Source organism: Heptranchias perlo, chromosome 10 (assembly GCF_035084215.1).
Source record: "Heptranchias perlo isolate sHepPer1 chromosome 10, sHepPer1.hap1, whole genome shotgun sequence".
Taxonomy (NCBI): domain Eukaryota; kingdom Metazoa; phylum Chordata; class Chondrichthyes; order Hexanchiformes; family Hexanchidae; genus Heptranchias; species Heptranchias perlo.
Window position 1 is genome coordinate 52,312,862 of NC_090334.1, and position 252,195 is coordinate 52,565,056.

General features: G+C 40.6%; 2 protein-coding genes across 4 annotated transcripts; one reads left to right on the forward strand and one right to left on the reverse strand.

Moving 5' to 3' along the window:
- Nucleotides 1–2,477: 2,477 nt before the first annotated feature.
- Nucleotides 2,478–205,373, forward strand: cdc42bpb (CDC42 binding protein kinase beta (DMPK-like)). Of its 3 annotated transcripts, XM_067991769.1 has the most exons (39): nucleotides 2,478–3,212; nucleotides 89,098–89,189; nucleotides 109,542–109,625; nucleotides 116,132–116,227; nucleotides 116,443–116,591; nucleotides 125,768–125,861; nucleotides 126,649–126,849; nucleotides 132,989–133,237; nucleotides 136,336–136,415; nucleotides 138,082–138,248; nucleotides 138,623–138,742; nucleotides 142,866–142,999; nucleotides 145,005–145,247; nucleotides 151,173–151,283; nucleotides 151,622–151,866; nucleotides 154,005–154,110; nucleotides 155,182–155,306; nucleotides 155,719–155,824; nucleotides 156,705–156,853; nucleotides 162,826–162,923; nucleotides 163,074–163,153; nucleotides 163,757–163,807; nucleotides 178,737–178,835; nucleotides 180,377–180,451; nucleotides 180,749–180,854; nucleotides 181,141–181,277; nucleotides 182,605–182,744; nucleotides 184,551–184,632; nucleotides 185,328–185,544; nucleotides 185,654–185,716; nucleotides 185,972–186,568; nucleotides 191,781–191,878; nucleotides 191,986–192,070; nucleotides 193,463–193,583; nucleotides 193,701–193,818; nucleotides 194,789–194,977; nucleotides 195,116–195,224; nucleotides 203,620–203,681; nucleotides 203,824–205,373. In XM_067991769.1, the coding sequence occupies exons 1-39, from the start codon at nucleotides 3,038–3,040 to the stop codon at nucleotides 203,950–203,952; spliced, it is 5,382 nt and encodes a 1,793-aa protein (XP_067847870.1). In that variant the 5' UTR covers nucleotides 2,478–3,037; the 3' UTR covers nucleotides 203,953–205,373. The 3 variants fall into 3 exon arrangements, with proteins under 3 accessions (XP_067847870.1, XP_067847868.1, XP_067847869.1); XM_067991767.1 differs by lacking the exon at nucleotides 194,789–194,977; XM_067991768.1 differs by lacking the exons at nucleotides 163,757–163,807; nucleotides 194,789–194,977.
- Nucleotides 205,374–214,101: 8,728 nt separating this feature from the next.
- Nucleotides 214,102–247,365, reverse strand: amn (amnion associated transmembrane protein). Its single transcript, XM_067991770.1, has 12 exons — nucleotides 247,226–247,365; nucleotides 241,274–241,392; nucleotides 241,135–241,179; nucleotides 234,619–234,706; nucleotides 232,890–233,125; nucleotides 228,428–228,565; nucleotides 225,248–225,356; nucleotides 221,862–221,944; nucleotides 220,387–220,573; nucleotides 218,661–218,829; nucleotides 216,934–217,051; nucleotides 214,102–215,690 (listed from the first exon to the last, which is right to left on the reverse strand). Exons 1-12 carry the CDS (start codon nucleotides 247,260–247,262, stop codon nucleotides 215,574–215,576), a joined length of 1,446 nt encoding a protein of 481 aa, XP_067847871.1. The 5' UTR covers nucleotides 247,263–247,365; the 3' UTR covers nucleotides 214,102–215,573.
- Nucleotides 247,366–252,195: the final 4,830 nt, after the last annotated feature.

The following is a 252,195-nucleotide window of genomic DNA, read 5'->3' on the forward strand; positions in this document are numbered from 1 at the left end:
TCTAAGTCATTGATATAGGCTGTAAATAGTTGAAGCTCAAGCACCGATCCTTGCGGCACTCCACTAGTTACAGCCTGCCAACCTGAGAATGACCCTTTTTCCCCCAACCCCACGAGCCCCTACCTTGTGCAACAACCTTTTATGTGGCACTTTATCGAATGCCTTTTGAAAATCCAAATATACTACATCCACTGGTTCTCTTTTATCTACCTTGGTAGTTACATCCTCAAAAAACTCTAATAAATTTGTCAAACATGGTTTCCCTTTCATAAAACCATGTTGACTCTGCCTAATCATATTATGATTTTCTAAGTGCCCTCTTACCACTTCCTTAATAATGGATTCCAGCATTTTCCCGATGACTGATGTCAGGCTAACTAGCCTGTAGTTCCCTGTTTTCTCTCTCTCTCCTATCTGGAATAGCGGGTTAACATTTGCTACCTTCCAATCCAGAATCTAGAGAATTTTGGAAGATCATAACCAATGCATCCACTATATCTGCAGCCACCTTTTAGAACCCTCGGATGTAGGCCATCACGTCCAGGGGATTTGTCGGCTTTTAGTCCCATTAGTTTGTCCAGTACTTTTTCTCTAGTGTTTTTAATTCTTTTAAGTTCCTCAATTTCATTTACCCTATGGTTCCCCATTATTTTTGGTATGCTTTTTGTGTCTTCTACTGTGAAGACAGATACAAAATATTTGTTTAATGCATCTGCCATTTCCTGATTCTCCATCAGAATTTCTCCTGTCTCATCCTCTAAGGAACCAATGTTTACTTTTGCTACTGTCTTGCTTTTTACATACTTGTAGAAGTTCTTCCAATCTGTTTTTATATTTCTTGCTAGTTTACTTTCATATCCTATTTTCTCTCATCAATTTTTTGGTCGTCCTTTGCTGGTTTCTAAAACTCTCCCAATTCCCAGGCTTATTACTTGTCTTGCATCATTATTTCAATCTAATACTCTCCTTAACTTCTTTAGTTAGCCATGGGTGGATCACTCTTCCCGTGGAGTTTTTATTTCTCAGTGGAATGTATAATTGTTGAGAATATTGAAATATTTCTTTAAATGTTTGCCATTGCTTTTCAACTGTCAAACCCTTTAATTTCCCAATCTACCTTTGACAACTCGCCCCGCATACCTATATAAATGGCTTTATTTAAGTTTAAGACTCTAGTTTCTGACTTAACTACGTTACTTTCAAACTCAATGTGAAATTCTATCATATTATGATCGCTCTTCCTCAGTGGTTCTTGTACTGTGAGATTACTAATTAATCGTATCTTGAGCACAAAATCTAGGCTGACATTCCAGTACAGTACTGAGGAAGTGCTGCACTCTTGGAGGTGCCATCTCTCAGATGAGATATTAAACCAAGGCCCCATCTGCCCTCTCAGGTAGATGTAAAAGATCCCATGGCACTATTTTGAAAAAGAGCAGGGGAAGTTCTCAATGGTGTCCTAGTCAATATTTATTCCTTATCAACATTACTAAAGCAGATTATTGTTCATTATCACATTGCTGTTTGTAGGACCTTGCTGTGTGCAAATTGGATGTTGTGTTTCCTACATTACAACAGTGACTACACTTCAAAAAAGTACTTCATTGGCTGTAAACGCTTTGGGATGTCCTGAACATCATGAAAGGTGCTATATAAATGCAAGTCTTTCTTTCTTAACTCTACCAATACATTGTCCACAGCACTGTACTTGGACACTAGTTTGGAGCCAAGATGTCCCATATGACATGCTTTTATTGGTGATGTCAAGCAGAGGTTGGTACTCGAAGGTCAGGAAATATCAAAGATTGTTGGGCTATTCTGTTCATTTTCTAGAGGTTAGTTAACAAATAGTATTGCAGAGGTTAGAGAGCAGATTGTCTACTCTTTTTCTCAGAGAAAGGGGTTGGTCCAGTTGTATGTTTCTTATGATTAGATCTGTCAACTTTAATGTAGAAGAAAAACATATTCCACGAATAGCCTACTGTGAGTACTATAATACCACTGAGTATTAGCTATGGATATTATACATCCATTTGAATGGGGCTCATTTAAATTTAAGAGACAAAATACACCGGCATGCGCTAATTAAGTTAAAAGGAGTAGCGTAAACATTTCCTCGTTTTGATTTCACGTCTTCCTGGACATTTCAACATAAAGCGATTTTTCTAAATTACATACGGATCGACAAATCAGCGCAACGGGGATTACGGCAAAGCAGATGTTGAGGCTGAGTCAGCGCATGGAAAATAACATAAATTAATGCCGGTATGAACAAGTTCGTATCCGTGAAATGTTGTTTTCACTCGTCTCTTTCTCCACTCCTCACACGATGCTCCTGAGATGAAGCGAGCATCTCCCGAGATACACTCCCTCGCGCACGCACACCAGGTTCCTCCCTGTTGCCATGGGGGGGGGGGGGGGGGGGCTGTCAATCAGGTGACGTGTATGTGTTTCCGGTGGGTTGCTTTGTGGAGAGTGTCCGTTCGGTGAGTGTCGGTCAGCGCCTGAGTGGAGTGCGCTAATCGGCCATATTTCCCATATACGGTAAAGGAAAGTCAAGTGTGTGACGGCCGGCAGGGCTTTTGGCGGGGGGAAAGAGAAAGACGGGGATCGAGGCACGTATAGAGGGAGACCGCGGGATGAGCGTCGCCGGTTTCACACTTACTACAAGACGCCGAGGCGCTTCGGGAGAGCGAGAGGAAAAAAAGGAAATGAACAACGCACTTGAGCAGACGAGCTGGCTTCACGGGGCTGGGCTTCAGCTTAACTAAAGGCTTAAGTTTGTTTTTGCAGAGGAAAATAGAGATTTTTTTGGGGGTGGGGGGAGCGAAGAGGGAGAAGAAAATATTATGACCAGCTGGGCCTGAGTGCAGCAGCTTTTTTGCCTTTTAACTTCAACCGTGAAAATGTCGGTTCCTGCCTGTTTAATGTGAAATAAATCACTGCTTTGATCTCTTTTGGGCAAGTGAAGGCGCTCAATAGTCGCCCTTTGAGGAGGATCATTTTGGGGGTGGAAAAAAAAACTTGAGAGGCTAAAATGTCAGCGAAGGTTCGCCTGAAGAAGTTGGAGCAGTTGCTCCTGAACGGACCTCAGAAGAATGCAAGTTCAATGAGTGTGGAGACTTTGTTGGATATTTTAATATGTTTATACAACGAATGTAGCAGCTCGCCTATACGACGGGAAAAATACATTGCAGAATTCCTGGAATGGGGTAAGCAGAACCGTAGGTGATCCAGTCTGAAATTTTATTGTGCTTTGAACTGCGCCCAGGTCCATGGAACAACTGTTTGTTTACTTTTGTGGAACAGGTTGGGCTATAACTCGCTGATATTCCTTAGTTTATTAAAACATCGGAAAATTAACTTTCTGCACATTGAGGAATTATCAAATTCGTTAATTCATAAACTAGAAGTTGAAAATATAAATGTGTTATGTATTATGCTTTAAAATGCTACAAAGTTTCTAAAACATGAACGCTTATATTTTAAAAAAATCCAATCTTGGACAAAAAGTGTGGAATGAGAAAATTCCACAATATGTCCAGGCACATCTGATTTTTTTTTGCAAGGTAGCTTTCCTTATAATTAACAAGGAACATCAGTTTAATCTACTGCTGTTGTAGCCTATTAGTTGACTTTTTACTTAAGATTATTTCATTGTACATACATGTTTCACAATTCTAAATCAGTAGGTGAACATGTGATGGGATAAAGGCTATGCTATGTTCTTTCTACCACAAGCTTAACCATATATCAATTCTTAATGTGCTCTTTCTGGAGATTAGCTTGTAAGTGAGTGTTGGAGACTGGCATAATGTTATTTACATGAGTGTAGTAATAGTTTTTTATATTCAGCTTAGTTTATGCTTAAGTAGCTAACGTTCTGTTGTATGTTAACAAATTAAGAGGATTCACTTCCTGGACTATTTCATTGACGTCAATAGTAAGATTAACAACTGAACGGTGAGCCATTGTATCACATCTGGCATGGAGAACTGGGTATCTCTTGCTATACAGTATGTTAGTAAGATTTGCTTTGTTCAAAAGGTGAAAGTCAGTTCTAGTTCAAATCCACTTAACTTGACTTAAAGGTGACACAAACATTAAAAAGTAGTAGTTTGACAACTTGCACAGTTCCATTTCTAGAAGGGTATCTTTAATATTATTTGAGATCTGACATCATTGGGTGTAGCTAGCAATGTCTATTATAATTTGGGGATTTGTTAATAATACACACTCTTCTAATTCCATATACTCTGAGGCTTTGAATATGTAATTGTACCATTTTTAAACCGGTAATTCCTGAATCTGAGCGGTTTTAAATTTCCATTGACCAATAATATACATGAATCTAAAATTTATTCTAAAATATAATGCAGTTTTTTGTGTGCACGTATATGCATAAATCAGTTAGATTGTTATTGTGGATGAGCCTTTATATCACTACATTTTTTTCATTTGGAATATGAACATTTTCTCACAATGGAAAGTTTTAAAATCAGCTTCCAACATGTTTAAGTGTACAGTACTACATCATTTTAATTCAATTTGAAGTTAGTCCTGTTTTTAAAGTAGAAGTATCAGTTTTGGTACTTCATAATACTACATTTGTAGATTCTACAGTGTTTTTCTTGTATCTTTTTGCTGCTGTTGTATTAATCAACCATGCAGATTACTCATTTTCTAAACAGCTTGTAAGGAGCCTCTTCACTATGTCTTACTATTTAAATACAGCATTAAGTGTTACAATACTTGTTTTAATGTACTGTTTACAACTGAATAATCTGGTAAACCATGATAGTTGCTCCCTTATATAACTAGACTTTGGCTCATTTTATATAGGCAGCTGTCAAAGTTGTATGGGTCCTCTAAAATCAAGCATTCGTATACCCTCGGGGGCAAAGTGCTCTGATTGAAATAAGTTTGGACGGAAAATCTACTATGAACAGTGCAATGATAGTCATCTGGCCAATCCTATAAAAATACCTTTGCAGGTACTTGTATGAATTTTTGAAGAGACTATTAAAAGGGGCGTTACCTTTTTTTGAACATTCTGGAATATCAGTTTTAGAACAGCTCTCCCTTTTCAGAATTAAAAAAAAACAAAGCCTTGCATGCAATGACATGCCTCTTTGTGGATCTTTCAAAGCCTCTCTTTTGGGGCTCACTCTTTGACTGCTTAACATGAAACTCTATCGTATAGTTGATTAGTCAACTGTATGGTAGAGATTAGATTTCATTTGTCAAGAGATTTGTAACTATATATACTCTGCTGATTTATGTAGATTGAATATGTGGTTTTTGAAATGTTTTCATTTCAATACTAACTGGGGCATAGTCCGTTGTTTATGATCCAATGTACTATGGTTTATTCATCCATTAATCTTTACAAATATATATATATATATATATATATATATATATATATACACATGTATATGTATGTGAAACAAAGGCGTGGGTTTCCTCAGGGCTTCTCCCACTCCACTGCCGCATCTTTGACAAGCTCTGTTTGTGTGAGTGGGGTTACTGCCATGGTTGTGTGGGGGTGGGAGAGGCCCTGAGGAGATTCACCTCCAAAGAGTTGGAGTAACTAGGGATTGCTTGGATTAGACAAGGATTGGAAGTGGTGTACCCCAGTGGGGCAGTGCTGAGTCTACTTTTGTTCTTGGTGTATATATAGATGATTTGGGCATAGGGACCACAATATCAAAGTTTGTTGATGACAGAAAAGTAGGAGGTTTGGCAAACAGCAAGGAAACATTTGAGATACTGAGACTATCTCCACTGGAGCAGAGAAGGCTGAGGAGATTTATAGGGGTTTTTAAGATGAATGGTTTTGATATGGGGAAGATTTTTTTCCTTGGTTGGGGAATCCGTAATGAGGGGTCATGAATTTATAATTATAACTAAGATAATGAGAGAATTTAGGAGAAATTTCTTAACACAGAGGGTTGTTGGCGCATGGAATGCTCCACCATGAGTAATGGTTGAAGTAGAGGCCATTGCTGCTTTTAATGGAAAAGTGGATATATATTTGAAGTAGAGGAAGATCAACGGCTGTGGGGAGAGGGCAGGGCAATTGGATTAGTTTTGGATAGCTCTAGCGAAGAGCCAGCACAGATGTGATAGGGCAGCATGGCGGCCTCCTGTGCTGTAAACTTCTGTGGTTCTATATTCAGGTTGTTCACATTCAAAGATGAAAGTTCAGTGAATTATTTTGTTGGTTGAGGCTCTTCCCTGAAAGATAGAAAACCTTCATTCTTCTATTACGAACAGTACAAACTGTTTAAATTGTGGATGACTTATGTCATTATGGTGTACAATGCTTGTGATATTGATCTTGTAATTTGTGGTGCAATGGTTTGTTCATCAGTTGTCTGTTTGAAATATTTTCTACTTGTAGAACACCAAGTCTTCAAATTTTGAAATTAAGGGCTGAAATATCATTTTAATCACAGTGAAGTCATTTACAGTGAAAATGCTTTTGTGATATTTTGACATGGTTTTTAAGCTCTGTCTGGCTGACATCTGTTCCATTGTTCCTAATTCTGTCATCTGTAGTTGTTCCTCCAACAAACAAAACTTGTGGTTTTAAAAAAAATCACAGTATTAGTTGAATAAAAAAACTCACGAATAAGAAACCTGATTTCAAACAGATCCCTAATAGAACATTCTCCAACATAGTTCTGAATGGTTAGATTGGTGATGTTTGCCACATACTAAAGTTACTTGGAGGTGGGTTCAATATTGATTACTTGGTGCAATAATTACCAGGGTTGTTTCAGAAAAATGCCAGCTGTTGTGATCATCTGATTAAAAAAACAAACAATATTGCAAGTTTTGTGAACTGTTAATGACTTTGAATTGGTGGAATATGGTCTTGTATTGGAATTAAGTATTGGGAATGCTGTATATATTGCAAAAGTTTGTATATCTTGAGTATTTAAAGCAGAATTAGATACTGAGGCTTGTAAACCCATGTGACGTGATTTTATAACCATAGTGAGTCTATCACAGTTTTCCAATTTGAAATAAATATTTTATAACTTGGATTACAAAGTTGATAAATAAATAAGCACCTGAATAGGTGCACACGATGAGCAGAATGTTTGTACCAAGCACTGCAGTGGATCCCTGTTAACACTCGCTTTCCTGCCCAGAAAATGGCCATAATAAGAGTCCTTTAACCCCAAATATGGTTTTTACCATGTTCTTCACAATATTTCAGTACAGGAACCTTTATCTCTAAGTAATATCTAAGAAATTAATATCAGACACTAGCGTGATTGGGACTTGAAGAAATTGAATACAAAAGAGGTGACGGCAAATGGAACACAGTTGATACTTATGTTATTTTAAATGTGCTATTCAATGTCATTTGTCTTGGACATTAATCAGGCCATTAATTCAAGTTTACATTTGATGTTTTGAACAACTTTGATAGAAAATCTCATTCTATTTTAATTGCAGCTAAATTTTTCTCTTATTTAACCCAAATTTTTCATCTGCAGCAACCTATGAGCAACATACAAATGTACAAAAAGAAGGATGGGAAAAGACTATCAAGCCCACCCATCCAGACATGGTGCAATCACATACACTATTGACCCACCCCAACCATGCAAACTCCTGGGAGAAGCAAATAAAGGAGAAAAACCTGTGACCAATTCAGAAAAAATCTCTTGACTCCATAAGGCAATCCAGTAAGGCTCCTGGAGACTGTCAGTCTGTAACTCCAGTTAATCCCAGCTAACTAGCAAGCTACCTTCTAACTGGAAATGCCATGTCCTCTCAGGGATTTGTCAAGTTCCATTTTAAAGGACAGAAGCGAATCCATAGCCACTGCATGTTTTGGTAGTTTGTTCTAGAGGACAATACTTTATATGAAAAAATAAATATTTGCTAATGTCTAATCCTGCTTTTGGCTAAGGGTTTTACATGCACAGCCTATAGTCCTTTTGTTGCTATCCATCTCAAATAACCTATCCAACCTAACTGTGTTCAATCCCATCAATGTTTTAAAAACATCAATCGTATTCCCTCTAATCTTGCATTTCTAAAATAAATAGCCGTAACTCTCCAAGCCTAATCTGATAACTAAAATCTAGAAGAAATGCTGGAAACACTCAGCAGGTCAGGCAGCATCTATGGAGCGTGACATAGGGTTAACGTTTCAGATCGATGAGCTTTTATCAGAACTTTCTGTTTATATTTCAGATTTCCATCATCTGCAGTATTTTGCTTCCTGCTTGACTAAGCCTTAAGGCTCAATATCATTTTGGACCTTCTCCAGAGTCTTGATATTCCTTGCCATGTGCATGGACCAAAACTAGACATAATACTCCAAAGTGCAGATGTACTAAAAACTTAATGTAGTTATGGTGCTGTTTATTTTATACTCAATGGTCCTAGTAAAGCAACCTAGAAGCACATTTGCCTTGCCTGTAGCCACCTCACATATGGCTTATGTACCTTTTTAATGAGTTATCAAATATTGTCCCCTGATCTTGATCTGTTACCTTTTTCTGAATATTCTTGGATGGTACAAACATGCCTGGTGTTTCCCAACCCCAAATGCATTATGCTGCACTTGTCACATTGAAGGACATCTGATACACAAAGGTCTAATCAGCTTACTTAACTAAATTGGCCTGCAACCTATTGATTTAACCCCTGTGCACACTTTAATGTCATCTGTGAAATTACAAATGATTCCATTAATGCCCTCGTCCAAATCATTAATGAAAATAATGGACATCAGTGGTCCCAATGTGGGCATTGTGAAACTCCACTTTAGCATCCCCAATCCCATTATTGATAACCTTCTTCTTATGAGATCTAACTAGTTTCTTATCCAGCATACTATCTGTCCTATAATCCCATATAGATATCCTATTATTCTGGTCACTTCCTCAAAGAACTCGGGTTAGTCAGGCAGGACCTACGTTTCCTGAAGCCTTTTCGGGAATCCCTAATGACCACCAGAATTCCCCAGTGAACATAAATGACATAATACTTTGTAGCAGCTTCGATTTTGTATTTCCAAATCACCCACAAATTGTTGTTTTATAGCATTCCTGCAGAACCCTTAGTGGTTACATAGTGATAGGAACTCCTTACCACCTTAACTTATCAAAGATGTACCAATTGTACCCCATTTCAGAACAAGATATAGTAACTGAGTGACATCAAACTAACATGACTATAATTCCCATGGTTGCTTTCTTCTTAATTGCTGGAACCATGATTATGACCAGTTGCTTTTCTCAAACACTCAAACGTAACTGGAATTCAGTGTTACAATATGTATGTTTTATCATAAAAACAAGAATCTTTCATGGGATAGTTTAACAAACTTAATTCACAAATTCCTTTGAACTGTCAAATTAGTACCAAAGCCTAATGGCTGTTCCTGTAATGGAGTCTATAACCATATTTTATTTTGAGATGCAGTGCCATAGATATATTTTTGATGCAATCTGCAGAAAGTAAGAAATGCACATCACTTCATAACCACTGTCTTTCTTGTAGGCTTCTGTAGGAATACTATAAAATGCTGATTTGTGGCAGACTTAGAAGTGAATGGCAGCTGGTGAAAGATAATCATTTAGATGGTGGATTGAATATTCTGTTTTCACTTCGACCTGCTGTAGCATCACTTAAGAAGCCCTACCAGGACCCTGCTTTTATGAAAGGAATTGATGCAATGAATATTTAATTTAAAAACTACTACGCCTTCGAATACTTGAAGAGTAGTTTAATTGCACATTATAATGATAGGTTGCAGAAAGCACTCTTTTGTTTATGGTTGACATACTTAAGTCAAACTGTGACTTGCCAACTAAAACGATCAATCAAACTGTTGTAAATCAAAGCTTTACCCTGTGCCTTTCACTCAAGGCATGAAATAAGTAGACAGTGTAGCATAATACTTTTTTTTGAACATATATACAGCCTCTAGCATTTATTTCATATCAGTGAAAAGAATGCACATACCTAAAGATCAAAGGCCACTTAGTTGCATTGTAAAACTGTTCCTTCCTAGATTGATGTCATATGAGCAAACCAATTCTTGAGGTCCCATCACCATGGCGAAGACTATGGATGCTTGTATGATTTCACACTAATAGTTCAGAAATAATTTGTAAGTTTTTAACATCTTCCAACATTAACACTTAGATATGAGTATTACAGATATTGCAATAATATACTTCAAAATATTTTTTTTTCCTGGGATTTGGGCAACTGTTGCGCCCATATTTATTTTCTATCCCTGAGAAGGTAGTGGTGGTCCTTCTCCTTAAACTCTTGTAGTCCTTGTGGTGATGGTGCTCCCACAATGACTCCAGGTAGGGATTTCCAAGATATTGACCCATCAGTGATAAAGGAACAGTGAATATCTTTGTAAGTCAAGTAGTGTGTGACTTGGAGGAGAACTTGGAAGTGATGGTGTTTGCATAACATTGCTGCTGTTGTCTTTCTTGGCGGTAAAGGTAGCAAGGGAGAGTGGTGCTGTCGAAGTAACCTTGGCGAGTTGCTGCATTGCATCTTGCAGCTGCATTATGTTGGTGATGGAGAAGATGGAAATTGAGTCCAGTGTCTTGGATTGTGTCGAGCTTCTTGAGTGGTGTTGTGGCTGCATCCATCCAGGTGAATGATGAGTATTCCATCTCATTGCTGAATTGAGCCTTGATTATGGTGTAGAGGCTTTGAAGATTCAGGAGGTGAGCCACTTATCGCGGAGTGCGCAGCTTCTGCTCTGTTCTTGTAGTCATGGTGTTGATATGACTGGTCCAGTTAAGCTTCTGGTTAATGGTGGCCTCCAAGATGTTGATAGTGGGGACTCTGAGATTGTGGTGCTGTTGAAGGCTAGAAGGAGATGACAGGTATTGACCATTTTGAAAAAAAGAAAGCCACTTGTGTGGTGCAAATGTTACTTGCCACTTGTCAGCCCAAGTCTGGATGATATTCAGGTCCTGTTGTAGGCTGGCACAGGCTGCTTCATTATTGGAGGAGCTGAACTCTGTGAATGGATCCACTCCAGACCTTATGACGGGGAAGGTCGTCAGTGAAGCAGTTGAAGTTGGTTTGGCCAAGAAACTTTGACTGAGGAACAATTGCAGTGATGCCTAAGACTAGACCCTAATTGACCTCAGTTTTGCTAGGGCTTCTTGTGTGCAAAGGTGATAAAGTAAATCCAATACTCCAAGGCTGCCAATGTAATAGCCTTTATCTGTTATGTTCAGCAATGAATGTTAAAAAAAAAACTGAAACGAAGCCCCTGATGCCACAATGTATTTTGTACCCATTTATAATGCATCTCATAAATGTTACTTTGTGAATTTAGAGTTCTTTATTGGTGTATGTAACATGTTTTGTCTTGTATCTTGTTTCATCCCTCTCACCTTTAAAATCCTTGTTCTCTACTGCCCACTTAAGTACCACACCAAGTTGCTGGTTGAGATATTTTCACTGCTTTCCTCCCTCAGCCTCTGCACTAAGCGACTTCTGATCCTTGGTGATTTCAACCTCCTATCTCAACGCATCATGCTCTCTCTCCTCTGAGTTCACTGCCCTCCTCTCGTCCCTTAATCTCTTCCCCCAACCCCCCCCGCCCCAATATAATCTCCCCTATCCATATTTGCGGCCAACCCTTCAACCTTGCCATCTCACTTGGCCACTCTACTGGCATCATGTCAATCACGGATAAAGCCATCTCTGACTACTTCCTTGTATTATCTCCACCTGCATTCCCCTTCCCCCTCCCAACCCCACTTCCTTCCGTGCCCGCCCCTGGACAAAACTCTTCCCCAAGTCACTTATAACCGGACTTTCAAATTTCCAACTGTCTAGCCTTTGGCCTTCTATTCACCACAACATTTCTGCATCCAACAACCTGCTTAATCACCCCCTCACCTCCACCTTTGATGCCCTTGTCCCCATTAAAACCATTACACACTCTCACCCTGGTTGTTTCCCCTGGTACGACCCATATTTCCGCTCCCTTAAGTCCAAGGGACGCAGATTTGAATGTTTATGGCAGACAATTGGTTCAGCCGTTCATCGCCAGATCTGGCTGGATCATATAAAGCACTATCAGGTCCTGCTCTTCTCTGCCAAAACTGCTCACTATTCCAGGATCATCCTGGAATGCAAAGATTGTAGTTGAGGAGGAGTGTGAAATGTTGGATGGGATAAACATAGTGAGAGAGGAAGAATTAAGGGGTTTAGCATCTTTGAAAGTAAATAAATCGCCAGGCCTGGATGAAATGTATTCCAGATTGCTAAGAGAAGCAAGGGAAGGAATAGCGGAGGCTCTGACCATCATTTTCCAATCCTCCTGGCGAAAGGCGATGTGCTGGAGGATTGGAGGACTGCTAACGTCATACCGTTGTTTAAAAAGGGAGAAAGAGATAGACAGAGTAATTATAGGCCAGTCAGTCTAACCTCGGCGGTGGGCAAATTATTGGAATCGATTCTGAGGGACAACATAAACAGTCATTTTGAAAGGCACTGGTTAATCAAGGACAGTCAACATGGATTTGTTAAGGGAAGGTCGTGTCTGACTAACTTGATTGAATTTTTTGAGGAGGTAACAAGGAGGGTCGATGAGGGTAACGAGTTTAATGTAGTGTACATGGATTTTAGCAAGGCTTTTGACAAGGTCTCACATGGCAGACTGGTTTAAAAAAAGTAAACGCCCATGGGATCAAAGGGAAAGTGGCAAGTTAGATCCAAAATTGGCTCAGTGGCAGGAAGCAAAGGGCAATGGTTGACGGGTGTTTTTGCGACTGGAAGGCTGTTTCCAATGGGGTCCCGCAAGGCTCAAAACTAGGTCCCTTGCTTTTTGTGGTATATATTAATGATTTGGATTTGAATGTAAGGGGCTTGCTCAAGAAGTTTGCAGATGATACAAAAATTGGCCATGCGGTTAATAGTGAGGAGGAAAGCCATAGCCTGCAGGAAGATATCAATGGACTGGTCAGGTGGGCAGAAAAGTGGCAAATGAAATTCAACCCAGAAGTGTGAGGTAATGCATTTGGGGAGGGCAAACAAGACAAGGGAGTACACAATGAATGGGATGATATTGAGAGAAGTAGAGGAAAAAAAGAGACCTTGGAGTGCATGTCCATAGATCCCTGATGGTAAGAGCAGGGAGGTTATACTAGATCTGTATAAAACATTGGTTAGGCCACAACTTGAGTACTGCGTACAGTTCTGGTCACCACGTTACAGGAAAGCTGAGATTGAACTAGAGGTTACAGAGGAGATTTACGAGGATGTTGCCAGGGCTGGAGAATTTTAGCTATGAGAAAAGATTGGATAGGTTGGGGTTGTTTTCTTGGGAACAAAGGAGGCTGAGGGGAGATTTAATTGAGGTATATAAAATTATGAAGGGACTAGATCGAGTGGATAAGGAAGACCTATTTCCCTTAGCAGAGGGGTCAGTGACCAGGGGGCATATATTTAAAGTAATTAGTAGAAGGATTAGAGGGGAGCTGAGGAAAAATGTTTTCACCCAGAGGGTGGTTGGGGTCTGGAACTCACTGCCTGAAAGGGTGGTAGAGCCAGAAACCCTCAAGTCATTTAAAAAGTACTTGGATGCACATGTGAAGTGCCGTAACATACAGGACTAAGGACTAAGTGCTGGAAAGTGAGATTAAGCTGGATAACTCTTTTTCGGCCGGTACGGACACGATGGGCCGAATGGCCTCCTTCTGTACCGTAACTTTCTATGTTAACCCCGGCTTCTCCTCCATTACCAACCGTTTTCTGAAACCCCTCTCCCCTGCCTCTTCCACCCTCATCTCCAACAGCAAATGCGAGGAGCTCATGGACATTTTTGTCACTAAGACTGAGACCATCCGTTCAGCTGCCTCTGCCGCTTTCCTCCCTCTCTCAAGCCCACCGAGCCAAACTTCCCCTAAGGTTCCCTCTTGCCCAGCCTTGAACTCACATCTTTCTCTAGTTTCTCTTCTATCTCCCCTCGTGCCCTCTCTGAGTTCATCTTGACCGTGAGTCCCACTTCCTGGTCCCTCGACCTTATGACCACCCAACTTCCCTTCTTGGCCAACATGTGGGCTGTTATTGTTAATGGTTCCCTCTCCTCAGGTGCTGTCTCCCTCCCCATCAAATCTGCCATCATCACCTCCCTCAAAAAAACTCACCCTTGACCCCTCTGTCCTTGCAAACTACCGCCCCCTCTCCAACTTCCCTATCCTTTCCAAAGCTCTTGAACATGTTGTTGCCTCCCAAATCTGTGGACGTCTTTCCCGCAATTCCCATTTTTGAATCCCTCCAATTAGGTTTCTGCCCCTGCCATAGTACTGAAACAGTCCTTATCAAAGTCACAAATGACATCCTATGTGATTGTAGTAAACTATCCCTCCTCACCCTTCTCGACCTGTCTGCAGCTTTTGACATGGTTGACCATACCATCCTCCTCCAACGCCTCTCCTCCATCATCCAGCTGGGTGGGACTGCACTTGCCTGATTCCATTTTTATCTATCCAGTTGTAGCCAGAGAATCACCTGCAATGGCTTCTCTTCCCGCTCCCACACCGTTACCTCTGGAGTCCCCCAAGGATCTATCCTTGGTCTCCTCCTATTTCTCATTTTTGTGCCGCCCCTTGGTGACATCATCCTAAAACATGTTAGGTTCCATATGTATACTGACGACACCCAGTTCTACCTCACTACCACCGCTCTCGACCCCTCTACTGTATCTCATTTGTTACACTGCTTGTCCAACATCCAGTACTGGATGAGCAAAGGTTTCCTCCAACTAAATATTGGGAAGACCGAAGCCATTGTTCTTGGTCGCCACCACAAACTCCGTTCCCTAACCACCAACTCCATCTCTCTCCCTGGCCACCGTCTGAGGCTGAACCAGACCATTCGCGACCTTGGCATCCTATTTGACCCTGAGATGCGCTTCCAACCACATATCCACTCCATCACCAAGACCGCTTACTTCCACCTAGGTAACATTGCCTGTCTCCGCTCCTGCCTCAGCTTTTCCAACATTGACTGGGACAGCCATAGCATTAGGGGCTTGGATGGAGAGAAATTTGTAGAGTGTATTCAGGAGGAATTTCTCATTCAGTATGTGGATGGCCCGACTAGAGAGGGGGCAAAACTTGACCTCCTCTTGGGAAATAAGGAAGGGCAGGTGACAGAAGTGTTAGTGAGGGATCACTTCGGGACCAGTGATCATAATTCCATTAGTTTTAGGATAGCTATGGAGAATGATAGGTCTGGCCCAAAAGTTAAAATTCTAAATTGGGGAAAGGCCAATTTTGATGGTATTAGACAGGAACTTTCAGAAGTTGATTGGGAGAGTCTGTTGGCAGGCAAAGGGACGTCTGGTAAGTGGGAGGCTTTCAAAGTGTGTTAACCAGGGTTCAGGGTAAGCACATTCCTTATAAAGTGAAGGGCAAGGCTGGTAGAAGTAGGGAACCTTGGATGACTCGGGAGATTGAGGCCCTAGTCAAAAAGAAGAAGGAGGCATATGACATGCATAGACAGCTGGGATCAAGTGGATCCCTTGAAGAGTATAGAGATTGCCGGAGTAGAGTTAAGAGAGAAATCAGGAGGGCAAAAAGGGGACATGAGATTGCTTTGGCAGATAAGGCAAAGGAGAATCCAAAGAGCTTCTACAAATACATAAAGGGCAAAAGAGTAACTAGGGAGAGAGTAGGGCCTCTTAAGGATCAACAAGGTCATCTATGTGCAGAACCACAAGAGATGGGTGAGATCCTAAATGACTATTTCGCATCGGTATTTACGGTTGAGAAAGGCATGGATGTTAGGGAACTTGGGGAAATAAATAGTGATGTCTTGAGGAGTGTACATATTACAGAGAGGGAGGTGCTGGAAGTCTTAACGCGCATCAAGGTAGATAAATCTCCGGGACCTGATAAAATGTATCCCAGGACGTTATGGGAGGTTAGGGAGGAGATTGCGGGTCCCCTAGCAGAGATATTTGAATCATCGACAGCGACAGGTGAGGTGCCTGAAGATTGGAGGGTAGCAAATATTGTGCCTTTGTTTAAGAAGGGTGGCAGGGAAAAGCCTGGGAACTACAGATCGGTGAGCCTGACATCTGTAGTGGGTAAGTTGTTAGAGGGTATTCTGAGACACAGGATTTACAGGCATTTGGAGAGGCAGGGACTGATTAGGAACAGTCAGCATGGTGTTGTGAGAGGAAAATCATGTCTCACGAATTTGATTGAGTTTTTTGAAGGGGTAACCAAGAAGATAGATGAGGGCTGTGCAGTAGACGTGGTCTACATGGACTTTAGCAAAGCCTTTGACAAGGTACCGCATGGTAGGTTGTTACATAAGATTAAATCTCACTGGATCCAAGGTGAGGTAGCCAATTGGATACAAAATTGGATTGACGACAGAAGACAGAGGGTGGTTGTAGAGGGTTGTTTTTCAAACTGGAGGCCTGTGACCAGCGGTGTGCCTCAGGGATTGGTGCTGGGTCCGCTGTTATTTGTTATTTATATTAATGATTTGGATGAGAATTTAGGAGGCGTGGTTAGTAAGTTTGCAGATGACACCAAGATTGGTGGCATTGTGGACAGTGAAGAAGGTTATCTAGGATTGCAACGGGATCTTGATAAATTGGGCCAGTGGGCCGATGAATGGCAGATGGAGTTTAATTTAGATAAATGTGAGGTGATGCATTTTGATAGATCGAATCGGGCCAGGACCTACTCCGTTAATGGTAGGGCGTTGGGGAGAGTTATAGAACAAAGAGATCTAGGAATACAGGTTCATAGCTCCTTGAAAGTGGAGTCACAGGTGGATAGGGTGGTGAAGAAGGCATTCGGCATGCTTGGTTTCATTGGTCAGGAGTTGGGATGTCTTGTTGAAGTTGTACAAGACATTAGTAAGGCCACACTTGGAATACTGTGTACAGTTCTGGTCACCCTATTATAGAAAGGATATTATTAAACTGGAAAGAGTGCAGAAAAGATTTACTAGGATGCTGCCGGGACTTGATGGTTTGACTTATAGGGAGAGGTTGGATCGACTGAGACTTTTTTTCCCTGGAGAGTAGGAGGTTAAGGGATGATCTTATAGAAGTCTATAAAATAATGAGGGGCATAGATAAGGTAGATAGTCAAAATCTTTTCCCAAAGGTAGGGGAGTCTATAACGAGGAGGCATAGATTTAAGGTGAAGGGAGAGATACAAAAGGGTCCAGAGGGGCAATTTTTTCACTCAAAGGGTGGTGAGTGTCTGGAACGAGCTGCCAGAGGCAGTAGTAGAGGCGGGTACAATTTTGTCTTTTGAAAAGCATTTGGACAGTTACATGGGTAAGATGGGTATCGAGGGATATGGGCCAAGTGCAGGCAATTGGGACTAGCTTAGTGGTATAAACTGGGCGACATGGACATGTTGGGCCGAAGGGCCTGTTTCAATGTTGTAAACTTCTATGATTCTATCTGCTGCTGAAACCCTCATCCATGTCGTTGTTACCTCTGGACTCGACTATTCCAATGCTCTCCTTGCCGCGCTCCCATCTTCCAACCTCCATAAACTTGAGCTCGTCCAAAACTCTTGCCCGTATCCTAACTTGCACCAAGTCCCGTTCACCCATCGCCCTGTGCTCACTGACCTACATTGGCTCCCGGTCCGGGATCGCCTTGATTTTAAAATTCTCATCCTTGTTTTCAAATCCCTCCATGGCCTTGCCCCTCCCTCCCCCCCCCCCCCCCCCCAAAATCTCTGTAACCTCCACCAGCCCTACAACCCTTCAAGATCTCTCTGCTCCCCCAGTTCTTACCTCTTGCGCATCCCCAATTTTAATTGCTCCACCATTCACGGCCGTACCTTCAGCTGCCAAGGCCCTAAGCTCTGGAATTGCCTCCATAAACTGCTCTACCTCTCTCTCTCCTCCTGTATGACCCTCCTTAAAACCTACCTCTTTGACCAAGCTTTTGGTCACCTGTCCTAATATCTCCGATGTGGCTCGGTGTCAAGTTTTGTTTGATAACGCTCCTGTGAAGCACCTTAGGGCGTTTTACTACATTAAAGGTGCTATTTAAACGCAAGCAGTTGTTGCTGTGAGTGACCATCCTATGAAGTTAATTAAGTTTCAGAGGTTTAGTTTAAAGTGATATCTATTGGTTTAGATGTTAACTCAAGGCATCGGTGAATTTGATTCATTTTCTAAGTACTTGTTGAGGATGCTGTATTTGTTCCATGACTTGAGAGCCTAATAATGCCACAGTTTGCCTAATTTAATGTATTCTCTGATCAGTATTTTATTTATCACAAGTAATTTTTCATAGTTAAGGATTGTTTTGAAGGTGATCATTACAGCATGTTGGACACTTCCATTCTATTTCTCCTTTTCCCCCTCCCCACTTTTAGCCACATGAAATGGCTTTCTCTTGCCCTCAGAGCTCTTTGTCTACGATACTGAAAATTTCCTAAGTAATGTTTCAGGCTAAAAGGTTTTAGTGGTAATGCAACTCCAGATACTGTAGTTCTGTAAATTTCCTTGCAGACTATAGAACACTCTTTAGTTCTGTTGTTGAATAGTATGTCAAAACTGCAAATGTTTTAAGCCCGTAGTCAATGTCAGTAAAGTTTTCATCATTGTATTTTATAGTATTTGTATTTCATTCCAAACTGAGTGCTTGGTTTTTTTTGGTTTGTTTTGAAGTTCCAATACAGAAGAAGCTGGGATTTCCCTGTTGGGCCCAACTAGCAACTCATGGGTTAGCTGTTAGAAAGTTGTTGTTCTTAAAAGTATGTGAAAGAAATTTATCTTTTTCAGTTCTGGCACCAGTTTAGTAACAGCAGGAAATTCATTTCTTGGTCAGAGCAATTAGATCAATGCAATTTTTGAAGACTTTTGGCAAATTGAATTTGCTTTTAAAGACTGGGCTGTCTTCTTTTGCTCTCTGACACTCCCATTGATGGTCAGTAGGAGCATTGACTGTGATCTGCACTGTATTGACTGCAGAAAAGAAAAGCTCACGCGATACTGATTTTGAGAGCAAATGTAGCTATTAGCTTTATAAGTAGAATGGTTTAAGAATTCTTAATACCTGCTAGAGATATCAAATGGTGTTAGGATACTTGTGAACTTAATCTTGCATTACCTAGAGATATCTAAAGACCGTATGCATATACTTGTTGCGTAAGGTCATTGGAAAATTTGCTGTAGCTGACTTTTTTCTGAAACTGTAGCTGAAGAGTTTGATCAGGATGTTCACTTCTAACATGATGTCATAAGACTTGATAACCTTTAAATGTTTTGCATAGTTTATTCACATAAAGTACTAAAGGAATAAGATAAATTGCAACTGATTGGGTGAAGATGAAGTTATTTCATAAACTAAATATTGAATTGTTTGACTTCTGTGAAACATTTTTTTTCTAGGGAACATGGACATGCTTTACAAATATCTTTATATCCTGAACTTAATTGTGCCAAGTATTGAAAATAGAATGGTCGGGAATTGGTTTGATCCCAGTCTCCTTAAGTGGGTTCTGATACTAGACAGATTATCTGATCCAAACAGTTTTGTACATGATGATTAAAAATAAAGTTTAAATGTAATTTGACCTTCAGTTGTTTGTCATACAACAGTACATTACCTAAATAGGAATATATTAGCTTGATAGCTCAAGAATTTTAACCTTAGAGGGTTTGTGTTCAGTGACTGGTTATATTGAAATGCTAATATTCACAATGTAGATAGAATCTCTCATGCATTAATGCAGTAAATTATCAATGTGATATTTTTCAGATGTTTAAAATTGAGAGTATACTTAGCACTTCGGTAAGTTTGTACTTGGCCTCTGAATATAGTTTCACATTTAATACAGCACAAACTGCTATCATACAATAAACATTCTACAACTAACTGACTCAAGATTGGCTGGGTGATGGTCACATGCTTTGTGGAGAAAGGCTATGTATCTGAACATTGCCTAAAGCAGGAACTTGACTTTCACTGACCTTTAATTTGGGACTTAACTGCTAAGGAAGTTCTGCATGAACTGGGTGTGTCATTGGTTTAAAAAAAACAATGTTAGTTTACTGGCATTTGACAATAAATATAATTTACTACCCACAATCACCACACCTCTTTGGGAAATGTACTAGCAAGGATAAGGGTGTGTTTTTTTTGTTTGAGCTTTTTGTGTAATGAGCCTTTTTAAATCAAACTGGCACTGAGTTTTTTTTTTCAACAGACATCCAAGCAAAATGAATCACTGGTGTCATTGTGGTATGATTTTTTTTCTTCAATCTGATCATTAGTACTCTTTTAGCAATTAAACTAATTCAAAGGATTATAATAAGTACAAACTCTAAGTTTTGGTCTGTCCATGATTACCTGTTTAATATTTTTTTCATTAAACACCTTGTGCCATTGTTGCTGGAGATACTGACTTGGAAAAGTTTCTTTGGGTTCCTCTGATGGTTCACTGGGTAAATGGCACTGCATGGTGTGGTTTTGAGCCATGCAGACCAGTATGGTCTCTGGTTCAATCCTTTGTCTATGCTGTTAACGGATCTCTTATTTTTGAAAGTAGCCCTGTTGGTGAATCTGCCACCTTTTTGAACTACTTGAAAACCATAAATCTGTGGAGAGGATGAGTTAGTAGAAATTTTAGTAATTCTACAGCTACATATTTTCAAACAAGACTTTGGCATAATCAGTTGCATATTTCTCATCCATTAAATAATGCCGCAAATGAAAACAAGGAAACAATAAAATAGACTAATTAAACATGTAACTTCTGGAACCATAACATTCACCATTTACACCATTCATTCTTCAATGTGTATTTTGACAGTAAGTCTTTCTTCCAGCATCTTGCTTGTAATACAAGTTGTGGCAAGGTATCATTGGTCTAGATGCTTCTGACTGATATATTGGGGGTATTTTGTGTAATGTGCTAATGCGGACATGGTGAAAAATGTTTTTTAAATGATCAAGTTGCTTGGTGCTTGGAGAGCAGAGCTTGTTTTGAGTCTGTGTAAATCAATTTTCCACTTGCTTAAAAATTTTACCTTCAAATAGAGGAAATTAATCCTTCAAAAAAGATAATTTTGGCATAGGCTATGAGCAAGTTAGTGGATTAGAGAAGAGATGCAACAGATACAAAGGCTGTAGGTGTAGAAAATTGTGAAGGCATAGCACACTGTTGCTTGCAATCAAGTTCCCCTTGGTAAACTTGTGTGGGGAATTTTCTTTTTTGTTTTTGGGATGTTGAAGAAGAGTGGCTGCCTAACTGTATAGTAGAGATGGCTCTAGCAAAGAAGTAAGCCAGCCTTATTCATTCCTCTGATCTATATGAATTTGGATTGTTGAGTTCAAGGGCAAGAAGGTTTTAGATGTAATTGTGAAATCAAGGAGCTTAAATATTTTTAATTGAACAGCTTGGTATTCTTTCAGACTAGAGTTAATAGCAAAAAAATGGTCAATCTTCCTCGATAATTATTCCCAGTGCTGAAGATAAAATGCCCAGTTCTGTCTTCCTGCAGTGGTTTAGTCACTGCTTGTCGGTGAGATGGGAAGTTGGCCACTTGGTTGAAGGTAGTGTCAACAACAAAGAAAATACCTTTAATGACATCCAAAAGGCAGCTGATGAATATAGGCCGCTTCCAAGGGAACCTGCGATGTACATGTTTCAACATGATTCTAAGTTGTATTTGGCCCAGAATGCGAAATGGGGCACACATGCCAAAAATAATCTTAGTTTGCCCTGTATTTAAAGCCCAGCTTACAAGAATCCTTGGTTCTTTCTTAAAGTTTACTCCAGAATTATGTTGCTCTGCTCTCATTGGCTGAAACTGTTTAAATAGAGAATATCACCTTTTGGACACAGGAGGGCTGTGGATATTAGAGATCAGGAGAAGCCCAAAACGCTGCAGATTTCTGAGTGAATCCAAGCATCGTTTTAGTTCCTCTGAGCATTCAGTTTAAAATTGCTGTTCTGTTTTAGTTACCATTCAAATAAAGGTTTAAGATATTGTGCTGCCTGCAGACTTTTTTTCTTGTACTTCAGAATTATCCCAGGATTTTGTCACAGACATGGAATGGCGCTTTTGAAATAGGGGTGGGAATTTTTAAGGAAAGGGAGTGCATTGTGAGAATAATCTTTTAATCAGCCTTTTTTTTAGCTTTAATACTTAATTCTCCTTCACTTTCAGTTTTTTCTTCTGTATTATTGCATGCTTAATTGGGAAGTGAATATATGGATAAAAAACATATAAAAATCACCAGCTGTACAGCTGCATTTGAAGGATTTCCAGTGAATGGTGGAATATTCAGTTTTTCTGTGTACAGTGGAAGAAATTTATGGAAAATAAATTAACGATCAATGATACACCTTGTCTTAACTTTTGAAACTGCTTAAAGCTGACACTAACGAATGAATAGTTTTTAAAAAAAAATAATCTCTGCTTCTTACAAAGAGAAACTTATGAAACCAGCCGCTGTAAGGTGAATTATTTTCAATCCTTTTTTGGGAAGTGAGGTTTTTGTGTGTGTGAAAATGTTTATCAAATCAAGTGTGTGGCACTTTTTTGTGAGAGATACTCAATAATTACACCGTGCCTATAAAGTATCAAGAACAAGGTAGGAAAATAGTGCAATTTGACAAAGTTACAGCTGTCACATGGTAGGCTTGGAAGTGCCTTTACCTCAGATACAATGAATGTAATGGCAGCTATTACACTTCACCTTTTTAGCACCATTGCCAATAGTTTAATGTAACTCAATGCTGCTGGCTGCTGTATGCCCCATCAGTCTAAGCAATTTGACTTTGCATTGTTAGTTTTGCTCTGTTAATTTTGTGAAGCCTGCCTTTTATGTACCTTTTTTTAAACAAAGGTGGCCTTGTTTACAGCCTTTCTACTGCTGATTCAGAAGGCGCAATGCGATAGTTGAACTCTTTTCAATGGTAAAGGAAGGTATTGCTGCAGTCAGAAAGCTAGAATGCAGTACTGTATACGTGGATTTAAACATGCATGTGTAGAGTTTTGTATGCACAACCACCTCCACCACCGTTTCCCCACCCCGGCGATAGAATGGCAGTGTATCTGGTTTGCTGTTCAAATATTGCCACTACTGCAGCACCAGGTGCAGTGCAACAACAGTGTACGGTTGTGTGCAAATCTGCTTAGTACTTCATTGTTTTTAGCCATAGAAATTATGCATTATGCACTATGTACTATTAGTGAGCTGAACAATAATATAGGAATGTAGGAATAGGAGTAGGCCATTCAGCCCCTCGTGCCTGCTCCGCCATTTGATAAGATCGTGGCTGATCTGTGATCTAACTCCATATACCTGCCTTTGGCCCATATCCCTGAATACCTTTGATTGCCAAAAAGCTATCTATCTCAGATTTAAATTTAGCAATTGGGCTAGTATCAATTGCCGTTTGCGGAAGAGAGTTCCAAGCTTCTACCACCCTTTGTGTGTGGAAATGTTTTCTAATCTTGCTCCTGAAAGGTCTGGCTCTAATTTTTAGACTGTGCCCCCTACTCCTAGAATCCCCAACCAGCGGAAATAGTTTCTCTCTATCCACCCTATCCGTTCCCCTTAATATCTTATAAACTTTGATCAGATCACCCCATAACCTTCTAAACTCCAGAGAATACAATCCCAATTTGTGTAATCTCTCCTCGTAACTTAATCCTTGAAGTCCGGGTATCATTCTAGTAAACCTACGCTGCACTCCCTCCAAGGCCAATATGTCCTTCCGAAGGTGCGGTGCCCAGAACTGCTCACAGTACTCCAGGTGTGGTCTAACCAAGGTTTTGTATAGCTGCAGCATAACTTCTGCCCCCTTGTACTCTAGTCCTCGAGATATAAAGGCGAGCATTCCATTAGCTTTATTGATGATTTTCTGCACCTGTTCATGACACTTCAATGATCTATGTACCTGAACCCCTAGGTCTCTTTGGACATCCACTGTTTTTAACTTTTTACCGTTTAGAAAGTACCCTGTTCTATCCTTTTTTGATCCAAAGTGGATGACTTCACATTTGTCTACATTGAATTCCATTTGCCACAGTTTTTCCCATTCACCTAATCTATCAATATCCCTTTGTAATTTTATGTTTTCATCTACACTGCTTAGAATGCCATCAATCTTTGTGTCATCGGCAAACTCAGATATGAGACTTTCTATGCCTTCATCTAAGACGTTAATAAATATTGTAAATAATTGAGGCCCCAAGACAGATCCCTGCAGGACTCCACTAGTCACATCCTGCCAATGTGAGTACCTACCCATTATTCCTACTCTCTGTCGCCTTTCGCTCAGCCAACTTCCTAACCAAGTCCGTACTTTTCCCTCGATTCCATGGGCTTCTACCTTAGCTAACAGTCTCTTATGTGGGACCTTATCAAATGCCTTCGGGACGTCCATATAAATAACATCCATTGACATTCCCCTGTCCACTACTTTAGTCCTAAGAAAACTAATATTGAATCGGGGACAGGGACTCTATAAAATTAACATAAGTAAAGCAACAGTACTGGCTCTCTCTGATTAACTGAAAATTCTCGGTGTTCAGTCACCCTATCCTTAATTATAGACTCCAGCATTTTCCCCGCAACAGTTGTTAGGCTAACTGGTCTATAATTCCCTGGTTTCCCTCTCCTTTCTTTAAAAAGCGGAGTGACGTGCAATTTTCCAATCTGGAGGGACAGTTCCTGAATCTACAGAACTTTGCAGATGCCCTAACTCTAATCTTTCAATGTGCTCACCTACTTCCTTTAAAACCCTGGGATGGAAACCATCTGGTCCTGGGGATTTGTCACTCTTTAGTGCTATTATTTTTTTCATTACTGTTGCTTTACTTATGTTAATTTTATCGAGTCCCTGTCCCCGATTCAATATTAGTTTTCTTGGGATTTCTGGTAAGCTATCCTCTTTTTCTACTGTAAATACTGACGCAAAGTAATCGTTCAACATTTCCCCATTGTCAATGACAATATCCCCACTTTCAGTTTTTAAGGGGCCAACACTGCTCCTGACCACCTTCTTTTTCCTAATGTAACTATAGAAGTTCTTCGTATTGGTTTTGATATCCCTTGCAAGTTTCTTTTCATACTCTCATTTTATAGCTCTTACTATCTGTTTTGTGACCCTTTGTTGATCTTTGTATCTTTCCCATTCGCCAGGATCTGTGCCATTTTTTGCCTTTTTGTATACCCTTTCCTTATGTCTCATACTGTCCCTGACCTCTAGTTGTCCATGGCTTTTTTTTTGGCAAGTAGAGTTCTTGCCCCTTGGGTATAAACCGATTCTGTATCAGATTAAATGTTTCTTTAAACATTTCCCACTGATCATCAGTCGTTTTACCCATTAACAGATTTGCCCAGTTTACTGTGGACAGTCTCTGTCTCATCCCATTGAAGTCGGCCTTACCCAAGTCTTGAATCTTAGCAGCTGACTCACTTTTTTCCCCTTTCAAACACCACATTGAACTCGATCATGTTATGATCGCTTTTGGATAGATGTTCACGTACAGTTAAACTGTTAACTAAATCTAGTTCATTACTCATTACTAAATCTAGTATGGCTTGCCCCCTTGTTGCCTCGAGGACATACTGCTGTAGAAAACTATCCCCAAACACACTCAAGAAATTCACTACCTTTCTGACAGTTGCTAGTCTGCTTTTCCCAATCTATGTGAAGGTTAAAGTCCCCCATTAAGACCACTATGCCTTTCTTACACGCTTGTCTAATCTCTGCATTTATACAATCTAGCTCTTCAGAGCTGCTGCCAGGGGTCCTATACACAACTCCCACTATAGTCTTAGATCCTTTCCTATTTCTCAATTCAACCCATAAGATCTCTGTTGGCTGCTTACCTCTCGTTATATCCTCCTTTATCATTGAATTGATTTGATCTCTAATCATTAAGGCGGCTACTCCCCCTCTTCCATTTTCCCTGTCTCTCCTGTAGACCTTATAACCCGGTATATTTAGTTCCCAATCCTGACCATCCTGCAGCCATGTCTCAGTGATAGCTATCATGTCATACCCTCCAATTTGAATTTGAACCTGTAGTTCATTTAATTTATTCCTTATACTCCGTAATATCTAGTTACAAATGGTGTTGAATTTATTTCCACTTCAGGTTTATTTTTTTGGATCACGTGATACAAGGCGAGTTAGAGATCGGCATTCGTTATTGTGCACTGATAGTTTATGAAGATTTTGGAGACTAATGCTACGATTGTACAGATTGGTTCAGCATCTGAGAGAGGGTGGGATTAATATTTTGTGTGGAACCCTTCATCAGAATCAATCTGATGAAAGCTCCCTCCTAAAGCAATCTCTGTCTCTGGTATTAATCAATCTGCTGTGCATTTCGAGCACTTTCCCCCCCCCCCCCCCTCCCTCCAACCCACATTTGCAGCATTTGTTTATCTTTCTAGCTCTACTTTGCCTGGGGAGGGCGAAAAAATTACAAGCCATATAAGACATAAACTGTGCTTGTGTTTTTTAACCTTTTACGACAACAACAACTTGCATTTATGTAGCGCCTTTAACGTAGTAAAACATCCCAAGGCGCTTCACAGGTTTTATTTAATAACACTCCTGTCACCGAGCCACAGAAGGAGATATTAGGACAAGTGACCCTTGGTCAAAGAGGTAGGTTTTAAGGATTGTCTTATAAGGAGGAGAGAAGCGGAGAGGTTTAGGGAGGGATTTCCAGAGCTTAGGGCCTAGGTAGCTGAAGGCACGGCAGCGTATGGTGGAGGGATTAAAATCGGGGATGCACAAGAGGCAAAAATTGGAGGAGCGCCGAGATCTGAGTTGTAGGGCTGGAGGAGGTTACAGAGATAGGGAGGGGCAAGGCCATGGAGGGATTTGAAAACAAGGATGAGAATTTACTACCTCTTTCCTCCAGCAAATTATATAGGCTGAGTTCTTGTTGAATGAAAATGGAATAGCAGTGTAGTTTCATCCAACACAACAACTATTGTCTTGTAATATTCAGTTTTCTTAATCTTCTTCAGTTGGATGCTCAATAAGACTGCAGATTGTTCAAACAGTATCAGGTATATGAGACGTAAAGTACCAGCTTTGTACAGTGCCATGTGTATCCTAGCAAGTATTTGTTTCCTTCTAGGGAGATTGTCAATGTTGACTTACTGAAATTCTTTTATCTGTTATGCTGTTCTTCAGAGCTGCATATCTGTTGGAAATCTTGAATGGTTTACTGACTTCAGCAATCAATCTATAACTGCTGTAGATAGTAAGTATAGATATTGGAAAAGATTTTTATGGTGTTTTAGATTGAGTTGGTAAGGGTATTAATGTATTCAAAATGATGCAGGAGAAAGGACAGTTTTGGTGATTGATGCTAAGTTATAAAGGGCGACTGACTAAATCAGACTTCCAACTGCAGCAATAGAGACTGAAAGGTGACATCATGCAGGTACTACCCAGCCACAAACTTTTCTTGTTTTTCTTATTGTCAATCTTCTAGTACCTCCCCAAATGCTATTTTTTCATGTATGAGTCTGTAGAAGATAATAATTGTGGTTTGACAGTGTGGAGCATCACAACTGAGAATTGTTCTGTCCTCGCCCACCATCCAGATAGGCATTTTCCAGTAGTGGTCACTGAATAGTGAGGAGCTCAAGCTTGGCATCACCAGGTCACTACTCACTGACTATCGCTTATATTTTCAACCTTGATGCGTCCTGCACTGTGGCCCTTTGGCCTTCACACACTGCTTCTGCAATTTTTTTTTAAAAGTACAGACCAGGACTTAAACTAGCACCATCTTGGTTGTCTGGCTGAGTACCACACTGAGCCATCAAGAGGAATCATGATCCAGTTCTCTAATCCTTAGACTGCTAGCAGCTCCAGGGAATTCTGTGCTTCCTGGACTAGGCATTTTTTAAAATAAAGATTTTAGCTCACTGATATAACACTGAGCTCCTTGCACAGGCAGAATGATTTGCCTTATTGATGGTTGAAGAAATATTATGGATGTAAACTTATTTAATTTGATCAAAGTGTGTTTTTATAAAATGCCCCTGATATGGTTCAATATCTTTTTAAACCAGACTAAGTACATGGCCAAAGGTAATGGAAACCCAGAAGATTAAAGGAGAGGAGAAGGTCCTAAATGTATCTAGGCAGAATGGTGTGTGTGATTGTAAGTGTATATATATTCGGTTGTGGGGGGGGGGGGAATTGCTGCACAGTTGTCTATGGGCGGGGGCTTTTCTCAGGAAGGGAGGAATGGGTTCTGTAATTCTCAATGGGTGCTGTAATTCTCCAGTCAGCTGAATGAGAGTGGTCTACAGGGATGGAAGGTGAAAGGTCATTTTGAGAGATGGCATCAGGAGATAGAAGCCTGCGTGAAGATAATCACGATGATCAAATCATAGTTTTATGCAGTTAGTGTGCTGTTGTTAGCTCTTCATGATGTGGAGATGCCGGTGATGGACTGGGGTTGACAATTGTAAACAATTTTACAACACCAAGTTATAGTCCAACGATTTTATTTGAAATTTACAAGCTTTCGGAGGCTTCCTCCTTCCTCAGGTTAGCTCTTCATGTTTCAGCTATATAAACTGCCTATGCAGACCTCTAGGGTTTTAATTTTTTGGCTATTGAGCACAAGCTAGGATAAGGAAATGGTTCAAAGTTTATAAATGGGGGGGGGGGGGGCGGGTGGAAGAGATGGTTATTGCAAATTCTCAGAATACATGCCATTTTTAATGTCTGCAGGCGAGGTATAGGACAGCAGTCTGTCACACAATGTTAGCTGGAGCTGTACATCAAGTACAGTCCCCACCACTTATAGCGGGCACATAGTGCGAATGCGATTTAAGTGGTTGCTGGTGTAACCTTGTGGCTGAGATCCTGGTGGTGGCAGGCAACGCAATGTGGGACTGTGCTCTCTTCTGACACTGGTCTGTTGAAACCTTTTGGTGTTTTGGAGATATATTTTGTAAACGCCGTTCAAGTTTGATTTAACACTGACTACAGGATCAGTTTTTTGCTTTATGTTTTATTGCTATTGACCATTACTGTGCTGCGTGGGAGCCTTTACTCTTGCCATTGCAGTACAAGTGTGTTTTCTGGTGAAGTTTTTAAAGTAGCTAATTAATGAAACATTAATTACTCTTGGTGAGAGTTTACTCTGCATATCTACTACTCCGAGTGGAAGAGTTATGCTAAAGAAATTCTGACGTTCAGGGCTGCGTAGCGGGCCTAGTAAGTTTAACCACTACGGCAGGTAAATGTTTGTAAGTAGCAATTGCAGGAGCTCTGGAAGCCACTGGGGTGACTGAAGGTGGCAAGACTGCCTGATTGTCATGATTAATGACAAGTAATCTCACTTTAAAGAGGTGCGAACAGCTGCTTGAACTACCCAAAATAACTGGCCTGCTTAATGCGGTTTAAGCAGTGCCTTTGTAATTAATGCCAATGATAACGACAAATGGTCAGCACAATTGTCCCAATATAGGCGGCTGTCCGGGATAAACAGAAACTGTGTAAGTGGTGGGGACTGCAGGAGCACTGTGAATTTTGAGACAGTTGGCCATTTTTTGTGCGCACGTGTTTGTGTTTGTGTGTTTGTGTTTGCATGTATCTATTATTGGAGATGGACCCTATGCCTACAGATAATATCACTGAGAGGCAGCATGTAAATATATTAAAAAAGGAAGAAGAGGGGACTAAGTATGGGACTTTGGGGTACTCCGGACAGGAGAAGCCATCACTGCAGATGAGCTTGCTATGTTGGCATTGAAATATAAGTATTAATAGTGGTATTTTTGAGAGATTTTTCTGTTTACCACTTGCGGAGCCTTTAAACCCTCGCGGGAAATAATTTGTATTCAGAGCTCTAGTAGCCCGTGTTATTTTAATTCTTGACAAAATTGGTGTTTCAGACTTACCCATTGAATATCCTCCACATATGCAACTTTATGTACAGTATGCTCTACATCTTGCATGGAATACTGTTGGATATTTTTTCCTTCATATGGATAGCTGTCTGAAAATTCTTTTTCAATAATCGAACGCACTTGGTTATTCGGACATGTGCTTTTCTTATGAAATCCTGTATAGTCAAATTATGAACTTTGATATTCAGAGCCATAGTAATGCATGGTGGTAGACAATTAGACAACTAATGGGAGTCATGATGTGGAGATGCCGGTGATGGACTGGGGTTGACAATTGTAAACAATTTTACAACACCAAGTTATAGTCCAGCAATTTTATTTTAAATTCACAAGCTTTCGGAGGCTTCCTCCTTCGTTAGGTGAACGATGTGAAAACTAATGGGAGGAGGAGGCTCTGCAAACATCCCTATCCTCAATGATGGCAGAATCCAACACGTGAGTGCAAAAGACAAGGCTGCAGCGTTTGCAACCATCTTCAGCCAGAAGTGCCGAGTGGATGATCCATCTTGGCTTCCTCCCGATATCCCCACCATCACAGAATCCAGTCTTCAGCCAATTCGATTCACTCCACGTGATATCAAGAAACGGCTGAGTGCACTGGATACACCTAAGGCTATGGTACCCCACAATATCCTGGCTGTAGTGCTCAAGACTTGTGCCCCAAAACTAGCCACGTCTCTAGCCAAACTGTTCCAGTACAGCTACAACACTGGCATCTACCCGACAATGTGGAAAATTGCCAGGTATGTCCTGTCCACAAAAAGCAGGACAAATCCAATCCGGCCCATTACCGCCCCATCAGTCTACTCTCAATCATCAGCAAAGTGATGGAAGGTGTCATCGACAGTGCTATCAAGCGGCATTTCCTCACCAATAACCTGCTCACCGATGCTCAGTTTGGGTTCCGCCAGAACCACTCTGCTCCAGACCTCATTACAGCCTTGGTCCAAACATGGACAAAAGAGCTGAATTCCAGAGGTGAGGTGAGAGTGACTGCCCTTGACATCAAGGCAGCTTTTGACCGAGTGTGGCACCAAGGAGCCCTAGTAAAATTGAAGTCAATGGGAATCGGGGGGGAAATTCTCGAGTGGCTGGAGTCATACCGAGCACAAAGGAAGATGGTAGTGGTTGTTGGAGGCCAATCATCTCAGCCCCAGGACATTGCTGCAGGAGTTCCTCAGGGCAGTGTCTGAGGCCCAACCATCTTCAGCTGCTTCATCAGTGATCGTCCCTCCATCATAAGGTCTGAAATGGGGATGCTGGCTGATGATTGCACAGTGTTCAATTCCATTCGCAACCCTTCAGATAATGAAGCAGTCTGTGCCCGCATGCAGCAAGACCTGGACAACATCCAGGCTTGGGCACATAAATGGCAAGTAACATTCGCACCAGACAAGTGCCAGGCAATGACTATCTCCAACAAGAGAGAGTCTAACCACCTCCCGTTGACATTCAACGACATTACCATCGCCGAATCCCCTACCATTAACATCCTGGGGGTCACCATTGGCCAGAAACTTAACTGGACCAGCCACACAAATACTGTGGCTACAAGAGCAGGTCAGAGGCTAGGTATTCTGCGGCGAGTAACTCACCTCCTGACTCCCCAAAGCCTTTTCACCATCTACAAGGCACAAGTCAGGAGTGTGATGGAATACTCTCCACTTGCCTGGACGAGTGCAGCTCCAACAACACTCAAGAAGCAGCCCGCTTGATTGGCACCCCATCCACCACCCTAAACATTCACTCCCTTCACCGGCGCACTGTCTGCAGAGTGTACCATCCACAGGATGCACTGCAGCAACTCGCCAAGGCTTCTTCGACAGGACCTCCCAAACCCGTGACCTCTACCACCTAGAAGGACAAGGGCAGCAGGCACATGGGAACACCATCTGCATGTTCCCCTCCAAGTCACACACCAACCCGACATGGAAATATATCGACGTCCCTTCATCGTCGCTGCGTCAAAATCCTGGAACTCCCTTCCTAACACTGTGGGAGAACCTTCACCACCACACGGACTGCAGCGGTTCAAGAAGGCGGCTCACCACCATCTTCTCGAGGGCAGTTAGGGATGGGCAATAAATGCTGGTCTCGCCAGTGATGCCCACATCCCATGAACGAATAAAAAAGAAATGAATGTGACATTTATAACTGCCTACAGATGTCCACTTCTCCAACTTAATTTTTTGGGTTTTAATTTTATAGCTTATTTATTGAGAACAGCTGTAAAATATAGTGTCGAAGTTGCACGTTAATAGATATTTTTAAGCCCTTCAAGTCTTTCATTTCTTTTTAAAGAAAGTGAAGTGGCAAGTATAAAATCAGAATTTTTTTTTCAGTTCTGTGTAAATTCACACTGCAGCATTTCAGACATATATGTATGTGCATGGTGTTCACATCAAAGCAATATCCAACTATAATAACATTGATTTTAAAAAAATGCAGTGCTACTGCTTTTTGTAGTCCCAAACCCTGTCTCCTGATTGGTCTGCTAAATTGACATCTAATGTACTATCAAAAGCAGCATTGTGCTGTGTTCTCTCTTGGTGTGCTTGGTGCGTCTAGAGTAGCGGATTACCATGAAATTTTAGCCCTCCCAGTATTGGAATGTTGAAGTACTGAAAATGGGGTTCTAAGTTGACGCCATCTAATTAGGCTGAGTTATTGGATACTGCCTAGGAAATAGGCAACCTAAAACAAATTTTTATATTTTTTAGATGAAGTGATCAATATCAACTGGATTTCTGATGCATCTTCCAGTTGGAAGGTAAAAAGTTACTGCGCCATCCATTTTGAGCCCTACATTTTAGTGTTTCAAAGAGCACCTTTGTGAACCATTTTTCTGTATATACTCTTGTAGTATTCTTCGTTACAGTAACAAGTTAATATACAAATTTTATCACTGCTCGTTAGGAATCACTACTCTGCCTCTGGCAATTTCACTTAACTGATATGTAACTTTATTTTACGGAACATTAAACCTGGCATGCAAAATACCCATTCCCTGTTACAGGATTTTATACAAATAGTTTTAGGGATAACCCTTGTCCAAGTTCTGTCAGGGTGCTGTATCTATACCAGAAAAAAATTGTAGTTTTTTTTAATAAAAAGCAACCTCTATGTGACTAAAAATATTGCAGCTAACTCACATTAGTAGCATTGCATCTCTCACTGGTGTCGTGTCTGTATTGCAAAAACCTGTTAAGCTAACAGTACTGATTGGTTCACATTTAGTCGGAGATATTTGCGCCAAACAAAAGCTAGTTCTGTTCACTAACCAGGCAGACACAATTACCAGTGAACAACTGGCAACTACCAAAAAGCGACCAATCAGATTGCTTATTTTTTTAAACCTACTATTCAAGATTTGCAGGTACCACAAAACTAATTATTTTTAGGGATTTTGAGCAGTTATCTTGATAATGAACAAATCCCAATATATACAGCTAAAAGTAACAATATATTAGATATGTAAAAAATGACTCAATTGAGCAAACTATAACTAAAGCTATCTCTAGACAGCTTTAAAAAAGCACCCAAGTTTTCTCCCGCAGACCTGCCTCTTAGAATCCTGGGCTTCCATTGGACCTTGTTCCTGGAGTTTGGTCTGTTCATCTGGGGTTTTGTTGCCTACTTTTTTGAGGCCCTGGCGCATGAGCAACCTGACTGCCCTCAATAACCTTACTGCTGCTCACCTTCTTGCTATGCCCAACACATGCATGCCCCACAGTTAGGATGAGGGAGTTCATAATTTCTGGCGTACCAAAACCACTTTTTTGAAAGCTCATGATTTACCCATATGGCGTATTATTTTTGTCTTCATTCTCATGCATCAAATGTTTTAAATTTGATCATGTCTTAGTTTAAAAAAAGAAATTGTGTGCAAAGCATAGTAGGAGGCTAAGTAAGGTTATTGAGGGCAGTCGGATTGCGCATGTGCCAGGGCAGCAAAGAAAAAATAGGCAACAAAACCCCAGGTGACTAGGCCAAACTCCAGAAACAGAGAATAATGCCCAGGGCCCTGGGAGAGAAGGCCTGTTGGAGAAAATTGTTGGAGGTTTTTTTTTAACTAAAACAGCAATTTATGGCTGGGTACTACTGGACTGTTCATGGACAGATTTGTTGGCCCAGGCATCAGGGATTTGTGAGCTGGTCAGAGCTCCACTTAGTTTTTTTAGGGGAAAAAATTGTACTAGAAATTCACAATCTAAAATCTAGGCCTCCCTGCTGGGACTGCCCTGAGAGCTTCAGCTTCAACCCTAGCCCAGGTGAGCTTCACCCCCCTGAGTGATCAGCTTGCTATCTCTGGTCTTAGTTTCACCATCATCTTCACGCAGCTTGCCTAACTTACTTCTCATATCCATGCTATGCTGTCTTTATCAATTCTGCCTCTCCCGTGTTACTAATGCGTTTTTTCTAAATGGCAAGTGATAAAAAAAATGAATCAATTAAATTTAATTCTGAAGCAGCTCTTTGTAGCTATGCAAATCTTTTACGTACCTGTTTTCTGTCTTGCAAAATTGTTCATTTCTAACACCTACTGGCGCAGTACAATTACAGAAACATGACAAACGTGGGACACTCGGTTTTTTTTTAGCACTGTTGAGTGCAGAAATGTTGTCTTTGAAGGGTTAAATAACTCATTGTTAAGAGATGTGACCATTTTCCAAATGTAATAATGTTGCAACAGTAATTCAAGTATTTTTCACTCCATTCACTGTGTATATGTTCATTTGTGTCGTAAGAAAATCTGACAAGATTTGGAATATAATTTGTGGATGTCTTCAAAATAACATTGCCTGTTCTGGTTAGCAGATTTTAGTTCACTAGTTCAGGAGCTTCTCCTTGCAGCTTACAGGATGTATAAAAGAGTGTAATACATGTTTTTTCTTTTGCTCACAATAACAATGGTAAAAATTGCCATTTAGTTGTGTAACAAATTAGATTAAATAGGAGTTTGAACATATCAGGAAGAGTAGGGATTTTTAGAGCCAGAGGGCCTGAGCAATGGGAAGGGAATTGTACAATACAAGAACTTCATGGTGCTCATTTTTGTCTGGCAAACCTGAATAAAAGTTAATCTAGAGCACTAAAATAACTTTTGTTTGTGTATGGACATTACCATAGCAGTTTTCAATATTTGTTTGAGGTTACATTTCCTAGGCATGAAGTTTTGCTTGTCCTGTTTTAATTTATTACCTCTTCCATTGCAACTATTTTCTTGGGTTCTCTTTTCCTGCCCTCATCAATGCTACACACAATTGCTTGAGCAAAGTCTGTGCATAATTGCTAGGAGATGTGGATGGGTGGCGAGTCTTGATTCACACTTCAAATTTTTTACTTATCCCTAAATTTTGCAAGTGAAATGCTTGGGCTCCACTTCACAACTTAACTAGACTGCCTGCTTAGCTGAGATTGATCATGCTGAATGAAGAATCACAGGGCAAAACTGAAGTTCTACCATTCTATATTATTTTGCTCTTAAGGGATTACATTACTGAGTTCTTACTTGCATGCTGTTTACTCATGAGCATTGGACAGTATAATGCATTTCTGGTTAAATACCCGTACAACACAGGTGTGTACTATCATGAAGTGTTACCTTAAGTTGTGTTTAGAACAATTTTTTTTTAAAAAAGGCTCTGATTACAAATTTGCATTACCCTGCAACTTAATGGCAAGTGGGGTTTCCCATGACCTTTAGTAACCTACTAACCTCACAAAAGGGAGGTCATGAAACAGAGACCTGATTTAATGCTCTTTTCAGGCTTAATGTAGTGCATTAGTGTTTAACACATCTGCTAATGAATTATATTTAAAACACTGGATGTTACTCATTCAGTGTTTTAATTGTTCCAAATCCTTTAAATTAGAATGCCATGCTTTCTAAGTTACCTAAGTTTTTAGTGTTGCTTGTGCAACACTAAATTACATCACAACTAAAAGCATCGTCACTTTAAACTTTTTTTGAACAGTTGGAATAAGCAGAATGAAACAGATTGTAATTTCCATTAACAATACCAGGACCTCAAATTGACACTGGCTGCCTAGAGTGAGACGAATTGAATTTAGAAAAGGATAGTAGGAGTGCTTACTGATCTGGTGGCCCAATGAAATGCATTCCATGTTCATTGGATTGTGTTTGCAAACATAGGTTCCTCCTTTTGAAGGCTTCTTTGCTTATTCTGTTACTGTACTGCAGGCTTCATGCCAAAGCCGAAAATTAGGAATCAGGCTGATTGCGATGATCGGTGAAATGTACAATTCCAGCCAGTATGAAGCTCATTTTATTTACTTGTAAACTTTTTAAACCTAGGTGCCTCCTACACTACATTTATTTTCTGCTGACTGAAAAGGACTGACTATCCTGTTGCCTTTCTTTAATGAACAGCAAATTCAGTCTAAGCACACACTCTGCATACATTTGATCACAAATGTATGGAGCTCTGCAGCCCCATCCATACTACTATAATGGTATGCCTCTTGTTCATGCTGTTGTGTAAGTGGTATCAGTACTGTGCCAACAGTATAGCCTGTAGTGTCCAATGAGATTGAGTTAAATTTGTTGAGAATTTGGATACAACTACAACAACTACTTGCATTTATATAGTGCCTTTAATGTAATAAAATGTCCCAAGGCGCTTCACAGGAGTGATTATCAAACAAAATTTGACACCGAGCCACATGAGATATTAGGACAGGTGACCAAAAGCTTGGTCAAAGAGGTAGGTTTTAAGGAGCATCTTAAAGAAGGACAGAGAGGAAGTTCCAGAACTTTAGGCCTTGGCAGCTAAAGGTATGGCTGCCAATGGTGGAGCGATTAAAATTGGGGATGTGGAAGAATGCCGAGATCTTGGAGGGCTGTAGGGCTGGAGGAGGTTACAGAGATAGAGGGGGGCGAGGCCATGGAGGGATTTGAAAACAAGGATGAGAATTTTAAAATCGAGGCATTGCCCCAGCGGGAGCCAATGTAGGTCAGTGAGCCTAGTCACATTGAATTAGTATACCAGTGCATAGACTCTGTTCGAATGAAAATAGGCACCTTAACAGAAAAAAAGCTGGAAATGCAACAGGTATGTTAGCATTTGGGAAAAAAAGAGAAGTAACATTCAGAACTAGAAGAGGAAGGTAGGTGAACATCTATATAGGGCTGATTAGAACAAAGGGTGGAAATAACAACAGGTAAAGACTCACCTTTTTGTTTTAGTGAGCCCTATAAAGGGGCTCACTTGTCTTCCATCTTCAGTTCTCATTAAGAGTTTCTACCAGAAACCTTAACCCATCTTTTTTCTTTCAGATGTGTATTTTTATTTTGTTATTATTTCAAATGATCAGCATTTGCCATTCCCCCCCCCCTTTTTGACCATCCCAACAAACAATGCTAATTCTTGTCATATCAACTCCAATCCCATTCCTGCAAGGAACCCTCTTTTGACCAACTACACAGTTCCAGTGAAGCTCAAAAAACAGTGTATCATGATTTTGCTGGGCCTGCTGAAGACCTCTGGTCTGAACATTGATTGTAGTAACTTCAGACCTTAGCTACACCCTCTCTTTCTTCATCACAGTGAAGCACTTACAATGTGGGGAGAATCTATGTGTCTGGGAAAGGAAGGTGGGTTGACATTTGGATTGGCGACCCTTTGTCAGAGCATGGTGCTGATGGGGGTTTCAGCTCGTGATGTGTTCTTTTTCTCTTCTCGTAATAATAAGAGACTAGAATCTGTGGAGGAGCAAAAGGACTTAGTTGTTCATGTGCACTACCTTTTAGCGATTTGTATACATGTATAAAATACAATCGGAAAGGCTAATAGAATGTTGGTGTTTATCTCAAGTGGGTTGGAATACAAAAGTGAGGAAGTGCTGCTTCAGTTGTACAGAGCTGTGGTCTGAACCCATCTGGAGCACTGTGTTGTACATGGATTTTAGCAAGGCTTTTGACATGGACCCATATGGCAGACTGGTCAAAAAGCTAAAAGCCCATGGGATCCAAGGGAAAGTGGCTAGTTGGATCCAAAATTGGCTCAGTGGCAGGAAGCAAAGGGTAATAGTTGGCGGGTGTTTTTGTGACTGGTGTGCTGTTTCCAATGGAGTCCTGCAAGGCTCAGTATTAGGTCCCTTGCTTTTTGTGGTATAAACATTTTGGACTTGAATGTGGGGGGCTTAATCAAGAAATTTGCAGATGATACAAAAATTGGCCGTGTGGTTGATAGTGAGGAGGAAAGCTGTAGACTGCAGGAAAGTATCAATGGACTGGTCAGGTGGGCAGAAAAGTGGCAACTGGAATTCAATTCAGAGAAATGTAAGGTAATGCATTTGGGGAGGGCAAACAAGGCAAGTGAGTACACAAATAGGAGGATACTGAAAGGTGTAGAGGAACAAAGAGACCTTGGAGTGCATGTCCACAGATCCCTGAAGGTAACATGACAGGTAGATAAGGTGGTTTAAAATGCATATGAGTTACTTTCCTTTATTAGCTGAGGCATAGAATATAAGATCAGGGAGGTTATGTTAGAACCGTATAAAACATTGGTTAGGCCACAGCTTGAGTACTGCTTACAGTTCTGGTTAAAGGAAAGATGTGATTGCACGAGAGAGGGTTACAGAGGAGATTTATGAGGATGTTGCCAGGGCTGGAGAATGTTAGCTGTAAGAAAAGATTGGATAGGCTGGGGTTGTTTTCTTTGGAACAAAGGAGGCTGAGGGGAGATTTAATTGAGGTGTATAAAATTATGATGGGACTAGATATAGAGTGGATAAGGAGGACCTATTTCCCTTAGCAGAGGGGTCAGTGACCAGGGGGCATAGATTTAAAATGATTGGTAGAAGGATTAGAGGAGATCTGAGGAAATTTTTTTTCACCCAGAGGGTGGTGGGGATCTGGAACTCACTGCCTGAAAGGCTGGTAAAGGCAGAAACCCTCAACTCATTTAAAAAGTAATTGGATGGGCATATGAAGTGCCGTAACCTACAGGGCCAGTACCGAGTGCTGGAAAGTGGGATTAAGCTGGAAAGCTCTTTTTTGGCTGGCACGGACACAATGGGCTGAATGGTCTCCTGTGCTGTAACTTTCTATGATTCTGTGATTCGGTTTTGGGCACCAGACCTCAGGAAAGAGATATTGGCCTTGAATGGGATACAGCGCAGATTCACCAGAATGGTGGCTGGGCTTAAAGGGTTAAATTCGGAGAACAAGTTACAGAAACTTGGTTTGTATTCCTTTGAGTTTAGAAGGTTGAGAGGTGATCTAATCGAGGTGTTTAAAATAAAATGATAAAGGGATATGATAGGGTAGATACCATGGAACTATTCCCTCTGATGGGAGAATCTTGTTCAAGGGGGCATAATAAAATTAGAGCTAAGCCAATTTGGAGTGAATTCAAGAATTTTTTTTCACACAAAGGATAGTGGAAATCTGGAATTCTCTCCTTAAAGGCTGTGGATGCTGGGTCAATTGAAATTTTAAAGATAGATTTTTGTTAGGTATGGGTATCATGGGATATGGAGATAAGGAGGGTAAATGGAGTTAAGGTACAGATCAACCATGCTTTAATGGAATGGCGGAACAGGCTCAAGGGGCTCAATGGCCTACTGTTCCTGTATTTCATTTAGTATTTGCCATTTTAATTTTATTACTGCTGCATCTGCAGCTTGTATTTTTCTATATCTGCATTGTCTTACTGATGATCTTTGAAAGCCCCATATTTTTCTATTAATCAGCTTCTGGGTCAAGAACCGCAAGACTGATCCCTGGTGTCGGGCCTGAGTTATGAGGACAGACTTGGGTGTTTCAGCCTGGGAAAAAAAAAGTCTGAGAGGTGTTCTTATAGAGATGTACGACATAGTAAATGGTATGGAAATGGTAAATCCAGAATTTTACTTTAAAGTGAGAGAGTAGAACAAAGACGTGGGTTCAAATTAGCAAAAGGTGACTTTAGGACTAATATCAGGAAGTTCTTCACTCGAGAGTGATCAACATTTGGAAAGGACTTCCCAGTAGAAAGGTGGAGGGAAAAACTCCCTAATGCACGGAGTATAAGAAATAAATTGAGTGAATTAGAGGCTCAAATGCAGATTAGAGGGTATGACATGGTGGCCATCACTGACACATGGCTGCATGCTGGTCATGATTGGGAGTTAAATATTTCAGGTTATAAGTCTTTAGAAAGAATTGGGAAACTGGAAGAAGAGGAGGGGTATCCCTATTGATTAAAAATACTATTTCAACATTAAAGGAGAGGATATAGGTAAGCAATCAGCGGAGACTATGGTTAGAATTGAGGAAAAGGAGAGGACTTAAAACTGTAATAGGAGTGTCTACAGGCTTCCTGTTAGCAGCAGTGAAGTGGCAGAATGTATTAATTCAGAGATTAGAGAGGCTTGTAGCAAAAGCAAAGCTGTTTTAATAGAAGACTTCAATTTTCATATAGATTGGGAAGAGTAGAGTAGCTCAAGTCAGACAGGTAATGAATTTCTTGACAGCATTCAAGATAGTTTTTTGGACTAACGAGGGCAGGCCGTACTAGATTTAGTAATGAGCCAGACTTAGATAAATGTTCCCTTACTGTTAGATTATTAACTAACAGTGATCATAATATGATCAAATTCAATGTTAGGTTTGAAAAGGAGAAACTTAACGCAATTACTAAAATTCTAGATTTTGGTAAGGTTAACTTTAATAGGATGAGACCGACGACAACAAACTGGTCAAAACTGATATCGGGTAAAACTGCAGATGAACAGTGGGAGATGTTCAAAAAACAATTTAGTTTAAAATAGGACCAGTGTATATACCCTAAAGGGGCAGGAGCTCTACTTACCAAATACAACAGCCATGGTTGACAGAGGTGATAGATAACATAAAACTAAAGGAAAGAGCATACAAAAGTACAAAAAATAGTGTAGATGCAGGGGACTAGGAGAGATATAAAGAACCAGCAAAGGAAGACAAAAAAAATAGTAAGAGCTGCAAAAAGGAAATACGAAAAGAAACTTGCGAGGGATATCAAGGTTAACACAAGGGGCCCGAATTTAGCAGGCCTGCGGGTTCCCAGCAGGTGGTCCTCCGGGAGCGTGGTCAACACGCTCGGCGAAATTAGTGGGTTGCCCACGCGATCGTAGCAGGCAACCCACTAATAGGAATCAATTACCTGCTCCTCCGGGGTCCACGGCGCTGGCCTGCGCGTCGGTCGGGCTGCGCATGCGCAGTACGATCTGTCAGCTGGAGGCTCTCTAGTTAAAGGGGCAGTCCTCCACTGACAGATGCTGCAACCAATGGGACAAATTGCAGCATGGAGCAGCCCAGGGGGAAGGCTGCTCCCAGTTTAATGATGCCTCACCCCAGGTATCATCAGATGGGGTGAGGAGGAGGGGGAGGACACAGATCTTCCCCCCGGCGGGCGGGAGGAAGCGGCCTGCCTCTGCCACCAAGAAGGCCTGGCTCGAGGTGGCAGAGGGGGTCATCTGCGCCACCAACATATCGCCCACCTGCATACAGTGCAGGAGGCGCTGCAATGACCGCAGTAGGTCAGCCGCAGTGAGAAGACTAAGTCTTTCCCCTACACTCCGTCTGCCACAACACTGCCCCCACCCCACATCTCCTTCGGCACCGCCAACACTATTCTGTCACATCACCCTTCATACCCACTCACACCCCATCCTCATCTTACCTCCACCTACTCACCTCGCCAGTACTCACCCTGCCACTAACACGCAACCCACTCCTCCTACAATCTCATTGCTCCATCCCATACTCACCCTCTCGTGCATCTCCCTCACGGCCAGCCTCACTCAACCTGCCACCACCTGTGCTGCAGCCACAGGGCATGCATCACATATGTGCAGTAGGCAGCGTAAGGCAAACGTCTCGTCAGCATGAAGGGGGTGCACAAGGGTGTCTGAGGGTTTGTCATGGGTGTTACCCATATTGAATTTCAGAGCAACAAACAGCACACATTATATTGACACCACCACTGCCATGTCTCCGCGAATCCTGTCCGTTGTGTCCAATAATGCCCGCTCCTGGGTATCACTATGAGGACCCACCACTGATGCCACCCATCGTGTTACTGCAGAGTAGGTGCAGGTGTATTTGCAGGGCTCGTCCGCGCAGACGACTGAGAGACATCGGCGGTGTAGCCGGCTGCACCCTGGAAGGATGCGGAGGAGAAGGTGTGGAGGGCAGTGGTGACTTTGACAGCGAAAGGTAAGCAGTTGGTGCTGGGGCCAGCCAGGAGCAGCTCGGCATGAAAGAGGCTGCAGATCTCCACGACTACATGTCGAGCGAATCTGCGCCTCCCTGTGCACTGCTGCTCGGAGAGGTCCGGGGAGCTGCGCCTCGGTCTGTGGACCCTGTGGCGAGGGTAGTGCCCTCTGCGACGCGTCTCTCTCTGCGGTAGCCCTCCCTCCTGCTGTGCAGGTGGGCGTGCAACAACACCGTGTTGGGGGGATCCACGTCCCTGCGGCGGACGGCGTGGACTGCGAGGCTGCTGGTGCTGGTCATGCTCTTCGTCCTCCGAGGGTCTCCACACACCACCCAACTGGCAGGTGTTGGTCTGAGGGGTTGTGCAGGGTAGGTGTGTGGTTCCTCGGACTGGGGCTGCGGTTTCGTGTCGGTCTGTCCTCTGGCTTGGCGGGGGGTGGTGGAGGGCAGGGGTTGCCCTATGTGACGCGGTGGCCTCCTGCGTGGGTGAGGGCTCTCCCCCGTGGAGCGCACCTTGGCACCTGCCACAGGCTGCTGGCTGCAACACGCCTGGTTGGAGGGAGACTGTTTCCCCCAGTGTGGGAAACTCACTGCCTTGAACCTAAAATCCCACACTTCCTCTTTTGACAGCTGCTTCAGCTCATTAACTGACCACAACGAGCAAGGTAAGTACTCTCAAGTGGAACCCCGCTGGCTTTAATTGCCTGCGGGATTCCCACCAGCGGGGCTTGCGCGCGCAGCCCCGCACGTCAGCGCGGTACCCGGAAGTGGCCGGGATTTCGTCGCGATCCGGTCACGTGACTGGAGATCGGGATTTTCGGGGCCACCCCGCTGGGAACCCGCCGGAAACACGCTCCTAAAATCGAGCCCAAGGTTTTTACAATTATATTAGAAGAAAAAGGTAGTGGAGAGTAATGTGGTCCCTTTAAAAACAGATGCGGGTAATATTGCAAATAAAAATAAGGAAATGGCAGACTTGTTAAATAATTACTTTGTACCTGTCTTCATAGTAGAGGAATAGGATATACCTGACATTCCAGGGAAACTAATAATGAATCAAGGACTGGAACTCATTAAAGTTAACATAAGCAAGAAAACAGTATTAGAAAAAGTAATGACATTAAAGACTGACAAATCCCCAGGACCTGATGGTTTCCACCCCAGGGTTTTAAAGGAAGTTGGTGAGGAAATTGCAGATGCTTTAGCCATAATCTTTCATAGCTCTCTCGATTCAGGAATTGTCCTTTTAGATTGGAAAATTGCAAATGTAACTCCGTTATTTAAGAAAGGTGAGAGAAATTATAGACTTGTTAGTCTAACATCTGTTGTGGGGAAGTTATTGGAATCTATAATTAAGGACAGTATGACAGAGCACAGAGAAATTTGAACTGATTAGAGAGAGTCAACATGGATTTGTAGAGGGTAGATCATGTCTAATGAACCTAATTCAATTTTTTGAGGAAGTAACTAAAGTAGTAAACAGGGGAATGTCAATGGATGTGGTTTATAAGGACTTCTGAAGGCATTTGATAAGGTTCCACATCAGAGACTGTTAGCTAAAATTAAAGCTCATTGAATTGAAGGCAAATTGTTGACCTGGTTAGGAGATTGGTTAGGCGGTAGAAGACAGAGTAGGCATAATGCGTATGTATTCAAATTGCAAGGAAGTGAGTCGTGGTGTCCCACAGGGGTCCATGCTAGGGCCTCAACTATTCACTACTTATTAATGACTTAGATAACACGATAGAGAGCCATGTATCCAAGTTTGCCGATGACACAAAGATTGGTGGCATAGACGGGAGCATAAAATTACAAAGAGACATTGATAGATTAAGTGAGTGAGCAAAACTGTAGCAGATGGATTTCAACTCACGCAAGTGTGAGGTCATCCATTCTGGGCCAAAAAAGGACAGATCCTAGTTTTTTTTTAAATGGTAAAAAGCTAGGAACAGTGGCAGTTCAGAGATTTAGGGGTCCATGTACACAGATCACTAAAATGTAGTCGGGTGCAAAAAGAAATCCAAAAGGCTAATGGAATGTTAGCCTTTATAACGAGAGCTAGAATATAAAGGGAGGAAGTTTTGCTACAGCTATACAAAGTCCAGGTTAGACCACATCTGGAGTACTGTGTACAGGTCTGGGCACCGCACCTTAGAAAGGATATATTGGCCGTGGAAGGAGTGCAGCGCAGATTCGCCAGAATGTTACCAATGCTCCAAGGATTCAATTATGAGAAGAGATTACATAGAATAGGCTTGTGTTCCCTGGAATGTAGAAGGTTAAGGGGTTATTTGATTGAGGTTTTTAAGATTTTGAAAGGAATTGATAGGGTACATAGAGAGAATTTATTTTCTGCTGGTGGGAGAGTCTAGGACAAGGGGATATAACTTTAAAATCAGAGTCAGGCAATTCAGGAGAGAAGTTAGGAAATGCTTCTTCGTGCAGAGAAAAGACCCTTAGGAAGGATATATTAGCCTTGGAAGGAGTGCAGCATTGATTTACCAGAATGATACCTGGACTCTAACGGTTAAATTACGAGGAGAGATTACACAAACTAGGGTTGTACTTCCTGGAATTAGAAGATTAAGGAGTGATTTGATTGAAGTTCTCAAGATATTAAGGGGAACTGATAGGGTAGATAGAGAGAAACTATTTCCGCTGGTTAGGTAGTCTAGGACTAGGGGACATAGTTTAAAAATTAGAGCCAAGACTTTCAGGAGTGAAGTTAGGAAACACTTCTACACGCAAAGGGTGGTAGAAATTTGGAACTCTCTTCCACAAATGGCAGTTCAGGCTAGCTCAATTGTTAATTGTAAATCTGAGATTGATAGATTTTTGTTAACCAAAGATATTAAGGGACATGTGGCTAAGGTGGGTATGTGGAGTTAGGTCACAGATCAGCTATGATCTCATTGAATGGCGGAACAGGCTCGAGGGGCTAAATGGCCTAATCCTGTTCCTGTAAAGGGTGATGGAAATGTGGAACACTCTCCCACAAAAAGCAGTAGATGCTAGCTCAATTAATAATTTTAAATCTGAGATTACCAGATTTTTGCTAGCCAAGATTAAGGGATATGGAACCAATGCAGGTGAATGAAGTTACAGATCAGCCATGAGTGGCGGAACCGGCTTGAGGAGCTGAATGGCCTACTCTTGTTCCTAGGTATTTAAGAAACAATTGGATGCTGCAGTGGGGTGACTGTAGAGTGCTTCTGTTCTGTGGTCTTCCTCATCCATAACTCCCTCATCCTTTGATCAGCTCCCTCTCTGTGACTGGTGTATCTGTTGGTTCTCTTCTTCCCTTCCCCCTCTGTTTTTCCAACTTTACTAAAATGCCTGTTTATCTCTGGCATTTTATTACTGAAGTCACCTATCTAATATGCTGAGGTTCCTGAGGCAGTGAACAGAATAGACTTTGCACTGATGTTGTGAATGGTGGGGTAGCCTACTGTCACAGTGCTCCCTGTTTTGTGAGATGGTGGGAAAGGGCCTGAAATAGAAACTTACTGAAGTTTCAGAGACAAGAAAACATAAAATCTCAGACGGAGTGAAAGTGGGAACAACTCAGGAATACACTTGAGAGAGGCATATTGACGAGTCAAGTCTGTCATTTCTACAACTAAAAGTTAGAAACTTCTTCTACCAAAAAATAAATTGCTTCCTGATAGTGAAAATTGGAGCAATACAGCCTGAAAAGACTGTGTTGCAACTCTTTTTATATCCCTACTTTTGGCAAACTCCAGGTTTTCCAGTTTTGTTTTCACATTTGTTTTTAATGTATTAAACATTGTAGTTCTCCAGCAAAATGCTAACTTGTTCATAATGATTCAGGAGGTCTCAAAACTTTGGTACCTATTGTATAATGAAGCTTTGGATGCCTTCCAAGCCAGACTGAGAGAGAAAATTCAGCAGGAATGAGAACTTGGCTGGGTAAGGGGTTTGAAATAGACATGTGACAATCAAATCATTTATTTGTTTGCGGCTATTTAATTCAGTGCTTCACTTTTGCGCAACTGCATGATGCAACAGATTCAGTATGAAAAACCTATTTTAGTTTCAATGCGTAACCAATTTTATTACTTATCCCTCTCCTACATTCAAGTCATACGGTTTAATTGTAAATGGATAAATCCATTTTAAATGCATCTGCTTGCTTTATGAAGCAGACAGTATTTGTAATACCAGCCTAATTCACATTGTCCTTGTTAAAAGTTACTACTTTCCAACCTCCACTTACCAGCATGAGTTTGTAGAGTGTTTCTACAAGGATCATTGCAGCATTTGGGATACATTTTATGGTATTTTCTAAGATTATTCAGATTTCTTTGTAGCTGTAACTTAAATTGGAATGAATTTCTTCATAAGTGTCATTTTCATAAGGAATACAAATAATACTTTTTTGTTGCTCAAGTTGAATGATACTTTATTGTTCTCCAGTGATAAACAAGACTAAACTGACAGCTGCATAATTTGATTTTGTGCCAGCAAGCACACTAAGTCTTAGTAACATCAAGGCTTTTGATCTTTTATTTATTTTAATCTGTTTTCTGTGCCTTGATCATAAAATATGATTATTTGCATGAAAGGCACAGTGTCAGAGGACTAAAATACAAATACTTGTAAGAGAAAATTAACTTGGAGGTTTTTATCCAACATGCTAATGGCTAACATAAAAGGGAATCCCAAAATCTTCTATAAGCATATAAATAGTAAACTGGTAGTAAGAGGAGGGGTGGGGTCGATTAGGGACCAAAAAGGAGATCTATGCACGAAGGCAGAGGGCATGTCTGAGGTACAAAATGAGTACTTTACATCTGTTTTTACCAAGGGCGAAGATGCTGCCAAAGTCACAGTAAAAGAGGAGGTAGTTGAGATACTGGATGGGCTAAAAATTGATAGAGAAGGTACTAGAAAGGCTGGCTGTACTTGAAGTAGATAAGTCACCTGGTCCAGATGAGATGCATCCTAGCTTGCTGTGGGAAGTAAGGATGGAAATTGCAGAGGTGCTGGCCATAATTTTCGAATCCTCCTTAGATACAGGGGTGGTGCCAGAGGACTGGAGAATTGCAAATGTTACACCTTTGTTCAAAAAAGGTGTAAGGATAAACCCAGCAACTACAGGCTAATCAGTTTAACCGCAATGGTGGGGAAGTTTTTAGAAACGATAATCCAGGACAAAATGAATAGTCACTTGGACAAGTGTGGATTAATAAAGGCAAGCCAGGACAGAGTTGTTAAAGGCCAATCGTTTTTAATTAACTTGATTGAGTTTTTTGATGAAGTAACAGAGAGGGTTGATGAGGGCAGTGCGGTTGATGTGGTGTATGTGGACTTTCAAAAGGCATTTGATGAAGTGCCACATAATAGGCTTATCAGCAAAATTAAAGCTAATGGAATAAAAGGGCAGAAACAAAGATCTGGGGGTATATATGCACCAATCTTTGAAGGTGGCAGGGCAAGTTGAGAAAGCAGTTTAAAAAAGCATACAGGATCCTGGGCTTTATAAATAGAGGCATAGAGTACAAAAGCAAGGAAGTCACGATGAACCTTTATAAAACACTGGTTCGGCCACAACTGGAGTATTATGACCAATTCTGGGCACCTCACGTTAGGAAGCATGTGAAGGCCTTAGAGAGGGTGCAGAAAAGATTTACTAGAATGGTTCCAGAGATGAGGGATTTCAGTTACATGGATTGACTGGAGAAGCTGGGGTTGCTCTCCTTGGAGCAGAGAAGGTTAAGAGGAGATTTGATAGAAATGTTCAAAATCATGACCGGTTTAGATAAAGTAAATAAAGAGAAACTGTTCCCATTGGCGGAGGGCCGAGAACCAGAGGACACAGATTTAAGGTGATTGGCGAAAGAACCAAAGGGGACATGAGGAAAAACCTTTTTACGCAGCAAGTAGTTATGATCTGGAATGCGCTGCCTGAAAGGGTGGTGGAAGCAGATTCAATCGTGGCATTCAAAAAGGAATTGGATAAATACTTGAAGGGAAAAAAATTGCAGGGCTATGGGGAAAGAGCGGGGGAATCGGACTAACTGGATTGCTCTTACAAAGAGCTGACACTGGCTCGATGGGCCAAATGCTGTAACCATTCTATCATTCTATGCACTTTTGTAGATGGTGTTCTCTCAATTCACTTCCAAATATGTGGTCAGTTGTGTACTCTGACTCAGTACAAAATAAATACTGCACTGTGAAATGGATAAAGTTTGCGAAGCAGGCGTAGCTTGGTGCATCATTGGAAAATGCTCGGCTCTCGATTGTTCTAGTTTAAAGTGAAGCGACATTAAAATTATTTGCCCAAGCATTAAATTCTGTTCTTCTAGGTATAAAGTACCAAGAGATGGTTTAATTTAACTCATTGAAATAGTCACAGTTTGGACTTGGTGGGGGGGAGCGGGTGTGATGGGATGGAAAAAATGGACAAGTTGGAGCACATTTCCGTATTCCTGTTTGATAGACTGGAAGCACAGATGACTCACTGCTTGTATTTACAAAGGCATCTAGTGTCCTTTTTTGTTTTTTAAGATATGAATTTGATAGTGTATGGATAATTTTGATTTAAAAGACCAAACCTTGTGACTGGCCTCACCATTCAGTATGCCCATTAGCCAAAAAAACTGCTTGGGTTCAGTGATCACGGGTGTAACCCACTTTTGCTACAGTTGATTATTAAGCTACGTAATCATAAGGTATGTAGGGCAAGTGCTAATTTGGAGCTAACCTGACAGAACCAATGTAAATGGATGTGGCTGAGCGATATTAGAAGCACATGTCAGAAGTAAATGTTGACTTATCTACTGTTACACTTGTGTTATTTTCTCTGAAGAATTAAAAAATGGTAGAATAATAATAAAGATTCCAAATATAAAGATTTCTGTGAACGTTTTAGCACAAAATATGTGGAAAGTTGCTGCATTAGTACACTGAACAGCTTCACATTTTAGGGTGCATTTACACTATAAACTGTAACCCCCGTGCAAAGCTAATTCATTTCACAACAATGCTGCAGTTGTGGTGGAAATGAATTGGGAGTCATAACCTGACCCGACACTGTGCAAAACATGGTACAGAGAATATCACTTTGCTTTGTTTCACTTTGGAGTTGGTTGGGGTCTTAAAACATGATTTTTAAATTACTTGGGGTAGAATTTCCGCTTGCGCCCAAAACTGTGCTGGTTAGGTTACAATTCAAGTTTCTGCTAAAATGCAATTGCAAAATCACAAACTTAAAATTTTTCACGAACTAGAGCAAACGGGCAGCGCAATCGAACGTAATCATTTATTTTTTTCTTTCCATTAAAAAGTATTCCTTGATATATCTAAGAGTGGTAACCTGGTGCAATTTTATTAATACAGCTAAAAATGGGTTGATTACAAAAAAAAAGCATTTTTAAGTGTCTAGTCCTTCACATGTGAGTAACCTGATTTAAAATCACTGAAAATGACTTAAAACAAAACCATACTGAACCACATACTACTTTCATTGGTGTACACTAGTCAGTTTCTTAGTAAATTAAATATTTTTTGATATACAAAAACTTTTAAAATGTGCCTACTAGTGCCTGTGTGCCTAAGAAAATGAGCGCAATTTGTAGAGCCTTCCCTAACAAGCGTAAACGGCGGAAACTCAATGTCAACCTGGGGACAAGAACAGTTTTGTGGGCGGGGCCCAAAACGTGAGAATTGAATCTTAAACCAGCGTAAAAGATCGAGGAAACATGAACGTTAGTGGTTTTGAGCATAATTCACTTGTGTTTAAAATTGCTCAATCTTTTAGGCTGGTTTGGCCAATTGCATTGGAATCTGGGTGCAAAAGTAGTGTAAACTCTACCCCCGTAAGTTTAGCTTTGGTGCAAAGCAGTTTTGGCTTTAGAACCAATACCAAGCTTGTAGGATAAATACACCCTTTATTTATCCTACAAGCTTGGTATTGGTGTAAAGTCAAAACTGCTTTGCACCAAAGCTAAACTTATGGGGTAGAGTTTCTGTTGTTCTGTGAAGAAAGAATATAGTTCTGAAAGTGTATTTACAGTAACTTTTACCTCCTGCATTTCTATTGAAAAAGTGTATAGATTTGGTGCACCTTAAAATAGCTTGAAACATGAAATTGATGAGAATAGGAAATGTTCCTGGAGTATACTATGTCTAACTATTTTGTAACATTTTATTTTTAGTGATTTTATTAGTTGCTTGACAAATGTTCTCCCTGTGGTGAGGCTGTAATCCAGCTTGCTAAAATTGTATGGAGTGTGGTACAGAGTAATAAAATTCTATCGAAATAATTATAATGGCGATACTCGGGCAAAACTTCTTATGCCCACCAGTGAGACAGTAATGGGGCAACATAAAGATTTACTTTAACTCTGCGGAAACTGCTTAAGCAGGCATTCATTCTGTAAAATTACTTTGAATCCAATTGAGCTGCTAAACATACCAAATATGAATTTGTCAATCATATGGTTTAAAAAGTCCTATGTTCCTACAGGAGCATGGGGTCGAAGAGAGGGTGGTAGTTTATGTATGTCTGGTGATGTATTGTTGGTAACCATGGACTCCTAGAATTTGCTTAACTGTTTTAGGAAGTTGGGGAGAAATGTTCCATTTTTTTTTCTGAAATTGACCAAAAGGTTTTTTCCTGTATTTTGCCTTCCCTATGAGTTAGCACTGGGGAGGGTGAGACAAGTTGGCTAGAGTGGTCATAGAAGGGACCAATGATACTTTTTTGCCTTTCTTTTCCAATGTTCGTAAATTGTTGCTCTTAACCTGGAGCTTTTGGTGGACCGGTCAGAACTGATCCTCACCAGCTGAAGCTTAGCGCCAAGGTAGTACCCATTTGTACCTTCATTTTCAAACTGATTGGATTGAAATCTTAAAATTTATCACAGTCAGAACTGAAGTAATCAGTTTTGATTTTGAGCTATACAATTAACTGATCTGTGCTGAAAGTTACTGACACTCCTGGAAGATAAATTTGTCTGTGCCAAATAAGAGTGAATTTAAGACACCAGTGCACCCTGATTGTTGTGTAATGGTCTCTATTCAGTATTAGAGGTTACAGACCAATTCAACTGATGTTAGTTCTATCAAGTTATAATTCTAGCAACAGTTGAAAATTCTTTTGTTTAATATTGTGCTTCAGACTTTAAAAGTGATTGGTACACCAGATACCATAAATATTACTAATCCAAAACCATTCCACATTTCTCACTTTCCCAAACTTCTGAGCTGTCAGTAAAAAGGAGTTGAAATGCTGTAAACTTGTAATTGCTCAACTATAGTGGGGGGGAAAAGCCGCTCACTTTCCTCATTGTTCTTGGTGTGACTTGTATTTTGGGTGCATGCTGAATAATTAGCTCTTGACAAAAGAATGGACTCTGATTTTCTGCTCTGATAAATAGATGTGGGTCTCATTTCAGATACTAATGTACTTTTACTTTGCCCTTTGAGAATTGTAGTAGTTTTGTGTACCAAAACTAACTTGTATCTGTGCCGCAGTATCTTTTTGACCGGGGGGTGGGGTGTGGGCAGAAAATAATTATCCAATAATGCTACAAATTGTCATGCTGTTCTGTTCCTAGTTTCTTGTACCTTTCTTACTGAAAATTATTTGTTGAAATGTTAGGTGAAAGACAAGACAGTTGACATAATGTGAAAACTGAAAGTTCAAAAGTAGTGAAGTGAAGACTAATGTGTTCTTTGTAAAATTAACTGGGGTTGTGTTTTTAATTATGCCAAATTGTATTGGGATCCAGCTCTGAATACTGAGTTTAGCCTTCCATTTGCACTGGGATAAACATGTATATATTTGTCACCCTTCAAGCAACTTCAAAGGGACTTTCCTTTTGGCTGGTAAAACACATACCAGTGTGCTTTGAATGTCACCAGAAGTTTAGTATGTCTTTGCTACACACTTTGTTCTTTTTTGAACTGTGTCAAGAGGACCTAGACGTAAGTCCTGTTGAAACCACTTGAATGGTGACTAGGACGGATGTGGAAAGATTGGTGGAGGTCATGTTAATTTTTTGGAAATTTGGGTGTGCATTCTGCTAGTATCTACAGTAGCTCAAACTGTACAACTTCAAAATGATACTAAATTGTCTAATTTTGCTAGGTTTGTAGTGGAAGAGAACTGAATTGCACCAGAAAACAATGGCTCTTATTTTACTATAAGCAAAAATGTTAAGTTAAAAGATTTGGTGGTTTCAGTCAACTGCAGCATTAATGATTTCTGTCAGAATGGTGGGACACAAGTTAAATTTTACACACTTGGCTGAGATCCCGTTCTTGGCGAGTACCTCAAACATCAATACAAACGGACGGGGTGCTTCTTCACAAAGAAGGAAGGAAAAATGGGTGGTCGGGGAGGTGGGGTGGGGGGGAGGGGGCGGAGTTGTATCAGTGCTTGTGCACCTGCAGGCACCTGGATTTGGAATGAGCCATCAGGAAGGTCGGTTGCTCATTAATCTCCTTGGCTGCATTTGGTGTGCCAACAGAGAGAAAGCTTAGAATTATTTTTCATCTACTTGGTTTAAGAAGTATACTGAGGTATACAAAAGTAAATTTCAATTTTTAAATAAAGTTCCTGAGTTCGCCCAGGGAATGCGACAAGAGGTAAGTGTGATGGCAGTTCTTCAGTGACATAAATTTAAATTCCCTGAAGCTGCAGCAATTCTGCAAAAGTAAGCTATTTACAAGATTTCTACAGCTTGCAAGCTTTCTGAAGTTAAAGACAAAATAATTTAAAAGATCCTGAGACATTATGAAAGACAGGTTAGATTACTTGGCCTAATTTGCCTGAAGACCCATAAATACATGTAAGAAATATGAAACTACAATATCTTTGTCATTGAAGTCTTGTTGAAGAGCCTTCCAATTTTTTCCCTTGCACTGAGCATCTCACACCTAATTTGTGTCCAAAGGAAACATGCACTCTAAAAATGAAACCATTTTATTTCAGGGGTAGAACCTTTCTACTTATTGCAACAAGCCTGTAATTATTCATACAGATATTAATATTTCTCTTATTCTGGAAGTCAGTTGAGTTTTTGTTGGTACAGTCCTGTCAAATCTTTCAGTTGCTTGTACTAGAGTGCTGGATAATATTGAAGTGGCACTGTAAAAGATATATGATATGTCTTCATGTTCAGCACAGAGTTTATAAAAGTGACTCAGGAGACAATGATATTTCTATTCTTGTTTATTGAACCTGTTTGTTTTAAAGTATACTTATTTAATACCCCAGTGCAGAAATTGAGTCAAGTGGAACTCGTAGGTTTCTTTACGCTTGTGTTGTCACTTTGTATCTTCAATGTTTCAAAAATGCTACAGATATAATGGAAGTTGTATTAAATACAGTCATCATTTGATTTCCTCTGGCCTGAAGAATTGATGAATATTTCTGATTTATTTTCTTTGTTTAGCAGCAATAAGTATCACTGCAATGGATTGATTGTCATATGTTAGAATTCTGTTTTTTAAAGCACACCTTTTGCTTATTGGCCCCTTTTAATGAAGACACAGCCTGAAATTAAGGCCTACCTTAGACTCTTACTCCAACTATTATGTTTTAACCGCACCTTGAAATAGTAAATCACAGCTAGTTCTCTTATTTTGTGTTCTCCCTACAAAGAATGCAGTTAATTGCCTCAATGCATTTTGTTTAAAGATTTCTGCACCAGAATCACGAACAAGATGCTAGAAAATGGTTAGTACATGTCATGTGTAAACAAGTTGAGGCATAGGCAGTGAAATGTCCTATAATCTTCTAATGGAAAAGGAATGTTGTGAAATGTGTAGTTGATGTGAGAAGAGGCTTTTGCCTTCCCACCCCCCCACAACCTTTTCTAAAAAAATACATTACTTTTTGCTCATTGAATTTCAAGTATCAGGTCTGTGCTTCTATAAGGCTCATGACCAATTGCATCGAATTAAAAATTGTACAGATAAAATAACCTAACAATTTATTAATGTACAAATACTGCAACAGGATACTTGAACACCTTGCAACTGGCAGCAATACCCTTCTGCCTATTAATGACTAATCAGCAGAAAGTGGAATTTTCAGGCCACAGTATAAGGCGAGGCTTTAAAACACATTACCGGTTTATAAACTCCTGTTACCTATCATTTTAAATGCAGTGATATGATTTCATTGCTTAATCCTTATCTTTGCCTCAAATTAAACTGCTTTTAATAAGACTGCTTCTGATTCAGTGCTCTTTAGACAACAATCTGTATTAAATTATTAACAACGCTTGTTGTTTTTAACTTGCCAGAATGATTATTTTTCAGTGACGTACTAGAAATCTCAATATTTCAAGTCATTATCAAATTTAAATGCTCTTTTGACAAAATTCATGGCAATTTAGAACGCCAATGATTGAGCCCTCAATTAAATTTTTTAAAAACGGAAGTACTAGAATAAAATAGTTGCACACTTCTGAGCATAGGATTGACAACTATCCAGTTTTGGAGTGGATCAGAACTCAAGCCACCATCCACTACTGTCGTGCCACAGTAACCGTACTTGAATTATAATTCATGCTTTTATTACCCCATTGTTGGACTTCTTTGACACTTTCATTGCTGGCCTACCTGCTTCTGCCATTTACTAAAGTACACTTGGTGTCAACTTTGTTATTCACCATCATGTAAAACACTGAGATATCTCTCTATTTAATGAGTGCTATAAAAATGTAAGTTGTTCTTGACTTACTAGGGAACTTGCTGCACCAACAGTTAAAAGAAAATCCTCATGGTATAGTTACAGCATTTGTACCTTCTTAACATGATTGTAAGTATGTCTACCTGTATTAAATATTTTGCTTATGGCACACATGTCCTGTACACACTAAGTTTTCTTCATCGTGCTCTTACAATGGAATACTCGTATGTCAATATGTCAGTGGGAAAACCCGATGCTGGCTTTCTATAATGGGAAGATAGTATGCTAATTTTTAAGACATGGTTTGTTGATGAGCCAAATGAATCAGTCAAAATGCTTTTTGGAAAAATGTTCAACTGCCATTTTTTTTCAGTAACTGAAATTTCTAGGGTCTTAAAACAAAAAGGTAGTCATCTGCCAATATTTCTAATTTTGATGCATTATACGCAATGTCATATCTTTTGTATATATTTCTTATACTTATCCATTCCATTTCTAATTATTATATAACTAGCACCGGAAACAGAAGAGACACACAGATGTAACTGCAAATCTAGAACACACTTACGTAACCACAGCATGTTACATGCACAGATTTAATTGTGTAACATTAGTACTTGAAGAGCACAAAATGACTCATTTACCTACATGTGGTAGGTGAGGATCACACTGTTTACATAATCTTTGTTTCTAATTTATTTTATCTGAGCAATGCTACAGAAAATTGACTATTTAACTGGTGTTTATAGCTATAGCATAAGGTTAACATTACAATAATTAAAACTCTCACCATCATGTTTGAATCCTTTCATGGCGTCACCCCTCCCTATCTCTGTAACCTCCTCCAGCCTACAACACCCTTCTTAATATCTCCTCCTTTGGGTTGACATCCATTTTTTTCAATTATGCCTCTGCGAAGCACCTTGGAATGTTTTTCTATGGCAAAGGCGCTATATAAATGTAAGTTGCAATAAATCCATTGACACTTGAGTAGCTTACTGTAATATTATTTCAGCATCAGAGTTTGAGCTGAATCCTTAAACTGGCAAGTCCAAATACATTTTTTTTTTCACCTGCCTCGAATGTGGGCAACATTGGAATGGCCACGTTTATTGTCCGCCCCTAGCTGACTTAAGAATGTGGTGGAGGGCCACCTTCTTGAATTGCCTTACAGGCCTTGTGGTTATGGTGCTTCTACAAAGGTGTTAAGTAAGGAAATTAACCCAATGATGATCGAACAACAATTCTATGTCCAAGTTGGAATGGAGTGTGACTTGCAGGGGAATTTGGTGGTAATGGTGTTCCCACAACATTGCTACTCTTCTCCTTCTCAATGGTAGAGGTTGTAAGGGAGGAGGTGTTACCGATGTAACTTTGGTGAGTTGCTGCAGTACAACCTGTAGCTCATGCGTATGCTGGATCTACTGGCTCTTTAAGGGTTAAGTCAATACCTTCCCACTTAAGGTTATATTCTTTTCTCTGATAAAGCCTATTGTGTTTTGCTAGGCCTTTGAAGATGCATTGAGAGCTTGACCAGAGCTGGTTAGATTTATGAAGCTTCTTCATTAATGTCAATTCACTTTTGCTCTGTATTCATTGACCATCTGTTTTATTTTGTTCTCTTTTGAAGGACTTTCTGGTTTTATCAAATTCACATTTTATTGCTGGAGTATATTAAGTACCCATTTTATTTTCAGTATCCAAATTAAATAGAGACTACAATATGTAGGCTGCTGTAGTCTGTCCTTATTTTCCCACAAAAAGGTGAGAAATGCTTTCAGATTTTATCTCTAGAATGTACAATATACCTCAAATTATAAACAGATATGCTATGTCAACTGTCTTTTTCTTTGCATGTCTCTATTTCTGAACAATATCCATCATTTCTTGCTCAGCTAGCACTTTCTGTACCATTTACTAATTGCAATAATGGGCTATTTTGCTTCCAAACTTGAACAGCATGCAAAACCCGATGCCAGTGGCGATAGAAACATTTTACCATGGCTGCGTGAAGGCAACACTTACAGGGTTGGTGCAGGGAAATCTTGTAGGTTCCAGCATCTATGGGTCTCAAAGCTGTGGTTCAGCAAATCCAAGTCACAAAGGGAATAAAATATTACTGCTTAAAGAAAGGAACAGATGCTTCCAATCTGTGGCTTGTAAAAGTTTTGATATTAAGTAAACACTTCAGATGCTGTTGGAATGTGTTGATGTTATAAAACTGTTCATTACTGATGTGTACTAGTAGATCTTCCATGGCATTGTTCACGGGTAGTGTGGTTTCCAATGCTTACTGTGGTCCTACTGCAGCCTAAATTGACACTTTTTTCTAATTTAGTAAAAAGGCAAATTTACTGAAGTAATATCACCCAATGAACAACTTAAAATATCATCCGCATTTTCTGAGAGATACAGATCTCAGAATACTTGTAAATATATATATATATATATATATATATATTTTTTTTAAAACTCCCTGACACCCCCCCCACCCCCCACCCCCCACCACTTGCAGCTCAGATTTTCTGCCTGGCTCCCATGTGAGACAGACTGTCATTATGCACTGTGGATATTGCAGTTCTACAGGACAGGGGTGAAAACTAATAACTCCATGATGTATCTCACATGCACACCTGTTTGCCAACAGGTCCTAGGGTATCCTGCACCATTTGAAGGAAACATAGCAGAGCTCAAGTCTCAGAAACCAAAGGGAACAAAGAAATATGCAGGAAAAATTTCTTGGAAGCATTTTTAACATAGAATGGTTAATTTAATAGGCATGTATAATATTTTTCTGAAATTACATTTTTAAAATTTAACATGGTATAAATTTAATCTAATGTAAGGAAGCAACATGGACACTTGAAGAACTTGAGAAAATTGTTCGCATGATTTAGTTAGTTTTGTTGTACTTGCTGGTTCAAGAGTGATAGCTTTAGAAAAAAAACATTTCATAGGTACATTTCCTACTTTTTTCTGAGTAGCTCAAATATCCCACTGACTAAACACAAGTTGATTATTGATGATTTGATCCAATTTATTTATTGCTTTATGGATACTCTGAGGTGTGCACGTGAGACACGAGCTGTTACATTTTTGGGGTTTTGTGCTGAATATTTCCTTGGGCTCAGCATTACTGGCCACTCCCATACACTGATCTTACAGCACCTGCAAACCGGGGCATGCCTTTACTTGGTAAATGCATCAAAACCCAAAGGTCAAACGCAGTAGTTCTCATCACTGTGCTCTGACTTACTGGAATATACCACATCCTGTCACATGACCTTGTCCCCAGCGGGCAGAAGAATATTCTTTCAGACTGGGGTTCAGGCAATAATCCACGAGACAAATCTACTTAACATTCAATAAGTAAAGGAACAGTACTTAGTACAATAATACATTTATAACAATAACAAACTTTACTAAACATCTCAAAATGTCAGAAACAAAGACTTTAGTCCTACACTAACTCCCAGTATTAAACTGACCCTTGAAACAGTCACTTGCTTAAGTACCTATCAGCTACTACTGAGTTTTCTGACTAGCTTTGCACTCCTCGTGTCAGAAGATCATGGGTTCAAGTTCCACTCCAGAGACTCAAGCACATAATCTTGGCTGACACTTCAGTGTAGTATTGAGGGAGTGTTGCTCTTTCGGAGGTACCGTGTTTCGGATGTGATGTTAAACCGAGGCCCCGTCTGCCCTCTAAATGGCACTTTTTGAGGAAGAGCAGCGGAGTTCTCCCAGTGTCATAACCAATAATTATCCCTTAGCCAACATAATTTATCTGGTCATTTATCTCATTGCTGTTTATAGGAAATTGATGGTGCAAATTGACTGTCTCATTTCTCTATTACAACAGTGACTACACTTCAAAAGTACTTCATTGGCTGTAAAGCATAGTGGGATGCCTGAGGTCATGAAAGGTGCTATATAAATGCAAGTTCTATCTTTCTGAATGATTATACTCATTGGTGGGCCCTGGTGCTCAACAGCAGCCAAATGAGTAAAGTCATCTGTGATTTAAGAGTTGAACATTGATACAGGTAGGAATTAGTTTACTCAGGCCGAAACTTTTATGGTCATTGGAATGATTTTTAACATTGCAATTAATGGCATCCAACAGGACTTCCAGTACACTCCCGCTCTGCACCCCCCCCCCCACTCAATTATTGCCATTGCAAAAAAAAAACCTTGCAATAGAATCAGCATTCTTTAGCACCAGTAAATATTTTGGGTTATATAGAAGTACTATTAATGAAATCAAAGCTACATTGTGCATAAAGAAACTGTACACGTGAATAGGATGGAACATTTATTAGCTTCCTATACTAAAATAATAGCTTGCTATAATCATGTTTCTGTTGTATAAATGTTTTAGTACTAGATGATAAGTCTGGATCACTGCATGAGTTATTGCTCAAATTAACATATGGAAAAAATAGAGCCCATTTAATTTACTATTGAAGATTTTAAAGTGATCTGTAAAACTTAGTTGCAATTTTGATTCGCCCTGGTTAGTGTTAGTTGATGGGTGACCTTGGAATGTATTGACACCTTTGTCTAAGATCAACTTCCATTTGTATACCCAATATACGATGCTGTGGATAATGTTTAGTGACAAGTGGCATGAAATATAAGATTGAAGAAGTGTTAATAGAATCAGCATTCTTCAGTGCCAGTAAATATTTTGGGTTATATTTTTGGTCTCTGTACAAAGTTAAAGAAAAATTCTTTTACTAAACTATGAGATTTATAATAGTTAAGCAAAAGTATTTTTTCATCTTTATGTACAAAGCTTACACAGAATAAATATACCCATTTATGGGGTGGGAACATGAGAAAAATTTTAAGAAAAGCAAAATGTTTCTTGACTATCTTATTCTGCCACAGTTTAAAAATATACTGTAACAAAATTCATCAACCAAGGTTTTGGGGAAAAGAAGAAAAGTAAGCTGTGGTGATCCAGAAATTGGAGTAATATACAAAAGGGTTATCCTTTTAATGCTTAGTTAGATGCCAATCATTAGTGTTTGTTTTGAATTATAAAAGAAGAGTGTATTCTTAAATCAGCAACAGGTTCGCTGATGTGTGTTATGGAAGCCATGGCTAATTGTACAGATGTTGTGCCAAGCAGTAAAACAACTCCACAATATGAGCTCATCATAGAAGATGTTGTCAACACACAAAATGCCTTACCAGTTTCCACATTATTTAGATGGGTATAATTATGACTGAATTCTTTTAATGTTCCATGACTGTATCAAGTTAAATATGATGCTCATATTTTATTGTGTATGTTAACCATTTCTAGTCATGATTTTATAATGTTACAAAACATCAACCAAAATAATAATTTCCTGTGCCCTTCCTCTGTAATTTACTGCATGTTAATTGGATTCTAAAGTGCAGAGGTCCTTGCACACTGATGTCACATGGAGTGTGGCTAGAATATTTCAGTTTTTTTTTGATGGCTTCAACATACTCCATAGTTAAATGTTTAAAAAACAGAGTTATACAAATTCTTCAATTTTTAATTGGTATTCAACTCTTTTAGTCTTGTACTGTTTTAGCATGCAGTTTGGAAGTTTGTTGAGCAATGGCCACCCAAAATGGTGGTTGTAGTTGTAAATGTGATGAAATGCAATGCGAGTTTAAATATTCATTTAATATAAGTGCAGCTGAAAACAGCAATCTAACACAATGGGTATTAGAAAACGTTTTCTCATTCCTACTCCCTTAAAGTTCACAAATGCCATGCAGAAATTTTGGGCATTGCACACAGAAGATATACATATAGAATGGATATGATCAACATGATATTGGAGGGAGAATTTATCTAGTTCCTGAAACTTACATTATTTTAGATTTGGCAATTTTTTTTTAAGTTAGTAAGTTAATATTTTGATGATTCTTGATATAAATTTTTTCGTCATTTTGTCTTGTTCACACTGTAGGAATATAGCCCAACTTGATAGGTTCTGGGAAACTATGCGCAGTGCATGCACGTGAAAATGTCAACCTGATGTTGCAGATAAACATTGTGGGGCAGAGCTTCGCTTGTTTTGCACTCAGATTCCAGCACAATCGGCTGAACTAGCGCAAAGATTTGCGGAATTTTAAACATCAGTTATGCCCAAAACTACCTGTGTTCATGGTTTTCCTCAATCTTTTACGCTGGTTTAAGATTTACTTCTCCCGGATCGGGCCTCGCTCATGAAACTGGCCACGTCTCCAGATCGACATTGCGAGTTTCTGCCGATTGCGTTGATTAGGGAAGGCTTTTTCAAATTGCACTTATTTTCTTCGGCGCACAGGCACTAGTAGGCATGCTTCAAAAGTTTTTACATACCAAAAAATATTTAATTTACTAAGAAACTGACTAGTGTACACTAATAAAAGTAGTAAACGGTTCAGTATAATTTTTTAAAGTCATTTTCAGTGATTTTAAATCAAGTTATTCACAGGTGAAGGACTGGACACTTAGTAAAAATGCTTATTTTTTGTGATCAACCCATTTTCAGCTGTATTAATAAAACTGCACCAGGTTACCACTCTTAAATACATCACTGAATATTTTTTAATGGATAGAAAAGAAATAAACCATTGCATTCTATTACACTGTCAAATTGCGCTGGTTCATGGCAGATTTTATGTTTGTGATTATGCAAATACATTTTATTGGAAACTTGAACTGTTTTCCCGATTGTGCCCAAAGCAGCAACTATATCCCTGAACTTGTTCGTCATATTAGCTCAGAGCCTGCCCATTGCACCAGTTTTTTTTTAACCTCAAAAGGTTCTTTGCTCCTTATGTTGGGTCTCTTGTCAAAAGCTTAGGGCAAAGTATTCAATCTCTCCACAGCAATAGTTTAGATTAGTCAAGAATATCAAACTTTCTGCTGATTTATCCAACCTATCTATGGTTTTACCTTTTTAGATTTCCCAGAAAACTAAGTTGTCAGCCCTGGACAGTCCATCTACAGAAATTATACTATACTTTTGCCTTTTCTAGACAAGCACAGTGAAGAAAAGCCTCTGTTCTGTAGGTCATATGGTAACATCAGTTGCCAATCCTCCACCTTTCAGGTGGTGGTACGAGAGCAAATAAAGCAGACAAAATCAAGAGAGCGATAGCATTCAAGGCACAAATTGGAATTATATACTGAGCATAGAATTTGTGCATCATCTGGGCTTTGGTGCAATGGCATACAGTTTTGCAATGATGTAGGCAACATATTGCCTGTATCAAAAACATATTAAAAATGGAAACTATTAATGCAATGCTAAATTGAGATGTAGGTTTATTTTTAATGTCCCTGCCCTGGAATATTACACAGTCATTACATCTGAGTTGAGACAATAATGAATCAAACTTCACTGTCGAGGATTGTGAATTTCTGCCCCAGACCTCCTCCCTTATCTGAATTACTGCCTTCAGACTTGACCTGCCCTGTGTTTATTTTGAAATGTTGCAGTATTAAAATGCTTTACCCAGTGTACAGCAGAGGACTATTACCACACAATTGCAGACAGGCCACTAGTGCTAAAATACTAAGAATTTTTAAATTCCTGTGTCCTGAGTTTGCTGATCTCAGCAGGGGTAAAAAATATGGTCACTACAATTGTGCCCTTGGACTTGGGGAGGGAAAATTTGCCAGGGTATTCACTCTTGATTGCAGTTCCATTGTGGAAAGTGCAGTTGTGTGGATGTTGGGTGAAGACTGGAATGGACTTATCTATAGAATTTCCCACGCTCAAGTAGATGCCTTCGCTCATTCTCTGGGTTTACGTGTAAAGAATAGGCACTTAAGATATTGAAGGGCTGCTGGCGCCTGCGGAATTCCACCACAGAATGAGTCAGCACCTTCAGAAGAGGAAAGGAGAGAATGAGGGAGGGGAAAAATCTTGGCCTAAAATTAAACCCTTGGACACCCAGGGAGTTTTTATTTACCTTGGTCATACATTTTTCAAATTTGCAGGGCTATGGGGAAGAACAAGGGAGTGGGACTAATTGGTTGCTCTTTCAGGGAGCTGGAACAGGCACGATAGGCCGAATGGCCTCCTTCTGTGCTGTATGATTCTATGATTTGTTGGAATTCTATGACTATCGTGCTCCCCACCTATTGGGCAGCAACTGATTCCTATAAATATTGCCATGTAGCTGTAGTTCTTTTTTTGAATACTTTGGGCTGCGCTCTCTGATTACTTGTTTTTCTGGTGTAGGAGTTCCTTCATGTTCTAAATAAGTTTTCATTGACTTATTTAGTATGATCTTTGAGTGAAGAGTTTCATGTCTAAAATCTCTTAACTAAAATGTCCTGACTCTGGATTCAGGCTGCATTTATACTATAACTGCATTGCTGGTGTAAAATGAAATTGCTTCCCTTAAACGCTACAGATATAACATGAATGACCCTTAGCTCTGTCTTTCAGGAATTATAAACTAGTTATATTGAGTGCTTCTGTGAAGAGGTTACTGTACCAGACTGACTCTGGTTTGGATTAAATGACAAGTATATCTTTGCAGATTTATCTAGCATGAGACATAGAACAGTTTCCTCTAGGTTTGTAAAGGAACGTTGGCCCTTTGTGTAGTTAACACACCCATATCTGCATAGTTTAATTCCTCATTACGTACCAGTGTGTCATTTAGCTGTCATATGGTAAATAAATTGGTTATAAATATTTATTTCTGGAAAGGAGTGTCCCACGGTGCTAGGAAACAAACTTTATTGCCAATACAATATTTGGTTACTGTTTGTTCTCCAAACTAGAAGAACAAAAGTCCAAGGAAGAGCATGGTGAGAAACAGTCCAGTAGAATAATCCGAAAACATAGCACTAAAACAATATACTTTTGATACTAACCCGTAGACTGTTAGCCAGTCCAGGGAAGTGATTATTTCTCTTTGCCAACTGGTTTTACAAGTATTTAGCCTTTAAATGCGAAAAACTTTTTTTTACTACAGTAATGAGGCTGCTCAAATGTCAGGAATAGCATTATTATCATGTTATCTTGTATGACCACAGCAAACATCTAAAATGTTGTAATTACAAATTAACATTTGAATTCTGCTAGCCCTTTTCAATCTTTTTTTTCATTCTCTTTCTCTTTCTTTTGTGTTCTCGTTTTAAAACTTGTTTTACTTTTACCCGATCTTTAAAATACATCTTTAGTCAATCTCCCATGGAATTGCCCACAGGGAGTCAAGACCAAGAGTAGTTTTCAAGTGAAGCAGGGTTAAAGGGCAGGAGATAATTGGACATGGGGATGCAAACATGATTCACTTCCCATTTAAGATCATACATTCTGTCCTTATTTTTACTTTGATTTTGTTAAGTTTAATAGCAAAACAGGGAAATTTGAGAAGCGGGAAGGTAGCTTCATTTGGAGCACAGAAATTTTTCTGCAGTACAGAGGGAGAAGGTGAGAGATGCAAAACAGAGGTACTGTAGCATCATTACTGGTGGGAAGTTTGCATAGGCAGTTGCCATTATAAATGTGGACATGGGAATTTATAATGGTAAAAAGTTGACACAAAAATGTGATTTAAAAAATGTGACAATAGGGAGTAAGTTTTGTAAACAAGATGTGACAGAGATACAAGATTTTTATTATTCTAGATAGAATAAAAGGAAGACGTACAATTATTTAGCCCTTTCACAACCTCGGGATGTCCCTAAGTGCTTTACAGCCATTGAAGCACTTTTTGAAGTTGTTGTAATGTAGGAAACGCAGCAGCCAATTTGCACACAGAGGTCCCACAAACAGCAATGTGATAATGACCAGATAATCTGTTTGTGATGTTGGTTGAGGGATAAATATTGGCCAGGACACAGGGAGAACACCCCTGCTCCTCTTCGAAATAGTGCCATGGGATCTTTTGTGTCCACCGGGGAAGGCAGACGGTGCCTTGGTTTAAAGTCTCATCCAAAAGACAACACCTCTACTGTGCAGCACTCCCTCAATACTGCACTGGAGTGTCGGCCTAGATTGTGTGCTCAAGTCTCTGGAATGGGACTTGAATACTTGGCTGTCACACATAATCTGTCTTTTATGTAGAACATCGTGGGCCTGCTGACATTAGGTGCTGATACACTTCAGTCATGCCTCCTAGGTCCTCTACCTCTGCCAACCAATACAATTCTGGACACAGACTGTAAAGATACTAGGAAATATTATTTAATTTAACTTGACATTCCCCACTCCTGGCTGTTTTAAATACTTTGCTTCTGTCATACCATGGCAGGTCCTCTCCTTTGTACCAGCTGAGTTGTTTAGTCCCCGCTTCTCACCTACCCGTTCTAGAGACTGTCCAGTGTCTATTCTTCCTATCAAGCTCTTTTTTTGCAGTTTCTTAGCACTAGAAAGCTGGCAATTTGTTTTTTATTAGCTTTCGTAGGAATAAATAGAATAGAACGTTAATCTGTTTGTAATATTATAAATGCTTTGTTTGGAAAAAAAAATATTGCTGGTAAATAACAATCAAGAAATAAAGGAAGGATGAAAGACCATATGCAAAAGGAATATATTAAAGAAAGGAGTATTGGGAGGATTACAGGGTAGAAAGAAAAGAACCAAAATGTTGTTCTGAGTTATAGAAAAGTTATGTATTTTTTTTTTATTTATTCGTTCATGGGATGTGGGTGTTGCTGGTGAGGCCGGCATTTATTGCTCATCCCTAATTGCCCTTGAGAAGGTGGTGGTGAGCCGCCTTCTTGAACTGCTGCAGTCCGTTTGGTGAAGTTTCTCCCACAGTGCTGTTAGGAAGGGAGTTCCAGGATTTTAACCCAACAACGTGTTCCTTGTTTATTTCCTGTGTCTACAATTAACAGTTTTGTGTAATAATTTTGATGTCTACCTACCACTCTCATTATTTGGTGCCTTAAAAAAATTAATTCTCTGGACGTGGGTGTCGTTAGCTAGGCCAGCAATTATTGCCCATCACTAGTTGCCCTGAGAAGGTGGTGATACAACTGAGTTGCTTGCTAGGCTACTCCAGAGGGTAGTTAAGAGTCAACTCCATTCGTGTGGGACTGGAGCCACATATAGGCCAGACAGGGTAAGGACTGGAGGTTTCCTTCCCTGAAGGACATTAATGAACCTGTCAGGTTTTTACAACAATCAGACAGCTTATGGACAGTTTTTCCTCATTAGTTTTTTATTTCCAGATTTTTAAATCAGAATTCAAATTCTCAAACTGACATGGTGGGATTTGAAATCATGGGGCTCAATTTTGAAAGCCAAGTCCAGGTCCGTTGGGGGCGGGGGGTGGAGGAGAAATCCGGAGAAGGAGCGAATTGGCTCCAACCCACCGACTTCCGCGTTGGACCCAGATGCATCAGGGCGTGCGTGCGCTTCAGGAAGCCAGAAGTCCCTCTGGCAATTAAAGCCAGCGGGAAGGTATTTAAAGCAGTAATTAAGGGAGTTGAACTTGTTAAACTAAATTTTATGTTGATTGAGGCAGGGAAAGGATTTCAACTCTGCCTCCGCGTGTTTCCCGTGGCCTTTGAAACACCATGGTAAAGGTGCAGTGTTTCAGCCGGCAACCATTTGGACATTTAAATGCCTGTTTGACAGATGGGGATAAAAGGTGAGTTAATGCAGCAGGGCACTCAGTGCTCTCAGGCAAACTTTTGGCTGCAAGATCTTTGTGTTTAGATTGAAAATTCTTGGTTTGCACTCAGAATTCTTCTATTTACACATTTATTAACTTTTTGGACCCCCCTCAAACTGACACCATCAGGATGGGGGTGCGATGGCTGCATTCATCACTACATCCGAGGGCGATGAACATCACCATCCTCTCCAGGCACATAAGAACATAAGAAATAGGAGCAGGAGTAGGCCAATCGGCCCCTCGAGCCTGCTCCGCCATTCAATAAGATCATGGCTGATCTGATCCTAACCTCAAATCTAAATTCATGTCCAATTTCCTGCCCGCTCCCCGTAACCCCTAATTCCCTTTACTTCTAGGAAACTGTCGATTTCTGTTTTAAATTTATTTAATGATGTAGCTTCCACAGCTTCCTGGGGCAGCAAATTCCACAGACCTACTACCCTCTGAGTGAAGAAGTTTCTCCTCATCTCAGTTTTGAAAGAGTAGCCCCTTATTCTAAGATTATGCCCCCTAGTTCTAGTTTCACCCATCCTTGGGAACATCCTTACCGCATCCACCCGATCAAGCCCCTTCACAATCTTATATGTTTCAATAAGATCGCCTCTCATTCTTCTGAACTCCAATGAGTAGAGTCCCAATCTACTCAACCTCTCCTCATATGTCCGCCCCCTCATCCCCGGGATTAACCGAGTGAACCTTCTTTGTACTGCCTCGAGAGCAAGTATGTCTTTTCTTAAGTGTGGACACCAGAACTGAATGCAGTATTCCAGGTGCGGTCTCACCAATACCTTATATAACTGCAGCAATACCTCCCTGTTTTTATATTCTATCCCCCTAGCAATAAAAGCCAACATTCCGTTGGCCTTCTTGATCACCTGCATACTAACTTTATGATCTTCTTGCACTAGGACCCCCAGATCCCTTTGTACTGCAGTACTTTCCAGTTTCTCGCCATTAAGATAATAGCTTGCTCTCTGATTTTTCCTGCCAAAGTGCATAACCTCACATTTTCCAATATTGTATTGCATCTGCCAAATCTCTGTCCACTCACCCAGCCTGTCTATATCCCCCTGTAGGTTTTTTATGTCCTCCTCATTCTCTACTATCCCTCCCATCTTTGTATCATCTGCAAACTTTGATATGTTGCACTCGGTCCCCTCCACCGAATCGTTAATATAGATTGTAAAGAGTTGGGGACCCAGCACCGACCCCTGCGGAACACCACTGGCTACTGGTTGCCAGTCCGAGAATGAACCATTTATCCCAACTCTCTGCTTCCTGTTAGATAACCAATCCTCCACCCATGCCAGAATATTACCCCCAATCCAGTGATTCTTTATCTTGAGCAATAATCTTTTATGTGGCACCTTGTCAAATGCCTTCTGGAAGTCTAAATACACTACGTCCACTGGTTCCCCTTTATCCACCCTGTACGTTATGTCCTCGAAGAACTCAAGCAAATTTGTCAGACGTGACTTCCCCTTCGTAAAGCCATGCTGACTTTGTCCTATTAAATTATGTTTATCCAAATGTTCTGCTACTGTCTCCTTAATAATAGACTCCAAAATTTTATCCACCACAGATGTTAGGCTAACTGGTCTATAATTTCCAGCCTTCTGCCTACTACCCTTTTTAAATAAGGGTGTTACATTAGCAGTTTTCCAATCTGCTGGGACCTTTGCCAAATCCAGAGAATTTTGGAAAATTATTACCAGAGCATCCACAATCCCTACTGCCACTTCCCTCAAGACCCTAGGATGTAAGCCATCAGGTCCAGGGGATTTATCCGCCTTGAGTCCCATTAATTTACTGAGTACCAATTCCTTAGTGATTTTAATCGTATTTAGCTCCTCCTCCCCTAGAGCCCCCTGTTTGTCCAGTGTTGGGATAGTCTTAGTGTTCTCTACCGTAAAGACTGAAACAAAACATTTGTTCAGCATTTTTGCCATCTCCATGTTTCCCACCATTAATTACCCGGTCTCATCCTCTAAAGGACCTATGTTTGCCTTAGCCACCCTTTTTCTTTTTATATAACTGTAGAAACTCTTGCTATCTGTTTTTATCTTTTTTGCTAATTTATTTTCATAATCTATCTTCCCTTTCTTAATCAATCCTTTAGTTACTTTTTGCTGTCTTTTGAAGACTTCCCAGTCTTCTATCCTCCAACTAAGTTTGGCTACCTTATGTCCTTGTTTTTAGTCGGATACTATTCTTAATTTTTTTTACTTAGCCACGGATGGCTGTCATTTCTTTTACACCCTTTTTTCCTCAGTGGAATATATATTTTTTGAAAGTTGTAAAATAACTCCTTAAATGAACACCACTGCTCATGTACCGTTTTACCCTTTAATCTATTTTCCCAGTCCATTTTAATCAATTCCGCTCTCATACCATCATAGTCTCCTTTATTCAAGCTCCATACGCTTGTTTGAGAACCAACCTTCTCACATCGCTCTATCACCCTGCTGGACAACAGTTTGGAGGACATTCGGGTACGGTAGCATAGTGGTCATGTTACTGGACTAGTAATCCAGAGGCTTGGGCTAATAATCTGGAGTCATGAGTTCAAATCCCGCCACGGCAGCTGGGGAATTTAAATTCAATTAAATAAAATCTGGAATTAAAAAAAACATTGGTATCAGTAATGGTGGCCATGAAACTATCGGATTATCGTAAAAACCTATCTGGTTCACCAATGTCTTTTAGGGAAGGAAACCTCCAGTCCTTACCCGGTCTGGCCAATATGTGACTCCAGACCCACGGCAATGTGGTTGATTCTTAATTGCCCTCGAGCAAGCCATTCAGTTGTACAATCTCACTACAAAAAGTCATAAGAATAAAACCGGATGGACCACCCGGCATCGGACCACGAGGCACCAGAAAAGGCAAACCAAGCCCAGTCGACCCTGCAAAGTCCTCCTCACTAACGTATGGGGACTTGTGCCAAAATTGGGAGAGCTGTCACGCAGACTAGTCAAGCAACAGCCTGTCATACTCACAGAATCATACCTTTCAGCCAGACTCTTCCATCACCATCCCTGGGTATGTCCTGTCCCACCGGCAGGACAGACCCACCAGAGGTGGCGGTACAGTGACATACAGTCAAGAGGGAGTGGCCCTGGGAGCCCTCACCATTGACTCCGGACCCCATGAAACCTCATGGCATCAGGTCAAACATGGGCAAGGAAACCACCTACCGCACTCCTCAGCTGATGAATCAGTCCTCCTCCATGTTGAGCACCAGTTGGAGGAAGCACTGAGGGTAGCAAGGGCACAGAATGTATTCTGGGTAGGGGACTTCAATGTCCATCACCAAGAGTGGCTCGGCAGCACCACTACTGACCGAGCTGGCTGAGTGCTGAACGATATGGCAGGTGGTGAGCGAACCAACAGGAGGGAAAAACATACTTGACCTCGTCTTCACCAATCTACCTGTCGCAGATGCATCTGAACGTGACCGTATTGGTAGGAGTGACCACCGCACAGTCCTTGTGGAGACTAAGTCCCGTCTTCACACTGAGGACACCATCTAACGTGTGGCGCTACCACCGTGCTAAATGGGATACATTCAGAACCGATCTAGCAGCTCAAAACTAGGCATCAATGAGGCAATGAGGCGCTGTGGGCCATCAGCAGAAGCAGAATTGTATTCCAGCACAATCTGTAACCTCGTGGCCCGACATATCTTTCACTCTACCATTACCATCAAGCCAGGGGATCAACCCTGCTTCAAATGAGGAGTGTAGAAGAGCATGCCTGGAGCAGCACCAGGCGTACCAAAAAAATTAGGTGCCAACCTGGTGAAGCTACAACACAGGACTACATGCAAACTGAACAGTGGAAGCAACATGCTATAGACAGAGCTAAGCGATTCCCCAACCAATGGATCAGATGAAAGCTCTGTCGTCTGTGAACATCCCCATCCTCAATGATGGCGGAGTTCAGCACGTGAGTGCTGAAGCGTTTGCAACCATCTTCAGCCAGAAGTGCCAAGTGGATGATCCATCTCGGCCTCCTCCCGATATCCCCACCATCACAGAAGCCAGTCTTCAGCCAATTCAATTCACTCCACGTGATTTCAAGAAACGGCTGAGTGCACTGGGTACGACAAGGCTATGGGCCCCGACAACATCCCGGCTGTAGTGCTGAAGGCTTGTACTCCAGAACTAGATGTGCCTCTAGCCAAACTGTTCCAGTGCAGCTACAACAATGGCATTTACCCAACAATGTGGAAAATTGCCCAGGTATGTCCTGTCCATAAAAAGCAGGACAAATCCAAGCTGGTCAGTTACCATCAGTCTACTCTCAATCACCATCAAAGTGATGGAAGGTGTCGTCGACATTGCTATCAAGTGGCACTTACCAATAACCTGCTCACCGATGCTCAGTTTGGGTTCCGCCAGGACCACTCGGCTCCAGACCTCATTACAGCCTTGGTCCAAACATGGACCAAAGAGCTGAATTCCAGAGGTGAGGTGAGAGTGGCTGCCCTTGACATCAAGGCAGCATTTGACCGAGTGTGGCACCAAGGAGCCCTAGTAAAATTGAAGTCAATGGGAATCAGGGGGAAAACTCTCCAGTGGCTGGAGTCATACCTAGCACAAAGGAAGATGGTAGTGGTTGTTGGAGGCCAATCATCTCAGCCCCAGGATATTGCTGCAGGATTTCCTCAGGATAATGTCCTAGGCCCAACCATCTTCAGCTGCTTCATCAATGACCTTCCCTCCATCATAAAGTCAAAAATGAGGATGTTCCCTGATTGCACAGTGTTCAGTTCCATTCGCAACCCCTCAGATAATGAAGCAGTCTGTGCCCACATGCAGCAAGACCTGGATGACATCCAGGCTTGGGCTGATAAGTGGCAAGTAATATTTGCACCAGACAAGTGCCAGGCAATGACCATCTCCAACAAGAGAGTCAGACCACCTCCCCTTGACATTCAACGGCATTACCATCGCCAAATCCCCCACCATCAACATCCTGGGGGTCACAATTGACCAGAAACCTAACTGGACCAGCCACATAAATACTGTGGCTACAAGAGCAGGTCAGAGGCTGGGTATTCTGCGGCGAGTGACTCACCTCCTGTCTCCCGAAAGCCTTTCCACCATCTACAAGGCACAAGTCAGGAGTGTGATTGAACACTCTCCACTTGCCTGGATGAGTGCAGCTCCAACAACACTCAAGAAGCTCGACATCATCCAGGACAAAGCAGCCTGCTTGATTGGCACCCCATCCACCATCCTAAACATTCACTCCCTTCACCTGCGCACCGTGGCTGCAGTGTGTACCATCTACAGGATGCACCGCAGCAACTCGCCAAGGCTTCCTCGACAGCACCTCCCAAACCCGCGAGCTCTACCACCTAGAAGGGCAAGGGCAGCAAGCACGTGGGAACACCGCCACCACCTGCACGTTCACCTTCAAGTCACACACCATCCCGACTTGGAAATATATCACCGTTCCTTCATCGCTGGGCCAAAATCCTGGAACTCCCTACCTAACAGCACTGTGGGAGAACCTTCACCATGCGGACTGCAGCGGTTCAAGAAGGGGGCTCACCACCACCTTCTCAAGGGCAATTGGGGATGGGCAATAAATGCTGGCCTTGCCAGTGACATCCACCTCCTATGAACGTATTAAAAAAAAAAGTGTGATTCCTTGGCCACTTTTAAGGTATCTGTCAGCCTGTTTAATGCGGCAGAATGTTCTCTGAACGGCCATTGTCAGGGCCTGAATGGATTCATTTTGTGAGCTGTGCTTGAAGCTCAATGGAGTCTAGCCTTCTCTCCATCGCAGACATTTCCGCACTTACCTGTGACACCATCTCAGACATTTCAGCAGTTACGTGCGACACTTTCTCAGACAGTTGCGCACATCCCTGTGACACTATCTTAGAAATTTCCTCACATCCCTGTGCCACCGTGCACCATTCCACTCATGCAGGAGTTGGACTCCTCCATCCTCTGCGCCATTGAGTACATAGAATGTGTGTGGCACCTGTTCCAGTACCTCGCAAAGGTGTTGCTGTCCCTCGATCATTCATTCTCCTTTTAAAGGATGGCCCCCCAGGCTTCAGCATCTGCATCCAAGTGAGCAGAGCCTGGAGAGGAGTGCGCCCATCAACACGGACTCTCCACAGCTGCGCCTGCCACCAGTGTCTGCTCCTGCTCACTTTTGTGTGTGGTGACTCACCAGATGCTAACCCAACTAACTGACTACTAGGACCCACCGAGGTGTGAGTATCTGCGCTGGTGAATGGCTCGCTTAGATATGACGGTGCACCCTCAGGGACCTGGAGCTCCTCTGAGGAATTGTCCTCTGCCATCACTGCAGTCGCTGAAGGGCCTGTAAGAGAACGGAAAGCAATATTAAGCATCATCACAGATGTGTCATGTTGCGATGAGCATACTGAGGTGTTCAACATGCTAAACATTGTTAACATCAATTTGTGTTGTGTGCGATGAATGTTAAAGTTGTTTCACCCGACATTTGTGGGGTCCCAGTCTCACCGTCCCCGACGGACGAGCACTCGAGGATGTGGCTGATCTGCAGGGCCTCCTCCTCCACATCTGTGAGGACCACTATTTGTTGTGCCCCACCCCCCAATCCAGTTCTCGCGTGCATTTTGCTGTCCTCCTAGAAGGGGAGACAGTACAGACCTGTGAGTGAGTGATGAAGTAGTCAGCCGATGAATGCATTGCTTTGGGTGAGGCTGACTGTGAAAGAGGCGCATCAAAGAGTGCGTATGAGACAGAGACGTCACATTGGATCAGGATTGGGGTGAGTGGTAGTGTTGGCGTCACAAGTGGGGAGGTAAGGAAGTGCTGAGGAATTGCAGGTAAGTTGAGGATGAGCCTTAGGTGGGTGTGATGATGTGATGTGATGGAGTAGTCTTGGCAGTGCAGAATGAGGTGGGGGGTGGGCAGTGGGTGGTAATGTGCAACACTGAATGCAGGAGAATCAGTAAGTGTACTCACTTTTGCTGACCTAGTTAGATCATTGAAACGCTTTCTGCACTGAACCCAGGTGTGGGATATGTTGCTCCTGCTGGTGACTTCCACTGCCACCTCGAGCCAGTCCTGTCAGCCGGGTAAAACGGCTCCCTCCTCCTCACCCTGGCCAGTAGCACCTGAAGTGAGGCATCATTAAATCTTGGAGAAGCCTTGCCCCTTTACTGCTCCATTGTGTCGTTTTGGTCTTTGCTCCAGCAAAAGCCATTGGTGCAATGGCCCTTTAATCCAGATACTCCAGCTGACAGTCTATCATGTGGGTGCGCAGTCCGCCTGCTGCGGTGCTTTCGGATGGCAAACCCGGAAGCCACATTAATGGCCACCAATTAAGTCGCGATCTGGGTTTGCTGCCCACGCATTGACCCCCACCCCCGCTGCCATCCCTCTGCTCTTTTAAAATTGAGCCCCGGTTTTCTGTTGTTAGTCCAGGTCTCTGGATTACTAATCTAGACAATTAACTAGCCTTTCAAAAAATATTGTTGTCACCAATTGTTTTGAAAGGGTAACTGAATTGCACTGCCTCTCACTAACTTCAGATGATTAAGTTTAAGGCTAGCCATTCTACTTGGAACCATATTTGCAGAACAATCTGAATGGCTGAAGAAAGATTGAGCAGGAATAAATTGTAGCCTGACATTTGATGAAAAGATCAATTGTAAGTGTACTCAATATCTAACCTCAGTTAATCTGGTAATTTATGGGAGTCTTCAGAATAATGTAGAAAGTTGCTGAACGAAACAACATGGGACAGTGATGAGATAACAGCCTTGAAACAGGAGCGGCAATGCACAGCATGTCTGATCCAAAGAGAAGAGTCACAATGAAAATAAGGTTGTGTAAACTGTGACATTTGTTATATGGGTAGGAAAATTGAAGTTGTACCAGTGCATTGTGATTGTATCTGGACTGTAGAATGTTTCACTATTTCATTTTGATCTCTATCTAAACCTAATATTTTTAAGACCAAAATTTTGTGAATATTTTGTACAACTTCCAGGTACAAGCTAGTCACAATGTTGTCATTCCAACAAGGACACCAGAGCAGGAGGGTGAGACAGTTATCATACTGAAAGAATACGAGACATACTAGGCATTTTTTGACTAAGTCCAGTATTCCATAGTTTTATTGCTGTATTTGCATGAGTATGCCATAGTTTAATTGCTGATTTATCTAATTTGTTTCACCTTGTATATAATCTCCATTCCTACAATTAATCAGTTAATTATCTAGCTCATTCTTAAGAGTTCACGTAGCATTAACTGGTTTTAATTGCAATCTTATCTGGACGGTGTTGGGGAAGGAGAGTTCTAATCTCTCATTAATCCCAAAATTGTATTTACATCCTTTAGTTCTGCTTCAGGATTTGTTAAATAACTTGCCTATATCTACATTATCCTTGTTTTTCAAAATTTTGAAGAAGTGAATCATGTCCTCTATCTTAAACACAAAATGTTCAATTGTGTGACTATCTCCTCCACTTGGTGAGGACTTTCAGGGTAAAGTACTGACATTATTTGCGTGGTGTATAATTCTTAAAAAATGCATTTACACTACATAATTACTGTTTGAGTAAAGTCAATTTCAGCCATACTGTTGTGGGGTGGGGGTGAATGAATGTCAGGCTGTTTTCCCATAGTGAGGGTGAGAAATTTTTTGCTCCACACTATTGCTTCTGGTGACACGTTTGAGTGGCCTCAGTATAGGTCAGTCTACCCTAGAAAGCAAAAAAAAATACAGAAAAAGGGCACAAAATACACATTCATTCACCCTTTATTAGCTTGGGAAAAACGTGCTGTACTTTAAGCACTGGAAAGAGGTAATATGGTAGTGTTTAGAGTTCTTAAAAAAAAAAACAAATGTGTGTAACGAGCAGACTATTTTAAAAAAAAATGAAGACCACTGAGAAGGGGTTATTGCACAATGTTTTTATGGAACTTATAGCAGAATATAGAATGCAGCCACTTTTTGGATGGCAGGAGGAAGTGCACAACAGCCTCTGTGTTGCTGTTACCCCTTAAAAATGAATTAATAGTTTGTTTTAATTTAGTAAAAATTAATTACACTTTCAGGGCACCTCTAAGGAACTATACGTTATCTTGTAAAACAAGAAGTAGCTGGCAGTGAGTTTAAGGCAATAATTCAGACTTCATTTTGTTAAAGTTCTTCAGCTGCTCCAGCTGTGCACTTATGGCTTAGGATGTTATTAAAATCACTTGATTAAAATAATACTTTGTAACTCACTGTAAGCCATGTACTATTCTATACTTATACCACACATGTAGATTGGAAACTAGTTTATTTTTCTGTCAGCTCTACTTTGGGATGTATATATACCAGTGACAGCTGTTGGGACAATTACTTTGTTCTGGACTAATTTATATGAGGACAGAGAAAACCATAGTACCCACCTATTTAACAGGAATTTAAATATTGATCACTGTCTTTGTACTGTTACTTTAATCAACTAAAAGCAAATTCATAGAAATCATAGTAAGATTTCTAGACATTAATTATTAAACAATGTTGCAAGAGCATTTTACATCAATTCTAATCAGATTTCAAGAGGGCAAGAAACTAATAGACAAAGTACTTTCATTGCAAAGTACTTTCTTTACTGCTCCCTCCCCCATCAAAAATTTCCCATCTGTTTGGAGAAATCATCAGTTGTACTGGACACCACCCCAAAGGAAAGTCGGTGCACCAGGCTAGGTGATTTTGGCCACAGGTTATTGCTGAATGCATTGGTTGACTCAATAAGCGATAACATTCTTTTCAAACAATTTTAAAGAGTAAACAAGTTATTTTTAATGTCTCAACTTCCAAAACCACACTGCTTAGCTTTATTGTGCAGTCTCAGACTGAATGAGATTGAAGTAATAAGTTGTGTTGATAAGCTATGGGTCAAAATGAGATGAGAGCAATCTATCTACGGCTGCTACCAAGAAACCATAATGTGGAGATGCCGGTGATGGACTGGGGTTGACAATTGTAAACAATTTTACAACACCAAGTTATAGTCCAGCAATTTTATTTTAAATTCACAAGCTTTCGGAGGCTTCCTCCTTCGTCAGGTAAATGACATTTACCTGACGAAGGAGGAAGCCTCCGAAAGCTTGTGAATTTAAAATAAAATTGCTGGACTATAACTTGGTGTTGTAAAATTGTTTACAAAAGAAACCATAAAACAGTGATCAACATGATAATAGCAGCATGGTACAATTAAACTAATTTGACCTGATATAAAACTCTTAAAAGGTGACTTAAAAAGTAATTAAATTTAATTTTAATTGATTTCATACTTTTGTTAACATTAATATGTTTCTGTGTATATGGGAAAATATATAAGAAGACTGGTTAGAAAAATGCAGGGGGCAAAAGTTTGAACAAGTCACTTGGGTTGCTGCAGTTTCCTTTCCTACTGTGTAAATATTGTAACAGCTCTTTTCTGTGTAAAGGATGTTCAACCATAACATCAGTTTTAGAACTTCAATGAGCTCTTTCTTGGAGGGGATTTGAAATGGAGACTGCAGTAAGGTCATTTATCAATATTACTTTGAGAGAGAGAGAAGTAAGAATATAATGGCAATTTAGGGGACCTAAATAAGGGTACCATGGAGTGATCTGATCAGAGGATGAAAAAGTCAACCTACATTGCTAATACAGTACTTCTACCAGTGCGATGAAATCTAGGAAGCCAGCTTGAATTGGGAGAGGGGAGAAGAGGTGAAAAATAATTTGTTTTTAATTTGAGGAAAGCTCATAATTGAAAAGGAGTCAACAATGTTTCATTAATGTTTTTTTGATTAGGCACAATGGTAGCAAAATTGGGACTTTCTGAGACTGGTATATGTATAGAGATTGTGCAGGATCCTACAATTTTATTCAGTTGGCTTCTGGACATTCATTTATATTTTGTACAATACAAAAAGTAAACCATCATCTTGAAGCTCAAGATTTGATTCCTTTGTTGGTGCTGCATAGAAAACAATTATTTTTTATGAAAAATCACACTCTACAGTTTAATAGTTCCAGTTTCTGAAGCTAGAAAGATTTTGGACGTTGAATCATGCATCGTGCATAGGGCTTTTGTCCTCGGTTTGTTTTCCATGCCCCAATATGACAACTACTGTTTGACATGTATCCATTCATTTTTAGCTCAATAGTTTATCTGGAATGGTGCAAAATTTTAATAAAGTATTAAGTCTATGAGGGAGACTGTAGTAAGTCTGTCATGCTTAGTTAATTTTACTGTTCTTTTTAATGATTATAGTCTTATCAACAGTGTTTCCTGAAGGTTAAACAAGAAACCAGTAAATTTTGGACCAATACAACTACACACTTAATTTTTTTTTAAAAACTCTGATTTTTGACTCTTGCTTTCATTCCATGCCCTGTGATTTTTTTTTTCTCCAAAGTTTCACTGTGATTATTTTGGCAAAAATCTGTCATTGTAATTTTGGCAGAGGTTTCCTCTCCAATTTTTCTTTCAATACATTGCTAAGGAGGTTGAGGGAAAGTATTGTAGGAGCATGTACCTAGCAAATTTCAGGCATTGGTGATCACTTCTGGAACGTTTACACAGTATGTTCAACTGCACCACTTCTGCAAACATCTTTATGCTGCCCCCAGGATATTTATTTATCCCTGACAGATTGATATGCTTTTTATGTGTTTTCCATAGTACAGAAGCTCAGAAGATGTCAGGTTCCACATAAGATTCAATTACCTCTTTCTGTACTTTTCATTATAGCCCTCAATCCTGTTTAGCCAGATAGTTATCCAGTTTTAAAAAAAATGTTGCAATCATTTTATGGAAATGTGTACTCCTTTTTATTTTGATCAATTCTGCTTAGCACGATGGACTCTCTCTGCTAACTTTTTATTGTATTTGTCATTTTGCACTTATCAATTCACTCTCCTCCTCTTCATATGCCATTTTATGTTTTACTTTTCCCATTGTTTGGTAGCAGCTTCAAACCCTTAAAACAAAGTGTTTTCAGTGAAGTGCATTGTTTACTTCAAACAGTGCAAACCAAAAAATGTGATTTTCAAACTCTGGTTAGGCTGTAAACAGCCCACCCCTCAAGCAAGTGGCCTTGGCTCTTAGCTTGCAAATACTGAGCAGCTGATATATTTTCTTAAAGGAATACCTAGACCAAGCTGTTTTTAAAAAAAATGTGCCTGCCTTTTGATTGTGCTATTTTTATTGTTACAAAGCTTACAGAGGTGTGATCTGCTGCCAAAGACTTTGTTTCCACCATCCTTGCTGCTCAGTAAAAGCAAGGAGCCAAGGCTTAATAACAAAGCATCCTTTTTTTGGGCCTGAACCTCAAAGTCTTGAAAATGTGTCGAAGGTTGTGGGCAACTTCTGCGTACTGAGTTTATATTCAGTAATGGGGACTGTAGGTTACAAATGATTATTTGAGGATAAGATCACCATATGACCAGATTTCCAGTATTTTTTCTATCTTTCTTAGCTTGGAGTCTTCCATTAAGGATGCAATTTAATCACCTTTTGGTGTCAGTGCAAAGCGGCTTTGACCCCGCATATATAGAAATAGTGGCATTGTAATTCTGGTGTCGGGTCCCAATCTGAACGTACTGAAGCTAACTGATGTGAGACATCCTTCAAGAGACCAATTTGTACTGCTTTGAGTTCCCACAGGTTCCACTATAACTTCAGTTTGGTATGAAGCTATATTTTCAAAGTGCCCCAGGCACCCTATTGGACCACCAGGAAACTTTAAAGCTCGTCATGGAATCTTTTTAACACTAGAAGAAATCAAGGATAGTATCCGACTAAAAACAAGGACATATAAGGTCGCCAAACTTAGTGGGAGGATAGAAGATTGGGAATTCTTCAAAAGACAGCAAAAAGTAACTAAAGGATTGATTAAGAAAGGGAAGTTAGATAATGAAAAGAAATTAGCAAAAAATATAAAAACAGATAGCAAGAGTTTCTATAGTTATATAAAAAGAAAAAGGGTGGCTAAGGCAAACATAGGTCCCTTAGAGGATGAGACCGGGAAATTAATGGTGGGAAACATGGAGATGGCAAAAATGCTGAACAAATATTTTGTTTCAGTCTTTACAGTAGAGGACACTAAGAATATCCCAACACTGGACAAACAGGGGACTCTCGGGGGGGGGGGGGGGGGGGGGGGAGGAGCTAAATACGATTAAAATCACTCAGGAATTGGTACTCAGTAAAATAATGGGACTCAAGGCGGATAAATCCCCTGGACCTGATGGCTTCCATCCTAGGGTCTTGAGGGAAGTGGCAGTAGGGATTGTGGATGCTTTGGTGATAGTTTTCCAAAATTCCCTGGACTCAAGAGAGGTCCCGGCAGATTGGAAAACTGCTAATGTAACACCGTTATTTAAAAAGGGTAGTAGGCAGAAGGCTGGAAATTATAGGCCAGTTAGCTTAACATCTGTGGTGGGTAAAATTTTGGAGTCTATTATTAAGGAGACAGTAACGGAACATTTAGATAAGCATAATTTAATAGGACAAAGTCAGCATGGCTTTATGAAGGGGAAGTCATGTCTGACAAATTTGCTTGAGTTCTTCGAGGATATAACGTATAGGGTGGATAAAGGGGAACCAGTGGACATAGTGTATTTAGACTTCCAGAAGGCATTCGACAAGGTGCCACATAAAAGATTATTACTTAAGATAAAAAATCATGGGATTGGGGGTAATATTCTGGCATGGGTGGAGGATTGGTTATCGAACAGGAAGCAGAGAGTTGGGATAAATGGTTCATTTTCGGACTGGCAACCAGTAACCAGTAGTGTTCCACAGGGGTCGGTGCTGGGTCCCCAACTCTTTACAATCTATATTAACGATTTGGAGGAGGGGACCGAGTGCAACATATCAAAATTTGCAGATGATACAAAGATGGGAGGGAAAGTAGAGAGTGAGGAGGACATAAAAAACCTGCAAGGGGATATAGACAGGCTGGGTGAGTGGGCGGAGATTTGGAAGATGCAATATAATATTGGAAAATGTGAGGTTATGCACTTTGGCAGGAAAAATCAGAGAGCAAGTTATTTTCTTAATGGCGAGAAACTGGAAAGTACTGCAGTACAAAGGGATCTGGGGGTCCTAGTGCAAGAAAATCAAAAAGTTGGTATGCAGGTGCAGCAGGTGATCAAGAAAGCCAACGGAATGTTGGCTTTTATTGCTAGGGGGATAGAATATAAAAACAAGGAGGTATTGCTGCAGTTATATAAGGTATTGGTGAGACCGCACCTGGAATACTGCATACAGTTTTGGTCTCCATACTTAAGAAAAGACATACTTGCTCTCGAGGCAGTACAAAGAAGGTTCACTCGGTTAATCCCGGGGATGAGGGGGCGGACATATGAGGAGAGGTTGAGTAGATTGGGACTCTACTCATTGGAGTTCAGAAGAATGAGAGGCGATCTTATTGAAACATATAAGATTGTGAAGGGTCTTGATCGGGTGGATGCAGTAAGGATGTTCCCAAAGATGGGTGAAACTAGAACTAGGGGGCATAATCTTAGAATAAGGGGCTGCTCTTTCAAAACTGAGATGAGGAGAAACTTCTTCACTCAGAGGGTGGTCGGTCTGTGGAATTTGCTGCCCCAGGAAGCTGTGGAAGCTACATCATTAGATAAATTTAAAACAGAAATAGACAGTTTCCTCGAAGTAAAGGGAATTAGGGGTTATGGGGAGCGGGCAGGAAATTGGACATGAAGCTGAGTTCGGATCGGTCAATGCCCTGTGGGTGGCGGAGAGGGCCCAGGGGCTATGTGGCCGGGTCCTGCTCCGACTTCTTGTGTTCTTTAGATTTGTGGTTGGGATCAGATCAGCCATGATCTTATTGAATGGCGGAGCAGGCTCGAGGGGCCGATTGGCCTACTCCTGCTCCAATTTCTTATGTTCTTATGTTCTTATGTTCTAAGAAAGTGGGTGCTTCTGCCTGCATGCTCCTAGCGTTAATACTAGCTGCTGCTGACAACTGTCTGTAGATGTGCTTTGCTTGTGTGCAGAGTTCCATTGTCACTTACCTCGGTGTTTGTCAGAATGAGATTAGCCTGCAGTACAACTGCAACTATAGTAAATATTGACTAAAAATAAGTCTAAATGTCTATTTTACTAAATATAATGCAAAATAGGGCAAATATGCATAAGCAACATAATTTTTTCAGTGTTGTATCAATAAACTTTCAGGTTACAGTTTCAGTCTGGAAATGCTGTTGTATTTTTTCAAAGGTTCACTAAAATCTGGACTACGTTGAATAAGCCATTCCTGAAAGATACAACTTTAAGCACGAGGGTAAAACTTAGATGGGGTGAATATGCTGTAACTGTGCTGCTGTAGTAAAGTAAATCTAATTTTATTTTAATACCCATTTGCAGACACTTGAGCCTCAATTTTAAACCCCCTGGCCCAGCGAGAGTAGTGTGAGGGAGGGATTAAAATTAGGCCGAGTCGACTTACTGGCCTGAGGTCGCTCCTTTCCCGCTCCCGCCATCTTATCTTCGCTGACTTTCAAGTCACCAAGGCTTTTGCTATAGGCAGGTGGGGGCCTACTTTACATTCAAAATTCACGGCCCAATAATCTCACTGGTGCCACAAAGTCATGTTAACTAAAAGTCACAGGGAGTCCCACTCTGTCTGCGGCCTGACAGCAGAACCATGGCAGGAGACGCCAACTGGCCAGAATAGGCCGCAGTAATTTTTTAAAAATTACTTCCGTCAGGGAGCAAGGGTGCTCCCCCAGACCCCGCAAGAAGTCCTTGGGCCCCTCCAGCCCCGGCCTTCCCCCAATAGCAGTGGAAACCCCCCCCCAAAATCCGATTCCCAAATGCCACCAGACCCCGCCTCCCACTGACTGCCGGGGACTGTTCAAACGGCTCTGGCAGCTGTAGAACATCATATTGTTCACTGACAGGTTTGTAAAGACAAAACTAATGGTTAGTTTTTAATGTTTTCTGTTTCTTTCCCCCCCCCCCCCCCCCCCCCCCCCCCCCCAAAATACGATTCTGCTTATGATCTGAAGTTAGCATTGGTTTTAGATGGTCAGTTATTTTTTTCATGATAAATGGTTATATTGCTTTGGGTTACTTGGATCCAGGGTCACTTAAAGCTTCCATGCCTTTTCTTAGTTTTTCTTTCCTTTGTTCAAAAAAGGGTGTAAGGATAAACCCAGCAACTATAGGCCAGTCAGTTTAACTTTAGTGGTGGTGAAACTTTTAGAAACGATAATCCGGGAGAGATTTAACAGTCACTTGGACGAGGGAAAACCAGCACGGATTTGTTGAAGGCAAATCATGTTTAACTAACCTGATAGAGTTTTTTGATGAGGTAACAGAGGATAGATGAGGGCAATGCAGTTGATGAGGTGTATATGGACTTTCAAAAGGCGTTTGATAAAGTGTCACATGGTAGGCTTATCATCAAGATTGCGGCCCATGGAATCAAGGGGGCAGTAGCAACATGGATACAGAATTGGCTAAGGGACAGGAAACAGAGTAGTGGTGAACGGTTGTTTTTCAGACTGGAGGGAGATGTACAGTGGTGTTCCCCAGTGGTCAGTGCTGGGACCACTGTTTCTCTTGATGATAAATATTAATGACTTGGACTTGAGTGTACAGGGCACAATTTCAAAATCTGCAGATGACACACAACTTGGAAGGGTAATAAACAGTGAGGAGGATAATGATAGACTTCAAGAGGATATAGACAGGCTGGTGGCATGGGCGGACACATGGCAGATGAAATTTAACGCAGAAAATGTGAAGTGATACATTTTGGTAGGAAGAACTAGGAGAGGCAATATAAACTAGAGGGCACAATTCTAAAAGGGGAACAGGAACAGAGAGATCTGGGGGTATATGTGCACAAATCATTGAAGGTGGCAGGGTAGGTTGAGAAAGCGGTTTTAAAAAAGCATACGGGATCCTGGGCTTTATAAATAGAGGCATAGAGTACAAAAATATGGAAGTTATGATGGACCTTTTATAAAACACTGGTTCGGCCACAACTGGAGTACTGTGTCCAGTTCTGGGCACCATGCTTTAGGAAAGATGTGAAGGCCTTAGAGAGGGTGTAAAAGAGATTTACTAGAATGATTCCAGGGATGAGGGACTTTAGTTATTTGGATAGACTGGAGAAGCTGGGGTTGTTCTCTTTGGAACAGAGATGGTTGCAAGGAGATTTGATAGAGGTATTCAAAATCATGAAGGGTCTAGACAGAGTAGATAGAGAGAAACTGTTCCCATTGGTGGAAGGGTCAAGAACCAGAGGACATAGATTTAAGGTGATTGGCAAAAGAACCAAAGGTGACCTGAGGAAAAACTTTTTTACACAGGGCGAGTGGTTAGGATCTGGAATGCACTGCCCGAGGGGGTGGTGGAGGCAGATTCAATGGCCTTCAAATGGGAACTGGGATAAGTACTTGAAAGGAAAAAAATTGCAGGGCTATGGGGATAGGGCGAGGGATTGGGACTAACTGGATTGCTCTTGCATAGAGCCGGCGTGGACTCGATGGGCCGAATGGCCTCCTTCCGTGCTGTAACCTTTCTATGATTCTGCTTTGTTGGATTACCTTTATGCTATATACAAACCCTTGGCTGAATATTTTCAGCCCTGTTGTGTGACATTCAGCCACCGATCTTTGGGTAAGCGTACTCCAAGGTGGCCTTCGAGACACACGACAATGCAAAATCGTCGAGCAGAAATTGATAGCCAAGTTCCGCACCCATGAGGACGGCCTCAACCAGGATCTTGGGTTCATGTCACGCTACACGTAACCCCACCAGCGAATAAAAGTTATCTGTTTTTAATTCAACGGGTCATTTTCTGTCTTTCTCTTCCTTTCAGATGTTTCTCCCTCTCTCTCTCTCTGTTTTGTGTTCTGGCCGTTTGTATATTCGGTGGTCCTGTAGGTAACACCTCTCTGTCTGAACACTTTGATTGCCTTGACAACGGGCAGTTGGAAAGATTATCTGTAATCACCAGGTATTGTTCGCTGACTATAAATGCGAAACATTCAAGGATTTCCTGACATTCACCTGACGAAGGAGGAAGCCTCCGAAAGCTTGTGATTTTCAAATAAAATTGTTGGACTGTAACTTGGTGTTGTAAGATTCTTTACATTTGTCAACCCCAGTCCATCACCGGCATCTCCACATTATGACTAAAAAAGCAAACTACCAATATAATAGATGAAATCTGTGTAGCACACTGTTTGGATCTGCACTAGATATTCTTTTGACTCAACCTCACTAGTTTCTCCCATAACTGTACCCTGTGAATCTTGCAATCAGATTTCACTTTTACTGCCCAATACCCGGTCATGCAATATTGTGATCCGGGGAACATAACAAACTCCCTAGTAAAGTAAACTGACTACTGCAATCTCACATCATCCCACGTGCATTTCTCCTGTCTTCTGAAAGGCTAACTGATGAACATTCCAGTGAAACGAGATTAATTTTAAAGTGGGCTTATTTTGCATGTGATGTTCAAATGTACAGAATAACATTTGCAGTGAATTTTCATCTATTTCATCATGCTCCTCAAAACTTAGAAAATAAATAAACACCATACTATCCGTTAAGTCCACTTTTTTGACCAGCAATTCTCTGAAACCAGATGGCACTAAACTTAAGGGAGTTCCCACCTTCTGTGCTTGACTTCCACTCTTAATTTCTGCAGACGGTGTGCCAACTTGTCCTAGTTAGACAAGAAACCAAAGAATCTGACATCTAACCTTCCCCTAGCTCTGTGTTTGGGGATTGGCCAGTTGAGCTCTCAGTTAAACTGACGATGATCCTTCTTCCTTGGCAACCAATTCCTACTGGGCTCATTCAAATTTCCTCTCAATTTTCTCTCTGGAATGTGTTAACATACCTCATTGTCTCAAACTGATGTGATACGTGATAAACATCAGCCTGGATAGATGCTTTGGTACTAATTTGCATCTCCAGAACGTGAGTTCTGTGGATTTAATCCCTTGTGAGCTAAATTTAATGTAATAGCAACATCTTAATAGAAACTACCTGAAATTTCCTCCTAAGCCAAATAGTACATTCTTAACTCGGTCATATATATTTGCATATTTATGTTGTAGGGGTTGGAGTACAAAAGTGAAGAAGTGATGTTTTGTTGTACAGAGCCTTCATCAGATCCCATCTGGAATACTGTGTTCAGTTTTGGGCACTGAACCTCAGGAAAGATATATTGGCCTTGATCCAGCGCAGATTCACCAGAATTATATCAGGGCTTAAAGGGTTAGATTGTGAGGACAAGTTGCATAAACTTGGGGTGTTTGGAAGGGTGAGGGATGATCTAATAAAGGCCTTTAAAATGATAAAGGGACTTGATATGTTAGCTGCAGAGAAACTATTTCCTCTGGTGCGGGAATCTAGAACAAAAATGCATAATTTTAAAATTATAGATAGGCCATGAAATCAGAAAGCAGTTTTTCACAAAAACGGTTTTAGGAATCTGGAACCCTCTTCCCCCAAAAGGCTGTGGATGCTGGGTCAGTTGAAATTTTCAAGACAGAGATAGATAGATTTTTTGTTAGGTAAGGGAATCGACGGATATGAAGCAAAAGCAGGTAAATGGAGTTGAGATACAGATCAGCCATGATCTAATTGAACTGACTGGAGTGGCTGAATGGCCAGCTGCAGTTCCTATTTTTCTGTTGTAGAACTCTTCAAGAAGTGGTTCTGCTCTATTGCTTAAGGGTTATAATGCTTTAGAACATGCTTTTTTACATTTTGCGGGGAATTCCACAGCCATTGATGTTACGTTTTTGGGTCTTTGAAAACCTTTTCATCCTATATAATTTCAGCTCTTGTATTTCAATACATCTCAAAGATGAATTCCAACTCCCCAAACCTTTGAGCGTGTCTGTCTTGTCTTGCAGTCTAGGAAAGGTTTTCTTGTTTGGCAATTGCTGTTAGCTCTGCTATCTTATGCCCCCATAAGAATTCCCTCAATCCTCAAGTGCAGTAGAGCCTCACAATTCAATTTGTTTAAAGTTTAAAATAAGAAACTAATTTATTATATAAATAATGAGCAAATTAATAGTCTGTGATGTATAATCATACATTTACAGTAGAACATCTTTTATATATCTCCTGGACTCGATAACACAAAAGATTGCCGCTCTAAGAACTAATCTAATCTTTTATAAGTGACGTTTAAATACTTTGTATTTCTCTCTATTTCAAGAAACCAACTTGTCAGTTCTTTTCAAACTATCTCTTAGATTTTTTTCTGAGTCTAACTGCTAACTGCCATCCTTTAAGGGGACTGTTTAAAAACTTTTGACTAAAACAAAACTGTCCTTTTTGTATTTTGGAAAAGAGTGACCAGGACATCTATATTTTGGATAGCTGACCTCTTGGATTCAAAAAAATGGACGATCACTCAAATATACACTTAACTAATCCTGAATTCTGTATATATTTGAAAATTGTGTATTAGAATCCCTCAAACCTATTACCAGGGAGACTGCAACAGCAAACCTCAATGTTAACACTAGACAAATTATACAATTTTTGTCACAAACGCATTTTAAAGTTGTGATTTGTGACTTTGCTTCTGGACATAGCACTTTACCCAATGGCAGAGAAAAGTCCATACAGGATATCCAGGCTTATATGGTTAAACCTGCCAATAACCAGAAAATACAGTCGTCTATGTCTTATATTTTTATTGCCACAGGGAACAGCTCTGCCATCAGTCACCAGTGGGAATCAGTTCTTACAGTTGGCCTCGGAGCTTCCGGGGACAGCAACATTGCTTTGTTTGCTTTACTATGTTGCTACCAAAATTGGGCTACTATCAGCGGCAGAATAGTAGAATAAGTGTGGCGTTACAAGTACAAAGTATTGGTTTACATTACAGTTGTTGCAACTTGATATGATATGCGTTGCCAACACTGCAAAGATAATTCTGCAGCTGCTTTCACACCTTGGCTATGTTTCCTCTGAAAATAAATGAAGATTGCACAACTTTGACAACTGACATATTAATTCAAAGTTGTGCAATTGGCCTTTACGTTGAAGTCTTTGTACAGCACATCATTTTACCTGTTCCAGTTATTGATACAATGGCAACAATTTTTACCTGTGATGCAAAACTCTGAGCACATTCAGTAATAGCATACAAATAGTGCCTCCAGAGAATATCTATTTTCTAAGTTAACCTTTTTGTACACCGTGCAATTTGCCCATGGCCATTAGCATTTTTAAAAGATATTGAACTTTTCTATCCAGTAACATTTGGGCCCTGCCTGTGTTCTCAGGTGGGCATAAAAGATCTCATGGCACTATTTCGAAGAAGAGCATGGGAGTTCTACCTGGTGTCCTGGCCAATATTTAACCCTCAACCAACGTCACTAAAAAGTACATTATCTGGTCATTATCATATCACTGTTTGTGAGACTTGCTGTGTGCAAATTGGCTGCTGCGTTTCCTACATTACAACAGTGACTACACTTCAAAAGTACGACATAGGATGTCCTAAAGCACTTTACAGCAGAGGTTGTGAAAGCTGCTATATAAATGCAAGTCTTTTTTTATTGTTTAAACTCTCCCACACTTTGTGTTTATATATAGATTTTAAACTGTTTTTAGCACACAGTTCCTTAATAATGCACACCATACAAAACAAGTAACTGAAAGGGTGTTACAAGATTTTATACAAATCATGTTAGTAAATAGCAAAATAAACAAGGAAATGCTAGTGCCATTGGAATTACAGGCCAGTGACGTGCACAATGCCTCTAACTGCGGTATTGCTGCCTAGCAAGGTTTTATGTTTTTTTTGGCTGTGGCATACTTGAGCAGTGGAAGTGCTTGCCCTTGTATCATATGCAGTCTACTCTTAATTTTAATTAAGCAACTTTAAATTATCTGATTTGAATTTTTAAGCACTAAATTACCACTTTGTTGTGATTAATGTTGCTTAATTGGAATTAAAACAACTCTGAATTATCACGAGTATACTGTAGGTCAGTGACCAAACCCTGGCTTCTCTTTAATGTATCTCCAAAACTATTTGCTGAGAGATTTGTGAGAATGCCACAGTACTGACTCTTGCTCTGACTTTTTGCTGCTTCTCCTCTTGCAGAAATTTGGGAATTGTGACTATAAGTCCATGTTCCATCGATTCTGTCTTTATATTTATGTTCATTGAAAGTGATGCTCATCTATGATCCTAGATTTAACTTAGTGGAAGATCTGCTATAAAATTGGGATTTAAATATTTTAATTTCAATTTAATTGATTTTTTAAAAAAAAGTTAGACATAATTAATTATTGGGTAATATCTATTGGATCTTGGTGCATTCATAAAAATCATATTAAAGTTGTGAAATCATTTCCAGAATTTACCATTGTTACTGCCTTTTTAAAAATTTCTTTAAAATTGAATGAACTATAACTGATTTTGCAATCTAAAAATGGGCAGATCAGATGATTTAAAAAATCTAAATTGTTTTGTTTTGCAGAGAATAAAACTTGGTTTGGAATAGTGGAAATTTGACCATTCTTGGTCTAATTTTCCAACATTTCAGTAAATGTCTTATTCTGAAACAAACGTTCAGTGCATGTAAACTATCTAATTCTTTCATTTTTGAACTTTACAGCAAAACCATTCACCTCTACTGTAAAGAAACTGCGGCTGCACCGAGATGACTTTGAAATGTTGAAAGTCATTGGCAGAGGAGCATTTGGTGAGGTGAGCATTCAAACAAATAATGTCTTGCAGTAATTAAATGGTTCTAGAAATGCTAGTATGTTTTAGAAAGCACCTTCCTTAGGCAGTGATACACCATCTGCAATAAAGCGATTGGCCATTCTCCGCAATAACTAGTCAAAAACATTGATTGCAGTCATTGCTTTTTCAATTCACTATTATATATAGTCTGGAATATTGACTTGTATCATTAAAAGATGTTCTGTGGTGGTTTGGGCATTTAATCTTCCATTGTATTCCTACACATTTAATCTCTACTTTTAGCGGCAGACCCTTTCCACCAGTTCTCAACAAGATTAGTTAACTTAAGGTAACTACATGACACCAATATTCTTTTTAATAACAGGATGTCAAATGGGATTTAAAATATTTATGTAACAGCATTTGGCTGCATTCAGCCCCCTCCTTCCCCACTCTCTTTCTCTTGTCTTTCCCCAAAATGTCACTAATTGAGCAGGCTAACATATTTAGTGTCTGTTTGGCTCCGTTGTTTGCATTCCCACCTCTGGGTCAGATTGCGGATTTGAAGAAGGTTGCACAACCCCCCCCCATTCCATTATATGGTGATAACCCAAGAATGCCCAGCTCTTAGTCTTCAAAGAAAAATAAAGAGCTACATTTATACAATTGACTTTTATATCTGGTCATGTTAAATTACTCAGGCGGGGCAGGAAGTGAATTCATTTTCAAGCCTAATTTACCAGATTGGATAACTGTCAAATCCTAAACACTGTTAAAATTCCAGCATTTAAAAATGTAATAAAAGAACATAGCTGAATGGAAAAAATAATGTTTTTTTCATAAAACTGTTCACTCCCAATTTATTTGTTCTGGAATTGGACAAGAACCATTTCTTAGCACAATTGGCTTAAGTTGAGTGTGCTTTAATGTAATTCCTACTTCCTGAAAAGGGGTGGAGGACTAAAAGCCTGTCTGAGAACCAACAGGGTTACATTCCACAATTTGTTAGATTCTTCCTTAATAGGCATTGTTATGACAAGGGACAGATCGACTCTTTTACTGGCATGTAATACTGTGCAATTACAGTGAGTAATATGATTGACTCTAATTGCTAATATCCATGGTCTGTGAACTTTTACTGTAAAGGCTGCATATATAGTGTTAAATCATGGTTTAATTTTGTTTTGTGTCGTAACGATGAGATGGGCTACAAGTATTCTGTACAGTGTACATGGAAAAATCTAAGCATATCAACGCACATATATAAAGAATCTAAAATAAACAAAGTCTGTTTCAACTGTTTACAATTGCAATGGCCATTAAGGGGGATGAAATTAAGAATATGATAACATAGAATTCACTATACCTGTACTTGTGCTGTCAGTCAACCACATTGGTACACAATCAGCTTTGATGGGAAGCTTTCACTATAAAGAATCACAAGTGAAAAACTGTATCACTCCTCTCACGGCATGATAGTTCACAACACCAGGCAATTTTTAAAACTCAAAATCCCATCGTATTGAGAGTATTTATAGAATAATTGGGTATTAAAAAAAATAATAATTTCTGTATGCTATTCACTTGGAAGCACAGCTGTCACCAGAGGAGGTGAAAACGGACCTACTGTATTTTACCAGCAATCCAGAGGGATTAGGAAGTACAATCCAAGTTGTAATCATGCAGCAGTATGTACTCACCACCTAAAATTTTAACTAGAGATTTTTAAAATGTACTTAAATATTTTAAGGATGCAACTTAAAAATGTTGTACTGTAGTAATTGCTTTAATGGTCTATAATGACGGTTCCAAATTTGGCATACCAAATCATGAAGTTCTTTCTCACATTTGAATGAATTAGATCTTGTATTTCTATATAACAATACCTTTTTTTAATATGCATAGAATTTCAAATATGGCTGTTTCAGGATTCTATCCATGGATAGAAAAAAATAATCACATAAAATTTTGTCCAATGTATGAATTCTTCACCATATGATTAAATGTGTGAAAGAGCAAGAGAGTGTGGGGTTTAGTTTCACCAGGATTGATTGGGACTTTTTGCCTTCTGCAAAAAGCCAGAATTATGTGCATTGAAGTAGTGGCTGAAAAAGTCAGTGGAGATTGGAACAGGTGCATGAGGAAAGGCTTCAGTGAGATGAAACTGGGAAGGGGAGTGTGATTGGTAAGGAGAGAGGGAAATGAACAAAAACTTGAAGGGGTGCAGCAAGCAAGAAGAATGGAGAGAAAGTAGAAATAAAATATAAAATGAGAAAAGCAGGAAGGTGAAGAAAAAGAGGGTATGGATGGAGGGAGGAGAAAGAGCAAGAAAGGAATGAATTTTTAGGAGAGAACAAAGAAAAACAAAGCAAAGTTTTAAAAAAAATTAACAGGGTTGGTGAGGACCTTGATGCGTGTTGGATGGGATGCGAGTAAGTGCCAGCAAGTGAATGCACAGATACAGTTTACACAAGATGTGCTGGAGAAGCTGTGTGACTCACTGCTACATTGGGTCAGGGGGCTGTGGCGGGTCCACTGTTATAACAGCTCTCTATGCGCTTGTAAGTGAGAAGGGAAGGAAGCCAGGACCTGGTCTGAAGCGCTGGATACAGACTTGCTGCTGGCATTGGTATCCAGAACCTGGCCTGAGGCAGACCTAGGAATGCAGCAATGCATACTATACAGCAAAGCTGTAGTAAAAAATAATTAATTTAAACAAAGTACTTATTTAAGCAGATGACCAATATTCATTGTCAAAATGTATATATAAGAGGAAGATAAACTAGTCCAGAGGGTTTCTTTTAGTTAAAGTAGTTCAGTGTATACTAGTTGATGAATCTATGACATTTTATAAAAGACCATTTTAATTTTCTTAAGAGGCAGAAGGCTGTAAATTTCCAATTTTCCTGACTGCGCAAAGGCTGCTTACGTTTTCAAGATTGCAAGATAATTACAGATGAGGAAGGTCATCCAGCCCAAATTAATTTATCCATCCAGAGAAATCCTAACGTCCACCCATTGAAGCAGCCAGTTGTTAAATGATTCCAGGGTTTTTACCTCCCCTACTCTATCTAGAAATCTGTTCCACATATTGATAGCTTTGTGTCGAGAAGAATTTCCTGATGGTCCTAAAATTAGCACTTAGTAGTTTGACCCTTATTTTACTCTTGCAATTTTGTTTAAAGTATTTGCCTTTTCCATTCCCTTAACAGTCTTGTATAGATCCTCTAAAATCACCTCTCATTCCTCCTTTCTTGTCTCAAAGCCCAAGTTTCTTCATAATTCTTCTTTCATAACTCAGATCTCTGATACTAGGGATCAGCCTCATGGCTGTTCTCTGCAATGACTTTCTTATTGCCCAGCAACCAAAAGCTGGATGGTTTTGGCTTTATTGATTGCTGTTCTGCATTAGTTGGACATGTTTAACATGGAGTCTACTAAGATTCCTATGTCTCTTTCAGTTTCGTCCTTAGCTATTTCAGCACCATTCATGGACTGTGTATCACCTGTTTTTCCTTCCAATGTGCAGCATTTTACACTTGTCTGAATTAAATTTCATCTGCCGTTGTTCCTCTCAACGTATTTTGTCTAATTCATTCTGTAATTTCTGAGCTGCCTCTTCTGATTCCACTGCCCTTCCTCGTCTGCAAATTTGACCACTTTGCATTGAATTTCTGAATCCAGGTCATTAACTGAAATTTCCACCCAAGATTTTTTCAACTTCGATTTAAGGTATACAGTGTTCCTTTGCCTAGCCCTAACAGTATTAGATATAGGCGTATACAAATTAATAGAGCCTTGGGATGATTTACAAGGCTATAAGATCAGGAGTTCATATGATCATGACATTGAAATTTGACTAATTCATAAAATGGTATAAACCCTGAGATTGCATTATAGATTTATAATTTACTGCTAGGTATTTTGTTTATCCTTTTTTTAGTACTTCAAAAAAATTTGTATCAGCTGAGGGATGGCAACATTTTGTAATGGACACAGAACCAGGTTAAAGAGATGTGCAATTTACAGAAGAGTATTGTCATTCTTTCTGATACCATCATTGAAGATTTCCAGCATTGTAACTCACAAAGTAGAATTATTCTTTCACAGATTGTAGGATTTTACCATTCTTAAATTTAGGCATTTTTACATTGAGCTGCTGTAAGCTTGATTTCCTGGGTTCTCTAAAAGAATACTGCTAGGAAGGCTTGTAAGACGCATTTTATTTATGGGCCTCTTTTTAGGATCTGTCAAATACTGAGATTACAAAATAACTAAATCTTCTAACAACCATGCATTGGGCAGTCGTGGCTATAGACTCCACACATCCTCAGTTTTAGAGCATGCATCCTGGCAGCCTAAAGTGACTGGTTAGGGCAGAGGTGTGCTGGACGCTGAGATTTAAAAAAAAAATTAAGACAAGTTTACCTAAAAGGTTTGTGGAGTAGAATGTCAGAGACTTTGAGGCCACTTCAGCTAATTGTAGCTCACTCACTGCCCAAGCTCTCCTGCTTATTACAACTGATGAAAGAGGACAAAAGAATTATTCTACCAAACCTCCCTTTAATGAAGTGGAGATGCCGGTGATGGACTGGGGTTGACAATTGTAAACAATTTTACAACACCAAGTTATAGTCCAGCAATTTTATTTTAAATTCACAAGCTTTCGGAGGCTTCCTCCTTCCTCAGGAAGGAGGAAGCCTCCAAAAGCTTGTGAATTTAAAATAAAATTGCTGGACTATAACTTGGTGTTGTAAAATTGTTTACCCTTTAATGAAGGCATAGGAAGAATGGTATATAGATTCATCAAAGTTGCCTGCTAAACTTAAGTTCCTTGTGTTATTATTACTGACCAGTGGCTGAACATAATCTTGCATAACAACTGTGTACTGCTTTGAGTGTCTGGAATCCTGTAATATCAAGAAACTGATCTGGAAGATGGGCAGTGTGACATAAGAACATAAGAACATAAGAAATTGGAGCAGGAGTAGGCCAATCGGCCCCTCGAGCCTGCTCCGCCATTCAATAAGATCATGGCTGATCTGATCCCAACCACAAATCTAAAGAACACAAGAAGTCGGAGCAGGACCCGGCCACATAGCCCCTGGGCCCTCTCCGCCACCCACAGGGCATTGACCGATCCGAACTCAGCTTCATGTCCAATTTCCTGCCCGCTCCCCATAACCCCTAATTCCCTTTACTTCGAGGAAACTGTCTATTTCTGTTTTAAATTTATCTAATGATGTAGCTTCCACAGCTTCCTGGGGCAGCAAATTCCACAGACCGACCACCCTCTGAGTGAAGAAGTTTCTCCTCATCTCAGTTTTGAAAGAGCAGCCCCTTATTCTAAGATTATGCCCCCTAGTTCTAGTTTCACCCATCTTTGGGAACATCCTTACTGCATCCACCCGATCAAGACCCTTCACAATCTTATATGTTTCAATAAGATCGCCTCTCATTCTTCTGAACTCCAATGAGTAGAGTCCCAATTTACTCAACCTCTCCTCATATGTCCGCCCCCTCATCCCCGGGATTAACCGAGTGAACCTTCTTTGTACTGCCTCGAGAGCAAGTATGTCTTTTCTTAAGTATGGAGACCAAAACTGTATGCAGTATTCCAGGTGCGGTCTCACCAATACCTTATATAACTGCAGCAATACCTCCTTGTTTTTATATTCTATCCCCCTAGCAATAAAAGCCAATAAATGACGACATCATTCTCTGCTGGAAGGATGTATGAGTGGCATCAGGGGACTAGACAAATCCTTGGGCTTTATTGTAGTTACTTAAGGTGGTATCTGTGCTTGCTTTAAGTAAGACCTGACAAAGCCCAAGGATTTATCTTGTGATGACCATCCTGCTTATTTCATTCTGTAATATAGAGATCTGAACTGGAACATTTGTTCCAATATGTGGATATGCATAGTGTTGTCTTCTATGTAGGCAAACAGTTTCAACATAACAAATGAAGTATTTCTGCCATGAGGAATTGAAACATTATCCTTCTTTGTTTTGTGATTGATTTGCCTAATTATTAAGAGGTACACCTTCACTACTGCTGCTAACTAGTAAAGAATCGATTCCTCACCAAAAGTGACATAGTTCTCATACTTTTTTAAAAAAAAAGCAAAGATAGCCAAACAAGAGAACATTTCAATAACAAAACAAGAAAGGTGTAATTCTGTGATTACAATAAAAACATTTAATATAGAAAATGTCCCAAAGCGTTTATAGATGAGGTGGGAGAAAAATAGATACAAAGGAGTAGACAGTGGTCCATTTTGCAGAGTTAGAAAGGGTGATTAAAAGCTTGGTCGAAAAGATGGATTTTAAAGGTGGAGAATATATGAAACGACAGAAAAGTTTAGGGAGGAAATTTCAGAATAGCAATGAGGTAGCTAAAGTGTCTGCTACCATTGGCTGGGTAAAGTGGGGAGATGTGCAAAAGACCAGAGTCAGAGGACCAAAGGATGTGGAAGGAGGCTGTAAAGTTTTTGGGTCGCTTTTGCCTTTCTTACGGTAGATACTCTTGTCTTCGGTAATTTATATTGTTCTCATAGTTGAGTCTTAATTCGCTACATTGTTGAAAATATTCACTGGCTTTTATACTGTGGTAACTTTTTGGTGGCTTGCAGGATAACGAATGGCAAACCTTCAAATTTTTTTACCTATGGGATTTACCCCACAAGATTCTCTTTGTCTTCAAAAATGTCAGAGTAGCACTAACAACAAACCTGATATTAATTTCAACTGCTATATGAACCTATTAAACAAAAAATGGACAAGTTGATTTACATATTTACAATCTATGTTAGACCATATGAACACTGAAATAAGGAAAACAATAAATTGGTTTGCAATCTCGAGTACTATTTTTCTAAGTATACATGCAGATGTTATTTTATATTCTTACCAACTACGGGAGCCAATTGGCCTGTTTTGGACATTTCATACGTTTCAGCTGATTTCTCTGATTTTGAATATTCTTTGACAATTAAACATCTCCAAAACATTTGTCAGGATTTCATGACGTTGCATAAGCATGAGCTAAATTCAAAAGTAGCTGCCAGTCCTGCAAGTAAGCATACAAATGTTTGTGTTTGAGTTGTATCACTTAGCTTCTCTCCTCGAGCACACTCCTCAAATAATCTGCTCGGACAATAAAATGAACTATCCTTGTATGTATTTAAGCTGGGGATTTGATTCTGAATGCAGCTGGTTTTAAACTCCCTGTGTATTGTGACTGAATTAAGGGAACCACTAACAGGCTAAAGCTAGATGCTTCATTTTTGTTGCAGTACATAATGCTGGAGGAGATTTCAGAAGTAGAGGGGGGTGCAATGTGGGTGCAAGGCCATGGTGGGATTTGAAGATTGGGGATTTAAAAGTTATTGTATTGGGCGACAGGGAGCCAATATAGGTTAGTGAGGGCAAAAGTGATGGGCAAGTGGGACTTATTGCAGGACAGAGTTTTGAACAAGTTGGATATTATGGGGGATGGGGGGGGAACAATGAAAACTAAAGAAATTGAATCTGGACAAAGTACTAAGTATGCTTTAGAAGAAAAGCATTAAAAATGATGTTTGAATCTACATTCTACCACACTCTGGTTGCCCTTATGCAGCAATTTGATATATTTAATGTACCTTTTTAAAAAAAATTGACATTTGAAGCATTTTACCTGTTCTACTTTAAACATTTTATTTTGATTTATGTTGGCATTTAAGGTGGTGACATCTTGATGTTTAGGGTAATGACATCTGTTTGCCATCATTTCTGCAATTAATGAAAAGCTGCACCTCTTTTCTGTCAAATATGTTTGAAATTCTGTTCTAACAATATACTGTGTACAGAAGGATAAATCTAAAACATAATTTTAGTGTGTTGGTCATCTTGGTAAATGTAGAAAAACAGTAATACTGTGATCTGTTTGACCCACAGTACAATGCCTAATTTAATGTACTGGAAATTGGAGTTATAACTCGTTAAATTATCTTTTCAGAATCAGATATTACTCTTAAGTATATAACTACAAAAGTTTCAAAAAATTAGTATTTTTTTTACCCCTTTAGCAGTCTAAGCCTTCTGTGATAGTTACAAAAACGTCAACACTTAAACAGGACTAAATAAGTTATTATTAATCACTGCAGAGGATGAGACCACATACAGGATACAGTCAGGAAGAGGATATTTTCAGTGATGGGAAATGGTGACCAAATGTGGTTTCCTGAAATGCATTCTGTGATTTACACATTTAAGCCAGCACAGTGAAAAATGTTGACTGTATACCATTGCTTGTGCAAATTCAAAGCAAGATTCATGGTTCAGGATCCTGCCATTATAGTGATTGAAATCATGTCAATAACCCACCAGCTTGACTATTGGGTCACAGCAGTTATGGATTGTTGCTGATTCATAGCTGGTTCTCAGAGGTGGGGTGGGGCGGGGTGGGGAGGAGGGAGGAAAGGAAACTGCACATTAGAGCTGATGCAAGCCTGGTACTGTTTTAATGGATGCAGTCTTTTATTATAGCTGCTTTTATAGTGCTGGTGCTGCCTGCTCCTGATGTGCAGGTATCATTCAGTCTGCCAGCCTTAACAAATCAGGCAAGTCAACTTTTGTGTTGCTGTCGGCTGTGCAAAACCCATATGGAAGTCGGTGACACTAGTGAGGGATTATGTGCAATATAAAAGCAGCCATAGTGAAGATTGGAAGGACTATCCGTGACTGTTCCAGCTTCTACGTGGCTGTAATTGAGTCTGAAAACAGTTCAGTCTCTGACTGAAAACATCATACCTTCATTTAATTAGAACTGCATTGTGGTGGTTGCATCCATAGAATATAAAAATGGATCTTGCAGGTTGAGGAGTTTAAAATTACACAGATTTAGGGAATATTGGGGAAAAGGAAAGGATTAATGCAATGCTATTTAATAATTGCACTGCATGTAGCTCTCGGGTGCCTATGTCGAATCTTGCACCTCGTCCAGCTCGCCCATCACCTTTGTCCTCGCTGACTTACATTTAAATTCCAGCCCCTCAACATCTCAGATTTAAAATTCTCATCCTCATGTTTAAATCCGTTTGTGGCCTTGCCCTGCCCTATGTCTGTAACCTCTTCCAGCCTTAGAAACCCGCTCCCCCCAAAAAAACACTTTCTTTGACTATAGCTTCTTATATAAGTCACCCACCATTGGCAACTGTGCCATCAGCCACACTCTGAATTCACTTCCTAATCTCTCCACTTCCCCACCTCCCTTTCGTCCTTTAATACCGTCCTTAAAAACCACTTCTTTCACCGTGCTTTTCACCACCCCTCCTTATATCAACTTTGTCTCGGCATCCTTTTTTTTTCCTTTATGATCTTTGGAAAGTTTTTCTACATTAACAGAGCTATAGAAATGCAAGCAGTTATTGGTGAATGTGTTTAGAACAGTTCAGAGCAGTACTGCATTGTTGAAAGTGTTGTCTTTTGGATGAGATGTTAAACTGAGGCCCTGTTTGCTTGCTTAGGTGTTTGTACAAAATCTCATAGCAGTTTTTGAAAAAAGCAGGGAGTTCTCCTGGTGTCCTGGCCAACATTGATCCCTCAACCAACACCTCCAAAAACAGATTATCTGGTTGGTCATTCATTCATTCATTCATTTGATGTTTGTGGAACCCTGCTATATGCATATTGGCTGCCACATTTGCCAAAATGACATTGACTGCACTTCAGAATTAATTGACTGGTTGCAAGTGCTTTGGGGCCTCCTGAGAACATGGAACGGTTGCACGGTCATTTGTTGTTTTCTTTATGTATGTATGTATGTGATCATTAGTTTGAGATCTGGACCAATTTGAGTAATGGAATAAAACTGGTCATATAATGCACTTTGAGGCTTGTGTAGAAAAAATAGAAGCAGTCTTGTCCGTCCTGTGTGTATGTTTAGAAGAAATTCCAAATAGAGAGAGCCTGTTTTTAAAATACAAACAACTGTGTGAAGTACATCTACTTGTTTGGTCATAGGCAACATTTTTTTTAGGCTTTTTGGAAATATATATATGAGCCAGTACCATATCAAGTGTCAAGGCTGAGAGAGTCTCCGCACTGTTAGAGATGCAGTCTTTTGGATGAAACGTTAAACAGAGGCCGTCTGTCTGTTCAGATGGATATAAAAGATCCCATGGCACTAGAAGAGGAGGAGCAAAGGAGTTCTCCCACTGTTCTGGCCAACATTCTTCTCTCAACCAGCACCACTAAAACAGATTAATTGGTCATTTCTCTCATTCCTGTTTGCAGGACCTTGCTGTATGCAACTTGGCTGCTATGCCTACGTAACAACAGTGACTACAGTTCAAAAGTAATTAATTGAGCGTTTTGAGGTTGTCCTGAGGACATGAAAGGTGCTACATAATTGCAAGTTCGTTTTTTTTAACTTAGGACAGGATTCAGGGTAGATTCTACCTGCCAATTTATGAGACTCCCTTATTGCACAAAGTGGGTTCACAAACTCAAGGAAATTGAAGTCATGTTAAGCCAAACGTGATATCCTTTCTGTAGTTAACCAAGGCGTGATCATGTGCCGGAACTAAGTTAACATTAGTGGATGATTAGTAACCCACTGTGCGTCAGCTGTGTGTGCTAATTTGGCTTTGGCAAAAGGAAATGACTGTTAATGTGTACAGTAATTCTCTTTGAGGTTAAGTTCTTGCAACAATTCAAGGAGTTAACTGATTCTACATACAGAAGTAACACCTCTGGACACTCACTTCCTCTGGACACAGAGTTCTTAACCATCAGACTGGCTTCCTAAATGTGGCCAGCTGCTGTCGACAGAAGAGGGAATTGAATGCCTCAAAGTGCTTGGCTGTTCCTTCCTGCTCCTGTTCACCAAATGAGTTTGGGGCTGAATTGGCTTGGCTGACCGCTGATTGAGTCACAGATTGATTAAATGGTTTTTAAGATCCATGTGCTTCCTTTGCGGAAATTGCCACAAAGAGTTTGCCCTTGAGGTCCTCTCTGTGTCGTGTATTGTTGTTTTACACAATGGTAGAATAGCTGTCTTGTACAGTGTTGTAGTTCACTCCCTCTGTGAGACCCAGTCTCAAATTCCTGAGTAGCAGTGCAGCTTTCAGGAGCTGTATCCACAATATCCATATTTTCTTGCAGATCATTTGCGCAACTTGTGCTTAGCCCACAGTACTTGAGTGATGATCTTTATTGCAAAGCGCTTAACTAGAAGTGGTACACATGGTGCACAAGATCTTGAATCTCCCACACAATTTGCAGTTCTTCCATATGCTCACACCACGTGTTCTCCTTACTTGAGTACACGTTCCATAATGCAATTACAAATGAAACGCTAAAGGTTCAGGACTAATGCATTTCACTTACTTGACCAGTGAGGCAAGTACAGAAAGATAATTACTCTGAAATATTGTAAACAATTTTACAACACCAAGTTATAGTCCAGCAATTTTATTTTAAATTCACAAGCTTTCGGAGATTTTCTCCTTCCTCAGGCAAATGTTTGCCTGAGGAAGGAGAAAATCTCCGAAAGCTTGTGAATTTAAAATAAAATTGCTGGACTATAACTTGGTGTTGTAAAATTGTTTACAATTGTCAACCCCATACTCTGAAATAGGATTTGTTCCCTAGGGAAACTGCTGATGAGCCAAACTTTGCCTGATGTGTATCTATTTCTCTGCCATAAAATAAGAGGTGTAATAGTGGTTCTTTCCATTTCTCATGACTCTGTCTGTACTAAAATGACAATAGAGAAGCAGGGAAATTTAGGGGTCCAGGTACAGAAATCACTAAAAGCTAGTGGACAGGTACAAAAATTTTTTTTAAAGGCTAATGGAATGTTAGCCTTTATCTTAAGTGGGGTGGAAGTTATGCTACCTTTGAATAAAGCTCTGGTAAGACCGCATCTGGAGTACAGTAATCAGTTCTGGGCACTGCACTTCAGGATGGATATATTTGCCTTGGAGGGGGTGCAGTGTGATTCACCAGAATGATATCAGGGCTAAATGGGATAAATTATTACACCATTTTAGCAGACAACCAATAAGCAGTAACCAAGGAAGTAAACCACACACAACAATCAAAAAGTATTTGCACATTGCTTTTTGTGTTAACTGTTGTACTAACAAACACACAAAACTATTAAAGTATACATGCATAGGCCATGCGAATATGAGTATTGAGATCACATGCCCGATGACTCTGTCTCCCATTTTTTTATTTACTAATCAAAAATGCAACTAGCATCCACCTGAACAGACAAACAGGGCCTTTGCTTAACTTCTCATCTGAAAGAATATTTCAGACAATGCAGCCTTTTACGTCCATTAGAGAGGTTTGATGGGGCCTTAGTTCAACGTCTCGACTGAAAAATGGCATTCCCAACATGCAGCACTCCCTCAGTACTGAACTGAAGTATCAGCTTGGATTATGTGCTCAAGTCTCTGGAATGGGTCTTGATCCTTCTGACTCCAGTGAGAGTACTGCCACTTTCCAAGGCTGACACCTTTACATCAACTGTGTGATACAAGTGTTCCTCTGAAGCATTTAGGGCTACTAGTTTTTTTTATTCCAACAGCAAAAATCCTCTTCCGTTATAAGTTTAACTCTTGTGACTTCTGATCAGCTTGCAATCCTTTTGATACTTTCAAACTGCTCGTGACATATAGAGTACTCTGTGGCTGGCTGTCCTGACTCCCCTCTGAATGCATCCTGCCTGTCCTTTTTTTTCAGGTTCTACCCCAATTTATTTTCTGACTTGCCTGTATCAGATTCCATGCTCTGACCTGTACTGGTGGTATAGCTGGGCAATGCTGTCCATCCTTGTTAGGTTGTAAGTATTTCAGAGGTTTTATATACCATATCATTAGAATACTTTGGAAAATACAGTGATACCAATATTGCCAGGCAATGACCATTTCCAACAAGAGAGGGTCTAACTACCTCCCCTTGACATTCAGCGGCATTACCATCGACAAATCCCCCACCATCAACATTCTGGGGGGTCACCATTGACCAGAAACTTAACTGGAGCAGCCACATAAATACTGTGGCTACAAGAGCAGGTCAGAGGCTGGGTATTCTGCGGCAAGTAACTCACCTCCTGACTCCCCAAAGCCTTTCCACCATCTACAAGACACAAGTCAGGAGTGTGATGGAATACTCTCCACTTGCCTGGATGAGTGCAGCTCCAACAACAATCAAGAAGCTCAACACCATCCAGGACAAAGCAGCCCGCTTGATTGGCACCCCATCCAGCACCCTAAACATTCACTCCCTTCACCACCGATGCACTGTGGCTGCAGTGTGTACCATCTACAGGATGCACTGCAGCAACTCGCCAAGGCTTCTACGCAGCAGCTCCCAAACCCGCAACCTCTACCACCTGGAAGGAAAAGGGCAGCAGGCATATGGGAACAACACCCCCTCCAAGTCACTAACTATCCTGACTTGGAAATATATCGCCGTTCCTTCATCGTCGCTGGGTCAAAATTCTGGCACTCCCTTCCTAACACTGTGGGAGAACCTTCACCACATGGACTGCAGCGGTTCAAGAAGGCGGCTTACCACCACCTTCTCGAGGACAATTAGGGATGGGCAATAAATGCTGGCCTCGCCAGCGATGCCCACATCCCATGAACGAATAAAAAAAAAATTACTTACTACCTTTTTGTTCAGGGCTATAATCCAAAGCATTGTCTTGCCTGAGATGCATTCTGACAAATTATCCAATGTGCTGCACTTCTGAGTGTTAATCATGGGTCTATGCTATTATCCCCACGTGGTGAATTCTTAATCTTAATTGCTGTTTAAGTGTTTTTTCTTTGTCTGGCATTCTGCCTTATCTGTCTGGCTGGGTTTATGTCTGGCTTTTTCTTTCTCGCGCCTCTTTCTCGTGTCTCTCTAGTAGGCATTAGTTATAGTAGGTGAGACAATGTGGTTTGTGGACACTATTTGTTTGGTTGTAAGGTGTAGGAGTAATGATGTGGTTTAGGGAAGTGAGTTGGGGCAGTAGTGAGTATAGAATCGTAGAAAGTTACAGCACGGAACGAGTCTGCGCCGGCTCTATGCAAGAGCAATCCAGCTAGTCCCACTCCCCCACCCTATCTCCGTAGCCCTGCAATGTTTTTCCTTTCAAGTACTTATCCAGTTCCCTTTTGATGGCCATGATTGAATCTGCCTCCACCACCCCCTCGGGCAGTGCATTCCAGATCCTAACCACTCGCTGTGTAAAAAAGTTTTTCTTCATGTCATCTTTTTGGTTCTTTTGCCAATCACCTTAAATCTATGTCCTCCGGTTCTTGACCCTTCCACCAATGGGAACAGTTTCTCTCTATCTACTCTGTCTAGACCCTTCATGATTTTGAATACCTCTATCAAATCTCCTCGCAACCATCACTGTTCCGAGGAGAACAACCCCAGCTTCTCCAGTCTATCCATGTGACTGAAGTCCCTCATCCCTGGAATCATTCTAGTAAATCTCTTCTGCACCCTCTCTAAGGCCTTCACATCTTTCCTGAAGTGCGGCACCCAGAACTCTCCAGTTGTGGCCGAACCAATGTTTTATAAAGGTTCATCATGACTTCCATACTTTTGTACTCTATGCCTCTATTTATAAAGCCCAAGATCCTGTGTTTTTAACCACTTTCTCAACCTGCCCTGCCACCTTCAACGATTTGTGCACATGTACCCCCATTCTCTCTGTTCCTGTACTCCTTTTAGAATTGTGCCCTCTAGTTTATATTGCCTCTCCTTGTTCTTCCTACCGAAATGTATCACTTTGCATTTTTCTGCGTTAAATTTCATCTGCTACGTGTCCGCCCATGCCACCAGCCTATCTATATCCTCTTGAAGTCTATCATTATCCTTCTCACTGTTTACTACCCTTCCAAGTTTTGTGTCATCTGCAGATTTTGAAATTGTGCCCTGTACACTCAAGTCCAAGTCATTAATATATATCAAGAAAAGCAGTGATCCCAGCACTGAACCCTGGGGAACACCACTATACACCTCCCTCCAGTCCAAAAAACAACCATTCACCACTACTCTGTTTCCTGTCCCTTAGCCAATTCTGTATCGATGTTGCTACTGCCCCCTTTATTCCATGGGCCGCAATCTTGATGGTAAGCCTGTCGTGCGGCACTTTGTCAAACGTCTTTGAAAGTCCACATGCACCACATCAACTGCATTGCCCTCATCTACCCTCTGTTACCTCATCAAAAAACTCCATCAGGTTAGTTAAACACGATTTGCCTCTAACAAATCCGTGCTGGCTTTCCCCAGATTATTGTTTCTAAAAGTTTCCCCACCACTGAGGTTAAACTGACTGGCCTATAGTTGCTGGGTTTATCCTTACACCCTTTTTTGAGCAAGGGTGTAACATTTGCAATTCTCCTATACTCTGGCACCACCCCCGTATCTATGGATGTTTGGAAGATTATGGCCAGTACCTCTGCAATTTCCACCCTTACTTCCCCCAGCAACCTAGGATGCATCCCATCTGGTCCGGGTGACTTATCTACTTTAAGTATAGCTAGCCTTTCAAATACCTCTCAATTTTTAGCTCATCCAGTATCTCAACTATATCTTCCTTTACTAAGACTCTGGCAGCATCTTCTTCCTTGGTGAAGACAGATGCAAAGTACCCTGCCTCCATGTGTAGATCTCCTTTATGGTCCTTAATTGGCCCCACCCTTCCTCTTACTACCCGTTTACTGTTTACATGCCTGTAGAAGACTTTTGATTTTATGTTGGCTGCCAGTCTATTGTCATAATCTCTCTTTGCCCCTCTTATTTCCTTTTTCACTTCCCCTCTGAACTTTCTATATTCTGCCTGGTTCTCATGTGTTATCAACCTGACATCTGTCATACGCCCCTTTTTTCCATTTCATACTACTCTCTATCTCTTTTTGTCATCCAGGGAGCTCTGGCTTTTGTTGACCTACCTTTCTGCCTCGTGGGAATGTGCCTGGACTGTACCCGAACCATCTCTTCTTTAAAGGCCGCCCACTGTTCAATTACAGTTTTGCCTGCCAATCTTTGATTCCAATTTACCTGGGCCAGAACTGTTCTCATCCTGTTGAAATTGGCCCTCCTCCAATTGAGTATTCTTATTTAGAGTGGTCTGTGTCCTTTTCCATAGCTATTCTAAACCTTATGATACTATGATCGCTGCTCCCTAAATGCTCCCCAATGTATTGGTAAGAAAACCTTTGGGTTATACTTGGTGTATAGTAGTGAAAGGAATGGGATTGGTAGAGTCGATGAGGTGTGCAGAAAGTAATGGAGTAGTGAATTTTTGAGGGTATTGGAGTCAAGAGGAATTAGTTTCTAGCACTGATTATTTGGCCCGTAGCACTCTTCTCTGCAGCAGACCTCTTAATACCATGTACAGTTTATTCCAGCTACTTGATTGAGAGGTTAGAAGTCTCATTTAGTATTTGTTGTAAGTATTTACCTTTTATTACATGGCTCCACTTTGGGAAAGACTTGACTTTGGCCCAGAGAACCTGTGATGAGGGCAAACAGATTTCTGGGCTTCAATCCAATGGTGTTGTAATGGAGCTGGAAGGTGACGCAACTAATGTTATATGACATGAATTTTTAGCACTGTAAAGGCCAATCAACAGGAGCAACTTCAGGTATAAAGGGTACTGCAGGGGAATGTTGACACTTTTAAAATGGGTTTTCCTATTGATAGTTCCTATCTCAGAACTTATCAACGCATGGAATGTTGTGATCCACTCGGCAATTTTAATAAATAGATTACCAGTAGATCTTCTGTGGCGTTGCTCAGGTGAGTCAACAATTACATTTTTTTAACACTGGAGGTATTTAATGTCATGTTTAGACATAACATCAGGACCACTGATTTACAGTGACTGAATAAGCTAAATTCTATTTTTATTAATATTCTGTTTTTATTTTAAACTGGTGCTTTGGGGATTGAATTCCACAACTCTGCCCATTATTCTGTGATAACTAAATGGCCTTTTATATGTGTATGTATATATAATGAGTCATAGAGTCATAGAGTTATACAGCACGGATAGAGGCCCTTCGGCCCATCGTGTCCGCGCCGGCCATCAGCCCTGTCTACTCTAATCCCATATTCCAGCATTTGGTCCGTAGCCTTGTATGCTATGGCATTTCAAGTGCTCATCCAAATGCTTCTTGAATGTTGTGAGGGTTCCTGCCTCCACAACCCTTTCAGGCAGTGAGTTCCAGACTCCAACCACCCTCTGGGTGAAAAAGTTCTTTCTCAAATCCCCTCTAAACCTCCCGCCTTTTACCTTGAATCTATGTCCCTTTGTTATAGTACCCTCAACGAAGGGAAAAAGCTCCTTAGTATCCATCCTATCTGTGCCCCTCATAATTTTGTACACCTCAATCATGTCCCCCCTCAGCCTCCTCTGCTCCAAGGAAAACAAACCCAATCTTCCCAGTCTCTCTTCATAGCTGAAGCGCTCCAGCCCTGGTAACATCCTGGTGAATCTCCTCTGCACCCTCTCCAAAGCGATCACATCCTTCCTGTAGTGTGGCGACCAGAACTGCACACAGTACTCCAGCTGTGGCCTAACCAGTGTTTTATACAGCTCCATCATAACCTCCTTGCTCTTATATTCTATGCCTCGGCTAATAAAGGCAAGTATCCCATATGCCTTCTTTACCACCTTATCTACCTGTTCCGCCGCCTTCAGGGATCTGTGAACTTGCACACCAAGATCCCTCTGACCCTCTGTCTTGCCTAGGGTCCTCCCATTCATTGTGTATTCCCTTGCCTTGTTAGTCCCTCCAAAGTGCATCACCTCGCACTTTTCTGGGTTAAATTCCATTTGCCACTGTTCCGCCCATCTGACCAACCCATCTATATCGTCCTGCAGACTGAGGCTATCCTCCTCGCTATTTACCACCCTACCAATTTTTGTATCATCAGCGAACTTACTGATCATACCTTTTACATTCATATCCAAGTCATTAATGTAGACCACAAACAGCAAGGGACCCAGCACCGATCCCTGTGGTACCCCACTGGCCACAGGCTTCCAGTCACAAAAACAACCTTCGACCATCACCCTCTGCCTTCTGCCACTAAGCCAGTTTTGTATCCAAAGTGCCAAGGCACCCTGGATTCCATGGGCTCGTACCTTCTTGACCAGTCTCCTGTGGGGGACTTTATCGAAGGCCTTACTGAAATCCATGTATACCACATCCACTGCGTTACCCTCATCCACACGCCTAGTCACCCCCTCAAAAAATTCAATCAAATTAGTCAGACATGATCTTCCCTTGACAAAGCCATGTTGACTATCCCTGATTAATCCTTGCTTCTCCAAGTGGAGACTAATTTTGTCCTTCAGAATTTTTTCCAATAATTTTCCCACCACTGATGTTAGGCTCACTGGCCTGTAGTTCCCCGGTTTTTCCCTACTCCCCTTCTTGAATAATGGTATTACATTAGCGGTTCTCCAGTCCTCTGGCACATCCCCTGTGGCCAGAGAGGTTCTGAATATATGTGTCAGAGCCCCCGCAATCTCCTCCTTTGCCTCACACAGTAGCCTGGGATACATTTCGTCCGGGCCTGGGGATTTATCAATTTTTAGGCCTGCTAAAACCGCCAATACCTCCTCCCGCTTGATGTTAATATGTTCGAGTATATCACAGTCCCCCTGCCGTATTTCTATGTCTACATTGTCCTTCTCCATAGTGAAAACAGATGCAAAAAATTCATTTAGAACCCCTCCTACATCTGCCGGCTCCACACACAGATTGCCATTTTTGTCCCTGATGGGCCCTATTTTTTCCCTAGTCATCCTCTTACCCTTAATATACTTATAAAACATCTTAGGATTTTCCTTTATTTTGCTCGCCAGTGTTATTTCATGGCCCCTCCTTGATCTCCTAATTTCTTTTTTAAGTATCCCTCTGCACTTTTTGTACTCCTCGAGGGCTTCCTCCGTCTTTAGCCTTTTGTATCTGCCAAAAGCCCTCCTTTTTTTCCTAATCCATTCTCGTATATCCCCTGACATCCAAGGTTCCCTGGAGTTCTTGGAACCACCCTTGACCTTTACGGGAACATGTTGCCATTGTATGGTCTCAATCTCCCTTCTGAAAGACTCCCATTGCTACGATGCGGATTTTCCTACAAGCAGCTGATCCCAGTCCATTTTGGCCAGATCCTGCCTTATCCTATTAAAATCGGCCTTCCCCCAATTTAGAACCTTTATTTCCGGAGAGAGATAATGTCTTAATTTACCTAATATGTATTTAATCTTTTATACTGTACCATTTTAAAGCTGAGAATACAAAGCAAGATGGTGAGATGCATCAGTTGGGAGGTAAATATCTGGCATTTAGCAGTACTTAGAAAGGGGGAGTGGGGTTTTGCCACTCTTGGAGGCAGTCCTAGGCCTTAGTGGCACTGGGAAATGGCCCTTAAGTTTGACAGTACTGGGATGGGGTTCTTAGAGTTTCACAATATCCCAGTGAGGCTGCTGGAGTTTGGCAATATGGTAATATCCTATGACCTATAATTGCTGTGGGTTGGGAACCTGGGGTTTAGCAGAACTGGTGGAAAGTGAACCTGAGATTTAGCACAAGTGGGAGTGGAATGTGAGTTTTAGCTCCTGGATGTCTCTTGATATGGGGTCTTGTTTTTTCTCTTGCTCTTTCTCTCACACAGCTGATGGTAATTAGAATGTTTACATTTCCTATCTCAACAAAAGAGCTGATAATTAGGGGTAATTAGAAGCTTCTAGTTGCTTCAAAATTCAACTAATTTGTGCTTTTTTAAAAAAAAGTGAACCCCAGGTTTGTAATCAGTACAGTGTCATTTTTCCACACACAGGTTCTCCTGTGTTTTTAAAAAGACACCATCAACTTTACCTGAATAAAGCTTTTGAAATTTGTCCTCTAACCTTTCTTCAAATAATTTTGAAAAACAACTGAGCACAAACTGTTAGAAGCTGGGAAAAAAATTCTGGTAGTTTGCTGACTAAATGCCAATGAAACATCCAGGAAAATTTGGTGCGCTGCACAATCTACCTTCAGTTAATAAAGCGTCAGCTCTGGACAACGATATCAAGTCCAATCCCAGGCTGAGGCCTTCAAGTGAAAACCTTAATTGGGAGCATTGAAGGACACAAAAGACCATTAAATGGATATAATTAATTTATATAAAAAAGACAGAAAACACACTGCTCTTCAAATGAATCGTAAATTTTGGAAGAACATGAGTTGTGTAACTGTTCATAGAAGAGTTAAGAAATTAAATATGCATGCTGTCCTTTTATTAGGTTTGAATAGATTAATAATTTATTAACAGTTTAAAAGTGATGTTTCATTTCACAATTTCATTCCTTATAGGTTGCAGTAGTGAAAATGAAGAACACTGAACGTGTTTATGCTATGAAAATACTCAATAAATGGGAGATGCTGAAACGTGCAGAGGTAAGAATGGGTTTGATGTATGTTTCGCTTCATTCTAGTAATCAGATTTTACATTTTGGGATGAGCCAGTTTGCAGATGAGTTCAAGAAATTATGCATTGAGTTTCTAGTGAAAATATGTCATGGTATAATCTTCCTAGTTGAACCGTATAATGTTGACATACTATGCTTCCACCATTAATTGTGTACATTTCTTTTGATCTTTTAAGTTGCTGTTTTTTCTTAAAAAGAAATTTAGCTGGAAAAATAGTTTGTAGGACTTTATTTTATGTGGCATGAGTGCAATTGGAACTCATTTTCATTAACTCAGCACAACGGCTATTCAAAATAAATGTTTTGACTGTATTTGCTTGAACCAGTTTGTGGTTATAATTCCTAACTATTATTGTTGCATAAGAATTTGAAATTGGATAAACCTGGAGTATCTAAAATTTCTGTAGCTCTTCTGATATTTTTATATTGCTGTAATGAGCATTCCAACATGTTTAGGTATCGGAGCTTGATTTTACGTAAGAGAGATTACACTCGCAATATGAATCATTGGAACCATGCAAAATATCAGTAGCACATATTCCCCATTAGGGACCAGAGTATATATTTTTGAACTTTAATATTAGAGGGTTTGGATAAACCAAACCGAGCCAGTAGGGAATAAATGTCACTGCATTTTTCTTTCAACTGGCCATAGTGCTGATGTGTTAGGAAATTTCAATGTTTTCTTTCTATTTTCGGTGACATGCTGGATGTGGTTTGTCACACAGGCAGACACAAAGTAAACATTCTGTGGAGGAAAGAAAATTTTAAAATACTGATTGAGTAAGAATTGACCAACATTTTCTACAATGAAACATGATAGTTCATTTAATGCATCTGATGTTCAGATTTAGTTTTGTCAATAACTATGTTCAGTAAACCCATCTTGGTAAAATTCTAAGTAACATTTTGTGCCCATGTGATGTACATTCACAGTTCTTTCCATGAAAACTGCTTGCAAATGCAGTGTTTTTACGGGAAGGAAATTTAATCCTTAATTTAATCTCTCAATGCTGGTTAACGTCTGTTGCCTTTTCCTGTACCAGCCTGCTTGTTCCTCAGGTCAATAAAGTGTAATAACCCCTAAAATTAATACTTGGTGGCCTACACGTCCACTCTGCCATTGGCAATTCTTTGGCAGGTCTGGGGAGAGCGGGGTAGAAAGCTACTCTGGTATGTGCTCCAAAATGTCCCTGCCGTTTTCTGGGTGGGGTGGGAGTAGCACGCTTTCCTGTTTGAGCAGAGTATGCCCACCCATATGTGGGCAGGCACTTGGTATTTTGATGCAGGTGTAAATCCTGCAGTCCAGATATGCCCCCTACAATAGAACATACAAATTAAGAGCAGGAGTAGGCCTTTCGGCCCCTCAAGCCTGCTCTGCTATTTGATAAGATCATGGCTGATCTGATTGTGACCTCAACCCTTCTTTCCCGTCTACCTACTATAACCTTTGACTCCCTTGTTAATCAGGAATTTATCTAACTCAGCCTTAAAAATATTCAATGACCCTTCCTCCACCGCACTCTGGGGAAGGGAGTTCCACAGGCTCACGACCCTCAGAGAAAAAAATTCTCCTCATCTCCGTCTTAAATGGGAGACCCCTTATTTTTAAACTGTGTCCCCTGGTTCTGGTCTCTCCCACAAGGGGAAACACCCTCTCAGCATCTACCCTTTCTAGTCCCCTCAGGATCTTGTATGTTTCAATAAGATCATCTCTCATTCTTCTAAACTCCAATGTATACAGGCCCAACTTGTCCAACCTTATCCCAGGAATCAGTCGAGTGAACTTTCTCTGAACCGCCTCGAAAGCAATTATGTCCTTTCTTAAATAAGGAGACCAAAACTGTACACAGTATTCTAGATGTGGTCTCACCAATTCCCTGTACAACTGTAGCAAAACATCTCTACTTTTATATTCCATTCCCCTTGCAATAAATGACAACATTCCATTTGCCTTCCTAATCACTTGCTGTACCTGCATACTAACTTTTTGTGATTCATGTACTGGGACACCCAGATCCCTCTGTACCTGAGTTCTGCAATCTCTCTCTATTTAAATAATATACTGTTTTTCTATTCCTCCTGCCAAAGTGGACAAGTTCACATTTTCCCACATTATACACCATCTGCTAAATTTTTGCCCACTCACTTCACCTATCTGTATCCCTTTGCAGACTCCTTATGTCCTCTTCACAACTTACTTTCCTACCTACCTTTGTGTCATCAGCAAATTTAGCAACCATTCATTCGGTCCCTTCATCCAAGTCATTGATATGGATTATAAATAGTTGAGGCCCCAGCACTGATCCCTGTGGCACTCCACTCGTTACATCTTGCCAATCTGAAAATGACCCATTTATGCCTACTTTCCTGTTTGCTAACCAATCCTTTATCCATGCTAATATGTTATCCCCTGCATCATGAGGTCTTATTTTGTGTAGTAGCCTTTGATGTGTCACTTTGTCAAAAGCTTTCTGGAAATCCAAGTACATCACATCCACAGGATCCCCTTTATCCACATTGCTTGTTACTTCCTCAAAGAACTCTAATAAATTAATCAAACATGATTTCCCTTTCACAAAGCTGTGTTGACTCTGCCTGATTGCATTGAGATTTTCTAAGTGCCCTGCTATAACCTTAATAATAGATTCTAGCATTTTCCCTATGACAGTTGTTAAGCTAACTAGCCTGTAGTTTCCTGCTTTCTGTCTCCCTCCTTTCTTGAATAGAGGAGTTACATTTGCTATTTTCCAATCTGATGGGACCCTTCCAGAATCTAGGGAATTTTGGAAAATTAGTACCAATGCATCTACTATCTCTGCAGCCACTTCTTGTAGAAACTCTTACCATCCATTTTTATATTTCTAGCTAGCTTTCTCTCGTACTCTAAATTCTCCCTCCTTATTATTCTTTTAGCCATTCTTTGCTATTTTTTATATTCTGTCCAATCTTCTGACCTGCTACTAATCTTCGCAGAATTGTTTGCTTTTTCTTTCAATTGGATACTATCTTTAACTTCCTTAGTTAGATGGTACGTCCTTCCCCTAGAGTCTTTCTTTCTCACTGGAATGTATCTTTGCTGAGTGTTATGATATATCTCATTAAATGTCTGCCACTACATCTCTTCTGACCTATCCCTTAACCCAGTTTCCCAGTTCACTTTAGCCAGCTCTGTCTTCATGCCCTCATAATTGCCCTTATTTAAGTTTAAAACACTAGTCTTAGACTTTTCTCTCTCAAACTGAATGCGAAATTCAATCATATTGTGATCACTGCTACCTAGTGGCTCCTTTACAATGAGGTTATTATTCCACATTACCAGATCTAGAATAGCCTTCTCTCTGGTTGGCTCTAGAACATGCTGCTCTAAGAAAGTGTCCCGAAAGCACTCTGAGCTCATCTTCCAGGCTACCTTTGCCAATCTGATTCTTCCAATCTGTATGAAGATTAAAATCACCCATAATTATCGCTATTCCTTTCTCACAAGCCCCCATTATTTCTTCCTATGTACCCTGTCCTACAGTGGTTACTGTTAGGGGGCCTATAAACTACTCCCACAAGTGACTACTTGCTGTTACTATTTCTTATCGCTGCCCAAACTGATTCTACATCTTGGCCTTTAGAACTAAAGTCATTTCTCTCCATTATACTCATGTCATCCTTAATAGAGCTATACTTCCACCTTTTCCTAGCTTTCTGTCCTTCCGAAATTTCAAGTAACCTTGAAATTTTCAGGTTCCAGCCATCGTCATCTTGCAGCCATGTCTCCGTCTCTAAGCTTAGGCCACCATGGTCAGAGCCCTGGGCCAGCATCATTATTTAGAGTGGCTTAGTAGAGGAGAGCACAGCCACTAGTGGGGCAACTGGGTTGCACTTTTATTGGGTAAGATATAGGATCATATTTAATGTTATATCCAGTAAAACTTGTACCTACCTTTTAAAATAATTTGTGGATGGTAAGGATATCTTCAGAATGTGCTATAGAAGAGATCATGGTGATAGAATTACAGTAACCTCTGTATGCAGATTTCCACCATCACAAAAGGCAGTTGGGCAGCCATTAAATTGAAGTAGGGTTCAGTCAGATTTTAAAATGTTTTCTCAAATGATAGAACTCTTCAATAGTGTAAATTTTCAGGGACTCACCGGTTTGATACTTTAGATCAAAATTGAGGCATCATACAGATTTAAAGTGGTTTCAGAAGTTGCCAATCACCTTCAGTTTCCATCCAGAAATTTTCAGAGATATATTGTGATTCTTTTCTTTAAATAACGTAAACCTTTCTTCAGTAATTTAGTTGTCCTAATTTTTCTGAATTAATTTGAGCTGTTTACTCTTCCTACTCTGGTTTGCTGTGCATCCTCCCTTCCTCCTTCGCTGGTAGAGCCTTCAGCCAACTTGACCCTGCACTCTGAGCGCTCTTACCCTAAACCCCTCTGACTTACTACCTCTCTTCCCATCTTCAAAAACCTCCTCAAAACATATCTCTTTGACAGTGCAGAAGATTTTGCCAGTCCTTTAATCTCGCTGGCGCTTTGCGACATTTACTACACTAAAATGCAAGTTGAAGGAACATAGGAACAGGAGTAGACCAGTCAGCCCCTCAAGCCTGTTCCACCATTCAGTCAGATCATGGCTGATCTGCACCTCAACTCCATTTACCCACCTTTTATCCATATCCCTTGATGCCATTAAGTAACAAATATCTATTGATCTCAGTCTTGAAAATTTCAATTGATCCAACATCCACAGTCTTTTGGGGGAAGAGAGTTCCAGATTTCCATTATATTGTGTGGAAAAAGTGCTTCCTGATTTCACTTCTAACTGGCATAGCTCTAATTTTAATATTATGTCCTCTTTGTTCTGGATTCCCCCACCAGAGGAAATAGTTTCTATGTATCCACTTTATTGAATCTTTTTATCATTTAATATACACCCCAATTAGATCACCCCTCAACCTTCTAAACTCAAAGGAATACATGCCAAGTTTATGCAACCTGTCCTCATAATTTAACCCTTTAAAAACCCCAGTAACACTCTGGTCAATCTGTGATACCCCCACCAAGGCCAGTACATCCTTACTGAGGTGCGGTGCCCAAAACTGAATGCAGTACTCCAGATGGGGTCACGATCAAGGCTCCGTATAACTGAAGCATAGCTTCACCCGCTTTGTACTTCAACCCCATTGAGATAAAGGCCAACATTACAGAAGCCTTTTTGATTACTTTTTGTACCTGTGCAATAGCTTATAGTGATATCTGTACGATGATATCTAAATCCCTTTGCTCTGCCATAGTTCCTACTCTTGCCATTAAGAAAATATTCCAAATGGTCTTTCTCTGATCCAAAGTGGAAGACCTCACACTTTCCCACATTGAACTCAATCTGCCACAGTTTTGCCCTCACTTAATCTGTCTATATACCTTTGTAACTTATTGCTCCCATCTACACAACTTACTGTATCTCCTAACATGTGCTGTTTCCGGATCAATTTGAATAATTCACGCTCACTATTTACATATATTGTCATCCATCATAAGGTCACATCTTAAACTTTTATTAGGAACATATTATGAGCATTTGTCTAATTTTGTCTTTGCTCATTTGTTTCGTTTTGCCTCAGTTTAGAAACAGAATGCTGGTATGGTTTTAACCAGCTAATTAGAGACATTTTTAAAATTAATTTTTAGTAGCAGGTAGAGTACACTACAGGAAACTCAGTAACCCAAGAATAACTTGCAGAAAAAAACATGGAGGGAGAGGAATTCACAGCCTGTAAGCACATGTTGCAGCAGAATTGAATTCTTTCCCCAAAGTCAGCAACTCCACTTCATTTTCTCTGCTCAACTTATTTGGTTTCAGTTGAAAGTGTATGCAACCTCTGCCCTGGAAGGTTCAGCACTGAATTCTCTTAACTAATCATTCTACTGCTCTGAATTTCAAGCAGTTTTATGATTTTCTTATTTTAAGGACAAAATATTTACAAAATAAAATGGTGGCAGAATTTTAGCTCTATTAGGATACTGAAACACTGCCATTTTCTACTAAAAGCTACGGTTTCCCTCTGATGACCAACATTAATGATATAATGAAGCCAGTGTTTTAGTTTTGATTACACATCTTCATTTCAACAACCGTTTGTTGTCAGTCTGATAGCTAACAGTGCATAAGCCAGATCATACCCCATTAGGTACAAATATATTCAGTACTAATCACAACGTGCAGATTGTGAAATCTTGAAATTGACCCACAATGGAACTTTGAAGTAATTTTAAAATTTTTAAACTGTGAAGCATTGATTATGAGCTAAGTTTTCTTCGGTTTACTAAACCCCTTAGTTATCTGGCTACTGGGTTTCCTTGTCCAGTCCCCCATGTCTAAATGCAAGCTGAATCTTGGAAGTAATGTGGGAAATAATGCAACCTCAATAATATTCACAATCAGGCTTATAAAACATTCTCTTGTGTGTATAGACGGCTTGTTTTCGAGAAGAAAGGAATGTTCTGGTGAATGGTGATTGCCAGTGGATTACTACATTACACTATGCGTTCCAAGATGATAACTACTTGGTAAGTCTTTTTTCACTTAAATTTCTGAAGTCACCTAACAGTAAACAAGATGGTAACACGGGTGTTCATTCCAGAGAAGATCTTACATTGTTATGCCACTAGATTTTTGCTCGTGACAATCATTTACTTGCAGTTAGTTTTTGGTTAAAAAGCTATATTTATAGTTAGAACATGTGTACTATATTGCTATCAAGTGCGTTTTTGTGTGTTTTCAGTATTTAGTTATGGACTACTATGTGGGTGGGGATCTGCTGACATTGCTCAGCAAGTTTGAAGACAGACTTCCAGAAGAAATGTCCAAATTTTACATAGCGGAAATGGTGTTAGCTATCGACTCCATTCATCAGTTGCATTATGTACACAGGTATTTGTATATTTTTAATGTGTATAATATATTGCTAAGTTAGTGCTGTGATATGATGTGGGTTTTTTTTTGCCTATTTTTCCTCCTCCAATTTCTCCCCTCTCGTTCCCCTATCCTGAAGGTGTTGGCTCCTGGTGGGGGCAGGGGTGCGGTGTGGTTTCACAGGTGCCATGCACTTTCCAATAGTTTACCCAAGTGGCTACTAGTCATGTGCGAGCCTTGACGGTGAGTGTTGGCAGGCAATTTAACTGCAGGGGCTTCTCAGCTGACTAAATCTTGCTCTCACCTGAACTCCACACATGCACATTTCCAGCAAGGGTCATTGGATCAATTTTCCCTCCCAGGGGCACTGAAGCCAATTGCATTGCCCTTTTCACTGCCATGGTTGTGATTAGCTAAATCAGCACAGACCTGGGATTAAATGTAGGACGTCTCTGTCCTAACGGTCTCAGTTGTTAAACTTCCTGAGTCTTTGGAGAGTCCTGTAATATGTTTTTGAGGCAATGTGTTTAGTCTTGGTCCCAGATTTCAGCGGAGATGGGGGTTGTTTTCAGAGAGCCTCCAGGAAGGGGCCCTAGATTACCCCATAATTCATCAATTCTAGACCACAGGCTGGAATTATTAATTAGGATATATTCCATAGGTGTTTTGAGTAATGTTCTTTGTGGAGAAGGCACCACTCTGCCACACTAAGGGATTCTGCTTGCAGTTAGTACTAAAATGTTATGTTAGCCTATGTCCTGTGGCTGTATGAGGGATAATTGTAATTTTTTCCAGGTGTTTTAATCACTTTTCGGGGTGGGTGGGGGGGGCGACGACAAAATATTGGTGTCAGATCTACATACTGTGTTGTCAGCTGTGAATAATAAATTATATTATGTTTGAAGGCATTTAGAATATGTGTTAACTGCTAGTTGAGTATTATATATCATCTAAAATGTGGTAATGTTACAATTCTGGGAATTGGGCCTCATACTTCAACTTCAACGTCAACAGCTACTTTTTTTGAAATAGAAAAACATTCTTAAAGGATGTGGCCTTGAAACTTCAGCCATGTTATTTACATGTGTTGGTATTTTTAGTTCCTTATGCTAACAACATCTTGCATTTATATAGCGCCTTTAATGTAATAAAACATCCCAAGGTGCTTTACAGGAGCATTATCAAACAAAATTTGACACAGAGCCACATAGAGATATTACAACTTGGTCAAAAAGGTAGGTTTTAAGGAGCGTCTTAAAGGAGGAGAGAGAGGTGGAGAGGTTTAGGGAGGGAAGTCCAGAGTTTAGGGGCTAAGGCAGCTGAAGGCATAGCTGCCAATGGTGGAGCAATTAAAATCGGGGATGTGCAAAAGGCAAGAATTGGAGGAATGCAGAGATCTCGGAGGGTTGTAGGGTTGGAGGAGGTTACAAAGATAGGGAGGGGCAAGGCCATGGAAAGATTTGAAAACAAGGATGAGAATTTTAAAATCGAGGCGTTGCCAGACCGGGAACCAATGTAGGTCAGCGAGCACAGGAGTGATGGGTGATCCCAACTTGGTGCGAGTTAGGGTACGGGCCGCAGAGTTTTGGATGAGCTAGTTTATGGAGGGTTGAAACTGGGAGGCCGGCCAGGAGAGCATTGGAATAGTCAAGTCTAGAGGTTATAAAGACATGGATGAGGGTTCAGCTGCAGATGAGCTGAGGCAGGTTTTGAGCATCGACCTACCAATCATCATTTTCTTCTATTGGTTCATAATCTGACAGTGGATACTTTGCAGATTTGACTTAGAGTTGTGTTGACTTATTGAGGTAACGTATCTGAATTTTGGATTCACTTATTAATTGTCTTCAGTACCAAAACTGACCAGCACAGCCTGGGTCTGTGTTTTGAATTCCTTACATTAGTAGGGTATGGTTGTTTTCATATTGATTTTTTGTGTGTGTGTGTGTGTGTGTGTGTGTGTGTGTGTGTGTGTGTGTGTGACAAAATAGATTTTGTCATGTATTTTGAGCAATAATTTTCTGTGTTCCATGAAATACTGCATAATGGATATCTTGCAATAGATTCAATAATTCAATATAAGGACAATGAAGAAACTTGATGCTTACATGCCTCTGTGATCAAGCCACTATTTAAAGGGTTAATGCAGGGAATTTCATGTCCTGTATTACTACTTATGGTTTAATATAAATAATAACTATAAATAATATTAGTGATAAACCAGCCAAATGTTAGGCCAAAGGCTAATGATTAGAATTAACTTGTTCATACACAGTTATACAATCTTAGTGTTGGAGGGAGAGAATATGAAAATCAAAATTCGTGTACAGCAATGAAATAAATTACCAGAGAATCTTTTTTGGTGGTGTTGGTTGAGGGATAAATGTTGGCCAGGACCCCAGGAGAACTCCCCTCCTATTCTTCGATTACTGCCTGGGGATCTTTTATGGCTCACTGAGAGTGCAAACAGGATCTTGATTTAACTCTCGTGCGGGGAAAAAAGGCACTTCCAACAGTACAGCATTCCCTCAGTACAGCACTGAAATGCCAAGCTAGATTAATGTGCTCGAGTCTTGAGTAGGATTTGAACTCATGACCTTCTGACTCAGGTGAGAGTGTACCACTGAGCAAATGCTGAGTAAGAGCATTGTAGACTGTGTCAATTAATTCAATCAAGAATACTTAATACACTAAATGGGCTTTTTTCATTATTTGCTTACATGTGGCTATAAATCAAAGAATTTATATTTATATAGTGCCTTATCACAACCATAGGATATCCTAAAGCACTTTACATCTATTGGATCATTTTGATGTGCAGTCACTGTTATATTAGCATATCAGACTGGTTTCCTAAAAACTTTCACACGTCGCCGTGCAAAATTCTATCCTATTCTTTTGACCAAAGAGTTTTGAAACAAGTGTTTTAAATGTGCTTCTGGGCCCTGTGTGAATTTGCACAAGTCTGTGCTGTGCAATGCAGATTTAAATTTGGTACTAAACATACCATACAGAAATACAGCTCTGGAATGCGTGGCCTGAGTTACAGAAGAGAAGTCAGAAAGTAAAGAATGAGTTTTATAAACAAACATTTCATGGAAGACTGCAGAAACAAGAGTTTCATAAGTCGCAGTATGTTATGTTTAAAAAAACGTAGTCTTGATTGAGAAAAGAAGATTCTCAAGCTGGTTTCATCACAATTTAGACAAGTAAAACTAACTTAAGTTTTTAGTAATTTAAATTACCATCTTTGGATTTGATGACATCAGGAAGAACTAGATCTGTTTTACCCAAGACCTATTCACCAAGGTAGCAGATGTGAAGAATGTCTGTGCCTGAATAGTAGTGAACTTCCAGCATTGCATGTATTAACCTTTTGTGTAATTCTGACCCTTTCTTGCCACTTTGCTAAAGACTTGTATATTTAATTGAAACCCTGTAATATTAAATTGCATTTGCAGTGACATCATTCATTGTGCTTGATTGAGCCTTAGTAGTTGGTAATTTGACAAAAGCTCAATTTCAGTAGCAATAGCTGTAGCAGCACTGCAACCTTTTGAGTAATGGCACCTCAGAACTACATGTTTTAATGTTAGGATTTTGGCCAGACTCTCTCCAAAAAGCTGCCTGTCACTGTAGCTGAACTTTTAGAAAGTTTAATGAAAGTGTCTGGAACAAGATTACATATGCCAACCAGTTTGAAGTTGTGGCAGTTCCAAGATGGACTTCAGGCTGTGTATTTCAAAAAGTCTGATGTTGAGAGACACTTTGTCTGACTTGCATCCAGAGAACTCTCATTGATCTAATGGGACCCCTTATTTATAGAGAGTCATAGAGTCATACAGCACGGATAGAGGCCCTTCGGCCCATCGTGTCCGCGCCGGCCATCAGCCCTGTCTACTCTAATCCCATATTCCAGCATTTGGTCCGTAGCCTTGTATGCTATGGCATTTCAAGTGCTCATCCAAATGCTTCTTGAATGTTGTGAGGGTTTCTGCCTCCACAACCCTTTCAGGCAGTGAGTTCCAGACTCCAACCACCCTCTGGGTGAAAAAGTTCTTTCTCAAATCCCCTCTAAACCTCCCGCCTTTTACCTTGAATCTATGTCCCCTTGTTATAGTACCCTCAACGAAGGGAAAAAGCTCCTTAGTATCCATCCTATCTGTGCCCCTCATAATTTTGTACACCTCAATCATGTCCCCCCTCAGCCTCCTCTGCTCCAAGGAAAACAAACCCAATCTTCCCAGTCTCTCTTCATAGCTGAAGCGCTCCAGCCCTGGTAACATCCTGGTGAATCTCCTCTGCACCCTCTCCAAAGCGATCACATCCTTCCTGTAGTGTGGCGACCAGAACTGCACACAGTACTCCAGCTGTGGCCTAACCAGTGTTTTATACAGCTCCATCATAACCTCCTTGCTCTTATATTCTATGCCTCGGCTAATAAAGGCAAGTATCCCATATGCCTTCTTCAGGGATCTGTGAACTTGCACACCAAGATCCCTCTGACCCTCTGTCTTGCCTAGGGTCCTCCCATTCATTGTGTATTCCCTTGCCTTGTTAGTCCCTCCAAAGTGCATCACCTCGCACTTTTCTGGGTTAAATTCCATTTGCCACTGTTCCGCCCATCTGACCAACCCATCTATATCGTCCTGCAGACTGAGGCTATCCTCCTCGCTATTTACCACCCTACCAATTTTTGTATCATCAGCGAACTTACTGATCATACCTTTTACATTCATATCCAAGTCATTAATGTAGACCACAAACAGCAAGGGACCCAGCACCGATCCCTGTGGTACCCCACTGGCCACAGGCTTCCAGTCACAAAAACAACCTTCGACCATCACCCTCTGCCTTCTGCCACTAAGCCAGTTTTGTATCCAAAGTGCCAAGGCACCCTGGATTCCATGGGCTCGTACCTTCTTGACCAGTCTCCTGTGGGGGACTTTATCGAAGGCCTTACTGAAATCCATGTATACCACATCCACTGCGTTACCCTCATCCACACGCCTAGTCACCCCCTCAAAAAATTCAATCAAATTAGTCAGACATGATCTTCCCTTGACAAAGCCATGTTGACTATCCCTGATTAATCCTTGCTTCTCCAAGTGGAGACTAATTTTGTCCTTCAGAATTTTTTCCAATAATTTTCCTACCACTGATGTTAGGCTCACTGGCCTGTAGTTCCCCGGTTTTTCCCTACTCCCCTTCTTGAATAATGGTATTACATTAGCGGTTCTCCAGTCCTCTGGCACATCCCCTGTGGCCAGAGAGGTTCTGAATATATGTGTCAGAGCCCCCGCAATCTCCTCCTTTGCCTCACACAGTAGCCTGGGATACATTTCGTCCGGGCCTGGGGATTTATCAATTTTTAGGCCTGCTAAAACCGCCAATACCTCCTCCCGCTTGATGTTAATATGTTCGAGTATATCACAGTCCCCCTGCCGTATTTCTATGTCTACATTGTCCTTCTCCATAGTGAAAACAGATGCAAAAAATTCATTTAGAACCCCTCCTACATCTGCCGGCTCCACACACAGATTGCCATTTTTGTCCCTAATGGGCCCTATTTTTTCCCTAGTCATCCTCTTACCCTTAATATACTTATAAAACATCTTAGGATTTTCCTTTATTTTGCTCGCCAGTGTTATTTCATGGCCCCTCCTTGATCTCCTAATTTCTTTTTTAAGTATCCCCCTGCACTTTTTGTACTCCCCTAGGGCTTCCTCCGTCTTTAGCCTTTTGTATCTGCCAAAAGCCCTCCTTTTTTTCCTAATCCATTCTCGTATATCCCCTGACATCCAAGGTTCCCTGGAGTTCTTGGAACCACCCTTGACCTTTACGGGAACATGTTGCCATTGTATGGTCTCAATCTCCCTTCTGAAAGACTCCCATTGCTACGATGCGGATTTTCCTACAAGCAGCTGATCCCAGTCCATTTTGGCCAGATCCTGCCTTATCCTATTAAAATTGGCCTTCCCCCAATTTAGAACCTTTATTTCCGGCCCCTCCCTGTCTTTTTCCATGACCACCTTAAATCTCACCGAATTATGGTCACTGTCACCAAAGTGCTCACCTACTAGCACTTCTTCCACTTGGCCGGCCACATTCCCTAGAATTAGGTCCAGTACCGCCCCCTCTCTTGTAGGACTTTCTACATGCTGGCTCAAAAAGCTCTCCTGGATGCACGTTAAGAATTTTGTACCCTCTAAGCCTTTTACACTCTGAGCTAAGCCTTTTACACTCTGGTGTAATGGGACAGATAAAAATGTTATTTTCGATTACTGTTAAATGTTAAAACAAGCAAGTTGTTATGCCACCAACAGTTCAAGCCCCTGTCTATTAAGGGCTAAAGGTTTTGACATTTTGTTTGCTCGTCTATTTCAAAAGAAATAGATTTACATAAAACAACTTCCAGGAGATAAATTTCACAGTTCTGACCACTAGTTTTTAGTTCTGGCAAAGTTGTCCAGACTTCGTGAGTGTGCCTGACTCTTGTGTACTATATGCAACATCTCTTCCCAAAAGACCATGGGAAAAAAGAGACCTTACTGTTTTATCCACATGGTCTGTTGGTTGCCTGGAGATTGTAAGAGGCAGCTTTCTGAAAAAAAGTGATTTACTGTCATTCGGGGTTAATTATTAGACCTGGTCTATGCTAACGTACATCCAGCAGAGAATAAAGACACAGCTTTTGGTTCAGAAAAGAGTTAGCCTGCTTATGAAAACAGTCTAACTGGGTATTCAAAAAAGATGTTGCAAGTAAGCCTGAATCATAACCAGGTTCTCTAATCACTTGGTGGGTAAGTACAATGTTTGGTATGGCAACTGAGATACACAGACCAGAAGCATGATCCCTGATCCCTACTGAGTTAACTAATCTCAATTGGCATTGCATAGTTGTCTTCAACTGTGCTATTTGAGTTGAGATTAGTTAACTCAGCAGAGATCAGGGATCTAGTTTACAATCTTAGGCTGGGAGAGGGTATAAAAATTGGTCAGAATTCCCAACTCTGTTCTGTGTCCCCAACACTCTACTTGAACTGCTCCCAAAGTTGAATAGATAACTTTCTGTCCAACCTGATGTGAAGCATGGTACTAGAAGGACACTGTCTAAGGAAATGTACTACAGCACAAGTGGTAGAGAGTGGGGGTTAAAGGTAGAACATTGTGGGAGAATTAAAACCTCTTTATTTGACAAAAAATAGTTATGGAAAGGTTTGAGCTGAATAATGATAGAGATGTACTTCGGCTGTGACATGTATTCTGCCCTACCTTACTGGCTAAACAAAGCTTACCAGTCAGCATACTAAGAATAGTGACTAAGTATAACAGGTGTTCTATATGTCTGGGGTTACTGCAAGCAGGTTTTTGCTATAAGTTTGCTTGTTTCCAATTATCTTTTCAAGGGTGATGTCTTTTTCTGTTTAAAAATCACATGCAGTATTCAAAAATGTAATGTATAGTAACTACAATGCTGGGAGAACACAATGTAAGGTGTTACTATTCAATGCAAATGTGCATTATTGAAGAAAAGGGAAATTAAATTCCATGGAATTCCTTTTTTTGATCTATGAAAAGAGTGATTTTAGTTCTGTATTTTCAAATAGACATGGACTTTTAGTTTTTCTACTCCCTGAATAAGACCATGATAGTGAAAATATTTCAATCGCATGTTTGATGAGACCTATGGCTGTGACTTTTCAAAAAAAGCCAATTTGAATAAGTGTTTCAAATGGACCACCTATTCTTGTACATGGTGATCTTGGGTTATTTTGCTCCTATTTTATGATGCTGCCATCACTTGCAACGACAAAGTATACTAGAAAGTATTTGGGGAAATCCAATCAGCCACAGCCTTATCCTCTGCTAACACATAAGAGGAACAAATGGGTGTCAGTGCATTCACTTAAACTCATCTAACATAGTGGCCAGTACTGATGAATCCTGATCATGTGTGCTCTGTTATATTTCACAACTATGGTACAGCGCAATGGTAGAAGTGTGAAAAATGGCATAAGTAAGTTAATCTTAACAAAGACAAGGGAATCCATAGTTTTAGCAATTCTGCTTTGCAGGCAAAAGGAAATATGGGGTAAATTTTCACCTTCACTGAAGGATAAAAATCGGGCAGATTCTACAATGGGCGAGTGAATGGCTGCGCTGGAATACTGCCCAGGCGGTGAAGATAAAAATATATCTTTATTTCTCGCATTTGGGAGATCCGTTTGCAGGAATGCAGGACTGGCTCCAATAGCAGTTCTCTGAATAACTTAAATATAAAGATTGTTTGCCGTTTCATGCTGTAGGCAGAAATAAAGCAAAATTCTCTACATGAAACAAAATTGCTGAAAGGAAAACCGAACTAATAATTGGCAGTGTTATGCATTTATGAGCAATGCATAGGTCATTTCCAGGCCCAAGAACTAACCTTTTAGTCTTATGTTTGGCTTTGTGACTGTACAGCATCAATATAAATAGTTTTGCCTAAGAAATAACTATCACTGCATATCAAAGTAATTCACTGGATAAGGCACTTGAAAGATTTGATCATGCACAACTAAAATTTAATTTAGGCCATTCTCTACTCTTTAGCCATGCAAGGTTTTTTAAAATAAAGTGAGGGCATTCAGTCATTCTATTTATGGCCTGGGCTATACACCCAATGTAGGTGAAGGGGTGCATGGGTAAACCTTTACCAAGCCTCCCACTAGTATCAGCCTAAGCTAAAGCATTTATATAGCTCTTTTCACGACCTCAGGATGCCTCAAAGCGCTTTACAGCCAATGAGGTAATTTTGTATATAGAAAGCACGCAACAGAAGACACCCTGATAAAGAAGGTGCCTTTGCCTCTGCTTAGCAACTCTTCGTAGCAGTATGGGAGAGATATCAGGAACTCTGAGATAAGGGGTAACTTGCATGAATACTATGGCATAATGCTTGGTGTCAACTATGTGACCATTTTTTAATCTAGTTCATTTGCTAATACTTCAGCCTTTTTCTTTGTCTGCAAGACTCTCTTTCCACATCTATCTATCGACCTACCTACCTATCACCTTACCTTACCGTACCTCAACAATTTACTGAAGACACAGTGAGATTTCAGATGAATAATTAGTATTAAAATATTTGTGGTGTAAATTTTATTTCTCCAAAAAAAAAACATTTTGGTAATAGTCCCATTTTTGTACAGGGATATAAAGCCTGATAATGTTTTGCTGGACATGAATGGACATATACGTCTTGCTGACTTTGGTTCCTGTCTGAAGTTAATGAATGATGGCACTGTGAGTACTGTTTCTGGAAAAAAAAATTCTAGATATATATTTGAAGAATAACTAGATTGGAACAATGTTCACCATGTACCCTAATAATATTCAGGAAATAGTTGTTTGTATCACAGAACATGCAATATATTATAATACCTAGTATTCCTAGTTACAGTACAAACAATACTTCCCTGTTCTCAAACAAAAAGTTGTCTGCAAAGTGTTGGTAATCTCCCAAATTTTGTAATGTCACCTTTTTTTTGGTAATTTTAATTGATCGTGCTTATTTATTTCTGTGTCTGGTTGCAATCATCTCTAAGCTCAAAACTTAACAATTTGTTCTGTCTTGTTATAAACATGCCTTCCTACTGCTGAAGCTTGCCAAACTGCAGCATTAAGAAGCTTCTGAAAATCGTATTTACTTCAAAAATGTATCTCCTAATCTGATAGCCAGTAATCTAGAGAAAGTTAAATTGATTAAGATTTTGATAAACATAGAATGGGGAGAGGGAATTAGATTCTTTAACTATATCTTATTTTAAATTTAGTTACACCATGATACTTTACATTACAGTAATTGTGCAAACAAAACTTTGCGATGATAACTGGAAGTCAAAGCATTTGATTTTATAATGTTTCATAGAAGGCTTTATTGATTTATTGTCCTTTTCCATGAAACATCTGGATATAAATCTTTAAACCATTAACCTATGCTTCTAAAACAAATGCTGTTGGCTGTGTCTTGTGTAGAGTAAAACATGCACAAGGTATGCAGGTTTCTCATGTGCTTTCTTGTCTCTGCTAGGTACAATCATCTGTGGCAGTTGGTACTCCTGACTACATCTCCCCAGAAATCTTGCAAGCAATGGAGGATGGAATGGGAAAGTATGGACCAGAATGTGATTGGTGGTCTCTTGGTGTATGCATGTATGAAATGCTTGTTGGAGAAACACCATTTTATGCAGAGTCACTGGTGGAAACATATGGGAAAATTATGAATCACCAAGTAAGTGCCACTTTATTCAGGCTGGCATTTTTAAATGACTTGTGTAATGATTAAATACAGTGAACCACAGCAGTTCATTCTGTAGAAGAAGGTTGGCTTTTCACCACTAAATATTGCAGTATATTATGACAACATAGGAACAGGAGTAGGCCGTTTAGCCTCTCGAGCCTGTTCCGCCATTCAGTGAGATCGTGACTGATCTGTGACCTAACTCCATATACCCGCCTTAGCCCCATATCCCCTAATACCTTTGGTTAACAAAAATCTATCAATCTCAGATTTAAAATGAACAATTGAGCTAGCCTCAACTGCCGTTTGCGGAAGAGAGTTCCAAACTTCTACCACCTTTTGCGTGTAGAAGTGTTTCCGAACTTCACTCCTGAAAGTCCTGGCTCTAATTTTTAGGCTATGTCCCCTAGTCCTAGACTCCCCAACCAGCGGAAATAGTTTCTGTCTACCCTATCAGTTCCCCTTAATATCTTGAAAACTTCAATCAAATCACCCCATAATCTTCTAAATTTCAGGGAATACAACCCTAGTTTGTGTAATATCGCCTCGTAATTTAACCCTTGGAATCCAGGTATCATTCGAGGAAATCTACACTGCACTCCCACCAAGGCCAATATATCCTTCCTAAAATGCGGTGCCCAGAACTGAACACAGTACTCCAGGTGTGGTCTAACCAGGGCTTAGTATAGCTATGGCATAACTTCTACCCCCTTGTATTCTAGTCCTCTAGATATAAAGGCCAGCATTCTATTAGCCTTTTTGATTATTTTCTGTACCTGGCCATGACGTTTTAATCTATGTACATGGACACCTAAGTCTCTTTGGACCTCCACTTTTGGAGCTTTTCACTGTTCGGAGTTTTTCACCGTTTAGAAAGTACTCTGATCAATCCTTTTTAGGTCCAAAGTGGATCACCTCACGCTAGCCTACATTGAAATCCATTTGCTGCAGTTTTGCCCATTCACTTAATCCATTAATATCTCTCTAACTTTATGCTTCCAGCGACACTGCTTTCAATGCTGCCTATCTTTGTGTTATCGGCAAACTTGGATATGTGGCTCTCTAACCCGTCATCTAAGTCGTTAATAAATGTAGTGAATAGTTGAGGCCCCAACACAGATCCCTATGGGAGACCACTAGTCCCATCCTGCCAATTTGAGTACCTGCCCATTATCCCTACTCTCTGTCTCCTGCTGCTCAGCCAATTTCCTAAACAGGTCAATAATTTGCCCTCAATTCCATGAGCTCCAACTTTAGCTAACAGTCTCTTATGAGGGACTTTATCGAATGCCTTCTGGAAGTCCATATAAATAACATCCATAGACATTCCCCTGTCCACTACTTCAGTCACCTTCAAAAAATTCAATCAGGTTCGTCAGGCATGATCTATCCTTTACAAATCCATGATCTCTGATCAGCTCAAAATTTTCAAGGTGTTCAGTCACTCTATCCTTAATTATAGACTCTAGTAATTTTTCGACAACAGATGTTAGGCCATCTGGTCTATAATTCTCTGCTTTCCCTCGCTCACCTTTCTTAAATAGCAGAGTGACGTGTTCCTTTAGATTGGAAAATTGCACGATTCCTGAATCGAGAGAACTTTGGAAGATTATAGTTAGGGCATCTGCAATGTTCTCACCTACTTGCTTTAAAATCCTGGGATGGAAACCATCAGGTCTGGGGGATTTGTCACACTTTTTAGTGCCATTTTTTTCTTTATTACTTTTAATTTGCTTATGTTAATTATGATGAGCCCCATCCCTGATTCAAATTAGTTTCCTTGGGGTGTCCGCCATGCTATCCTCTTCCTCTACTGTAAGTACTGAGCAAAGCAATTATTTAACATGTCCATCATTTCCTTATTTTCATTTACAATATCACCATTATCAGTTTTTAAGGGATCCACATTGCTCTTGACCACCCTCTTTTTCCTAATATAATTGTAAACATTTTTTGTGTTGATTTTGAGATCCCTTACAAGTTTCTTTTCATATTGCTTTTTTGTAGCTCTTACTATCTGTTTTGTCACCCGTTGCTGTTCTTTGTATCTCTCCCAGTGGCCAAGATCTGTGCTTTTTTTTTCATTTTTATATGCTTTTTCTTTTAGTTTTATGTTGTCCCTTACCTCTTTTGTCATCCATGGCTGTTTTTTTTGGCAAATAGAGTTCTTGCCCCTTAGGGATATAAACTGGTTCTGTATCACATTAAATTCTTTTTTGAACATATCCCACTGATCTTCTGTCGTTTTACCCATTAACAGATTTGCCCAGTTTACTGTGGACAGTCTCTGTCTCATCCCATTGATGTGGAGATGGACTGGGGTTGACAATTGTAAACAATTTTACAACACCAAGTTATAGTCCAGCAATTTTATTTTAAATTCACAAGCTTTCGGAGGCTTCCTCCTTCGTCAGGTGAACGATGTGAAAATGAAATCCTCGAAATGAAATCGCATTTATAATTCACAGAACAATGCTTGGTGATTACAGACAGTTTTTTCAACTGCCCGTTGCCAAGGCAATCAGTGTGCAGACAGACAGGTGTTACCTGCCAGGTCTCAGAATATACAAATCACCAAAAAAAACAACAAACAAAAAAAAAACAGAGATAGAGAGGTAGAAACATAGAAAAGACAGCAACTGACCCGTTATATTAAAAACAGATAACATTTGTTCGCTGGTGGGGTAACGTGTAGTGTGACATGAACCCAAGATCCCGGTTGAGGCCGTCCTCATGGGTGCGGAACTTGGCTATCAATTTCTGCTCGACGATTTTGCGTTGTCGTGTGTCTCGAAGGCCGCCTTGGAGTACGCTGACCCGATGAATGTCCATGACTGCTGAAGTGTTCCCCGACTGGGAGGGAACCCTCCTGTTTGGCGATTGTTGCGCGGTGTCCGTTCATCCGTTGTCGCAGCGTCTGCATGGTCTCGCCAATGTACCATGCTCTGGGGCATCCTTTCCTGCAACGTATGAGGTAGACAACGTTGGCCGAGTCACAGGAGTATGAACCGTGCACCTGGTGGGTGGTGTCCTCTCGTGTGATGGTGGTATCTGTGTCGATGATCTGGCACGTCTTGCAGAGGTTACCGTGGCAGGGTTGTGTGGTGTCGTGGACGCTGTTCTCTTGAAAGCTAGGTAATTTGCTGCAAACGATGGTCTGTTTGAGGTTGGGTGGCTGTTTAAAGGCGAGTAGTGGAGGTGAGGGGATGGCCATAGCGAGGTGTTTGTCCTCATTGATTCCTTTAGTGATTCCTTGCCATGGGTCCATAGAAAGAAAATGTCGTCGATGTATCTGGTGTATAGTGTTGGTTGGAGGTCTTGTGCAGTGAAGAAGTCCTGCTCGAACTTGTGCATGAAAATGTTGGCGTATTGGGGTGCGAATTTGGTCCCCATGGCTGTTCCGTGTGTTTGGGTAAAGAACTGGTTATCGAAGGTGAAGACATTGTGATCGAGGATGAAGCGGATGAGTTGTAGGATGGCGTCCGGAGATTGGCTGGTGTTGGTGTTGAGTATTGATGCTGTCGCAGCGATGCCGTCATCGTGGGGGATACTGGTGTAGAGTGCCGAGACGTCCATCGTGGTGAGAAGTGTTCCTGGTTCAACTGGTCCGTGGGTACTGAGTTTTTGTAGGAAGTCTGTAGTGTCGCGACAGAAGCTGGGGGTTCCCTGTACGATGGGTTTCAGGATGCCCTCGATGTATCCAGAGAGGTTCTCACACAGGGTTCCGTTGCCTGATACGATGGGACGTCCGGGTGTGTTGGCTTTGTGTATCTTTGGGAGGCAGTAGAAGTCTCCCACGCGGGGAGTACGTGGGATGAGAGTGCGTAGGATGCTTTGAAGGTCTGGATCGAAGGTCTTGATCAGTTTGTTGAGCTGATGGGTGTGTTCTTTGGTCGGATCTTCATCTTCGATAACCAGTTCTTTACCCAAACACACGGAACAGCCATGGGGACCAAATTCGCACCCCAATACGCCAACATTTTCATGCACAAGTTCGAGCAGGACTTCTTCACTGCACAAGACCTCCAACCAACACTATACACCAGATACATCGACGACATTTTCTTTCTATGGACCCACGGCAAGGAATCACTAAAGAGACTACACGATAACATCAACAAGTTCCATCCCACCATCAAGCTCACCATGGACTACTCCTCAGAATCAGTTTCTTTCTTGGACACACGAATCTCCATCAAAGACGGGCACCTCAGCACCTCACTCTACCGCAAGCCCACTGACAACCTCACGATGCTCCACTTTTCCAGCTTCCACCCTAACCACGTCAAAGAGGCCATCCCCTATGGACAGGCCCTGCGAATACACAGGGTCTGCTCAGACGAGGAGGAACGCGATGGACACCTACAGACGCTGAAAGACGCCCTAGTAAGAACGGGATATGACGCTCGACTCATCAATCGACAGTTCCGACGGGCCACAGCAAAAAATCGCATAGACCTCCTCAGGAGACTAACACGGGACGCAACCAACAGAGTACCCTTTGTCGTCCAGTACTTCCCCGGAGCGGAGAAACTACGCCATGTTCTCCGCAGCCTTCAACATGTCATCAATGAGGACAAACACCTCGCTATGGCCATCCCCACACCTCCACTACTCGCCTTTAAACAGCCACCCAACCTCAAACAGACCATCGTTTGCAGCAAAATACCTAGCTTTCAAGAGAACAGCGTCCACGACACCACACAACCCTGCCACGGTAACCTCTGCAAGACGTGCCAGATCATCGACACCGATACCACCATCACACGAGAGGACACCACCCACCAGGTGCACGGTTCATACTCCTGTGACTCGGCCAATGTTGTCTACCTCATACGTTGCAGGAAAGGATGCCCCAGAGCATGGTACATTGGCGAGACCATGCAGACGCTGCGACAACGGATGAACGGACACCGCGCAACAATCGCCAAACAGGAGGGTTCCCTCCCAGTCGGGGAACACTTCAGCAGTCATGGACATTCATCCACCGACCTTCGGGTAAGCGTACTCCAAGGCGGCCTTCGAGACACACGACAACGCAAAATCGTCGAGCAGAAATTGATAGCCAAGTTCCGCACCCATGAGGACGGCCTCAACCGGGATCTTGGGTTCATGTCACGCTACACGTTACCCCACCAGCGAACAAATGTTATCTGTTTTTAATATAACGGGTCAGTTGCTGTCTTTTCTATGTTTCTACCTCTCTATCTCTTTTTTTTGTTTGTTGTTTTTTTTGGTGATTTGTATATTCTGAGACCTGGCAGGTAACACCTGTCTGTCTGCACACTGATTGCCTTGGCAACGGGCAGTTGAAAAAACTGTCTGTAATCACCAAGCATTGTTCTGTGAATTATAAATGCGATTTCATTTCGATGATTTCATTTTCACATCGTTCACCTGACGAAGGAGGAAGCCTCCGCAAGCTTGTGAATTTAAAATAAAATTGCTGGACTATAACTTGGTGTTGTAAAATTGTTTACAATCATCCCATTGAAGTCAGCCTTACCCTAAATTTAGAATCTTAGTACCTGTTACGGGTTTCTCTCTTTCAAATGCAACGTTGAACTCTATCATATGATCACTATCAGATATATGTTCACGCACCATTAGGCTGTTAACTAAATCTGGCTCATTACTCATTCATAAATCTAATATGAGCTGCCCCCTTGTTGATTCTAGGACATATTGTCGCAGAAATCTGTCCTGAACACACTCAAGAAATTCGCTACCTTTCTGACGAGCTCATCTGCTTATCCCAATCTATATGAAAGTTAAAATCCCCCATTAAAACCACTCTGCCTTTGCTACATGCCGGTCAAATGGTTACCATATGTTTTAATTGAAATTCTGGCAAAGCTATTTTTCTTTTGAGCGTACAATTAAGGGATTGTTCATTATATCCTATGCACCATTCTGATTGTTGCATAACTAGCTTTCTATTTATAAAAATGTGATGAAAATACGTAGTTCACAGAAAAATGTTTACTTTGCATCTACGTTAATTTCATTTTCAAAGAATCAACCTGTACAGATACAGCTCATCTTGACTTGTATATGTAAAAGGCGCTATTAATCTGCATTCGCTTGTACGATATTGTCAATGACATCTAGTTTGCATCTTGTTTGACAGGAACGGTTCCAGTTTCCATCTCATATCACTGATGTGTCCGATGAAGCCAAGGACTTGATACAGCGGTTAATCTGTAGTAGAGAACATCGCATTGGAAAAAATGGAATGGAAGATTTCAAAAAACATTCATTTTTTAAAGGGATCGATTGGGACAATATTAGAAATATTGAAGCACCTTATATTCCTGAAGTCAGCAGTCCAACAGACACTTCAAACTTCGATGTAGATGATGATATTCTCAAAAATCCAGTTAGTACTTCAGTTTTAGTGGACTACTATATTAAGTTTTGGGATGTAACAGCCTAGAGTTATCAGAATGTAGCACCCAATAGTGGCATTTGACTATTGATGAGACTTACATTTGGTTCTTAGCAGTGCTTGTGTGCTATTTCACAGAACTCCCATCTTTGCTCCAACTTTTTCTCCTGTCTTCCTCTTTGTGAATGGTGTTTTACTTCTAAAATTCAAACAGCAAGAAGAGTCTGGCAAGCCACAGGCTTCTGCAACATTTGGCATAACCACTGCTTTGATAAACAATTCTGTCAGTCTTCTCTCCCTGTCGTGAAATAGCCCACTACTAGATGGTTCATCGAACAGTCTGGCCAAGACCTGTCTAAATTCATTGCAACTGCTGTAGCCTAATTTAGTTGTCAGGTGCAACCATGGATTTAAACCTATGACCATCTGGTAGTTTAGACAGTATTGTTATTGATAGATATCTAGTTATCCCATTGACTTTTCTCCCCAAAAATATCACGTCGATCTGTATACCACATAATATGCTTCCAATTATTTGAAATGTGTGTGATGCAACTAATATTTGAATAAGTGGAAACTCTAATCTTCTGGAATGATTCCTGTAAAATGAAAAATCTTGGTATAGCTATTGTATGTGGATCTGATCCTTGTGTTTTTCAGAAACAATTCATGCTTACTCCTTTAATTGGTCAGAAATGCAATTTTTGAAGCAAAATCTGATTGCACAATACTCAAAAAATAATTTTATAGTATGAGATTCAGAAATGAAGGCTAGTTGGAAACAAGATAAGTAGAAATGGAAAGTAATCCTATTCATTATTAAATGAAATTTTCCTTGTCTTTGATTGTTACACAGCACTCTGTCACAATCATTTACAAAGTATAGCTCACAGTATATCCAATATGTAATTTAACCATATACATAAATCTTTGTCACTTTGTACTGCATTAGTGCTAAAAACATTTCCTTTTTTAAAAAAAAAAGCCAGGATCATGAGACAGCATTGGAAATTCTAACCAATGAGAGATCTCCTTCTTAATTTCATAAATCAGTGCTAATTTTGGGAACAGGGATCGCACAGTCAAAAGTAATTGAACTGAAGCGATGCCTATGTTCCACGGCTGGAGACCAACCTTCTATTGTTGCTAGTCATAAGTAATATGGAGATCTCCCTTCTTGTGGCCTTTTCCTCCCCCCCCCCCCCCCACCTCCCACCCCCAACAAAAATTACTTCTAAATTCCCAGAGGAAATGTATCAACAGTACTTCCATATCTCCAGCAATTGAAAGCTCAGTCTCCCCTTTAAACTTCACAATAAATCTGGCCACCCTCCTGTTTTTGTTCCTTTAGTCAGGGAAGCATGTAGCTGACAGGACTTTCAGCTCTGATTTATCTTGGGAGCGAATCTGTTCATAATTCAGGTGTACTTTACCAGTTTAGCAAGAAACGGCAGATTGGCATTAATTTTGAATTACACAAGGGGGCAGAGATTCAAACATGTGAAAGGCAAATTTAAGACATCACAAAGAAAAATCAATGCATACATTAGAATTCTGGGTAGAATAATGGAGGCAAAAGTTGTAAAATCTTTTAAGAAACATTTGTGTGCTGTGATATGAGGGAAGGGGGGGACTTTAGGTTATTTCCAGATGGATGAGCAGCGATTGACCAGAGAGCTTTCTCATCCATATCCATCTAGTGAATTCAACATTATTCCTGGCCATCAAATCCACTAGTTTCCTTCTCCATTGAATTTCAGGATTATTCCAGATTGGTTGTGGAAAATGAATTCTGGAATTGGAATTCTATAAAATCTACTGCTTTCTCAATATCTTGCAAGCTTAAAAGTTGGGTTCCCCTCAGTTTGTAAAGGATTTTTAGCTTAGAGCAAGGAATAGACGTGTGGAGGGTTTTAGCCAACTTCTGTTTATTAGTATCTTGTTCATTGTGTGTTTTTACTGAACAGTGGGACCAATCTGTGCTTGAACTGACCAGACCTAACGGGCCTGTCCTGCAGCAGTAATCCTACTGTTCTAATGGGTTTTAAGATGGAAAACTTAATTAATTTTCTATTTCTATTTTCTATTTAGACAAGTTGGGTGATTGGGTGAGTGGGCAAGAACATGGCAGATGCAGTATAACGTGGATAAATATGAGGTTATCCACTTTGGTTGTAAAAACAGAAAGGCAGATTATTATCTGAATGATGATAGATTGGGAAAAGGGGAGGTGCAACGAGACCTGGGTGTCCTTGTACACCAGTCGCTGAAAGCAAGCATTCAGGTACAGCAAGCAGTTAGGAAGGCGAATGGTATGTTGGCCTTCATTGTAAGAAGATTTGAGTACAAGAACAGGGATGTCTTACTGCAGTTATACAGGGCCTTGGTGAGACCACATCTGGAGTAATGTGTGCAGTTTTGGTCTCCTTATCTGAGGAAGGATGTCCTTGCCATAGAGGGAGTGCAACAAAGGTTTACCAGACTGATTCCTGGGATGGCAGGACTGACGTATGAGGAGAGATTGGGTCGACTAGGCCTATATTCACTAGAATTTAGAAGAATGAGAGGTGATCTCATCAAAACATATAAAATTCTAACAGGACTAGACAGACTAGATGCAGGGAGGATGTTCCCGATGGCTGGGGAATCCAGAACCAGGGGTCACAGTCTCAGGTTATGGGGTATGCCATTTAGAACTGAGATGAGGAGAAATTTCTTCACTCAGAGGGTGGTGAACCTGTGGAATTCTCTACCACAGAAGGCAGTGAAGGTCAAGTTATTAGATATATTCAAGAAGGAGATTGATATATTTCTTCATGCTAAAGGGATCAAGGGATATGGGGAGAAAGTGGGAACAGGGTACCGAGTTAGACGATCAGCCATGATCATTTTGAATGGCGGAGCAGGCCCAAAGGGCCAAATGGCCTACTCTCACTCCTATTTTATATGTTTCTATTTTTATCTCTACACTTCAATTAACTTTGCTGTTTTATAACTACAGTGTTGAGAGTTTAAGTCAGCATTATTTCACAATTTTTGGATTAAAAAAAACCTTAATTTTTACTTCTAAATGCTTTTCATTATCCTAGGAATTGGTGCCTCCAGCTACTCACACTGCTTTTTCTGGACTGCACCTGCCATTTGTAGGCTTCACATTTACCACCAGCAGGTAGAGCAATTCAAACACTTTCTATAAATGCTATATTTGTTTTTTGTTTAAGTGCATGTAATAAATAATTCACTATTATAACAGGTGGATCATACTGTATTTATTGACTTGTGAAAAACAGCTTAAAAAGTCTTTGGTTTATTTCTCATCCAAATTATTATTTGTAATGTCTACAATTAAAACAAGCAACACCTTATTTTAAGCGTGCCCCATTTAATCTAGTGTAAATTGTACCATGCAAGTTACTCACTTAGAAGACTTAGACATTAGCATCAAATGGCATAAGCCTAAACACCAATTTTTATTGTAAGGAATTTCTTAGCATAGTTGGTTTTCTTTGTTAATGAAGGATATAACTTTTGGGGGCTTTATCCACCAATTTTCCCCCTCCCTCCTTTTGAATGGCAGTGACTTTTTGCTTGGGTCAGGATTCCATGAGTGCCAGACACTCCAGTATCTCATCCAAGTGGTCATACTTGATGCGTGAGACTACTTGACCAAAGAGGAGCACCATAGGTGAGCGTGACTCTGTCCTTACTCAGTGTCCACGCATGCACTTTGAGCAGGGATTGCAATCATGTGCAGGAGCTTGGCTGATTTTCCTTCTCCCTAGCCCAAAGGTACTGGAGCCAACTGCAGTACCCCACTGAAACCCCAGCTATGATCAGCTTACTCGGTTTAGGCCAGGAATCAAACCTGGATCTTCCTTGTCTGCCTGGCTCAGCTGCTCACTGGTTTAACATGTTGAGTATAGGGTGTGTTCTTGTATAATTTAACACAAGTTGATTACCTTCATTTATTTAACATTTGACTTCTTTAAATTGAAACTAACTAAGCTGTTAATAAGAATTTGCATCAGCTAGATTATTCAAACTGTCAAATACACATTTTTGCAACTATGCACTGTGCTAATATCTTCAGATAAATGAGGTTTGGTGAAAAATGACTTTTTTCACACCTAGTAGTAAACTGCACAACAAATGAGTGGCAAAATTTTAAATATATTAGTTTGGCCAAGTCATCAGACCTGAAAAATTTCTGAATCAGAATTTGATCAGTATAGTTATATGACCAAACATGTACAGTTCATTTTCAAGCAACCTTGGCACAATGGTAGCATTCTTACTCTGAGTCAGAAGGTCATTGATTCAACCCCTATTCCAGAGACTTGAGCACATAATCTAGGCTAACACTTCAGTGCAGTAGCGAGGGAGTGCTGCACTGTGGGAGGTGCTGTTTTTCGGATGAGGCATTAAACCATGGTCCTCTCTATCTGCCCCCTCAAGTGGATGTAAAAGATCCCGTGGCACTATTCTAAGAAAAGTGTGGGGGGAGGTTCTCCCAGTTTCCTGGCTAACATGTATCCCTCAACCGACATCACTAAAGCAGATTATCTGGTCATTTTTCTCGGCGATGTTTGCGAGATCTTTCTGGGCACAAATTGACTGCCACATTTCCCTACATTACAATAGTGACTACACTTCAAAAGTGAAGCGCTTTGGGACATGCTGAGGTGAAAAACATTGAATTCCAACTCTATCTGTCTATGTAGGGTTGCATGACCACTTTAATTGAATAATCAGTTAATGCTTAATCAAGTTGTCTGATGATTAGCTCTTATGTCTTATGTTCTTTTAGCAGTGAGTAATGTGATTTGTTGTTTCAGTCCTTTGTCAGACAGAACTTCCTTGAAAAATGTCATGCAATCAGATTCAATTGACGAGGATGCAGATGTACGAATAGACTTGGAAAACAGTTTGCAAATAGAGGCTTATGAGAGGCGAATCCACAGGCTTGAACAAGAAAAACTAGAACTAACCAGGAAACTGCAAGGTAACTTTGAGATTTAAATAACAGAAAAAGCATGGAGCAATACAGCAGATCAGTCAACATCTGTGAAGGGAAAGGCAAGTTAATGTTTTGGATATGTACCAGTCATCAGAACTGAAATATAACACACAAACCTAAAATAGAAAACTAAAAGATTAGGTTTCAGTTCTAAAGAAGCAACCTGTCTTTTCTCTTTACAGATGCTGATTGATCCGTTTATTTCTAGCATTTTCTGTTTTTATTTCAGATTTTCCAGCATTTGTGATTTGTTTCTTAAACTTCTTAAACTTCAAGAGATTACTAGATTGCTGCTGATTTGTAGTCTTCATTCTTTATAATTCCTGATTTAGTTTCATATACTTGGACTCTTGTTTTAGAATCTGCACAGGCGGTACAGTCACTTCATAGTTCAACACGTGGAATGGGAACTGGCAGCAGAGATAAGGAAATCAAGAAGTTAAATGAGGAAATGGAAAAATTGAGAAAGAAGTTAGCAGGTACATTTATTATTTATTGTGATATTTTGGCTTCTTATACTTGTACCACAACTTTTTGGGTAGATTTATTTGTACTTGTTCTGTCCCTAAAAAAGGTGATTGTGCTTAACCTGTCAGCCTATTGTCTTTACATCAGTATATTTTGAATTGATAGAGGCTGCTATTAACTCTCAAATTATCCATCATTTTGAAAGTCCTGCCCTAGTCATTGATCACCAACATAGTTTTCAGCATAGCTGTTCCTCTTGTCCATGTTACATTCCTCCTGAACTTTACTCTTAACCGCTTTGGATCATCCACCATTGTCTTGATCTTCAAGGCCTTCAACAAGGCAGTGTGCACGTCTAAACAATTTAATATCATCCCACCAGAGCCATGTTCATGACTATCTTTTTTTTGATCCCTCTATCTGTGCTGCAGTTGACGGCTCATGCTCTGACTCATTTTACATGAGCTCTGGGTCTCTTTTCTCTCTTTTCCTTCTTCGTATCAATAATTCCACTTGCCATTCAACCCTATCCAATCTTTTATTGGTCATTCTACCTTACATTTATCAACTAACTTCCAATTACGAGCTTACTGCCTACAATCCTATCATAGTGCAATGGTTGAATAACTACATTTCGATCACCTCCATGCCCTTCAATGAGGCAATGAAAATCTTATTTCTGTCACTTCTTCAAAGACATAGTTTTATCATGTCTTGTTATTTGAACCAAAAGCTACCATTTCTGACCTTAAATGAGTTGATCCTTGGTCCTTCAGCTATCTGCATTCTTAGCCTCACTGACTTCACAATCTCAAATGGAACTCCCACACCACCTCCTTTGCTAAAGCTGCCTTTAAGAAGCATGATGTGGAGATGCCGGTGATGGACTGGGGTTGACAATTGTAAACAATTTTACAACACCAAGTTATAGTCCAGCAATTCTATTTTAAATTCACAAGCTTTCGGAGGCTTCCTCCTTCTTCAGGTGAACGATGTCGAAAAACGATTTTCGACATCGTTCACCTGAGGAAGGAGGAAGTCTCCGAAAGCTTGTGAATTTAAAATAAAATTGCTGGACTATAACTTGGTGTTGTAAAATTGTTTACAATTTAAGAAGCATAGTTTCCTCTTTTGTGCTAAGCACGTCTTTCTCAGAAACTCTTAATTCTCATTGATATTATGGCCAATGTTATGAACATTCCTCCTGTTTTTTTTCCTAAGCTGCAAAGTTATCATCCTACATGATTTTCTTTCGTCCTTCCTACCATATTTGTCCCTAGTATATTGAAATCAAAACTCAGCAGACAGTCTCCTACTCTTTAGAGATCCTCGGAAGGAATAACTTATCGGTCCTATAATATTTTTAAAATGCAGAATTGCCACCAATAATCACTACTTTCTGATTTATCCCATTTTCTCTGACTTTTTTTTCAACCTTGCAGGTGTCCTGTACTGTAGACTTTGGCCATTTACCTTGATTGCTCATTTAAAAAAAAAATCTTAATGAGTTTAATAACTAGATAGAATCCCCATTTTGGATATGTGCTCATCAACCAATACACGAGTTTTGGGTTATGACTCAATTCTGGACCTGTTAGTTACTCAACTAATAACTTTCCAGACTTTCAAAGTCCATCTCCTCTATAGTCTACTATACATTTCGTTTGGAAAAGTCTGAGTCAGTTTGCATTAGCAGCAGCAAGGGTCGACAAACTTGAGTCCAAGGCACCGAGGAAGCCTTTTAAATTCCTTTGTGGTGCATTCTTTCGCGATTATCCAAGTACAGGAAACTTGCTTTAATTGGAATCCAAGAAGTTAATTTTCAGGCCAGGAAATATTTTTCAAAGATAGCTATGTATCCAATAGATTGGACAAATTTTATCCACCAAGTAGTGAGTTAGATTCAAGCTTTGTTCAGGACTGCTTAAGCCCGTTTAAGGCATAAAACATTATAACAAAGATGACGGCTAACTTTGAAATTGCTTTAGAGTTTTGCCAATATTCTTGAGATGGGGTTAAGCTCCAGTGCCCAGGACACACCTGGTTGATACACATTTGCATCTCTTAGGTTTTCCTCTGGAGCTCCCCAAGTTCACTTATATGAAGGAAACAACTGCTCTTTAAGAATCGATACCTGAAAGTTATCCCATTAATCCCATGAGTGACAGACCATCAATCCCTGAGGACAAAATACATTTTATTTAGGAGTCAGAGTCTCGTGTTTATTTGAATGATCTGCAACAAGATAATCTTTCTGCTGTAACCTATAACCAGTGACTATCTGCATTTCTCATCTAATGACCGGTAAAGGGGAAATTCTAGGACCTCTTGAAGACAGAAGAGTTTACTGCCAGATTTAAACATATGAAAAGTGGCTCACAAATGTCTCGCATTCAAGTGAATAGTTTTGTCTTCCCAGAAACCTTCTGTTTCTGAAGGTCATATTTCACTACCAAGTTAGAGAGCAAGCTTTATTAGGCTAGTTAAAGATCTTTTGCTAATTTTTAGCTTCCAAATGACAATTGATTACTGATCTGTCCATACTTTGCCTCTTAGGCAATCGATAGGTCAAGCTGTAGCTGACAAGAAATTTTATATGTACGTGGACCGTATACTCATGGGGCAAAAAAAAGTCACAGTAGTAGGAGATCCTGATGCAAGATACAAAGTCTACATAACACGTGTATTTGAGGAGAGATGTACAGGAAATTGCCCATTGATGTGGTGTATTCTGGTCAACCCATTTCTAGCATCCAATATGTCAATCGTCAGAGTTCCTTTTTAGAAAGCTTCATCTATACTGTGCCTCTCAGCACCGTCTTTGATCATCTATACACCCCTATATCAAAACATGGTTATCTATCAAGATTTAGTAAAAGCCATAACAATTTCAAGAAGTCAGTTTACTGAATCCAGTGCTGTCCCTTACACTTACTCTGTGAGAAATACTCAGAGTATGCTTCTTAATGTAGAAAGTCTAAATCAAGTCCATTTTGAACTGAACACACAACCCTACATTTTTAAATCAAGTTCATGGATTCTTTGGGGTTCATTTAATAGTTATTGCAACTTTCCATCCCCTTGTCAATAAAAATTCTGGAGGCGAGTACCTCCAGGTCCTGATGCATTAAAGGGGGCCTTTGATTGGGCCTTCTACTCCTTTTGAGCTTGTTTCATCTTGTATGTCTAAATTTCTTGTGCCTACGATATCTACGCATCAAGTCAATGAGCTTTATGCTCTCCTAGAAGAATTACCAAATGTTATTTGGCCTTTTAGTCAGGTCATTCCTGACTTTTATTTAGAAGTGTCTAAAAGTTCCATCTTTCTAAAGATTACAGTGCTGAAATACTTTTCCCCATTACCTTCTTGTAACATCAAGCACAGTTTTCATTGCACAGATGTCTTTAGACCTTTGGCATGCTTTGTCAATGGGGCTAAAAGTTTGTGTAAATTTGGAGAGTTATCTGTTTAATAAAGCTTTAACCTTAACTTCTCACCATATGCTTCTACCTAGGTTGAGGAATTTATATCTTAATGAGCTGGCAGATCGATAGCAACTAAATTAAGTGAAAGCTCTTTCCACTCAAACCATGGCCACTTTATAGGCCTATTTCAGAGCTGTTTTGGTCTCCCATTTGTAAAGTGGCTATGTGAACTAACCTTCACATTTTTGCTAATCACTGCTGCCTTAATTAATTTGTAATTGTATTAAAAACAAAATGGTACTGAAGCGGACTTTATTAAAGACTCATGGGATTCTACCATTGAATGTGATGCTTTTTTTTGCTTAATTAGTATTTTGAAGTTCAATATAATGCTGGTAAACTCTAACAAAAGAACAAAATTAATTTTCTAGGGATGCATATCATTGGATTATGAAGTAGACAAATTAATGCAATTGTTAACAAAACTGCATTCATTGTCCATAAAAATGCTGTTGTATATTTCTGCAGTGTACTTTTGGGAACAAAGATATATGAATTTGTAATATGTAGTTATCATGAAGATTTAAAGATGACACTAAGCACACAAAGTTACTAAAAAGGATATTTAGTTCTAGAGTTTACTGGAGCTTCCACTTCAAAGGTAATTTTCAGTTATAGCCAGTTGGGTTTTTTTAAATTTCTTTTTAGAATCTGATCGGTTAGAACATCAACTTGAAAATGCAGTGTCTCTCCGTCAAGATTTTGAGGAAACTACAAACAAAGTAAAAGCACTTGAAAAACAGATTAAAGCACTTAAACAAGAAAAAGAAGAAAATCACAAGGTACCCAAGTTAAATTGTTATTTTAACTATTACAAAAAAAACAGGCCATGGGAGGTTATGAGTGAAAAGTAGCATGATTGCAATCTGAAGTTTTTTAAAATTCATTCTTAGGATATGAGCCTCGCTAGCTCCTGAAGTCAGTAATGCTGTGGCGTTGCCCAAAGTGTTAAAATATTCCTATAGTGTCCTGATATAAAGGAAACACTGCAAATCCTTGAAATGTCATAAAAATATAAAATGCTTGAAATATGCAGCAGGTCAGTCAACATCTGTTAAATGTAAAGGCAGGTTATAAATATTTCAGATGTGCAAACTATAATGCCAATTATGATATACTCACTGACTAGATATTTTAGTGAAACATACGTATCCACCTTTAAATCACAAAATTTAATGTTCAAGTTGTTGGTGTGGGGGTTGCTACAAGGGCAAGAATCTTTGCATCAGGATATCAGTAAGCAAATTGTTTCTCGCTTTGTTGTCCATTGATGCATTTTAAACAAGACTATATAATGTGAGTAAAAGTAATGAGAAGATCTTATTGCATGTTACTGTTAGTGCTGATATCTCAATGTCCCCATAAATTGTCATTTTTTAAATTCCAGCTTTTTGTACTGAAAAAGCAGCCAACTAACATATTGGATCTCGTACCCAGAGAAAACCCAGTCTGGTGTCTTATGCACTGGGTCCATTCTTCAAGCAGTTTGCACTTTGTTGAGGGATCAGCATTCTTTTCAATCCTGCATGTTGATCCCAGGTTTCCAGTGCAATTTTAAAAAATCAGGACTTGATAAACTGAGGTTGACATCTGGGACCAGAATGGATGCAGATTCCCACTCAATATATTGCAGTGGTCTAGAAATGAGCCTGCCACATACATCACTCTAGTAAATCCAGGAGACATGATGTGATGAGTCTCCATGAGGCTGCTTTATCAATTGAATTGTTGTTCTTGCAAGCCATTAAGAATTTCTTAAGACATTGATTATGGTAGGGGTAGCATCTTATTTTTTCCCTTTTCTGCTATTTATTTGCCTCCAGAAGGCATTTACTCCATTTATGGTTTACACATGAGCCAGTCACCCTCCAGTTCCTCACCTAAGCTGCAATTCTTCATGTGCAATCATAGACTGAGGGTGCTGCCAGTCGACTCAGCCAAAGAGGGAGTCACAGCTAAGCTCAATCCTGTCCTCACCTAACATCCACATTTACACTTGCATTCAAGAGTGGAAACCCTAACTGATTCTCTAACCCAAGCGAACTGTAGTGCCCTTAATGCTACCATGACTCGGATCAAATAACTCGAGACAGACTGAAGATTGAACCTTTGATCTTCCTGGCCTGTGAGATTAGCTGCTCACTGCCTTAACTAGCTGATCCTTGGAGGAAAACCCTGGGAGGTAGTTTCAGATTGAAAGTATTTCTTCTCTTTCCGTCCTGTTCACCATTTTCCCGAACAGAGTCATTCACGTTTACTAAAGAACCTTTGAGGGACATGGACCAATTGCTTGGAACAAGCTAGTTATATATTAAATATGGTACACAACACTGGTTTTTCTTGAATATTTGTGTGACTGTTATAATGTTTTGATAATTTCAGTGGAGTACAGTTTTCTGACTATTGAAGTCTCTTGTATGTACTGCATACATAAGTCATATTTGTTCTAATACTGGCCTGTGAAAGCTTTTTAAATGTAGGTAAATTTATGCATTTTAGGGTTACTTTTATCTTGCCACCTTCACATTGGGATAAGTAATTTCAGATTTATGACTTCTGAGGGCATTAAAGACTAACGGCATTAAAAATTGACCACCCTGGGACTGGAACATTCACATTGCTGCTTTGTCATTGAGCTTAATGCAGCTGTCAGTGTAACTCAGTTTACTGCCAGTTTGAAATTGGTATCTAGCGTAATGGCAGCTTAAGTTGTAGGAAATTCTTAAATTCTGTAAATTTATCTTTTCTATTTTAATGTAATGTCTGTCTAACCTATAATTTTGATAGCAACTTGTTGAAACCCTTGAAAGACAAAAATCCCAAACCAAGGAATTGAAGGATGCACATCAGCAGAGGAAGATTGCAATGCAGGAATTCTCAGAACTCAATGAACGGATGGCAGAGTTGCGCTCGCAAAAACAGAAGTTGTCCCGAAATCTCCGTGACAAAGAAGAAGAGTTGGAAGTGGCTATGCAGAAGATTGACTCAATGCGTCAGGAAATCCGGAAAGCAGAGAGGAACAGAAAGGAGGTAAGTTACCAGCGAACGAAAAGAATATGTTTATAGTCCCAGTTTACAATAGATCTTAGAACTTGTATGTTTTGAAAAAATATTGGCCACAGCATAGCAAATAGTAATCCTATAAATTAACTTGGCACTTGTTAGAAACTATTTCTTAATCTTTAATCTGAAGAAATAAGTCCTAAAAAGAAACTTGCCTATTGACATAGACAAACTAGTTAGTGGGATAGGAAAGAGCAACAAAAGATGCATAGAAGCAGAAGGGGCATAGCAGTTGTAGAAATAATGAAGGGATAGAATGATAAGCGTGCTGATCATCATTATAAATTGCTTTCTATTTCAACTTGCCATGGCTTCAAGAGTAACTTGTCCCAGGCTGTTGGACAATTTGAATTCTTACCATTGATTTGTGCTAAGTGTGCAAAGCATTTAGTGCAAGTTTCTTCATCCTGGAAGCAATCTACTTTGTTTTAGTGCCAAATCAAAGAACTGAACACAGCAAAATTAATTATGTGAGGTTATTGGAGATGTTTGGCTGATTGGAACCGGAAAGAAAAGCAGCTGGCGCACAGAGATTCCCCCAGTTTCTCGGTGTCAGTTATGCTATCTATTTCTCACTGCAAGTTCCTCACAATCTGTTCCTTTCCATCTGACTATTGCTTCATTATTGCCACATTGTATCTGTTGAGCTACAGATCTTTTTTTCGCCCCTCTATCTCCACATGCCAGGAGAGGGAGAACTGCAACAGAAGAGATTTTTAAACTCTTCACTTATGTGGTCCTTGACAGACCAGCAGTGTCATAATTGAAGGCAATAGTAAGCAAATTTTTAAAGGACGCTTAAACTGCTGTAGAAAAATATCTATCTTAAAAATTTGAAACTCTGCAGTCCAACAGTCCTGATTCAAGATGCCTCAACTACCTCCATCATACATCTGTATTGATCGACAACTTCAAATACAAATGATAGGCCTCCCAATTCCAATTCAGTTGATTTGGATATATTTCTGAACTAACCATACATTTATTTTTCACAGTTTTCCTACCTTAATGTCACAATGTTAAGACCAACAATTGCTAAGTAATCGCCAATGTTTAGGATCTCTCCCACATCGCTGTCCCTTCTTAGAATTATAATTCAGACACTAATTATGAACAGAAAGTGAGATCATAAGTTAACAAAGATCGGTTTAACTCTGACCGAGCTCTCATTGGATCAATAAACTGTGTAGTACAAAAGAACTGTATTATTGGAAGCCAATGCAGATGGCGACATCAATGAGGCGTCGAATGTAAAGATGTTTACACAGCTAACAGTATTTAACTAAGTTTGATTTACATAAAGTCATTATTGGTTCTTTAGTTCCCTACAATTACGTAGGTTTTGCAATAAAGCAGTATTGTAACAAAACTGAAATTGTCCAAAGAGATAGATATGGATATATATATATATATATATATATATATATATCCAGCCTCTGAACTGTACTGTTTTTGAGTACTGCAGTTTAAATATTCAGATATTGAATCATTCCCTAGTTGGTTTCAGCTTGATGATTTAAAAAAAATTGTACTCCATGATCTTCAAAGATAGTCGTTCGTAATAAATTCCCAGATATTAAAATTGTGTGAGCTTTTGGAAATAAATCTCGAGCATAATTCAGTGGTGCCAGTCTTGGTGGAAACTGCTATTATATTTATTGTAACATCATGTTTTTCACCTTATGTTGGTGGATCTGGCATTTTAAGTGTAAAAGCACTAGTTTGGGGGAGAATGGAAGAGCAGAGGTACAGTTTGTGTGATGCCATTGCAGCCAATAGGCAGTGAACACTGGAGATAATGTTACCACGGTTTTACCTTTTGGACAAATAAGGAGAAATGAGAAAAAAGTGAGCTATGGATGAAAGAGGTGTGAGCTACTAAGTATACAGTTTTAATTATTTTTCTGATCTGTATAAACCTTAAGTTCAGCTCTTCATACACCCCGCAGGGTAGGATTTTTTTTGAGTATGAATATTTATAAAAGACAAGTGAGGGTATATTCTATTATCCTAGTAATGCATTTTGCAGCTCTAAATTCATCCTCTTTTTAAGGTGAATACAAAACAGATAGTACTTGACATGTGTAAAAGTAGTCTGACTATATCGAATCTGATGACATGAATATAAATTCCAAAAAGTGTAGGTCAGATGCTAAATCTGGAAAATATTTTTGATGTGTATGTGTGTGTATATATAATTTATATTTTCCCCCCTTGCTTTTCTTTCCCTGAAGGCATCAACTCCCGACCCTCTGGGTATGATTCGACACGCACCACACTCCCCATGCCCCGATTGATCACTCAAGTGGCAATTATTCATATGCGAGCTTTTATAGCGGTTATTAACTGGAGGGTTGGGGGGATATCATAGCTGAGCCTGATTCTGCCCTTGCCCACTTCCAGCAGGACCAGGTGCCCTGGCCAATTTATTTCTTCTACTTCCTTAATCCAGATGTGCTGCAGCCAATTGTAGTGCCTACTGCTCCCCTATTAAGAACTATTGACTTAATATTCCACAGAAGCACGTGGTTTTTTATTTACTGAATTGCTCTGCTTTGGCATGATCCAAGTTTGCTAAAATATTACTCTTGTTTTAATGCTTTCGCAATCTGAGTCATGCCGTTCATTGAAAGTGATTTTTCCTTCCCTTAAATTTAACTCGCCATTTCTTAGTGATCGTACTGGACTGTATTTAATTGATTAAGTCATTGATGCAGTTTTGTCATTTGGTAAACAACAAAAGCAGGTTATACATTTGAAATGTGAATAATGTTACCTAGGGATAAAACTACAGTGGTAAATCTTATTGTAAAGTGCGGCATAATTTATTGCAGATAATCTTTGAGCACTGAAACAGATTTCCACCCCCTCGGATATAAGAATAAAACCGGACGGACCACCCGGCATTGGACCACTAGGCACCGGACACGACAACGGCAAACCAAGCCCAGCCGACCCTGCAAGGTCCTCCTTACTAACATCTGGGGACTTGTGCCAAAATTGGGAGAGCTGTCCCACAGACTAGTCAAGCAACAGCCTGACATAGCCATACTCACAGAATCATACCTTTCAGCCAACGTCCCAGACTCTTCCATCACCATCCCTGGGTATGTCCTGTCCCACCGGCAGGACAGACCCACCAGAAGTGGCGGTACAGTGATATACAGTCAGGAGGGAGTGGCTCTGGGAGTCCTCAACATTGACTCTGGACCCTATGAAATCTCATGGCATCAGGTCAAACATGGGCAAGGAAACCTCCTGCTGATTACCACCTCCCGCCCTCCCTCAACTGATGAATCAGTGCTTCTCCATGTTGAGCACCACTTGGAGGAAGCACTGAGGGTAGCAAGGGCACAAAATGTACTCTGGGTGGGGGACTTCAATGTCCATCACCAAGAGTGGCTTGGTAGCACCACTACTGGCCGAGTCTTGAAGGACATAGCTGCTAGACTGGGCCTGCGGCAGGTGATGAGCGAACCAACACGAGGGAAAAACTTACTTTACCTCGTCCTCACCAATCTACCTGTTGCAAATGCATCTGTCCATGACCGTTTTGGTAGGAGTGACCACCGCACAGTCCTCGTGGAGATGAAGTCCCGGCTTCGCACTGAGGACACCATCCATTGTGTCGTGTGGCACTACCACCGTGCTAAATGGGATAGATTCAGACCAGATCTAGCAGCTCAAAACTGGGCATCCATGAGGCGCTGTGGGCCATCAGCAGCAGCAGAATTGTATTCCAGCACAATCTGTAACCTCATGGCCTGGCATATTCCTCACTCTACCATTACCAACAAGCCAGGGGATCAACCCTGGTTCAATGAGGAGTGTAGAACAGCATGCCAGGAGCAGCACCAGGCGTACCTAAAAATGAGGTGCCAACCTGGTGAAGCTACAACTCAGGACTGCATGCATGCTAAAGAGCGGAAGCAACATGCTATAGACAGAGCTAAGCGATTCCACAACCAACGGATCAGATCAAAGCTCTGCAGTCCTGCCACATCCAGTCGTGAATGGTGGTGGACAATTAAACAACTAACAGGAGGTGGAGGCTCTGCAAACATCCCCATCCTCAATGATGGTGGAGTCCAGCACGTGAGTGCAAAAGACAAGGCTGAAGCGTTTGCAACCATCTTCAGCCAGAAGTGCCGAGTGGATGATCCATCTCGGCCTCCTCCCGATATCCCCACCATCACAGAAGCCTGTCTTCAGCCAATTCGATTCACCCCACGTGATATCAAGAAACGGCTCAGTGCACTGGATACAGCAAAGGCTATGGGCCCCGACAACATCCCAGCTGTAGTGCTGAAGACTTGTGCTCCAGAACTAGCTGCACCTCTAGCCAAGCTGTTCCAGTAGAGCTACAACACTGGCATCTACCCGACAATGTGGAAAATTGCCTAGGTATGTCCTGTCCACAAAAAGCAGGACAAATCCAATCCGGCCAGTTACCGCCCCATCAGTCTACTCTCAATCATCAGCAAAGTGATGGAAGGTGTCGTCGACAGTGCTATCAAGCAGCACTTACTCACCAATAACCTGCTCACTGATGCTCAGTTTGGGTTTCGCCAGGACCACTCGGCTCCAGACCTCATTACAGCCTTGGTCCAAACATGGACAAAAGAGCTGAATTCCAGAGGTGAGGTGAGAGTGACTGCCCTTGACATCAAGGCAGCATTTGACCGAGTGTGGCACCAAGGAGCCCTAGTAAAACTGAAGTCAATGGGAATCGGGGGGAAAACTCTCATACCTAGCATAAAGGAAGATGGTAGTGGTTGTTGGAGGCCAATCATCTCAGCCCCAGGACATTGCTGCAGGAGTTCCTCAGGGCAGTGTCCTAGGCCCAACCATCTTCAGCTGCTTCATCAATGACCTTCCCTCCATCATAAGGTCAGAAATGGGGATGTTCGCTGATGATTGCACAGTGTTCAGTTCCATCCGCAACCCCTCAGATAATGAAGCAGTCCATACCCGCATGTAGCAAGACCTGGACGACATCCAGGCTTGGGCTGATAAGTGGCAAGTAACATTTGCGCCAGGCAATGACCATCTCCAACAAGAGAGAGTCTAACCACCTCCCCTTGACATTCAACGGCATTACCATCGCCGAATCCCCCACCATCAATATCCTGGGGATCACCATTGACCAGAAACTTAACTGGACCAGCCATATAAATACTGTGGCTACAAGAGCAGGTCAGAGGCTGGGTATTCTGCGGCGAGTAACTCACCTCCTGACTCCCCAAAGCTTTTCCACCATCTACAAGGCACAAGTCAGGAGTGTGATGGAATACTCTCCACTTGCTTGGATGAGTGCAGCTCCAACAACATTCAAGAAGCTCGACACCATCCAGGACAAAGCAGCCCACTTGATTGGCATCCCATCCACCACCCTAAACATTCACTCCCTTCACCACCGGCGCACTGTGGCTGCAGTGTGTCCCATCCACAGGATGTACTGCAGCAACTCGCCAAGGCTTCTTTGACAGCACCTCCCAAACCTGTGACCTCTACCACCTAGAAGGACAAGGGCAGCAGGCACACGGGAACAACACCACCTGCACGTTCCCCTCCAACTCACACACCATCCCGACTTGGAAATATATCGCCATTCCTTCATCGTCATTGGGTCAAAATCCTGGGGCTCCCTTCCTAACAGCACTGTGGGAGAACCTTCACCACACGGACTGCAGCGGTTCAAGCAGGCGGCTGATCACCACCTTCTCAAGGGCAATTAGGGATGGGCGATAAATGCTGGTCTCGCCAGCGCCACCCACATCCCATGAACGAATATTAAAAAAAATTACGTAGTGCTTTTTGTATACATTATATCAATTTTGTGATGGAAAAAGTGAAATATAGTACATGTGCAATGAGTGTTTTTTCCCCTAGCTGGAAGCTCAGTTGGAAGACTCAATAGCTGAAGCATCAAAGGAACGGAAGCTTCGAGAACACAGCGAGGCTTATTCCAAACAGCTGGAAAGTGAAGTGGAAGCATTAAAGGTCAGAATATTTGTAAACAATGTCCAAGTTTTATGAAAGTAAATTATGTTTTTTAAAAAAGAAAGAAAAATTGAGATGAAGTAGAGGATAATTATAAAACAACTCCCACCCCACAATGAATTGAAGAAGGTTTAATAATTCATCCTCACTTATTCAGATTCCATATCCAAATGAATATGCTGACATCCAAAAAAAGAGGAAAAGTATTGGGACAAGGTGTCTTTTAAAAGTTTGAGTTGAGACTAAGACTCTAGACCAGAGGAGATGTGTTCGAGATGGGGCTCAAAGATTTTTGTATGTTATAAGTAGTCTTAACTGTTTTCTTCCTGCATGCTCAGCTGAAGCAAGGAGGCCGGGCTGCTGGATCCAGCTTGCAGCACCAGCAAGAACTCTGCAAGGTAAAAGCAGAATTGGAGAAGAAGCTGGTTTTTTATGAGGAAGAACTGGTGAGGTGTGAAGCTGCTCACAGCACAGAAATTAAGAACCTTAAAAAGGAGATCCATGATTCAGATGCCCAACATTTAGCTCTGCAAAAGGATGTCATGATACTAAAGGACAAATTGGAGAAAGCCAAGAGAGACAGGTAAATAGCCAACGAAAGGCACTTAATCATAATTAATTACTAAGAGCTACTTGCCTTATTAGTTGCTTTAAATATAAGTGCACCACTTACAGCAACATTGCAAAAATGTTTGAAGCTTAAGAATTAAATTTGGGGAATAGGAGAAAAGCATACTTAAAAACAACCTTGATAAGGTTGGTGTTGGTAGAACAGTAAAATGCTGTACCATGAAATGATGGGACATGGATTTGAACCCACACTGGTATACCCCCAATCTCGTATGTTAATATGGGCAAGAGCACAGGTCAGGTGCTTCCCCGTGGCAAGGAAGAGATTCATTGTGGGGGGGGGGGGGGGGGGGGGTGCGGGTGCGGGGGTGCAGTTTATCCTTCAGTTGACCTTGACACAATTGGTATGTGCCGTGGAGAGCCCAGGGAATGAAGAGAAAATAACTAATCTGAAGGCATACCCATATTTAAACACATAGTTAGAGTAGAATGTTTTGTGACTTTATTTGATTTCTCATTGATAGTTGTTGCCACCCAGTTAGAATTATGCAACTTTGCTTTTAATTAGCACAGGCTGCTGTATTTGATTGATGCACACTAATTGCTCTCTTGATGATATGTTTGTTTCTATATTTTTAATATTTGTGTTGCACAACAAGTACATTTCACAATTCTAGAGGTGGTCAGGCTAAATAGAATGATGTACTTGTGTGAAATTTGGGCTTACAATGTTCAGGTGTATTGAGGAAAATGGGAAATGTTGAAACAACTTCTTGTTACCCAAGGATTTGATGCAAAAACATGCAATATATAGAGAATCCAGTCAAAAATGTCACTTTAAAATTTGAAGCTGTACTTGTGAAAAGTTTATAAATAATGCATTAAAGAAAAGTTTCCATTTTTGCTGTTATAGTAATTTCCTATTTTTTGGTTTCACAAATCTGAACAAGTTCAAACCCAAGTGTCTGTAATATACACTTAGTTTTGAGAATATTCAAAAATTGATTGGACAAACATTAATTTAGTATTACAGAAGACACTCTGGGTGGGGGGGGGGCCGGAATTTTAACCCAATGAACGGGTGGGAGGGTAAAACCTTTTTTTTTAAACATTTAACACCAGACCCTGACCCCAACCTGCCCACTTTTGGTTTTAATGGAGGCGGGTCAAGGAGCAGGCGACCAACCCGCTCTCAGGAAGCGGGTTGGTCAGTAAAATCTCTTAAGGAGATTGCAGGGCTGCATTTTGACAGTTTTTTTTTATTTTCAGCACCTGCCCCCCCCCCCCCCCCCCCCCCCCCACGATCTGCAGCCTCTTCCCCCGCCCCGACGACCCGCGGCCTCCTCTTTCCCCCCCCTCGCGGCCTCTTCGTTCCCCCCCCCCCACGACCCACGGCCTCTTCGTTCCCGCGGCCTCTTCATCCCCCCCCCCCCCCACAACGACCCGCGGCCTCTTCGTTTCCCCCCCCCTCCTCCCCGATCTCTGAACCCCCGATGACTCTTCCGGTGACCAACCTTCTAAGACTTACCTGCTGACGTCTACTCCCTGGTTGTTCTCCCATCGGACTGACGGCCAGCCTGTTATTCTGGCATCTGGCTGGCCTGTTGGGCGGGAAACTTGCAAAAAAAATGAAATGCATCAAAATCGTAAGGACGTCCAGGAAACCTCTGCTTCCGGATTTCCCGTCAGGGATTATCTTCCCCTCTTCCCGGCTCCCTGTTAAAATTTACCCCTAGATGTTAGGTCTGTAAATGTTTTGGATTAAATCATTACATTTACTACAGTCTTCACATTTATTTAATTATTAATCCATCTCTGTACTTGGTTGTTTGGAAGCAATTCATTTACTTGATATCTATGCAAATATTAAGATAAATGCTTTTAGGATTTCAAAAATTGCATTGCTGTCTTTGTATATAGTTTGGATAAGTAAGCAACTTGCCTAACACACTTAACCCTAGGTTAAATCCCAACAAGCGTGTCACTGTGATGTCTTTGGGTGTAACTGCCTGTTGCAAATCATCTATATTGCTGGACATTGTAGTGCAACATCCGAAAAGGCCCACATAAAGTATAATTGAGCAAATAAATTGGCAATTTATAGTATGATTTTTAAAAGAATGCTGAATACTTCTAGTTTATTGTGTACAGGCACAATGAGATGGAGGAAACTCTGGGTGAACTGAAAAAGAAGTATGAATGTGAGCGAAACATGCTTATTGAAGAGAACAAGAAATTTTCAGTTGAGAATGATCGAGTAAGTCACTTACATCACCGTTGATATTTATTTTGTTATTATTGTCATGTTTTTGAAATCTGTTACGGTAAATGTTTTTATCAAAAATGTATGTAATTACCCATACATTCATTTTTGATGCATAGATTTGGAAGACCAGGTTGGACAGGAGTCCATTTTGGGTAGGCACCTAGTAATTTAATGTTGTGAAATAAGTAAGTGTATCAAAAAACATCAGTAACTTCATAGGTTTTCTAACACTGCCTATTGCTGCTGACCCATTTTTATTGCATGGCCAGAGCCAGTTGATGGCCTCTGGGAATGTAGCTGCAGCCTTGAAGAGAGACATGGCAGTGCAAGAATAGGCCTGATACCAAGGAATGAATCAAAAGATCTAATCTAATCCAATTAGGATCAGTTGTATCAGTTCTATACTGTTGTAGAAGTTCTAAATCCCAGGGAAAACAAATATCAATCTGTTTACAGTACATATGTGTACTGGACATGCATAAAAAATGCCTGTAATAAATGACAGATTAATTCTATTAAACAATACAATAGCAGCTTGATCCAATTGCATGTTGTAAGAACTGTACTGTTCTTAGCTGTTTACCTGAAAATGTTTATGGGATTAAAAACAAAGACTCTACATTTATTTAAAAAACTCTGCTTTTGTCAACTACCTGTTTATCATAATTACTGATAAAGAACAAGTTAGTTAATCTCGGCCACTCCATTTGATCTTGATGGTCCTGGGCTTGCGATATGAAAATCAGCCTTGGTTCCCGCTCCTGATTGTTATTCAGTACTACCTGCTGGGAAGTGCACATGTGTGGGCTTTGGATGAGGACATTGAGGCATTTATATATTATAAAAGTTTTAAATATACTCTTGATTGTTACAAACTCATGGACTAGCAGATTACTAGGCATTTAATCTAATCGAGTTTTTGAGCTCCTATGATAATTGGGCTTTTGCTTTGACTAGAAAAAGTTTTGCTTCAATGCAAATTTGTAATAAAATTCACAAAAACAGTACACGTGAAAATATTTGTGTACTCCCAATTTATAAATTATAGCTTTTGATTTTCAGATGTGTTCATTTGTGGACAAGCTTACAGCACAGAACAGACGACTTGAAGATGAATTGCAGGACCTTGCAGCCAGAAAAGAGTCAGTGGCTCATTGGGAAGCTCAAATTGCAGAGATCATACAGTGGTGTGTATTAGTATTCATTTTAAAGTAGAACTGTTCTGTTACCACTGCTGCAGATATCTATGTGTTTGTGTTTCCTATAATGTCTGTAAATTCTGTTCGTATTCTTTGTGTATTCATTATAAGTTATTATATAACGAGGAGACTTTCTCTTAATTTGTACACGTGTAAATATGACTGCTGCTACTTAGTAGTACTTTGTATTTTCAAGTGCTTTATAGTACTGTTTCCTGGTTAATCAGGGACCCATTTTAAATTCGGATGGCTAATTATAAAGCTATAAAAACTAGAATTTCGAGCAAATGTTTATGGATAAAATCTTTGTTATATAGTTTAAATTGGGATGGAGGATTACGTCTGTCATACTATGGGTAATTAAGGAGCTTCAAATCCTGTTTATATTTTACATTGTTAGGGTAAGCGATGAGAAGGATGCAAGAGGATACTTGCAGGCCCTGGCATCCAAGATGACAGAAGAACTTGAATCACTGCGCAATTCCAGTCTAGGTTCAAGAACACTGGTATGATTAATAGTCATTTACTCTGATTTAAATGAGCCCTGATCATTATAAGTAACATTATATCAACCTTTCATTTTGTTTTTGCTGAAGAAAGAATGTTAGTCTTTCAACAAATTAATGAATGTAATTTGTATTAGAAATATTAATTCACTGTCTTGTGAAAATCTTCTAAGGTGTAGAAAAGTATAGGTTCTTTGCTGAAACACCATTTATGGGCCAATAATCGCGCACAGAAGAAAAGTGGTGAATGTACCTTTCTACATCTAATAAAGTTTTGCCTGTAATTAATCTGTGGATTTACTTGATCATCAAATCATCAAGAAAACAATTTTATGAAATATCGATATATTGCTTTGTGCCTATAGTTCTTGGTAAACTTAAAGGTTAAATCTCTAATCCTATATAATGCAAATACATGATAGCATAAAATGTTTCTGTAGAAAATAGCATATTATAATAATTACTTACCATCTAAAACCTGAGGGAAATGTGCTGAGATTTTGTTTCTGCATTATTGATAATGGAGTAACAAAAGAAATTCAGCAATATACAAAACTGTATTGGCATTTAATTATTGGAGAGCCTCACCATCAGTGCCCCTTTTAGGAATCTGTTGTAAATATAATTGTTATTGTATTTAAGAAGTGAGCACTGATGCCCATCATCATAGCTTAGAATTTACTGAGTCCAATAATATGAGAAGCTAAATTAGCATCAGAAAATGCCATCATTCGAGATGATTATTAACACAGGGTGTTTCAAAGATGTGTTAATTCAACTCCCTCACACTTTTGGGACTGGTAGCTTTTCCCAAGCCAATAATGTCATTCAGACAAACTGTTATGTTAATTTCCTACATCTTATCGTTTTACTCTTCCAGGATCCGCTGTGGAAAGTGAGACGCAGCGCAAAATTGGATATGTCGGCTAGATTAGAGCTACAGTCAGCTCTTGAAGCAGAAATACGTGCTAAGCAGTTAGTACAGGAAGAGCTAAGTAGAGTGAAAGCTACTAACATGGCATTTGAAAGGTATGATTTTCATTAGCAAACTTGTTCCTGGTGCTGGATTTATGGTACATGTATTCAATAGCACTGCTAGTCATCTCCCATGGCATTGCTCACAGAATTGAATAGGCCTCCACAGTTGTCACGTTTGACCACTCAGTAATCTAGTCTCCATAAATCAGAAGAATTACATGAGATGTTCATAAACCCAGCCCCAGACTTCTACAGGTTGCCTGTAACTACTTGTTAAACGTTCAACTTGAACTTTTACATGTTTAAAGTTATTTTACCGTAAACTTTCAGTTACAACTTTTGAATAGTCAACTTAGTTAAATTTCTAGTTTTTGGTATGAAACTGTTATGCTTTCGGTATTTTAATGGAATATATAAATCTGATTTGTACAAGGCAATGGTTAGGTCACAGTTAGAATACTGAGAAATTCTGGGACCCTATTATAGAAAAGAAATTGAAGGCATACATTCACCAGGATAATACCAGGGATGAGAAACTACAGTTATGAGAAGAGACTTGAGATACTGAGATTTCCACTGGAACAGGGAAGTTAAGATGAAATTTAGTGGGTGTATTTCAGATTATGAAGGGTTTTGATGGGGTGAATAGGACTATTTGCTCTGACTAGGGAGTCAGTGATCGGGGGTCTTCAGTAGAAAATTGTCACCTGTGAATGAGGAGAGAGGTTAGGAGAAACTTATTTACTTTGAGATGTAGCGAAGCATTCCATGCTTTTAACAAGGAGCAATTGCAGCAGAGATCGTTGTACTTTTAAGGGAAGAATAGATAAACATTTGAAACAGAGGAAGATGCAGGACAATGGGAAGAGTGCAGGTTAGTGGGATTAATTTGGGATTGCTCCAACAAAGAGCCGGCACAGGTGCAGTGGGCCAAATGGTCTCCTGTGCTGTAAACTTCCATGATTAGTGCCTGCTAACCGTGTGATTGAAAGTACCATATGATTAACACAGACAAATTGGAAAGCAAATAGTCTTACAGACATACAAGTTGTTATTTTTTTTATTCGTTCATGGGATGTGGGCGTTGCTGGTGAGGCCGGCATTTATTGCCCATCCCTAATTGCCCTTGAGAAGGTGGTGGTGAGCCGCCTTCTTGAACCGCTGCAGTCCGTGTTGTGAAGGTTCTCCCACAGTGCTGTTAGGAAGAGAGTTCCAGGATTTTGACCCAGCGACGATGAAGGAACGGCGATATATTTCCAAGTCGGGATGGTGTGTGACTTGGAGGGGAACATTCAGGTGGTGTTGTTCCCATGTACCTGCTGCTCTTGTCCTTCCAGGTGGTGGAGGTCGTGGGTTTGGGAGGTGCTGTCGAAGAAGCCTTGGCGAGTTGCTGCAGTGCATCCTGTGGATGGTACACTCTGCAGACACACTGCACCGGTGGTGAAGGGAGTGAATGTTTAGGGTGGTGGATGGGGTGCCAACCAAGCGGGATGCTTCTTGAGTGTTGGAGCTGCACTCGTCCAGGCAAGTGGAGAGTATTCCATCACACTCCTGACTTGTGCCTTGTAGATGGTGGAAAGGCTTAGGGGAGTCAGGAGGTGAGTCACTCGCCGCAGAATACCCAGCCTCTGACCTGCTCTTGTAGCCACAGTATTTATATGGCTGGTCCAGTTAAGGTTCTAGTCAATGGTGACCCTCAGGATGTTGATGGTGGGGGATTCGGCGATGGTAATGTCGTTGAATGTCAAGGGGAGGTGGTCATTGCCTGGCACTTGTCTGGCGCGAATGTTACTTGCCACTTATCAGCCCAAGCCTGGATGTTGTCCAGGTCTTGCTGCATGCGGGCTCGGACTGCTTCATTATCTGAGGGGTTGCGAATGGAACTGAACACTGTGCAATCATCAGCGAACATCCCCATTTCTGACCCTATGATAGAGGGAAGGTCATTGATGAAGCAGCTGAAGATGGTTGGGCCTAGGACACTGCCTTGAGGAACTCCTGCAGCAATGTCCTGGGGCTGAGATGATTGGCCTCCAACAACCACTACCATCTTCCTTTGTGCTGGATATGACTCCAGCCACTGGAGAGTTTTCCCCCCGATTCCCATTGACTTCAATTTTACTAGGGCTCCTTGGTGCTACACTCGATCAAATGCTGCCTTGATGTCAAGGGCAGTCACTCTCTCCTCACCTGCAAGAGTGCTGCATTGCCAGAGCATGCTCTCCTTCAGATGAGCCATTAAACAGAAACCTGGGGCTCGATTTTACCAGGCCTGCGGGTTTCCGGCGGGTTGGGTTTCGGGAGCGTGGTCAACATGCTCGGTGAAATTAGTGGGTTGCCCGCGCGATCGTAGCAGGCAACACACTAATAGGAATCAATTACCTGCTCCTCCGGGGTCCACGCTGCTGGTCTGCGCGTCGGGCGGGCTGCGCATGCGCAGTACGATCTGTCAGCTGGAGGCGCTCTATTTAAAGGGGCAGTCCTCCACTGACAGATGCTGCAACCAATGGAACAAAATACAGCATGGAGCAGCCCAGGGGGAAGGCTGCTCCCAGTTTAATGATGCCTCACCCCAGGTATCATCAGATGGGGTGAGGAGGAGGGCGAAGACAGAGATCTTGCACCCGGCGGGTGGGAGGAAGCGGCCAGCCCCTGCCACCAAGAAGGCCTGGCTCGAGGTGGCAGAGGAGGTCACCTGCGCAACCAACATATCGCCCACCTGCATACAGTGCAGGAGGCGCTGCAATGACCTCAGTAGGTCAGCCACAGTGAGAACACGAAGTCTTTCCCCTACACTCCATCTGCCACAACACTGCCCCAACCCCACATCTCCTTCGGCACTGCCAACACTACCCTGTCACATCACCCCTCATACCCACTCAAACCCCATCCTCATCTTACCTCCACCTACTCACCTCGCCAGTACTCATCCTGCCACTAACACGCGACCCAATCCTCATACAATCTCATGGCTCTATCCCATACTCACCCTCTCGTGCATCTCCCTCATGGCCAGCCTCACTCAACCTGCCACCACCTGTGCTGCAGCCACAGGGCATGCATCACATATGTGCAGTAGGCAGCGTAAGGCAAATGTTTCGTGAGCATGAAGGGGGTGCACAAGGGTGTCGGAGGGTTTGCCATGGGTGTTACCTATATTGAATTTCAGAGCAACAAACAGCACACATTATATTGGCACCACCACTGCCATGTCTCTGCGAATCCTGTCTGTTGTGTCCAATAATGCCCGCTCCTGGGTATCACTATGAGGACCCACCACTGATGCCACCCATCGTGTTACTGCAGAGTAGGTGCAGGTGTATTTGCAGGGCTCTTCCGCACAGACGACTGAGAGACATCCGAGGTGTAGCCGGCTGCACCCTGGAAGGATGCGGAGGAGAAGTTGTGGAGGGCAGTGGTGACTTTGACAGCGACAGGTAAGCAGTTGGTGCTGGGGCCAGCCAGGAGCAGCTCGGCATGAAAGAGGCTGCAGATCTCCACGACTACATGTCGAGCGAATCTGCGCCTCCGTGTGCACTGCTGCTCGGAGAGGTCCGGGGAGCTGCGCCTCGGTCTGTGGACCCTGTGGCGAGGGTAGTGCCCTCTGCGATGTGTCTCTCTCTGCGGTAGCCCTCCCTCCTGCTGTGCAGGTGGGCGTGCAACAACACCGTGTTGGGGGGCTCCACGTCTCTGCGGCGGACAGCGTGGACTGCGAGGCTGCTGGGGCTGGTCATGCTGTTCGTCCTCCGAGGGTGTCCACGCACCACCCATCTGGCAGGTGTTGGTCTGAGGGGTTGTGCAGGGTAGGTGGGTGGTTCCTCGGACTGGGGCTGCAGTTTCGTGTCGGTCTGTCCTCTGGCTTGGCGGGGGGCAGGGGTTGCCCTATGTGACGCGGTGGCCTCCTGCGTGGGTGAGGGCTCTCCCCCGTGGGGTGCACCTTGGCACCTGCCACAGGCTGCTGGCTGCAACACGCCTGGTTGGAGAGAGACCGTTTCCCCCAGTGTGGGAAACACTCTGCGAAGCAGGTGAAATCCCACACTTCCTCTTTTGACAGCTGATTCAGCTCATTAACTGACCTCAACAAGCAAGGTAAGTACTCTCAAGTGGAACCCCGCTGGCTTTAATTGCCTGCGGGATTCCCACCAGCGGGGGCCACGCACGCAGCCCCGCACGTCATCGGGGAACCCGGAAGTGGTCGGGATCGCGGTGCGATCCAGTCACGTGACCGCATATCGGGATTTTCGGGGCCCCCCCGCTGGAAACCCGCAGGAAACCCGACCCTAAAATTGAGCCCCTTGTCTTCCCTCAACCAGTACCACCAATAGCAGATTAACTGGTAATTCATGTCATTTGCTGTTTGTGAAATCTTGCTGTATTCAGATTGGCTGCTGCATTTGCCCACATAACAATAGTGAATGTTTTTGAAAAATTAGTTCATTGCATAGGCAGTGTTTTGAGATGTCTTGGGAATGTGATGAGGTACTATATAAATGCAAGTTCTTTGTTATTCAGAGTTTATTTGAAGTTTACTGTTTCTGGTTAATGTTTCTCAAATTACATGGATGTTGTCTTAGAAGTTTCTGAAATGTCTTGTTTAATGACTCCATTGAATTTGGAAAGTGCCATGCATATTTTCAGTAGTCTTCAGTACCATTAATAATACTTTCTTCCCAGGTCCATGGATATTCTTTGCCCTGTGGCAGATGACCAGAATCCTGAAAATGTAGAACACCATGTCAGATTAGAACCTTTTTTCTACTCCCACTTCATGTCCCTCCATAACCTTATCTTGGAGACAATCAGCAAGGCAGCGGAGAGCAAATGCACATTATTTTTGAATGTACAGTTCAGTAGAAAAAGAAGGGAACATTCATGAAAATTGTGGCTTAACAAAATCAAGCGGTGTTTTAACAAAAAAAACTTAAGAGCGCACAATAGAGAAAATTGCCACAACCTTATTTGGACCTGTGCACATACAGCTTCCAATCCTCCTTAATTAAGGTGAATTAACGGACTGATGGGCAGTATTTTCAAGATTCACACAACATTGTGCACTTTTTTTAGACTGTGGTTTTCAGGTCTTGGATTACATATTGAATTGAGGGCCCCATCTGTCTACTCAGGTGAATATTAAAGATCTCATGGCACTATTCAAAGAAGAGCTGGGCATTCTTGTAGTGTCCTGTCCAACATTCCACCCTCAACCATCACCACCAAAAACAGATTTACTGGTCACTCATCTCATTATGGTTTGTGGGATCTTATTACGCACATTATAGCTACTGCATTTTGCTGCAGAAGTCATTGCACTACATAGTAATTCATTTTATATGACAGTAATTTGTTGCATATGATGCATTTTGGGATATTTCAAAGTGCTCTGGCAAGCCTTCGTTCTTAGTATTCTATTTTTTGGCACTACTTTTAATTCTTTTTTTGTATATCTCGTCTGAAGACTTTCTTGCATTCCAGTTTAAACCTGCTTCCTTGTTAGACTCAATATGAAGCCATGGTCCAGTACTGAATTTTGTCTCCACTGTCCCCTTCCAGAAAGGCATAAAAATAATCAAATTCCTTCAGCTGTGAGAAACAGCAAGGAATCACTGCTACTTTTCAGGTAAACAAGAAGGTAATACTGAAAAATCTAGTACAGCCTCTAAACAGAAATTGCCATCTTTACTTTTATGCCACCACCTTTCAGCTTTATTCATGCTTCCACTTGTGAGGAAATGTTAGTCTTTCACGTAGGATTGTAACCCTTTCAAGTCAATATCATCTAAACCTGTGTGAAAATATTAGTTTATGGCAGTATATTTCAGGGTGGAATATACATTAGGATATTAAGGCTCCTCAGTCAAAAATATATTTTTGCACCTTCTTGGTGAGGATTGGAAGGTCTATACACCCTTCCCCTTCTGACTTTGTAACTGGTGTTTAAAAATATTGAATGTTAAAATCTTTCAATTGAATTCATCTTAGTGTATTGCATTCTGTCTGTATCATGAAAACTTCTCTTATTATAGTAAACAGAGGGAGGCGGATGCCAGGAATCAACAATTTGTGGAAGAGATACAGAATTTAAAGAAAGAATTGGAAGAAAGCAGAGCCAGAACAGAAAAAGGTTAGTGACATCTGCAGCTTGGAACAGTTTTACTATGAGCTGTAAATGCAGCTATAAACCGTTTAAAACAAATCTGTAAAATCGGTATGGCTAGTTTTTTTTTAAAAGAAAGCTGTTTTTCATATTTCTACCTTTCCTTTTTCTTTAAAGGTCTCAAACTCCCAGATTTTCAAGATTCAATTTTTGACTACTTTAACACCTCTCCAATTCCACATGACTTGGGATTTAAAGTAAGTGCTCATTATATAGTGATAAATTCAAACTCTAGGATTCTTTTATCTGCATTGGTTTGCAAATTTCCTTTGAACTGGGAGGATATTATAAAAGTATCTTGTGTAAAGTAGGACAGAAAAAAAATTGTCTGAGGTAGATAGTCTTACCACATCTATACAGAATGCCTTTTCTGATCTTTTAAAGCAAATTGTCACAGGTTTTGGACAAAAATCAGATATGTTGAAAAGATGTAAAATTCAGTAAGCAAACACCTGTTAGATATCCAGAGAATAGTGTACTTACTGATTTTTGTGACTTGCTCATTCAGTTCACATTCCATTTTTCAATGGTATAGTCCTTCACAATCTACATTTAGCACTTTTAAAAAAAATTGAAGTAGTTGTACACTTTGTGGCATTGCATCATGCTGATTCCAGACATCTTTTTAGAAACTTTAAAGCATTTGGTCTTATTTAATAGAATGTAGGTCTTCCTTTAAACAAAATTGGTTATACCCAAATGCAGCAGTCTCTTTGTGAGAGATGGTGTCCTGATTAATACCTTTTAATTTGCAAAAGGGAATTCACTAAGTGTATTTTTCTCATATCTGTTGCACAAAGGGCTCTGTTTCTTCCTCGTCTACATCATCTCTCCTAGCATTTTGGGAAGAAGTAAGTTTCTGTGCGTGCTTTGTCACCCTAACCTGTTACCACTTGCATAATCTGACCCTCTGAGCTTCCTTATTCCATGTTAATCACTTCTGCTGTAGCTTGACATGAAACTTCCTGTACTTATTCTGTTACTAGTGCTAATGTTTGAAAATTGCTGGTGTTCAAAACATTAAAATAAGCAAGTCATATTTCACAATGACCAGTTACCATAGTGATTGCACTTGAAAAAAATAGAATTATCCGTTACGCATATTATAATGCAATTCAACAGTCTACTAAACATATAGATTGGCATTTTTGAAAAGGTTTGTGTTTAATTGCAATACCAATTTAGAGAATTAACCACACACAGGAGTTCAAATAAAATTGGACATATCCTTTGGATTGCTGCTTAGTCATTATACATGATGGTTTCAATTCGTCTAATCAATTCATTTTGTCATATATCTTAAGCAAAGATTCAGATGTCTTGCACTGTTAACTAGTAAAGATCAAACATTTTTTTAGTACTTAGTCCTCAATTCCTATTTCCTGGTTCCAATAAGGGCTTTACAGGCACTTATTTGAACTCCTGAGCTTGCAAAAACATAACCGTTTTGACATTTAGTGTGCCTATAATTAATTTGCATCCTAGAGTGTTGGGATTTACTGAAACAAGGCGATGTGCCGTTCACTCGCTCCTGTCTAAAATATTGTTTTAATGTACTGTTTCATTGATTCTTCTTGTTTTGCTGCCTGCCCTTTTCAAACTTGATGTCTTCCATCAAGCCCTGCTTTATAAAGAACAGACATGTAAGAAAATATTTTACCATACCTGACAGCATCCTTTCTTTAGTCAGTTGTAAGTAAAGGTTTAAGAATAAATTGCGATTGACTTAGAGCCCCCTTCTGTTGTAATTTGTTAGGAAGACCCCTTAAGATGAATACACTCCTCCTCATTACAACATGTTCCTTAGATGAAAGGGTTTTGTGTGTGATAGTAAAGTGTGCCCTCTAATGAAAGTGTCTAAAATACAACCTGAAACAGTTAAGAGCCAAGGTCTAGTAGCCATACAACAGGGAGCAGAATAACAATAATATAATTAGATTGGTTGGGGTGGGGGGTTACTGGCTATGTTATGCCAGCCCTGTACTACAAAATGTAGAGCATTTTGAAATATAATTACTAAAGAAGTGAATGCATGTGATGGCACACTTTTATGGTGGAGCATAAAGAAAACGCTGCTTCAGAGTTATTCTGCCTTAAAATATCTTATCTTATTGCTTGTCTTCATTGATATTTCCTTTTAACAATATCATTAAATTGGTTTAAGAGTGCAACAAAATTTATAATGAGTACTTTAGCTGTCTTTTCACTAACTTCAAAATTGCAAATTGCCAAGAAACAGCTAAGAATAAGTAGACAGGTTGTTCATAGTTTGCTGTGGATTTTAAATTGTGAAATACAATATGAGAAGTTGTAATTGGAAAGTTATTTCTTATCTAAAATCCAACTTTGTTTAGTTTGGTAAATAATGCCTCATTTATTCATGGGTCAGTAAAATAATGCTACCTCATGAGATAGTCCCAATGGGTAAGTGAATCACATAATATGGCATTAAGTTATTCAAAACTTTAAAGGACCAGGCTCCATCCCTGCTCTGCACTGACCTGGCTCGCAAACAGAACGAAAGTGAAGGTGCCATAGGGGCTTCAGTGTGCTAAGCTAAGGAGGAGAAAAATCAGTGAGGGTTCCTGCTTCTGATCGCACTTTATTTTTTATTTTTTCACTGGATGTGAGCAACTCTTGCAATTCATTGACTCCTGCCTGAAGTGTGCTTGTGTGAACACCAGATGAATAGAGGAAAAGATTGAGCTGTGATAGTTCCCAATAACCTTTTGACACACAGGGCTCAATTTTTAAATGGAACCGGGAAGGGGGCGGGAGGGAGGGAGGGGGTCAATAATGGGTTTCCCGGACGTCCTTATGATTTTGACGTAAGGACATTTTTTTTTGTCAGTTTCCCGTCCGACTGACTGGCTGATTGACAGGCTGGTCTCAGTCGAACAGGAGACCAGCCAGGGAGAGGACGTCTGCAGGCAAGTCTTTGTTTGCAAAGTAGGGGGGGTGGGGTGTGCAAGGGGCACGGGTGGGCATAGGTGGACGATGGGATCGGGGTCAGTCATGTGGGGGCGGGATCAGGAGTCATCGCAGGGGTCCGCGATTGTTGAGGGGGAGGGTCGGATCGGGATTGGGGGTTGGGAGTCCGCGATCGGGGGGAGTGGGGTCGGTGCAAGTAGGCCTGTTGAGCCTGGGGGAAGCACTCCTGCTCCTCCGGGCTCTCAAGCTGTGCCTTTCTAGGCACTTACCTGCAGTCTCAGGCCTTCTCACCCCCCTTCACGAAGCATAAAACAAAAGGCCCGGGAATCCCAGCCCCCCGGGGTTGAAATGGGGAATTAGTTAAAAAGGTTTTAAGGCCCGACCCGCCTCCTGGGAGCAGGTTGGCCCCCCCCCCCCCCCTCGTCCCGCCCCCGTAAAAACCGAAAATGGGCAGGTGGAGGCGGGTTGGGGACAGGTCTGAAATGGTGGCAATTTTCAATGCCCCCCTGTCCCCAACCCACCTATTTTTTACTTTTAAAATTGAGCCCGTGGTGTTTAGGTTTGGACACAAGACCTGCTTGGGTATTGCCTCCACCTGGGATAGCATGCCTAACATGAGTCACCAGGAAAAAGAGAGTAAGAGGGAGGAAGAAAATAATTTAAGAATAAACTACCTCATCTTGGCAAGATTTCAATAGCTGTAGCTAGTGGTGCTGCAGTTACCTCAAACTGCTGAGTGCCACAGTGTATGCGCATTATGTATGTGGTTCTGTATTTACAGTGTTGCTCAAAGTTTTGTAAGAGAGTTCAACAGCTAGTGCTTTATTCTGCCTCTTGCATGGCGAATCAACATGACTGAAAAGTTGCCATGAGTGAGTCGGCCTCACACTGATACACAGCTAGAGTGTTTTCAACGCATTATGGTGCATGTTTGTTTCTGTGCCAATCTGCCAATTCTAAACAACACAACGCTACATCAACCCAGGCTGCCTGCTTGGGTGGATCTTAATAGAAGTAACCAACTGAATTGTAGAGTTTCTTGGGTGCTACAGTTTTCATATCAAGCACGATTTGGTACAGAAACAAGGCATCAAAAAGTTAGAGACTAGAATGGATCACTGCATATTCAGCAAGTATGATGGCTAAACTATTTTGACACTGGTGCCGTACTGGTGTTTGTTTTGTAACAAAGGGTAAACCAAGTGCTAAAGCAAAGATACGCACAGGCCACATTAGTAGGTTCTAGTTTACCATGAATTACAATTTGCATGAGAGAGAATTTCGGGCAAGTCAAACTTCACTTTTTCCTAGCAACTGGCTTGGCATCATTAGAAATCTAAGAGCAGCTTTTCTGCCTCCACTCTGCCAGGGAAGGGTATATGTTGAGAGGGGAACATACACTCACGACAGGAGAAGAGGAGAATGGTAGCATTGGTTGTATTGTGCAGATGAGGGGGGATTGGCTTGACAAAATGCCAATTTCATTTTAATAAGTACTTTGATAGTTGCACAATTTCTACTCCGTGCTGTCTTGTGCATTATGTAAGTCTCTGCTATCTCGCATATAGAGGAAACTGCACATGGAAGAGATTTAAGGTAATTTATCCCACCAGGTTGCTTGTATAATTCACAAGCAACTAAATTTGATTCATTGGAAGAATAAAAATTGTATTGAAACACTTCATTGTCTAGTATTGCTTATACTGTAAGTGTATTTTGATTTGAAAGGAGTGGATTATTCAAACTATAGGTAGAGGTCAGGTAAGTGACATCATAGTAAAAGTAAAATTTATCACATAGGAACATAAATCATGGAGGTGTTATCTTCATATTGGTTTAAATGCCATTTCATGTAGATTGTTTCAAAAGACCTCTTTGTAAGAGAGGGGGAGCACTAACCCACTGCCCTAGACTATAATGAATTTTCAGCTGTGTTGGAGTGGGGAGGTGCTGAACAGGTATGTTCCCCCATAGTGGGAGGATTGGGAAATTGCCTTGGGTTATTCTAACACTTCCTTGCTGTCAGTTTCAGTGCAGGTCACTATCTATCCCCTCAGCCAGGGATGGTGCTTGGCACAGAAGGACTAATGGAAGGGGAAGAAAGCAAATCTCTCCATCCTTCAATCAAATGCAATTTTCATTGTGTGTGCTTAGCATATTATTGTTTCTAAAATACACTTCCTAAATTATTTTCAACCAAATGTTTACACTAGCCAAATTGTATTGTTGCTAGATATTTTTGGGATCAGCTATATTTTTGTGCTCTTCACTCCTGTCCGTTCTTTTGCCATTGTAGTATGCAGTTTTATTTATTTTTTTGTTGTATGGATTTTTTAATGAAAATATAAATATAAATAACAAAGCTTTTATACAAGCAGTTTTTCAAGGTTCTTAGCTCCTGAGGCATTTTATTCATTAATGTATTTTATACAATAAATCTGACATCTTGAGCAAATGATAAAACATAAAAGTAATTTCAATTGAATTGTCCTCTGATGTTTCACAAGATACGGTTGAGAAAGGCATGGATGTAAGGGAACTTGGGGAAATAAATAGTGATGTCTTGAAGAGTGTACATATTACAGAGAGGGAGGTGCTGGAAGTCTTAACGCGCATCAAGGTAGATAAATCTCCGGGACCTGATGAAATGTATCCCAGGACGTTATGGGAGGTTAGGGAGGAAATTGTGGGTCCCCTAGCAGAGATATTTGAATCATCGACAGCTACAGGTGAGGTGCCTGAAGATTGGAGGGTAGCAAATGTTGTGCCTTTGTTTAAGAAGGGCGGCAGGGAAAAGCCTGGGAACTACAGACCAGTGAGCCTGACATCTGTAGTGGGTAAGTTGTTAGAGGGTGTTCTGAGAGACAGGATCTACAGGCATTTGGAGAGGCAGGGACTGATTAGGAACAGTCAACATGGTTTTGTGAGAGGAAAATCATGTCTCACGAATTTGATTGAGTTTTTGGAAGGGGTAACCAAGAAGATAGATGAGGGCTGTGCAGTAGACGTGGTCTACATGGACTTTAGCAAAGCCTTTGACAAGGTACCGCATGGTAGGTTGTTACATAAGGTTAAACCTCACGGGATCCAAGGTGAGGTAGCCAATTGGATACAAAATTGGCTTGACGACAGAAGACAGAGGGTGGTTGTAGAGGGTTGTTTTTCAAACTGGAGGCCTGTGACCAGCGGTGTGCCTCAGGGATCGGTGCTGGGTCCGCTGTTGTTTGTTACTAATATTAATGATTTGGATGAGAATTTAGGAGGCATGGTTAGTAAGTTTGCAGATGACACCAAGATTGGTGGCATTGTGGACAGTGAAGAAGGTTATCTAGGATTGCAGCAGGATCTTGATAACTTGGGTCAGTGGGCCGATGAATGGCAGATGGAGTTTAATTTAGATAAATGTGAGGTGATGCATTTTGGTAGATCGAATCGGGCCAGGACCTACTCCGTTAATGGTAGGGTGTTGGTGAGAGTTATAGAACAAAGAGATCTAGGAATACAGGTTCATAGCTCCTTGAAAGTGGAGTCACAGGTGGATAGGGTGGTGAAGAAGGCATTCGGCATGCTTGGTTTCATTGGTCAGAACATTGAATACAGGAGTTGGGATGTCTTGTTGAATTTGTACAAGACATTAGTAAGGCCACACTTGGAATACTGTGTACAGTTCTGGTCACCCTATTATAGAAAGGATATTATTAAACTAGAAAGAGTGCAGAAAAGATTTACTAGGATGCTACCGGGACTTGATGGTTTGACTTATAGGGAGAGGTTAGATGGACTGGGACTTTTTTCCCTGGAGAGTAGGAGGTTTCGGGATGATCTTATAGAAGTCTATAAAATAATGAGGGGCATAGATAAGGTAGATAGTCAAAATCTTTTCCCAAAGGTAGGGGAGTCTATAACGAGGGGGCATAGATTTAAGGTGAGAGGGGAGAGATACAAAAGGGTCCAGAGGGGCAATTTTTTCACTCAAAGGGTGGTGAGTGTCTGGAACGAGCTGCCAGAGGCAGTAGTAGAGGCGAGTACAATTTTGTCTTTTAAAAAGCATTTGGACAGTTACATGGGTAAGAAGGGTATCGAGGGATATGGGCCAAGTGCAGGCAATTGGGACTAGCTTAGTGGTATAAACTGGGCGACATGGACATGTTGGGCCGAAGGGCCTGTTTCCATGTTGTAAACTTCTATGATTCTATACTTTCACACTCTATTTTCAGCATAAGACAGCTGCTTCTTTCCTCACTGTTCTACCCAAAACGAAGCACATGTCTGATAACTAGACATGCAGCCATCAGCTATTCTCAGTATTTTTTAAAAATCCCACAAGGAAACCACAAGAAACATTTATTAGTCAATGCCAAAACCATGGGTTACACGCACCAAAAATGGCAAATGATCTGAAACAAGGCTATGAAAACTAACTAGTAGCTACATTAAAGTAATTGACACACCAGGGAGTTACTTCAGGGAAATAGATAATACAATAGCAACCAACAATTACTGAACTGTATAACACTACAAAATCCACTGCCAGAACGGCTGACAAAGACCTATAAAATGGATGCTCTTGAATGCTTACTATTGTAGCCAAATGGACATTCAAAAGAAATTTTAAAATGAAATATATGAAAATCATAAATATCGAAACAAGTTGCCAGTGAAGTCCCACAGGGATTGGTTCTGTTGCTGTTCATAATTTTTATAAATGGCTTGGAGGACAGAATATTGTCCCAAGTGCCTACGTTTGCAGTTGACACTAAATTGGGTGCACTGACCAATAATGCTGACCATTATGCAGTAATCCAAAGGAACCCACACAGGCTTGGTCAATGGGTGGATCAGTGGCAAATGGAATTCAAGACAGAAAAGTGTGAGATTTTAAGACTAGATAAAGGAAGCAAGATTATGAAGTCTTATTATAATATCCAAGCAGGAAAGCGATCTGGGTTTTTTTGTGGATATTTTGTTAAAACCATTGGTCTCGTGTTCACAGGTGGTCAAGAAAGCAAATAAAATGATGAGATGTATACGTCGGAGTGTGATTTACAAGTCAAAGTGATGCTGAAATTATATCTCACGAGGCCACATCTGGAGTACTGTGTTCAGTTTTGGTCTTCATGATGCAAGAAAGATGTAGAATTGTTGAAAGCAGTCTAAAGAAGGACTATGAGGCTGATTCCCAAACTTGAAGACTGAATTATGAGGAAAGATTGTTCATCCCGAGACTTCATGAATAGGAGGAGGATGATGAGGACTTCTTTAAGATTTTCTCGGATGTAGAGAAATTAGATCCAGGAAAGTTCTTTTGGGTGTAAGATTTGAGGGCTAAATGATGCTGCTTAAAATTGAGGGCGCCAAAGGAACAATGTAATTTTAATACCTCTTATATTCATACTGGCTCCTGATCCAGTAACCAAAATGTAATTTTATTTTCTTAAGATTGCATGAATTCTCCTTTTTGCACAATTATGGTATCTCTAAGAACCTAAATGCATGCGCACAGTATGTATGCATAGTGATATGCAGAACATTATACTTCCATGACAACATATCTAATATTGCTGTTAACCAAGTTTATTGAGAAAGATTTATAAAACTAAAGATTAGTTGAGTTGAATTAAAGTAAAACGAGTTAGGTCTATTTGCACAGAATTGGCCATTACTATTCCTAGTACAAACTAGTACAATGGCTAGTACAAACTAGTTCAAGAACAAGTGAGAGGGAAAAGCGTAGAGCAGCGGAAAGAAAGTGTACTTTAGGCACGACAGATAAAATAAAAACTAGAAGGCGTAAGGCGATTAACCCAGCATCAAAGCTGTGGCAGGGGGTTGGGAACCTGAGCAGGGAGACAGAGGAAAGCGTGTCAGGAAGGGACAGAAGGTATGGAGTAAAAGGTATAAAGTGTTAAAGGAAAAAGCAGGAACTAAGTGTCACAAAACATATTTGAAAGTTCTTTATCTGAATGCACGTAGCATTCGTAACAAAATGGACGAGTTAATGGCACAAATAACTACGTATGGGTATGATCTTGTGGCCATTACAGAAACATGGCTGCAGAGTGACAACGACTGGGAATTAAATATGCCAGGGTATTTAACAATCAGGAAGGACAGGCAGGAAGGAAGGGGAGGTGGGGTGGCTATGTTAATAAAGGAAGGAATCACTAATACAGAGAAATGATATTGGGACAAAGGATCAGGATAATGAAACAGTTTGGGTAGAGATAAGGAACAATAAGGGGAAAAAAACACTAGTGGGCCTCCTAATAGTTGCAACTCTGCTGGAAGAAGTATTAATCAGGAAATAGTCGGGGCATGTAATAAGGGAACAGCTATAATTATGGGGGATTTTAACTATCATATTAACTGGACAAATCAAATTGGGCAGGGCAGCCTTGAGGAAGAGTTTATTGAGTTATTAGGGATGGATTTCTTGAGCAGTATGTAACTGATCCTACAAGAGGGCAAGCAACCTTGGACCTGGTCCTGTGTAATGAGCCAGGATTAATTAATTAATGTCCTAGTTAAGAATCCCCTTGGAATGAGTGACCATAACATGGTTACATTCCATATCCAATTAGAGGGTGAGAAGGTTGGTTCTCAAACAAGCGTTCTGAGCTTGAATAAAGGAGACTATGATGGTATGAGAGCGGAATTGATTAAAGTAGACTGGGAAAATAGATTAAAGGGTAAGACGGTACATGAGCAGTGGTATTTCATTCAAGGAGTTATTTTACAACGTTCAAAAAATATATATTCCACTGAGGAAAAAAGGGTGTAAAAGAAATGACAGCCATCCGTGGCGAAGTAAAGAAATTAAGAATAGTATCCGACTAAAAACAAGGACATATAAGGTAGCCAAACTTAGTGGAAGGATAGAAGATTGGGAAGTCTTCAAAAGACAGCAAAAAGTAACTAAAGGATTGATTAAGAAAGGGAAGATAGATTATGAAAATAAATTAGCAAAAAATATAAAAACAGATAGCAAGAGTTTCTACAGTTATATAAAAAGAAAAAGGGTGGCTAAGGCAAACTTAGGTCCCTTAGAGGATGAGACCGGGAAATTAATGGTGGGAAACATGGAGATGGCAAAAATGCTGAACAAATATTTTGTTTCAGTCTTTACGGTAGAGGACACTAAGAATATCCCAACACTGGACAAACAGGGGGCTCTGGGGGGGGGGGGGGGAGGAGCTAAATACGATTAAAATCACTAAGGAATTGGTACTCAGTAAATTAATGGGACTCAAGGCGGATAAACCCCCTGGACCTGATGGCTTACATCCTAGGGTCTTGAGGGAAGTGGCAGTAGGGATTGTGAATGCTTTGGTAATAATTTTCCAAAATTCTCTAGACTCGGCAAAGGTCCCGGCAGATTGGAAAACTGCTAATGTAACACCCTTATTTAAAAAGGGTAGTAGGCAGAAGGCTGGAAATTATAAACCAGTTAGCCTAACATCTGTGGTGGGTAAAATTTTGGAGTCTATTATTAAGGAGACAGTAGCGGACCATTTGGATAAACATAATTTAATAGGACAAAGTCAGCATGGCTTTACGAAGGGGAAGTCACGTCTGACAAATTCGCTTGAGTTCTTTGAGGACATAACGTACAGGGTGGATAAAGGGGAACCAGTGGACGTAGTGTATTTAGACTTCCAGAAGGCATTCGACAAGGTGCCACATAAAAGATTATTGCTCAAGATAAAGAATCACTGGATTGGGGGTAATATTCTGGCATGGGTGGAGGATTGGTTATCTAACAGGAAGCAGAGAGTTGGGATAAATGGTTCATTCTCGGACTGGCAACCAGTAGCCAGTGGTGTTCCGCAGGGGTCGGTGCTGGGTCCCCAACTCTTTACAATCTATATTAACGATTTGGAGGAGGGGACCGAATGTAACATATCAAAGTTTGCAGATGATACAAAGATGGGAGGGAAAGTGGAGAGTGAGGAGGACATAAAAAACCTACAGGGGGATATAGACAGGCTGGGTGAGTGGGCGGAGATTTGGCAGATGCAATACAATATTGGAAAATGTGAGGTTATGCACTTTGGCAGGAAAAATCAGAGAGCAAGTTATTATCTTAATGGCGAGAAACTGGAAAGTACTGCAGTACAAAGGGATCTGAGGGTCCTAGTGCAAGAAAATCAAAAAGTTAGTATGCAGGTGCAGCAGGTGATCAAGAAGGCCAACGGAATGTTGGCTTTTATTGTTAGGGGGATAGAATATAAAAACAGGGAGGTAATGCTGCAGTTATATAAGGTATTGGTGAGACCACACCTGGAATACTGCATACAGTTTTGGTGTCCATACGTAAGAAAAGACATACTTGCTCTCGAGGCAGTACAAAGAAGGTTCACTCGGTTAATCCCGGGGATGAGGGGGCGGACATACGAGGAGAGGTTGAGTAGATTGGGACTCTACTCATTGGAGTTCAGAAGAATGAGAGGCGATCTTATTGAAACATATAAGATTGTGAAGCGGCTTGATCGGGTGGATGCGGTGAGGATGTTCCCAAGGATGGGTGAAACTAGAACTAGGGGGCATAATCTTAGAATAAGGGGCTGCTCTTTCAAAACTGAAATGAGGAGAAACTTCTTCACTCAGAGGGTGGTAGGTCTGTGGAATTTGCTGCCCCAGGAAGCTGTGGAAGCTATATCATTAAATTTAAAACAGAAATCGACAGTTTCCTAGAAGTAAAGGGAATTAGGGGTTACAGGGAGCGGGCAGGAAATTGGACATGAATTTAGATTTGAGGTTAGGATCAGATCAGCCATGATCTTATTGAATGGCGGAGCAGGCTCGAGGGGCCGATTGGCCTACTCCTATTTCTTATGTTCTTATGTTCCTTTATATTTTAAGATTCTGGAAATAGTAACTGATGTAAAACTAAGTCACAATTCTAAATAAGAAAAAGAAAATCCTTAAATGATGAAACAAAATTGTGGCTATCAAGAGAATATTGAGAATTCTAGGGTACAGATACAGACCATAGTTCATTCAAGGATTTATATTATTACACTTCTGAATGAATGCTAATATAAATCAACCCCTGAAGGTTCAAGTTAAGAGTGCACAGTTAACCACATTTCTTGATCAGTTCATGCAAGTGCAGTTCCATAAATGTTCAATTTATTCTGGCACCAACTCCACTGTGAATTGGGCACAGGAGACATAAAAAGAAGTAAAGCCAAAGGTGTGCACAGTACAAGAACTCAACAAAAGACCCCGTCAACATACACAAATTATACTGTGACACCTGACAAGATAAATCTATGTTATAATTAGACAACAAACAAAGAGAATGACCAGGACAAAATGTGATTCATAAAGACCAAACAAGATAGGATAACTACCCAAAGTCACGATAAACAACTTAAAAATCCCAACATACAAAAAAACAACTATTCTTTCAATATGCAATCTGGTGCACACAAACTTACCATAAATCTAATCTATCTCTAATTAAATCAGATATTAACAAAAATATAACCTGCTGCTTCAAACTGCACCATACTATCTATGTTAGAGTGGAGGAATGATGTGGAGATGCCGGTGATGGACTGGGGTTGACAAATGTAAAGAATCTTACAACACCAGGTTATAGTCCAACAGTTTTATTTGAAAATCACAAGCTTTCGGAGATTATCTCCTTCGTCAGGTGAGTGAGTGGGATTCCTTGAACGTTTCGCATTTATAGTCAGAGAACAATACCTGGTGATTACAGATAATCTTTCCAACTGCCACTTGTCAAGGCAATCAAAGTGTTCAGACAGATAGATGTTACCTACAGGACCACCGAATATACAAACGGCCAGAACAAAAGACAGAGAGGAAGAGGGAGAAACATCCGAAAGGAAGAGAAAGACAGAGAATGACCCGTTGTATTAAAAACAGATAACTTTTATTCGCTGATGGGGTTACGTGTAGCGTGACATGAACCCAAGATCCCGGTTGAGGCCGTCCTCATGGGTGCGGAACTTGGCTATCAATTTCTGCTCGACGACTTTGCGTTGTCGTGTGTCTCGAAGGTCGCCTTGGAGAACGCTTACCCGAAGATCGGTGGCTGAATGTCCTTGACTGCTGAAGTGTTCCCCGACTGGGAGGAAACCCTCCTGTCTGGCGATTGTTGCGCGGTGTCCGTTCATCCGTTATCGCAGTGTCTGCATGGTCTCGCCAATGTACCATGCTCCATCAATGTCCACAAACTAGAAGTTGTTTTGTTGATTGAAGTAGAGGAGAGATAAGACTCTTCTTGCCAGCAAAAAGGAACAAAGGAAGCTATTACATTAAAACAAAGACATGCAAACACATCCTTCATGTGCTGCCAAACTCGGCTCATTGCTTCACTAAAGCTACCTGGTTCCTAGTCTTCTGAAAATCTGAACACAATGCCGTGTATTAATACTGCATAGTTCTCTACTTTCCCTTTTGAGAAAAGTTGGCAAGCTGAGTATTTTATAAGTCAAATACCAATTTTGGAAAGATTTGTTGAACGCCTTCCTGTATATTATCTCACCTGTACCAAATAATACCGAAGAATTCTTTTTAACCTAATGCCTTGCAAAAAATGGAGGACGCTTACAGTTTGGGACTTTTTCCAACACTCTTATTGTGTTCACAAAAAAGCAGTTTCAGTAAGCAAACCAAGTCTTCAATGAACTGACACCTGTACCTTATTTACACCTGAATAGGATAACATGCCACAGGACTATTACCCCTTAGCCACATTATTTTGCACTCAGCAATATGGGATGCCCACCATATTTCTCCTGTCTAATCTGAAAGGTGGTAAATACTACACTGTCAGATCATTACATTCAGATGAAAACTAATAGGTTTATTTACAAATAAGGTATTCTGAAGCAAGACAATAGAACCACAAGGGGATAAAATAATCTTTTCTGGAAATTATTTTTAAACTGTTCATATGATCAGACTTTGGATGAAAGTTTATCATAGACCTTTAACAGCGCATAACTATACGTGGGCAATGACATATGCCACAGCATGCAAGCGTCAATTGCAGAAATTGAACTAAAGATACTGAAAAGAATCTACAGTATATTGAGTGTACGCTTACTGTTTGAAGTTGTTTTTGCTTGGAAAAAAAATCAAATTATCTGCTAATTCAAACTAAGCAATTCAAATAAAATAGCTGTTATTCTGGCATGGTTTCAATTCAAATGAACAGATAGTTTAAATTAAGTAACTTCAAATTAAGTAACTTCAAATTAAGAAGAGTGGACTATATTCCAAACCAAAAGGCATCTGAATAAAGAACTATGAATCAATCAAATTTAAGCTGGCAGATGTTTGAATTCCATGTTACAGTGTCAGCTGTGGCTCACTCCCATCTCTGAATCAGAAGGTTGTGGGTTCAAGTCCCAATCCAGAAATTTAAACACATAATTTGGCTGACACTTCAATGCAGTACTGAAGCAACGCTGCAATGTTGGAGATGCTGTCTTTCGGATGAGAGGTTAAACCAAGTCTGCTCTTGGGGGGGGGGGGACGTAAAAGATCCCACGGTACTATTCAAAGAGTGTCTCCTGGTGTACTGGCCAACGTTTATCCTTTAACCAACACTTAAAACAGATGATCTGGTCGTTTATTTCATTGCTGTGTGAAAATTGGCTGCCGCGTTTGCCGCAATGCAGCACTTCTAAAGTAGTTCGTTGGTATGGGATGTCCTACGGTCGTGAAAGGTGCTATATAAATGCAGGTATTTTTTAATGAGCAAGACAGCTATTAGCCAGAACTTGCTAATGTTTTATACAATGCATATTTTGAATGTTTCCTAGCACAATGCCCCCTTGATGGTTCAGCCATTTAGGATGTAATGCATTTGACTACAAAATCACATACTTAGGCACTTACCAGCAATTAAAGCCATTCTTCTGTCTGATTGACATGGTTTGAAACCAACAAATAAAAGGACCAATAATTTGATTAGCATTTTTTTTTATTCGTTCATGGGATGTGGGTGTCGCTGGCGAGGCCGGCATTTTATTGCCCATCCCTAATTGGCCTTGAGAAGGTGGTGGTGAACCGCCGCCTTGAACCGTTGCAGTCCATGTGGTGAAGGTTCTCCCACAGTGCTGTTAGGAAGGGAGTTCCAGGATTTTGACCCAGTGACGATGAAGGAACGGTGATATATTTCCAAGTCGGGATGGTGTGTGACTTGGAGGGGAACGTGCAGGTGGTGTTGTTCCCATGTACCTGCTACTCTTGTCCTTCCAGGTGGTAGAGGTTGCGGGTTTGGGAGGTGCTGTCGAAGAAGCCTTGGCGAGTTGCTGCAGTGCATCCTGTGGATGGTACACACTGCAGCCACTGTGCGCCGGTGGTGAAGGGAGTGAATGTTTAGGGTGGTGGATGGGGTGCCAATCAAGCAGGCTGCTTTGTCCTGGATGGTGTCGAGCTTCTTGAGTGGTCCAGACACAAGCGTCTGCATTCTGGCTGATCTATGGATCGAAGAACCTTCCTGTGTCTTGCAGACATTTGGTCTGCAGCTTCTATTTGAAGTTTAGTGAGGAAAGGTAGTTCTATCTTAAACTCTATTTCTAGAACACATTTACCGTGCGTAACTTTAGCCATAAATAAAAACACAGAAGTCTTCAAAATTGAAATACACTGCATCATAACATCAGAAATGTAATGATTGTAAAAAGAATGTTGCATGGGTACAGTTTTTTATACTTTAAAATTTTTAATGAAATTTTGTAAAGATTTGAGCAAAGCAAATGATCATATCTGACTTTTTTCAATTGGAGATAATATTCAACTAAAGCATTGATTTGATACAGTTTCTTTACCAGAGTCTTATTTAAAATTGTTTATTTTCTACAGAGTGGTTCCATTAGTGAGTCTGACATAGGAGGCCTAAAACCAGAAGCATCTTCCCATTCTCCATCACCATCACTTTCTAGTAATGTGGAACGAAGGGATGTAAGTACTGTAAGATCTGTCACACTGATAGAAATATTTTCTGTTAAAGAATTCAGCTTTGCAAATGCTGTTAAGCCACTTGCAGCATTTTTTTATGGAATATAATATTCTCCCAAGAAGATTGATTGCTTACCCTTTTCCTAACCCAATTTACTGCTTTCCTGAATGTGCCGAACCTTGTTGGGTACAGCTTCAGCTATTCTTCATGTATGAACCTAGATTGGCAGACTGTTTTACCGTGGAGGACATTGCAGCCAAGTCGCATCCTCTTTCCACCTAACATCTGCATAAACACACTTTACATCAAAGGTGACCAGGTAGTAAACAGGAACTGTTATTTACTCCTCCCTAGCCCAGTGGCATTGAGCTGAATTGTTGTACTGCAACTGCCATCTAGCTAACAACACAGATTGGGAATCAAACCGGGGCCTTCTGGACTGCATGGCATAGTGCTACACGAGGCCGTGCTTTTACCCACTCGAGAACATTTTTGTAGATGGGGGGAGGGAGCAGGTTGGTATGGTGGGGTCTGCACCCTTGGTGTTGACCTGCTCTTTTTTTCCTCCTTCCACCAGGCTCCCTGGCCACTGGAACTTGCTCAGCCTTCCCCGTTCTTGAAGCATTGAGATGCAATCATGAAGCATGATTGTAAACTTGTCATGCTGCAATTATTGCTCTCTCAGTAGTGAAGCTGCAATACTTCTACTGACACGTGGGTGTAATTATAGTATGGCAAGTTTATATAGGCAGTTTTCATTATAAATATGGACATCAGAATTTATGATTAAGAAAATTCACGGTGAATGCATGCAGATGTACGATTTTTAATCTATCAATGGATATTTAGGGAACATGTAGATATTGGATGTTTCCATGTATAAAATGAGGGAGACTTAGCTTTACGAAGACTGACAGTTTATGTATGTTGTCTCTTGCAAGATGATCTCTGAAAACCAGGGAGCAGGATGAGATCTCTGTGTGAGAGCAGTAACTTCTACAGTAATTGCAGGAGTCTTGTACTAAATTGCCAGTTAAGCCTTTTTGGCATAGAATATGTTGATTTTGTCACCAGAAGGCTTAAGTGACATCATTTGCAGAGGTGCAATAGTTTTAGTTAAATAACACATTACATTTTAATTTGTCTGAGATTTTAATTTAACAATATACGCTACATTATGAAGAGTGACTGAATATTTTGTGACCTGAAACAAGTGTCTTTGATTGGGCTTTAAGGATATTGGCCCTCTAGTGGAGTGGGGATTAAACATCCCATCACGCTGTGGCATTGTGTATCAGTATACCAATATGTTGTGCTTTGCACCTTCAAAAATGCCGTGTTCAAAGCTGCCTGAACTGACTGTGTAATATAATTCCAGTATAGTTATATATGATCACTTCACAATGTCCAGATTCTTAAATAAATTTGACTTGCAAAAATGTTTTAACCAACAGAATAATGTCAGCTTTTCTATCACTAGTGTTAAAATCATAAGTTGTAGTAAATCCATGCTCAACATTTGCTTTTTCTTTGTAAATTTCAGGAGCCAATAACACCCCAGCAAACTGCTCCTGCTGCTACATCTCCTATATTTGTACAGCCTACTCCTTTGCCTAAGGTAACTTTATATAGTTATCAGGAATAGACATTAATCTAAAAGTCCAAGCCTCATCTGCATTTGGTCTTGTTGATCAGACTCGAGCCAAGTTTTACTTATTTCAGAATAATTTCTGTAAAATGTTTGTAACAAAGGTAAAGGTGCAAAATGACAGTTTGGAATGCACTGAATCAACCTGAAAATTGAACTAGTTCACTCAATCCTATTCAGTAGAGATGTAAACTTATTTTTAATTTAAAAAAAAAACTGCTATATCAATTAATGTCAGATTTTGTACCTTTCTCTTTAATTCCACAGCCAAAAGCCCATCAAGTCAGTATCAGAACTTTCTCGAGCCCTACACAGTGTAGCCATTGTACATCTCTAATGGTGGGTTTAGTACGACAGGGATATGCCTGCGATGGTGAGTGAAACATTAGCGTTATCTATTCTAATACTTTTGACATTCTTGAGATTTAATGTTTGAGATATACAGTATAAAATATAGAAATTTGACTTGTGTAACTTATTCTTAACCTATATTTTTTAATTCAACAAAATGGTGATAACATAGTTGAGTGAAAAATTGTGCAGTCATTAGATAATAACTAAATTTCTGTTCCGTATGCTCAATATTACTAATGTTGCAATAACATCTAATGTGCTTTTTATTATACATCTCCCTCAATATAACTTTTATTGTTCCATAGTATGCTCATTTATATGCCATGTCTTATGCAAGGACAGTGCCCCTCAAGTATGCCCTATTCCATCTGAGCAAGCGAAGAGGCCACTTGGAATAGATGTTCAGAGGGGTATCGGAACAGCTTACAAAGGCTATGTAAAGGTATGGAAATAAAACTCTTTGGATAAGATGTTGAATTTATGGTAAAGGTTACACAGATTGCTACACAAGCATATTCACAGTGTATATTCAATATTAGCACATTGGTAGGATTAACACAGGGCTGAAAGAGCTTGGGTTTATTGATAAGACAGTTATTGCACTTGGCACTTTGAAAAGATGGTCCATGTTAATTTACTTGATTTTGGATACTATTACAGTATCTACAGTGCTGCTTGCTCCCAGTACTTCACAGGTAAAACAGACCATACAGTTCACCATCATCTATATGAGTATCAGTTGTGACAGATAACCAACCTTGACCCCAATGTTCAAATAGCCTTCCAATCCTCATTGCCTAAGGGAGAGAGCCTAGCATTAACTAAGAACCACAAGGGTTAACCAAAATGACATTATAAGTACTCAAGTGAGTAAATGCACTGCCGTGTGATATTGTGCTGAACTGACCAGAAAGATACCAAGCATGATCCCTAATCTGTGGTGAGTTAGCCGATCTCAACCAGAGCAGCCTCAGTGTCCCCTACCTGGGAAAGGGAAAAATCAACTAGAAATCCTGTTCACAACCCAGCATACAACCCAATTCAAAGCCCAGATAGTACATTATGAGCATCAGGTAAATTCAGGTTTGGGTTTATAATAGCCCCATATTCAAATAGCCTGCTAATCCTCACTATCTAAGTTTATGCATAACAGATGACTAGTTGGGCACCCTTACCCAAGAATGAGTCGCCACTTTCAGAAGGGATGCAAACAGGGAATGGAGAAATTAAAAATGAACGATCTTATTCAGTCCACTATTTTTCTCAGATTCACTTTTTAGTGTTAAATAGCTGACTGACGAGCATGCCTCATTTGCTGATTTGGTTAATGACTCAAAATGCAAGGGATCCTTTTGTTGAGAAATAGAAATCAAACTGATTATTAGATCCATTTGTGCTTTTAATTTCATAAACTACAACTATGGTTGCTTTTGAAATAGCAGAAAAATAATTAGTACATAGCTGTATTCAGGTTTGATGTTCCATTGAGGCACTTTTGGGGGAAGCCAGAACAGAATTTTATTCTTAAATGATATTGTGTATTTTTTTCCAAAATTTGTATTCTTAATAAATTTTGAAAGGGATAGTTGTCTGAATCTGAATAGTGGAGTAGAAAGATAACAAAGATTCAAAACAGAATTAGAAAAGAAAATTGCCCTTGCAAAAGTTCAACAAAAAATTGAGACGGGGGCTTGTGCAAAAGTTCGTGTTGAAATTTCATGATCATTTGACAATCTTTAATTTTTTTTTCCCTTACTGGCATTCTTAAGGTTCCTAAGCCCACGGGGGTGAAGAAAGGTTGGCAAAGAGCATATGCAGTGGTTTGTGATTGTAAGCTTTTTCTGTATGATGTAGCTGAAGGCAAATCTATGCAGCCTGGAGTTGTTGCTAGCCTGGTGCTGGATTTGAGGTAAGTTTTCAGATTTAGAAATAGTAAAGTGTTGACGAATAAAATGTAGATTAGTATTTTGACTCTTAAATTCTCAATCCTTTCCATTCAAAGAAGCAATGGATAAGTTGGATTACAGTGGTATCCATCCATTGATTTGTGGGTAGTTACTTGACAGTTACAGAAATTAAGCATACTTTTTGTTAAGATTTTCCTTGTCACTTCTAAAATTGTGTTTGTTGCAATGAATCTGAAAATGACTCAGCAATTGTAGCTTTCCATTGCTTTATGAATCCTAAATATTGCAAATTTCAGGTCTCTATCAATATTCTCTTGGGTTCCGCATCACTAAGCACTGCTGTAAGCAGACCTCAATTCCTTGCCATCCTCTACCTTCACTGCCCAACATCTAGGCATATGATAGTGTGACCTGGAGGTCATGATCATGCAATCCTCATTGTGTGAACTAGATACTGAAGTGTCTCATATGACCCATGTGTTTCTCCTGTCTTGTTTGAGGGGAACTGATACACTGATGAGATGAGGCCAATTGTCGACAAATAAACTGATTTTGAATGTAATATGTGAACAATAAAATAAAGTTTACAGCAAATTCCATTCAATTTCATAATACTTCTCATAACATAGAAAATAACAAAACATATTACACTATCTGTGTTAGCGGGCTCTCTTCCGCAATTGATACTAGCTGAATTGCTAAATTTAAATCTGAGATAGATAGCTTTTTGGCAACCAAAGATATTACGGGATATGGACCAAAGGCAGGTATGTGAAGTTAGATCACAGATCAGCCATGATCTTATCAAATGGCGGAGCAGGCACGAGGGGCTGAATGGCCTACTCCTGTTCCTATCTCACTTCACTAACCAGCAAATCTCTGAAACTAGTCAACGCTGAACTTAAAAAGAGTTCTCGGCCTTTGTGTCTGACTTTCATTGCTGAATACTGCTGACTCGACAGAAAGCTAAAAACTTAACCTCTGACCCCCACCCCCTCAGCTCTCCTTGCCTGGGGATCAACCAGTCAAACTGCTATTTAAACCTGCTACAGTCTGCCTAGGTGTGGGCTCCTGGCAGCTGTCCCCTTCACCCCACAGGGCTCACTTCAATGAAGCCATTCCAGCATATTATTTGTGAATGTTTACTGGAAGGTCTTAACTAGCCTCTCTCTCTCACTGATGTGGTATGCAGGAATCATCATTTCTGAAGCTGGTTCACGTTGACCTATGTTCCCAAATGCTTGTGTGTTGATTTTAATCCCTCGTGCTAAATTCAAATTAATAGAAATATCTCCATATAAATTAGCCCAAATTCCTCTTTGTCAAATAGTTTTGTCAAATTCAGTATGTGAATTATTTCACCAAATGAATTCCTTCTCAAAAATACGCCGTTTCTTTGGGGTTTTCACGAATATTCCACCAGAGTTATGTGGAGAACCCCATAATCTTTAATTTAACTGAATCTGAAGCTGTTTAATAATTTGGGATTATCTTGGAGTATTTTCTAATTAAAAATAATTATGGGGTCCTGCAGCTTCCAATGATTATCTGTAAAATTTGTTTCTAAACCATGCTTCATCCACCATTTTATTTTTACCATCTACTCTCTGTTGTCAAAGGACCAATGAATGTCTAACTGTACGTGGGAAAGGTCGCATGTATGGTTTATTTTTGCAGAGGGTTGGGAAGCTGGTAGAGAGAGAGTATACCTTTTGTAAAATCTGTGTGCTTTTCTCCCTCAAACTTTACTTAATGTTACAATCAAATTTAAAATTTGTTGTGGTAATCCAGTAAACTTTTATTTACAGAGATGAAGCCTTTTCTGTGAGTTCAGTATTTGCATCGGATGTAATTCATGCTACCCGAAAGGATATTCCTTGCATTTTCAAGGTTAGCATTAATCTCTCAATAATGAATTTTAATTATGCAGTTCTTGTGGCTCTTACATTGTCTACATTGAGACTGGGTGCAATGAAAGTATATGTATTGTGATTGGAAGTTTTGGTAATGAATGGCAGCCCTTGATCTGTGTACTGATTTCATACTTTGAATGAGGAGTAATGGAGCCTGGCCTCAAATCCATCTTAGATGGTAGGGGTGAAATTATCCTTTTCCTGGCATCTGAGAGAGTCCTACAAGAAGTGACTTTGGTGAGTCACGGTGCACTTCTATCCCTAAGTGGGCAGTCTCTGTCAGAAAGGTCGTAAAAGTATAGCAAATGAAAAACTTCACACTAATTTAGTGGGAATTCTTTTCTGGTCAAAGCTGGAGTAGTCAGTGGGATTTTTGCTTTTACCTGTCCTTGCTTTAATGCTGAAATTCTGTTTCAAATTCAGTATCACTCCATTCTCCCAACACTGACATCCCTCATATATTAATGTAAATTTTTGAAAAAAATTCAGTGGCACAGTGTTCCAATACACTGTATTTTGAAGGAGTAGGATGGAAACTATTAAAACCAGTGACATAAAAAGATAATGTTCTGTATCACACTGAATTTACTTCACACCCAGAAAGGATGATAATTAGTTTTTTGAATTTGTATAATCAACACAAATATAATTACACCAGCTTTTGTTCTGCAGGTGACAACTGCACTCCTGTCCTCACCATCAAAGAACTGTTCACTGCTAATTCTGACAGAAAGTGAAAGTGAGAAGAGGAAATGGGTTGGAATCCTAGAAGGATTGCAGAATATCCTGCAAAAAAATAAACTTAGAAACAGAATTGTATATATTCCACAAGAAGCATATGATAGTACACTGCCTTTTATTAAAACAAGTTTATCTGCTGCTGTTATAGGTAAGACTAGTTGATGTATTCTTCCTGGATAAAGAGAATATAAATTCTAATACTAATTCTTACAATTTATTTTTGCAAAATTAAAACTCTGTTTTTGTGCTTCTCCTAGATCGTGAGCGTATAGCTCTGGGCACAGAGGAAGGACTGTATGCGGTAGAGCTAACGCGAGATAGTATGTTACTAAATATCAATTTACCTTTTTTAATTTGGGTTTTAGGCAGTTTTTAATTCAGTAATTACAACTGAACAGTAACATTTTTCAGAGAATGTCCATGATTGTGAAAGATTTTTAAAAAGAAAGTAGAAATGAACTTTTGTAAACTTGGTTCACTTAATAAATGATGAAAATGAACCTTAATTACATTTATTATAAATTTTGAATGCAGGAAATTTTGCAGTGCTTATAATTAATCTTCTCTGATTGCAGTGATAGTTCGAGCAGCTGACTGTAAAAAAGTCTACCAGATTGAGCTTATTCCCAAAGAAAAACTCATTGTCCTTATCTGTGGCCGAAACCGACATGTTCACTTTTATCCGTGGGTTGCTTTTGATGGACCTGAGACCGTCTTTGATATTAAACTTACTGAAACAAAAGGCTGCCAGACTATGGTTTCTGGATCTTTGCGGCAGGGTATTGTGTGCTGTCTCTTTGTGGCAGTGAAACGGCAAGTCCTGTGCTATGAAATTAGCCGAACTAAACCCTATTACAAGAAATTCAATGAAGTTCAGGCCCCAGGCAATGTGCAATGGATGACTATCTTTGAAGAAAGACTTTGCGTTGGCTACCCTTGTGGATTTTCGCTGCTTAACGTCCAGGGAGATGGGCCTTCCATTAACCTTATAAATCCATTGGACTCATCGCTTGCATTTCTCTCGCAGCAGCCTTTTGATGCTCTTTGTGCTGTGCAGCTTAGCAATAAAGAGTACTTGCTCTGCTTTAGCCATGTTGGTGTATATGTGGACTTGCAAGGCAGAAGGTCACGAATGCAAGAGCTGATGTGGCCTGCAGTTCCTGTTGCCTGCGGTATGTATACATTTTCTGCTCTGTGTACCAGTTGCCATTACGTTGTATTTTAGTGTGTTTTTTCTGTTGATCCAGATCTTTTCTCCCTTTTAGTATTCACGTGCCAATGTGAGGCTGTTAAATGCATTACTTCTGCAATATTTCCGAAACTGCTTTTAAACATCGAAGCATACTTAACGATTACGCATTTGATTGTTCAATTAAATTAACATTGTGGAATTTACGTTTCAAAAAGATTTTATGTATCTACTGTCTTCTAGGGTGCATAAAGCACTCTCAAATATTCATCCAAAATATTTTGTACTAAAACAAAGATTATTTAATATGCAGAATATTACAACACAAAACCGATTCGGGTTGTTCAGTTAGCTGAATAACTCTTCGAAACGGAATACGTAGGCAAGTAATTTGTCTACTCAAACAGCCATCAAAGCACCAATCCAGAAAGAACTGTCATCACAAGCATATTTTTAAAAAATTATATCCTGGTAGAAAATGCTAAATGCCCATGTAATACATATTTCTCTTGTTTTAATATCTGTTTTTTGGAGTGTACATTAGTTCCACGCTGTTGGAATAATACTGCAGTGTCAGATAGCTAGTTAACTTATTAAGGAGCAAGTTTTACCATCTGAGTGCCTTTTTTTTTAAAAATCAAACGGGTACCAGGAAATGATTGACTTTGAACACTTGGTTTTCTTTTTAACATTTTGGCCCTAATGTTCTCCCCTTCTGTCCTTTGGTGACTCATGCCAGAGTATAGTTTTATGGAATCCAACATCCCTCTGCTACTTGACCAAGTGCCTACCCTTCATGTATAAGTCTAGACAGTATCAGAATGTGTTTCAAGAAATCAGCCTTATCCCTTCTTCCTCCAAAACCCACATGTACACTTTCCAGCAGAGATCACTGGATAGTGGAAATCTGGGCTGATTGTCTCTCACAGCTACCCCTTGCTCCTGCCAAAGGCTCAGAGCAATGAGATGAATTGTAGCCCCCCATTACACTGGCTGAGATAAATTAACTTAGTACACATCAGAGATTGAACTGTAAACATTCCTGGTCTGCATGACTCAGAATACACCAAGCAGATTATTTACCCGCTAAACTGTTGGAAAGGCTTTGTACTTCTGATTTTTATCCAGAACAAACATGGGTGCCCTTCAGTACCTCACTCAAGTCTTTTTTATTCATGTATCAGTAGACTATTCATGCACTGAAGTAGGTTTCTTCACTTCTAAAATAATTTCCCCATGGTATCATCAGCATTCAGTGTTGGAATAAGAAATAAGATGGAAAGAATTTCAAAAAGGGATGTTACAGATCATCTGAAATCTTAACTTTTTTTTAAAAAAAAGCTCATAGTAAAACTCTGTGTTAGAAACTTCAGGTCTGCTTTAGACATTCTCCCGGGTTCAGCAGTACCGCACACTCCCCTATGTGTCCAAACATCTTACATTCATGAGTGTGCTTGTACTGCCCAATATCCAACCAAAGATAATGTAGCCTGGAGGCATAATAATGGGACCCCTTGTGATCTGAACTGGATATTGTGTCTTTCACGTGTCCTCACATGCGCTTCTCCAATCTTTCAATAGATGAACCAAAAACACTTCAGGGAAACTATGCAGATATGAAATGGCAAACTACTTCATTTCATTGACAGCAACTGAGCATAACAGTAAGAATCAAATTTCATCTTAATCCAGCTAACTTCAGATCCCTCATTACAAACAAGAAAAATAATTTTAAAAATACACCACACTATCACTATTAGCAGACTCAGGTTTTCATGGTCAACCTTCTGGTTCTGGACTTAAGATGAGTGAATTATCCATCACTAGGCATTGCTCTTTGTCTTTTTCTCATTGTGTTCCCAGGAAATGGGAGGGTTGTTCTCCTGGCTAGTTCCCTTTTCAAGAATTCACTCAAAGGCATATGTTTGAACATGTTGTCATGTCCCAGATCCATGCCCATCTTTTGTGCAACTCCCTGTTTGAATCCTTCCAATCAGATTTCCACCCTTTCCACAACACTGAAAAGGCCCTAACCAAGGTCACGAATGACATTCTCTGTGACTGTGACCATGGTGCATTATCCTTTCTTTTACCACCTTCATCTTCTGCAACCTTCAAAATGATTGATCGCGTGATCCTCCTCCAAAGCTTCTCTTGCAGTCCCACTAAGGTGGGGAATGGGTTCACTTGGTTCTACTCTTACCTATTTGATTGTAGCCAGTGTGCCTCTAGCAATGGTTTCTCTTCCTACTTCCTCATTATCCCCTCTGGAGACCAGCAAGGATCCATCCTTGGCCCCTCCTCTTCCTCATCTACACATTGCCCCTTTGCAACATCATCTGAAAATGGGGATCAGCTTCCACATGTCCACTGATGACACCTAGTTATATCTCTGCACCACTTCTCTCAACCCCACCACTACCTCTGTGCTCCCAAACTGTTTGTTTGTCATGTAGTCTTAGATGAACCAGCACAGATTAGTTACATGCAAGTCGTGTTTGACCAGTTTAATAGTTTTTGAATAGGTGACTGGGTAAAGGGAATATAGTAGGCATTCAGTAAGGTGTCTTGTATAAGAGGAAATGTAGCAGCTTGGATAGAAAGTTGGTTGATGGGACAGGAAACAAAGGATTGAGATTAATGAGTATTGCTCAAATTGAAGAAGGGTTGGGAGTGGTGTACCCCACAGGTCAGTGCTGGATCCACTTTGCTCTTGATTTATTTATGGATTTGTACTCTGACATGGGGATAACAATATTGAAATTTGTTGATGACATAAAAGTAGGGGATTTGGCAAACAACTAGGCAGACTTTTAAAAAAAAATCTTCAGGAGGATATAGGTTAATGGCATGGACAGACAGGTAGTAGGTGCAATTTAATGTAGAAAAGTGTGATGTGATACATTTTGGGATAGAAAATGGCAGTATATATTCAATGGAAAGATGCTGAAGGGTTTGGATAACTGAGACCCAGTGGTTCAAATACATAATTCCCTGAAGGTCCAAATGCAGGTACGTGAAGCTTAAAAAAAAAATGGCTAGTAGCAATTTGGGTTTTATAAATATAGGCATAGGGGTATAATAGTAAAAAGGTAATACATTTGTACAAGAGAATGGCTAGGCCACAGTTAAGAGTACTGTGTGCAGTTCTAGGTGCCCATTATAGAAAGGAGCTTAAAGCCATGGAGATCATATTGCATAGATTAAGCAGGATGATGCCATGGATATGAAACTATACTTATGAGGAGAGATTTGAGATATTTGGACTGTTGCCACTGCAGCAGAGGAGGCTAAGAGACTTAATAGAGATTTTGAAAACAATGAAGTGTATTTGCAGGGTGAATAGGGAAATTTTGTTTTCTCTGGGGAGTCGGTGACAAAGGGTCATCAATTTAAAATGTGTCAGTGAGAAGAAAAGTGAGGAGTTTTTGGAGCATGAAGTGTTTTTTCTTTCATTTGTAAATCTGATCGTTACTTCAATTTCAAAGTCACTATTACTTGAATTTTGTAGAAAACTGAATTAGCTAAGCTGGTGTGTAAGTTCTGGCTTTGTGTAAGCAACAAAACCATGTGACAAGATATGAGGTTCCTCAAATTCTCTAAAATATCAATTTTGGAGGCATTCCTGGAGCAGTTATTGGAAATCTTTATTAAAAATCAAATATGAGCTTCACTAGTTTATCTAGTTGAAAAGCTGAGACATAAAGACGGGGACTATCCCAAGTTTGATCCTGGGTCTGTGCTGACTTAGCTGATCCCAGCCATAACAGCTGTATGGGCACTTAGTTCACTTCAGCACCCCAGCTTAATCAGGGGAAATCAGCCTTGTTGCTCTCTGACGACCCCTGCTGGAACATACATAAGCATCGGCTCGAAACAGAGTTTGGCCTAGCTGCAGTGTCTGCATGACTGAATAGCCTGCTGACATTCACTGACAAGGCCCAGTCATGAATAAAGGCCATTTGAGTGAGGTACAAGTGTAAGGAGCTCATGGACTTTTGTCGCCAAGCTCAAAGCTATTTGTGCAACTGCCTCTGCTGCATCTTCCCTTCCACTCTAATCCTGAACTGCTGCCTCTCTGCAGCTTCTCTTGCCCCCGCCCGTTCCCCATGATCTCCAAGCTCATTTCATCTGAGAATCACCTCTTGCTCGCTCACTCTCCTTCCAATTCAATTTCTGACCACCTAACTCCCCTTCCTGGCCATGCCAGTTGCCTTGTCAATGGTTCCTTCTCCCCTTCAAAACTGTTATTACCCCTTCCTCAGAAAACCTTCCCTTGGCCCTCTGTCCTCAGTGCCTCATCTCCAATTACCCTTTCCTCTCCAAGGTCCTTGAAAATGTAATCACAAGCTCCTTGCCCATTCTCCTGTAACTCCCTGTTCTCATCCTTCCAGACCGAGAAAGTTGCCCACCTTTTCCCTTACCACAGAACCTCAGCCACAAACTCTTATGCATGTCTTTGTTACCTCTGGTCTTTACTAAGCCAACACTCCCTTTGCTGGCCCCTCATCTTCCATCCTCCATAAACCCCAACTTATCCAAAACCCTGCTGTACATATCCTGTCCCACAGGCTCATCAGTCCAGTCTTCTGTGACCTAAACTGGATCCCTATTCCCTAACACTTCAACTTTAAATCCTTTTCCTCATGTCCTTTTATGACACCCCACCCTATCTCTGAAATCTCATACAGGCCTCTATTCCCCCTAAGCACTCAACTGCTCTGACTCTGGCTTCCTGCATGTCCTCTGCCTTCACCCCAGCATTGGCAGTAGAATCTTCACCTGCCAGGATCCTACTTTCTAGAATGCAGCTATCTCTCCACTCTTTTTAAAAAAAACTCTTCAAAACGAATCTCTCTGACCCAGCTTTTGCTCATCCATCCTAATTTCTCTTGGCTTGCTGTCTGTTTTCTTTATGCCTATCTGCGAAGCACCTTGGGATATTTGTTACATTAAAGGTGCTGTATGAATACAAGCTGTTGTCGTTGTGGGGGTTTTGAAGGGCACACAGTGACGGCTATGTACAACAGGGCATCCAGTGTCTGTGGAACCATACCCCCCCGTAAGGTGGGGTGGGGAGCAAATTGACACCGAAAGAAAAATAACTCATTTTTAACATCAAATTTTGTTGGACTTAACTTTGACTATCATATCTTTTACTGAATTTGACTATTTACTTTTTACACCTATGCTAGGTTACGCCTCTTCATATCTAGCAGTATACAGTGAGTATGGAGTGGACATCTTTGATGTGAACACCATGGAATGGGTCCAAACAATTCCTCTTGGAAAGGTACTGTATATGGTCACAAAGTCCAGTTTGGATACAACGGTCTGTTCTTAGCTGTTGCATATCTTGCATAGTACAGTACTCAGATTGGATTTTATTTTTTAAACCAGATCCGACCATTAAATGCTGAAGGTACACTAAACCAGCTCAACTCTGAACCTCCACGGTTAATATATTTCAAGAATAACTACTCAGGTTTGTTTCGTTAATTTCATAAGTTTTTTTAATTAGAGTATATGTCACGTCCTTGTGTATTGGAGAAATGGACCTTTGCTTTGTGACTATGTTTTGAAAAGTAGAATATTTGCTATTTTGTCCTGAACTCCGTAACATTAAATGTTACAGTGCAATTGGCCCCAAACACTGCTGCACCCTACCCTGTTCAGATCAGCTTGTAATTTGACTTTCTTGAGCCAGTTGCAACTGAGTAAAGATCTGATGTTCAACAAGGGATAGTTTTTGCTGTGGATCTGTGTTTAGTGGAATGTCTTGGTTTTTTTTTTAGGTAAAAGTGTAGTAAATTGTGGAATACTGTTTCTTATTTTTCATTTTAATTGAACACTTTTTAAACATTATTCCATTGACATACCACAACAATTTTGGGTTACAGCTGTTTTATTTAATAAAATTCAGCATGTACTCAATTTTATTCAAATTATGTTTTATTTGAGAATTACTGACAATCTCATTGTCAGAGAATTTATATTTTGCAAGTGTGAAAGTCAGGAATCACACATTTGAAGCAACACTTAACTTTGTGTGCGATGAAGCGTGCTGCTTTTTTCAAGAATTATCTTAAAAAAAGGTGAATGAAGTCTTTAAGAAGCCAGGGTAAATGCATTACCCAGTGTAGTACTGAGCAATATAGAGCAAAAAGGTTCCAAGCTCGATCCATGGTCTGTGCTGATTTAAATTATCTCTGCTGGGGCAGTGGTGGCAACACTACAGTAGGAGTCATTGTTCCTGTATTAGGCAAGGAAAAAAATCAACCGGGGTTCCCATTCCTAACTACTATCCCATGATACCTGATGGAAAAAACACACATGAGAATATTGAATGAAGACTAGATTGGAGTAGCCTGCCAACATTCACTATCTAGGCTCGCACATGAAAGGTCACTTGGGCAAAATTCTGAAGAGCTACCAGCGGCATCTGTTATCTTACCCAAGCATGAGTTACTATCTTTAAAACTGAAGCCAACTGGGAGGAAAATCTCTTACAGGACCCACGTGTCATTGAATAACTAAGAGTATCTCAATGGCAACATTGCTTACTAGTTACCAGTTGATGAGTTCTCAGATATTTGTTCATATGAAAGGCCATCCAGCTTTCTTGTATTTGAGAGTTATCTTTTGCTCATGAAAGGTCGATCATAAGCTTTGGAAAGATAACCTATGTGTAGATTGTAATATAGCCGTATATCCACACCATCATAAGCAGAGACTGCTTTGATTCATTCACTGATGCCCTTTAACATCTTTTAATATCTCGGCTATAATTCCACACATGAGATATAGAGGCCTCATGTCTTAATTGTCTGACACAATTGGCTTTATGATTGGCATTCATTTTAAACATTATTTACAGAGAGAGATGATTTGAATGTGCCAGATACTTCAGACAACAGCAGAAAGCAGATGCTCAGAACCCGCAGCAAAAAGAGGTTTGCTTTTAAGATACCAGAAGAGGAAAGGTTACAACAAAGACGGTAGGATAAAGTCCTTGAGCAGTGTCACAATACATGTCGTTTCAGAGATGTTGAGCCATTTTTATGACAAATTTCAGAACTTTTAATTTGCATGTATTATCTGTGTTTTCATACCAGGGAGATGCTGAGAGATCCTGAGATGCGGTCAAAGCTGATATCAAATCCAACAAACTTCAACCATGTGGCTCACATGGGACCAGGAGATGGCATGCAAGTACTTATGGATCTCCCACTGGTAAATATGAGGGAGGGACTGTGAAACTTCAATCTTTTTGTTCAACTGAAATGTTTAATTTCCATTTAGTTAGTTTTCAAACTTAGCATAGGAAACAGTGCAGAAATGTTGAGAAGTATTTTGCCCAAATTATTTTGTAAATTAGCTAAGCTGCTGAGATTACTTGTTTAATCCATGAATTTACAGCATAAGTGAAAAATGCATTCTGAGTGGGAATTAGTCTTAAAGTGCTATAAACAAATTTGTAAGTAATTAAAAATGAAGTGTTCAGAAAGGTCTCCAGCTTTATTCATGTAACAATATCACACAATTCTAAACTGTTCATTCTATACTGCATCTGAGTTCACCCATGTTTGTATTTTCTAGTTTTCTTTTTACTTTATATCCTTGTGAGCCTTCTTTCCTTTTAATTAGGGAGCATCCGTTCACTGTAAGCTTCACATTGCAATGGAAACATAATTTGTTAAATCAAGAAACATCCTGACACCAAGTAATTCATCAGGCCTTGCTTGTATAGGCTGAGCATTTACTATCAGAAAAAATGCATCTGTTATGAGGTCATGTAAAAGCAGCAATTATACTTGAAAGGTCCATTGAACATTCTGATGTTAGAGTTTAATTTCAATACTATTTAAGTTACTTTACGGTGCTGTAACAGCATTCTAGTGTGTTCATTGTAGAAAGAAAATCTTTGTGGGTTTTGAAATATTAAACTTATACAGGCAGCAAGCTAAAAATCTACTATCTCAGTTGTTAAACTTTTTATCATTCTAAAATAACCAGCATGAAAGTTGGACTTTTAGTACAATTTCTTTATGAAACAGGAAATGTTTTTGATATTCTGATTTTAATTATTGAAATCTAAAACTGTATGTTTTAAATGTTTGTGGGAATCATGGAATAGCACAATGGTTTCTTTTGATGTTTTTCCTGAGATAATTAACTAGTCTGTTTCCTTTTGTTGACTTAGCAGAATGAGTTTCCTTCCCCCTCATCCTCTCGACACCATGCCCTGATATCTCCTCCAACCAACTTCGAACACGTCTATCACATGAGCCCACTCTCTGCAGAAATCTATCTCCAGAATGATCATTCCTCACTGCAAGGCTTCCCTCTGCTCTCTTCCTCTTCCTGTCCCTCTTCCTCTTCCTCAGTCAGGGTAGGAATACCTATCCCAAAGTGCAGCTGGTTATATCCTCGAAAAACAAAATCATCTTAAGCTCAATGTTTATAGAGGTATTGAGCATTTCTTGAAAAAGGAAACAAATTGAATTTAATCTTTCACTTGTTGCTGCAGAGTGTGTCACCAGTATCACAGGATGAGCAATTAAGAGAAAAGCGTGGTTCCCATTCCAATCTTTCAAGACAACAGCGGAGCAAGCAGTACATCACACGTACAGCATCAGGTAATGACATTTGCTTTGTGTAATAACATGGTCCTTTGTATTAAATACCCTTGTATTGTACTTGGGCATCACTGACCTCATGATTAAGAAAACAAAGCACTCAAAATAACTGAATGTTCTTGCCCCACACTGCACAAGTGGAGCCGTTTGCTAATAGAAAGTCATATATAGAAATCTATTTTCACTATCACAGTAAAATAACAAATTATTGGTTGTATCTACATAGTAACTTATTTTAAGTTGTATAACTTTCTTTTTTTTAAAAAAAAATCTATTTTCCTGCCCAGCTCTATCCCCGGACATGTATTTTTGTATGGGGAGGGGGAATTGTCTTAGAATAGATTATTCATTAAAAATCCAGAAGAAAAAAGCATTCAGTTTCACCATCTTCCTCAACCTTGGCTTTAGATAAAATACTTTGATAAGAGCCATGGTAGGATTGCCTCTTCCTCGCCAGCAAAAGAAAGCAGGTAGGACAGTAATAAATCTCAGCCCTATAGATGCAAGGGGCCTGTTAAATTTGGAAACTAATGCAAATAGGCAGAATGTCCAGAACCTTCCATTCCCACATGGATGCAGAAGAACTCATTTAGAGAAGAGCACTGAATTTAGATCTCCAATGAATACAACTAGAGACTACACAGTAAAAGTTTTAAAATGTTTGTTTCCACAAGGAAGATTTGATATGATAACAGTGTCCAATATATGGTGTTTGTTAAATTGTTAACTTTGCAAAGTTTTCTGTTAACGAAAGGTTAACCCACAGAGAGTGCTGCTATCTCACATAAATCCTAAGCAACTTCATCTGCAAAGATGGGTGCTTGGATAGCTCTTCCTAGCTCTAAACATGACCCTTTAGCATTAATATTTATATTTAAGCTTCTCGCAATAGAAGAAAGTACCAGCAGTTTTCCTCCTCATGATTAAATTGGGTCATGGACTCGCCCCTCCATATCTCTGTAACCACTTCCAACCCAATATCCCAACCTCAAACCTGTCCTCTGACTCTAGCCTGTTGTACATCTCCCCTCCCCTTCCCTCCTCCCCATCATTGGCATCCATGCCATCAGCCACCTTGGCCCTCATTGAACCGCTCTACCTCCCATTCCTCCTTTAAAACTGATCTCTGACCAAGGTCACCTCTCCTAGCCTCTCTTCCGTTGGCTTGGCATCCTTTTTTTATTTCCCCCCCCCCCACCGTGAAGCACCTAGGGACATTTTACTATGTTAAATATACTGGTTTTTTTCCATTGGCTTTCTCCATAACATCACTACAGATCACTTCCACATTACTGACCAGCTTTGCCAGCACATATACTTGGTCCATTTCTGGATCAAACTTAGATCACTCCTAAATATAAACTGGGTACTAGGCTGAAATAGTAGAGGCTAATCTGGAGCTGGTCTTGCTGTGGTTAATGAACAGGAACCAGAAGAGATTTATTAATCCAATTTAACGGCTGATGATTTATATTTTTTTTAGTAGTTTTACCAAGTTTGGCTCTATTTGTGGGTGCATGTGACTGGGTTGAGTTTCACCAAAAAGAAACTATGCACTTGTATGGATGTTGTTATTAAAATATATTTAAGGAATCCAGTCCTAAATTTAAAAAATATACCATAACACTTGCACTAACATAGTACCTTTTATATAGAAACATTTGAAGTGCTTCATGGAATTAATTTGGAGTCACGTTTTCTCCATTCTTCTCATTTTCCCCTTACCATCTCCACCACTTTATGTAGCAGCACATGCAGGTCATAGAATCATAGAAGTTTACAACATGGAAACAGGCCCTTCGGCCCAACATGTCCATGTCGCCCAGTTTATACCACTAAGCTAGTCCCAATTGCCTGCACTTGGCCCATATCCCTCTATACCCATCTTACCCATGTAACTGTCCAAATGCTTTTTAAAAGACAAAATTGTACCCGCCTCTACTACTGCCTCTGGCAGCTCGTTCCAGACACTCACCACCCTTTGAGTGAAAAAATTGCCCCTCTGGACCCTTTTGTATCTCTCCCCTCTCACCTTAAATCTATGTCCCCTCGTTATAGACTCCCCTACCTTTGGGAAAAGATTTTGACTATCTACCTTATCTATGCCCCTCAATATTTTATAGACTTCTATAAGATCACCCCTTAACCTCCTACTCTCCAGGGAAAAAAGTCTCAGTCTATCCAACCTCTCCCTATAAGTCAAACCATCAAGTCCCGGTAGCATCCTAGTAAATCTTTTCTGCACTCTTTCTAGTTTAATAATATCCTTTCTATAATAGGGTGACCAGAACTGTACACAGTATTCCAAGTGTGGCCTTACTAATGTCTTGTTCAACTTCAACAAGACATCCCAACTCCTGTATTCAATGTTCTGACCAATGAAACCAAGCATGCTGAATGCCGCCTTCACCACCCTATCCACCTGTGACTCCACTTTCAAGGAGCTATGAACCTGTACTCCGAGATCTCTTTGTTCTCTAACTCTCCCCAACGCCCTACCATTAACGGAGTAGGTCCTGGCCCGAGTCGATCTACCAAAATGCATCACCTCACATTTATCTAAATTAAACTCCATCTGCCATTCATCGGCCCACTGGCCCAATTTATCAAGATCCCGTTGCAATCCTAGATAACCTTCTTCACTGTCCACAATGCCACCCATCTTGGTGTCATCTGCAAACTTACTAACCATGCCTCCTAAATTCTCATCCAAATCATTAATATAAATAACAAATAACAGCGGACCCAGCACCGATCCCTGAGGCACACCGCTGGTCACAGGCCTCCAGTTTGAAAAACAACCCTCTACAACCACCCTCTGTCTTATGTCGTCAATCCAATTTTGTATCCAATTGGCTACCTCACGTTGGATCCCGTGAGATTTAACCTTAGTAACAACCTACCATGCGGTACCTTGTCAAAGGCTTTGCTAAAGTCCATGTAGACCACGTCTACTGCACAGCCCTCATCTATCTTCTTGGTTACCCCTTCCAAAAACTCAATCAAATTCGTGAGACATGATTTTCCTCTCACAAAACCATGCTGACTGTTCCTAATCAGTCCCTTCCTCTCCAAATGCCTGTAGATCCTGTCTCTCAGAATACCCTCTAACAACTTACCCACTACAGATGTCAGGCTCACCGGTCTGTAGTTCCCAGGCTTTTCCCTGCCGCCCTTCTTAAACAAAGGCACAACATTTGCTACCCTCCAATCTTCAGGCACCTCACCTGTAGCTGTCGATGATTCAAATATCTCTGCTAGGGTCAATTTGAGGAATATCAGATGAACTGGGAAATATCAGGGGCTGGTGCTGTGTCACTTCAAGAAGGCGGCTCACCACCACTTTCTCAAGGGCAATTAGGGATGGGCAATAAATGCCGGCCTTGCCAGCGACACCCACATCCCATGAACGAATAAGAAAAAACTTATTAGCTGTCAGCACTACTTATGCTTCCATCTGGAAATTAACTTGAATCTCAATACCCAGGAATCCGAATTATACTCTACCTTAATAGTGTAGGAATTTTAAATTAGAAACACGTGATAACCAAGGCTAGCAAGAAGTACTATTAGTGGTTTGAGCACTGTAAACTGAATATTTTATACAGAAATCAGAAAGGGCTTGCTGAAATATCCATATAGATGCCCTTAATTAGACCTGGAAATTAATTTAAAAGATTACATAATTAGATCTTTCACCTGCCAACCCTTTGAGCAATCTAGAACTGAAAAGTGAAGTTCTCTGAAAAATTTAATCTGTTCCTAATGTTGCATTTATCAGTGTAAAACCTTCATTTGTTTCATTAACTGCAAAATAGGTTATACGCTACATTTATTCTTCCCTTTAAATTCTTACAAAACAGACAAAAATAAAGGCTGGTCAAGCACCAAAGCAATACTAATCAATGTTTTTGATCATGATATTTTTGTAAGGGCATTCTCAATACAGCATTGAATTCCTCACTGAATTTGAGGGGAAGGACAAGACAGATTGAGATAAAGAAGGCCCTTCAGTCAGTGATGACATCCTTCCTGAATGTCAACCCTACCATTTTTCCTTTACAGCATTTAGCCACTAAGACTCCAGCAATTCAGCCTCAGACACCTTCCTGGCAGCCTATTCGAACTGTTGATTACCCTCTGTAAATAAATACTTTGACATCTGTCCTAAACATGCCCTTCACAGCTCTGAACAAATGCCTTCTTGTCCTGCTCCTTTATCTTTTCTATCCAATTAAGTACTTTCAAAGGTCCCTTCTGAGATGTCACTTTTCAATGCTGAAGAGCCCTAACTTATAAGTTGTTCCTCCAGCTCATCCTAATAGTACTTGGAAACAGCCTCGATACTCCTCTCTTCACTGTCTCTAGCAATTGCGTGATGACAGAACCGTACACTATACTCGCCAGGGCATTGTATAGCTTCAACATAGCTTCTGGAGATTTGAACTCAACTGATTTGTAAATACAGCCCAGCAACTTATTTGCTTTGTTTATTGCTACCTCAGTTTGGTTATGATGAGATAACACCCCGAGATTTTTTTCAATTTATCTGTGATGAGTTGTATTCTTCTAAGAAGCATTTGTGCCTCTTATTTTAGTTCGAATGTGAAATTAATGAATTTCATTTGTCACTAATCAGCCAAGTTGCATATTCTGTGAAGCTCCCTTTATATGACCTTGGCTGCTTTCTCCGAATCCATAGTTCCCTCTAGCATGGTGCCATCTGCAGTTTAACCGCTTTGTATTGTGACTGGAACATTGGTCATTTATTTTATACCAGCTACAGGACCCCTGCGCATCCTATTCAATGCCTTGCCTAGCCCCCGCAATCAACCTAGCTCTCCTTATGGTTGCCTTTTGCTTCCTTTTGAGTCAGTTACTAATTTTTTTAAAAATTCGTTCATGGGATGTGGGTGTCGCTGGCAAGGCCAGCGTTTATTGCCCACCCCTAATTGCCCTTGAGAAGGTGGTAGTGAGCCGCCTCCTTGAACCGCTGCAGTCCGTGTGGTGAAGGTTCTCCCACAGTGCTGCTAGGTAGGGAGTTCCAGGGTTTTGACCCAGCGACGATGAAGGAACGACGATATATTTCCAAGTCAGGATGGTGTGACTTGGAGGGGAATGTGCAGGTGGTGTTGTTCCCATGTGCCTGCTGCCCTTGTCTTTCTAGGTGGTAGAGGTCACGGGTTTGGGAGGTGCTGTCGAAGAAGCCGTGGCAACTTGCTGCAGTGCATCCTGTGGATGGTACACACTGCAGCCACTGTGTGCCGGTGGTGGAGGGAGTGAATGTTTAGGGTGGTGAATGGGGTGCCTATCAAGTGGGCTGCTTTGTCCTGGATGGTGTCGAGCTTCTTCAGTGTTGTTGCAGCTGCACTCATCCAGGCAAGTGGAGAGTATTCCATCACACTCCTGACTTGTGCCTTGTAGATGGTGGAAAGGCTTTGGGGAGCCAGGAGGTGAGTCACTCGCCACAGAATGCCCGGCCTCTGACCTGCTCTTGTAGCCACAGTATTTATATGGCTGGTCCAGTTAAGTTTCTGGTCAATGGTGACCCCCAGGATGTTGATGGTGGGGGATTCGGCAACGGTAATGCCGTTGAATGTCAAGGGGAGGTGGTTAGATTCTCTCGTTGGAGATGGTCATTGTCTGGCGCGAATGTTACTTGCCACTTATCAGCCCAAGCCTGGATGTTGTCCAGGTCTTGCTGCATGTGGGCTCGAACTGCTTCGTTATCTGAGGTGTTGTGAATGGAACTGAACACTGTGTGAACATCCCCATTTCTGACCTTATGATGAAGGGAAGGTCATTGATGAAGCAGCTGAAGATGGTTGGGCCTAAGACACTGCCCAGAGGAACTCCTGCAGCAATGTCCTGGGGCTGAGATGATTGGCCTCCAACAACCACTACCATCTTCCTTTGTGCTAGGTATGACTCCAGCCACTGGAGAGTTTTCCCCCCGATTCCCATTGACTTTAATTTTACTAGGGCTCCTTGGTGCACACTCGTCAAATGCTACCTTGATGTCAAGGGAAGTCACTTTCACTTCACCTCTGGAATTCAGCTCTTTTGTCCATGTTTGGACCAAGGGTGTAATGAGGTCTGGAGCCGAGTGGTCCTGGCAGAACCCAAACTGAGCATCGGTGAGCAGGTTATTGGTGAGTAACTGCCGCTTGATAGCACTGTTGACGATACCTTCCATCACTTTGCTAATGATTGAGAGTAGGCTGATGGGGTGGTAATTGGCCAGATTGGATATGCCCTGCTTTTTGTGGACAGGACATACTTGGGCAATTTTCCACATTGTCTGGTAGATGCCAGTGTTGTAGCTGTACTGGAACAGTTTGGCTGGAGGTGCACAAGTCGTCAGCACTACAGCCGGGATGTCAGGGCCAGTAGTCTTTGCTGTATCCAGTGCACTCAGCCGTTTCTTGATATCACGTGGAGTGAATCGAATTGGCTGAAGACAGGCTTCTGTGATGGTAGGGATATCGGGAGGAGGCCAAGATGGATCATCCACTTGGCACTTCTGGCTGAAGATGGTTGCAAACGCTTCAGTCTTGCCTTTTGCACTCACATGCTGGACTCCACCATCATTGAGGATGGGGATGTTTACAGAGCCGCCTCCTCCCGTTAGTTGTTTAACTGTCCACCATCATTCATGATTGGATGTGGCAGGACTGCAGAGCTTTGATCTGATCCGTTGGTTGTGGAATTACCTTAGCTCTGTCTATAGCGTGTTGCTTCCGCTGTTTAGCATGCATGCAGTCCTGTGTTGTAGCTTCACCAGGTTGGCACCTCATTTTTATGTACGCCTGGTGCTGCTCCTGGCATGCTCTTCTACAGTCCTCATTGAACCAGGGTTGATCCCCTGGCTTGTTGGTAATGGTAGAGTGAGGAATATGCCAGGCCATAAGGTTACAGATTGTGTTGGAATACAATTCTGCTGCTGCTGATGGCCCACAGCGCCTCATGGATGCCCAGTTTTGAGCTGCTAGATCTGTTCTGAATCTATCCCATTTAGCAAGGTGGTAATGCCACACAACACGTTGGATGGTGTCCTCAGTGCGAAGACGGGACTTTGTCTCCACGAGGACTGTGCAGTGGTCACTCCTACCAATACTGTCATGGACAGATGCATCTGCGACAAGTAGATTGGTGAGGACGAGGTCAAGTATATTTTTCCCTCCTGTTGGTTTGCTCACCACCTGCCGCAGGCCCAGTCTGGCAGCTATATCCTTCAGGACTCAGCCAGCTCGGTCAGTGGTGGTGCTACCGAGCCACTCTTGGTGATGGACATTGAAGTCCCCCACCCAGAGTACATTCTGTGCCCTTGCTACCCTCAGTGCTTCCTCCAAGTGGTGCTCAACATAGAGGAGGACTGATTCAACAGCTGAGGGAGGGCGGTAGGTGGTAATCAGCAGGAGGTTTCCTTGCCCATGTTTGACCTGATGCCATGAGATTTCATGGGACAGGACATACCCAGGGATAGTGATGGAAGAGTTTGGGATATTGGCTAAAAGGTATGATTCTGTGTGTATGGCTGTGTCAGGCTGTTGCTTGACTCGTCTGTGGGACAGCTCTCCCAATTTTGGCACAAGTCCCCAGATGTTAGTGAGGAGGACTTTGCAGGGTCGACTGAGCTTGGTTTGCCTTTGTTGTGTCCTGTGCCTAGTGGTCCGATGCCGGGTGGTCCGTCCGGTTTTATTCTTATGACTTTTCGTAGCGAGATTTTGCAACTAAATTGGCTTGCTATGCCATTTCAGAGGGCGATTAAGAATCAACCACATTGCTGTGGGTCCGGACTCGCATATCGGCCAGTACGTGTAAGGACAGCAGGTTTCCTTCCCTAAAGGACATTAGTGAACCAGATGGGTTTTTACGACAATCTGGTAGTTTCATGGCCACTATTACTGATACTAGTTTTTTTTAATTCCAGAATTTTATTTAATTAATTGAATTTAAATTTGCTTGCTGCCATAGCAGGATTTGAACTCATGATTCTGGATTATTAGTCCAGGCCTCTGGATTATTAGTCCAGGCATATAACCACTATGCTACCATAGCCGTATGTCTTGTCCTTGATACCCACTGACTTTAGTTTATGACCAAGGCTTTTTGAAGTCTAGATACACTACATCATATAGTTTTCCTACCAATTTGAGATGTCACTTCCTCAAAAAGTCTGAGATTGGTCAGGCAAGATTTATCCCTTCTGGAGCTATGTGGCTATCATTTACTAGGTTATTTTCATTTGGATATTCTTCAGCTCTACTTCTGATTGTTGATTCCATTAGTTTTCTGTAGTTGCCAGGGCTGAGTCTTGTATCTAGAAATAGCTGTGCTACTCATTAAATATGTCAACATAATGACGTATGATCCACTTGTTTCTTATACTTAGGTGGGGAAGCTGTTATGACATCACGTAATATCTCAGATCCTGATCAAGAATTTGAGAGAGAGGCAAGTATTTAGATGTAATTGTTCAGTTCATATGCAATGGCAACATAATGAAAAGATAATGTTTTCCAGCATTTAGATTATATTTTCATGAAGGCTAGCAGCAAACATAAACTGATCTGCATACCATTTTATTTATCTGCAGGACTCTGATTCAACAAGGCATTCAACACCTTCAAACAGCTCAAACCCAAGTAGCCCGCCGAGCCCAAACTCTCCTCACAGGAACCAAATTACACTGGATGGTTTGGACCACTCCACCTGTGATGCATGACTGTTGCCTCCAGTAACACTTTACAGTGCATAAAGCCACACACCAATAGGATTCTCCATTTTCATAGATTCTTTTCCTCTTGAAAAATGGATTTTTGCTGAATTACTACAAGAAAGTGCCAAGAATGAAGAATAATTTCTTCTGTTAATTCTTGCAGATTGCACATTAAATTATGTATTCACGCTTCTTTACGAACAATTCCAGTTTATTTTGACTGTCAGTCCAATAAAATGACTGACTGACTAAGTGTCACTCATATTCTTTGGTGATTACGGTTTTGTGCAGTGTTGATAAATTGCAGCCTTTAACAGCCAAATAAATTTGAGATTGTGAGGCCCACACATTCACACCAAACTTTCCTTCCAAATTTCTAATATAGTTGGTAAATGGTGAAATAAAATTGTCTGTGTACTGTTCATGTTTGTGCATCTTAGTTTATATATAAAAAAGGAAAAAAAATGTTTTCTTCAGGGTATACATGACACCAGTAAATAATACTGTGAACAAGAATTTTAGTTGCAATTTGTATTACTGTTTTTAACCTCTGAAGTAGATGTCCTTTCTTTGTGCTGTATTGTAGTGAAAGACCACATCTGTGTCTATAAATGTCTATGGACCCAATGCAGAAATATTAATGCTGGGAAACTCCAGACTTGGACCTGCTGCATCTTCAAATATACAATTATTGTAAAAGACACAAAAAGTGTGATTGTCCTAATTGCTGATCAAGAGGTAGCATAGATATAAGGCAGTGGACTCTGGGATACAGGAAAGCTGCATTAATTTGATGATTTTCAGAATCAATCTTTGCATGAATATACATTCCTACAAAAAGTGTTGTACTGGTTGTTTTTTAAAAAAAAATCCACAGCAGTCTTGTACATTTTGATATGGCCCCAGATGATGTGCTCCTGGTGGATGCAGTTAATGTGTGTGCGTGTGTGTCTATGTATATATAACTCATGTTCAGTGTATGATAACATTATTACTCATAGAATTGTGTCCATATTGCATTAAAGGCTTGTACACCACAGCCAGTATATCCATTTTGTCATCACACCTGTGTGCCTTCTGTGCCGTATTTATGACAATTTACTGTTTATACAGATGCAGTATGATTTCCCTATTCAAGATCTCTGTTAAGAGTTTGTCTGTTTTAGTCACCCAGATCCCTGACCAAGTGGATGGTAATTGTGACGTGCCACGTTAAGCAACTAATCAGATTTCTCTCTCTCATTTACTTAAAAGGGCTCGCTGTGGAGCCTAACACTACTGGTGAAACAGTTTGATTTTTTTTAATGTTCATTTGTGAAAGTGGGTAGTCTTAGATTCAGCTAACCACTCTTTGTAATTATGGAATTGTGCTCTGGCAAAATATTGAAAATTGACCTGTCAATAAAGCATAAGAGGGAGGTACCAAACTGTTTAATAGTCTGTTTACATAAACAAAGATCCTGAAATGACTCCATGGGATACTGTCAAAAGAACATTAATGCATTCTTCCGAAATTCTTCACTCCATTATTTTAGCAGCGTCGTTAAGCCATTTAAAATATGAGTTTGACTGGCTTAATGCTTCTGCCAAAAGAGACCGCGGAGCATTACGAGATAAAAAGAGCACGGAGTATCGGAGCGCCCAGAGAGCAGAGCATCGTGGGAGAGGCCCGGTCAGTATTTAGAAAGAGCGCGGAGTATCGGAGCGCCCAGAGAGCAGAGCATCGTGGGAGAGGCCCGGTCAGTATTTAGAAAGAGCGCGGAGTATCGGAGCGCCCAGAGAGCAGAGCATCGTGGGAGAAAAATTTGCAAAGTGATGTCATAGTCAACACGGAGGAAGGAACAGCAGAGCCCAAGGAATAAAAGCTAAGTTTCATTTATTTATTTACACTTTAACATTTAACTATATAACAGATATGGGGCAACTAAATTTTTTTTTAAAAATGTGTGTGTATATATATATTTATATATTATAAAAACAAGAGGCATGAGGAAAAAACTAAACTATCAACTTTAAGTAACTAGACAGTAACTTTAAGTAAAATGGCAGAACAGCTGAGACCCATTGCAAGAACATAAGAACATAATAAATAGGAGCAGGAGTAGGCCAATCGGCCCCTCGAGCCTGCTCCGCCATTCAATAAGATCATGGCTGATCTGATCCTAACCTCAAATCTAAAGAACACAAGAAGTAGGAACAGGACCCGGCCACTCAGCCCCTGTGCCCGCTCTGCCACCCACAGGGCCTTGACCGATCCAAACTCAGCTTCATGTCCAATTTCCTGCCCGCTCCCCGTAACCCCTAATTCCCTTTACTTCTAGGACACTGTATTTCTGTTTTAAATTTATTTAATGATGTAGCTTCCACAGCTTCCTGGAGCAGCAAATTCCACAGACCTACTACCCTCTGAGTGAAGAAGTTTCTCCTTATCTCAGTTTTGAAAGAGCAGCCCCTTATTCTAAGATTATGCCCCCTAGTTCTAGTTTCACCCATCCTTGGGAACATCCTTACTGCATCCACCACATCCTGTGCCATGTGGGAACTAGAGGACGCTTCATGTGTCCTGGACAACCACTTGTGCAGGAAGTGCATCAGGCAACTCGAGCTTATGGTTTCTGCACTTGAACGGCTGGTGTCTCTACAGAGCATACAAGAGGCTGAAAGTTTCTTGGATCACATGTTTCAGGAGGTGGTCACCTCGCAGCTACAGAGAGTTCAGGAGGAAAGTAAGTGGTGGCCATCTGGCATGGTAGGAAGAAGAGGCAGGTAGTGAAATTCCCCAGGTGTGTGGCGCACTCAAATTGGTTTTCTGTGCTGAATACCAGTGAGGGTGACAGCACCTTGGGGAGGTGCAGTCTAAAGCAAATCCACGACATTGGGTAAAATGACTACAGGGAAGTGTAGCAATATAGGTGTCAAAGGGGATTCGATAGTTGGGAACAGATGCGTGTTTCTGGAACTGCCGACGTGAGTCATGGTGTTAGAGTAGAGAATGTCACAGAATGGGTGCAGGACATTCTACGGGGGAAAGGGGAACAGCCAGAAGTCATGGTCCACATTGGAGCCAGTGACCTAGGAAAGAAAAAGTTTGAGGTCCTACCGACAGTTTCAGGAGCTCGGGAAGAGACTAAAGAGCAGGACCTCAAAGGTGGTAATCTCTGGATTACTCCCAGTGCCACGTGCTAGTGAGTATAGGAACAGCAAGATAAAGCAGGTTAATGTGTGGCTGGAGAAATGGTGCAGGATGGAGAGCTTCAGGTTCTGGGGGTATTGGGATCAGTTCTGGGACAGAAGGGACCAGTGCAAGGTTGGGCAGGTTGCACTGTGAAGGATGGTTGAAGCTAATTTGACTGGTGGAGGGGAACCAGGATGAAGCATCGGAAAGAAAGACTTGCATTTATATAGTGCCTGTCATGACTTTAGAACTTCCCAAAGCATTTTATAGCCAATGAAGTACTTTTGAAGTGTAGCCACTGTTGTAATGTCGGAAATGTAGCAGCCAATTGTGCACAGCAAGGACCCACAAACAGCAATGAGATAATGACCAGATCATCTGTTTTAGTGATGTTGGTTGAGGGATAAATATTAGCCAGGACACCGGGAAGAACTCCTCTGCTCTTCTCAATAAGGGGTGTTCAAACTTCTCCCCTTGATTTTCCTTTCTGCACTCTGCTCAAATACCGCTTAATGCCCAGGTAGTAAAGATGAAAATCTATCCCAGTGAGTGATTAAAGTCGAATATTGCAGCATAACCATGCATTATGGTGGTCACTCAATGGGTGTGAAAGCACTGCATGAAAGTCTCACATAAGTGAAAGTGTATTGCGATAGTGAGATAATGTCAGGGTTTGGTTCTAAATATATTCCCAACTATCTGGATAATTTTCTGATAAGCCCTTTCAGTTAGTTACGTTTTATTTTCATTTTTGTTGCTAACTATTATTGGGTTATGAAATACCCTCTTATTGCCTTACCGAAATGAAATGTCAGAAATTACAATGAAAGCCAGAAGTGTAATCCACTAAGTACTACAGCAGACTGTGCTATTATAGAAAGTCCTAAATGAGCACCACTCCAGTGACTTGCAAAAAATAATTAGTCACAGATGACTTTGATATTTATAGTAATCTATATATAGTATGATTTTTAAAAAGTGTAAGACTGCACTCTGCCCAGACATGAAATATAAGTCTAGAAATAAATGTTTCACAGGCCTGATTCAGATAGCTCAAACAGCAAAGGCACATGCTCCTACAATTGTATCCATTCATTATTTGACAGGTTACACCCTTTGTAAGTTTAATGGATTAAAAATCTAAAGTTAGAAAAGTTCATCAGATTTTTGCACTTTATGATGTGGGTTCCTGTGTCTCCAACTTAATATGTCCCATAGAACAACATTGAGAGTAAATAACTCTTATTTTTAGCTGCCAACCAGGCATGTTTTAAAATACTTCCTATAGCTCATCTAATTATTTTATTTGCGCACCCCCACCCCCACCCCCCCCCCCACCATCACCACCTCTCTTGCTGGAAGCTAGCCGTTATTATTTTTCCTCTTTAAAAAATAAATGGGATGCCTGGGAGCTGAGGAACTCTCCAAATTCCTGCTATTTTCTCCACTGATCCACAGGGAAGGCCACACCATACCAGTCTCACTGAAACTTCCGAGCAATGATCTAAACGAATAATCCACAAGCAGCATCCCTTTAAAAACAATTTCTGATGAAGGCTAGACATCCAAAAGGTCAAAACCTGTCTTGTCTCTTCATGTATGTCAACTGTATTTCTATAATTTTCTGTTTTGACTACATTAAATTATGACTGAGCTTACTTTTTTTTTCCTGTTCGTTGATCAATATGCTCGCTGATCTACATTGGCTCCCAGTTCCCCAACACCTGAAATTTAAAATTTAAATCCCTACAACCACACTCTCCATTCCTCTGACTCTGGCCTCATGTGCATTCCTCCCTCCCGTCACCCATCATTGGCAGCTGTGCCTCAAGCCACCTAGTCATCTCCTTAAAACCCACCTCTTCATCCAAGATTTTTGCCATCCCTCCTAATATCCTTTTGTTTTGACATTTTTCCCCTTGTGCCTCTTTGAAGCGCTTTCATAGAATTATAAAATCATAGAATGGTTACAGCACAGAAGGAGGCCATTCAGCCTTTTGAGCCCGTGCTGGCTCTTAGTAAGAACATTCCAGTTAGTCCCATTCCCTAGCTCATTCCCCATAGCTCTGCAAATTTTTTCCCTTCAAGTATTTATCCAATTCCTTTTTGAAAGCCACAATTGAATCTGCTTCCACCACCATTTCAGGCAGTGTATTCCAGATCACAACTACTCGTTGCATGAAAAAGTTTTTCCTCATGTCCCCTTTGGTTCTTTTGCCAATCACCTTAAATCTGTGTCCACTGGTTCTCGACCCTTCCGCCAATGGGAACAGTTTCTCTTTATTTTATCTAAACCCTTCATGATTTTGAATGCTTCTATCAGTGTTTTATAAAGGTTCATCATGACTTTTGTACTCTGCCTCTATTTATAAAGCCCAGGATCCCATATGCTTTTTTAACCACTTTCTCAACCTGCCCTGCCACCTTCAACGATTTGTGCACATACACCCCCAGATCTCTCTGTTCCTGTACCCCTTTGAGTTGTGCCCTCTAGTTTATATTGTCCCTCCTCATTCTTCCTACCAAAATATATCACTTTGCATTTTTCTGCGTTAAATTTCATCTGCCACGTGTCCGCCCATGCCAATAATCCTCTTGCAGTCTATCGCTATCCTCCTCACTGTTTACTACCCTTCCAAGTTTTGTGTCATCTGCAAATTTTGAAATTGCGCCCGGTACACCCAAGTCCAAGTCATTAATATATATATCAAGATATGCAAAGCAAATATCAACAAAGTCAGAAAATGAAATGCTCGGTTAACTGCACTTTTATGTACCCTCTTGATTTTTGTGCAGCAGTTCTGATATTGGAATTTTCTTGAAAGAAGTCACCAGATGGTCTTTGTAGATGGGGGGAGGGGGATTACAATTATGTTCAAGTCAGAGCTGTTATTTAACTTTTGGCACCAATCAGCCCCCCACTGCAGACAGGTGGTGCCACTACAGGTGGTGATTCTTTACATTTATCTTCAATACTCTCAGTATTTCCCACAGGAGGCATTTTCCAGCTCAACCTCCTTCAGACAGGAGCGGAGAGGATGGTGTGGGCTACAGATGTCCCCACCACTGCTGTCAATGCTGCTCTGTAATTAGCTGGCACAAACATCTGTTTCTCCCTCAGAGACCATATCCTATCATAATGTGGCACCCCAGCTATTTAACTGACCAACAAATAACAGATCACTGGCACCTGAGCCCTGCAACAGTGGTATTCCAGTAGTGAAATAGTAGATCTTTTTTTGTTAAGTGTAATTCATTAAAAGAAATATATAAATATACACATTCTTGTACATCTGATGGATGTTATTAAGTGAAATTTTTCTGATTTTTAAAAAAAACTTCAGAATAAATATGATAGAAAATGAAGGCAGCATATTAGTTTTACTAGTTTTGACTGGAAAATACTCCCTCTTCAAGGTAGTAATTGAAAGTCTGGAAGGTGCAGAAATTCCTGTAAAGAAATATTAAGTTTGTGGCTGCAGGATATACTTTAGGTTGCAGTGGTGTATGGGAGATACACTACTGAATGACAGTGGGGCAAATAAGTTGTTCTGCATTTTAAAATATATTGTTTAAAAAATGTGTGTACTAGCTCCATATAGTGCCTGTTCTGTGCTGAGCTCTTTCAACTTCCTGCAGAACGATATCATAATTGATGGTAGTTTTGTTTGAAGTGCATGACTAGCACTACATTGCTGCTGCACACTTCACGTGTACAATCTGCAGGAATTTTCACAACTGAGTTATCTTGCACACTTCCTAGTGATAGAAGGGGAAAGGGGCCCCTGCCACAATGTTTCACATATGGGGTCATAAATATAAGATAATCAACAATAAATTGCTACCACATGGAGTAGTTGAGGCAAATAGCATAGATTAAGGGAATGCTAGAAAGTGCATGAGGGAGAAAGAAATAGAAGGGTATGCTGCTAGGATTAGATGAAGTAAGGTGGGAGGAGGCCTGTGTGGAACATAAATACCAGCATAGGTATGGGTTGAATGGCCTATTTCTGTGCTGTAAATTCTATGTAATCTATTGGATCCCATTCACCACAGTGATTTCAACCATCAAGCTCAGTACCTCCCAAAGTGATGGGTCTGCAACAAATATGTCACCCATGAACTTTGAGTATTTTCCTACGTTAAGGTGATGCCAAATCCACTCACATGAAGCTATAGGATACAGGGCAAAGACAGGCAAATGGGATATAGGAGAGATAACTCCAGCTGAAACATTTGCACTGACACAGCCATAATGGACCGCCTCTTGTGTTGTAATTTCTATGATTCTGCTTCCCATTTCTGCAGCACATCCTGCCTTTTTAGTCATGGTCTTTTGTCGCTAATGACGTCAACATACTTAAGGTAAAGTCTACATCTCACAACACCAGTCCCCGTCTTCCCTTTAATCTTTTGGTTCTACATACTTTGAAGAACAGACTGCTCTGTGGAATTATAATCAGTAAACAACACAGTTTCCAAATGAATGTTCATCTAAATAATTTCACAGGGGGGTCATCTCTTGCCAGTTACAGTTGTGCTTAACCTCTGCAGTGGGCCTCGCTTTCACTAACTTTCACAAATGTCCTGTTTTCTCCAACAGGCATAAACATAACAGGGCCAAAAATCTGCAGCCCTTCCACTGCACTTCAAGAAGGAGCTGGACATTGGGATAGAATGGATCCTGCCCTTCACTATCTTTTTCCACAAGGTTTTGTTTTGGGAGGAGCCATTGTCCACCTTAAACAAGAACACTGGAATAAGAGGAGACATGGCCAGGGAGGGGGTTCCCAAGCCAGAAGTTTACTCATCTCCATCCTGACTATCAATAGGCTGAGACAGCAGGTGAAAGCAGGAATACCAGCCTGCTGATGGGCACATTATGGAGATGTTTCGGGGGAAGGAGAAGGGCACATCCCAGGTAGTAGAGGCTTTCTGGCTAAGGGCTCCCTGTACATAAACGACATCACCGTCTTTTGCTCTAAATAGCGGTCAGTCCACAGACTGATGGGCATCTGCAACCAGTTCAAGCTCGCCTCGGGGGCCGGAGTGAACTGCAGTAACAGCGAGGCAATGTTCTTTGGCAGGTGGAAACCCCGATCGTTTGTCCCCTTCAACGTCAAGTCCAACAACCTGAAGGTGCTAGGGACCTGGCTCAGGGTGGGGGTTGGAGGTTGGGGGGTGCAGGCCTACACCAACAATTGGGAGGAATGGGTCGCCAAGGCCAAACAAGCTTGGTATGTTGGGGCAGGGGTGCTCCCTCTCCACGGCCGGCAGAAACCTAAGGTGTGAGGTGTTTGCGGTGTCATTCTGAATCTCTGCTGGCTGTTGTTTGCTAAATTATCATTGTACAGATAATCCTCAAGTTTACCCTTTATAATTGATTCAATTATGTTACATGGTGTTAAAGTAAGACAAATACACCTCCAAATCTACTGGTATCTTCAGAGTGCTCATGACTCCCCAGTAACAAGCATTAATGCTTCACAAATCTTATCTCCTGTCTCTTTTTAGTACACTTGCATAAATGCCATTTATGCCTGGGGATTTATTTGTTTAGAACCTTTTTAGCCTATCTAGTATTTCCATCTCATTTAGAGCAAAATCACTTTCTAATTAGGTTATCACTGCTTATGAATACTTGGAGAAAATAAATGTCCAGAAATTAACTCTTCCAATTTCTACCATTTCCACACCCCTTTTCCTAGATGGGCCTCGCACCATCTTAGCTTTTGCACATTCTTTTGTTTTTATATGTTTTTCCATTGTTTCACTGGAAAAATCTTTCATATTACAATTTCTGCTTTTCTTTTAAACAGATTACAGATCATTCACCCCATTAACTTTCTCTTTACGATTGGAGCGTTTATTGCTTTTTGTTTGTTTTCTGATTCTACTAAAATGCACGCTTATCTTCTAGTTTTCAGTTCTGAAGCAGATTCTACCTTAAATGTTAACTTCTCTTTTCTATCTAGACACTGACTTACCTGCTGTATGTCATTTTCTTTTTTTTGTTTCATTTTACACCTCTTTCTGATCTTGTAATTTCTATATCCTTTGCTTCACTGCATCAAAGTTTTAATTTTGCATTAAAATCGCAATAACCTAGATAAAGTAAGGAATTCTTATTGGAGATTTAAGAGTGATGCACAGATCGGAGATAAAATATTTGCACAGTAATTATGACAGAGATCCAACTTGAGCATGGAGGATGGGTGGGGTAACGATTTCTCTGTGCATTCGACAAAGCAAAATCTACGAATTTATGGATATGGACGTTACAAGGCCAGAGGGAGATTGCAATAGGCTCAGTCACGTAGGTGGGTGTAAAAGTCAGTGGGGAGAATATCTGCAGGGTTCTCCCAATATCCCACAGTAACCTCGGTAGGAAACCAGTAGAAACGCTGGAGAAATGGGGTAAGCAGCTATCTTAGTTGATTAAGCCATTTGTCCAGGAGTTCCATCAGAGAACCTCCGCAGATTCCAGGTGAGGATCTGCTAATGAGCTGTGTTTGGCATTTTTTTAAACTTTTATATTTGTATGTAGGAGGAATAAGGATAGGTAAGTGCTTTTAAAAAAAAAAATAATGCAGCCTGCTCTTTTAACATTTAAAAATCTTTTAATACTGAAAGCCACTGGAGATCAGATCTGTAGTTCTCAGGCTAAACCGGAAACTGAGGAGCAGTTCACAATGTCTTATCAGCAATATGGAGCAACCATTGTCTGGTCCATCCTGAGGCCTTTGAACCTGTCTACAAACTTCATCTCATTAATGTCCAAGTCAATAGGTATACTCAAATTCCCCTGTATATTATGCTACCTGTGCTATAAAACCTGACAAAGAATTTTGGCTCAAACAAAAACATTTTTATACAATCTAAAATTCTGTGCCAAGTTTCACAGTAGAAATACATAGCACAAGCTGATTAATCACATCATCTGTACCAGGCATATCATTCTTTCCATAATTCATGGCGTGAAAAATAAATCCAGAAATAATGTCAGGGGTTTGCTGCTGCTGTGGTGCACTACGCCCCCTGGTGGTGAAACTATTTAAGGTTTCTATGTTAACCGTAACATTTCAAAATAAGAACACTTCAAAATATGAGGAGGATTTTGCTTTAAAGTAAAGTTGATATTGAAAAGTATCTAAACAGGATAGGACTCACTTGCCACTCTAGGTATCACTTCAATAGACTGATAACACAGTGTTTAATGCAGGAGCCATGCAATGATGGATGTTATAGTTTATTTAATTTCCTTTAGCGCTCTGTCTGTTGGAATGAGGGAGGGGAGCGAGGAGATTGCTTTTTTTTAAAAATGAAGCATGGTGAGAGACATTACATGTGTTTACAATACACATAAAAGACAGACATTAAAAAGAAAGTCATAAGGTAATCACCTGTCTATCTGTGTAGATCTCTGTCCTTTGGTCAATGTCTGAGTACTGGTATTTGTTTATGATCTCTTATCTGCTTACCTGTCTCAATGCTCTATATGCCATGTAGTTATCTACATTTGATAAAATTTACACTAGCATTGCACCAAATATAATTAAGGTAAAGCTAAGTTGTCTGTTCATGGTTCAAAGTAAAACTTTCATTTCTTAGCCTCAGAGTCGGCCTGGATCAAGACATAACAGGTACGCAGTAGTTAAAAATGTCTGATGCTAATCCCCTGCCCTTCTCTGTGGAAAGGAGAAGTCAGTCTATCTGTTAGGCTGGCAATTTAATCATACCAGAAGCTGAACATGAACTGAGTCTGACCAGCATAAGAATTAAACCCTGGGAGCTGGCATTCACTCCTGATAATCCAGGTTCAAGCTAGGTGGATTCACCATAGCGATTGTAGGATAAATGAAGCATTAACCCAGTTTCTGTCGGCTCAGTTACCTGTCAAACATTTTCTTTCATCTCTTTTACTGTTTGTCTTTCACCCTTTTTCAGGTTAATGTTTTACTCAGTTTATTTTTTTTTGCCACTGATCTCTCCCTTGATGTTTTCTTTTGTTCTCTAATTATTTTTCCTTAATTCTGTCTAAAATCTAATTAAGCACATTAGTAAGACTGGGAAAGAATATTTAACATCAGGCAGAAAGGAAACAAGACACTGGATTCACAAGTTTTTCTTGGCAATGACCAGTTGGTATTCCTAACAGACAGCTAGGTTCATCTGCTCAACTGAACTAATGTCTGCAAATTGAAAGGCGAAAGCACATGTTATCACATATTAAAAACACATTGAAAAGAAAAAACCTTTATAAACCAGTAAATGTCCCAAAAGTGCTCACTGCTACCCGAGAAAACTCATCCAGACAGGCTTGAAAATGAAATTAATAAGCACAGAAAAATAGTAGTTAACAAGCAAACTCTCATCATGTGATTGGTCTATGAACAGGCAGATGATTTCCTGCAAGTTAAACCTTTTTTAGAATATTAAAATACACAAAGTTTTAACAATCTTTCTCGCCGAAATCGTGCTCATCAAAGAGTGGATGAACAAAATTGGTCCCAGATTGAATTGTGATCATGCTTATTGGATTTTCGCCAGAGTAAAGGCCGTAAGAATCCTGCAAAAAAGGAAGAGGTTTGTCTAGATCAAGATACATACAATGCAATCGTGTTGCCTATTGTTATCTGATTCCGGGTTGAGTTTTGATGAGTCTGTTTGTGACAGTGCTGTAAAATATACCTCAGATGGTTACAGATTGCACTCTTGATCATGTTACAGGTTTGAGTCCTGGGGTTGCCTTCCGCTTGCCTCAGTTCAGAAAATTTCAAAACCTCTGATAATGCTGTGCTTGTGTCATTCTACGTTAGCAAAATGAAAAACCAACATCATCCAAGTTATCTAATTGCAGTGCAAGTTAATCACACGGCAGTGGGAATTGTCCTCAGCCCAGACTGCGTGGCTCTCCTGATGTTGCACTGTGCTAGAGTCTGCAGCAGAGGGGCTGGGCGGGGCAATATTTGCAACATGTTTTCCAATTTTCAAAATTCACATGGGGTAATCTTTTGTAACATAGTGATCACAATAATTGGATTCTGGTACAGAAGCTAACCATGTCTTGGATGTACTAGAAAAAGGAAAAATATTTTAATGTCTGCAATGTGAAGTGGCAGCTATAATCTTATTCATTAAGCATCAAACTGCAACATCAAACTGGATACAATAGAATAGTCCATATCTGTCTGTGGGAATTACGTGTATGTGACAACTCCATGCTTCCACTACTTAGTGGAAATAGCATTTCAACCTTAAAAAATTCTAGTCTGATTTTACAAATTTCACTGAGAATCACTATCCCTGGTTCAAGAAAGCTTGCTTCTAACCATACAATATATATTTCCCATCTCCTCTACCTCCAGGAAGTCATATGGGCTCTAATAGATCTTTATTGATGGCAGAAAGTAGTCTTTATTGAAACATCTTATTTTTAGATTGAACTCTCTAATACACAAAGTCTATATTCCTTAAAAAGTAGCCTATGAAACGCCTAGAACTCTGAACTATGTCACCACCCACTAATTGAAGGAGATAACTTCATATTTCGGCTCGACACTCACGCTTGCCACTTGCTCCGAGTTAAAGTTGAGGTTGTGGTGATTCAAAGAGGGGAAAAAATGTGTGGGATTCTGAGGAAATTGGCTATTTTAAAAAGTAGCTTGAAACAAATATATATGAAGACACTACCTGAAAATGCACAAACAGCTACCCTTAAGTGCTCACTTGGTAATGTGTTTGGCATCATTCAAATACTCTTCATTATTTATTGGTTTGTAAAGGGAAAGGAGCAGATTTTAATGACTTACTGGTGACAGATTTACTGGTGAATCAAACGTAGGATTGCTGAATCCTCGATCAATGACTTCTCCAGCGTCAAAGTTACAATAATTTTTGAAATTGATGAAAGCTGATGGAATCTTGACTCTGTTGAAGAATTCATAAGAAGAGATTGTTAATCATTTCTTAAAAACACAAGCTGCTGTAAACTGTTCTTGTGCTGCCAGTTCCCAACCCATGGGTCATTGGAAACTGCTCATAGTCACAAGCTAAACATGTTGGATTTTTTAATACTGGCTACCATGAAGATTTGTTTTTTTTTTATTGGGGTTTCCTGACTGCATCTGATCTTTCTGAGCTTAGTAAATGCAACGCTCTGTTGGCCATACAATCCCTATAATGATGTTATAACAATAGTGCATAGATTGGGTGGCGGGGGTAGCAGCAGAGATTCATTGTGGTGATGTCATGACTGTACTTAGTGCTTGCTCGTTGGCCAAACATATCACAGCAAGAAACCAGCTGCTGTATTCAGATGCAATCATGAGAAAGGTGCACTTAGTTTGGTCTCCCGAGACCCGACCTGTAATATAAAAGCAGCTACCACTGTGTCCTCATGGAAAAGAAAATTCTTACAAGAGCTAGCAAAAGTCTGCAATCTACCACAAATGAGATAATAATGGAAGAACAATTCCCCATCTGTGATACTGAGCTTCTAAACCTTGCAAGTTAAGGGTTGTGGAGTAGAATTAAGCAAATCGCTAAACAACTGATATGGAATAACATTGTGGTAGAAACCATTTCATCCTAACCCCCCCACTGACTGGCCATCGGATTGAAACATTCCTATGTAATGATTTAGTTTATAAGTATGAGTTACTTTTCTGGCAGCTTTTCAAAACTCTTCTCTCCTCCATTTAACATAAATCTAATATTTTTAAAATACTGCTTCAAGAATGTGTGTAAATTGTGGATGTTGTAAATAGTGAGCATCATTTAAACTATGAAGGCTGCACCAAAGAGTACTTTTAACAACAGGAGCAGATTCACTCTTTGATGCAAACACAAAAAGCTCTTTTTATGCACTGCCTCCAAATTAAATATCATTACCTACAACAGAAGCACTGGGGCAGAAACAGTGTCTCGTCCCAAAGCAAATCATTACTAATAAGCATCCTTCTAAAAATACAGTGGTTGTGAAGAATTCTGATTAGGATTAAGATCCTTTTATTTTATTGTTTCCATATCTGTTGTTTATTGGGGCCAGGGGCTCTGAGGGCTAGCATTGTTAGCACAGTGCATTGTGGCACCATTAAACTGTCCAATGGCAGAGGGAGAATTGGAGATGAGTTGTCATCAGTTAACAGTGAGTGATGGACACATCTCGACAGGAGTTGACTTGCAAGAGGTGCACGAGCTGAATTTTCATGTCTAGATAGCGACAAAGTCAGGACCCAGCAAGCATCATTGATGTGTACTAATTCAGCTCCATCATACTCAGGCACTCAAGCTAAGTAATCTAATACCAATGCCCGCCCCATTCCACCGTGATGCCATCTCACTGTTTAAATAAATATAACTTTTTTTTAAATCAACTGAAACGGGCAGAACAAAACACAAGGATGGTAATATTTAATCACAATTCTTTTAATCATTTGTAAAAAGTGTGCTGAGTGTGAGACCAGAATATTTTGTTCCTAGATTCAAACTGTAAACTTTTGTAAACTTCTTCTATTCGATAAGAATTTATTTTTACCTAATTCTTCCTGAAGTGAAGATGATTATCAAGCTTCCAATTAACAGGGCAGTAATGAGAACACCAGTCACAATCCCAGCAATCTTTCCAGCAGTGATGTTCTCGCCCTCCTGTCCTTCACTGTCTGTGCTTTTCTTGAGTTCAGCATTCGTGATTCCAAATATGTCACCTGTATTAAAGACAACAGACACAGACTCTTTGAAGGTCATTAGTTCAGAGCATCATTTTGCTCTAACTGCAATGATCCTTTTTTAATAGCTACTAATTTCACTAAAAGTGTTGAACAAACGATAAATGCAAGTTTATTAAAAGATTAAACCCTTTGGGCTTATGCTATGAGATCTAATTTACTCCATCACATTTTGGGATTCTACGATCATTTTTCCACAGAAAGCATTTGGGGGGAAAACATTACTTTTAATGTCAGATTCTTAAAGGCATAGAGCATTCAGACAGGTTAAAAAAAGAGGTGGGATAATAGGTAGTTACAAAACTAATGAGCTATGTTAATGTTATTTCCTCATAGATTGTAAATAATAAGCAATTTGTTAGATTGGCTTAGCAATCAAAAACCGCCTCACACCCATTGTATTGGAAAGTCTTTGATCTCTTTCCTGGCTGTGACCAGTTGCAGATATGACAGAGACTGGGAAACAGGCTGGCAGGAAGGCTTTTTGAATCCAGACGGCTGTGAAGGCAGCCAGGTTTTGTTGAAAAAGAAAACTATGAGGACTTCCATTAAGGCAAGGAGGCTGGAAATGCTGAAGGATAGTTAGAAGTCATCGGGGGACATTTTAAGGTTTCTCACCCAGTGGAAATGGGCAACGGGTAGAACTTATCACCCCATTCCCGCTGTTGCTATGACCACTGCCATTTTGCCAATATTTAGATCAGGGTTCTATGATGTCAATGGGACTCAATGACATTTTAGGGTTCAACTGGCATGCACTGTGCACACTCTGCCCAATATCAGCTGGCAGTCCAGCTGAAGAGGAGCCCAAAAGTAAGTACCTATTTATTTTTGTGGGGCTAGGAACAGCAGCAGTGCTCCTCTGGACTCCACACAAATAATCTGGGCTGCTGCCGCACTGGATCCCCTTCCCCTCCCAAGTATGGACCCCCGTCAACCTTTCTCTGGGCCCAGAGGCTGGCCAAGCCATCTGGTATTGGGGCGGTCCGGAGCCAATGGGCTGCCCCAGGGCGCTCGTTTTCCACCTTCAGCCCGCCATCCCTATGTTAATGAGACACGGCCCTCACATTGGACCGGGCCTTTGTCGCGCCAGCGGCCAGCTGGCAAGTGTGCTCTGCGGGGTGGCTGTCCAAAAACTGCAAGGAGGAAAAATCTTCCCCGTTGTCTTTAAGTCAAGATGACCCACTGATGTGGGGTGGCGTAGTGTGTTCCTTATTGTTGCATTATTTATTTAAAAATAATTTGTACTGTTTGAATAAAGTAAGTCTGATCATTGCTACTATTCTCTTTGTTCACCCTACTGTGAAATAAAGCAGCTTATTGATTTATATCAAGCCTTTTCTCACTGAGCGTTTGCTCCGTCTGTCTTCAGAGAGAAAGGATGAAAGACGCAAATATCCAGTCCAGATCACAAACAACACAACAAACCTTCCAGTATTGCCTTGGAGTACCAGTTTATATTATGAGCTCAAACCTTGCTCAAACTCACAAATCATCGTGCCTCTGGGGTTGAAACTTAAGCAAATGTATAGTTACCTTGGGAGGTGATATCCTCCATAATTTCATGTGCCAGTGCAGCTGCAAGTGTTCCTGCTGCTGACTCGGTCTCATTATCGATTAGCATGATCTGAATATGGGGAACTGCATCAATTGGGATGGTTTGCTTGGAAGATTGCTTTTTGTAAACTTTTGTTACAGACATCTGGACACCTTTATAGTTCTCCTGATAAAGTGAAAAGAAACTTTCAACTACGATGAATAACAGACAAACATTAAACTATTCAGTAAGTAATATAATTATACAACTGTAGAAATAAAGGCTGCAGACATTGCACAGGAAGGCACAGAGCTAGTCACCAGGCATCAGTCAAAACAAACTCATTTCCACTCCCATTCCGAAAACCAGGAAAGCATTCGATGGGCTACAAATCCATTCTCCCTCTACAGTTCTGGCTTTCATTGGAACTCTAGACATATATAGAGTATTACAAAGAATTATAACAGTCATTCTTTTGTTTATTTTCTTCCTATTTATGGTAATTTTAAAATATTAATTTGTTTTAGTGTATACTAAAGACGTCATCTGGTTTGAAGTGGTTCCAGAGGCTATTAGCAGTTTAATTACCATTTGGAAGTTTACAATATTTACGGCACTGCTTTCTACCAGTAATTCACAGGCTAAACATTAGAAACCAGGAAAGAGGTCATCCAGCCAGGCTTCAAAGTTCTCAGTCTATATACAAGATAGGTATCAGTTCCAGAAGAAAGTACAGCAATATAACTTTATAGATGGTCATTAGGGTGGAACCTTGGAGTACCATAGTGGTCAAACTATACATCATTATAGCTCCCTAGTGGCTAAATACACTGCGTAACGTGGTATTGACCTACAAGGATAAAGGAGATCCAGGTTTGATTCCTGGTCTGTATTGCATTAGCTGATCGCAACTGAAGCAGTGGTAGGAGCACTGCAATTAATCTGAGTGCCTCTGGACTAGAGAGGGGGAAAATCAGCCATGATTTCTGCTCCTGCTTGTTATGCAGTTTTGCTCATCAAAAAGTGATCATTGAGTGAGGATAGAATCAGGCTTGGCTGTAATTTCTCCCATGGTCAAAGAAACCCACCACCTAGGCTTACACCTGAAGAAAGCCACTCAGGTAATACTGCCAGTGCCTGGGGAATGGTGCCTCAGGAAAGGAAGGGAGAAAACTGCATGGAATAGGAAGAAACTATTTGATGTTAAGAGTTCAGCTTCACTGACCACCTACAGGGAAATTGCACCCTTGGAACTTAGTGAATAGTGACTGATTGAAGACTATAAAACACAACACTGTAATAGCAATAAGCATTGGTATATGAATCCTTGTTCTTACTACTACTGCAGAAGGTTGAAAGAAAGAAAGACAGACAGGAAAACAAAAGTTGAAAAATATTTGGCTGTTGTTACTCAGCTAGTTTTTTTTTTTTGTAAAGATGAAATGAAATACTGAGAGATTTGGAAACAACATACCAAGCCAAGGAACGAGTAGATGAGTTGGGCCCTGTATGATTCCAGATCAAATTCTGGGCCATATTCTAAATAAATAATGGCACCTGGAATTCAATGTGACAGCAATAAATTTTTATCGTTCCAGCCTTTTGAAAAATTTGCTGCTGTACAATAATGCAATAATATTACCTATTATATAACAATGTCATGTAATTAGTCTTTTATCAGTGATTTTATAATGTATCTTGCAAGCATGAGGTACACAATGGCTTGGCTGCCATGATGCGATAATTAACCTGCTTCCGCACAAGTATAACGTAGTTTTGGTTTGCTTCTCACCAGCTCCTTATTGTGCTTCAATCTGAAGAATGTACTAAAAGTTCAATGTTTTGAAAACCTTTCTTCTTGACTTCAGGTCTCTCTATGACTTTGCTCCACCTCTGTAGTCTTCAGCAGTTGCATGTCTCAGCCAGCCCCTGCTACTTTCCGATTCTGGTCTACTGCAGGTTCCGTGCCCCACTCCATCCCTCAATCAGGTTCCACCATCCATGGCAAAGCCATTAACCACCACCCCCTCCCGCACTCTGGAATTCTCTCCCTAAACTCCTCTGCCTCACTACCTCTCTCCCACCCCCTCATAACTTATCTCTTTAACTGTGCTTTTGACTGCTTCACTCAAGTTCTTCTTACTGCTCAGTGCCCACCACCACTCCTGAAAAGAGCCTTGGGATATTTCATTAGGTGAACGGTATTGTTATTTTTTGTTTTTCGCAAGCCTTTTCACTGTCTGACTGAGGTGATCTTTCTATATAATCCAAAGTTTTTCACCTCGTTTACAGGCACTGGTATTAACGTACCTGACTCTTGGCTTTTATTTGTTGTTCTCTCCTCTCCCAGTTCTCTGATCCATGCTCGCCAGTGCCCTGGGAGGGCAGGCCCACTGAACTGAGGACCAGAGAAAGGTGGAACTCCATTTGTTATCTGTGCAACAGGAAATTCCTATTGAGACTCACTTTGGGAGTATTTCCTGGTGCATTTACACTACAAGTTTTGCATCATCGTGAAGTAGTTTCAGCTTCACACCAACACTACACTTGTGCATTGTAAATCGGGTGTCAGGCCCCCGTCTGACTCCAGAGTGAAGGGGAGCGAGTCTCTGGAGTCAGGGGTCGAGGGGTCACAGTCTCAGGATACGGGGTAGGACATTTAGGACTGAGATGAGGAGCAATTTCTTCACTTAGAGGGTGGTAAACCTGTGGAATTCTCTACCACAGAAGGCTGTGGAGGCCAAGTCACTGAATATATTTAAGAAGGAGCTAGATAGACTTCTAGACACAAAAGGCATCAAGGAGTATGGGGAAAGAGCGGGAATATGGTGTTGAGATATTGAATGGCGGAGCAGGCTCGAAGGGCTGAATGGCCTACTCCTGCTCCTATTTTCTATGTTTCCTTCCAGAGGGGTCAAGTCTGGCTGTGGCCCCAGATTCAGGCAGTATTTACATAGGAACTGCAGCATTAATGTGAAGCAAAACTGATTCACATCGGCACTGCAGCTGTAGTGTAAATGCATCCTTAGAGATTTGTGAGGCTACTTGAGTTTTATGTGTACAAGTATTGTGTTGCAACACAGTATTGTAGAAATTATTGAATAAGGTCAGTGTCAGCCTTGGTTCAGTAGTAGCACCTCACCTCTGAATCAAAAGATTATGGGTTCAAGCCCTTCTCTAGGATTTGAGCACATAATCTAGGCTGACAGCTCATTGCTGTACTGTTGGAGATGCCATTGTTTGGATGAGACATCAAACTGATGTTCTGTCTACCCTCTCAGGTGGGTGTAAAAAATCCCATGGCACTATTCAAAGAAGAGCAGGAGATTCTCTTGCCCTGGCCAACATTTATCCCTCAACCAACATGACTAAAACAAATTATTTGATCATTTACCTCATTGCTGTTTGTGGAACCTTGCTGTGCGCAAATTGACTGCTGCAGTCCCCAACATTACAACTTCAAAAGTTGGCTGTGAAGCTGTGGGATGTCTTGAGATTGTGAAAGACACTATATAAATGCAAGTTCATTCATTCTTGTTTATTTTGGATACAGGACCATAATTCAGGCTTTATTACCGGACATGCTGACTTGATGCTCTATTTACATATCTAGTCATGCACTTTGTAGACATGCACATCAGATGCTGAAAATATGTATATGCTTAGACTTTTTTTCTTTTCTAAAATGAACCTTTCTTTGAGTATGGGTGCTACTCATTGAATGTGGGAGGTAGTTCAAGTTGAATATGGTAGTACAGGAAGAAATGTCAGGTGAGAATGTGAATTCACGTTGCCATCGGTATTTTTCAAAATCAGTACAAATACAAATCCTGCTGGGGGGAGGGGTTCTAGATTTTGTTGGTGCTGATTGAAGATACATAATTCAAGAATTTATAATGACAAACAGACATCAATTTTTTTTTTACTGATTTCAGGTCCAATCCAATTGCTCACTGTGATATAAACTGCTCCTAATTTGGTACTAAACTTGTGATCCCACTCAGACAGGCACATGATGGCTGGTGTGGGAAATAAAAAGCTCTCACATTAGTGCACTATGGACTGCTTTTCTAAGGTTCATGCTGAGGCATAATAATTGGGCAGAGTAGAGGGAGCTTTATTCTGGTCTCCATATAATAGAAAGGATATAGAGGCATTGGAGAGGGTGCAAAAAAAATTCACAAGGATGATACCAGATCTAAGAGGATATCTTTATCAGGAAAGGTTCAACAGGTCAGGGCTCTTTTCTCTAGAAAAGATAAGGTTGAGGGGTGACCTGGTGGAGGTCTTTAAGATAATGTTAAGGTTTGATGGGGTAGATGTAGAGAAAATGTTTCCACTTGTGGGGGAGTCCAAAACTAGAGGTCATCAATATAAGATAGTCACTAATAAATCCAATAGGGAATTCAGGAGAAACTTCTTTACCCAAAGAGTGGTAAGAATGTGGGACCTGCTACCACAAAGAGTAGTTGAGATAAATAGCATAGATGCATTTAAGAGGAAGCTAGATAAGCACATGGAGGAGAAAGGAATAGAAGGATATCCTGATAGGGTTAGATGAAGTAGGGAGGGAGGAGGCTTGTGAGGAGCATAATCGCCGGCATAGACCAGTTGGGCCGAGTGGTCTGTTTCTGTGCTGTATTTTGATGTAATCCAATGTAACTCTGCATTTAACCGTCCTATACCTGACTGGGGAGTGCTGGGTGCTGGAAATGGAGAATGTTCCATTTTCTTAATACCTTAATTAACACGAAATTCACATGAAACAGTTAAAAGTAAATAAACTGGGTGTTAGGAATCTATAAAATTGAAGTGGATCCAAATTGAATTTAAATGTAAATTAGCATTAGCAACACTCACCACATATCTCACAGCAGTGTCCTTGAGGCTTCAAGGAGTTTGTACAAACAAGCTCTGGACAATGGATTCCTGCTTTTTGTTGCAAATTAGAACAAATCCTTCCGTGGTTCTACAAATGAAAACACGAGTTATAGCAGTAGAGCGTGTTCAATGATTTAATAGGCTGTGGATACCATTTATTCCCACTGCATTGTTGGTAGATGCTCTGTCCTTTTTAAAACAGCCTACCTTGTCTATTTCTTTCTCCTTACACCCATCCAGATGCTCCCTATACACCTTTCAGGTCCGCAGCACCCTTCTCCTCCACTTGAAACTAATTAAATGGAGAATTAGATGTAAACCAAGTGATTCATTGCTCTATCCTGTGTAAATTAGCCATATTCCTCCTGTGTACTAAGTAAGCTGAATCTAACATCCATTCTCCGATTGCCACTTCTCACTAGCAGTCCAGAGTGGATTGACTTTGTTCCATCCTGTTGCCGTTGGCGAGAACGGAGGAGTTGACTTGTCAGGTGTGGACCCTTTGTCAAAACTTTGAATATTCAACTCCTCTGTTCTCTCCACAGATGCTGTGTTCTGAGTGTTTGCAGCATTTTCTGTTTTTTTGCTTTTCCTTTATATTTTGTTAATATCTATATGAAATAGTGATTGATTGCTTTAAATTTGTGTTACACCTTAGAAAAAATAATCAAAAAGGCTAATGGAATGTTAACCTTTATAACTAGACGGCTAGAATATAAAGGGGATTAAGTTTTGCTACAGCTATATAAAGGCCTGGTTAGACCACATCTGGAGTACTGTGTATAGTTCTGGGCACCGCACCTTAGAAAGGAGTCTCTGGGTGAGGTAGAATCCACATTCTATAGGTGTGACTAGAATTTGCATTGTGTGGCAAACCAGGTCAACACACCCAAATACGATTGCCATGAAACTAATTGGCCTTGACATGTTAACATGTTTTACGTGCAAAGCAAGCAGTACTGATCTCATGACAACCACTTCCCGTTAACTAGCTATATAGGTATCTCTCTATTGAATCTGGTTGATTGCCAGCTTGTCCCCTTGGGTCACTGGAGACAGGTTTCTGAGGAGAAGGGATGGTTTCTTTGAAGTCTACTTGATGGACAGTTAGGAAAGCTACTGATTCTGAAGGATAAATGGGACAGCTTTTCCCAGTTCTTCAGTTTTCCTCATACCACTGTATTGCAGCCTAGGTGGAGGTGGCACATAGAGACTCTGTGATGATATGAAATCTCATGATCCAGGTTTTTTATTATTAAGAGAATTAGCAAAATGTTACACCTTTTGTTATTTTTGTATTCAAAGAGGTATATCCAAGTTTGCCGATGACACAAAGATTAGTGGCATAGAAAGCAGTGTAGACGGGAGCATAAAATTACAAAGAGACATTGATAGATTAAGTGAGTGGGCAAAACTGTGGCAGATGGATTTCAACGCAGATAAGTGTGAGGACATCCATTTTGGAGCAAAAAATGACAGATCCAAGTATTTTTTCAATGGTAAAAAGCTAGGAACAGTGGAGGTCCAAAAAGATTTAGGGGTCCATGTACACAGATCACAAAAATGTAGTAGTCAGGTACAAAAAATAATCAAAAAGACTAATGGAATGTTAGCCTTTATAACTAGAGGGCTAGAATATAAAGGAGAGGAAGTTTTGCTGCAGCCATACAAAGCCCTGGTTAGACCACATCTGGAGCACTGTGTACAGTTCTAGGCACCGCACCTTAGAAAGGATATATTGGTCTTGGAAGGAGTGCAGCGCAGATTCGCCAGAATGTTACCAGGGCTCCAAGGGTGAGATTATGAGGAGAGATTACATAAACTAGGCTTGTATTCCCTGGACTATAGAAGGTTAAGGGGTGAATTGATTGAGGGTTTTAGGATTGTGAAAGAAATTGATAGGATAGAGAAAAACTTTTTTTGCTGGTGGGGGAGTCGAGGACAAGGGGACATAACCTTAAAGTCAGAGCTAGGCCATTCAGGAGAGAAGTTAAGAAATACTTCTTCACATAAAGGGTGGTAGAAGTGTGGAACTCTCTCCCACAAAAAGCAGTAGATGCCAGCTCAATTAATAATTTTAAATCTGAGATTGATAGATTTTTGCTAGCCGAGGGTATTAAGGGATATGGAACCTAGGCAGTTGCATGGCGTTAGGATACAGATCAGCCATGATCTTATTGAATGACGGAATAGGCTCGAGTGGCTGAATGGCTTACTCCTGTTCCGATGTGGGAAATACTGCAACCAAATGACATGTGCTGTATTGACTTTATGCTGCTGTTCAACCTTTACTTGTAATAAATCTGAGTTGTAGTTTGTAGCTTAAGACACATGGTCCAATGGTGTGTTCATTCGTCTGCTATCCAAAGACAAGGGGAACACAAAAGGTCTTATATCAATTGCAGAAAGCTGTTATAATAAGCAGTAACATTACATAAAGAAGAAAGAATTTGCCTTTATAATATATCCTCAGGATGTCCCAAAGTGCTTTACAACCAATTACTGTTAAAGTTCAGTTGCCGTTGTTGTGCAGGTAAGTGTAGCAGCCAACTTGCACACAGCAAAGCCCCACAAACAGCACACGAATGAATGACCAGATAATTCATATTTGATGGTGCTGGTTGTGCCAGCTGTGCGAGTAGCACTATGAAAGCTTTTACATTCACAACAGCAGGCAGACTGGGCATCTGTTTAATGTTTCATATGACAGCACTTCCAACATTGCAGCACTCCACTGGAGTGTCAGCCTAGATTATTAGCTCAAGTCTGTAGTGGAGTTTAAATCAGAGGCAAGAGAGTTATGAAGCTGAGACAAGCTGACAGTTAACCAGAGCATACACGTCACACTCTGGTTCATAGGGAGTGATGGCTCACTTATGGGAGTGAGCTTTGGCAATCAGAATGACATAAATATTTGAGTGAAAGCTAACAATGTGAGCCAGCTGTTTAAAAAATATTTTTTTACTCTATTGGCAACAAATATATGGAAGTGAAAAGGTTACGTATTAAGCTTATTATCCAGAGCAGCTTAGTCTCCACCTGACCCTAAAAAAGCTTATGCATTGATGGTATCTAAATCACAACTTTTTCCATGGAAGTCTCGAAAATGTATACTTTAATTTGCGGTTAACACAGTAATTTGATGAATTTTCTTCTTACATCAGAGTTACCACATTCGCAGCCAGATTCATCTTCACACTTGGTATTCGTCACAGTGATTGAGCCATTTCCATGGAACTGCAATTTTCCAATGTTTGACTGCTTGTACTGTCCAAACTCTTCACTGCTAGCAAATTTCTATCAAGTAAAACAAAATATTTAACCTCATGTAATTTAACTGAACAAAAGACAATAGTTAGACACATTACATATTGTCATCATTATGTATTGATTCAAGCCCTGCAAGAGCTGTAGGCCTAGTAATTCATTTAGGCCAGTTTTCAAGCGCCAAATGGCTTGCCTCGCCAGTAAATCCCAGGAGGGGTGGGGAGGACAGCAGGACAGGGGCCAATTGTGGCTGGCAGGAGTGTTGTGGAGCTGAAAAAATATAACTACTTGCTTTTTCAGTGGCAGCCGCTGGCAATGCCACATCCATGTCCAGAAAACCCAATGCCAATTTCCCAGAGGGATCCTAAAACAGGCCTATTTTAGGTGGCCGGACCAGACCCCTGAAAAATGGCCTGACCCAATTTTGGGTTGGACATTTTCCCAGACATCTTTGGGGCGCAGTACCCTTCATCAGCGTAACAAAGTCCAATTTGTACCCCATAGTCTTTTTAAAGTGTTGGGATACAAAGAGGTTATATCTAAAAAATATCAACAATAAAGACTGCACACTGGCTTTGCCAATATGATCATAATATTTGAAGTACTTTGCAAGATAATTTTGTATAAAGAAATTACCTGCTACTGTTATTGGTCTGTAAAATTCTCGGTGCAATGTTTTAACTGAATTACTAAATGAACTGCATAGAAATTAAAACTACAGCATTTGGAAAGATTTCAATGAGACCAATTTTAAAATGCGCCTATGCTGAGCTAGAAGAAAAAGACAGTTTCTTCAAGTTCACACAATCATAAACTGTTATATTTGAGACATTTTAGAAAATTGGGGTTTGTTAAGGCAACTGGATCAGTAGCAAATGAAAACTCCATCCATTCACCTCTGAAAAAAGGGCCTGAACTAAAAAGGTAGGTTATGATGTTTCAGGTGAGTACCCATAGAATAGAATCATAGGATGGTTACAGCACAGAAGGAAGCCATTCGGCCCTTTGGGACTATGCAGGCTCTTTGTAAGAGCAATCCAGTTAGTCCCATTCCTCCACTCTTTCCCCATAGCTCAGCAAGTTTTTTCCCATATTTATCTAATTCTTTTTTGAAAGCCATGATTGAATCTGCATCCACCACCCTTTCAGGCAATACATTCCAGATCATAATTACCCCCTGCGTAAAAAAGTTTATCCTCATGATGCTTTTGGTTCTTTTGCCAATCACCTTAAATCTGTGTCCTCTGGTTCTCGACCCTTCCGCCAATGGGAACAGTTTCTCTTTATTTACTTTATCTAAACCCTTCATGATTTTGAACATTTCTATCAAATCTCCTCTTAACATTCTCTGCTCCAAGGAGAACAATCCCAACTTCTCCAGTCTTCCACATAACTGAAGTCCCTCATCTCTGGAACTATTCCAGTAAATCTTTTCTGCACCCCCTCTAAGGCCTTCACATCCTTCCTAAAATGCGATGCCCAGAATTGGACATTCTACTCCAGCTGTGGCCAGACCAGTGTTTTATAAAGGTTCAACATAACTTCCTTGCTTTTGTACTCTGTGCCCCTGGGGAACACCACTGTGTACCTTCCTCCAGTCTGAAAAACAACCGTTCACCATTACTCTTAGTTTCCTGTCACTTAGTTAATTTGGTATCCATGCTGCCACTGCCCCTTTTATTCCATGGGCTTCAATATTGCTGATAATCCTATTATGTGGCACTTTATCAAACACCTTTTGAAAGTTCATAAACACATCAACCCTCTCTGTTACCTCATCAAAAAACTCAATCATGTTAGTCAAACACGATTTGTTTTTAACAAATCCGAGCTGGCTTTCCTTTATTAATTCACACTTGTCCAAGTGACTATTAATTTTGTCCCGGATTACCGTTTCTAAAGGTTCCCCACCACCGTGGTTAAACTGACTGGCCTGTAGTTGCCGGGTTTATCCTTACACCATTTTTTGAACAAGGGTGTAACATTTGCAATTCTCCAGTCCTCTGACACCACCCCCATATCTAAGGATTATTGGACGATTATGGCCAGCACCTTTACAATTTCCACCATTACTTCCCTCAGCAACTTAGGATGCATCCCACCCAGACCAAGTGATTTATCTACTTTAAGTACAGCCAGCCTTTCTAGTACCTCCTCTATCAATTTTTAGCCCACCCAGTATCTCAACTACCTCCTCTGTTAATTTAACTTTGGCAGCTTCTTCTTCCTTGGTAAAGACAGATGCAAAGTACTCATTTAGTACCTCAGCCATGCCCTCTGCCTCCATGCGTAGATCTCCTTTTTGGTCCCTCCTCTTACTGCCCATTTACTATTTATATACCTATCTTTCCTGAAACCTTGTATCCAGGAATATTTAGTACCCAATCCTCCCCTTTTTTGAGCCAGCTCTCCGTTATCGCCATTGCATCATATTCCCATGTGGCTATTTGCGCCTGCCTCTCACCAACCTTATTTACCACACTTTGTGCGTTTACACCCTTGCACTCTAAACCAGTCTTAGACCTTTTTGTATTCTCTCTTAGTCTGATCCCACCTAATACTGTACTATTTCTTACTCTAGTGCTATCTGTCCCTCCCAATCCTTTGTGCACTTTGTTCCTCCTTTCTAATGCTACATCCTGGTGCCCATCTCCCTGCCATATTAGTTTAAATTCTCCCCCATGGCAATAGTGAACCTCCCCAGGAGGACATCGGTCCCAGCTCTGTTGAGGTGCAACCCGTCAGTCTTGAACAGGTCCCTCCTGCCCCAGAACTGGTCCCAATGCCCCAAGAATCTGAAGCCCCCCACCTCCTGCACCATGTCTCTAGCCATGCATTAACCTGCCTTATCTTCCTATTTCTGTACTCACTAGTGCGTGGCACTGGGAGTAATCCAGAGATTACTTACTACCTTTGAGGTCCTGCTTTTTAACTTCCTCCCTAGTTCCTGAAACTCTGACTGCGGGGCCGGATCCCTTTTCTTTCCTATGTCATTGGTACCCACAAGGACCACAACTTCTGGCTGTTCCCCTTCCCCCCGCAGAATGTTCTGCAACCCCTCCATAATGTCCTTTACCCTGGCACCAGGGAGGCCAGACACCATGTGGGACTTATGTCAGCGGTCATAGAAATGCTTGTCTGTCCCCTGACTATCGAATCCCCTGCATTTCTATACTTCATTACGTCCCCGTGTGCCATGCTCAGGACTGCACTCCTTTGAGGTGTCGTCACCCTCACTGGTATTCAATGTTAAATACTGGTTTGAGAGTACCACACACCCAGAAGATTCCTGCACTGTCTGCCTCTTCCTACCCTTTCGGATGATCACCCACTTGCTGTCCTGAGCTCTCTGTGGCTGCAGGGTGGCCACCTCCTGGAACATATGATTCAGGAAACCTTCACTCTCCCTTACCCTTCATCAGAAGAATTCAGAACTGAAACACTAAACTGCCTTTTCTCTTTGCAGGTGTGGCGTGACCTGCTGTACTGTTCCAGCAATCCCTGTTTTTATTTCAGATTTCCAGAATTTGCATTTTTTTTGTTTTTACTTTACCCTAAGGAGCAGATTGGCTCGATGCTGTTTTAACAGGATATTAATGCCATTTATAGAATGAAAGTGCTCAGTTATGTATAATTTAATGTTGCGCAAATATCCTGCAAATTAGACCAATTGCTTTTAAGTGTCAGTCAGAAGTCTGATAGAGGTTTTTTTCTTGAAATATTTACAAATGATTGACACTAGTGCATTTCCCACAGGAGATGAAATAAATGAAGGGAAGGCCATTGGCAGAGAAAACTGTACCTTCTCAGTCTTCAAGTTTCACAGACCAAATGGTCCTTTTCCTTTCTTAAGGTGATGAAAGTAGGATCTCAACTTTACTCACAAGGCTTTAAAAAAATAATGCTACAGAATGCTCAGCAGCACACACTGCGTTTACACCAGTCTGCAAAATAGTCTTCACACCAGCCTGCGCACAGCATTCACACCAGCAAATGTGCGATTAATAAAAACTGTTTGAAATTTTCTGTAATATAGTTAGCGAACAAAGGAGTTAAGGTAGCAATGTACTGTAGCATACATCTGGTGCATAATTAACTGAATATTAATTCGGCCAGTGCATAAAGGCCTGCTATAGGCTAGTGACTGGGTCCAGTACAAGTAGTATTGTAAGAGCTTTGTATAATTACAATAAAATCCTGTGAATTAAACACAAGGCTATTTGTCATTTTGTCTAGGTACCTTTTCACAAAGCATGGACTTCATATTTTAAATTGGGAAATGCAGCTGCAGGGCTATGGTTCAATGTATTGAATCAAGGTTCCCAGTTAGCATTTGAACAAATGGAAAACTCACCCTATTCATTATAGAAATGGTTTTAACATGAATATTTTGTACATCGCTGTCCAAGTCCACACGAAAAGATGATCCAGGTCGGAAAATTACATCATCATATTGGCAGGGGACCCTTTCTTCATCCACAGTAAACAGGTACTTCTCATTTTCCAGGTCACTCATTGATAAAGCTGTGTGCCAATAAATGGGATTATACCACTTATACTGATCAGGGTCTTTGAAAGTGATATCCTCACCTGCAGTTGAAATAATGTAGCATGTAATTTCAGGACTTCAGAATTAATATCTCAGTATTAATTGTTCTATTTTTTCTGTGTGGGGTCATTTGTTGTGCTCATTTTGGTGAGTGCAATTAATGCTGGGAAATTAAATATTTCCTGCTTTGTGAATCCAGTGTCAATAATAAACCATCTTACATATAGCATGGGTCACATCCATAAAAAAATTACTAGACAACCTCCACAATGTGCCTTAACTGGAATTCCAGAATCATATTCACGCCTACATCAGTGTTGGACGGTCCCATTTCGCACACCAGCAGACTTTGTAGCTTCGAGAAACAATTTGGTTGTGAGCAGTGGTGAATTATGGGTAGTTTGTGCCAGTGGGCTGTCCTGGGATTTGATTGAAAATGCATTTAGCGTGAGACCCTCATAAGCATCAGAGAAAGGATCTGTGACAGATTTGAATCAGGTCCAAAAGATAAACTTGGAACACGAGTCAAGACTGAAAGTCATGGAGGAAAGAAAGACCTGAAGGAAGTAAGAAGCTGCACATTTTTGAGGTTTTGGGAAAGAAAGCATTCAAGCTGTAATCTTGCTTTCAAAGCTGTCAGGATGCAGAGAGGAGGACTAGCATGTAGAGAGGTGTATTACCATTTTACGGGAAAGAAAAAAGAAAATGTTTAACCTATATTTTCTCTTTTCCGGTGCTGAAAGATCCACTGTGCATCATTAGCATTTTTATTCTGTTTTTATTTAAGAGATAATAGCTGTTGGTTGGACTTACTAAAGATATGACGGAACTGTGTCTTTGAAGAATTATAAGAAACAAGACTTTTATTTCCCCGTTGAAGGGTGTGGAGGAGATCAAGGTGTAGTGATTGAACCCATTACACTGTAAGAGGAATGAAGGCTGTGTGCACTGAGAGCATGCAATCTGAAAGATGCTGATTAATGCACAGTGTAATCACCAATTAAAAAGTGATTAGGGCTGAATGTTGAGTTCAGGAGGCCAGAGTGAAAGAGAGAACATTGATCCAAAATTGTCAGGAAGAGGTGATCTGGAACTGGAAGCATAAGTCAGGGGAGTCCTGGGTCCTAGAGCAGGGATAAATAACTAAAAGGCAAAATTATCTTTTCTAGAGACCTGTAGTGTAGGGTTAGATATATGTTATTTTTAGTTAATGATATGGACATAACTTTAAAAGCTTTAACATGCTAAATATGAGTTTTCTTTTCCTAAAACACAATGATTTTAATAATAATCTCAGTTTGGCATTTTATTTTCTTCTGCTGACAGCAGTATGGCTGCCTGTATGCAATAATTAGCTCTGCTCTTGAACAGCTTTAAAATTGAAACACATTAAAGATGTCGTCCGATACTCGGGAATGAAAGTGTGTTTATATTGGGAATAGGGTTTGTATTGGTATTAGCATTAATGCAGACTTGTGGAAGGTTGACTGCTTCTATTTTTAAGCAAAACATGAGTCACTAAATGACAGTATACCTCTTTCACATCCTGGTTCACTCTGACCATCACTAGCAGCAAATCCAGCATCATGGCTGAGGATGAATTCCCCATCAAGAGGTATGTACTAAACAGATCAAATAAAAGGTAGTTAAATTCTTTTCAATTCGAATGGACAACAGTTCAAATTGATTATCATTGTAATTGTTTTAATGTACGGTATTGTGGGAGGGGGTCAGCTCACTGATATAGGGCATGGTCCAGTGTGGTGATATTTTAACATATTTATTTGTTATGTGGAATATGTTATTTTCCCCTTTCAGTGATTATTCACTCTTACTATGGTGAGAGACACAAGGCCTGGAGAATAGCACATTTACAACACTGTTTAACATCATCAGCAGAGATTTATGGCAGAGTAACGAGTCATCTAGTTAGTCCCAGCCTCAGAAAAACATTATTATTGCACAGGTGTAACATTTTCAGTTCCCACGCCAGACCTGTCAGTGACACTGTGCAGCTCAGTGTTAATTGGTGCTGTATTATGGACAATTTATGTCAGCCTATTAGAAGCAAAGACTCTTCTCTCTACTAGCTGTAAAGATGCTATCTGAAATGAATTTGACAAACTCAACTCAGTTCCTAATGCGCATAAGTACACAGTACTACCCATATTCTGCACAACTCGCTCTTTCACTCCAAAACAACAACATTAACTTGCATTTATAGAACACCTTTAATGTAGTAAAACACTCCAAGTCACTGCATAGAAGCAATAGCCAGACAAAAAATTGACACCGAGCCAAAGAAGGAAATATTAGCAGGTAACTAAAAGCTTGGTCAAAAATGTGCATTCTAAGAAGGATGTTAAGGAGGAGAGAGAGGTGGAGAAACAGAGAGGTTTAGGGAGGGAATTCCACCATGTAGGGCCTAGTGAAGGCACCAATGATGGAACAAAGGGAGAGAGGGATGCACAAGAGGCCAGAATTTGAGGAATGTAGAATTCTAGAAGAGTTGTAGGGCTGGAGGAGGTACAAAGCAAGGGAGGGATGAGACCAGGATTGGATTTAAACACCAGGATGAGAATTTTAAAGTTGAGGCATTGGGGGACCGCAGCAATGTAGGTCAGCAATAACAGGGACAGTGGGTGAGCGGGACTTGGTGCAGGATAGGATACAGGCAGCAGAGTTTTGGATGAGCTGAAATTTACAGAACATGAAGGATGGGAGGCTAGCCAAGAGGGCATTGGAATAGTTGAGTCTGGAGGTGACGAAGGTATGGATCAGGGTCAAGAACATATAAACATAAGAAATAGGAGAAGGAGTAGGCCATACGGCCCCTCGAGCCTGCTCTGCCATTCAATAAGATCATGGCTGATCTTCGACCTCAACTCCACTTTCCCGCCCGATCCCCATTTCCCTTGATTCCCCTAGAGTCCAAAAATCTATCGATCTCAGCCTTGAACATAATCAATGACTGAGCATCCACAGCCCTCTGGGGTAGAGAATTGCAAAGATTCACAACCCTGAGTGAAGAAATTTCTCCTAATCTGGTAGCGTGGCCGAGCGGTCTAATTCGCTGGATTAAGGCTCCAGTTTCTGCGGGGGCGTGGGCTCGAATCCCACCACTGCCAGAATTTACAGGGATGAGGGGGCGGACGGACATATGAGGAGAGGTTGAGTAGATTGGGACTCTACTCATTGGAGTTCAGAAGAATGAGAGGCGATCTTATTGAAACATATAAGATTGTGAAGGGGCTTGATCAGGTGGATGCAGTAAGGGTGTTCCCAAAGATGGGTGAAACTAGAACTAGGGGGCATAATCTTAGAATAAGGGGCTGCTCCTTCAAAACTGAGATGAGGAGAAACTTCTTCACTCAGAGGGTGGTAGGTCTGTGGAATTTGCTGCCCCAGGAAGCTGTGGAAGCTACATCATTAAATAAATATAAAACAGAAATCGACAGTTTCCTAGAAGTAAAGGGAATTAGGGGTTATGGGGAGCGGGCAGGAAATTGGACATGAAGCTGAGCTCGGATCGGTCAATGCCCTGTGGGTGGCGGAGCGGGCCCAGGGGCTGAGTGGCCGGGTCCTGCTCCTACTTCTTGTGTTCTTTAGATTTGTGGTTGGGATCAGATCAGCCGTGATCTTATTGAATGGCGGAGCAGGCTCGAGGGGCCGATTGGCCTACTCCTGCTCCTATTTCTTATGTTCTTATGTCTTAAAGGCCGACCACTTATCCTGAGACTATGCCTCCTAGTTCGAGACTCTCCAGCCAGGGGAAACAGCCTCTCTGCATCTACCCTGTCAAACCCTCTCAGAATCTTATATGTTTCAATGAGATCACCTCTCATTCTTCTAAACTCCAGAGAAGAGAGGCCCATTCTACTCAATCTCTCATAGGAAAACCCTCTCATCCCAGGAATCAATCTAATGAATCTTGGTTGCACCACCTCTAAGGCAAGTATATCCTTCCTTAGGTAAGGAGACCAAAACTGTACATAGTACTCCAGGTGTGGTCTCACCAACGCCCTGTACAATTGCATCAAGACTGCCTTCCTCTCGTACTCCAGCCCCCTTGAAATAAAGGCCAACAGACCATTTGCCTTCCTAATTGCTTGGTGTACCTGCATGTTAACTTTCTGTGTTTTATGTACAAGGACACCCAAATCCCACTGAAGAGCAACATTTAATAGTTGCTCACCATTTTAAAAAATATTCTGCTTTTCTATTCTTCCTTCCAAAATGAATAACCTCACATTTTCCCACATTATACTCCACCTGCCACCTTCTTGCCCACTCACTTAACCTGTCTATATCCCTTTGCAGGCTCTTTGTGTCTGGTTTTAGGAGGAGATGGACTGAGGCGAGTGCAGAGACGGGCGATGATATAGGAGAAAGTAGGTGGTCTTTGTGATGAAGGAAGATACGGGGTTGGGGTTAAATCGGACGCCAAGGTTGAAAACAGTCTGGTGCAGCCTGGGGCATTTGCCGGGAAGGGGGATGGAATTGGTGGTGAGGGCATGGAGTTTGTGGTGGCAGCCGAAGGCGATGGTGTTGGTCTTCCCAATATTTAACTGGAAGAAGTTGGAGCTCATCCATGACTGGATGTCAGACTCGCAGTTTGAGATGTCAGCCTTGGCTCAGTGGTAAGACTCTCACCTGAGTCAGAAGGTTACATGTTCATGTCGCACTCCAGAGACTTAATCAGTACAAAATAGTTGAGAAGATCGACAGATGCAGAAGTACTGTGGCGAATGGAAGGCCAAAGGCTAGACAATGAAGGGTTTGAAATTGGTGAGGGATACAAGGAAGTGATCAGAGATGGCCTTGTGTGAGATTGAGACAATGGGGGTAAAGAGACCATGTTAGATGACAGATTTGAGGGGGTGGCTGTGAATATTTGTAGGAGAGTTCATATGGAGGGAGCAGTTAAGGGAGGACACTAAGGCAATGAAATCAGAGGAGTGAAGGTCAGCTGAGTTGAGGTGGAGATTGAAATCACTGAGGATGAGGAGTCAATCAGTGCAGAGCCTGAAGGAGGAAAGGAGCGAGGATACGTTGGTGAGAAACTCAGGCTGGAGCTTGGTGATTGGTAAAGAATGAAGATTTTAAAAGAGGGGTGAGAGAGGTGAAACAAGGTGAGGTGCTCAAATGGGAAGAAGGTACAGAGGCATGGGGTAGAGTCCAAAGTGTGATTTGGTGATAAGGGTCACACCGCCACCATGGTTTGGATGAGGCAGGTGCTAGAAAGTATAGCCAGGTGGGGAGGTTTCAGAAAGGGGCACGGCATCGCCACCCATGAGCCAAGTTTCTTGAAAGCGGTGATGTCAATTCAATCATCCACAATAAGGTCGTGGATAGCAAAGGCCCTGTTCGCAAGTGAGCAGACATTCCGGAGGGAAAAGCAGGGACTCTCCACTGGTGGAGTCAAAGGGGCCAGTGATGGGTAGGGTGAACTGGACAGGAAGGAGATTGCCAAGAGTTGCCCCCAGCAGGTGCACTGGGCGGGAAGGTCGGCAAGAATGGAGGATGGAGCAGTTGGGGTTACTGCTCCTAAGGAGGCAGCGACATGCCTTGATGGGCGCTTTGGAGAACACCAGGAGAGGCAGAGAGGGAAGCTGTAGGTATATTCAAGATGGAATCAAGTCTGGGACGGCGGCAGGAGAGTAGAAAGGCGGAGAAGTAGTGATGGGTTGGGGTAGGGAAGGGGAGGCAAAGATTCCAAGAGGGGAGAAATGAAAGGTGGCATGACCAGGGTGAGAGGAAGGGGAGGAGATAGGAGGGAAGTGCCCAAGAGGGGTCAAGATAAGAGGAAAAATAAGGGAGATAGAAGTAGTGGGCACAGTTCCAGAGCAGTAGCCAAAATACGCACGTGAATGGACACAGAAGGAGTTCAGGTTACATAGGCATGGCAAAGATCTGGAGACATGTTCTGAATATAAACAGAGGACAAGGAGCAGGCAATATAGAGGGTCAAAAGTTAAAACCTGAGATCCTGTGGTGGACTGAAGTTGATTTGTAGATAGGATGGAGTTTGCTTGGAGCATCGACAAAATAATGTCCACGTTCGGAGACAGTTGTGGAGAGTGAGCAAGTCGAGGAACTGTTTAAGGGGTAGAGTATCAGTAAGGTAGAGGTTGTCCAGTGGAAAATGGAGAGCCGAGGAGCCATGCAGAGTCAATCATGAGTTATTGGAGGCTGATCCAGGGGTCCAGTGGGGTGAGTAGTGGCATCAGTGATTAGTCGTGCACACCAGCAGATCCAGTATTCCAGCAGAGGAGTGAGGGGTGGTGGGAGTAAAACCTATAGACCAAGAGCAGTGAAACCCAGGGAGCCAGGGGATGGTGAAAGGTAAAACCATGCAATCAGTACATAGGAACAGGAGTAGGCCATTCAGCCCCTCCAGCCTGCTCCGAAAGATGAGGGAGCTTGGTCAAGGCACGCCAATAATAAACAATTCATGTAAGGAGAGTAAATAGAATTTTACATCCGGCTGTGCCATACCTGGCCGAGAATGTTTGATGCTGGTGCTGGGTGCCAAAAGTGAAAAATGTTCTATTTTTCAATGTCAGATCTCTCCCTTTGAGAAGCATAAAAACTCACATTGTTTGAAATAGTCTATTTATGGATAGATTAATGTAAAAATCATCATCTGGTTGGCTGCTGAATGGTCATTAATCCCCATGTGTAGTACGAGCTCTGATTTCAACCTTGCTTCCATACAGGTCCTGCCTACAGCTGCTATAATGAGTGATCCAGTGAGTATCATGTTGTAATATAGACCTTGGGCCATGCTGTCATCTTAGCTTTCTGTCCTTTAATTCAGCCAGAGCCTGCTGAACCATTTAAAAGAGGTTTACTCATTTCAAATTTCATTTAAAAAATGAAGGCTCCAGTGGAACCTAGGGAACAGAGAGCAACTTAGGCGTGGTTTGGTTCTACGGAGTTCAAACTCAGCACATTCAATGTAAACATAGTAAACCTGATAAAAATGTCGGTCCCTCCTTCAGCTCGACGGCAAATAGAACCATGGCAAATTGCCAAAGTTTTCTTTTAAGTATTTCCACATCATAATAATAAAAACTCATTAAAGACCTCCCCAGGTCAGAATACCAGTAAAACTTGTTCTACCCTTGAAGTGATTATGGCATTTTGGGCAAGGGGAGAATTAGTAATGCATTTTAATTGTGGAACTGTAAGCACTAGAACAAGCTTACACCTGTTTTAGTGTACCAGAGGCATTTTATTTAAACTTCTATAGTTTTATACTCACAAGACACTGAGCAATTGTAGTAAAACGTTATAAATTAAATGTCAGTCCCCACCTCCAGTAAATATTAAGGATCCCAAGTGTAACTGTTTTACTTTGGACAGACTTAGATCAGTTGATAGACGAGGTATGAGTCGTTAGCTTGCAATTGCTCAAAATTTGTCATTTATCAGACATTCTTTCTGAGAGGATTCAAGGATAACTGGCTTGTGAAATCAAAATTTCTCAATGTGTAGTAAGGAGTGTGCTTTTGAGACTGGAGTATACCCTATTTTGGAGGCAGTACAGAGGAAGTTTTATGAGCTGTAAGCTATATCTGACCTGGGGAGTGTTTTATGCTGGGATGCAAAATATGGATTCCCCAGTACAAATTTGACAAACTTGAAAAGTAAAAGAAATAGGAAAAAATAATAAATATGGCTCAGTTATTAGGAAATTATTTTTAAAAATCTATTGTATCCACTTTCCTCATGCCCCATGCTCTCTGTCGAGCTATCCATTTGCTTTCAGGTATAACGTCATTCAGTTGTATATTGATGGACTAATGCTGGGAATTTCATCGTGGATTTTCCCGATCAGCCTCAGTAACTTCAGTGGAAACCCCGTTTACATGTTTATCTGTACACATACACAACTTCAGCACTCATATTAGGTGTGAGGATAAACACCCTAAACTACCCACACATTAACGCTTATTGAAATGGTACTTGTTTTGCTAATGCTAAAAAGCACACTTGAAACTAACCTATTGCCTCTTCCTTTACAAAAATACAAAATTATTCTTACCATTTCCATCAAATCAAATGGTGATTGCACAAAAACAGAAAGACTCTGCAAGAAAACAATAGGGTTAAAATGTGAGTTTGTTTGGCACATGGTGAACATAAAATTTAAAAAAACACATGACGTTTGAACCCTAAGATACCTTATCTTTGGGAAATTGGACTCTGTCATTTTTACAAGGAATTCTCCCTTTGTCCCAGTTTGTGACATTGTTGAAATTGGTGTCAGGAATCCATTGCCTGTACAAGGCACCCGAAACATCTGTAACAAAAATACTGTGAGGTAATTCAAATTAAACCATAGGAACTGAGAAGGCTGGAGATACAGGCAATTATATTCATCGCCAGGTACGGTCAGAGCAGGTATATATAGCAGTTTGCAACTGGTAAGTTAGTAGAATTTATAAGATGAAGGAGACCATTTGACCCATTGAGCTCATCCTTGTACAGAAAAGAAAATTCCCTCCATTGTAACATCCAACTGCCTCTCTAATAACTCCAAAGATTTTGCCTCCATTTCTCTACCTGGAAGACCATTCCAGATAATTGCTTCCTATGAAGAATCCTGAACTTGCCTTTTTAACCAGGCTGTGCCTATGTCCCCTTGGTCCTGCAGTCATAGGTTAACTTGGACTAGTGCTCACATTTAACTTTTTCTATTCCACTTGGTAGGCATGAATTTCCACAACTGTTTTCCAGCTCGCCGGCCTTAACTTCTGGAGAAGAGCCGCAGAAACCCTGGGAAAACGATGTAATCAATGGGATGAAAATCAAGAAGGTTGTACAATGAGCGGACGATCTGATCCGCCAGGTGGTGAAGTTGAAAATTACCCCCATTATGCCCTACTCGAAATAGTGATGGAAGCAGAATCCAAAATAGCTTTTAAAAAGGAAGTGGATAAATATTTTTGTTTTAAATTAAAAGATGTGGGGAAAGAGCAGGGAAATGGGACTAAGTGGATAGCTCTTTCAGCAAGCCAACACAGGCACAATGTGCAAAATGTCCTCCTACTGTACCATATGATTCCCTGTAGTTCCGAAAATGTGGGGCCCCAGCATCAATAAATGGCGCATTCCACTCAGTGGTCTCCTCAGCCCAATACCACTCTCCTAACTAGTACTAACAGCTTCTTTTGTTTCAGCCAGTTAGGCGTCAGCCTTGGCTCAGTGACAGCACTCCTGCCTCTGAGTCAGAAGCTTGTGGTTTCAAGGCCCTCTCCAGGTACTTGAGCACATATTCTAGGCTGACTCTTCAATGCAATACTGAGGGAATACTGCACTGTTGGAAGTACCATCTTTCGGATGAGACGTTAAACCAAAGCCCTGTCTGCCCCCTCAGGAGGATGTAAAATATTCCATGGCATTATTCAAAGATTTACATAGAATTACAGCACAGAAACAGACCATTTGGCCCAACAGGTCTATGCCAGTTGGTGTTTATGCTCCACAAGAGCCGCCTCCCTCCCCACTTCATATAACCCTATCAGCATATCTTTCTATTCCTTTTTCCCTCATGTATTTATCCAGTTTCCCCATAAATGTATCTATGCTAGTCACCTCAACTATTCCTTGTGGTAGCGAGTTCCACATTCTAACCACTCTCTGGGTAAAGAAGTTTCTCTTGAATTCCCTATTGGATTTATTAGTGACTATCTTATATTTGTGGCCCCTAGTTCTGGTCTCCCCTGCAAGTGGAAACATCTTCTCTACATCTACCCTATCAAACCCTTTCATAATCTTAAAGACCTCTATCAGGTCACCCCTCAGTCTTCTCTTCTCTAGAGAAAAGAGCCCCAACCTGCTCAATCTTTCCTGATAGGTATAACCTCTCAGTTCTGGTATCACCCTAGTAAATTTTTTTTGCACCTTCTCCAGTGCCTTAATATCCTTTTTATAATATGGAGGCCAGAACTGGTTCTATACAAGTTTAACATAACTTTCCTGCTTTTCAATTCTATCCCTCTAGAAATGAACCCCAGTGCGATGGTGTGTTTTTTTTTAAAAGGCCTTATTAACCTGTGTCGCTACTTTTAGTGATTTGTGTATCTGTACCCCCAGATCCCTCTGCTCCTCTACCCCATTTAGACTCATTATCCAAGCAGTATGTGGCTCTCTTATTTTTCCTACCAAAATTAATACCTCACACTTATCCATTTTGAAATTCATTTGTCAATTATACACCCATTCTGTAAGTTTATTAATGTCCTCCTGTATTTTGTCACAGTCTTCCTCAGTATTACCTATACCATCCAATTTGGCGTCATCCACAAATTTTGAAATTGTACTTCTGATTCCAGAGTCCAAATTGTTTATGTAAATGGTGAACAACTGGTTCCAGCACCGATCCTTGTGGAACACCACTTCCCACCTTTTGCCAGTCTGAGTGACTACCTTTAACTCCTACTCTTTGTTTTCTGTTTTACAGCCAGCTTGCTATCCATTCTGTTACTTGTCCCGACTCCACATGCTCTGACCTTAGTCATGAGTCTACTATGTGGTACTTTATCGAAGGCCGTTTGAAAATTCAAATATGTTATGTATACTACATTACCCTTATCGACCCCTTCTGTTACTTAGAACCATAGAAAAGATACAGCACTGAAGGGGGCCATTCAGCCCATCGTGTCCGCGCCGGCTTAAAGAACAACCAGGTGCCCATTCTAATCCTACCTGCCAGCACCCGGTCCGTAGCCCTGCAGCTTACAGCACTTTAGCTGCAGGTCCAGGTACTTTTTAAAAGTACCTGGACCTGCAGCTAAAGTGCTGCAGGAATTCGCTGCCTCTACCACCAATTCGGGCAGTGAATTCCATACACCCACCACCCTCTGGGTAAAAAAGTTTTTCCTCATGTCCCCTCTAATCCTTCCGCCAATCAGCTTAAATCTATGCCCTCTGGTTCTTGAACTCTCCGCTAGGGGAAACAGGTACTCCCTGTCTACTCTATCTGGGCCCCTCATAATTTTGTACACCTCAATCAAGTCTCCCCTCAGCCTCCTCTGCTCCAAGGAAAACAACCCCAGCCTATCCAATCTCTCCTCATAGCTTCTTCAAAGAAATTAATAAGATTGGTCAAGCATGACCTTCCCTTTTGAAATCCGTGCTGACTATTCTTTATTATTTTTTCGGTTTCTACATGTTTTTCTATTACACCTTTGAGTAAGGATTCCAATATCTTTCCTACGTTATGCTAATTGGTCTATAGTTCCCTGGACTGGTTCTATCTCCCTTTTTAAATATAGGAATCACATTAGTTGTCCACCAGCCCTCTGGAACTATTCCCTTTTCTAATAAATTTTTATATATATGTAATATTGCCTCTGCTATCTCTTCCATATCTTCTTTTAATATTTGTAAACAATTTTACAACACCAAGTTATAGTCCAACAATTTTATTTTTAATCCCACAAGCTTTCGGGGGCTTCCCCCTTCCTCAGGCGGTGTCTTTTAATATGCGTGGAGGCAATCCAGCCAGACCAGGGGTTTTATCCCAAGTTTGATTAGTTTATCAATTATATCCCGCCTTTCTAACTTAAATGTCTTTATATCTTATTTGATCTCTTCTTCTAATGTCATGCCACCATGTTAGTCTCCCTGGTAAATACTGAGGCAAAGTAATTATTTAATATTTCCACCATTTTACTGTCGTTAACTGTGTGTTTATTGTGTGTACCCTTAGTGGCCCTATCCCTATCCTGATTTTTCTTTAGTTATTTATGTATCTGTAGAATACTTTACTATTTCTTTTTATATTCCTTGATAATTTAATTTTGTAGTTTTTCTTTGCCTTCCTAATATTTTTAACTTCTTCCCTAACCTTTTCGTATTCCGTTTTGTTATCTTCTCCTTTGTTGTCCACGTACTTTGTGTATGTCTTTTACTTTTGTTTCAATTTTGCCCTCATTTCTTTATTATGTGCAGGTGTTTCATTACTGGCTAATTTATTCTTGCTTTTTAGTGGGATATATTTCTCCTGGACTCTATTGATCATTTTAAATGTTTCCCACTGCTGTTCTATTTATTTGTCTATCAGTAAATGTTTCCAGTTTATTTTCCCTCAAACCATTCTCATGCTCTAAAAATCAGCTTTTTCCAATTTAGTACTTTGGTCTTTGTCTTACTTATGTCCTTCTCAATTTTTATCTTAAACCTTATTATGTTGTGATCAGTATTGCCTAGATGTTCCCCTATGCTTACTTCTCTTATCTGTTCTGGTTCATTTCCCATTACTAGATCCAGCAGTGCTTCCTCTCTTGTTGGGCTTTTAACACACTGGGTAAGAAAAGAGTCCTGCACACATGGTAAAAACTCCATTCCCTGTACCCCTTTACTTACCTCTTCTTGCCAGTTTATTTGGGGATAGTTAAAATCTCTTATGATTATTATTCTATGTCCTTTACTCATTTCACATATTTGCTTATATATTTCTTCCTCCACTTCCTTACCACTATTAGGTGGTCTGTCGTATACCCCTATTAGCATGATCGATCCCTTATCTTTTATTTCAATCCATATGGATTCTGTTTCGATCCTTCTGTTACTTATGTCCCTTTTTTCTACTGCCATTATATTATCACCAATTAACACAGCTACTCCACCACCCCCCCCTTCTGCCTTCCCTATCCTTCCTGATTATGTTATAGTCTGCAATATTTAATTGCCAGTCCTGTTCTTTATGTAGCCATGTTTCAGATATTCCTACTACATCTGGTTCATCACTACAGAGTATTGCCTCCAGTTCCCCCATTTTATTTTGGACACTGTGTTCATTGCTGTACATGCAGTTTAATTCATCTTTAATAGTTGTTCCTTTTACTTGATTTTTTAACAGTCCTTTTATACTTCTGTTTTATAACTGTATTTGTTCCTTGACCGTTTATGTTATCTTTATTCCTTACCCTGGTCTGACCTTTACACTCATTTCCTGTTTCTTTTATCTTTAAACTTTTGTTATTGCTATGATATCCCTAGAAGAGCAAGGGGAGTTCTCCCGGTGTTGTGGCCAATATTTATTCCACAACCAACATCACTAAAACAGATTATCTGGTCATTATCTCATTGCTGTTTGTGGGACATTACTGTGTACAAATTTGACTGCTTTATTTCCTACAATACAACAGTGACTACACTTCAAAAGTACTTAATTGACTGTGAAGCGCTTTGGGACGTTCTGAGATCACGAAAGTCACTATATATATGCAAGTTTATTCTTTCTTTAGTTACTTCTCAATTTTTAAGTTTTACCTAGGATACCCACTGCCTTAAGTCTATGTGAAAGTTTTTCAAAGGCTATCTGGAAGTCAATGTGCATTATATCATTGGGTTTTCCAACATCCACTTGGGACGTCACTTCCTCAAAAAGAATCAAAGATTTGGGTCAGGTAGGATCTGCCCCTTCTGAAACCAAGCTGGCTGCCACTTACTAGGTTATTTCATACAGGTTCTCCTCGTCTCTCTTTCTAATGATCGATTCCATTATTTTGCCAATTACCGATGTGAAGCCAATGGATTTGTAGTTACTCAGGTTTATTTAATTGCCTTTCTTATAAATAGTTACCATGCTATTTTTTTCAATCCATTGAGACCTCCCCAGAATTCATTGACTTGGGTACATAAGGGGTTTGGAAGACTCATAAACCACAAGTGACTGACGCTGTTTCATGAGCAGAATTACACCTGTGATATTTGTAATGCGCTTTGTTCTGTTTGTTCTGCAGGCTCACTCTAGAATACATGGGGTGGCACAGGTTGTAAAATAATATTAAACTCCCATTGTTTATATTTCCACAGTACTTAATCAACATATTCCTGAGCTGCAGAATTGTCATCAACAACCGATGAATAGAATTTTAGGACTGTACAAATAGTCATTGCATTAGCTTTGTTTCATTGCACATATGGAAAAGACACCAGCAATCTTTTCTAGGAGAATCCCATCTTGTGTAACTGGACAACCCCACCCTTCCAGATAAAGGAAGCCTTCCAATGAATAAAAATAACATTGTTTTTCTCTCTCATCATTCCAGTACACAATTCAATTAATTCCTTCTGTCCTTCTATGCAAATACTCAAGTTATTACATCCAGCACAATACTTACGGAAAAGCAGGCTGAAGCAGAAGTGTGCTGACCTCATGTTGCTTAATCCAGCAAGAACTGTTTCCTGTTCATGAAACGTTTGTTTGTGCTTTACAGTAAACTTTGAACAATCTGTGTGGAAATGTCATGTGAAGAGATGAATTGCAGCAGTTAAACAGTAATGAAGTATAGTGCTTAGTAATACATTAAACCTTTTGGTACTTTCTTTCTCTTTCATAGTCCTTTCCTGAAGGTCTCAATTCATACTAAAATATAGTTCCACACACAGCTGGCCATGTTTTTAATATGACTTTTTGTGTTGACCAAGGTGATGGATGCTGGTGATGGGCAATGGAACACTTTCCATTTCAGGTGTCCAGTGTCCCCCACTGGCAGCAGCAAGTGCACTCCCAGGTCATGGGAAATGTAAAGTTCCCTTAACTCTACACCAACTTGAGAAATTCACCTACTGCTACACCAGTGTAACATTTTTCCATTTCCCAGACTGGCCATCCTGTGGCATCTCGGAGTGAGATTCCCAATTTAGTATCCAATTAGTCTTGTGTTGAGGCTCCCTGACCACGAGAAACTTGCCCAAACTTAGTTTACATAGGATCATTATAGCCAATAGAAAGAAGAGATTTGCATCCCACCAGTCTAGGTTGGATTCAAACTCTCATCTCAGAGATGAAAGACCAGTCCTCAAGTGGCTGTTTCTCATACATGGCTCCAAACAGATTTGATCGCAAGCTATTCAACTGTGGGACCATAATAGCAAAGTCTGATCCTGTCCTCACCGAAAAGCGCAAAAATGTATTTCCAGCAGGGGTCACTGGATATTGAGCATTGCAACTATTCAGCTGCTGAACCGAGAAATCGCTATCCTTCAGGAGAGTTCATGAACTGCACTGCAGTTCCAAAAACCTTTAACATTATCTGAAGCATGCACACATTTGACCACTTCATTATTTTGATTCCTCCTGTAACTTGGGCCCACTTGCCTTTCACACTTCCTCCATCGGCCAGTATCAGGGTCCCAGGCCTCCACAATTTTCTCTTTTCCTTGCAGTGTCTCATCTCTATCAATCTTCTTTTCTCCAGTGAAACAGTTTACTTCTGTGGGTCTCTCATCACAGCTTAGATAACCAAGTCTCAGAATAATCTTTTCAGCTCTTCCTTGAACTCTACCCTATTTGGTAATAGCCTTTGGTAGGGTGCCCAGAAATTGCATAAGATGTTATAAATGTGATTTTTTTCAGTGATAAAATAATCTGCCATGACTTAGTAAATGCCCTCAAACTGTATCTCTGTACTTGCTGAGCCCTGTTATAATACCTTCACATTGACTGGATGTTTCCAACCACTGGTCAATAATCATACCAAAGTCCCTTTTGCACATTTGCTAATGGACACCCATCATTGTATCCCTATGTTCCATGTCTGCTGTTCCAATATTCAACACATTATAACTAACCACATTAAAATTTATCTGCCATTCCTTGACCCATCAATTTACTGTGTCCAGATACCTTTGAATCCTCTTTTCACTGGCTACCTGATCACATAACTTTAGGGTTATCATCAAATTTAATATTATTATGCACTCTATACAATTTATGAATAGTGTAAACTGCACAGGACCGAGGACACACCAATAGAATTTCATTGGTCACTGGCCCCAGTCAGAGCCCCTGCCATTCATTATTTTCTTCTTTTGCTGTTAATCTAAGTTTAATCAAGCTAGCTACTTTGCCAATAATTACAAGAGTTTTATCTTCTTTAGAAACTGCACACTTGAAACTTTATCAAATGATATTTGAAAATCGAAGTAAATGATATCCACCACGTAGATCTTGTCCATTAAATAGTTACCTCTTCAAAGAATTCCAACGTAATTCAAAACCAATACAAAGAACTTTTATAGTTATATTAGGAAAAAGAGGGTGGTCAGGAGCAGTGTTGGCCCCTTAAAAACTGAAAGTGGGGATATTGTCATTGACAATGGGGAAACGGCGGACATGTTGAACAATTACTTTGCGTCAGTATTTACAGTAGAAAAAGAGGATAGCATGCCGGAAATCCCAAGAAAACTAATATTGAATCGGGGACAGGGACTCGATAAAATTGACATAAGTAAAGCAACAGTAATGAAGAAAATAATAGCACTAAAGAGTGACAAATCCCCAGGACCAGATGGTTTCCATCCCAGGGTGTTAAAGGAAGTAGGTGAGCACATTGCAGATGCCCTAACTATAATCTTTCAAAGTTCTCTAGATTCAGAAACTGTCCCTCTAGATTGGAAAATTGCACTTCACTCCGCTTTTTAAGAAAGGAGAGGGAAACCGTGGAATTATAGACCAGTTAGCCTAACAACTGTTGTGGGGGAATTGCTGGAGTCTATAATTAAGGATAGGGTGACTGAACACCTCGAGAATTTTCAGTTAATCAGAGAGCCAACATAGATTTGTGAAAGGTAGGTCGTGCCTGACAAACCTGATTGAATTTTTTGAAGAGTGACTAAAGTAGTGGACAGGAGAATGTCAATGGATGTTATTTATATGGACTTCCAGAAGGCATTTGATAAAGTCCCACACAAGAGACTATTAGCTAAGATAGAAGCCCATGGAATCGAGGGAAAAGTACGGACTTGGTTAGGAAGTTGGCTAAACGAAAGGCGACAGAGAGTAGGGATAATGGGTAAGTACTCACGTTGGCAGGATGTGACTAGTGGAGTCCTGCAGGAATCTGTCTTGGGGCCTCAATTATTCACAATATTTATTAACGACTTAGATGAAGGCATAGAAAATCTCATATCTAAGTTTGCCGATGACACAAAGATTGGTGGCATTGTAAGCAGTGTAGATGGAAACATAAAATTACAAAGGGATATTGATAGGTTAGGTGAATGGGCAAAACTGTGGCAAATGGAATTCAATGTATACAAATGTGAGGTCATCCACTTTGGAACAAAAAAGGATAGAACAGGGTACTTTCTAAATGGTAAAAAGTTAAAAACAGTGGATGTCCAAAGGGACTTAGGGGTTCAGATACATAGATCATTGAAGTGTCATGAACACGTGCAGAAAATAATCAATAAGGCTAATGGAATGCTGGCCTTTATATCTAGAGGACTGGAGTTAAAGGGGGCAGAGGTTATGCTGCAGCTATACAAAACCCTGGTTAGACCGCACCTGGAGTACTGTGAGCAGTTCTGGGCACCGCACCTTCAGAAGGACATATTGGCCTTGGAGGGAGTGCAGTGTAGGTTTACTAGAATGGTACCTGGACTTCAAGGGTTAAGTTACGAGGAGAGATTACACAAATTGGGGTTGTATTCTCTGGAGTTTCGAAGGTTAAGGGGTGATCTGATCGAAGTTTATAAGATATTAAGGGGAACAGATAGGGTGGATGGAGAGAAACTATTTCCGCTGGTTGGGGATTTTAGGAGTAGGGGGCACAGTCTAAAAATTAGAGCCAGACCTTTCAGGAGTGAGATTAGAAAACATTTCTACACACAAAGGGTGGTAGAAGTTTGGAACTCTCTTCCGCAAATGGCAATTGATACTAGCTCAATTGCTAAATTTAAATCTGAGATAGATAGTTTTTTGGCAACCAAAGGTATTAAGGGATATGGGCCAAAGGCAGATATATGGAGTTAGATCACAGATCAGCCATGATCTTATCAAATGGCGGAGCAGGCACGAGGGGCTGAATGGTCTACTCCTGTTCCTATGTATGTGTGAGGCTTGATCGATTGTTATGAAACTATGCTGACGACTGCCAATGGACACCATGCTCTTCAGATAAACACTAATAACATCCCAAAAAAATCCTCAATCTTGCCGCTAGTATAGATTATTAGGTTTTGGGGTTTTTATGCTGTATATTGTCTTTGGGTTCAGTATCATTGTCAATCCCCTATGAAGTTGAGCATGCCTTTACCTGACAAAGGGTTTTTTTTACACTAGATATTTTACTTGGGCTCAGCATCACTGGCCACTTCCATAATATGAGGTTTGAATCTTTATCTCCGTGTTTTGTTCAACCGAGAGCAAAGTCTGGTTTAGCCCGGGGGGGGGGGGGAGGAACCAGAAAAGGTGGTGGAGTGGCAAGGATGTGGAGTTGTTGGCAGTGGCCAAAAGCAATAGCCACTGTCTTCCCAATGCTTAATATCAGACAGGCAGTCTGTCAACACAGAGGTTGCGGGAAGTGGAGGAAGGGTACAGCTGTGTATTTTCAGTATGCATATGGAAGCTGATCCCATGTCTACTATGATTCCTATATTTATGGAGCTCCTAAAAATATTAACCAGGGTCGCATTTATCTCCTTAAGAATTTTAGAATGTATTAAATCTGGTCCATCCTAATAGGGAGAAGTCAGCCACAGTCTCCAAGTAAGTTTTTTAAAAAAGTTGTATATTGTAATAATATTTAAGGTTTATTAAATTACATTAGAATTACTAATGAAAGCCCATAGAGAAAATATTTCTGTAATATGTAAATGTGTTACATATTATCTGGGCCTTCATATGAATTTGAATTTCATTTATAGGAGATGTTTGTGTCACTACTTCAGTGTTTCACTGCACTCAAGGTCATTATGGAAAATGTAAATTCTCTACAATGCAAGTTGGTCACATTTGCAGATAACACTAACTGGATGCACCTTTGAAACTGTCTGGCAATTACATCTTATAGATAGGCACGTATGAGGGGATCCAGAGATTTTGCCTTCACTACCCAACCCAGAAGTCCATTCCAGATCTTAATCACACTTTCTGAACTTCCCTTGTACCAGTTTTCACCTATGACCCCTTGACCTGCAGGCATGGTTGAACTTGAAATTATTTTCCAGATTAATCTTTTCTATTCCGCTTGAGGTCTTGGATACCTCTAGAAAGTAGCCTCGCGCCTCCCCATCTGTCTCCTTTTTAGGCTGAAAAGTCAGTGTTTATCTAACCCACATAGCTCAGTCCTCTGACAATAGGGAT

Excerpts from the sequence above, each read along its gene's own strand:
- cdc42bpb (XM_067991769.1), top strand. The coding sequence starts at position 3,038 with ATGTCAGCGAAGGTTCGCCTGAAGAAGTTGGAGCAGTTGCTCCTGAAC. Across the intron at positions 89,190-109,541 it reads GCAGAGGAGCATTTGGTGAG|GTTGCAGTAGTGAAAATGAA; the intron begins GTGAGCATTCAA and ends CATTCCTTATAG. Across the intron at positions 125,862-126,648 it reads AGTTAATGAATGATGGCACT|GTACAATCATCTGTGGCAGT; the intron begins GTGAGTACTGTT and ends TGTCTCTGCTAG.
- amn (XM_067991770.1), bottom strand. The coding sequence starts at position 247,262 with ATGAGGTCAGCACACTTCTGCTTCAGCCTGCTTTTCC. Across the intron at positions 234,707-241,134 it reads CATTTGATTTGATGGAAATG|TACATACCTCTTGATGGGGA; the intron begins GTAAGAATAATT and ends TGATCTGTTTAG. Across the intron at positions 218,830-220,386 it reads GGAGGATATCACCTCCCAAG|GTGACATATTTGGAATCACG; the intron begins GTAACTATACAT and ends TCTTTAATACAG.